The sequence below is a fragment of the Corapipo altera genome, unplaced genomic scaffold (assembly GCF_003945725.1).
Source record: "Corapipo altera isolate COAL_440 unplaced genomic scaffold, ASM394572v1 61553, whole genome shotgun sequence".
Lineage (NCBI taxonomy): Eukaryota > Metazoa > Chordata > Aves > Passeriformes > Pipridae > Corapipo > Corapipo altera.
Genome location: NW_020884918.1, coordinates 2,337,550 through 2,625,907, shown reverse-complemented (window position 1 = coordinate 2,625,907; position 288,358 = coordinate 2,337,550).

Below are 288,358 nucleotides of genomic sequence, written 5' to 3'. Positions count from 1 at the left end.
GGACCACAGATCCCATTAAGTGAATTTGTCCTAATTTCTCCTGAGCTGAGAATGGGGTCAAGTGACATTTCACACCTGCATAAGTCATATGGAAAAAAATTATTCTGTTAAATTATACCGGAATCATACCTATGGTATTAAAAAATAGGTAAGTGCAAAACAGAAGAAGCAGGTGGGAGAAGAAGAGCCTGGGAATGTGCAGAAAACTCATTCATTGTTCTGAGCAGATGCATGCATGTGGGAACTGAAATAATACCCTGTTTAGCTAATCTGGCCTTGGAAACATGCAGCGCTGTAGATTAGGCATGAAGGCAGAGCCTGATACTTTTCCAAAGGAACAGGATGGTTTTTAGCTGTTCAACATGCACAAGGCCTTGCTGGGAACACTTAAAACCTTTTCCTCCTCAAATGCTTAGCCAGTCTCCCTTCACACACATCTTCATCGGTGAGGGGAGAGAGGGGAAGGGACAGAGGGGAACAGGACACCATGAGATGTCACTACGAGGTGGTACCGATCTAGTCTCTCTGCTCAGAGCTCTCGATTTGATTTAGGGTAGCAGTTGTTAAGAGCAGAAGGAGCTGCTGGCACGTGTGGCAGCCCTCTCAGCCAGCCACACTTTCCAACTGTCCTGAATATTTAAAAAAAAAAAAAAAAGGTAAAAAAAAATTGGGGCGGGGGAAGAGAGATTGAGAGAGAGAGAAAGAGAGACCGAAAGAACAAACCTACTGAAGAACAGTGGCTGCAGCTCACTCGGAGGAATTCCATTAAATGAACTCATCCGTCATCTTGCCTTTTATTGATGAGTGGCATTGCTTGGCGGCAAGTGACATGGCAGAACAAATAGCATCGGAGACCTGGCTTCCTCTTCCACTGCACACAGAGACACACAGGCCCCAAAACAATGAGTCATTACTTATTACATCCATTATTAACTCAGCTCAGGCTCATTAGGCATGGAAATTGAGGAGGAAAAAGGGAAGAGAAAAAAAAAAGAAGACCAAACCAGGAGCTAAGTAGCATCAAGTGCCCACAGATCTAGGGGAAGGGTGTGGTAGGAGGGGGAGAGAGATGGGCAGTTAAAATCTGCTACTCAACATTTGTGACGTTTTCAAATCCTGAGGGTCATGGGTAGTTGATCATATGTTTTCCTTTTTCTGACATGATTGCATTGAGGACTGTGCTTTAAAGCAACAAGGCCAAAGGAACAGCAATATAAGAACTACATCATTAACTACTACAGACCTTCAGAATAAAGTTTATCAAGAATGATATGGTTTTATTAAAGGAATCTCAGGTGGACACAAAAAATGACAAATGATGCTACTAGAATAACCAAGTCAAATGCAAACATTTTTTTAGTGAGGGGAGTGAAATTGAATTCCTGTCTGTCTTCCTCTCTGTGGCCTTGGATTAATTTCAGTGAAGGTTGGTTTTCTAGGAGTTAGATGCCTAGCCTAAAAATGTACCCTGTCCAAATTTCCTTTACAATCAAGGTAGAACAATACCTGCTGGATGACTTGTCCAATACTAAAAATAAAAATAAAAATTAAAAAAAAAAAAGGTTTAAAACAGTTTAAATTAACTGCTGTGTTGATGTTAGTATCTCTCAAGGAAACCTAGATGCCAGTTTTGATGGTACAAACAATTTGTAGAGAGTAAAAATGAAATTAAGTGAGTTGGACTGTAACTATCTTAGCTCATGACTTACTGTAATAGCCACTGCTTTCTGGATCTTAATGAAAACAAGAATTCTTGCTACTTCCTTGGCTACTCATGTCTAGAAAATTTCCTGAACTCTGTTCATTCACATACAAAAAAAATCAACCAATCAAACAAACAAACAACAACAACAACAACAACAAACAAAATGAAAAAACCCGAACCACGAACCAAACAAAAAACCCACAAAACTCCAAACAGTTTAGGGAAAAAAATAACATCATCCAATGGAGTATGGAGAAAATACAGATAGGAGTAAAATGGGATTGAGTGGGTCTGCAAAAAAACCAAGAGGTGTGTGGACCCACTCAAATAAAATGAGACAACAGTGAAGCAATTCCAGTAAAAGTAAGGCTGTCTGAATTGGTTTAGTCACCTGTTCAGTTAAAGGGAAAATTATTCCAAGTGTCTGCACCAGGTTCAATCCGACTCAAGTTTCCAGCTTACTCAGTAAGTTTTATTAACTCTTCTTGGCTAGATTTCACCTTTTGTCTGTCAGTGCCCCTTCGCTTAAGGATGAGATAAAAGAAAAGAGATTACTGAAGTATTGAGAAAGACTGTCGATATTCCAAGGGTTAGCCAGAGCCAGGGGAGAAGTCTTGAAAATTCTCGAGGGAGTCCTGTCAACCTGTGAAGAAAATGGAGACTGATGGCAGTCCAGGTGGTCCTCACCTCCAAGCACAGACTTACAAGTGGATTTCAAAACCTCTGTTGTACTTCCTAAAACTATTTACCACAAGGTAGTAATTAATATTTGCATTGTGAATGCAACTAAAGGAAATTAAATTAGTACTTAGATCAAGTAGCTATATTTTCAGTAAAATCAGCAGAAATGGCTAATTGCACAAATTTCCGAAGCCAGGTATTTCCAAACTGGCTGAATTCTTTTGTTGCACCAAAAAGACTTGCTATATATTACCTCTTGTAACTCCTGGCTTACACCTGCTATAACAGGAGGTGGATAGCTTAAGAACTTGTACATTTATCTCCTCCAGAGGTTTGATGGGAACAGGCAGTAGTGGGGAGTAGAGTAAGATTCCTTCCAAGTTCAACTTGGCAAGAACATGTGTATTAAAGGCTGTTCTTCTGCTAATTAATTCTGAGAAGAAGCACAGAAGAAAGTTGTGGTGCCTCTGACAGCTGCCCTAAATATCTTAGTGTCAAGGTTGGTTAGTACATACCACTGATCAGATTCTTTCAGCTCAGATGCATAAGTTGCAATCATTTTTTGCAAGAGTTAACAGAACTGGGAAAATAAAAAGGAAATGGATCCTCCTCAAAATGAGAATTCAACTGATGTTTCCCCATACTTTTTCTATCACTCTATAGAAGCATTTTACAAGCTCATAGCTTATTTCATTAAACAGAATGGAAAACATCTCACCCATTTTCATCTCTTTTTCTCCCCATTTCAACATTTTCTGCTCTCTGTGAAAAATAAGCCAAATAATGGAAAGTATAAGAAATCAAATTTTCAGGGAAACGAGATAAATCTTTATTAGTCCTGTTGCATTGTGATGGATTTCATTCACACATTCAACAAATAAATGATTCTTATATCAATAAATATTTTAAATAACTATCTGTAATATATCTATGTGCTATAATAATAAATTTTACCTTTAATCTCAGACAGCACCATTTCTTAGAACTATTCTTTCAGAGGAAAGATAAGGAGGAAATGACATTAATTGCATCAGATGATACCTACATGTCACTGTGGCCAAATGTCCACATTTATTCTACCCTTTGAGGTTCAGAAAGGAAAACACACAGGGTTTTAAGTCTGTGGTAACCGCAACAGTAGATGAAACCATCTGTAGTGTTTTGCCAGTGATTCAGAATGTGTTAAAAAGCAAGAAAAAAAAAATAGATCCATTCACATGGTTTATTTTTCTCCAATTAATTCTCAGGCATCTGCTTTGAACATTAAGAAACATTCTCTTTGTAAATATATAACCATTAAAAAGAAAAATCATAGATAGTCTTGGCAAGTTATCTACCTTCCCAAAATCTATGAGACTTGCATGAGTTCATTTGGAAGCTCAGGAGCTTCAGATCTCTTCAAGTGAACGAGTTTCTGTGGATGCTCAGGCAATATCTCTAACACTACTCTCATTTGCCACCTCTGGAACCTACTGTGGGAAATCATTACTCATAACTTGCAGCACCACAGCACAATCCATGGGAGCCTTACATGGCTGCTGTGGATGATCATCCTCCCTGGTTCAGAGCACTTTGTCTCTGAGGATAGTCTTGCAATGAGCTTTAATTATTCATCAGTTTTCACTTCAGCTGAGCCCATTCCAGGGCCAGGCCTAGGGGTGGGAATTATTTCACCTTGTGTGAAGTGTCTGTAAAGTAGAAATGTAAGGGAGTCCATACTTCAGTCTCTCTTTCCATTAATAAAGAGAAATAGGAACATTTAGGGCACAATTCAATGACCTATTTTTTGACTTGCACCTTAGGATTAGATGAATTGTGCCTTAAACGTGCTTGATTCTCCATCGATTACAGAGACTCAAGTGACTGCCTCAGATGTCAACAGCTACATTTGGGCAGATGAATCTCACCCAGGAGGTTTACATTTTATTTAATGACTTTGCATTAAGACTCCAGAGACAAGGCACACAAGAAAACGCAGTCAAAGAAAGATCATCTCCCCCTGCTTGTGGTACAGTGATATTTTGTGCTAATGTTTTGCAACTGTTGTTCATCGCTTGCTTCTTTGCAGTGTTTGCAGTAGCGGGGAGGTTGGAGGTGTCGCATCAGCCTGTCTCAATTCCATCCACAGCTGCCATAGCGGGAGAAATCCTAATTTGGTACAATATGCCAGTCGCTGAGGTTAGCTCAGCAGCAGCAGCAACTAAAAGACAGATGTAAAATCAGTAGCTGATGATTTTACATCAGAGGAGTGAGTGTAAAATCAATGAGAAGTTTTAAAATGGTGAATGGCTTAAATTTAACAAGGGAAATTAAGTCAATGTTTATTTTGGCGAATGGAAAGGTTTTCCCTCTTCCAGACTGTGATTAGCAGAGTGCTAGAAACTACGGACATTTTAGCAGAAGCTTGTGCTAAGCACAGCTTGGTGTCGAAAGCACACTCTACATCTCTCTGATCTCACCAATTTGGTCTCAAATATTATAGGCAGAACAAAATATGTAAAAGAGTTGAAAATGATGTTGCATTATGGAAGGTGATGGACATAAATGGAGAATACAAAAGTGTTTTCAAAGAGAATGTTCTTTCCCTAAATTTTAGTTTTCCTTCATTTAAATATATCTTGATTTGTAAAAAAATGCCTTTTTTTCCTCAAAATTTTTGGTTTTTTCTTTCTCCTCTTCTTTTTTCTCTTTCACTCAGTCCTTCTTCCTGGGGTTGGGGAAGGAATTAGGGGTAAGGAAGAAAGAAAAAAAAGGTAGGAAAAAAAAGGAGAAAAAAAAAACCAGTAAGGAAGACTACCCATTAAATAAAAAGCCATATGCAAAATACTGCATCACATTTTCATTTTATTCTTCTTTTCTTTTTCTTTCTCAACTTTATTTGAAAAAAATACGAATGAAAATTGAAATAATCCGGCTTCTAATGGAAAGGATTTTGAACTTGAACTTCTGTTAGCTCTATTGTTGCTCAGTAAAGGTTAAGCACAAACTAAACTTTAATCATATATTCCCCAGGAAATTTCTGTGAAACATTCATGTTCACACAGAAAGAACCTTGAAATTCTTGGATATAAAATGTTTCAACATATATCTCTAAGTTAGCGAGAACTTAAGTGTTTTGGTGTATAGGCAGCCCTTCAAAGCATTTATGCTGAAACTTCTGTTATATAAAATATTCCTCCATGAACTCTGTCCCAGAGATTTATGTATGCCTGCATATCAGTCTCCTTTCTAAGATGTGTGATCAGATGTGAGCTGGTAGATTACAGCTTAGGTGTTTGCAATGCTGTGACATTTTCTTTTATCAGTTCATCTCTTTTCCCATTCCGTAGAAGTGTAATTTGCAAAGGTTTCTTCATTTCTCATGTGTTTTAACACTGTCCTTCAACGGAAAACAAGTATTATATAAATATATACATGTCTATAGTGTACAAATATATATACAACCCAGCTGGCAGTGTGGAATCTGCCTGCACTGTTGATATTAGAAGCTAGTGAGTTTTAAGAGTTATGATTCATTTTACATATCCTTGGTTAATATTTTTCAACACTTACTTTTATGGGAAAATGCTACCAGTTTTTTCACCCTGTACTATTTGATGGTAAGTTTCAACTCACAGTAATTTAGAATGAGATGACTAAACTAAGTTAAACTGTTTTTACTCTGCTAAGAGCCACACTAGACAAACACTGAAGTTTGGACAAAAATTTGCCACATGTTCTAAAAGGTCCTTGGCTTTGGATGGGATAAATCATCTTCTGGAAATATCTGCTAAAGTATTTCTCCTTTCCCATCTGTCTCTGCGTCCACTTCTGTCTTCATTCTCCCCCAGCTAAGCACATGACTAATTTCTAGGCAGCAAAGGATGGGAGATTAGTTCCCTCCATTTACACAGATCCAGTATTTTCTGATGCTTGGAAAAGGGAATGGTAGTGATTTCTCACCAGTGAGTTTCTGGTAAAGATAGGACCCGTATCAGTATCCATTTTAAATGTACAGTATAAAAATAAGTATTCTGGAATTCTTCCAGATAAGAATTACTAAGTTTCAAATCCTGGAGCTTTAGAATTCTACAGGGAATCTGCAATAGTGGATGAGCTCTACACCATAATATTGAGACTGTGCATGAGATATAATATTTTGACACAGCAGGAATATTAAGAAGAAGAATTCTTAAACAGAGGTTTTTAGCTAATTTCATATATCTAAAATATTAAAAGGAGAATATGACAAGTTATATATATCATGCTATACGAAAAAGAGGAAAATAATATGCTAGAAATATAAGATTATTATCAAACCCTTATAGCCTTTCAAAACCTACAGTATGATGAAGCATCCAAATGAACCTGCATGACATAGTGTAATGTATTTATTCAAGGTCTTCTTTTTATTAGATCTTTCATATATAGTCATGTAAAGCACATACAGTGTCTGGTGTGTATTATCAATCCATTTGTTCCCTATCTAGATTTACATTTCCTTTCCAGAAAGAAAATAAGATCAACTCCTTAAAAGACTATTTTCAGATTCAGATTTTGGATGCAAGCTTTTAATTGCTATGACAGTAATGTGTTTACTGTGTCTAAAGATATGCAACCTGCTTTATAAGTAACTCGATAGTCTGATATGTGTTTGTTTGTGATCTTTTTCTGTTAGGGGCTGATCCAGAGCTCTTTGAAGTCCATGGAAATTTTTTTCATTGACTTCAAAGGACTTTTGGCTCAGACCCTTATCCTTAAACACTGAATAGATTAACAACTGATTTATGAATAGTTTACAATGCCAAAAGGAAGAGGGAAAATCCAGCATTTACAAAATTATGTATCTGGCAAACACTATTTAACCATCTTCTATTGATATGTGTATTAATATTAAACTAGTAGCACAATGGCATATGTACACTGTTGGGCTGACAGAACAGGGTAGGAGAAAATAAGTACTCCATATATGGATATATTTAATGATATCCTTGTATTTTACACAGAGCTTCACCAAAGCCTATTCCAAGAGTGAGGCCACTGGAGTATTCAAGGATGCACAACCATTTCCTAGGCAGAAGTTCTTTCCCAGATGTTCAGTTTGACCCGGGGCAACTCAATCAAAGTCTGTAAGGTTTCCAACATTTCTAGTGGGGATTTATTTTTAAAAATGTGGCATATGGATTTTTCTGGCAATAATGAAATATAGCTGTGCACACTCCATTAAATAAAATGAGACTGTAATCCTTAAAACTCTGTGAGTAGCTGGAATTGGAAAGTTGGGAGCTGGGAAAAACAGAAAATGTTGAAGATGAAGAAACTGAAGAGCTTCAGGAAGGACATTTGAAGAGGTGACCCAGGGAGGATATGGAATGAACCATATGGAATACATGGATACAAAAGACATATAGCCATCCTGAAACGATGGATTGATATAACATTGTAAAACAAGCTCAGGAGAAAAAATCAGATCAAAAGATGGAGAGTGAGTTAATGGAACTATTTCAATAAGTAGATTGGGGTTTTTTTAATACTTACTGTGGAATTCTCTCTATATCTCAACCTCTTGCTGCTTAAAAGCATAAAAATACCGCTTTGGGTAATTAACTGACTTGATTTGCTCTACAGCAGTTTTGAGACTTTCAAAGCAGGATGAGAGACTTAAGAATCTCTATTCCCATAAATTCAGTTCCAGTTTCAAAGAACTTAAAACACCAACAGGCAAAGCAGATAGAAAAATAACTCCATACAGTATTTGTGGGCTTTTTTTATGGATATGGGGTCTGACCTTTTAGTTTGTGCAGGCTTTTACCCCAACACAAACTGGAAATGTTAGGATTGAGTAGAACTATTTTCCCTACTTTGCTCCAGAATGCCTGATCACAAAATGAGCAATATTATACAGAATCACATTTATTGTTTGAGACCTCTGAAGCTCAGCAGAGTCATTTTTTCCAGGTGCATGGCCCTCTGCCTCATTCTCTTTATTTTTCCAGAAAATGTCCCTAAGAACTCTTCTCCCCTCCCTACTTATTTTAAGCTTCAAAATAGTTTTTAACACTTTTTCTGTGTATTAGGACAGTATTTCTCCTTGCATTATGTTCCACTTAAGCTTACATTTAGGAGTTATTTCTACAGTGACCTCTGCAAGAGCATCATGACCTGTTCCCTTGTGAACAAATGACCACGAATCTGCAGTGTCTGTGTGCAGCTACACTGTTGTCTGTGTACATGGTAAAGAAACTACTCTCCCTCCAGCTCTCCGTCCACTTAACAGATACGAACATTACTGAGTCCAGTTGGCAGTTAGTAAATAACAAATAACAACAACAATAATAATGATAATAATTATAATCTACTGTCTAACCACAGCAGGAGGGAGTCTATTATGCCACCAAAATTGTTTGCTAAGTGTGAGCCTTTCTACAGTGTCTCAAGCAGTCGCTGCTGAGGTCTTGTCATACTGCAGAAACACTAAGCTGGCCAAAACTTCCTAGTGTAGAGATATCAATTTCCCTCCCTGTTGGCTGCTGAGTTCACTCTGTAGACAGACAGTGTTGTTGTCAACTCTGTGTCTGTGATGGACAACAGAACTCAGCAACAATGCACCAGAGCAGTGCATTGCTTTTCGCATGAGCAGTGGGTTTGCACTGTCAGTGACAGTGGCAGTAGAGTTGGTAGGTTTGCTAGGAAACAGATGATTCTGAAGCCATTAGGAATATGTCTTCTCCATTGCCTGTAAGACTCAAGTGCAGAGAACTATGGCTATACTTTCCTCTGTTCTTTCTTTAGCCCAGAAACATACTGTGTAAAGGATCAGAGATGTGTAATGAGTTAAGTGTTTGAGAAACTTTGTTCAGTGGAAAAGAGCAGAGCCAGTAAGGCTCATAGCTGTAAAAACCTAGACTGGAAAATTGAACTTTAGGCACAGTTTAAGCACATAACTCCATCATAATGTCTCACAAAACCCTATCCTAACTGCTGAGGCAACTCGGTATTCGTAGGCATTTGCAGGTTTTTTACCACAAGACAGAGAGTTCCTTAAAACTCCATTACTGCATACAGCCAAAGCCATTGTCTTGACATAGGCAAGCAGCCCATCAGCTGTTTTCACCTCAGTCTGCTTACGTGACAGTGATGGATTTTGTGCAAATGACAGCCTCTTCTGCTCTCAAGCTCAATGAGATAGTATGTGTAGCATTGATGAAAGCAGCCAGTTTTCACTTTTTTATTTTACACTCATGTCTCTCCTCTGTGTCAGACAGCTCCAACAACTCACGTGAATGCTTTAACTGCTGGCCTTTATATAATCCTTCTTTACCGTCTTTATGACCTCTGAATTACCTAAATTTTTCATTCCCTTTTCTTTTTGTTGTTTAGGGAAAGACGAACAAGATAGAACAAGCTGAAGTACAATGTAGATGGACATCCACCCAAGTATATGTTCTTATTCTGTTGCAACTGTCATATAACTTGTATTTCTCTCCCAAGTGTGAGAGAGTTTTTCCTTACTACTAAAAGATCATACACAAGCACTTACTATCAGGTATATTAAAAAGTAAAACTCTACATTATTTAATGATAATGATTTGTATTATCAAACATTATATATACATAAAAAGATGCAAGATGAAATATTTAAGTATAAAACCAGAGTTAATAAGGCCTAGATTGGCATAGGTAAGTTGTTTGGAAGAAATACTCAGGAGACAGCTTCACTCATAGAGTCATAGAATGGTTTGGATTGGAAGAGACCTTAAAGACCATCTCGTTCTATCCCCCTCCCATGGACAGGGACACCTTCCACTATCCCAGGTTGCTCCAACCTGTGTCCAACCTGGCCTTGACCAATTCCAGGAATGGAGCATCCACAGCTTCTCTGGGCGACCTAAGGCTGTGTCTCACCACCCTCACAGTCAAGAATTACTTCATAATATCTAATCTAATTCTATCCTCATTCAGCTTGAAGTCATTCCCCCTCGTCCTATCACTACATGCCCTTTAATGACTCCATCTCATAGCTGCTTTAGGTACTGGAAGGTGCTATAAGGTCGTCCTGGAGTTTTATCTCTTCCAGGCTGAACAACCCCAACTCCCTCAGGAGAGGTGTTTCAGCACTGTGATCAAATTAGTGGCCTCCTCTGGACTCATTCCAGCAAGTCCACACTTTTCTTGTTTTAGAAACCCCAGAGTTTGATGCAGCACTGCAGGTGGGGATCTCACAAGAACAAATGGGAAGAGTCACTTCCCTGATCTGCTGGATATCTGCTAGTCATTTTTAAGGGGTACCTCCTTGGCCTTGGCCTTACTCTAAGGACTGCAGCCCAACAAGTCACTGTGGCTAGGCTGGGCTTTGGGCTTGGCTCTGTCACCTAGCTGTGAAGGCTATTGTTCTCTTTTTCCTACCCAGTACACTGCCACAGCTCTCAGTGTTAGTTTTACAGTTCTGGCTTCTAAAATATGTTCTCAGTATTAATTTCCTGAAGAATAATTTTTCATCAAGTGATTTACAGACTGAAAATGATCCTCTGAGAGAGTGATGGGAAAGCATGAATGGAAAGACAAGTAAAGCCTGGTGTTCCCAAAGGAGTTTGTAGGGAAAGTGGAAATGTGAAAGTTAACTTACTGTGATAAATTGTACTCACAACTAGGAAACTGTGGAGAGCTCAGTGTCCTAGTCTAAGCTGCAACTTGCCCATATGTAATTTTTTTTTTTTCTGTTTTCCTATTTATCTTTAAGCTCACAGGAAGTCAGAACCTGCAGCTTATAACACAAAGTAACCAGATGTGGGCCACATGACAGGTTTCTACTTAACAGCAGTAACAGGTTAAAATAAATAACTGTCATCCTTAACCACACACACTTGCAAATCCCAAGAATACTTTGGTTTGACATATATAACTGAATCTTATGGTGAAAACTATATTGTCTGCTTAGTGCATTTTGCTGTTCCCAGGAATTCACACTTTGAGTTCAAATGTGTTTAATCATAGTTCATAAGAATTACTTTCTTTCTTTCTTTGTTTCCTTCTTTCTTTATTTCCTTCTTTCTTTCTTTCTTTTTCTTTCTCTTCCTTTTTTTCTTTCTCTAATCCATTGATCTTTGAGAAGCTGGGATCTTTTTTTGATTTAATTAAGAGGAGTCATATATTTTCTTTTTGTCATATTTCCCTTTCAGCTCAATTTTACTAAGTCATAAACTTAACTGCATTAGATCTAGTGATATGCAAATGAGTCCTTTAAGAATCCACCCCCTAAGCTCCAGAGACGTGGGGTGTAACACCCACAGAAATCAGAGCCTCTGGGGTTCATCTGTTGTTAGTCCTGTCAGAAGTAGCATCCTTGAATACACACGGATGTCTTCTCCCCCTCTCCCCTCCCTTAAAGCACTTATTTGCAGATTGTAGCATTTTGAGTCTTTGAAGTGGCACCTACAACTAAACTGCCACCCACACTTTTCTCTATTTAGGTCAGAGTGACTTCAAACTAGAAAGAAAAAAAGCTACACACGCACAGACACACATGCACGCACTCGCACAAACAAAATTGATGCAGAGAAAATCAAATAATGAGGTGCAGCCACCCAAGGCTGGTGTGAAAATCAACATATGGGGAATTATTGCGAGTGTCGGGCTCGGCTTCAAATGGGCTTGTTTTGCCTGGAACCCTGAGATGAGCTGAAAAAGGCAGAGTCGGTTGCTTCTCTAATCACTGAGCTACCTGCAGAGAAACAGGCAACCGTAAACCGAAACAAAACAATAGAGAAATAGATGCAGGGGGAGCTTCTGCTGAATGGCATAAGATGGACTCAATGGCATAGGACGGAATCACCTCTGAGAGGTCTCCTAAAACTGCTGGTTAAAAACACTTTCTGTGACGGTCATTACAAAAGCCAGAGCTTGTACCTTAGTCAGTCCTCTATGTGTGAGACACCTGTACAGACAGTTTTCCAAAGCCATTAGGGTGAGGGGCAGGTGTGACTCCATTTCACTGGACTGACCACTGTCAAGTCCAAAGGTTTTGATGGATCTTTGCTTCAAGCACTGAAATAGCAGACAAACCATGTTCAGGAGGATATTTCTTGTGGATCTGTAGTCCAGAGACTTCAAACGATGTCACTTCTTAAGGGTTTTATGATGGGGTCTTAAGAAGGGGGGCTGTGGAATCCTAAAAAAATAAAAGGAAAACATTTTTGGAAGAGTAAAAATACATTTCAAATCACTACCATAAATACATTACAGTATCATATCTACTTTCTAAGGGATATAAAGCAATGTGACGTCCTTGCCCATGGCAGAGAGTTTGGAACTACATGATGTTTAAAATCCCTTCTGAACCAAACCATTCTCTAGTTCTGTGAGTCAGTAAAGGACACTGCCCAAAAAAGGATGTGGATTCAGTTCACAGAGCTCTAATTTTTGGTTGATGACTGAGACTCAGAAGAGGAGACACCTGTGGAAGATGCTCTTCTCTCTCCTTGTACTTAGACAATCTTATTAGGTTTTTATATATTAAATTGTATCATCTTGGAAAGGAAGAAAAATATTCATTTAATTTTACTAGTTTGATCCATACATTCCTGGTTGTTAGACTAAAGGTACATAAGTTGAATAATATGCATTAAAATGCATATTATGCAGATTTGATATAATGTAACAGCTAACATTGGGCATTTTCTGTTAGAAAACTTTCTCTTTAACAAAATTAAGAAATGCGACAATATAAAGAGACGTCGCGATTCAGATTTCCTTTATTAACCCAGGGGAAAAAAAAGTGTCATATATGTCTGTATGCAAACACACAAAAAGCATGTCAGAGCTTGCCAAAATAACAAATCTCAAAAAAGTCAGAATTTCTAGGAGGAAATTTCTTTATCCTTATGGAGAAAACAAAGGATTTCAACCTAAACATGCCAAGAGGGACAAGAAAATAAGGCAAAGTGAAATAATGGCATTTAGCTTGGAGCCATTAAAATCTGTTCTTACTCTTCTGAAAATTCATGTGCATTTGGTATCCAAATAGAAGTGTAATGCTAAAATACCATTGCAAGTCCAGACAGTATTTATCTAAAAGTAAATAGGTGAATTCCAAAATGAACTGAAGGTTTGTCTACATTAACATTTCAGTTCAGATTACGAGTGCACTTTTTCAGTGAATCATCTGATGTTCCCTTTCCTGGTGTACTTAAACCTAAGATGGTTCTACTCAAACCTCTTCTAAAGGCCATCAGTGCACTTCAGATGCCCACAAGTCTGCAGGACCACACTGAGGTTGTCCCCTGAAATGAAAATGATATGGAGATCCTCGTCCAGCCACTGATGTAGGTAAATACTTATAGATTAATGGGATCATATTCCTGAGAAACATGAGGTGGTAAAATGTGACTATGCCTGTGTGTGTGTGTGTGCCTCTGTGTATGTAATACAGTTATAACCATGCCAGTAAAGAAAATATTGCCAATACTGAGATGCTACAGAGATCTTAGTACCATATTGTATTGTGGTGAATCTTTCTTTTTTTCTGCTGTAGTTTTATAACCTTCTTAAAACACATTATTGAGAGTGATTCCCATATCCCCCAGTAGTGATTAGTCAGTCATGAATGAGAAAGTTTCAAAAGAAACTGTGTTATACATACAATAAAATAATTTTTCATTTTTACAGCTGTAATAAAAGCAGGGGCGGGGGGGAAGTGAAAGGAAAACAAAAGCCAGACAAACTGAAAAAAAGTTAAATAAAATATTGAATGCTACTAAATGGAAAAATAAAAGACACAAGTAGCAATGGCAGGTCAGGATTCAGATAGAGCCTTCAAATCATACAGGAAATATGAAAAGCGTTCAGCATCAGTATTCAACCAGCAATATGCATAAAACAAAAAGATATTAGTCCCAAGGTGATGCACATCTTTCACTCAAAGGAAACACAAGCTAACTAGAAAAGTCAAGCACTTATCATGAAAATTACTTGAAGGATTATAACAACAACATCCCAGTCATTCTTAGAGAAGTAACACAAACTATAAAATCCCTAATGCCAGTTATTTAGTGAGGTGTAGGTTTCATTTTCTCTCTCATCTTCTTCTTTTCTTCCAGCTTGACAAAGATAACTTGTCTAAACAATAGAAATACCTCCTGTGCTGCACCAGTTCAATCCAAAATCTATCAAGGTAATAATGTGGTTTGAAAAACCATCACAGAAGCTCATTGAAAATATTACTGAGCATACACCCCGGAGAGGCAATATGGCTTATAGTTCACATCAGGGAGATGAAAATCAAGTTAAAATACAGGCTAAGTGACATGCCCAGGGTCTCACCAGTATTTTGTGGCAGACCGAGGGTGTGAACCCAGGCTAATGTTTTGATCAGCACTTAACTATACAGACTTTGATTTAAATAGCTCAGTTACAACAGACATAGCTGTAAATCCTAAGCTTGAAGCCAGAAAAGGGAAGCTGAGAGAGGAAGTAATTTGGATATATGTAACTTTGTGAAAGATCTTGCAATTAAACATATAATTTCTAAGACTGAAAACATCATTTCATTCACGAGACCATGCGTTCTGAACAGCAGGGAACTGTTTTTGTTGACTTCTTTTTTTTTTTTTTTTTTTGCTGATGTTCTACTCCCAGATAAGTGCTATTCAGCAAGAATTTGGGTGACATTATCAATCTGGAATGTGCAGAAGCTTAAGTTTGCCACACACTTAGCAGAAACTTACACAGCGGTAGATTACAGTAAGAAACCTTTGAAAAAATTCAGTTTGGAAGACACTTATGGTGATATCTGGAGTCACAGGTACTGAAGAGGTTTGAACCTATAATAAGCTAAACAAGGAGCAAATAAGGGCTTGCAAAAGCAGACAGCAAACGATGTATCAGTTCATTCTTTGAAAAGTCTTTGAAGTTGTTTTGTTTGTTTGTTTGTTTTCTTATTATCTTTTTTTTCCTTATTTTTTCTTTCTTTTGTTTTCTGTCATATCCTTAAGTGCTCCTCAGATTTGCCTCTGGCTCAGCTACTATACAGGGGAGAACAGCCCCTATTCCTTAAGTTTTGAAGCTTCAAATTCACAGCACTCCTGTTCAACAACTTGAAGCCACATTTAAACCTTAAATGGGTTTAAAACATAGTCTGTGCTAAGAATTTAGTCCAGGTAAGAAACAGCCAGTAACTCTAAAACTATCATTTTTGGATCAGAATATAAAAACATAAAATATTTTCTTACAGAAAAAGTAGAAGGCTTAAGTCCTGTAATCCAGTAACCTAAGTGACACAGAAGAAAAACCCTTTGTTGACTTTCCTTTCTTCTGATATGTTTCATAATTTATTTTAGCATTTTCTGTTTATCAGTGTTCATAACTACTGATTTTAAATCTGCCTTACCCAGTGTTTTTTCTTCACCTAGTTGTTTCATTCAGGTTTTGATAGGCCATTCAGAGAGCTGTTTATATCATCTGACTTCTTCCCTGGGGAAAAAAGCTTTCACTCACTTCACTGTATATAAACAGCACAGAGAGAGGTGGTGAAACTGATTTAGACAGGATGAAGGTAAAATATTACAGAACATTACTACTTTCTTTTACAATGGCAGATACACAAAAATATTTGTACTCCACTGCAGTTGCTGCCTAATTCTCGGCTTCCTTCTGTCATATACATTAACATTTCTGAAATTAACTCTCATTCCGTCATTTCTATACTTGTCTCTATCCATTCTTTCACTCTATCTCTTCTAAACCCTTCTGGGATTTACAGAGCAGACAGATCAGGCACTTCAGAAGACACAACTAAAGGGAAGTATGTTGAAGAGAAGCCTCTTGGAATTCACAGTTTCCCTGCTTTTTTGGGAGCAGGAGACTTGATTTCCACATTTTTCTAGGAGGAACTTAAAAATTTCCTCTTAGTTACAGGGGGTTTTGATGCTGGAGATGTGTACAGGTGTATTCTCAATTATCTATATTAAAACTGTTCATTTTGCTTGTCATTACTAAAAGAAATTGTGTGAGCATTACTCCAAAGTTTATTATTTGAGCATGTAGGTGAAGGCACAGAGCTCTAAATTGCAATGCTTTTACCTCCATTTAAAACTCACAATTCTAATAGGAAACAGGACTAGAGTGAACAACATTTTTATGTCATATGAGTTCCTCATCACTAAGATATGGGTCTTCTTCCCTTCTTTGTTGTTCCTTGTCCTCCTCATCTCCATTCCCCCTCCCACATCCCTGTACCACTGTCAGGGTGCCACAGGACAAAGAAAAAGGCTGTTGCATCTTGGATGGCCCAGGGGTTGAATGACAGAGATTGAATAGAGAGCCTACAGTGCTTAAGTTCCTGTGTGAATCTGAGTGCATCCTCAAAAAGATATAATACTTATCTCTGATGAAGTGTGTTTCGTTAGGAGATCTCGGAGCCTTTCTATGGAAGTCAACACCACTGTTTTGCAGCTAAGACATTAAGTGAATTATTCAGCTGTTAAGTGGCTAAATTGAAAAAAAAAAAAAAAGAAAAAAATACCCACAACAACAACAACAACAACAACAACAAAACCAAAACAAACCCCAAATTCTAAGCCAGTAGATACTCCTAAGAGTTGGATAAGCAATCTGCCCAGCTCAGCTCCACATATATTTGGAAATCAGGCAATGTCTGTTCTGAACACTTTTTCATCAGGTAAGGTTTTGTTATTTAGGCATCAATACTTTACCATTTCAAAGCTGGAGACCCCTTCTCTGTTTCTTTACTTCTTACTTTTTTCCTTTCATGAAGTACATGAGAAAGCTACCCAGGTAATCAATACCATTGATAATGTGTTGGCAAACTGGAAAAGATGCTAAAATATGCATACATTTAAAGAGATGAACATGAACCACTTCCCTAGGCCTTCAAATAAAATTTGCATATAACCTCTCCAGAATACTCTATAGGTTTCAGATAAATAACTCAAAGTATACTTTAATCCCTGATTCTTGGTCCTACCATAGTAACAAAGGAAATAAAGCCTATAAGATGAACTGTAAAGCATGTCTGAAGCCAGAACATCATTAGGTCAAAATATGGAGTGATCTTGATTCATAATTAAGTATTCCTTTCTTCTCCTGATTTCTTTTCTGCTACCTGCCTCCTCCTCTTCTCCCAGGCTCTCCACAAACTCAACCTTTTTTTTTTTTTCTGGATATATTGGAAAATAAATTAGTTGGATTTCTGCTATCAGGGAGTCTGTCATTAGAGGGATATTTGTCTTTTTCTGCTTCCCTTGTGGTTTCTATCAAAGGTTCAAGCACGTGAGTTATATCTCTCTTTATCTCCATTGTGTTTTAGCTTAGAAGGGAAAGAAAACAGGAAAGATATTTTATCTCCTTATGTACCATATAAGGATCAACTGCATTGAGGCAACATCCATATCTCTCTCCTGTTTCACATGTCCACAGATTGCTTGAGCCTACTGACCAAACTGAAACAAAAAGTGAGGATGTGATTTAGATAAGATTTCCTCTGGGTTACTAAGTTATTGAAAGTCTGGGTAAGAGTGTGGGTTTGTGCAGCCTCTATACTTCTTTGAGTTTATTTTAGGTATGTCTTACTGTAATTTCTATAAAAGTAAATATAAAAATAGAGGAACCATTTGGGATAATTGTTTCATCGATTTGAAGTGTATCTCCTCATTTCTAATACAAATATAGAATTACCTTGAACCCCCAAATTAGTTCAGTTAAACTTGAATGGCCCACCAGACCTGTTTCTTACCATCCATGTATCTTCATCCCACAAAATGCAGGAAACTGCTTCACAAAACAAACATTTTGCCTCAGATTTCAAAACCCACTTGAGGTCAGACAATCTGCGTCTTCTTGGAATGAAACGAGTACAATTTCTTATTCTCCCTCTCCAAATTCACAGTGTTATGGAGAGAACAAAACCAACGATAAACTCTCCGGAATCAGATACATCAGTTCAAATGACTCAAGTCTTGTAAACCTGATCAGAGTGCAAAAAACATTTTAGGATGGAAAATTAGTGTGGTGTGCGAGGTTTTTTTCCTTTTTAATTCCCCCCTCCCAAATGATTGGTTCTGTGTTTAGTATCAAGCCTGTGTTGTAGTGAAACAGAGCTTCAGTGCCCCGTGGAGGGCTTCATGTACTCTGATTGAGCTAAATACTTCAGCACCTTAGTAAAATAAACCTTATGGTGATTGGGCAATAAATGTGATATGGATGAAGCTAGCTGAATTTAGTAGTGATTTTTGCACTGCCAAATGTGAATTGTCTCCAACCCATTTATATGTGCAACATACTGACCATAAATTTGCATTTTACATGCTATAACATCCAAATTTTCTGCTTTATTTTTTTTCCCCAAAGTTTGCATTTAAATGACCAATGAAACAATTACTTGTTTGGACAAAAAAAAACAAAACAAAAAACAAACAAAACAAAACAAAACAAAACAAAAAACAACAACAACAAAAAAAGCCACACAGCCTACATTATAATATTTAACACTGGTGTTAATTCTGAATATTCTATTCTTGAATGATTTGCTTTCTGGCTGTAGAAAGCAAATAGGAAGAGAGGGCAAGATTCTGACTGAGAGAGGTGAAAACACAAGCAAAAATTACTTAAGTGGTGATAAAAATACAGAGACTGGGACAGATATCTGAATTATTCATTTCTGTTGATATCGTAAACACGGCATGGGGCAAACTGTAATATATGTCTTGGAGGTCACATAGATAATGAAATCAGATGTTTATTTCAATAAAAATCATAGGAAGGAGTTTTGATTAAATAATAAGGATCTGTTAACCTTGATTTGTTTGAATACTTTTAAAGTGAGTGTAAGGAAGGGTGGTAAAAAAATCTGTTTTTCACTGAAAACCAGTATTTTCTCTTGAAGAGAGTTCTGCATTGTGATAAAGTTATTTATTTCTTTTATTTTGATATGAAAATACTATCACTTTCTAAACCTGAGCTACATCAGAATGTTAGGCAGCTCCTGTGACTACAGAATCTAGTACCATTTTCCCTTTGCACTGCGTTTTCTGGCTCTCATATGCCCCTTAGATAATTAACTCTTTTGGGTAGGAGCTGTTTTTTTATTGTCTATGTAGAAGTCATCAAGGTTTGAGTGACTTTCAGTTTGATCCAATAGATGTGGTTATACCTTTTCGTTATCAGCACAGCATGGAAGTCATCTGTCCCATAGAGTGAGTTCTGGTAATGACAGGATGAGCTCAGAACAAGCTCAACAAGTGGGAAGAAGCCAAATGCTTCTGGTCTCCCAGTCCACAGTGAAAGGATGAACATGTCCTGGAGGATTCCCTCCATGTCCACTGTGGCTTGTTAAAGCAAATTCCCATTTCATTAGTCTGTGCACATCTCTGATAGCCTGTTTGTGTAAAGTTATGCAACAGGAAAATGTCTTCAAATGACAACTGTATTTAAACTGATCTGTCAGCATAGAGGGATTATGTTAGTGTGTCACTGATGCATGGGAAACTGTTCTACTGTGGTATGACTGAGACCTTTGATTCCTGCAACATAAGAGATATCAATGTTCATGAAGTACATTACTTTTCCAGTGGTATTTGATTCATTAAGCATCTTAGGTGGTGGTGTTTTGTTTGTTATTTTGTTTGTATATTTAGGAAAGGTGTTCTGGGAGAGTAAGAACTACTTGAATATTCATATAATAAGCCCACAGGAAGGAAAAATGGTAAATTAATTATCCTTTTTGTTTTCATCATCATGTTTTAGACCATACCCACACAGAAATACAGTTATGCTAACTTAAACCTAAGCTACTTTATCCCAGCATGTTACATCTGAAAATAGCCAAAGTAGTGGTGTAAAGTAAAACCAGAGTGTGTATATAGGAACGGACCCCGGAATATTCTGCAAGGCTGAATTCTTGTCCATATCTGTTGATTCATTTTTATTCATCAATCCACCATCTCTAACTTTTCTGAACTCCTTCAAGATGGAAGCCAGCCTTGTAAAACTCACTGAACAAGTTTTCCAAGGCACCAGACAGACAGAAAGAAATATGACACCAGAGAAAGGTATGAGATCTTCTTAAAAAATGCAAAATCAATTGCTTTCCTCGGATGCTGATGAGGTCCAGTAAAAAAATTTCTTGCATCTGAGTGTGGAATCAGTCGTCTGTGGAGGTAGAAAACCTAAAACTCACCAAGAATTTCTCTTGAGTCCTGGCTGCCACAGAGTTACTGTTCACAGCCCATTCTCATGGTTGTTTTTGCATCTTGGCTGTTGAATATTCCCGTGGTATGGTGGTTACTTCCGTTGGTAATCTATTCCATCGTCTAGTGGTTTGGTTTGTAAGAGAACATTTACAAATATGTGAACAAAATAGGTTCTGGTCATACATATTTAAAAGTGAAGTTGTATGAGGCTTCAGCTTAGTAGATAGCACTGTATATTTATTTATCTTTTCAAAGCGTTGTTGTAGTTCCTGGAGCTCTCCTTGACATCTTATCTATCACGGTGCTTCCACTGAATATTCTAACACTGTGCTGCTTTTAATCTTCAGATGTAAACAAAAGCTTATTTTTTCATACCACCGTCAGCACCTGACAAAAGAAGAGGCTGAATATTGATCTATCTGCTGGAAGAAACTGTTCAAAGATAATTCAAAATACCCTCTAATCTACTAAATATCCATTACGTAACCCTGTTCTTTTTTTCGTTTTCTTATTTGGATTCTCACAGACCTTATTTGCAGGGAACATATACCAGAAGCTGAGAGCTGCAACTTTACTTCATGATTGTTACTTTTTGATTTGCACTAAGCACCGTGAAGGGGAGAAGGATAAACCAGTGGTGTAGTTCCACTCTCACCTGGAATACTGTGTTCCTTTTTGGTCAACTCAACATGGCAGGAATAGAAAAGTCTTTGGAGAAGTGACAAAAATGACCATGGTTTCCAAATGAGGAAAGATTAAAAAACCTGAAACTACTTATGTTTCAGTTTCCTAGTCCTTGCTCCCACCTGTAACTCACCTGGTGCTACGAAGCATTAACCAGAGCTAGATGAGGCTTGAACAACTGATATTGTTTATCTCCAGAGGCATTTCCAGGTCTCTTCTCACTGTGTATCTACAGGTCTCCTCTGCCTTTGATGCAGAGAAGTCAGTGGCATGGGCACATGTTTAAAGGCAGCAGGGCTGTTTCCTTAATACGAAGAATGTGAGGGGAAAGTAAGAGAAAATGTTTTCTTTTAGATTACAAATTACTTGGGAAAGATATTTCTGTCGTGGTGTATGTGTACAATGCCTAGCAGAGTGTGTTCCAGTGCTTCTAAAATATAAATGTGAAATATGAAGAAAGGCAGAGCTAGCAGTGATATAAATAATAAGTGACGTGGAAAAAGCCCATTAGGAGTGCTCTTAATTTAGTTGTGTCTTAATTATACTATTAGGGTAAATGTCACCAGATGATGCATTTATATACAGTCTTACAAATTCTTTTTTCCTGGAATGCACAGAAAGAATTTATTCATAAAATATTTTTATAGTAGTATTAACCCTATATGTTGGAAACTTTATAGTTGTCAGGAAAGTTTATTATTTTCCTTTATTCAACTTCTATGACAAAGCTGGTTATAAGAACCGGATAACTGGTGGTTAAATACAAGAATTATCAGCATATTTTTTTGGCTACCTCTGTTCCAGGATTGTTGTATCCATAACAATTAAAGAACTGATTTAAAACAATATTCCATGTCACGGATTGCCAAATCTAAGGTGGTAGATAGTTCTCAAAAAGGGACAAAATTAAATGATTAATGGTAAAAATAACTAAAGAACTAGTAATAAATCATTTTTAAAATTCAAATTACTTGATATTCAGTTCTGACCCACCGTACCTAGAAAGTTAGTGTTGAAAGCTATAATTACCCTTTTTGTAAAATGGATGATTCATTTTTCCACCAGAAATATGCAGATAAGAGAAGAACATCAAAATTCATAACTGCTCAGATATTTCAGAAATACTCATTTTTTTTAAGGGAAGAAAATGTTACCATCTGGCCTCTGTGGGTAGAGATCAAACACAGAGCTGAAATGCTGCAGTTTGTTACCATTCATCACAGAGCAGAGGTAACCTCATTGAGAGCTTCACTCAGCCTTTTACAAACAACGTGCCAGGTATATTAGGTTATTAAAAAAAAAAAAAGGCAAAATAACAGAAAACAAATTTAAAAAGAATCCCACACCCACAAAAAAATAAACAAAACAATAACAAAAAAAAAAAAAAGTAAATTTCATTGGTAAAACAGATTTAAATTGTTTTTTTTTTTTTCTTGTGTCTGTGCAGAGTTATGAGCACTCATTCACTCTGAAGCTCAGGCGAAAATGTTTAATGTCACCAGATTTTTGATTCTGAAACTGATTTTTACACACCCAAATTGGAAATGAGGTGTTTTGGAAGCAGGCAAGGAGTGCTGAGTGGGTCCTGCAGAAGTCTGGCTCTGCTCGCTTGAGAGAAACACTTCTTTGTAATAGGTCTGCCTGGTGTTTCACATCTGTGTTATGTAATGTCATGGGAGTGTCCTTTGTCATCCTGCATTAATGGTGCCTGTCAGGCACAGAGCACTAAAGCCTTACAATCAGACTTGTGACCTGGCACATCTATCTTACAGATGGCACCTTTGCTTATACCTGAGCTTGCCTGTGTACATTCTAAACATTTTTTTTTTTCCCGAATCTGTAATAAAAAGCATTTTACAAGAGTTTGGCATGCAGCTGCTGTTGTTAATCCAATCCATCAGTATCTTGAACAGTACGAGAGGAGAAAAAAAGAACCCACCTGGGAATCTGTGTGTAGCCACCCACTACATCATTTGTCTTCCTTCAGCAACTCAAAAATCCAGATTTTAATTTCTGCTAGTGGGCTAAAACATGCAAACTTTCATCTTTGCCGTGTTCTGAGCAGTCACTCTTTGATAAAGAACTCAAAAAAGCCCTTAGGTTCTATTGAGGCCAATGGATAAAAATATATATTTAAATTTGTTTTCAGTACATGTAGCTGGGATCAAGACTCACCTATAACTCCTACAGGTCTCTACAGTAGACTTACCAGGTAAAGGAAAAGATCCCTGCCCAGAACTTGCTGCAAACAAACAGAAAAGAGAAAAGAATGACATCACTGAATCCCTATTTTTCTAGTGATATAGCCTAATGTGTGTGAAGAACTCTCAATAGCACATTATCAAATAATAGGAGAAAAGTACATGTATGAGTGTATGCATACATATATAATTAGGTCAGGGTATTTCACCTAAGGACGGTCCTGTGTCAGAACACCTTGTGTAGTCGTATTCACACAGAAAAAAACCCCAAAAAAAAAAGCCTTCTTGAATGTTTAAGCAATTTTTAAGACATCTCAAATGAAAGGTCATTTTTCCAGGAATTTCTCATTATCAAATTCTCAGGGAGTTATGGAGTAGAAATTTATATAGTGAACAATGTAAACTATATAAATGGAAGAAGAAAGGCAGCCAAACTCATGTAAAAACCACACAAAATGTACAAAAATGTACTTTTCTATTTAAAAGGATCAATAATCTACAATACTTTGAAGGAAAAATCTTTCTTTTTCTTAATAATTTCAAAAGGGATATTTATAAATTTCCCAAAAATGAGAAAATTTAACAATCACTTACCCATCTTAAATTTTAGTATCTCCATTTCTTCTGCCAAGCTGGTTTATATTTTTTGGGAACTGGCTATGTCTGCCTCTCAGTCTGAACTTCTTAGGACCGTAACAGTAATTAGAGCCTACTCAGCTTCTTTTTTCTTCTTCTGTTAATAGCTCAAAATCTTCCTTTAAACCAAATTAATTTATTACAATTATTCCACAGCCTCTGTGTTTCGTCCATTTTATGATTCTTAGTAGATGAATATATGGGTGTATTAGCAGATAAGTAGGTGATCATAAACATTTGGAGTACAGTCTCACCTGAAGATATTAGCTATTATGTGTAGGAATGTCTTTAGCTTTTGAATTTAAAAATAATTTCCAATTTATTTTTAAACTGTATTTAAAACAAAGTATGTATGCTGATCTCAGTACCAGGCTTATCACATAAATGAGAAGTTTGAATAAATTGTTCAGATATTTTGCAAAACTCTCTAGAAATGGGTAAGGTGGGGGGGTTTATTTGTTTGGTTTGTTTTTTTTTTTAGCTAGAATAAGTTCATATTTATCTATTAAAAATAAATAAATAATAAACCCCAAACATTTTCTTATTTCCAACTGAATCATTAACTAAAATGTGCTCTCCACCATTTTAAGATCATAATCTGTTTTAGTCAGTTAAGGATCCAAATCCTCCTGCTGTAGATCTTAAATAATCAGCTTTAAATATGTCACATCAGATTGGACTTTTGCTATACTAACTTTCAACTAGAATATATTATGTTCCTTATTCCTGTCCTGGTGTAATCTAATTTTGAAAGTCTCCTATGTATCATTACCTTGGGCAGCAGTTGGTCTTTTCAAGACTGTCCATCACTGTCTCTGAGTGTGAGGTGACTTCATCTTCCTGACAAAGGTCAGTGAAGAAATATGTGTCACAGAGTCTAATTTGGTGTGCCTGAATTATGTGAAATGCAGATGAAATTTCCCTGGTAACATGATTTAAAACAAACAACCAGTTTTACTGCCTTGGTAGCACCTACCATTGGTAAATACATGTTTATGTCCAACATGAAACTCTAGCTCTGTGTGCAGTAAAACCAACTCTCGTGGCCATCCCATTGGTACTTTGAATACATCAGAAACTCAGAAAAGGTCTTTTAAAAACAAATATTGTACTTTGTTTCATAGCTGGAGAAGTAGACTTAATGAGATACTTAATCCATTCTTAAAGGTCTTCTCCAGTTTCTTAGTCAGCAAAAAATAATGGAAAAATGGCATTTTCATCCTTTCTCTTGTGAAATGTTTTTCAGTTGTAGTGCAGTCCTTTTTTTCTATTTATTTTTCTTTTTTTTTTTTTCATTTTTGCTACTCAACTTAGTGTGTGCAGTTTATTCTGATGAAGTTTTGAAATGTCCATGTTATCCTTCATGCAAACTGTGTATCTTTGTGCTTTCCTCCATCTCTGGTTTGTTATTCTGTGAAGGATTTTTAAGCCCCACTTTTGCCATCAGAAATTCACATTAATCTAAGATGAAACACGAAGACTGCCTCATTTGTCCTCTTGTTTAATTAATTAAAGATAAAATTCAGACAATAGCTGATACCTCAACTAGAACTCAACTCAGAAATCATTTGTTTTATGGAGAACTTCAGGATTAAATCTCATATTCAAGTCTAGCTCTTAATTTTTCAGTGTTGTTTTCATGGCTTCTTGCGACAGAATAACACGCACGGCGTAATGAGTTTGCCACAGCCATAAAGTTTATTGACTTAGACTTTTATCTCAAAGCATTGATATTTATGTGGGTAGGTCGATGGATCACAGATGTTCACAGATGACCTAGCCAGTGGCATTATTCAATATAAAACAAAAATACTTTTCATCAGCCTCCAGCTTCTGAGAATTTGCATCTCTTCAACCCTTTCATTTTTTGTCAAAGTGCCTAAAATATTTATGTGCATAACAGAAACAATGCTAAGAGGTGAAATAGTGTAGCAGAATTAAGTTTAAAATCTCTGAGGTCTGGCAAAGGAATACATTGCCTAGGAAGGCTGTAGAGGTTTCACCTTTGCCAAGACTGAGTCTGTTTAGATAAATGTAAACTTGGTCATAAACTGTAGCTTGACCACTCAGTCTGATTGAAGATCCTTTTGGTAATCTTACCACTTCTAATTTCTGTAAGAAAATTAAAAGCTATGTTTTGTCAATGGAAACTATAGTTTGGTGGGGTTTTTTGGTAAATATGAACATTGGGGTCATGATGTTAACACCACCATTAGAATCACTGGATTATTCTTTTTATGAGTTCTGATTTTAGGCTTGGAGATAATAAATAGTGAAAGATATTCATACAAGTCATTTTTTGTTCCCTGAAGACTTTGGAAAATTATAATAATCAGAAATAGAAAGTTATTTGCAGAGGTGATTTATGTAGACTACCTTAAAACCTTGCTGTGAATTACCCTCAAAGTTTCCAAAAGATTCTTTTTTACCTGTAAACAAGAACAGCTGATGCTGTGATGTCTTTGGTGACTCTGAAACGTCAAATATGAACAACTCAGACCTCATTAAACAATTCCAGTATTGAATACTGGGCTGAAGTCCTTTTCACAGCTCTGTTTTTAGAGAGTAAAACACAAACAAAAAAATCAAAACCAATCAAAACAAAAGAAAATTGAAATAAAACCAAACAAAATAAAACCAACCAACCAAAAAAAAAGAAAAAAGAAAAAAAAAAGTATGTCTTAGAGAGGTTGATTGTTTTAAACAAGGTTGTATGGTAGTGAGATTCTTATTTTATCCATGCACATCATTAATGAGAAAATGGTGTCATCATTTAACTAGTTTCCTGATATTTGGCCCAAAATCCAGGAAATTTATATAAGAATAATAATAATATATACTTTACCTTATGTATACAAGTTTGTTTTTTTTTTAACTGTAGTGCACTTCTGAGTTCTCAAGACTCATCCTTTCTTTGAAATCATTATTCACCAGTGTTATCAGAGGGAAAAACAAAGGTCACTTCTTAACTTTGTTTTCTTGTTTTAATATTAATATTCATGTTTATAAAGGATAAATTCTTTCTCTAACAGGACAGCAAAAATAGATGACAAAATAGGAACAGCATCTTCATTATGTTAGTGATTTTAGTTGCACAAGCATCCAAGTCCTCACTATACATCAGGGTGTTGGTGAAAAAAAATTGTTTTCAGGTTTTGGAGAATTTAAATTCATAGGAATTTAAAAGAGTGTAGATTATCCATTTCCTGCTCTCACTCAAGAAGGAGCCCTTTCCAATTGTCCTTTTCAGAGAAACAGACATTTTAGTGCAGCAATTAGGTAGTTTACTTAACTGAGAAGCAAATATTCCTGTGATCACTCAGGCTAACAGTGAAAGCAAGCAAGAACAAACCCGTACTCTAATGACTGCAGATGGCAATACTATTCTACATCTCATCTCTTCTGCATTGCAAATTCTCTTATTAATGCCCTTATACGTCCACTTTAGAGTTAGGATTTTTTTTTTTTCTTGTTACTCCACATTTCCCACTGGTGTTCATAATTAAAAGTCTCCAGAGAAGACTAAAGTTAATCTGAGCTCTTGTTCTGCCTCTGAGTTCCATAATTATAACTTGCTACATTCATAGCTTTTTATACAAGAACCAGTGCTTTATGCACTGCTGTAGCAGTGCTGCTACTCTTTTCTGGGGGGAAGCAAGGGCAGAAGGGTATCCCATTTTCATCCTGAGAGCCAACTACATATTAAGTCAGGCTTGAAAGTAGCAACCTGGAGCACGGAAGCCACAGATGCTTTTGTAGGACAGGTTTCTTGGCTTTCCTGCATGAGGTCAATTACAGCAGCAATTGCACCACAGCTTCAGCCAAAATTCTCCTTTAGGCACTGAAACAAATCACCTGCTGGTGTCCACTACAGGCAACTACATTTCAACTGAACAAAAACAAAATAGAAAAACCCCAATCAAACAAAAAAAAAATCCGGTGTAATTCGGGTGAGGATAGTGTGCAAGCTCAAAACTGTCTGAAAAATATTACACCTGAACTCTATGACAGGTCACTGCACTATCCACGCTGATCTACTCAATAAGTCTCCTCATAATTTTTAGTGTATGCTCTGGCGTGGTCAAAATGCTTTATTCCCAATTTCCAGTAGCAACCCAAATTCTCCAAAGTGGGAGAAGAGATTGTTAGAAGGAACATCTCATAAGTAAAATGCACCAAGCCAATGGCACATGGCTCTTGGTCAAGGGAAGGACAGATCTGCAGCTCTCCCAAGGCAATAGTTGGGAGAGATCGAGTTGCAGGAGATGTGATCCTTCTACCAGCTCTCCTGCCTGAGATACAAACAGACCTTTTGCAGCATCATGAAGGGTTCAAGTGCTCTCTACACTTTAATTTGAAGATAGTAGACAATAGAAGAACTGTGATTGAAATTGTCAGCACAGATCCTGTGAAGAAAAGAAAATCTCTACATATGTCTGGACTCCACTCTGTAACTGTTGAAGGACTAAAAGCAATTAGGAGAATCAATTAACTCAATGAAAGACTAATGAAACATCTACTGAGGGATGAGATAGTCACACTGGTTTCAGTATTTACCTCATCTATTTTCACACACACATATTTCTGCTTACCTGAGTCTGCCAGGACACACTGCTTGTGCATCCTTGTCCCTTTTCGTGTGCTAACAGAGGTGTTTAGACGCATCAAGATCACTCTGGAAGGAGAAAAAACTGTAGGGTTTTATTTCCTTTTTGTAATCTGAGTAGTTTTATGTGAAAGAAAAACATCCATGTAACCAAGTTGATTGTGCCCACCTAAGGAACTTGCTGCTACTGACAGGGTAACCTCCCTTTCCCTTCCCTACTCTCACTAGTTGTAGAACTGGTTCATGGGATACAATTCAGTTCCCTAACTCAGCAGAAAATGAAGGGATCAAAATAATAACTAAAACCACCCCCAAAACACAACGACAACAACAAAACCCCAAAAAACCATACAAACCCAGGTAATTTTCTACTTGTTTCATTAACTGAATTGGCTCATAAGGATTGAGAGATGTAAAGTACGTGCCAGATAACTCAAGAGAAGGAATGGTATCATGCAGAAGGAGTTAAAAAATATTAAAAAATGTTCTTCCTGCAGTACTGTCATTGGTTCCTTTTCACTGACATTGTTCTTGCAATTAAACTTCTCTGTACTTTTATTTAATAATATAGAAAGATTTAGGGGGTAGATATAGGATGGACAGAGAAAACGGAGAGAAAAGAAACAAACTCATCAGTTCGAGGATAGACTTTAATTAGCTGCTAGAATGAGGCCAGAATTGTCCTACAGACTGTGGATTTACACTCAGTGGAGAACTTTAGGGTTTGAGTTAAGGATACCTCAGATCTACTGGAGAACAAAGCCTTAATTATAAACCTTTGTCCACCCTCTGGAAAACAGAGGGACCCCACCTGGAGCACTTCATCCAGCTCTGGAGTCTTCAGCACGGGAAAGATGTGGACCCATTGGAGCAGAGCCAAAGGAAGAGAGGAGAGAGCAGGGGGTGTTCAGCCAGGAGAAGAGAAGGTTCTGTAGAGATCTGAGAACCTTCCAGTACATTAAGGGTCTCCAAGATAGCCGAAGAGGAACTTTTTCAAGGACTTCTAGTGATAGGAGAGGGAGTAATGGCCTGTGCTTTAAACTAAAGGAGGGTTGATTTAGATTAGATATAAGAAAAAAGTTGTTTTACAGTGAGTATAGTAAAATATCAGTACAGGTTACCCAGATGACCCATCCCTGGAAACATTCAACGACAGATTGAATGGGGCCTTGTGAAGATGTTCCAGTTCACTGCAGGGGGCAAGTTGGACTAGATGTCTTTTAAGGTCTCTTCTAACCCAAATCATTCTATGATTTGATGTGTGCTCAAGTATTCATATTATGGCTTAGAGGACTACCATGGAAATTTCCTTCAAAGAGAAAGTCAAAACTGATACACAAAGTAGTATTTTTCCCTTTTTTTTTTTTTTTTTTTTTTTTTTTTTATGTGAAGATACCCTTTGTCCACCAGACAACCTAGGCCTTTATGTGATGTGCAATTGCCACAAGCAGAAACACACCACATTGCTTCTCATCTTAGCTTATAAAATCTTTGAGAACTCTATGTCATCTGGGCGGAGTTGACCATGGACAGAGTAGCTCTGTGACCTCTCCCTGTCACAATTCAGCTACACCTACATAATGCCTCTCAAACAAGCACCTTCTTCATGGCAGGCAGAAATGGATCATCAAGCAAGATTAAAAGCCTGGTCAGAGAAAAGTGACTTTCTTTCATCTCAGCCAAGGTTTCAGCAGCTCTTAAACCCCTAATTGCCGGGCCTTCACACTCTGCTTCCTTGACTGAGGCATGATGTGGGTTCTGTATTTATTTATCTCACCCTACCAGTCTTCCACAGAAAATACAGTGGTTCTTTTTCTTTTTTTTTTTTCCCATATCATTTTTCATTTTGTGGAGTAGGAACATTTGGCAGCACTGCAGGTGCATTTTGTCCAGTATCTCTCTTAGAGCAGGCAGAAGCCCAATGGGTGATTAGAGATGCACAAATCTTAAGAGATTCAAAAGTTTATTTCTGACAGGCAACCAGGAGTACTCTTGTTTATGTACTATCGAAATACACTAGTGAATACACTCTTATGGACTCATCTCTAGCACTGCAATGTCCTATTTGAAGACAATAGCCCAAACTCATTTATAAGAAAGTTTTTCTGACTTTCTTTTTCTTGCCTCAAAATCAGTAGGCTCCAGGACTGTCAAGTCAAAATGGGTTTGTTTAGGTAGATGCATATTTCTTAGGACTCAGTGTTTAAATTGAGACATCCCAGGCTTATTGTACTGTGACATGAGACAAGTTAGACTACATTTGGTTTTATACTTAGATCTAGCGATTTGAGTGGTATCACACAGTAATATATAAGCAAGGGAAGTAAGAAATAGAAAAACTACCAAGTACAGATTTTCTTTGAAAAAATCTGTCTGTGCCCAAATTGTTTACGTTTTCGGTTCTTTGCTTGATTTTTTTTGTTTGTTGGTTTGGTTTTTGTTTGTTTTTTATTCCAGCTAAAGCAGTCATTCTAAAACTAATGTCTCTTCCTTTCTTCCCATCTTGGTTCTTTTATACCTTATTTTTTGTAGGAATAGGCAAGATACTTTGACTGTCTGAAGGGTGACTGGGCTATGCAAGCTAAAAAAGGAAAAACTTATAATTTTCCTCCTTTTTTTGTGTATCAGAAAGACTTTAACTGCCATTAGCCAGTACTCTAGGAATGCAAGCACATCACAGTGGTTCAGAAATACGAACATAGCTACATGATCTGTGTGCAATCATAGTTAGGTGCTGGTACATTCAAATTGTGATGTAACAAGATTTATCTCTTTTGAAGAACTGAGGTGCCAATATCTCAGGTCTGTGTGAGAATGGAAATATTCTTAATTCCTTGTTTTAACTCATTTTCTTTTCCTAGAAATCAGTCCTGTAAATTGGGTATATTGGACTCTGGTTAGGAGTTTCATTTAACCTTTCCTGTCTTTGCACAACAGCAACTTATAAAACTGCTACTTGTACTTCTTTCAATTAAAGCAGAACTAATATAAAAATGCATTTCCTTCTGGTTGTAAGTCTCAGGTTAAATTAAAAAAATAAAGATCCAGCAGACAAAAACGAGACAAGATTTTAAAATTTGCATAAGTGATATTTTTAGAGATTAAAAAAAAAAAAGTTCATTATGAACCTTGGGCAAAGATTTGAGTGATTTCTTATTTGATCAGAACCTGTTTGTTTATCCCTAACTTTAACCATATGGGAACAGTTTTATGGAACAGGCTCATAAAATGAAAATGACAGAGCACACAGCTCAATCTGAGTCTGCCTGGGCTGTAAATATCTTGATGCTCTAAACCTTAACTCCTGGATTAGCATAGTCAGTGCCGTGCTTTTCCAGACTGTAAAGGTAGTTCAACCTTAAGATCAGAAACAGACAATGCCAAAAACACACATAGATATAGAAAATATCAGAATTGTAAAACAAAGGGCAATACAAAGGTAGGCATCAGCTTTAACGAGAAAGAAAGAAAGAGAGAAAGAAAAAAAAGAGAGAAAAATAAAAAGAAAGAAAGAAAGGAGGAAAGAAAGAAAGAAAGAAGGAAGAAAAGAAAGAAAGAAACTCCTATGAAATACAATATAGGCAAGTTAGACACAAGTGAAGTGAGGAAACTCAGTCCCAAACACACAATGTGATTTGCCATCATAACAGAACAGATCAGTAGTAAAGAAAATATTGTTTTTTGTCATGGGTTGAAATACCCCAAAAACCCATTCCCTTGTCCCATCCCTCGCCCCCCCCCCCATCTCAACCTAATGTGGGATGATTCTTTCCAGACAAAACACACCAGACTAAAAGTGGGGGAAAGGGAATATATTACAATGACTGTACAAATAAATACTACAATACATTATATACAACCTTAGCTATCTCTCTTGTGGAATGTTTACATTTTACAAGACTTCAAAACTTCCAGGGGTTTCCACCCCTTGGGGTTTTACCATTTTTTTAGCCTCTGGGGGGAAAACAAGGTTTAAACCACTACAGGTTTAAAACATATTTCTAGTTTGATTTTTCAACTTTCTTTTGCTGACCATTTCCATGACCCACATCTGTAGACCTGTCATGGTATGACTCTTTCATTGCATTAACTTTAAGCAAGAAAGAATAAAAACAAAAACCAAAAAAACCCCACCAAAACAAAAAACAAACAAACAAACAAAAAAATCCAAAACCACCAGACAAACAATAAACAAAACAAACCCCCCTAAATCTCTCTCAGTTCAGCTACGGGGATGTATGCTACCCTCCTTTCCCAGTTTCAGAGGATGCCAATTGGCTCAGTTTACTGGTGCCATATCAGCTTCAGCCAGCCATCTGACAAAAACTCCCAAAGTTTATGATCTCCAAAACAGTTACCCATCTGATCCAGATAGCTTTCAGTGGATCTGTACCACTGGGGTGAAAAGAAGAGTTAAAATTTTGCCCTAGCTGGTGATATACCTGCTCCCATCAGTGCCTAGTTACACATCAGATTGATTGTAAAGCTTTATTGTTTTATAAGTCTCTGCTTGGTCTGTTACCAAGTCACATTAACAATCTGTTAATGGTTTTCATTATTCCCAAAGCATCCACAATAGGTGTCTACGACCTGGAAACAGTCCTTAGAGGAGAGAAGAATAATGGCGATAATTGTGTTGATCTGCTCCTCAAGTGACATTTCTGATGTACTGGTGGGGAGGGTTCTGAACGTGGTTTCTACTCCCTGAGCAGTGGCTGTCCCGTAAACAAAGGGATGTTAAGAAAATATAACAGCACTCGGCGACAATACGGTGCAGAGAGATTCAATTCACTCCTGTCAGTGCTTAACTTCAAAGAGGGAAGGGAAAAAGTCAAGGAAAATGAGAGCCTATCTGGAATTGCTTCCTAAAAGTAAACCCTCATCCATCTTTAATGGAAACAGTGGAAGTAAACAGGCTGGCTTCAGTCATTTAAATGTAAATTTGGCTAGTCACTGCGGAACCTATAAGGAAAAAATCTTGTCTTAACAGCTTGATGAGACTTTGTAAGTCCAATCTATAGTTTCTTGCTAAGGAAGGTGGTGCTAAATAACGATTAGGAGAACATTAGCCAGCAACTGTGAAACACAACTCTGGTTCCTGGCTTCATCACTAATCTGCAATCTGACATTGATCAAATAACCTCACTTCTCCATTCGTCTGTTTTCCACTCATATTTTATTTAATTGAAAAAATAAGTTTTGGTACCATTGATTGCTGCTTTTGATGCATTCAGACTGCAGGAATAAGCATTTGGGGACATACCAGCTGATGCTTTCAAGCACATGTGGGTTTGTAAGGAAAATAAAATGACACTTTTGTGATTAGAAAGTTTTAGAGACTAGATTCCCTAACTAGTTATTCTTAAAGGAGAGGATGAATTTTTCCTCAGCCTCCAGGAAGCTTTGTAAGCAGATATAATTACTCTAAACTGGGTTTTATCACTGCTGGCACAAAGTATGTAAAAAAAAAAAAAAAAAAAAAACTATTTGACATTGTAGAACCAAATCCTCCTTTAAGTACCAAAAAGTAACTGTTAAACTATTAGTTTAGTAAAGGGACTAACAGGACTTGCCATGAATAAACCAATAATGTCTCAGAAAAACTAACATTACAGGAAGGTGAACTAATAGACAACACAAAATTCGGATACCTCAGAAGAACTTCAGTTTTAAAGTGTGGGATTCTTTCCCAGCCCAAAATTTCCCAGTTATGTCTGCACACATTCCATTTACTGTGCTGTGTTATATGCTCCTGCTTGCCTCTCCCTGGGGTTCACCAGTGGTGCCTACTGAGAAAAAAAGAAGTGTCACTGTAGACTTTAAAGGTCAGTCCTCTATAATATGTTTTTGATGTACTTTGAGTCATGCAGGGAATTTTTGGTAAAGATAATAGCAATTAAGACAGTTTAGCTTTCTGCGAGCCTGAAGCCATTTTTCTCAGGTTGATCAAGTCAGGTCCCAACTTACTATATGATCTAAGGATTGAAGCCAAAGGAATATTAGCAATTGTTTGTTTGCTTCAAAAATATGGCATGCACAAACTTAAATTTCAATAAATGGAATTTAGGATATTAAATGCTCATTTGCAGTTCTGATGCTTTAATTTCTCATAACCTGCCAGTTATTGTTCCCACACTGACAGAAAAAAAAGTTGTTTAGACCTCATGTCTAAGTACTGTTGGCATCTAAAAATTATTTGGCTATCTCTCATGAAAATCTCTGTTTTATAGTCTTCTTGAATCTCATGCTAAAGGACCAGGTTTTTTTCCTGTGCTAGTCATCAGACACCCCACTGCCTAATTGGAGATCATGGATCCCAAGATAAGAGTAAAGGACTGAAAAATAATTGGCTATTGCAGTGCTCAGCTTTGAAGTCCCTAAATCCGATTTTGTATTCACACTTAAGAACTGCACTGGACTGGTTTACCCGCAGCAGGAATTTTTCTTTTTAAAGACTTATTTATTCATTTTTTAATGATTTTAAACAGGTTTGAAGAGGCTTAGATTTTGTTAGTAAATACTCACATGTCAGTCATTTGGACCAGTCTGAACAGATCAGACCTAAAGCTGATGTATCCCAAGATGTAGAGTACATGTGGATTTATATATGGCCCTGATTTCTCATCTTCTTTTGCTTTTAGCAACTTACATTAAAGTACAAGAGCGTAAAATACCATTAAGTAACAAGGACACGAGTATAAAAGGCAATACAAAGCAGTGATGAACAGAGAATCAAGCAGATATTTGTTACAATCATTCTCAGTTTTACACATCATAATATGTTCAGTAGATTCATAACTGTTAATATATAGAAAGTATTTTTTGTAAAGAAAGTTTCTCAAAAAATTACCATCTTTAATTTTTGAAACCATAGTGAAAGTGTCGATTTACAGTGAGGTTCAGTATTGTTCTGGGTATCCCAGGGTACATTTCCTCATATCCTTGATTTTTTAGGGGGTTTTATGGCAACAAGGAGGAAATAAAACACCTGCTGAACAAGCAAGTGGATTTGTTCTTTTAATGATGAGGTGATAGTTCTGAATCTTCCACTTTTTCTTTTCATAAAGCATTTAAATGATGCTGTATATATTTATTCCACTGCCGTTAGGAAAAAAAAAAGCAGAAAATGAAGAAATCTTGCTACATAAAAGAAGGAAACAAAATATAATCTTTTACTTTGAATTTGTTTGCCAGTAGCTTATAAAATCTCTGGGTTATGTGAAGCTTTTAATCCATCACCCAGAGCTGAAGCTTCTCATTGAAAACACATTTTATTGAATTGCATTTAAATTATTTAGCCATTTTTATAGGCATAAGGTGATCAAATACATAATGTATTTTGATGCTCCCCAAAATGTCCCTGATGTGTGCTGGCTTTTGCTAATTAAATTCAGACCACTCGTAGAAGGGGAGGAAAAAACCCGAGTGCTTAATGTGCTTTTTTAATGTTTCATTTTTTGTTTCTCTTTCTATCTCTCTCTCTCTCTTCTTTCTTTCTTTCTTGCTTTCTTCTTTCTTCACAGGAAAAATAAAGGTCAGCTGTTAATTAGTGGTTTTCTGAAAGTATCCATTAATATTACATAAATTACTGCCTCAAAATCCAATTAGAATCCTGGGCCATATTGAAACTAAATAGATCATTTAATTTTCAGGGCACAATATGAAATGAGGTCTAGGAAAGAAATCAATACTGGTTCAGTAAGGAAATATCAAGAGAAGGGTGTGGGGGTGCTGGTGGTGTGTATACTCACATAACATAGTAATCTCAGCTTTATGAAAACTTGGATGTACGAGATAAATGAGTATTTAAACGTGCAGCAAAGCTGACTTTAAAACAACAGAAAAATATCTGTGTCTTCAGCTACCTGTGCTTTTCATTCTGTGAGGATTTGCTTTCCTTCTGATCTCCTCCCCCTTACAACCTTGTTTTTGTTTTCTTTCAACTGTGGTAGCATCCTATTTCAATCTAAGAAAAGAGATTGTTAGAAACTTTTGATTAAAGGACAACATGACCATAAAATCAAACTTTTGAAGTAGAAAGCTACAGACAGGAAGAAAAAAACTATTAGGTGGGGGGGTTGGGGTTTTTTGTTGGGTTTTTTTTCGGTTGATTGTTGTGGAGATTGTATAATTTGACCATGAACAAATAAATGAAGTAGTATATAGACCTGGTTTCTATTTAGTAAGGACTGTGATTCAGTGCTCTTTGAATAGTGCCAATATTTGAGTTTCTTAGCATTTGTAAAGAGATGGAATGGAGTTGGGTGGCTTAATGGCTCTTAAAAATTGTAGAACATTTGGAGAGCCAGTGCTTTTAGCAGTTTCTTTTAGTAAAAGTGCCCTTCTCAGTACATAATGAAAAATAATTGATCAATATGACATGGAAATGTGTTTTTGTTATTAGCTTTTCCTGTGCATAAAAGGAGTGCAAGTACCTCTACAAAGACCATTAGGCAAATGGACTGGAAGTAGCAACTGTTAGAGTGAGTGGGCAACTCCAGAGCTTGAAGAAGCCAAGTTTTTAGACAAATAAATTTGGTAGATGTTATTAGAGCCACTTATCCAACAAAAAGGACCTGGAAAACAATGGTTCAGAACATTCAACATAAGTTGCATTAGCAGATCAAGCACCTAGTGAGAGATGAGTGGGAGGATGGAAAAGGGGGTATTAAGCAACAAGAGAGAAAGAGGTTCAAGAATTCAGCAAATAGAAATTTCTGCTCTATCTGATCGAATATCTTCACCTTCCTGTGAAGGATGTCTCTTCAGGCTCATCTGAACAAATAGAAAATTAGTTTAGAATGTAGCTTTGGATGGCTGCTAGGCCCCAACACTAAATAACTCTAATCTAAAAGTGTTAATTACGGAATCTAAACACTGGTAGAAGGGGAGAAGACTTGTCAGGATAAAATAATGAAATCCATGGGTCTTAACCGTTCAGAAAGACTGATTTAACAAAATCTGCCAAAAAATGCTACTTTCCTTATGTTCCTTACCAAGTCATGATGGAAAACAAAACCAATCTGGTATAAAAAGATAATAATGGAAGGACATTGTAGAAAGAAATTTCTGTTTTGGTGAGTTGTGTATGATGCAGTGGTTGGGATACTGCTCTTGCAGAAGCTTCAGTGCGGGTGAGAAGGAGAATCTGTGAAGTTCTGTTAAGTTCAGTCTGTCTTAAAAGTTCTTGTCAGAGACATCAGCTAGATCACTTAGGAATCAAAGAAACAATGCAACAGATGAGTGTTAATAACAAATAACCTAGAAATTCTTATCCATTAAGCACAAAGCCAAAACAGAAGAAACACAGGTAGTGTTATTAATCTAATTGCTGTCTTCTGCCTCCTCAGTCTGCATAGGGATGGGAAGAGAGATAACATTTCAATGGACACAGATTGGAATATTGGGACTTCTTGTGGAGAATCAGGAAAAAATTGTCATGGTGAAGATGATAATAAGGTAAAAAAGGCAAACATTCTCAGTACCTAATTTCCTTCTGCATTTGGGACAAGCAAAAAAATGTTCTCGTGGCATGGAATAGCATCCTTTCAGCTCCAAGAAATAGTTGTAGCATATTAAACCACTGCCACTAAGTTTGATATACTTCCATGAACATATCTGACAGCTTATACCAAAGAACTTTAAAAGAACTGTCTGAGACTGTCTCTGAGATCTCTGTGTTGATTTGCACAAAATTTTGGAATACTGGACATAATTCAGAGAACTGGGTAAAAAAGTGCTGATGTTTTCAAGAGGAAACAAGAAACCTGAATAACATTATATAGTTAGAAAATATTCACTCTTACTTATTTTATGTAAAGTAGATTTCATCTAACTAATGTGACATTTTCATTTGAGAGGAGCATATGTTAAATTAATAAATACAATGGTGCTGGTACAATGCTCTTAGATGTCGGTGAGGCGTTTGATTTGAGGCTATACAATATTTGATTAAGTAATTAAAACAGTTAGAATCAATGCAATAAATTGGTTTAAAAGAATGAACAGATGCATTTTGTTGTAAATAGTTTTGTTTGCAGTCAGATGCTATGCCATTTATAAAGTTTATCGTGAGTGACAGAGCTGAAGCCTCAAGACATGAATTAGAGAAAAGTTGAGTAGCACGGAGAAGCTCAAGGGTGATCTTATTATGTCAGTCTATGTGAATGCCTACCTGATGGGAGGGTTTAAAGGAGACGTAGCTTGACTCCTGCCACTGGTACCCACTGACAGGACAGGGCACAAAGTGAAAAAAATCCTATACTTTATGTTGGTCAAGCACTGGAACAGATTCCCCAGGTTTACAGAGAGGGTGTGGAGTCTTCATCTCAGGAAATATTAAAAATCCATCTGGGTAATGTCCTGAGAAACCTTTGACAAGGCTTTGAGCAGGATGGTTGGCCTAGGTGACCTCCAGACATGCTTTCAAACCTCAGGTATTCTGTGATTCTGAAAAGTCTTAATCAATTCTGATGATAAGACAAAGGTAAGTCAGAACTACAGAACTTGTTCACCAAGGCAAAAATAAGCATAATTACTATAATATACAGTCAAGGAAGTCTGAAAAAAAAATGAGAGTCATGGTGTCTAATCAATGAAAATAAATCTTTAGTCCCATTGTAGGGACCACTAGTAAACCCTGGCTCAGATAAAGAGGAAGATTTTGAGAAGGAGGACAAAGGTTAGATGGCCTTCACATTTAACAGAGCGTGGCTATAAGACCTCAGAGAAAAATGAGAGAGCCATATCACATTAAGGGTTTTCCCTTACAGATGGGGTCTTTGTTCTGGATTATGTTGTGCCTCATTCTTTTGTTCTGCAGCCTTGCAGGATGGCATATGGCCCCACATGTTTTATACTAGACATAGTCTATTTAATCTTTTCAGTAACAATTAAGTTTCCATCTTAGATGATTCACAGATTATTGTATCAGAACTATTAAACTGGTGGGTTGTTTTTCTTCCACCTCAGTTTAGCTATTTTTTTTGTTGTTTAAAACAAACACTTGTCTCTGTGGTGCAGCACATACCAATATAGAACAGAATTACAATGTACTTCCAGCCAAAATCAGTTTATTGTCTATTTCAGTAGTTTTCTTATGGTAGCAATTATTCTCTGTAAGCCTGCAAGCAAGCAGCAGAAATCTGAAATCATCAAAGAGTTTTTATCTGCAGCAATTTCAAAAATGGCAGGTAGCTGATAGTTTAAACTTTAGTTCTCTGCAGTAGAGCAGTGTGAGAACTGGAGAATGCCATCTGCCTTCAACAGCTAGTTTTAAATGCTCAGGAATCAGGCTTGTGTTGCCATTGCTCATATGTGCTAGTTAAATCAAACTGGCATGGCACAGCAACAAATGAGTTCCCCATAATAAAACCGATGGGTGAACTCCATTGCTTTGAGGGTCACGGTTGGGCTGGAGAGGTACATTCCCAGCTCCACCAAGTGGGCCTTCTGAGCTGAACTGGCAACAACTCTCTATCAAACCAGAGGAAAACACATTGGAAGTGTGTTGAATAGTGTCCTTATTCAATGCAATATAGTGTTTCTAATATGTCCTCATAGGAATATCAGATTTCGTACATATATGTATTTGTATGCAATCCCTGCAGAGGGATTAATGATGTCAAAAACCCCACAAACAAGCGAAAAACCCAAAAGTATCTTCTAAATTTGCTGAATGGTTTTTGAGACTTGATAATCCATAACATCACGGCGATTCTGGAGGGTTAACACTAAGCATTCTGGTTTACTACTATTATATTTCCATCAGCAATTGCTGGGTCCCTTTGTTTAATCCTCCCCCCTCCCTCGGCAACTAAGTCCCACACAGCTCCTTGCTCACTGTCCCTGCCCTCAGTGGGATGGGGGAAAGAATTGAATGAGTAGGAGTGAGAAAATTAATGGTTTGAGATAAAAGCTGCTAAACTTATTGCTACTTAATTATTTATATTTGGAACTTTCTGGTTTTGAGCAAATCATATCAGTTGTGGTTAAGAAACTGTTCTGCACAAAAATGGTCGATGGTGTCCAAAATCTGTGCAGTTCAATGAGAACTATAAAAAAACCCACAAAGAATCCTAGAATGATTTAAGAAAATTAGGTGAAAGAAAGAACTAATGCCACTTTTTTGATAAAAAGGAAATATTGCAGCATGGAAGGAGCAAACTGATTTGCTGCTATGCTCTGCTGGGATATAAAGATAGGAGAGCGGAAAAATCTTGCCTATTTGGGTGAATGGCTCAACAGAAAAAAAATATTCAGAAGGACCTCAGCTGCAGAGGTCATACAAGAACAGTAAAGAAAATCTTACCTGGAGTAAAGTGTTCAATTTTGTTTGCCTGGTGAGACAAAAACGTGATATTGGAGAAAGAAAATGACTTTAGACTAAAGGAATATATATCATGGAATCACAGAATGTTTTGGGTTGGAAGGGACCTTAGGGATTATGTTTTTCCAAGTTCCCTGCCATGGGCGGGGACACGTTCCACTAGATCAGGTTGATCCAAGTCCTGTCCAACCTGGTCTTGAACAATTCCAGGGATGGGGCAGCCACAGGTCCTCTGGACAACCTATGCCAAGGCCTTACCATCCTCACACAGCAAAAATTTCTTCCCAACATCTCATCTAAGTCTCTCCTCTTTAGTTTAAAACTCTTCTTCCTTGTCTTACCTGTCCATGTAAATGGTCACATTCTCCCTTTTTATAAGTCCCCTTCAAGTGTGGAAAGGCTGCAACAAGGTCTCCTCAGATCCTTCTCTTCTCCAGGCTGAACACCCCCAGATCTCTCAGGTTGTCTTCATAGGAGAGGTGCTCCAGCCCTAAGAGCATCTTTGTGAACCTATAAACAGATTTCCTCTCCAAAATAACTGCAGTATGTGTATTTATAAATGAATGATGTATTGAAATGAGTAAAGCGTTCTTATTTGGATTTCTTGGAATGGAAACGTATGGAAATATTCAGCAAAATTCAGAGGAAACTCATTTAAATTTGATTAAAAAATATAGAATTCACTTCCACCAGACACAATTTGGTGCAAATATTTTCATAGAGATAATATCAATATCTGCCGTTATATTAAAGAACATGATATAGAAGTTATCCTGATTTTGAGCAAAATCCAAACTCTATATTATTGAAACAAACAAAAGCTGTCCCCACAGGGACAAAGTTTTAGTATTTCCAAGAAAATGAAAAATTTACTCTTTAAACCTAAATTTGTTTCAAAGGCAGAAGCAACACAAAACCTAAAGTCATGTTCACCATGAATTTTATGTATATAAATGCAGGGAGAGAGAAACTCAGAAGCAAAATATATTAAAAAAATACTACTAGAAATATTTTCACAAATATTCTACTGAACTTTCAGTTCCTCAGTTTGCAATGGGAAAAAAGAGATTGAACTTTTTCATATAGTTTCTATTATTCTGAGTTTCAGACATGTTAGAAATAAAGCTACAGACATTGCCTCCTGTCAAGCTCTCTTTCAGGAGCAGATGACAGCAGAAAGTCAGGAAGAAGCAACCAGTAAAAAAAAAAAAAAACACACCACAACTTTTTTAAACTTTCTCAAATAACAAAAAATCTTGAGTTCTCTTCAGTATTTGGAAGATGTTTTTAACCCAATTGTTGTTTTCTGCAGTTATCCCTGTAATCTGAAAAAAAGTGGGTTTATGACCCTCTCCAAAAATGTCTGAAACCTGTCTCCCTTTATGATTCACCCAAAACTCCCCTCATTACAATTCCACTTCCTTTCTTTATACAATATCTTTTATCATACGCTGGAGGGTGATGGCTTAAAAGTTGTGCCTAAGGGTTGAATTACTTAGACTCCCTTGAGCCACAGGTTCAGATTCTGGCTGGGTTGACTCAATTCTGCCTCCTTTCAAGGGAAAGAAATTGAATTCCGTGCAGGTCATTCTGTGAGAGCCTTTCAGGGAAGAGCAAAATTGCAACTAATATCCAGTCTGCTTTCTGGAAACATTAAAGCTTTCTATCAGAAGGAAGTTTTTTCCATCATCTTTCACTAGTATTTCGTCTTCTGTCACTTCAGTGCTGCCCCTTCATCAGTGCTGTGAGCTTGGCAGTCACACTCTACCAGGGGTTGCATAGATCTGGTGTGGTTATACAAGGCCAGACAACACACCACCTTTAATTCCAACCATGATTTACCTATCTGATTTGTTAAAATATTACTGACACACACTATTTCTTAAAATTTTAATGTGACTTTTCTTTCAAAGCTCCAAAAGACGAGGCAAAAGTCAATCACTGAAAATCTCACCTTTAATTATAAGGAAACCAAGAGGATTTTTCTCCTTTCACACTTGCAAAAAAAAAGATCTTGGACACCTCACACACTCACATCTCAGGGCGTCAGTAGCCGAATGGTAAATAAGGACAGCCTCAAATCTATCATTTTAAAATTCTGTGGTTTTCAGCAGTCTTTCATGGTTTGTAAATGCTTTGAGCTGGCAGCTCTGTGGAGTGATGACAAGGATTTCAATCAGCAGCAGAAGGTAGCCCAGGTTGTAAAAGGTGTTGGCAACACGTAGGAAGAATGGCATCATAGAACCAGGCAGATTAGGAAGCAAAGTTGATGCTTAAATGTGCCTGACATTTCCATATCTGGACTCTCTTTCCAACTGGTAACAATATTGCCAGTTTTCAAAAGTTCAGGCAGGAATTTTCCGTGTTAGCAGTGTCAGGCAGATATTGCATGGAAAATACCACAGTGAGCGGTCGTGCAATTTCTGAAAACAAGCCTATGTGAAAAAAAAAAAAAAAATCAAAAACAACAAGTTGTGCTCACTTGTGAAGAATACTCACATGTAAGTATTTTCTGAGAACATCCTGACCTTTCCCTGCTAGAAGGATTTGAAATTTTACAAATTATCTCATAATTTGTGTGAAAATTCACCTAATTTTGCTTGATTTATCAAAGCACTGTTTTCAGAAATTCAGGTCTTGATAGGACCATTAACTGATAATTGATGTGCAAAAAACATATTACATAGTTACAGAATTACTATTTTCAGGACTACAGTTACTTCTTCCCCTGAAACCACTAAATATTCTATCTTGGGATAACGCAGCTGAAGAAAATTTCCCTGGAGTCACAACCTCCAGTGACCAGAACCGACCTTTTTTGGTACGGTGTTGAGAAAAGAGGATAGAACCTAAGGCAAATTCACAGGGGTGAAGTTCAGGGATTGGGTTAAAAAAGGGTAAATACAAGAGATAACTAAAAAAACCCCACTATATATATATGATATATGGCATATGTCATTTGTGACAGAAAATTTTTACGTCTCTATAGGAAAGGTGGCAGTCCCCTATTCTGTTTTCATACATTCTGCAGCCTAATTGAGAGATGCACTTCCCAAGAGGGCAAATAAATTGTTTGTGGAAGAAAATGCTGCTTCTGGTACCTGAGGTCGACCCCCCACCAACACCTTCCTGTAGACCCCATGCTTTCCTCCAGTTACATCAGGTTTAATGTATACATAAGAGTAAATTCTTTCTTCCTCACAAGGAAAGATGACACCCTCACCAGGAAAATACTATTTCCTTTGCGCCTCCTGAAGCCAACTTCTGGTCTCCTCTTCTAGTTAATATCTCAGGTCTGAGTTATGAACAGTGAGTCCAAGTGTGTGGGGAGGGGGATGGCATCACATACAGCCTTCCTGTGCCTTCAGGGCCTGCTTTGTTGCCTACCAGGTTGTGTTTGTGTCCTCCTGGTTCATAGGACCCGGTCCTTTCTCCAGTGAAACACTGCCAGGGGCACAGAGGGTAAACATTGGGCTATAACAGCAGATTACTTCCTGGGAAAAGACGTATTGTTTCGTGCTCTTGGTTAGTAAATCTGCAATTGTTGATAGGTTCTGTATGTGCATGCCTACATGTGTTTGTGTCAGTTGTAACAATATTTTAGGTAGACACAATGACTTCCACCCATAGGTCAACATTTTTAAAAGTTGTTTCTGTTCTGCTGTGCGAACTGTACCCATATATGACTGATTTTGGTACTCGTTCAAATGTTTTAAACCCAACAGATGTCCTTTTTTTTTTTTTTTTTTTGTGAGCGTAGGAAATGGAGAAAATAAATAGACTGTTTAATATGATCTGATTCTATTTTAAAATGCAATTAAAATGGGGGAAAAAATCCAGAACAAACATTTAATGGGTTTAGGGATAGTGCTCAGTACCTTTTTTTCCTCTAAATCACTGATTTTTCTCCCACGTAAACAGCGGGAAAGTTGCAAATAACCAGTAAAGTTCCACAGTTCTCAATTCAGAAGTGTGGGGTTGTGGTCCAGTCATGAGGTGTGCACATCCCTGTACTCTGCCAGCTATGAAAAAACCACAAGGACCAAAAACTAAAGACCAGAGAGTGTTTCAGTTTCGAGACACGATGTCTTAGAGTCAAAATTCAGGCATATCTTCAGGGTAGGAGGAAAAAAGTCTTGTACTCTGTTTTTGCTTCTGGGTAGAAAATTTCAGCTTGTGTGGCTGCTACAGTAACATCTCTCATCAGTTTATAATTCACCCTTCCTCTTTGGAGGCTGTGTGAAGCACAGTATAACAAACAGTAAGTCACCCTCCCTGGGTCCCAGAAAATGTGCAGCTGTCTTCGAGCTAAAGTTCTAAACCAACCACTGATTTTTCAAGTAGTTGTCTTATTAATGACATCCAGTTAAAAATTAACCTATTGAGATCTTAAATTTTGAAATATGGAGCATGCAGAAAGTATACTGAAGCAATAAAGAGAGAACTCTTAGGGGAGAGAAAGAAGAGTGTGCAAGGTATTGGGTTACATCAGAAGTCTGAAATCTTCCTAGGCATGGAACTTCAAGTGAGTAGTTGACCTTTGAATAATTGTTTTCTCTTTGTGCTTGATTCTCAATTATAAACCAAAAATAACAACTATGCTACAGTAATTCTGTCTCTGGCTTCATGTGTTCTCACAGTACAGGAGTTGTGGGATGGAAGATCAGGAAACAATCTGAAGACTTTGAAGGTTTGAATTATACTGAATCTTTTTCCCAGAGACTTCCTAGAGTTGTTTACATCAACCTAGATGTCATTTTACCTCATGTTTACATAATTTCAAAAATTTTTTAATTTTTTTCTTTTTTTTTTTTTTATCTTGTGCTTCTGGTTTTGTGGACCCAAATGGTCATCACTGGAAGGGAAAGGCATTAGTGTTCCAAAGTTAGGAATTTAATAAAGTCCTATATACATTGTTTTGTTGATATTTTCCACAGTGCCATCTAGGTAGTGGAAAAAGGAATGTGACAAAATATTTTTTACCTTTACAGTTAGCTGCCATAATATCCCTCCAGCACTATAAATATAAAGACAAAGGATAATGCTTTTTCCCAATATCCTAATGAGAACTGAGAATGCCTGCATTCCCTTGGCTACTTCTTTTAGCCAGCAGCTATTGCAACATGCCTGTAAGGAGAAACTCAGACAGAGCAGAAACCCAAAGAGGGAAAGATACATAGAAAATATCTCATCCTCATCCAATTTTCAGGGAAACAATTTAAAGATAACTAGCTTGTAAGTGATTTGGGTTGTATTGCTTTTAACTGCAACCACCTGTTTCCGAAAGAGGAAGAATGGTTTCTTGGCTAAACTTGGCTAAAACAATATCTAGCTTAAGTTGCATATCTTGGCTCTCTTCCTGGAACTGCTACAGGCTTCCTGCAGGACCTCGAGGCATTTCTTACGCTTCCTGGGAATTGTTTTCTTTGTCTCTGTCCACTTACATGCCTGTCATTCATTAATGAGAAGCTCTCCAGTATAGGACAAGTAGAAAATGCAGTTTTTGATAAGACAGCAAAGTCATGGCAAACATGGTACACCCAGAAGGGCATCAGAATCCATAGAGACTGCAGTAGGGTTTTTTACCGATAAAAACCACTGAATCTAGCCTTCTAGAATCGAGATGATCCTGGATCACTGAGGTAGTTCTGTGACACTAAGCTGAGGCATAGACACACTAAAACACATTTGTACTCTTTAGAGAACATTTTATACTTATTAAAACTTCTGAAATGTGACACATCTAATAGAGAGAAACCATCAAGCCATGACTCAATTCTGGCATTCTAGAGCAGGTCACTTAATTCCTCTGAGTTTTTTTTCTCCTCTACCTTTTCTCACTGACAAAGTTCTCTGGCCTTTCATATTTTGTTTAATGTTGAAACCCTATCTAGTTTGGTAGATCTGTCAATATGAAGATGTTGTACTGAATTACAGCTGCAGAGATGTTAGGTTCCTCTATCCTTGACAAGACTTTAAAAATCCTTACGGGTTTCGTAGGGGAGGGATGATGGAAGGAATCATGATATTATACACTCATTTATTCATTCTTTCATTCACTCACAGATATTATTGACTGGCTTCAGTGTATACCCTGGAGTTCCAACACATGTTCTTAACAGATGTTTTACTATCTGATCTTTTATTATATTCATCCAAATTACACAACACTCAGCCCCCTTTATCTCCTTCTACCCCAAACTAAATAAAAAGAAAATAAACTCTTCATAATCATAGACAGTGTTGTGTTTCTCTGACTCAAAAATTACTCCCTCCAAGGGCAATTATAACCAATTCTTATCTTTGTAAAATCTACTGCATGAGCTTAGTGACTTAAGATGTGATTCCTGAAGCCTCAGACTTGGATTTTCAGGAAAACAGAGGTTGCTTTTCCTGAACAGTTCTCTCTTGAATGGCTTTCTGGACCCAAAAAGACCTAAGACAGGTTGTTTTAAAAATATGTTTAAATATTTTTGAGGAAACAGCTCAGTCTGCTTCTAATCTTACTTTGATAAGCTCCATATTTTCTTTCATGTAATTAATATATCCTCCAGGAGCAGAACCCTGTGATTCAGCATGGTGTGGGTTAAAAAAGAAGTTTTTCCCCTTCATCTTATTTTTCCTGATTCCATACCCCTCTCTACCACCAGTTTTGTGTTGAGTTTGTGGGATATTTGAGCATGTACAGCACTGGAACAAGACAGTATGACAACAGAAATATTTGTAGGCGATCCAAGTTCTCCTTGAATCTTACTGGTTTCATAGCAGCATCTACTTTTACATTGAAATACCTTAATTTATTCTCCTAACTTTGAAAATGTTTGTTTAAGTGATTTTTCAGTATTGACTTAGCAAGTTCATAGCAGAGAAGAAAGACAGACTTTGCTTCATCCATCAAAGTGTCATTCCCACTTCCTGTCCAAGGCTGTCATTGGAAAAAGCAAAGTTATTCATACAAGAAACATTTATATTTCCCCAACTAAATTTTCATACTAATGTGCATTGAATATTACTTATTATATTGCTTACAGAAATCTTGAAACAATCCCAGAATAGGTACTACCACCCACAAAGCATTCATATCAATATCAAACTTTTCCTATTAAAGTTTGGAATCATCTCTGAGATTACTTTCAGTTGCTCATAGTACTATTTATAAAAGTATTTCTCATTTTACATTATTTTTTTTAATAAATTTACAATAACATGCAAATCTTGATTTTAACCAAGAGACAAATATTGGCTCAGAGTTGTCAAATATGAAATATTATTATACATTAAAATTATAAATACAAATATATTAAAATATGTTAGAATATTTATCAACTTTGTTTAACCTGAGACTTTTTTGGCCACACATTCATGCTTTCTATACAAATTGTGCAAATTTTTTGTACTTAAAAAAAAATAAATAAAAGAACTAATTTAATTTTTTTTAAATGTCTAGGAGATTATATTTATATATATATATATATATATATATATATAAGCATTGCCAATATTCATTTTCTCAATAACTTGATTTCTTTTTATTTGACATTTGGCCTACATTTTACTTGAACATGTTCAGAGTCTTTTCTAACAAAGGACATTTATTCTCATGAAAGGCAGGAACTATAACAAATAATCTCTGTAACAGGCATTTTACTACATTTGAGATCTTACATTTTCAATGTCCATAGCTCCCAAAGTCACATAAGGTACATTATGCTTTTCAAATGAAAGGTAAAATTGCAACCTCTTTGACAAACTAAATGAAAATCAAGGTTTCTAACTGTGGTCACTAGTTTAGGGCCCTTTTATTTCTGAATGTTCATTATAGGCATTTAAGGAAGGAGATATTAAGAAAAATCTATGCAGTTTCTGCAGAATACTGAGTCAAAGTCCTGCTACCTCTTGAAATAGAGAAGTCTTGGTTAAACCAGGAAGATGGTTAAATTGATACTATATAATACTAAAAGATGATTATGTATGCATATCCAAACTTCTGTGCATGTATGACTCCTATTAAATGAAAAATATATAGAAATACAGAAGGAAAGTCTGTCCCAAGGGTATACAGGGAGTGTAATAGTTTTGTACCTAGTGCTGCTGAGGGTAATGTTGATTTTCTATTGATAACTCTAAACAAGCAGTGAATTCTCAGCTTTTATACAAATATTTTTCATTAGATAATTTGGAAAAAAAAAAAAAATCCAAACTTTTTTGCTTACCTAACACACCAGCCTGGATCCAGGATCTTCCATTAAAAGGGAAAAGTTGCTGATATTCAAAGAACTAACATCTCTTACTCTGCAAATATGGGATAACATGAGTTACACAAACATTCATGTTCATGAATACTCAGCAGACATTCTGGTTGGAGCACTAATAACATTTTGACAATTTCCAGAGATACGAGATAGTGAATTGTATTCAGACACATTTTAATGCAGGACTTGTTGAATCCTTTGAAAAAGTAAGATTTTAGGCATAATCTATTTTAAATATATATATATTTTTAAATGAATTGTGAGAGCCATGTACTATTATTTACGGAAGAATGTAATTGTGTAGGTGGTACCTGTGGTGGTGGGCATTCATATCCCATGTTATGATGAGGAATGGCTTCTTGTAATATTGCCATTAAGGGGAGGAAAAAAGGGAGACCTTTCCTTATCACTAATGAGCGTGTCTTGTTGTGTGAAAGTCAAAACATTCTGATGTCATTCACAGTTACTGGACTGTCGCTTACCATAATCATTAACTCAAAAGAGGTTTCTTGAGAAGTGCTAAGTGTTATTTACTACTGTCTCAGAGGATGAAACTCTTAAGTGTAAACAGGCAGCCAGAAAACACTGAAGAACATCTGATTATATATAAGTTTTCCACCATGGAATTCTGTTTTTTCTTATTGTAATGCTGTAGGAAAGAGCAGTTGCATTAACCATCATTTCAAATTTACTTTTATACTTCTTCCTTCCCTTTGCAGTCACTAAATTGTGATGTATGATGATCTTCTCACAACTGCTGAGGGATTATTCTGTGTCATGTTACACTATAATAGTATTTTCTAGAGGTATTAGTTCCTTCTTGGACTGAAGCGGTAAAGCACAGATGACAAAAGTTTCTGTCATTATATGCTCAAGAAGATCTGCAATAGAAGTCTGAACACTTGTACTACTGCAAAAATTCATATCTAGTACTTGTATTTTGGAGAATGCTTATTATATAAGACATCTAACATAACTCCTCTCCTCAACCTGTACTTTCAAGAACAATTCCAGTCTGCTGAAAAATTGAAAACTTTCCATGTCTTAGTATATTTTACTGGTAGAACTGAACCTCATCCCTATACTCTAAACTGGACATGTGTGATAGCAAAAATTAACCTAGTATAAAGACACATAAAGTTTCAACATGTATTGTAAGACACGTGTAAGCTGGTTTTTAACTTTGTTGGTGATGGCTGAAGAGAGGAATAAGTTTATTCAGGACAAATAAAAACTGACACTATGAGTTTTGACCCTCTTTGGGACCACAGTTTCTGTTATTATGTAGAACAGTGTTCTCAAAGGAAAATGGCAAAGAAAGACCTTTAAAATATGGAAATAAATAGATACTGATCCTATCAGCTGGATTTTTTTTTTTCCTACAAAGAAAACACTGATATAGCATGACATGATAAAAAACTCCTTTAGAGCCTTTAAGTTGAATGGATTCTGGCTGTCTCGAATCAAGGCTGGCAGGGAATATGCTCTCCAGACTGTGGCAGATGGCATCTGTTTTGTTTGCTTGTTCAGGTTTGCTGTAAGTTTCTGAGTGTTACACTGTGTTCTGCTCCGTTCTGCTAAAAGGCTGCATAGCAGAGGGAGGACGGTTGTTTTTTCCCTTTCTGGTGGCTCCTACTCTGTGGGATTGGTGAAATTCTCTCAGTGGAGAAAATATCAGACATTCTCTGACAGTAATTGAATATGATGTACTGCGATGTTGTTTGGAGGAACTTGTTGGAAAAAGCAGAGAGCAAAGCACATGGCTACCAGGGATCTTGAAGCACAAATACAGAAAAAGTGGGTTTCCAGAAACAGAAGAAAGTAGACAAACATGCTTCGTATGAAGGAGAAAGAAATCTGAACATGGGACATATGATGTTTGTTCTGTTACAACTACAAAGCAGAAACAGCGAGGTGGAGAGCAAGACTGAAGAAAAGCACCTCAAAAACACATGCACTTTCAATCTGGATTTCTCAGAAGGAATGATTATTTTTTTTTTCTTTCTTAAAAAATATGTATTTTAATAAAAAAAAAAACAACTGACACATTACTGTAGTTAAACAACATTTAAATCCTAGAGTTTATGGTTCTCTGACATTATGGAGACACAAAAAGTTCCATTCAAAGAGGAATGAGATTAATTCAGGGAGGATGGGAATCAATGTGTTATATTTTATTCTCAATGTGAATGATGTCTACTGAGAATATGTTTTTTTTCTTACTCAAATTAAAAATTAATTACAGATTGGAAGAAAGAGAGCCCTCTTCACTAGAGAGCTTTGCAACAGTTTTTGGAGCACGTATTGATTCTGTGCCAGGTGTCCTCTGGAGACTAAAAAGACTCTTTTAGGAAAGCATGCTGGACCACACAGTCTGTACTCACCATGATTTGCTTCTAACATCTCATTGCAGGTAATAGTGATTTAGATGACAACAGGAAAGAAGTTCAAAGAATGAGGGTACAACAGAGGGGAAAGCCAGGATGGTTTCCCAAGGCAGATCACATTCTGCATCATCTTTGTCATATTTGACTAAATCACACTCTAACGCTTAGTTTGAGAGCTTAGCTCTTCCACAGTGGCTGACCACAGCAGGATGCAAGCCCTGGAGGTCAAGCAGACTGGATAAAAGTTCTCCAGAGGACAGACGGAGCAGGGTGGATGACTGCTAGAATCCAGTGCTAATATCTTTTAAGTGTTTCTTAAAAAGGTGTTTTTCTTGCCTGTGCAAAGGAGCTCTTTGAGTCCACAGTGTACTGATAGAGGGATACCTGAAAAAGGATGATGAAATAATGTCTTTTTCTTCTGTCAGTATTTCAAGAGTAATCTGCTTGTGTAGGAAGTATCGTCCTAAAAATCTAGCCAAAATGTTTGAAGGGAGAACAAACTCCAAACATTGATGAGAAAGGTAACAGTGAAAAAGGGAACAGAGAGGATCTCTTTTTTCTGGTTAAATTTTCTAGGGATGGATGAAGACTCTTTCACTCATATATTCTTCATCACTAGTTTTCTTAAATTCAGTTTTAATCCAGGTAGAATCTGGGATTAGATTTGCACTACCACTACAAATGGAGGTGAAGGTGATACTCTTGGATTTGGTTCGTGGCCTTTGCCCCTTACCCTCAGGAAGCAGCTGATCTTCCTGTTATGTGGATAAGGAACAATTTGGCTATTTGTCTGCCATCTCTGTAAGACTTTATAGCCAATCAGTCCTATTGTCTTAATCTACTTTATACATCCACACTTGTTTTAAAATGTACTTACATTTTTTCTCTGATGGTAGAAACCCATGATAGGAGAATCATCCATGCCAGTCGCTTGTCCTTTTCCAACCAGAGGTCAACATCTCCTCTATTATGACAATTCCTCAGGAAGAACAGCTGAGCTGAACACCTAAAATTTCTGAAAAAATTACACTTTGAGGGGAAAAATCCTTTCATAAGAGTTTTGTTTTCTCCCTCAGTACTGAGAATTCAGCTTGATATTATCTAGAAATGGTAGACTGATACAAATGACATTTTCTAAGAAATGCAATGTATTTTTCCATCTTACTTCAATATCCTCGGTGATCTACAGTCATCTTCTAACACTGAAAGATTCCTACATAGTTTCTGGCCCTTTTCTTCTCTTTGAAGAGGGTGGATGAACTTACATTTGATTTATTGACCCAGAAGTTTGTCGAAGACTTTATATTAACAGATTGCCTCTGCTGAGAACTGTAGATGTTTCTTGAAATCATTTATATTTTCACTGTTTTTCATAATTTTACATAAATAAGACAGTGATGCTCCTTTCTTATGTCAAATGAAATTGTGATTTTAAAATCAACAGCCTCTGTATGATGTCTGTGCATAATGCTTTGAGTGACACGAAGCTGAGGGTTCGTGTTGAGCTCTCAGAGACCATGTCTGATCTAACAGGAACAAAATTTGGTTATTGCAAGGTGACTTTTAGATCTAAACAGTGACCAAGAGATGAAGATTCCATACTCTGAAAAACATGTGTTTCTATTGCCAGTGTTTATTAATAAATGTTTAAAAAGTATTATTTCTAGGTTCCTCAAAACAGTTTCCTCATTTTTAGCATAGGAAGAGTTCCTATTTTTTAATTATTTTTCTTTCTTATTCTGTTGTGCCTATTACACGTTCCTTCTTTTATTCTTCAGGTAAAAGCTTTGTTTTACTCACTCACTCCTGTCTTTTAATTACTATTGGTTTACTTGACAGAAAAGTACAACAGAAGATTTAGATGGTTTTTTTAAAGTAAATGAAGCTTTTTCTTCTTTTTCTTCTTCATCCTTAGTGACACAATGTAGCCAGCTATTAACAGACTTTGTGTGTGCATAAGCAAAAGTGGTAGGGGAAGAGAGAGAGAAACAGAGAGAGAGAGAAAGAAAGACAGGGAGACAGAGAGGGAGAATGCCAACATTTTGTGATAAAATGTAGAGAGTGAGAGAATAGTCAAAAAAAAAAAAAAAGGAATTATTTGAAAAAAGAAAGTTAATTGGTATAAAAAAACTAAATTCAATATTTGTTTGTGAAATGCCTTAATGGTTTAATAGCTACCAATTTTGCACACATTCTCTTTGCAGTGGTAGTAAGAATTTCATCCCAGATTTTACAGGGAAAAGATAAGCAAGCAAATATACTGTGGCCACTGAATGCCCTAGTACTGTGTTTTATTATGTTTACTTTATAATCCCATCATCCCCATGCCACCAGCATGCTTGAGGGGTAGTGGAGGCAGCAGTCAGCACTCCCTGTTGGCTCCCTGTCTTTCACTGCTACCCTAAGGTACTTAAGAATGACAGTATAAAGAATTTCTGTGCAGATGAGCCTGTAGATTTGGGGAATTGGCTGCTTATAGACAAGGATTCTTTTGGTAGACTTAATTCCTTTAGCAAGGGTGAAGAACCATCTGTGGGGATTCTTGTCATGTATAAGGAAGTTAGTCATGCTCTCTGTGGAGTTGAGTTTCTTGAATTTTAATGAAACTCATGTCAATCTGTCTCTTCTATACCCTTACGCTGAAATCAGTGGTCAGCTAGTCAACAATCACAACAGTAAATCACAGCAGATAAGCCATGCAGGACAGCATGAAAAAGTTACAGTCCTGTTGTTTTTCTTTCTTTTTCTTTCCTTTTCTTTCTTTCTTTTCTTTTTCTTTCTTTCTTTCTTTCTTTCTTTCTTTCTTTCTTTCTTTCTTTCTTTCTTTCTTTCTTTCTTTCTTTCTTTCTTTTCTTTCTTCCTTCCTTCCTTCCTTCCTTCCTTCCTTCCTTCCTTCCTTCCTTCCTTCCTTCCTTCCTTCCCTCCTTTTTTCTTCCTTCCTTCCTTTCTTCCTTCCTTCTTCCTTCCTTCTCTCCTTCTTTGCTTCCTCCCTTCCTTCTTTTCTTTGTTTTCCTTCTTTCCTTCCTTCTCTCCTTCCCTTCCTTCCTTTTTCTTTTCTCACTCTCTCTGTTCATGTCTTCATTTTTCTTTTCTCTCCTTTCTGCATTCCTCCCTACCTTCACCCTTCCCTTGTTCCTCTTCCTTTCCCTTCTTTTCCATGATCTTTCTCCCTCTCCTTTTTCTTCTCAGAAGAGTAGTCTAAAAGTGTATATGATGAGTTATTGCCATTTTTTTTGTCTTAGTGTGAATAGGTATTTCAGAGTGTGAGGAGAAAAAAGGTAAAAAGTCTTTGCATTTTGGAGATATTTTATCTTTCTTGATCCATCTATGCTTCTTATTGTTCGTTTAAATGACTTTCCATGCCCTTGGTTTCCTCCAGTATTTGAAATACAAAGACTGAGTTTTGCTTTTCTAATTTTTAAAATTTTTATATATATAAATATAGTATGCACGGAAATCAATAAATCCTTTTTAAAAAGCACAAATTATGAAAAAGATCACTGTAAATCACACCATACTGGAGAAATTTTTCAGGTTCTTAAATTCTAAGAGCATGTACCTGAAACAGTAAAAATCGGTAGATATTTTCTTTAATATGCTGCTTTGTTAAAATTTGTTCTTCTACTCTAATGAGACACCTTTCAGATTGCAACAGTAAATACAATGTAGTGAAGGGTTCCTTTTTGGTTTTTTTTTTTTTCTTTTTTTCTTGCTTTTCCCCCATATTCTCATTTCTTTCCAATATATATTATTTTGAAAGAATAAATGTAGCTTTTGGGCTTGCTTTGAAACCCTCTAATAATATTATGGAAACGGTCTTTGGAACTTATCAGAAAAGAGACGTGCATTTGGTTTCCCATTTTAGGTTGAATGGGGGTATAGGTTGAAATACAGGCATAAAGGAGTCCTCCAGGGCTGTAGAAACGAGTCCTTCCTGCTACTGACATCATGACACATGGAACTTTCATTTTAAGTTCTATTTGGAAGTGAATAAAAGATATTTTCACAACAACAAAAAAATCTCAAAAAATTGACATTTCTGCTCTAATTCAGAACTCACATTTTTTTGGGGTTCTTTGTGTGTATATGTGTGTGGGTGGGTGTTTGTTTATTTGGGATTTGGTTCTGTGGTTTCTTTATGTAGTCATTTCGTTTTGTGCAAACTTTGGACTTCAGTCTAAATGTTTGTGTTATTTTCTTTCAGATGCCTATACTACCATTCTTATTGATAGCATATCTACTATCTGAACTCATTTTATTATGCCAAAAATCCCAAACAGTGTCTGAGTCTGTGTAAGTGCAGACTTTATCTACTCTACCTTAATCTTGGTGAGTCCAGCTTGGTGAATCTTGGTCTAGTCTTGGCATAGTACTTTGCTACAGTAAAGATAGGAATTAACTAAGTTGTCAGTGATCATCCCTTTCAATCAGAGACAGATAAATAATAGACATCTACAACAGAAAGGCCAAAATTTTTTGTTTTAGAATTTTATGTCATCATACACAATAGGCTATAGATTATGTGCTAAATATGACAAAGACTCACGTTAGAAGAGTGAAAGATGCTACAAAATGAAAGGACAAAAAATCATGTCCGCGGCCACTATCTTGGGTCCCTCCACTAATGGATTGTTTGATAAACAGTGTTCTCAGGTTGGCAGGTAAAATCACATCTTAATAGAAATTAATCAGTTCGGACACAATAACATATCAACAAGATTATGTGTTCTTGAATCAATCTGTTTTGAATCTGTACCGTTCAGATCTAAAGGAGTGTGTGATTGTTCAAATCTATTATTTTGGAATAATTTTTAATATTCCTTTTAGATGTCAGGTATCAAGCTACTGTTCCTTTTTGGAAAGCTAATTTTGTTCCTTTGTCCTTATGTTGAACTTGTACTCTGGAATAGCTTAAAATTGGAAAGAAGCATTCAGCTTGTAGGAAACTGTTGATGTAGTGGTGATAACACCAAGGTCATGGGTTCGATCCCCATACATACCATTCACTTAAGAGTCAGACTTGATGATTCTTGTGGGCCCCTTTCAACTCTGAATATTTTATGCTTTGGTACAGACACTCCTTTTCTCATGTAATCTAGAAGCCAGGATTTCCTGCATTCTCAACTCCTGTGACTTTCTGTGATTTTCTAAAATTACCAGAAGTATTCAAAAATAATGTTCAGATACTGTCATTCTTCAATACAATTTTTTTTTAAAAATTAATGTCTGATCTGTAGAAAAATGTAAAATTCTTTCAAACTGGTGCCAAATGTAAAAATATCAGAACTTTCCATGTAATCAAGATGTTCATTTTCTTAGTTAGGGAATCCTGGGTTTTGTTTCCTCTTATTTATGTAATTTGTAACCTTTGCTTACTTTAAATGCTTTATTCAAAACACTGTGAATGTTTTGCCATCATTTTTTTTTCCTAATTTGTCTGACTTTTACAGATAGTTAAACAAAACTCAAAACATTGCAAGTATATGAAATTGTATGCTCCAACATTTTGAGAAGTGATAATCCTAAATTATAAAGTAAAGGAGAGAAACACTTACAAAATATTTTCAAGCCCAATGTTAATACCAGTTCTTTATATTGTTCTTATGGTACAAATCTGCAAAACATTCCCTTTCCTGACAGTTGTCTGTCTCTGATTTCTCTCAAAAGTCCACGAAGGGGAAAGAACATTTAGATTACCTGAGAGCTCAGGAACTGAGTACTGATCTAAGGTATTTCTTTAGAACAAATGTGAATGAAGTAAAGTAGCCAACTCCATGAAGCAAACTTTATAGAAGACAAAATAATTCTATCATCTTCACCTGGTGTCCAAGAGTGTCTAAGATGGGCCAAATGAAATGCCACACTTTCATATAGAATCATCAAGGTTGGAAGAGACAAAATGTACCTGAGATTTACCCAGTGGTACTGAACATGTAGCTTTGTGATTGTTGATAGTAGCTGTCACATGGAAAACTTTTCATCATTGAAGTCTTTTACTATTATATTTCTGCCTTTCTCTCACACAGGGTAGAGTTCAGACTATTTCAGACAGCTAGGGTGTTCATTTGAACTTTACCAATGATTGAAATTTAAACTGATGAGGTGCTTAGATACTGTTGCTAATTGTAGTCACATCAGTATGTAAAAAAGGTAGGTTAAAGTCTCAAATGTAAACTTTCTGGGAATCATTGAGGCAATGACTAAAGACACAATTTATTTGCCATGGGTATGTTCACATGCTGTAATGCATTTGCTGCTGAAACACATTACTCGGAGAGGAAATGCAGATTCTGTTGTTCTGACCTACATTAACTTTTTTCCCCTCTGAATATCAACTCTGTTAAGGATTTTTCTTCATTTCTGTCTGGTCAGTTATAAAATGCAGCTTTTTTTCCATGAGTATTCAGATTGCTTCTGACTTTATAGCCATGAACCTGTCTGCTTTATGTGGCTTTTACTGGTTGCATTCTGCCTTCACATATTTATTTCTTATGCTTAATACAGCATTTTCTGATCTGGAGTTAACCACTGCCAAAACAGATCAAGAATTTCCTTCTTTCCTCAGGGCAATTAATAGGGAAGCTTCTTCCTTATTTTATTTTGGAAATATTTGTAAAAATTAAGAAGTATGTTTTGGTAAATTGAAGTTGTCGAACTTTTACAACTGAAATATGTTTTGCTTTAGTGAGAAAGACTTAAGCATGGAGGAAGAAGTAATACATAGATAGCCCTTACTAAAGTAATCACAAAAATGGCATATATTTGTATTGTTTATTTTTCAATTCTTATCTTGAAAATCTTAAGGAAAAATACACTTATTTAACTGATTAATTAAAACTAGGGCATCCACCGTTGTATTTAAAGTACATTAAACTTCTATCCTGAACATCCCCAGGTCCATAGGAAGCCATCAAGATGATCAGAGTGTTGGAGACCCTCTCCTATGGAGACAGGCTGAGAGAGGTGGGGTATCAACAACTTCTCTGGACAACAGTATCTCACTGTTCTCACAATAAAACATTGCTTCCTAATATCTAATCTAGAACTTCCCTCTTTCAGTTTAAAGCCATTCTCACTTGTCCTATCACTGTATGCCCTTGTACAAAGTCCCTCTCTAGCCTTCCTGTGGGTTCCCTTTAGGTACCAGAGGGATGAAATAAGGTCTTGGAGCCTTCTCCAGGGCAATAACTCCAGTTCCTTCAGACTATCCTTGCAGGAGGTTCTCCATTCCTCTGATAGTTTTCACATTGGAATTCTTCAAGGCCAGGCTGAGCAAGCTGATCCAGTCAAAGGTGTCTCTGACCATGTCAGGGGGATTGGAGAAAGATTTATGGTTCTTTCCAGACCAAACTACTTTATGATTCTATGATTTGTAATAGGAGCTATTGTTAAAAGTCTTTGCTTATATTATGGTACTTTAACAGAAAGTTTAGGTCAAATTTGCACACACGAACAAAAAAGAACAGAGACTGATTATGATGAATTTCTATCTGAAGCTGTAGGAAATGGTAATCTTTGACTCATGTGCATCATAAGCCTTTTTTGCCCAGTTTTTTGTTCCTATTGTCATTATGATATCCTTTCGACAATATTTGCCCTACTGAATCCATCATTTTGTTCTGATGTATAAGGCTTAACTATCAGTGTTTTCTCTCTCTTATTTCCTTTTTTCTTTGTTTCTTTCAAATGGATTACTCATCTAGTTTGACTATGGCCTCATTCTAATGAATGAAATAGACTGGAAAGAAAAGATAACATTCAAATTACCATATGATTTAAACACAGTGATGTTGAAGGACTCTGCACTGAGCTTTTAGACTCCTATATCCAGGAACAGTACTCTGAGTTAGACACTGAAGTTCTCAGTCCAAAGTGTAAGAAGGCATAACTATAACAGGATGAAGTTTTCCATGCTGTGGATTTTAACAGGGATTCCAAACCTTAAATCAGATCCAGGTTTAAGTCTCTTTTGTGCATGAAGTGAATGGAGCTGGGAATATTTGACTCTTCTATAATAAGTAACGATGAGAACCTGTATGCCAAAAGAGGTACATCTCAGCCTTCTGGACTCCTTTATTTAAAGGAGTTTCAAATTAGTCATGAATGTTTCTTTATCTTATGATATTCTTTAGATGGAAAATTCCTATTCTTTCTTCGTTTCCCTTAATCACACAGGGAATGCTATTTGAGATTATGACAGTGATGTTGGTGACAATGATGTTGATGATGACGATAATGACGATGATAAAAATTTGCTTATGGAATATTTCTTTCTCTGGTAGCCACTGCTTTGATAGCATTCCACTGATGCTACTGAAATGAAGGAAAGGTTAGATTCAACTGGTTTGCATCAGGTAATATGTCTTGACTAACAGCTCTCAGAGGGAAGGTTGTCTGGGAAGGGACACTAAACCACGGATTTTCCAAGAGACTACATAGTGTGTGTAGTTATTTGCATGCATGTGTATTTTCTGTCCACATGAAGAAAAAGATATTTATTGCTAGGTATCTAAATACTGTTGTGATTTAACCCCAGCCAGAAAGTAGGCCTCAAACAGCCTCTCACTGCCTCTGCCTCAGGATGGAGGACTGAATCTGAGTAGTAAAAGCAAGAAAAATTGTGGGTTGAGATAAAAACAGTTTAACAGGTAAAGCAAGAGGTGTACATGCAAGCAAAGAAAAACAAGGACTTCACCCACAACTTCCCAGGACAGTTGGTTGTTCAACAATCTCCAGGAAAGCAGGGTTCCTCTGTGTGTAGTGATCACCTGCAAAGACAGATATCACTTCAAACAACCCCCCTTCCTTCTTCAGATTTATATGGTAGGTATGATGCCACGTGAGCTGTAATACTCCTGGGGTCACTTGGGGTCAGTTGTCCTGGTTGTGTCCCCTTCCCTCTTCTTGTACACCCTTATTCCCCTTGCTGGTGGGGCTGTGTGAGAAGAAGAGGTCTTGGCTCTGGGTAAGCACTGCTCAGCAATATTTAAAACATCCCTGGATTATGAACACCGTTTTCAGCACAAATCCAAAACACAGCCCCATACCAGCTACTATGAAGACAATTAACTCTATCTCAATCCAAAACAGCACAACATAAATTTTGCTGTCACATTGAACAGCCCAGTATAAGAATACACTTACACAGTTTTGATTAAAGTGCTAAAAGAGAAACACAAAATGGAGAGAAGTTTGCAAATTACAGCAAGGTGTGACATTGGACAACCTGTGACTGTCAACCTCCAGCTGCAATTTTCTAATAGCTTATGAAATGTATTTTGCAATATTAATTCATTTTGTTTTGGGGTCATTGACATTGTGCTGCCTTTGCACAGGTGTGATGGGGAGTTGATGGGCTGTACATAGTTTCATTAGGACTGAAGAACTGACTTAATACCTCTGCCAGGCAAGCAGAAAAAGAACCACTGTAAAGCTCCAAAGAGCAGTGTTTATAAGTTTTGAAATAGAAGCTGAGAAACACCAATAAAGTTTGGATTCAGCTCAAGTGCACCATCAACCTCGGGCAGCTTCCTGGTATTTTTATTTATTTATTTTTTTATGATCCATTTATCTAATACCACTGAAAGATCTATAGAGAAAATTACTGGGGTAAAACAGAGATCCAATTGCACACTGTACAATAGGAGCAAATAATTTCTGTTCTCATTATTTGAATCGATAATTTGCTAAACCACTATTAAGAAGAGCAACAACTTTACCAGGTTAAGGGAGTTTTGTACTGAGTAATGACTGCCTGGAGAAGGAAAGAACAGAGGGAGTAAATCCTAGCAGCCTTTTACTATTGAGGTAGCACATGCAAGTGAATCAATAGTGGCTGGTAAGGTGGTGCTGTAAAGATGCTTTATTGGTTTGACTAAGTAGGTTGGCAGGGAAGCTGCTGCAAGTATCAGTGCAAACAATCAAACTGGTCCAAATGCAGAGCTGAAGTCCAAGAGCCTTCACTTTCTTGGAAGTACTAAAAATAATGTTTTGGTCATAAGAACCTATGTCATCCAACCTGGCCTTGTGTCAAGGTTGTGAACTGTCCAGCTGGTTCAAACTTTTTCTTTTAGTCACAGGTGACACCTCAGCAATTTGCAAAGGATTTTACCATAGGCAGTGGTACAGGTACAGGCATACTTGTGTTCATTGCCAAAGATAAGCATATGGTAGCATTGAAGTGTTCAGTTTTGATTTACAAGAGCCTAGATCTCTTCCTCCCCACCTCTGCACATCTATCTGGGGAAGTCATCAGGACTCTCAGGGCTAAGCTCCCTTTGTAGCCAGAGAGACTTCTCCAAGGGGTGCTTCAATCTTGCTTAGATCTGCCTGACTCTCTAAAGTAGCCTGTCTCTCTCCATTTACTGCATAAGGAGCCTATGGAGACCAGGCTCCCAAGTTAAATCCTTCTCTACATTTAGAAAGGTTGAATCCAAGCCCACAAGTGCACTGCCAGTGAGTTAGTAGTTTTTCAGCAGAGAGGCCATAACTTATTAAAGCATGTTACATTGATTCGTTGGGGTCTTTTTGAACACATATAAATTAAAGTTTTGCCCAACAGAAATTTGTTGACCTACATGACTTTCAACTTTGTTTTCAACAAAATACAGTCTGCTAACATCCTTTCAGAGCCATTAACTTTGCCCAGGGTACAAGAAGTCTTAAAAAGGCCTTAATTAATACTTTCTTAAATGTATTTTATTAGTAATAACAACAAATAGTAATGCCATGCTGTATTTGGTTTGCACTACAAGTTTTTTTTGTAATGGGGGGCTACAGGGCTGATTTCTGTGAGAAGCTGCTGGAAGCTTCCCCTGTGCCTGACAGAGCCAATTCCAGGATGGACCTGCTGTTGGTCAAGGTCAGCACCTCTGGGATAACCAATATAAGAAATAAACCTGCACAACAGCAACTGCGGCAAGAGAGAGGAGTGTGAATGTGTGACACAAACAGCCCTGCAGACACCGAGGTCACTGCAGAAGGAGGGGCAGGAGGAGCTCCAGATGCTGGAGCAGGGATTCCCCTGCAGCCCAAGGTGCAGCCCATGGTGGGGCAGCTGTGCCCCTGTAGCCCATGGAGATCCATGAGGGAACAGAGATCCACCTGCACCCATGGAGGAGCCTCAGCTGGAACAGCCCAAAGGAGGCTGTGAACCTGCGGGAAACCCATGCTGGAGCTGGCTCTTGGTAGGACCTTGGTTCCATGAAGAAAGGAGCCCACACTGGAGCAGGTTTGCTGGCGGGACTTGTGACCCTGTGTGGGACCCCCACCGGAGCTGGGGAAGAGTGTGCAAAGTCCAATCCCTGGGGAAGAAGGAACAACAGAGAAAATGCGTGATGAACTGAGCATTGCTCCATTCCCCAACTCCCTGCATCACTGAGGAGGAAGAGGTAGAGAAAGCTGTGATTGAAACTGAAACTGGAAAGAAGGGAGGGATGGATCTGTCTCAAGATTTGTTTTTACTTCTCGTTATCCTACTCTGATTTGACTGGTAGTAAGTTAAACTATTTTCCCCAAGCCCCCACACTGGGACAGCCTGTTCCTGAAGGACTGACCTCATGGGGGCTCACTCTGGAGCAGTTCAATTTTGCCTGTGATGGTAATTGCTGAGAGACCTCTTCCCACCCTTATCTCCACCCAGGAGCCTTTCATTATATTTTCTCCCCTGTGTTCAGCTGAGGAGGGGAGTGACAGAGTGGCTGTGGTGGGCACTGGGCATTCAGCCAGGGTTAACCCATCACCTATGCACGTGTAAGAAAAATTATAAATAGACAGTTTTAAGTCTGTTTGTGCCCTTGGCACAGGCAAAGATAATGATGTTTACTACTATTATTAATTATTATTTTTATTAGCAGTAGTATTTGCATTTCTATTTATTTGTATTTGTGTTTGTGTTTGTACTGCAGTAATGCTTAATGAAGAGCTACAGAGGTGGATCAGGATTTCATTTAACTATGTATTATACAAATATAGAACCTTCTTAAAATAATTTATAAGCCATGTATAAAACAAAGCTAGGGAATATACACAAATATACATATAAATGTGAGGGGGTTTGTTTGTTTCTCTATGTGTGAGAGGGTGTAAATGTATTTTCTATGTGTGAGACTGCAGAAGAACAAGGTGATGATCATAGTGCACTAAACACTTAAACAGAACAAACAAGCCCAGAATCTTATATTTGTTTGAGTCTAAAACTTGCAACAAACAAGAATGTTGAGAAAATTCCCTGAAATTGACATGAACAGACCAAATAAGATTTACATAAGTCTCACCTGAACTCCAATCAAACCCAGGAAAAATACGACCTTCTTTAAACCCACACATGGGATGAAATCTCATTGTAAAAGCTTTCTCATGAAAACAGGATCAGAGACTACCCATCACCAACTCTTCTGTTTAGCAACATTGTTGATACTAAGGTATGTGCTAAATATTTTAGGTATTTCAGTCCCTGGTGTTTAATATTTCTCTCTTGACAGTCAAATTACTTTCTCTGGTGGTAAGATGCTGGACTGACAGCTAAACACATGAATTACTACTATTCACAGTTTTGATTGTGTTAAGTTAGAGATTTTGTCAGATTTTAAATCAGTTACTATTTTGAGAAGGAAAGAATGCACAAGAATGATTTCACCTATGTCTGGCTTCTACTAGCATTTCTGAAAGAGAGAGGAAAGGGGAAGCAAAAGGATCTGCCTTTTCTTTTGATAGTCTCTTATGACAGACATACATGCTCCAAATGAAAATGGTAATTGTTGAGCCTGGATACATCACTGTACAGGAAACATGTAAGTTATAAGCAAAACTTGACTTCTTCTAACATTGGGAAACAAAGACACTTCTGGACACTTCGGGCAGCCTGGAAGTACTTTTCTCTCCTTTTCAGTGGTTACTGAAAGTGTCTGGATGCCTATGCTTTGTTACACATCAAAAACCGAAGCCCTTCTGTCTCTGTGGTCACTGCACTGGTGCAGACTATTTGAGTTTGAAGACTATCTAAGAACAGAATCTCAGTTATATACATAAAATATAGCACTGACTATAGATTAGAGAGGGGCTGCCAAGTGCTGCATTCAAACACCTGGTTGTATTGATTTTACACTTTTCCTCTGATTCTACATCATGTTCCTTTAGTTTCTGGCAATCTCTATAACTTTTATACTGACATAAATTGTGATAAAAAAGGAATCAAATAATCCCCCTTCCCCCTCAAGAAATAGTTAGGAAAGCTCTATAGCACCATTAATAGTTTTGCTAATGTAGTTGAACAAGGAGGACAAAAGTACGGGCAAAGTTAAGTCTAACCTCTTTCATGTGTTGTTATTGCCTCTGTGTTGGCTTTAGAGTTGTTCTCCCAGAAACAAGCTTCAGAATATAAACATATGGAAAATCGCTTTGTTGTCTTGTGATTGTTATCGCTATATTTTTTTTAATGCATCTAACAGGAATCATCTGAATATCTCAGATTAGCTTCTTAGTTCAATTAGAAATCAGAGATACTAAGACCATACTCAGGAGAGGATGTAGGACATATCCTTTCAATAATGGTGCCCCTGCTGCTGTGAACACCTGCTGCTTTTTATGGTGAAATAACAAAAAACCCTTATGTTTTACACTGTGGTAGATGGAAGGGCAACTGCCCTTAAGGACTTTTTTTCTTTTCAAAATTCAGAGTCATAGAGTTGCTTTCATGCTGCTTCTAGAAAGAGTATGGAGGGTTTGAGGGTTTGGGGGCTTTTTGCTGCTGACTCTTGTAAATAAATGCATTCTTGAAGTTCTCTTGCTGATAAAGTAGTGAGAGTCTTCTAGTGAAGCTCATAATGCTGTCTTAGACTTGAAGTTCTAATATGAAGCCAAAGGTGTAGCAGAATATCCAGACTTCTAAAAACAAACAAACAAACAAACAAACAAAAACCCCAAACAAAACACAAAAACCCCCCAAATAAATAAACAAAACAACAATAAAAATAATAAAAAAAACCCCACCAAACTGTTAGATTCTGAATGCAGTTGCTTGAATATTTAGATCAGGAAGAGCAAAGCCAATGTTTTGTCATGTCTCTATCATCAGTGGAGTGGTTTGGAGAACTGCCCAGAGGGAAGCTGTGGTAATTCTGTCATTCATTTTGCACTTATATCTGTGTATTCACAGTACTGTGGTAATAAATGCACTTGCTGTCCACTTTTTCCTTACATTTGATTATCAACAATTACAGCAAATACTTCGTGCAAGAACTGAAAACACTACAGTCCAGTAACAAAGCTGATATTAAAGAAACCTAGAAAGAAGGAATAATTAAATATACATACGCACAAACAAAACAGAAATGACAAAGAGAGAGACTTTCACAGGACTAGAACAGAACATAGTGGTTTGTCTGTCAAAGAAATTGCTTAATTAGAAAACTAACAGTTATCACCAAGAGCTAGAAGTGCACAGCTAAGCTTTTTAGTAGTCTTTCTATATGCCATATTGTTTGGATCATAAGCTTCTCCAGGGCAAATTAGCACAGTTTATTTCAGCAAATCATCTGGCTGCTCCCACAGGGACCTCTATTTCTTTGACTTCAGCACCCAAGAACCACACAGATCATCATGCATCACCTCCAGGGGCTGAGGAGAATTTTAATAGCAATAATGTTTTGTTTCAATTCTTGAACATGCACTGATGAGTTTCACAATTGCAAACCATATGACATGAGAGGCAGTAGTGGCAGCTTTGAATTTTGAACGTCTTAAGTTCCCAAGAAGGTGTTTTTTCAGCAACTTTTAATGAGTTGGGTAAAGTAGACTTTCTAGCATAGGCATTCTTGAGATGAATTCTGGAAGATGATACAGTGAATAAGGAAAAGACAAGGCGGTTGTTGTAAAATGTTTTCCTAGGATTCTTCTACTTCTACTGCAACCAAATCAAAGCAAGAAAAAGAAGGCATTTAGGAAGAGTTACGATATATTCTTTTTTCAGTGGAATTCAGTTGTGGATGGGATAGATATATAAGAATTAAGCCATTACGATAACCAAAAAAAAAAATCTTTTAGGGAAAACCTTTATTTTCTGCAAAATATTTGGAGAGTGAAGAGTGAAAAGTGAATGGAAAAGGAATGCTGAGGATCTTCAGACAGGGAAAAATGTGCCATATAAAGTCATACAACTCAATTCAAGCCAAAGAATTAAAAGATGTTAGCTAAGTACTTTAAAAGCCATCTGTCACAGAGCAGTTGGTTTTGTCTAAAAAAATGCTAGGGAAACATCCAGAAAAGAGACATCTTGGAGGAAGTGTTTGAAAAATCCACCAAACTCCTACTAATAGTCATCTTAGTTTAGGTTTCATAATGGTCAACAAAATGTGGAAGAAAAAAAGAGTGTGAGACAAATCCAAATGTCTTGAAATTCATTATAATTCTGAGAATACATCTAGCTGGTTAGAGAAAGTGTGATTTCAAACATGGATATGAATAGATTTGATTAAAATTAAGGAAGACATGTTCATTGACACTGCTTTGTCTCTGATGCTGGCATAGATATTGCCATAGAGTCCCACATAATTGGAAAGACACCGGCCACAATGGAAAAAAATGATTTGGCACAGACAAATCTAAAGTGTTATTCACAAGATGTAAATAATATGTTACTCAAAGGGAATGGCTCTTGGATAGAAATGTGCCTGTGGGGATCACACTTTACCAAAATCAAGTGAATTAAGACTATTGGTTAGAAATGCATGAATAAACTAATATATGTATTATATGTCTATACCTATTTCTTGAATTTTAATAAGTCTGAGCTTATACAGTTTCTGGGATTTCTTTTAGCAGGACATTGCCTTGAAAGTCAAGGTTATACAAGCATTGTCAAGAAAGCCATGAGAAATATTATATTCCAGAAAAGGAATGAACTAAAAATTTCACTATCATTGGAGAAAATAAGAGGAGAATCTTTCAGTAAAATTATTATTATTATTATTATTTCAATATAATAATTATACTAGTTTTTAGCTGGGCTTTAATTAAACTACTTTGCATTCCCCAGCTTATGTTTGCATTCCTGACAGACTTAAAATAAGGCACATTTTTAATTTTGCAATTGCTGCACTTGCTTTTCACTCTCAGTTGACCTCATCATTTGTTAGAAGCCTACATGGCCTTGCTAGCTGAAATGTAATTTTTTTTTTTTTCAGAATAGAGGACTACTGCTGAAAAGATTGCTATAGTAGTGCCACTGCTATAGAAAAAAAAACATAGTGTGCACTTTTTTTGTGAGAAGTGATCAAACCCTGAGATTTAGAAGACAGGAGATAGCTATTCCTACAATATCTTTAAATATCTGGAAAATAGCAGTGTGGAAGATTACAAGGTTTGTAAGGTCTCAAGGGTTCATCTACCCATATACCCCTCCTCTAAGGTGGTATTTACTGCCCGGTTCCAGAAAGTTGTTCTTCTAACATGTTCCTAAATGCCTTCATTCATGAGATTCTGCAGCTTCCCTGGGCTGCCTTTTCTGGACTGATGAGAATACTAGATAAAAGTGAACACGTTAATTTTCATTGGGCAAACAGAGGCTATGTTTTTGCTAGCTGGGCTATTTGTATTATAACAAGAAGTTGTGCGGGATGGATTCTAATTAGATCCATAGACCTCTCGTGGATTCATTTTGAAATTTCATTACCCAACTTCACCTTCCTGACTGAGCTCCAAATGAAAAGGATGTAAAAAGTCTGACAAGTAGGGTAGCAAACCACCAGCAAGACCTTGATCAGTAAGACAATTGCATGGTAGGAGTCCACAAATCACGAGAAATTAGATAATGTGGGATATCTGAAGTAGGGCCACAGTACCACAATCTCATTCCAAAAATGACTTTGTCATAGGAACCATCACTGCCAATGTTAAAGAGTGGAATTACGTGGAAAAAGTTTTGTGAATTCAAATCTGGCTTAGTGCAATTTATTTTCTTCTCTTTGGCTTTTATTATTTATTTTATTTTATTACTTTTCTTTTTTTCACCACTGTTTTGAATTTGTGGCCTTGAGAATAGTTTCCTCAATTTAGCCACAGAATAAATAGAGATTAAGGGAAGGAAAGTGTCCTTTTCATTACAGAACAGCATGAATCATCCAGATGATTCAAGTTTGAGAGTTCAAAGAACAGATTTCTTGTCTTGTATATATAATAAGAAGCAAAGAGGGAAGGTTTGGGAAGGTTTGAGAAGGTTTGGGAAGGGAAGGTTTGGGAAAGTTTGGGAAGGGTAGGTTTGGGAAGGGCAGGGCTGGGCAGGGCAGGGTAGGGTAGGGAAGGGCAGGGCAGGGCAGGGCAGGGCAGGGCAGGGCAGGGCAGGGCAGGGCAGGTAAGGGAAGGGTAGGGTAGGGAAGGGAAGGGCAGGGCAGGGAAGGGAAGGGAAAATAAAACCCCTGAAACCTCACTAGAAGTCAACCATGAATTATCTCTATGTGAAAATGACTTTATTCTACTTTTTCACCACATTTATTCTCCAATTATTTTTCTGACATTCATTTTTCATTTGAATATTCATATTCTTTGCTGTACTTGTAAGGAAAGTCACAACAGCAGTACAAAGAAAGTCATAAAGCAGAGAACTAGAAAAAGGGAAACAATCTATTAACAGAATTTCAAAAGAAGTGAAAGGCAACTGCAAAGGAAGTTCAAAATTATGGCAGTGGGAAGACAAAGGCAAAATGACCTTGATAGAAAGTGGACAAAACACATAGAAATGCAATTGTGTATTGAAATGAAAGAGAAAATAAGCAAATCATGAGATAATATCATATAACTCTTAACCATGAGGAACAAGTGAAAACTGAAGATATATACAGATTTTTGTACATCTTTATGCATAAACATCTAGTGTTTCCCAAGCTTGCACTAAATCAAGTCAGCTTTTAGAGATTTCTTTTCAACTTGGTCTTTCTTAACATTGCCTTTGATTCCTACTTTATTTCCCACAGACAATTATTTGTATAAAGTTGTGTGTATAAATATATAAAATAGCACAATTTACTTCTTCATTGAATTCTTTGACTTTCACTGCTGTAATTTTACTGGATCTATAGTGAAGTGAAAGTTGCATGATGTAATTGAATGAGGATAATAGCTTGATCATGAAATATCACAAGACAAGTAAAGCGAACATAATATTTCTGTAAGACAAAATGAAAAAAAAAAAAAAAAAAAAGATCTGGAATGTTCTGTGACTTAAGTACAACACAGAATAGTTTTTTCCAGAAGTTAACAGGCAAAAAAAATACATACAAAGTCATCTCTTTTTAGTTGCAGAATGTATAAAATTCACCATTCTAAAGTCATATTTCAGGTAGTTGCATTAATCTTATAGCAGGTGACTTATCTTTACATGTCCTTCAAGCGGATTGTGGCAGAATTATCTTGGCAGAAGATTATGTGTCTTCCTGGGTCATCTCAAAAACATTGTCAATATTCATGTTTCATCTTTTCCAACAAGTTGTTTATTCATGAAGGAAATGACACAAGTCATTCTCAGAAAAGTCTCCATCTTTTTCTTGGGAAAGCAATGAAAATGAAGTTCAGATGCAACTTCCATCTCTCTCCTTGAGAAAACTTTCTCCAATTAGAATAACCCAATTCATTTAAAAGGTATTTGAAAGAGGAGAAAAATACTTCAGAACTGGTAATGAAGGATATGGTGGACATGAACTGTCTTCTGAATACTATCATTTTAGAAGTAAGAATTTTGTGGCATCTGTATTACCAGAATGAGGGAAAATATTCCCCAGCACCTTAGTTCTCTCTTTACAGAGTACCAAACAATGCTTACTTATCCAGGACCACACATTTGGAACAGATCAATGTACTTTCTGATTAAAAGAAGGTTTCCTGCCAAAAAAGAGTTTGTGTCTGGAGCCTGAACAAAATCCCAGACTGCATTTCCAACATCTGTAAACCACCGATTTATAGGCAGCAATGAACTGATTTGTCATGTTAACTGTCCATTAGCTTTAGAGAAAATAATAACTTGTGAAATATGAAAAAAAGCCCCAATTTCAGAGATTACAGAATCCCATTCTGAGAGCTTCAAAAGTGGTTTCACAAGACATGCCTTCCAGTAGATCTCTGGTAGATCTAATGTAATGACCCAACTGTGATGACAGAGAATAGCCGTTTATCAGAACAATATTCACCCCTTCACCCCCCTGCCAGATGTTTTCAGTCCTACATTAGCAGAAAAGAGAGAGAAAAGCCTCCTGATTGCATGTGGTGTCCTTTAATGCTTTCTTTACTTAGCAAACTCTTCTGTACCTTTTTTTAGGCAAGTCCTGTGCCCTGTTAGGCTTTCTAGACCTTGATGTTCCCTTGACTAACAAGCTTGTAACCTACATAGACAAATGTGACAAGAGAGCATACAAAGAGAGAGACCTGTGCTGATGCAGGGGCTCCATCAGTCTCTTATTAGAAACCGAAGGACAGATTCTGTTCTTCTTCATGCTTCTGTAAGACGAGAAGCTCCAGAGGTTTCACTCAAACTGCAGTGGTGTAAATCTAGATGAGAATTTGTTCCTCCATGACAGCAGCTCTAAACTTAATAGAATTGTGAAGATTGAGGGGTTAAAGTAATGAGTTCCTCAACAGTTCACCTCTCACTGCCAAGTATTCATTAAGCTTGTACTGGACGTCTTAGACAGTCACCTCTAAAGTCTCTGACTCTGGTGAAGATACAGTCAGTCTTCACTGTAATGTCCTCAAAACTTATATCTCCGAAATGTGCTTTCATTAGATTGCTCTACAAATCACTCCTTTAAGACCAATTCTAAATATGCTTTCTGAACTGTAGAGTGATTAGTGCTGAATGCAGTACTTTGGGTGAGGTCCTAACGAAATACACTGTATTTCCTTAACAATAATTGAGTTGAAAGCTTTAATATAAGGGTTTTTTTATTATTAAAATAACTCTCATATCTCTCTCCAGGTCAATATGCTGTAGTACCTTCCCATTAAGCAGATATTATGTCCTTTTATTACATTCTCCGAGACTCATTATTCTGCATTTATCTGCATTGAATTTGCTATCTATTAGCTCAAGTACTTAAATGATCTAAATCCTTCCCTACCTGACTGTATTGTTTCTCACGGATGACCTTTCCTCCCAATTTAGTATCATCTGCACACAAGAAATTTTTAGTTTAAATAATATGCTCTGTGCCGTTTAAGGTACTGAAAATGCTGTGGTTCCAACATTGATCCCTGTGGTGCTCCTGACACAAGTAACTTTGCTGCAGCTTAAAAAGCACAACTCAAAAAGTGGGATCTCACCAGCTGCACTCTAACAAGATGGCATCACCACTTTGAACAAAAGGTAAAACTTTGTTTAATATGTATTTAATTTTTGTAAATAGTGTTCTGGCTTACTTGAAAACAGATGGTTAACATTTCTAAAAGGCTTCAGGGTATGTCTGCACTATGGTTGGAAGAAAAAATGAGTGCTTGCTAAGCATAGGATGTGCACCTTGATCCAGGGCAGGTGAGCTCCAGCCTCTCCAGCCATTTCAGCTGCCTCTGTACAACACAAAGTTCAAGCTATACCAAAAACTTTGTCACAACATTACTAGACTGTAGCCATGCTGTTCCTGGAGATGAATTTGCAATTTGCTAAAGTTTGTCTCTGAAAACAATCTTCCTGACCCCTGGAAGAGTTCACGGTCAGGTTGGATGGGGCCCTGAGCAACCTGGTCCAGCGGATGGTGTCCCTGCCCATGGTAAGGAGGTTGGAACAAGATGATCCTCGGGTACCTTCCAACACAAACTGTTCTATGATTCTATGAAGGATAAATCCCACCCAGCTCACGGTTGCACATGTTCAGCCATGGTTTGATAGGCCCTAAATCTCACTGCGTTGCACAGGGTGGGTGTGCCAGGTTAGCTATGCGAGGAGTGCAATGCTAAGATGAAAGCTGAGGTGCTGGCAGTGCAGTCAGTACTCTGCACAAACTACCCATGAGGGAAACGAGGCTGAGAGGTTCAAACTGCTTTAACTCCAGCATCTGATTGAGGTACTTAAAGGTGAGCAACCTCTGGATTCCCAGGTGGTCGAAGGTGAAGGTAGGCACCTGAGGCATTGACACTCCTCACCTGTGTATGCTCCTATACTTCTCCAATAAAGTAGCCGAAGTAAAATCTTGAAATTAGGCAGACAAAATATTTCTCTTTTTCAGTTTTATTTGGGAGAGATATTGTGAATATAGGTGTGATGCAGTCAGGCATTCTTAGTGTGCCTGTGAGGACTATGGGAAAACCAAGGTTCTGTGAAAGATAGGATAATCTGTCACAAGCTAATTTAGGTATGCCAAACTCTGTGTTTTCATAGTTAGAGCTCTCCGGAAAGAAAGCCTACCTGAGTGTCTCTGTACTGTAATTTTCAGTAGATTAATAGTAAAAGCTTCTGACTTGTGCTTTGGCACAAGTAATTTCATCAAAATGGGTGAGAAGATGTAACATCCAGCTTTATGGATAGAAAACTAACACTGTTAAGACCGGATTTAAAGAGTCACTCAAGAATTTTTGGTAGAAACCAGCTCAGTTCCTTGCTCAGAAACCCACCTTACCAGCCCAGGGGTGTCCGACCTGTGTGTTGGTACTTTCCTCTTTACTGTAACCTAATCTTTCAAAGCTTACTTCCTAAGACTTTCCTTAGCTTTTCCTGTTTGGGGTGATTAACTCCAATTACTGCATTCTAAGCTTTTCTTTCTGGTGCACTCACAGCCATTTGTGTTCACCGTGGCTGGGAGTCACAGCCCTCTCTGAGGACAGGTACTGGTACACACAGCCAAGGTTTACATTTTCCCTAGAAAAGGAGGGGGAAGGAGGTGTTGATGAGAAAATCAACAAGAAATACTTCAAGAGCTGTATTTCACTTTAGTAATTGAAATGTGTCTCAGCTCCAAAACTTGGGCTGATATTTTCCACTTACTCTGGTTTTTCTCCCTGCTGAAAAATAGGTTGCTATGACTGAGTGGATTTTCTTTTTCGTAACAGCAGAAAAAGAACCAATTGTGTATGCACAATTTTAAGTTATTTAAATTCCATCACCCCAAAAAGTGATTATTTTCTTTCCCTAGGAGGCGTTCCAACAAATTTCATACAGTAAAGGCAGGCTTAGCTACTTCTTTCTTTGGCTTTTTCACTTCTCTCTGTTCCCTCAGGATGTTCTATGATGATTATTTCTTTCTGTCTTTATTTTCTCCCTCTTTCTTTCTTCCTTTTATTTTCCTTTTTTTTTTAACAACTCGTTTTCCCAAGAGAGACTGCAGCAGTATTGCTGAAGCACTAGTGCAGTAAGGAAAAATCATCAGTATTTGATGGTATCACAGTACTACCATGTTGGATAATATCTTATCTCGTTTATGTGGCATGAAGCAGCAAGAAATTCTGAATGTTTGTGTGTGATTTTATTAATTTAAAAGATGATTCCATCTCCTTTTGTGCAAATGCTATCAAACTGGTTTAGATGAAAGAAAAGACAGGAGCTAATAGGTCTCATGGGACAGATATTTAGAGTCTTTTGACATCTCAGTATTTCCAATATGCAACATTTTGAAAATGTTTAATCCTTAATTTATAAAGCTCTAGAGAACAAAGTCTTCCATTCATTCACGACATAGGTCATAGATATCAATGATGGCACATTAGAATGTTTCTAAGATGAGGAGGGCCCACCCATACAGCTGATGGATTATTTCATATTTCATGTCAGCTTACACTCTCGCTCTTCTTTTGAGATTGTATTAAAGAGGACATAGTTAATTCACAGTTTTCTGACACAGGCTCTGCCCATTAGAAAGTTAGTGACAGTAATAAACTTACTTCATTTAAAGAACGTGGAAGGTACGACAGGGCAGCAGTTTTCAGTAGGTTAATTGTTGCTGATACTTCTTGCAGGCATCCAACAGCAGCTAAGCTTCTTCTCTTTTAAAATTACTCTTAGTCACTCATACTCGTAGCTCTGCACCTCATCATCTTTCTCTCTTTTCCTTCTTTCATGTGTAAAAGTATAGAAGGACTTCAGTCTGTTTGATTAAAAAAAAAAAAAAATCTGAAAACCTCAGAATTATTTTTTCTGAGATTTTGGTTGTTTTAGTCAGACTAGGTAAAGAAGCAGATGGATAAACAAAGTAGTACTTAGTACTTTCCCTGAACACACATACCCCCACAACCACCCATTAATTTACTCTCAAATGTCTCTATTTTTTTTTTCCCTTCCATTTTCGTGGAGGTTTAATTTCAGAAGACTTCTGTTGTATCACTAGATTAGCTAAGGGAATGGATAGGGTTTTTTATACCCCCAGTGGTAACTGTTTGGTTTGACCATAAGCTATGTTCCTCCCCAGTTAACTCAGAAGAGTCACTATCTACATCTCAGTTGAAAAAAAGAAAAAAAAGAACATAAACATGCCTATTTCATGAGTTTTACTAATCTAACTTGAAAGTTCCAATACAAGAAATATCTTAACAAAAAAGCAATTCAAGCAAAAATGTAAATGGTATGGAGAAAAATATTTTTTCTAAATTAAATATATTCTGGTGTTTTTTTACCATCTCCACAGTTATTTAAAATCATTATGAAATGCATTTTTTTTTAATTATCAGTAACAACCACTATTTATAATGAGAAGTGTCTTTTTCAGGATATGACTGTTAAGCAGAACACATTTTTATACTTTGTGGGGAAAAAAACAGAACAACTTTTTGATTTGTTCACACTGAAGACTGAGGATCTGAACTTTGTTATTAACTGAGCTAGATTTTCAGACTCTTTATTCTGCAGCTACCAATGAGATTTGAATCTTATTTTGAGATCTTAGTGACTAAATCTTCGTGCCAGAAGACAAAGGGAGACAGCCTTTTGAGATTTACAGATAAAGATGAAAAGAATAAAGTCTATTAAAAAAAGTTGCCAAAATTTTCTTTCATCTTTCATCTAAACAAAAAGAAAATATTATAATATCTTTTTTTTTTTTCTAAAAATGCTTCTTGTTCTTTCACTGAGATTTTGATGAAACACTTAACTGACTTGTCAAATATCAGAAAACTCCTTTCTTTCCTGGGAAAAAAATGGGAGCAGCTTTCCTGAGTAAAAGTGTAATATAAATTGCTGGTATCAGAAGCCTAAACTAAAACTTGCTGAAGTCAGTGAATATGAAGCTATTCATATTCAGAAGCTGTCTTTCGAATAGTTACATTTCTTTGCCTTTGTGATAATACAGATGGTGTAACACTAGGAGGTAGGAGACCTGGGTTTCTTAACCTAAGGAACATTGTTCCAGTAATTCCACCTCAGAATCCCAAACTAGTCTTGAAAGTAGTGTTTCTCTTACCTACATATGAGTTGCTGTGCAGTTTTGCATGCAGGGTTTAAATGCACAAGTGAAATCTGAATTTCCAGCCACACAGCTTAGCTTAGAAGGGGAGCTCCTCTTCCTGGAGTACTCACAACTGTTCACTTAAATGGATAATTACTGGATGAAAATGAAGACAAATTTAGATGTCAGCCAGGGTCTGGACCCACCTCTTCTTTTGGCATGCCTGTTTTTGGCATACTCCTCTGCACAGGTTCACAAGGTCTTCAGATCTTTCCCATCCAGCTTCTCACCAGCCCCACAGCAGAGGAGAGGTGGATTACAGCTCCTTCAGCAAATCTCAGGCCCCACTACTGGGTTTGTGTTTTGCAGGAAGAAACTGTAACTTGAAACACCTCAGTTCACCTCTGAAACACCTCTGACTGTTTTACACACATCATATATGTAGTTATATGCCATACCACTGCACCACCACTGCAGCTGGAAAGAGTCAGCTTCACATACCAGGATGTGCTGAAGACTTAGCAACTTCCATGATAAATTTCCATAAATAAGAAATACATATCTAAGCCCTTGGTTCAGTAAAACCAGATATGATACTGAGAAACTTCCTAAAATAACCCTAATTACCTGGAAATCTTCCTCTGGGAACCTTCAGTATATAGGATGTCTCAGGTGTCTAGGCAGTTGAAGTGCTTTCTTTCTAACTTAGTTTCCTGCGAGAGGGAACTGAAATTCCACCAAAAAAGTCACTTTAAATACCTAGGTGGGTAGTTGAATGCCTACCTAAAGTATCTCAAAAAGATATTTAGGTGTCTAGACACATATGTAGCTGTGTTTCGGCACTAAACTTTGGGAAAATGCATCTTACTGATAAGGGAGACTGAAGAGAGATATAAAAAGGTTAAGTGTCTTCCTATATCTGACTTTGACATTGAGTCTCTTTAAATTTACTTTGGGGAGGGGAGATTATCTCTCTCACAAAACGAAATTAACATCCTGGAAGCTATAAACAGGTGCAACAAATATTATTTATTCATGTTCTTTTTTTACAAGCACAGAAAGACCTGATTCAAATCTGGTCTGATGACTCGTTTTAATAGACCTGGTGTGACTTTAATTGGTTGAATGTTGATTTTATCCCGTTTCTGAAGTACTTTACTGCAGAGAATGGGAATCTTAACATGATCTGTACTGAGATTAAGTAATATCTCTCTTTTAATTTTCTTCTTTTTTTGTCCTTTGATCTGTATCTCTATCTAATGAATGCAAAAGAGTGCTTTATTTCAGAACCTATTAACTAAGAGAGAAAAATTCTCTCTGATTTTTCTTACTAACAGATAATATTTATGGATCTGTTGTGCCATATGGACAGTATTTCAGAGTCACCACTGTCTTCTGTGTAGAGAGAATTTATAGTTTGTAACCTGTGCTTTCCACTCTTCAGTAAAAAAATGAAAAGCGTGCGACTGTCAACAACTTACTGGACCATTTGTGGTATTACAAGTAAGAAACATGAGGTAAGGAGAGACAAAAAAACAACCAACCAAATAAACAAACAAATCTTCCTTTCAATATAATCTTTCTCTACTGAAACCACTAAATTTAGGAGCAGGGTGACCTCTGAAAGGTAACTCTGTTGTGAATAACAGATCTTACCCTTGCACAGATATTTTGGATGAATCATGTGATGTGATGGTGGAGAAAACAAATAGTCACTTGAAAAACAGGATGAGAGGATGAATTCCATAGAGAACTGAAGTTGTTGGTTCAGCCTACTTAGGCACCCACATGTCTCTGGGGTTGGATGGGATCCACTCAAAGCTACAGAGGGAACTGGCAGAGCGAGCACCAAGCCACTTTTAATCAGCAATAAGATGAGAGAAAACTATTTAAACTGGATATTAGGAAAAATTTCTTCATGGAAAGGGTTGTCAAGTCCTGGAAAAGGCTTCCCAGGGCAGTGTCGAAATCATCATCTCTGGAGGTATTTACAACATGTGTAGATGAGACTTTTGGGGACATGGGCTAGGGGTGGCCTTGACACTGCTGGGTTAAAGGTTGGACTTGACGACCTTAGAGTTCTTTTACAATTTAAGCTATTCAATGATTCTACAGGTCAAAGAATTTACATTTTCATGGATATATACATGCATGTAAAGGGTAAAAAGGAGGTTTCAAGACAACCTGAAACATTTGCAGCTTCTGATGCTAATGATCTGACAATAGTAGGTGGAGTCTTCTCCTAGCAAGACTATAGAGACATTATAGAAGAAATTTTTAAGGAATACATGAATTCCTGAATGTATAATCAGCAGACCAGCAATAAGTTGTTAAGCTACTGTGTGGAAACCTATGTTATTACAGTGTCATTGAAGAACGTCACTTACCTTATGAAGCTTCCACAAAGATTTTATTACTTTGATGTCACTTTAACATGACACAGGGAAGATGACTATCAAAATTCATCTCCCATTTCTGTCTTATATCTATTTGTTACTTTGCTTCTGTTTGTTAAAACACTAGTTTCAAGATCATCAGTAGAAAATAAATCTAGTAGACATTAACAAGTTTGGATCAGAATTTAAGATTTCCTGACAAAGAAAATCCTGTGCCCATAAGTGTTGTGATATTACAACATTTCTGAGAACTAGAATTCTGGCACTTGAGCAGTTAAATCAGTTCAATTCATGCTGAACTACCCACCAAGGTAAAATGTAAAATAAAAAGCATTGAAACACATCTCATCAGCACTCAGTATTATTTATGGAGAGTGCCTGGGCATTCCAGCGGGTAATACTCCTGTTGTTTGTTTAAGTAAAATAACTAATTTGTCTCTTTAATAAGAACATTATAGATATCCTGTGAATTTCTGTGTCAGCAGCACTTCGAAAAGACGGTGTGTGCATAGACAGACATACTGAGAATAAACTACTGAGAGTTTTACTCTGTAGGTAGAAGGACGAACCTGAGGGTAAAATATTTCAGAACTATTCTGACAACAATGCAAGTTTATGAAATGCTTGTGTTGGGAGAAAAAAAGATTATAATAATACTCTGCACATAGGTTGCACTTTTCACCTGGGAAACCTAAAGTATTTTTCAGACATCAGCACTCCCAAGAGGAAGGTCTTGTGTTATTCTACAGATGGATGAACCAAAGTACAGGGGCATCTATCACATTTCCAGCTCCCTCTGGAGTAAAGAAGACTTTTCTACTGGGTAGTAAATGACACCCTATGATCTAAACTGCTTTTAAAAAAGAGAGGAGAATGAAAGAGAGGCAGAGAAAGACAGAAAATGTCTTTTACAGTTTCAGTAAACTATGAGTGTTGTTGTGGATTGGTTGCAATCTAGTATCACTAATTTTAATGGAAATGGTTGGAAATTTTTGCAGGTTTTAACTTATTTTTATAACTTGGTCTTGATTTTCTCTAAGTACTTAAAACAGTATGAAACTTTTTCCTCCACTGCTCTTCTTGGTGTGAGGGTAGTTTCTCTGCTAAGTGATTTTAAGCACAGCGTGTATATTAGTGTTAGCAAAACCAGGAATAGAGGTCCTAATGGCTGGACAATTTTAAACCTACTTAATACTATAAATAGAAGTTTTGGGGTTGTTTGTTTTAATATTGGTATTTATGTAACTTTTTTAGTTTCAAATTATACAAGGTTCTTACTTGGGGAAAAAAAGGATACCGTCAACCAGCCACCTGCTGTTCATCCTTTAGACTTACTCCTTCTGTCAATGGATTAGTAATATATCACTTTACGAGAAAAAGGCAACTGTAGTTTCCAAGATAAGGTACACCAGAAGATACCCTCAGTAAAAATGATATGGTTTGAACACTTATTTCATGAGGTAGTTCTGGAAGATGCATAAACAGACATTTAATCAGACTGATTAACAGGTGTGTAATCTGATGTTAGTAACTCTGCCTCATTCCCATCTGCCTTCATGATTTGTTATAAAGTTTGGATTCATGGACAAAGTTGCAGCTGAGGAAGTTTGAAGATTTGAACTTCACACTTTTTGTAATGTTTGAATTTCACCTCTCTGTGAAGTTTCTTAGCCAAGTTACATACAAGTCATCTGCCAGTGGCCCTGTCATCTTTTCACCTCCAAGAATATACAAACACACCTGCATAGTGAACTGCACTGAGAAAATACTTAGCAAATTTTCTTATGTCCTGTCAATGAGCTAGAATAGTGGAGCAGACACTGTGTAGTATGCTCAGTTAGTCCAGCAAATTAGGACAGATCAGAGTTGAGGGACACTTGCTGCACAGGTAATCAGTGATTGCAGAGATGTCTCTGGAGTAGCTCAGAGGAGTTTCCTACACTGCAGTTAGTGGTCCTACTTTCACAGAGATTAAATGTCTAAAAGATCAGTAAAAGTGCTAAGAATAACTATGAAATAATTTATTCTAATGACTCCTTGCTAAAATACATGAAGAGGATGATGCCCTAACACAAAGAATAAGGAGATTGAGGTCACATCTGCCACAAGGATGCAGGGATTTAACAAGGCAATGCACTTCCATGAAACTTTCTTCCCTGCATTTGTGGTAGTACCAACTTGGTTGAATAAAAAAGGGGAAAGTGTCCTCTGAAGTTATAAATTTTATATGGAATTATTTATGGTGATTCTCATCATATTTAGATTTGTGATAAAGCTTGAGGCTTTAACACAGTTATTTTCTGTTTTCACTCGCAAACAGAAACTCATCTGGATCATGTGCTACACGGTATCACCTGAGCTGAGGGTATCCTGGGAGACATGGGCCATGAGGAACCCCTGGACAGCCAGGGCTGCCCCTTCCAGGAACAGGACACTTCCCTAGGGAGAGGGATGGACTGAGGCCAGACTGGGACATCAGCCTGCAGGTGGGCCCAGCTTTGGTAGGGTCCATGATCAGGCTGGACAGGACTGTGGGAAGATAGAGACCAACATCCTACAGCCTAAGTGGGAATGCCAGTGCTCAAAATGGGGTCCTGAATTGTGATCAGGGGCAGTAAGGACCACAGGTCTACAGGTGCCTCAGGGTCCCATCAGTGTTGATGATCCCTCTGCGGATCAGAGTTTTTCCAGACTGGAATGAAACCTCTAAATCTTATTGAGAGATACAATGATTATCTGTCCCCACTAAACCTTTGTTTCACAGCCAAAATGTGGTGATGCCTGTAATCCTTTAAGTCTTTGCCTGGAGTTGAAAGAGGAAAAGTTATACAGAAAAAAAATGAAAATGTTTCAGAATCAGAATGTACCAATATATAACAATAGTTAAACTGCTTCATTTTCATGAGGTTTTACATTGATTCATTTATCCATTTTTGATGCTAGTGAGATGGAGCAATAGTGGCTCCCTACTTTTCTCTCTCTGAAATTAAAAGGTAGTAAATTTTAAACCAATAAATGAAAATGTTGTTTTGTTTTGTTTGCCTTTTTTTTTTTTTTTTAATGTAGCTGATCATCAACCTGAATAATTCTCTGTCAGACAGGGTCACTAAAGGCAACTGCAATATCAGGATTTTAGAAAAGGTCTGAGTAATTTTATTGCCAGTAATAACAGTTTTACCATTACAGAAGCTAAAAAAATGTTGGAAAGGTCACCAGTCTTCATGCTTCAGGGTCTGGACGGTCAGTTGTGGGGTCAGGACAAAACTAAGTGTTGCAGTGAGCACACACACACTTACATATACCTACATACACACACTCACAATAGTACTTTCATAATTAGCCACTGATGTTTTTTAATACGTGATAATGAGTTGCCAGAAAAATAGAGAGTCTTAATTTTGAGCTGGTTATTACTTACAGTCATCTCGTCAGAAGAGGATTTCCCACAGTTTCTAGTTTTCATAGGAAGATGCACTTAGACACTTCACATATAAATATTATATCATGATGTCTTACAATAGTGATTCAGATCCCTTCTTATTTCAGAGGACACCTGAGACAATAGACAATGGACTTTGTTTTGATGGGTTTGGTCCCTCTTCTCCATCCTGGGGCAACTGCTGACCTCTTGTTCCCTTGCCTGCACCAAGTACCTCCTCAGTGTACAGGATCCTGGTGTAGGGGCTTCTATTCTGACCCTGCAGACTGGTACGAGCAAAGCAAAGTTTTCTAATGCGACATAGTGCCTCACCAGTAAGGCCCACCATACCAACCCAACACCTTTTTCTTGGTAGATTGTACTGCTAACAGCACATTTCAAGCCTTAAAGATTGAATGAAATCTGAGAGGGGAGAGTCAAAGCTTAATCTGACCAAATGGAAGAGAAAAAACCTATTGAAGTGATTCTGAAGCTTCAGTGGAATCTCTAATCACTGGAGATGTTCATCCCCAGCAGTTGATCAAGTCTTTTATTTTTTATGAAGAAAAACCTAGAATAGAATATTCTGGTGTAATCAAATCTCCACAAAATGCTTTGAACCATTTAAGGCTGATTAGATGACTCAGCTCACATTTGGTGGAAGGTAGCTTAGACTTATTACTCATACCTAAATTCATTATTTTCTACATGGGCTATAGCAGTATGAATATGAAACTCTCAGACTTCAGGAAACCAGTTACGACTTAGAATTGTGAGCTTCTTGAATGCCTCAGTCTTATTTCATGTGATATTTTACTGTCTTCCTACAGAAGTAGTGTTTGAAAGGGAGACAGTCTTGTGGATCTCAGCCTCCTGGGGAGAAGTTCACTTTTCCAGTTTGTGAAATGAGTTTATACCAGTTTGTTTACTGTAACTGGATGCAAAAGGAGGGGAAAGATTTTTTTCTTCCCCCCCGCACCCCCAGTACTGACCAAAATTGAAGAATAAAAATGACTGAAAAAGGAAGGGAGATAAATTTCAATTACAGACAAGGTGTCTTTTTTTACTTATTCACTTTTTTTTTGCTTAACAAAAGATGAGGATGTTTAAAGTTAAAAACTCCAGTGAGTAGTCGTTTTTTCTCAGTCTCCAGACACTTCTGGACAGATGTGTGTCTGACAGATGCCTAGTATTGTAATTAACATAAAGGCAACTCAGTCATGTTTAATAGCCTGCAATAAACAAGAACTTGATCTAGACTACATAATCCTCCCTTCTATCTTTGTCCTATGATGGTATGTATTATTTTCATGGTTTGTCTATAATTTTATCTAGCAACCTTGTTCATAGCAACCTTTTTAAACTCATCATCCTTCACATACATATATGCATAATATGGTAGAAACTCAGCAGAAATTAAATATTTTGCAATAGGGAAAGAAAAGAGAAGATGGGGGGAAAAACAAAACCAATTACAGATAGATCCTCCTCACATCATTTCACATACTCAGAGAAGGTGTTCAGGAGAAGGCACAAGGAAAGAAATAACAATCTGTGTAGAAAGGAATGGAATAACAATAAAATCTCTGTTAAAGAACTGGGGGAGCCTCAGAACTCACAAAGGACAAAGAAATGACTAAGATACTATCCTTTCTTGGTTTATTTCATTTGAATGTAAGGGGTATTTATTACATTGATGAGTCTTCAATATGTTTCTTTGGACTGATTCACAAGCTGCATTTTGCTGTATGTAGAAAGCAAACTTACAGAAAAAAAATGACCTTCTGCTTACTGCACTTTCCTGTGATAAATCTGAGAACAAGATTAGCTGAAACATCGTAGGCATAATATCCCAGAAAGTAAAGGTGCTTTTTCTGATACAAAGTGGACGTATAGCTGGATGGACTGAGTCACAGGGACTGAAAGGGTACTATCCATCTAAGGAAACACAGTGGACAATCAACATCTGAATGAGATCCTTTGAGCCCTCTTATAGTCAACAGAAAGGAAAAGGGACAGGGAGAGCAACATGCCTCCCCTCCTAAGATCAGTGTCTTCTCTTAAATAGTTTTGATTTTGTTTTTTGGTGGTTTTTTTTGTTTGTTTTTTTTTTTTTTAAATAAAGAGATTTAATCATAGCTATCAACTATATAGATGTCTGCAGCTAGTTTAATCATATTTGGAATATAACACACTTTATTTTCTGTGCTGAATAATCTTGGTTTTTTGTGTGTCTGCATCAAATATATGCTCTCTCCCATTCTCTTCCTGTCCATCAACAATATCTTTTTACACAATTGGTTGGCTTCAACCAAACTTGAGAGAAAAATAAAGGTTTCAAAGACATTCTGTCATGTGCTACTACAATGCCGTTTATTCTGGGAAAATACACAACTTGAAAGACACTGTTGTCATACTCCCCTTAGTGAAACCTTCAGATGCTCATACTTTATTAAACATCAGAGAATTCACGTGGTGAAAGTAACGCAGAGAGAAAGAAGAAAAGCTGGAAGCAGGTATTTATTAGCTCTGGTACTCTCTGAACTAATTATTTAAACATTGTGATTATCTTTGACCACGGTTTAATCGCAGAGTATCTGAACCCTTTTAAAAGAAACTGCCAAACTCATAATTGATACAAAGGTTTCAAAGATCTGATTTCTAAAGACAATGGGATATCTTTTAAATTTGGAAGTGGTGTTTCTTGTAAACATCTCAGCCCTGATAACAAGAACTACTTTCTATTGCATATTCCTACATATATAAAAATTAATTCTCCAGGAGCATCTATCTGACATGCTTTTGTTGTGAAGTGTGGTTTTTTAATACAGATGATCTTATTAAAAGTAAATGAAATATGAAATAAAGCCCTTTGGTGTGTTTTTCCGTATAACATGGATGTGTGTCTCACATGTCATCAGGTGAACTACCTTGCTGCTTAACTTGTACCTTAGAGCTTAAAGAACACATTCTGTACGTTATATATTAAAATCGATTACACCAAAATGAGAATCCAGCTCAAAAAACCTAAAACATTTTTTAAGTTTGCTCAAGAAAAATGCTAGAGTCAAAGTTGCAAACAAATCTCTCGGAGGGATTAGGCAGACACCATTTTAATTTATCCATTCCAGAATTCTGTGCCAAGAACACTACAAAGATGAAAATAAAGAAACCGCCGACTGTGCATTTTTGTTGTTGGAGCTGCTGCGGCAGCAGTCTCAGAAAAAGGAGGGAACTGCTGTGCTACCTCGATCCCACACATACTGAAAGCCTGTAAGAAGCTAGATTCTCACATCCCTTTGCCAAATAGCTGGATAGCAGCTGAAATCCACCAAGTGCAGCTTTGTATAAAGAAAAAAAAGAGAGAGAGAAAGACAGAAAAAAATAGCAGATGTTAGGAATAGTGACTGTACTGCAGATTACTCTAGTCTGGGGGGTCTGAAGAGTGGAATGAGCTATTTTTGGAGTGCCTTGCAAGAAGTAAATAATGATGTAGCTGTTGGTAAAACACTACATGGGCTTCTATGTTTGTAAATGCTCCCTTCTTCTTTGTAGGCAGAGGTTGATTTTTTGCAAATGCAGTGCTAAAGTTCAGATGGCAAAATGCACTCGGAATCTACCTTTAGCCAGTTCTGCTGAGATTAGCAGACAAAGGTGTCCTTGTTAGATCCTGGCAACTATTAAAAGACTGAAACTCTGACCTGCCATCAGCTATGAACCAGTCCAGAATGTAGCAGTTTTTTGTGATTCTTAGGTCTTCCACAAAATATGTTCAGTCTGCTTCCAGTTTTCTCAGATGATACAAGACGATATTAATTTTACACTTGCATTATTGATGTAAAGAGCTGAGGCTATGGTCATTAGAGTGTCCAAGAGCAAGATGAAATTTATTTTGGGTGATGGCAAGTTGTTTGGAAGCTACTGAGACAGCTGGCTTGTTATCTTTCTTTGGACTAGCCTTACTATAGTTAATGAATGGTTAGCCTGTTGTTAAGGCGACACAAAATTGGTTGTGCTGCGTATTCAGTGCACCACAGTAATATTTTTCCACATGGGGAAACATACAATTACAACAAAAATTACCATGATTAGCAACTTAAAGCAGAAAGCACAATTTGCATACAAATATATTTTCTTGTGTCTGTCTAGTTTTGAAGGCTGCATTTAACAAAACACTTGAAGATACCTATATCTTAAAGTGTAGAAGTAATCCCCTTGGTGTTGCCCATCAATATTACTGTAGTTGTCGACTTGATTGGATAATCCTCTGGAGATCGGAATTTCCATCTGATCCTACTAAAGTCAGGAATCTGGTTGTCTCTAAGTCATCTCTCTCCTAAACTAATCAGCTGAACTTTTGCCAAGGAAACCATAAGGTTTATAGCTACAATTCCATGATCCTATAAATCTTTTTAGTAATTAGGTAGGAATTAAGTAACTATGGTGTGTCAATATTTGCATGTGTTATCTATAATTTCCTACCTACAATATAAGTTACTCTTCCAGAATATTAAATTTTGGTAGTCCTATTGAAATATATTTTTTACAGTATTGTTCTCTTTAAAAAATATTCAGTCACTATTCTATGTTCTGCTCCTGCACCTCACATGAAGTGTGTGTGATATGTGTATGTACACCCATTTGCATACACACATCTATTTATTTACATTTATGTTAAAAAATAAAAATGTTCTAAACGAAGGAAAACTAAAAAACAAACAAACAAACCAAAACACACAAACAAACAAAAGAAGCACATCCTTCAATATCTTAAAAATCCTGAGAGATGAAAATGACTTGAATAAAATGAAACTTGCAAAAGTGAAAGCATCTGCCATGAGTGTTCTGCAATAATTCATATATTTTATTGTTCTGTTTTGGTTTTTAGATAATTAGTTGGTGGCAAAGGAATAATCATGTTGCATGAAACATTGTGCATTTAATTTCACAATGAAAGCTGTGCACTGTATATACTGCGACTTAAAAGGACAAACAAAATCTCTTAAAGGGCTAGGCTAAAAAATTAATTGCATGCCCACAATACTCTTTTTAATTTTTTTTTTCTATCACAATGTTGGTCTAAATGTGGTTTCAAAAACACCAATTCGAGATCTTTTTTTTGGTTTATTTAAGTGTTAATTTTAAAGCTCTGTCTAACATTGCTTTGATGAGTGAAATGATCAGGGAAAGAACTATCATTTTGAAGAAAATGTCTTTCAATAGAACTCACAATCAAGTTTTAAACACTCTTAGTGCTTTCAGTGGGACTATTCCCCTAAGCATTAAAGTTAAGTTCTTGTGCAAAATTCCAGATTCAGACCCTTCACTGCTCTGAGGGAGTGAATAGCACCCTGCTGATGGAAAAGAACTCAAAAAGAAAGAAAGAAATCTCTGTTGTTCACAGGCAATAATGCAAAGACAAACAAAAAGCACATTCACAGACACAAGAGAACCACACGAGTCCTAGACGATAACAACTAAGACGAATTTTCACTTTCCTTTCTTTTTCCCATTTGTGACTTCAGCAGCATCTATAGCCTTTCTATCTTGATGTCACCAGCATTTTTAAATAACACCTATCAGCAGGCAGTTCATAGGGAGCTGCACAAAGGAAGAAGTTTCAAAGTTGTGCTAAAACCCCACCAGGTTCTGAGGCACATTTGTTTTGTTAAGAGGGAATGTATGCTCAGGCGATAAGGATCTCACACCCGGGGAGGCAGCTCCTCCGACAGACAGTTGTCATGGTGTTATTTTTCTGTGGACGGCTCGCTTGTTCAAGTTGAAATGTCATGTCTCTGTAGTTTTAAGGAAGGGCAGGGGGCACGTGTCCGACCAACATGCTCCAGCAGGGTAGAAGTCTCATTTGCCTGAAGCCTGAGACGTGTGCTGTTAACTCTTCAAATGTCACCGCAGCCTCCAAGAGGTAGGTAATTCCTGTGTGTTTGCTGTGCACACTGGAGTGGAGCCATCGCTCAGTCCTCTCTCTGTTTGCAGAATTTGGGTAGTTTCCTTAGGTATTTCTCATCCTGTCAGATGAATGCCGGGTTAGAAATTGGCTCAGCCGAGCAGTTACATGTTTATTCTGTTCTTGGACTGAAAACAATGCTAATAAGATGCTCACAAAAGTGGTTTTTATTGTGCCTGATTCCTACTGTGCTCATAATCCCGCTTTGGCATAATTTAGTTTTACACATAAATGTAAGATCTGTTGAAGGGCTTCTCCTTTCTTTTTTTTTTTTCCCCCCTTTCCATTCTTTTCACCATGTCAAGGTTCAAAAATGACAATTTTTTGCCTCCAAATCAGTACCTCTTTTTGCAGATCTTTAGGTCAGGTTGCTTGACACACCCAAGGTAAATCCAAGATTTCCTTTAATTTCTGGAAGGCCACATTGAGGTCTCCTTGTAGCCTTGTCTTCTCCTGGCTGTACAATGCTAACTCTCTCAGCCTGTCTTCACAGTGGAGGAGTTCCAACTCCCTGATCATTTTCGTGGCGTCCTCTGGACCCAGTTTAATAAGTCCATGGCTTTCTTGTGCAGGGGACCCTATAGCTGAAACACCACAGAAGTGTTTGGATACTTAACAGCACAAAGAGGTGTCTTCTTGGTGCACTGGAGCACAAATAGTTTCAAATCAACAATTAAACATCACAGCACCTTGGAAAGTCTCACCAAAACTTTGTTGTTTTGGGTACCTAACAGTTTCCATATCTTCCCTGAAACTCCAGAAACATGATAGAGCTCTGCTAAGTCCTTGGAATCAAGCTGCCTAATTCCTATACAGAACAAGGTTGCCTCTTTCTTTTACAGATTATTATTTAAGATGTATTTCCTTTTATAGCAGTTCTGTATATAAAAATACTTGGCTTACATTCCTTCTTTGACTATTATACAGCTCTTCCTGTTAAAACAAATAATTGATACATCTAACTGGTTTCAGCAGGGAAGAAAAGAGTAGGTGGTCTCATTAAGAAGCCTTGTTTCACAAAAAAAGCATTTCTCATTGTCTTTACCCAGTGATATAAATGACCTTTGCCATGGAATTAATGAATGTATAAATCTTTCATAATCCATTTTAATGTCCTGCTGGTAGTAATCTTTAGTATAAAATAAAACAAAACAAAAAGATTTTCAAACAAGAAATTTATTATTAAAAGTATTCGATCCTTCTACTCTTATGAACAAGAATTTGAAGTGATTTTTGATTTATTTTATCCTCTATATCTTATGCAGTAATAAAAGACAAGATCTTCTTTCTTTCTTTTTTCTTTCTTTTTCTTTTTTTTTTTTTTTTTTTAACTATCATAACAGCAATCTATCTCCTTGTCCCACACAGAATTATATCTCCAAATGACTTTTCACTCAGGTACATCTGCCAAGCATCCCCCTGAAATAAAAGCAGAAGCTTCCACAGTCTTCAAACAGTTGTCTTCAAAATTTGTGTGAGTTACATAGCTTGAGTATTTTATTTTCTTATATTTTTCAGTCTACTTATCAAATTTGCACTAAAAACAAAGTACTGTCCTGGCTAAAATTCCTGGAGAGTTCTGATCTCCATCTCTGTACTCACAACAAAGCTGGCAGGCTTAGGGCAGCAGTGATGCCTCATCTCTTATCTACTGCAACATTCATACCAGAAATGAGAGGTCTGATTTAAAACATGTTTTTATTTTTCCCGATCTAACTTAATTCAAGCCTGTGTCTCTAATTCCTGAGTGAGTTGATTTTTTTTTCGGTTGTGCTTGCCACAGTGCCAAAAAGAAGGCCAGATTTGTTGGGTCAGAGACAGAACGTGTCTAAGCAACGTGAAATTTAAGGTACTTGAGTATAAAGTCCTGAAATCTGATTATTGCATAAAGATCTTGTTTATCTAAATATTAACAGACTGTTGTTTGTTTGCTAGCTGTGTGCCATATTTAATTCACCAAATGCCCTCCACACATGTTAACACTAAGAAACTTGAATCTCAGTTCTTCAAATACCCAGGACTAGCCAAAAAGGAAAGTCTGAAGATGATAAGCAGCCTGCAGGCTCTTTCCTCAGTTTCCATGGTGAATAGTTGCACATTGCCTGTTACAGTCAGGACCCCTTCTCCTGAAAAAGGGTGAGGAGCACAGGAAGGAGAAGGTGCAAATGCCCCACCTTTTATAGAATAGCTTCACAGGCAGAATCCAGAGACTCAAGCTGAAACTCAGTAAGGTGATATGAAAACTGAACTTAACAGAGCACTTGTTGATTGGGCCAGAATGAGCAGAAAGAGGTGGCAAACCCTATCTCCCCTAAATTAATCAGAAGTGAACCACATCTGTTTTGTCTCAGCAATACTGTCTGTTCAAGTCCCTTTGTGACAAGCGAGGTATAAATCTCACCTCTTCTAATTCCCAGGATAAACACAAACTATTTTAAATGGGTTATGGGCAGGATAGGCAATGACTTCTCAAGCTTTGAAGCTTTGGCACTGAGGAGCAGATAATTTATACATTATAAGATCAGAGACCAACTGTTACTCTTTAGCGTATTAGTCTGTAGTTAGAATACTTACCTGGCAGTGGTTAATTTAAATTTTAGAAAGACTGTAATTTTTAAATTGTCTTTATAATTTATTTGTTTGTATGTTTATTTAGGTAAGGTACTGATTTTCTTTCTCTTGCATATAGATACCTTGTTTTCACTTCTATATTTTTATCATCTCTCTGGCCTGTTCAAGGACCCTTTACTGGAAAATGAGGCTAAATACTTAGAACCAGATATATATTGTCTTTTCTCTACCCAACCTTGCTGCATATGATACTGTTTCTACTTTTGCTACTCTCTTTTATTTATGTGACTGAAGAGCTTTTTTTGTTATTTGTTTTAATATACTTTGAAAGGCCTAACTCAGCGTGGCTGTTGACAATTCTTACATTATTTCTACACTTCGTGACCTCTAAGGTGTACCTTTATTTGCTGATCAATCCTTTTTTTCCCTCAATTTCTCGTAGGCTTTATGCTTACTCTTAATGTCCTTTTTGAGGTGGCTATACATCCAAATGCCTTTGGAAACCTTTTCTGAAAGTTTTGTTCTCACTTGCTTGATGTGCAAGTTTCAGATAACTTTTCACTGCTGACTTAAAGAGTTTGGAGGAATCTGTCACACTGCAAGCCCCTGAACTCATTGCTTCCATTGACTTCACTTGCTTGTTCATGTAATTTGTCAAAGTTTTCCCATTTGAAATTGAGTAACCCATCTGAAGACCTGCTTTCACTTATTTTTCACTTAATTCTTATTCAATCAATTTATGACTGTTGACTTCAAGGATACTTCTGTATTATTATTAATATTATTTTCAGTAAGTGCAGAGGATTAGAGAAGTGTTTGGCAAGCTAGTTGAAGTAGAAGCAGTAATTCCAGCTGGGCAACTGGAAATCATTGTTATGTCCCTTGTGCATCTGGAGATCAACACTACTTGCTATGTTTGTCAAACATTTGTGTTTGTGGAAGTCATTGAAATTATTGTGCAAATACCACACAGTGTCTTGGCATGTAGACAGTATCTATGTATTTGTGATACTGTTGGTTAATTATAAAAAGATACAGAGAATGATGCTTTTAGGATGATCTGAATCTTCCATTCACGATTCACAGTTACATTGTACATATGCATTCAATACGATGAAAATAAATGGGGTTTAATGCAAAGTTATATATGGTAAATATGTAATAATTTGTCTTGCATGTGGTGTCTTGCTGTCTGACATTGGCCTCAGTTGCACTGAGACGGAAACAATTTTGCCTACAGCACCTGAGCACTATAGATTGATTTTATAAGGCTCCCAGTATAGATGAAAGGCAAATTCACATGAAAAGATATCTCTCTTTTGCACTAAACCACTAATATAGTCATACTCAGTGCATTTACCTTCCCATAGAATTTTTCAGTGAGGTGGGATTCATCTAGCTGCTGAGACAATCATCCAAAATTCTTGTAGTCTGTGGAAGGAACCAAACATTTTAAAGGGCATCATGCATCTTGTCCTGAAGCAGATATTAATAGGAGACTGGTGAATAATGCTCAAAGTGCCTTATTTCCTCTTGTTGTCTGTGGAAAGGACCTAAAATTCTTGATTCTGATTATGTTATATGCCTTGTAGGCATCTAAAATTAGATGCCATGAGCCCTCTTCTTTACTTCTTTCTCATCATACTTATATCATTAGTTATCTACCATGCTTATGTCTACTTACATCTCTAGCTCTAAGAAACATTCCAGCTTTATTTAAGTAACTATTTGAACACAACACGTCCTGAAACTTCTGCGAGTCATTTTCCCTGTCACTTTTGTTGTTGTCATGTCGGTTGCTGCTTCAGACACCATTACCAACTTTTCCTTCTTGTCCATGATCTTAAAGAAACATGGAACACAACCTCTCACCAACATCTATTAAGAACATGTACAGACAAAGCCCCTAAAATAACAACAGAAACAACAACAAACTCCTAAACCTTTATTTTATCAGACTTTGTGTATTCCCTTTAATTCTTCCAGCTTGATTTTCTAAGACTCCTGTTTAGATTCAGCCTATTTTTAAGCTCATGTTTCAGCTGAGTATTAGCTGGTTGAAAAGCTAGGCTTATGTACGAGTTGCAGGATGGCTGCTTACTGATCTAGCCCAAACAGAGTCTTGCAAGCCAGGACCCCATAGCAGATAGACTGCCTGGCCACAGACAAAAAGAAGCATTCACTTACCTGCAACAAAAAAGATTTATTCTTTTCTAACCAAGGAATAGGTTGAAAGTTTAATGTTTCATCCCTGTTGGCATTTGAATGCAGTTTTGTTCTTCAAGAAGCCTTTTTCAGCATTGGATCTATTACTGTGTCACCTTGCTTTCCGCTAACTTTTTTTCCATTTTTATGGCAGTAAGTCATAGCACAGGTGAACTTTTACCACCTTTAGGATGCTTGAAAATTGAAAAAAATGTCTAAGAAATTGCAGTGAAGAAGCCTTCCAAGTTGCATCTTTTTTTCTCTCACCACAGATTGTTTCTATTCAAATGTCCTTCAGATGGAAAACATTTCTGGGGAGTTGAGAATAAAACTGTGTATCAAAGAAATCATACTTTAATTATGTAGCTTTTTTTAGGTGCTGTCTTCAAGGTCTCTAATGCTTTACCTGTCCAGGGAAAAGAAGCAAAGCAATTTTAATTGATTCTAAAGCAATCAAGGGATCAATCAAGCCCTGACACAACATAGAAGGTGTCATAGTGCTGGTGGTTCAACAGGCCTTTCCTAAATTAGTCTCATCAGTCAGATTATTTTAAAAAGCAGTAAATTCCCTTATCCCAACAAATTGGGATGGAAGAGGGGTAGAGCTTGACAGAAAATTCAAAAGTGAAACTGGAAGACTAAACCAAGCAAAGATGATAAAAAATAAGGCTAAAATTAATGTATCAGATAATGATTTTCATTCTGATAATTCATCCATTCATTAATATTTTTGTAAAAATTCATACATTAAAGGAATACAGAAAATTTACTTGAGCCGACCAAAATAAAATCTCGATTTTGTTTTTTCAAGTCTCTCAGCCTCCTGCATCATCCCATCTTCATAAACATTATAACTTCAGTGACACACTATGGACATTTACCACTGAATCAACAAAGAACTGAACTTTCTCTTTCTTTCTTTCTGATTCATCCACAGCCATTTTGCTCCTCTGTGTGTGTGTGTATGTGTTTTTTTCTTTGCTTATCACTTGTCTCTGAGATCTACTGCGCTGCATGGTTATCAGCATGATAAGAGGAGACAGCCTGTCTAGCTCTGCCCAGTCTTAAAAAGCCTGGTAAAGAAAAGGGGCCTGACTAAATAAACCAGATGACATCCCAGACCTGGGAAGGGAGCCAGGGTCCAGAGCAACATCTGCTATGGCCAGGCTGCCAGCCTAAAGCATCCATCCGTGACTGACCAGTCGCCTTGGATCCTGAGAACACCACCAGCACTTTATTTCCCCTACCTTTGCCATCCCCTTGTTTTTTCTCCCCACTGCTGTCTAAGTGCTTTGACAAAGGCAAGGGAAATGACCATAGTTCACAACTCAACATTAAATATGAAAATCAAGCCTTCTGTCCTCTCTGAAGAAGTGTATTTGACAAAATTAAGAGACTTTAATGCCATCCTTTATTCTAAATAAAGGAATCTGGCACATTTTCAGTATGTACGTTTTTCATAGCCACTCAATTTTTGGTTTAAGATTTGTTTTCATTCTTTGTGTATTTGTGGTTAATTCATCCTATTCAGGGACAGATGTAGCATGGATTGAAATAAGGAGGTTTTCTCAATGTGGCTTTGAAAACAGTGTGTCACTATAGGGGTACCATCTGCTATACCAAGCAGAACCTATATAGGAGATCTAAAGCCCCGTTTTCCAACTGGTAAATAAACACTTGCTATTCAGACTGTATCTAAAAATCATGATGAATTTTTTAACATGTTTTCCATCAGCTGAAATCCATAAGTCATGCTTGACTGTTTCTGTGACAGAAGCATCTTAAGATATTTTTCTGTTCTGAGTTAATTTATTCTATCGAAACTAGAAAAAATACAAGAAGCCTTCTCAAACTTCTCTCCTCTGTGATTTGTTCTCATGACAAATATGTATAAACTGGATTTTATCCGTGGGGGAGTGCACACAGACAATATGTGAGGGGAAAAAGTAAGATGACATGTGAGTAGAGGTGGAATAACTTAGTTACAAGTTTGATCCACAGAGGATTTTCTTACAAAAGAACAGATTTGTTTTGGAATCCAACTCCTCACATGTGTTTTTTATTTAAGTCTGAACCTATGCTAGGATGATACCTGGTTTTACTGTCCCCCTTCCTGGCCAGGTTTTTTTTTTTTTTTCCAGGAGGAGGATGAATCATGGATGAAGCCACAGTACTCTTCAGTGTGAACAAGCAGGGGAGCAGGACTGTGGGAGAAACCCCAAAGAGTGCTTGTGCCATCATGTTCATTGAGCCCTAGTGTGGGGTCAGGCTGTCTGCCGTATAAGAAGAGCCAGGGAGGGAGAGCTGTCACTTGCATACAATCTCAGTCAAGAGGTACCTTGTGGAAAGCCCAGGTAAGGTGTGAACCCATCCCTGTTAATACTTGAAAGTTGATCCAAGATACCCTGAAGCCAATATAAATACAGAAATTGGTTTCAGGGGCTGCTTGAAGCAGCATGAACTTGTCACACTGAAATAAATGGGATTGAATGAGTTACAGGAACTTGAAGGGTGAAAGGAGGGACTCCTGAGGGCCTGAAAAGTAATAAGAATAATCAAAAAGGAGGGGACAGGAGAGCAGGAGCTGGATGGCAGATGTTTGCTTGCTTTGAAGAACAAAAGGAGCAATCACAAAAATCAATAGCGAACCTTATTAAAGGTGAGCTGGGTGCTTTCACTTTGATATTTTGTTTGGTTGTATTAGGCTTAGATACCTCACAGGTCAGGTATTTCAGACCCAGCATCTCTAGAGATCCCCTGTTTGTATTGCAAAGCATTCCCTTCGGAAATCTGCCACTGTCAAATGCACCTTCTGGTTCTGAGTTGGGTGTGAGAAAGTGAGAAGAGAGGGGAAGAAAAGGAAAAGAAAAAGAGAGAGAGGAGAAAAAGATCTAAGATGAAAAGGAACAAGAGGCAGGGAAAGATGAAGAGAGGGAAGGATGAGAAGACAGGAGGAAGACAAGGGTCTCCTTATTCCATGGCAGCGTATGCCTTCTTATTTTTGACTTTCAGATTCATTCAGTTTTTTTCTTGGACCATGTACTCCTGAGCAACCCATACAATTTCCTTAAGGTGAAAATCTCCTCTTACAGAGCTGCAGTGAATATTATCCCTGGGTCTCAAAAACGCCAATAAGAGAACAAATAATATTTGTTCATGATAGTCTTCAGTGCAAACGATGACTGATTAGTGTTATGTGTGACATCAACAGAGACAGTAATCAAGGTTACTTTAGCATTGATTTTTTACAGAGGTGAAACCTCTTTGATGTATTACTCCATCAACACCTTCAGAGCCAAACTTTGCACATGAAATTAATCCCAATTAATTAGAACATTTGTAGATAGTGCTGGGCTCTTTTATGTTGCAAAATAAATATTAATTCAGTGGCATTTTTTTTTCACCTTGTGCAGCATATGTGGTTAGGAAGGGAAAAAGAACCCTATTGATCAGTGCACTGAAATATGTTAGAAAGTCTTGGCACCTGAGGTGGTCTGAGAGGCTGCTTGCCTGGAATCAGCTCAAGGCCTAATCAAGGAGTTCAAGAAACTGGATCCAAATTGTATTTACTTTACTGTTACATTTACCTACGAAAAAAGTATTGTTTCCAATATATGAAAGAGGGTAAAGTTACAAATTATGTATATTTTAAAAAAATATGCATAAAACAGTGCACTGTGACATTGCCCTACAGGGAAGATGTACCGTGAGGGCATTACTCAGAGGTATCTTTTCAAATCAGAAATGTATTTGATTAGGATGAGTAAATCCCTGTGACTTATGTTAGGCTGTCTTCTACTGATTTCCTCTGGAAAGGGAAGAAGCCATGTGTATCATCCCCTCTACTCTTTTGAGATTGACCCCAAATCCCTTTTACTTGCACAGTACCACTTTCTTCTGATTCCCAGAAGTCTAAGACTCTAATTCTGATTCCCAGAAGTGTGTGGTGTGGGACTGGGAGGAAAGATGAACAAGGCAGAGAGGATTCCCACTACTTGCTAATTGAGACTTTTAATACCTAATGTTGTAATCCTCCCCTGCTGGTTCATACTGCTTCTTCATACTGAATGTATAGGGAACTTTGTCTGTAGAATTATACCGGAGCCTCAACTTACTCAAGCTTTTGAAACCCCTACACTCAGGCCATATAGTCTTGAATCCACTACACTCAGTTCTACCTCTAGATACAATCTCCCATGTTCATTACTGAAGTGTGAAGAGAGCGCAAGAAAAAAAACTTCTTTTTAGGATGTGTTGCACATCAGAAACATGTGGCTATAGTCAGTCTTATTTTTCACCAAGTCAAAAAACATAAAATAAAACCAAAACTGACAGTTAAAAATATTCTGCTTTACACATCAAATAAGTTGTCAAAATCCTCCCTAGGAAAAGTAACAATAAAGAGTCTCTAACTTGATTAGGTTCTTTGGAACCTCATCAAAGGATAAATAAATGAGTGCTTGCATTATTACAGTAATGCTTGGATGGTCATTTCCTCACCGGATTTAGTCATCACATAGCATTATCACAGAAACAATAAACCCTTTTCTACAGCCCATTATTCTCTGAAAGGAAGAATTTGAGACCATTCTCTGCTCACATCCCAGCCTATGCTATCTGAATGGCACCGGTGAGGAGAGTCAGTGAAACACTGGTCCCATCCTGGGGAAGAAATGCAGAAAGGTAAAGTGATATAGAATAGCAGGCTGCAAGAGAAGGTGACTTCAACGAGTCCTTGCTTCCTTCTAAGTCAAGAGAGGAAAATTAGCTGGGGAGTAAACTCCCAGTGACTTCAGTGTGCACAGGAACCTGGTGGATGAGGTCTCTGCTGCTGCGTGGTGACAGCCGTGGCAGGGGCTCCGCAGGAGTGTGTGCTGCTGCAGGTACACGGTCAGTGCTATTGGCATTTGCCTGCAGCAGCAGTAAGTCCTGCTGGAATACCTGTCCCTGTATGCCAAGGACTGATATGATGACAAGGATCCTGGCTTCTCCAAACTCCAGTTCAATACCTTATTGGGGTCCCAGATAAAGGTGAAGGGTAGAACATCCTGGAAGCAACTCTAACAGGCACCACTCTAAACCAACCTACATTGTCAGTCTGCTTCCTTCATCCAGAGCCAACAGGTTTAGCTGGAGAGCAGAAGAAAGGACCTAGTCCTGCTTGCTCTAAATTGACTACTCATTCCTGAACACACAAGGAATCCCACACGGAGGATTTGGATTTGAGTTCCTGTCCTTTGCCACTAAGTAGCGCAGCAGGAATGGAGCTTATTGTGTAAAGTCTTGGAAACTCTTGGAGTCACGCTGGTATAGAATGAAAGTGAATCTAGAGAGGTGTAAAGGTGATGTATAGTCTGACTGTCCACCCATGTTGTATGGGTGACTGAATCCTGCTGGTAAAAGATCCTGAATCTGGTTATGTGTTCATGCAACACCCAAAACAATGATGTCCTAAGGGAGCCAATACATTACTGCAGATAGAAAGGATGATGAAAGACAATGATAGATGGTCTGAATTTCCTCAGTATCATGGCAGTAGACCTCTTGTTAATTTTGTATTGTAGACCAATTGTTAGTTTACCTCTGATTCATAGTGGTGTTAACAAGAGCAGAAACAGTCTGTGCATATATACTGCATTAGTATTTTGAGTGTATCCTTGTCTTTGGATTTGCATGTGAATATGAAATAATTCTATGCAAGTATGGGATTTAATTGTTTACTCAAACAATGTATCCTTATCTTTCTGGAAGCAGTTCAGACCATCAAAGAGTTGTTGTTGATGAACTCACTAATTAATTTCCAATACTTAACCTTGTATTTTTCTTCATTGCTGGTTCTCTGTTCCCCCTAGTTTTACATTTGGTATCAGAAAGTTCATTTAGAATCCAGTCAATCTTCCAATGTTAGCTCTGCACTTTAAATTTTTTATTCAGTAAGGACACAATGGGAATAATGTTTGTATCTGTCAAGGAGATGCATGAAAACTTCTGAGATTCATTGTCTAGAGAAAAAAACTCCAAACAACCAAAACTCAAAATCTAGGAAAGAAAAAAAAAAAAGAATAGAATAAAATTCAGTTGCCAAGGTGAATGGCTATTGTGATAAAATAATTTATAAGCAATCAAAGTGTTTTTAAAAGCAGAAAGCTGAAATCCTTAGATGAAGATTTTATTTTAAAATTAATTAAATAATTGCTTTTATTATGTTTCATTTTCTTTAATGCTTTATTGTTTGCTTGCATTATTACCTTAGAAGCTCAGAAGATAAATACCTCCAGAAAAAAAGTGGTAATTCAGTGTTATATGTTAATATTACATCATATGATCTACCTAAGCGTGAGGTCCAAGACACCTGGATCTCTTTCTGAGCTGAGGAGGGCTCGCAGGCTTCTGTCCTGTTCTGTAAGAGGGAATGGTGTGGGGAAAATGAAAACATGTTTCATGCTGGTCAGTCCCCTCCCCTCTGGTTTGTGTAGCTTCACTGTCTGAAACCAATTCACGCAAGCAACAGGTCTAAAAGCACACAATGAGGCTAATTACTCAACAGAGCATCTTATGCTTCTGGTGGATTCTTTTTCAGTGAAGATCTTTGAATGAAGATTAGATGCTTTCTGTTTTGTCTACAGAAATATATGCTCTCAGACTTGGAACAGAATCAAAGTCAAGTAGTGCCCTAACCAGTATTATTTCAGAGATTATAATATATCCACTGGCCTTACATTTTATGAATTTTTATTTTTGCAGTGTATATCAGTACACTGTAGTTCCACAAGAACTGTTGTTGGTGGTGACATTATGCCTTCTCATGAATAGTACATTTGGTACAAATAGGTTCTGTCTCTACAAAGTGTCCTGGGAACACTTCTGTGCTTTGGGTAAAGGTCTTTGGGTTTTGGGTAAGGTGCATCTTGGCTGTGCTTTGCCTCTAGATGGGAAAAGACATCAATTTGTACCAGTGTTTTCACTCCCTTCTCTTCTGTGCACTGAATTTCACAGAAGGAAAAAACCCAGGCAATTCAGCAGGGTTGAAATCATGGAAGGCCTGGCCATCTTCCCAGCCTGGGTGATTTGGGGAATCAAGACCTGGAGGCATAGCACTGACTATGCCACAGGTCATTTCAGTTTGGTCTCCATCCAATTATAACATATTTTTCTGTCCTGAATATGTACCAATATGTTTTGACTCTCTTGAAGTTCCTCTGTTATATTCTCTTCTAGGAGACAGAGAGAGCTCCAGGCCTCCAAGATCTTACTGTGTGGGGTTTGATGCAAATATATAAGGGATGCAACAAAAGCATTTCTAGTACTCTATGATGTTTAGAGAATTGGGTAAAGAAGTGAGACGACAGGTGAGTTGGAAGGAATAGAAAAGGGTTGAGAGGGTATGCAATGCAACATTATGATTCTGAGCAACAGCCCAAAGAGATCATATAGAAACTCCTACCAGCTTTGGTATTGAATGAGACAGTTTAGGTACAGCCTACAGGTTTCCACTTGAAGAAAATTAATATAGAGATATCATTAAGATATGGTTGTGGCATAAGAATCCCTGTTTGGTCCATTCCTATATATGAGAAAAACATATTGTCATTATGTTAACGACTCTCTTGGCAGTTCCTGTGGTAATTTTTCACAATTTCCTGAAACCATTCACTGGGTATGACTTCCTCTGGGACTTTACTAACTGTTGATGTTTGATGCTTTCAGGAAATTTTGTAGTAGAATATATTTCATATTCTCAACCACAATATGTAAGTTGCTTAAATTATGTGTCTCAATATTTGTATATGAGAGAATAGACATGTTGTGACTGAATTCATAACATATCAACTCATGACTTTGATAGATTGTATATGTTTACTGCCTAGCAGGGGTCATGAAATATTCCACTGTACCCCAGATATCCTACATCTTCCTGGATTAGATGGAGAGGAGAAGACATGAACTCCTGTTAAGGACTAGGAACAATTTCCTGCTAGCACAGAAAGGATGGGTGATATCATCAATGGACACTCTCTTCATCTGCTGGGTTTGAAGATAAAGCACCTTTTAACTTTCATGGTAAGTATGATGTCACATATGTTCTGGGAGAATAAAAATGTGTAGGCTGAACACCAATTTTCATTTTCTTCAGTTTTGCCTTGAATTTTTTAAAATGGGTCAGAATAGAAAATTCTTGATTTTATCTTCCAAGTTTCAGCATTCTAGAACTGGCCTTAACCAAGCTGGGAGGGCTGGAATATCACCTTTGACAGTTTCAAACTCCTCAACAGGAGAAATCCTGTTAGAACCACAAAACTTGGGGCAAGATCAGAAGCAGCTGTCCCTCAAGATCAAGATAAAAGGCTCCAATCAGATGGAAGAATTGAAGAAATATCCTTTTGTCTTCACTTTTTTTTTGAGCATTCAGATTTGATCTTTATTGGCATGAATGCAAAAGCATATTATAAACTTGGATGCTTGAAATTGCACAAAGTGAATTTCAAATAGCATATTCATTTAGAATAATCTGAATTTGCAAATCATGCTGCATTAGTAACTCCCATAGTTTACAAAAGGGAATGATATGGCAGGAGGGATGTAATTATCCAAAGCAAACAACCAAATGAACAAGCACACATTCAAAGTAAAAACAGATTACCGTGGACTCTGCAAGATCCTTGTAGAGGAAAACAAGTTTCACAAAAATAAAGAAATTCAAATGCCAACCATATGAAATAATACAGAGAAAGAAGCCAAACTCAGCAAATTAGTTCTTTGGAATTAGATAAATCTAATTCTATTCTTTGATAGTTTCCCACCACATGCTGAGTGTAGTCATCAGCTAGGACTGTTTATTGGTGCCTAATGACCCACTGCTGTCCATGAATCACAGTTTTACTAATACAGACATAACTTAGTAATTTCTTTCTCAGTTGAAGTTTTTAAATCTATGGGAGATGTTTAACTTTAAAACTGTCCAGGGATAAAAATTCAAGAGGTCTTATCCCAGTGTTTAACTGTATTTGGAACAGATTGCCTGGCAAGTTTTTGTAATTGCTGTTATAACAAAGCAACTTCTTACGTGCTGTGAATACCTAAATTAACCAGAAAAAAAGTTTGCTGTGTCAGGAAGGTCCAGAGCTTCATCTGGAGAGCAATCATAGTCTCCCACTGATACATACATATTTATATAGATAATATGTGAATTATATAGATCTCTCTCTGAATATGTATCAGTGAAATATATATATATATATATATAAGCATACTCTATTTACCTAGTTGTGCACTACACATTATCCACTTAGCTCTAGATTTATGAGTTCACTGTCACAGGACTCATTGTAGAAAAGGAAAAGAAACCCCTTTTGGTTTAGTTCCCATGTACATTGTTTAACATATTGATAAACCATTCATAAGAGGAGCTTAACAGTGAAAGAATTTTGGATGATACCTAAAAAAGTCCACATTTGGGAGTGACAGATCTGAAATGGCCTCTGAGGAGCTGCAGGAAGGTCTCACAGTGCTCTCTGAGCAAGTAACCAAATGGAAGAAAAAATCCAGTAGTAATTAGTGCTCACGGCTAGGACCAGGTATTTGGGGTCAGCTACACACAAGCATTTGGGCACCTAATTCCCACAGCCTCCCAAGATTTTTATATCACTGAATCCTCTGAGAATTCAAGCCAAAGTAAATTGCCCAAGGTCATGCAGAAAACCTGTGGCAAAGTGAAAGGTTCAACCCAGCTTTGCTGAGGCCTCCTACAGCAACTTTAAGCATAAGACCATCTTTTTTCATCCTTCATCATGCTTAAACTTGGGACCTGTTTGTAATTATTTGTAGACACCAGTAAAATTCCATGACACGCAGCATTAAAGAAAATATGTTTCTGTTTATCTTCACTCCAAATAAAGCAAAATATTTTCTAGAGCTTTACTCTTGCTGGCAGGGTTCTCCCAAAACCCTCTCAGCTGCACATTTCAGACTCAGTATTTAATACTACTGATGCAGTTGCATTTCCATAATTCAGCTGTTCAATCAAGGTCCTCCACCTTTTTAAATGTGTAAGTCATAAATATGAAAAAAAAAAAAAAGTACAGTGCGCAATCTTTGCTGACTGAATTAAAAGTCTTAAAGAAACTTTCCATGCTATGAGGACTGTGAAGGATTTGGCAGAAATGGTGCTAACAATTAAAGCAGCCAGAGACAGATTAAATTTGCTGATGACAGCTCATTTCTGAGATGGTTACAGCAAAAGTCTGATAAACGCTTATCTGAAATTCACAGTTTTGATGAGGCTTCTGCTTGTACCAGGAGAAAATGAAACACTTTAAATAGCATGTGATCCTAGGAAAAGGTCTGCTTGGTATTGCAGAGGGAAGCTAGGCATTTCTGCTGCAGTTATGATTGTGAATTATTATAACCCTTTGTTTTCACAGCAGGAAAAATAAGTCTAAACTGTGTCTTGTAAGTGAAACCAAGGGCAATTTCAATCACCATAGAAAGTTTTCAATGTTTAAGCAAAGGGTAAAAATAATAACAATAAAAAAAAAGACAAGGGAATATGTTTGAACCAACAGAAAAATAAATGATTTTTCTTTATTTTTTTCATACATTTAATGGGAGAAAGCCATTTCAGTGTATTATGAATTCCTCAGATCCAGAGGTAATGATGTACTGAGTGGAACAGCCCTGGTATTACTCTGGTGTGAAGTACATCTGCAGACATGAAGTGTTACAGAAGCAGCTGAACCCTTAAGGATGAACCCAGTTTATCTGAATTTCTACAGGTCTGTGTGGTTCCTGTACCAGAGCCCTGTACCACCAGCACCCGCAGCTCTCTGCAAGTCTTTGCACTGGAAAGTTTAGCACAAAAATTAAAACAGCCTGTCTGGTCCCTTGAGCTGAGCATTAATGCGAGGTTTAAATCAACTCTAGTTGTTCTTAAGCTGCTTTTTGGTAGGCGGGAAGCTGGTGAGGTGTACAGCAGAATCATGACAAAGAAAAAAACAGAAGTAGGTAGACAGATGTCTGGAATTGCCAGGCAGTAATCAAGGGCATGGAGACATTAAATGAAATAGAGCTAACTAAAAAAGGACTGATGGAGAAAAACCCTTTTGCACACGTGGTACAAGTAGACAGAAGGATTCGTCGTCAGGGGACGAAGGATTTAGGCACAGTTTTTAAAGTTATTAGCGCTTAAATGGCTAATGTATCCTATGGAGTGTGTTTCTAAAGGACTGTCAAAAAAATATTAAATATCTCTGACAGAAATGAGTAGGGTGGATATCAAAGAGTATTTTTATTCAAGTCAGAGCAACATCTAACTTAGAGACAATAGATAGAGAAGATCTTTGGGGGGGGGGGGGGGGGGGAACCACTCAGCTTTGTCCACAAAAGGGTTTTTTGTACTTTTCTCTAGGTAGCCTGTTTTGAGTCTGAGTAGGTTAATCTAGATTATGTTTGTTAAATTAAAAGAATTTGAGAAAAAGGATGAAGAGGCAAGAAGAAGAAGAAGAAGTGAAGAAGAAGAAGATGAAGAAGGAGAAGAGAAAATGGGGCAATAATATTTTTGAAATGAAAACATACAATTGGTTAAAATTGTAGCATACAGACAGCACTTTCTTGTACTGCATTTTATATATTAGATTACTCACACAGGGATTTAACTAGAAACATATCTTTTATTAAAATCATATAAATAAAAACATGTCCTTCAGCCCTCCAGCATGTTTACAGATGCATTTATTTATTTTACAATATCCTATTTAATTAAAGATCTGCTGTTATAGGAATAAAACTTTCTGAGATATTTATACCTCCAAGATAAAACTGGGCAGGTTTGCAGTGACACAATTGACACCCAAACCCACAGTCTGCACATATGATTTGTGCAGAAGTTGGCTATTGCACGGCTGTGTTATCAGCTAAACAGGGGCTGACAAACTCAGCATTCAGTAAATTTGAATATCTCAGTGGCTGCATCTTGGTAGCTCCTTCCCTGTGGAAACAGAAGGATTTTTATTTCGTGAGAAACCCTTAATTTTTATTCAGTGAAACTTGGGCAGCAGTGCAAGAGGAAAATTCAAATGTTGATGTGAACTTTGTCTTCTTTGTCCCTCCAGAGAAAACACAACAAGGAAAAATTGAGTGAGTCAAACTTTGTCAGAGCTCCTGACATTCAGTTTTTTTGGGCTTTGCTCTAGGACTGCCTTTGGCTCATGAGTTAACGTATCCATGGTGAAGATGGATAAGTTCCCAACATCCCAGTGGCCATTCACCACTCTGCAATTCTGATACCTCTGCATCAGTGTTTCCTGTTGCATCACCCCAGACAAAGAGTTCACACACTCTTTAATTATACAAAATATGACACATTTTCTATGAACTTATTTTGCATAACTAGTTAATTATGACTTTCCTGTGGACGAAAGATGATTTTCCCCTGTAACATTTTAGCTAGATTTCATTTTTTTGTTTTGTTATAAACAGATTTTTATAAATGCATGTAGGCTTTAGCGTTCTATTTGGAGCTAGTACATCTCAGATTACTTTGAAAACAAAATTTTTCTTTAGGACTTTTCTGGTTACAAAAGTGTATGAAGAATACAGAAATTTAGTCTTTATTAGTGTTCAACTTCTACTGTGTATATAAGCACTATTTTAAAAAAAATTGCCTTATTCATCTTATTCATTCTTCTTCTATGAATTTTAATTCATCTTTGAAGTTCTCAGTTGCCTGTCTTTCTGCAAATTAATATCGAGATTAAAATTCAAGACCAAATAAGGTAGAAAAAAATTGAATGTTCCCCATTTAACTGTAGCCATAAGCCTTATTGCACAGCCAACATTATACAAGGTTTACTTATTTTTTCTTCATAATTCTGTGTAAAGTATGGGGAAACAATGCAAATTTTTCCTATTTCTTTCCTAAAACTAGATAAATCTTCATTTCTGAAAATTTTAATAGAAAAATATAAGGAAAAGGAAATCAACTATCCTAAGAAAAAATCATGCTAAAACAGGTTTATAAGATTTTAAAGCTAAAAATCCTCAATGAATCAAAAAAACCCCAACAAATAACCAAAAAAAACCTCAAAGCAGAATTTAATCTTTTAGTGTACAGATACCCATTTAACTGTAATTATAAGGTTTCATTAAAGTAAATGTATTGCAAATCATGGTAAAGTTTGTACAGAAAATTTTCCAGAGAAATGTAAATTATTAGAATTATTAGTTTCGTTTTCCCCATATATTTTCTCCTGCGCATGAGAAAACCACAAATAACAAACAATATTTACAAGCTGAGTTTGTTTTCAGAAAAGTTTAGATAGATGTTAAATCCCCTTTTAACTTTAATTAGCTTCTTAATTCCTTTTTTTTTTTTTTTAACTGGGAAAGGGAAGCCAAATAACATAACGAAAACTAAAATTACAAACTGAAATTTTTGACAAGTTCATTTGTACTTCAATCCCTCCCCCCCAAAAAATATAAATAACAACCTTATTATATCTCAGAACTTGAAATTACCTGAATACACATGGCCAGAGTACTTATGTTTTCAGAAGGAAAATGCCATATTCATTTCAGGATGGACATCCTCCTCTCATTGTCGTTTCTTTGTGCATCAACAAGTTTTTGTAAGTAGGGTAGCCTAGCAAATTCATATATCTGTGAGCAAATGCAAGAACTTAATATTTTTTTTAAAATCAGTTGTCTTCATTGCATCACTATGTTTTCAGTCTCTTTATTTGTTGCTATTTATAAATGAACAGAGAGTAGCTCAACAGCCAAATGTACATAAATGAAATAAAAGTAATCAATGTTAATGCTGAAATAAATATTTGCATCAGGTTCTGATGGACAAGTGCTATAAAAAATTAAATTACAGCTAAAATTTTATTTTCCACTCAGGTTTAGGGGTCGTTACCACAGTAGATTCAGTAGTGTTAATAACATTACAAAATTTTAGAGTCAAATTTTACTCTCAGTGCATGAGACTGTGATTGAAATAGTCCTCTTGCCAACGATGATGAATTATTATATCAGTGGAAGTTTACTGACACCCAGGTAAACATAAAAATAAAATAAAAATAAAAATAAAAATGAAGCCTTCTGAAAAGGGTCTTTGTTCAACTCTCATCAAACTTGTTAGAAATACTCTGATTACCCACTTTGATGGAATTTCGTATACACAAAAGTAATTTCTTCTAAATCTTTAACAAAAATATAATTTTCTTTATTTTTTTTTCTTCCAGAAGGAATCAAACAGACAGGATATCAGCAATGAAAAATGAAAATATGTATGTATTTCTGTCATTCTTACGCTTTTCAAAAATTATTGATGGATACGTTGAGTTCAGTTTTGCTATAAACACTTACAAACTGCTATTCTGTTATTTAAAAAACAATAATATTTACCTTTCAGTTAAAGCAGTTAGAATGTCATATTTGACCCTCCCTCTCAGTTTCTCAAATATAATTTTTGGTTTGAACCTTTATTTTCCCTTTTTTACTTTTATTTTATTTTCCCCTTTTTTAAATGTTTTCACATTTTAATACTTTATCAATTTCTCATTTCTCTAAGATTTTAAAAGAACAAACATATATTAAAACCAAACCAAACCAAAACTAAAGCATAAAGATTTTGATATTTCATTTCTTTCTGGACACAGAAGAGATTTTGAGCAATTGAAGGTATAGAGATATTGCATTTTAAATCAGATTTGTTGCTGTATCGTTTTTCTGAAATTGAAGAAATTGCAAAAAGCCAGAAATACTAGAGAAGGAAAAAAAGACAGAAAATCACAGATAGAAGCAAGCTGAAACTTTATCCATTTTATATATGCCACATTAAAAAAGGTTTGATAGGAAGCATGAGTTATGGTTTGGTTTTGTCGTTGGGTTTTGGTGCGTTTTTCTTTTTTTTTTTTCTGTTAGGCATAAAATGAAAATGAGTATTTGTTTTAAATAGGAACACTAAACTGTTATTTAACAGCTAATCTGTGGCTCCAATGTAACAGAGAATAGGTGAGTGCATAAATTCCGAAGAGTTCTTGGGGAGAAACAGTGGAGTTCTGCACATGTTCCATCCACTTAGGGAAAGAGAGCTTTGGGTAGAGAACTCTGTTTGTGTGTTCAGTGGGAGGGGAAGGGGAAGAGTTAAAGTATTTTTTAACGCATTATATGTTACACCTGGTAATGAATAACAAAACTACACTGAACTTTTTATTACTTCACATTGTAAATTCACATCTCATTTGCCACACTTTACAAACCTCTTTCAGACCCTTCTGGTGTTCAAGGATATCACATACTGACATTCTATTATATAAATTCATTAAATTGTTATTTTTCCCAGACAATTTAGTGTATGATGTTTGATTAGTTTTTCTTCCTCCCTTTCCCCCTGGAAGGGGAGGAAGATCTCAGTTTCATATAATTTATATTCTTCTCACATATTCATACTCTGATTTCTCTGGTCTTGTCTACTCCAGAATACAGCTTTGCAGTTGTGCTTTCATCTGCATTAGAAGCACTTTCCTGGCGTAACAGCATTTCTCTGCTAATAACCTAGTTTTCAAAACCACTGAGTTCATAACTTTCTATTTCTCAATTGCATATGTTCTTTTACTATTTTTTCCTTCTGTCTTTTCTCTTTTCTTTTCTTTTTTTTTTTTTTTTTTTGACTGGCCGGTACTTTACCAGTACGGACAGTCAATACTGTATCTATAATAATAAATAAAGTCCAAAGCTCAGAAGCTTTACAGGACTTTGATCTGTTAGTGGGTTGTACCTCATTTGGCGGATTGACAGCAAATATTACCTTTCTCTTGATTTTCACAGCTGATACAATAGAAGACCAGAGCTCATATTATACCTGATTTCCCAAGCTCCCAATCTTATGGATAATTGTTGCCCAGAGGGGAAATTTCTTCCCAGGCTACATCAGCAAATAGTAGGTTTATATCACAAAACATGAGGATTTATGCTCCAATCTATTCCATAGCACTGTCAGACTCTAAAAACTTCATTTGAGGAGCAGAGTTAATGTGCAGTTAGCAGTTTTACTGTATCTCACCTATTTGTCCAGAATTTAGTGAGATCTCCTAAAAAATATAAGTAGGATTGTAGCAAGCAGGCATTCAACCTTAGTGAACCCGAGCAAAGGAGGAGTTTCAACAACAGTATACGATCATATCATGGTGTTTCTCATATCCTCAGAAGGTCTATCTGTCAGTTGCTGCTCATCTTAACAGTGTGAATCAATAGATATTAAAAATAAGAGAGTGGGGGAAAAAAACCCAGCAAACAACATGTACTTTATTTCCCTTTTTGCTGATATGAGGGCTGTGAAAAGAAGACTTATTCAGAGTACTGCTAGTACCAAATTTTTTTAAGTCTCTCAGACCGGCATGGGTGCAGAGATTTCTGATGGCTGTGTAGGATCCATGGGGGAATACACCTGCTTATTCAGGCTGAGTAAGAAGAGCAGTACAAATGTGTTTTTGAGCTGGCCAGAAACACTGCTTTGCATCTCCACCAGCCTTTGAACTTGCCAGAGCAGTGACTTCAGGGGCTGGTCTGGTGCACCAAAGAGTGGTCTGCAGTGGCTCTATCTGGTGGTAACTACCCAAGAGTCATTTCTATTTCGCTCAGAAGCCTAAAAGCAAAGTGTCTGTTCTGAATCAGCCATGTATACTACCTGTAGAATCCATGGAAAGGCACGGCCAATTCATCCCATCCCTAAAAAGCAAGTGGGATGACTGATCCTTTTAAGGACTTGCCTGTGTCTTTCTATTTGCTATGGGGTGAGCAGGTGGGAACAGATGACTCACTTTTAGTCAGTGAAATTAAATCCGTTTACATCAAATATGTTCTCTTGCACTAATTGGCTGCACATTTGTTTAGACAACGAATATTTCCAGAATCCTGTTGCAGTCAGCAATACGTTTTGTAAAGTGCTACCTAACAGAATTGGAAATACAGGAGTCTAACCTCTGACGAACACAACAGCTTTAAGCTTAATCTTCCTTGTTATCTGAGTCTGACAATAGCAAAGCCTATCTGATTTTGTTCACTTTCTTCATTTCACCCCTGCTGAGGATGGCACCCAGCCATCTGCGATGCTACTGAGTTGGAAGGCAACCAATTCAGGGCTAACAGAGCAAGATGGATCTGGTAAGAAACTACCACAGAAAGATTTTTGCCACCTTTTGACTTTTCTCACCTCGCCACCTCTGACTTCACTATGCAACACAGAAGGCAAGAAATCCTGTTAAAATAAGATGAGGGGTAACATCAGGTCTGTGTGGAAAGATTACACTGCTTGTATGACATTGACTGATTTATACTGTTCCTTGTGTGTGAAACTTGGAAGAATCCAGAAAGCGAACTGTGACCTTCTCTGTTAGGACAAAAACCAGTTGCCAGAGAAGTTCAACATCTTAAAAATCTGGTTATTATTTTTAAAAGTGAGTGTCAGAGTGAAAGTTAAGGTAAGGAGATGCTCAGTCTTACAAAATGTTCTCTCTCAAAAAAACCCACCTCCTAAAAGAGGTTGAATCCCTGTCCATTGCACAGCTTTTCTCATTATGGGTGCTTCAGTAAGATCACTTTTTACACTCTGTGATTGAACTACTTTTTCATTTAAACTCCTCTGCAAACCAGCCTGCCCATACCCTTTAGACAGTTACAGTGACATTGGTTTCCTTGGAGCACCCGTTCATTTCCCCACTTCTGATCCAAGAAAGGGAGATCATCTTCATTTAAGAAAACCGTGTCGAAATGTAAGACTTTACATCCCTCAGATTCATTTTATTGTAATAATATCTATATATCTATAATATCTATATCTATTAATAATATCCTCTCTACAAATCTGTATTAAATCAACCTGCATGCCAATTTATCTTCCCTTTTTCTCTTGGCAACTCTTTTTGCCTCACAAACTGTTGACATATCCAAACAAACCAAAGTGATGGTGATTTCTGCTTAATGCAATGCAGAAGAATCCCTTTTGAATCCAGTGCAGTGTTCAAGACATCAAGTTTATTTTCTGTAACATATGAATACTCATTTAAAAAGAAAAAAAAAATGGGAGGAAAAGAAAGTCAATAATTTTCTGTGTCCTCACACATAATTTTCTGTGTCCTCAAAACTAATGGCTACCACTGCACTTGCTGCAAAGGCATCAGTCAAGGGTTTGGGATTTTTTACTACCGTTTTCAGCATACTGTGGCCTTCAGTTTACTAAGTGCAGCACCACCCAGAGACATCACTGCAGAGCAGCCTCTGAAGTGCTCTGTGCTTGTCATTACCCTGAAGTTTCAGTTCATGCAAAGGAAAGCTGTTTGTATCTTCACTCTTAAAACAGAGTACTGACGAGGTGAGGAACAGAGTCATCACTCCATTGGCAATGTGTGACAGAGAAGACTTTCCTACTTTTACCCACCCCTGTTCTCATATGCTCTGGTAAGTTTTGGTCAAGGAAGCTATCACACACCAGCTCATCTCTTATCTCTTATTAACAATTATTAATTAAAAGCTGGCAGGGTTGTGAAAACCAGCCGTCAGAAAGTCTAATGGTCTGTCTCCAAGAGAGAGGAGTAACTTCAGCTCCTGCTCAGTATGTTAATTTCCAGGAAAGAGGTGGGATATGAGGCAAAGTAATTAATATGAAACTTTCTACTGTACAGGTTGTACACAGGCCTTGTTTCAAAAGAGTACAGTGAGAATGAGCTTCTCCTCTCTCAAGTGGTGCAGAAGTTTGTTTTTCCTTAGCAAGGATAACAGTGGTAAAATGTGTTAGTATAGTGGTCCAAGTTTGTATTCTCCTTTTAAAATATTTTTTTTTCCAGAAAAAATGTTCTAATATCCAAATCTTACTTGAAACTGTCATTCTTCCAATCTTTCTTAAGCTGTTCCTTTCCCTAAAGAAATTATGACACTTTTCCCTGCATGATGCTGTGCTGAAAGCTCTTCATCATTCTGCTTTGTGCTTTGGTTGACTGTCTACTTGGCATTAGAAGAAGATAAAAATTTAAAAAAAAAAATTAAAATGTGCTCTTTAACTAAGAATGCTCATTTTACACATAGCCTTTTGGCACCCACAACCATTATTTGCACAAAACATGAATTTTTTGAAGGCAGATACAGAGAAGAAAGACATATTCTTGATTCCTTTTCCAGTATATTGTGTCTGCTGAAGATGCTTTTTGTGATACAACTAGGGGCAGTCACTTTCAAGAAAATTTATTCCCTGGAGGCTCATTTATGCTGGATAATTATGTTTGCAGTTATTTTAAGATAAAGTTCATCATGGAATGCTATCTTCTTGTAAATCTACAGTGACACCTTCATTATCTCAAACCTTACAGAGACATTTGGAAGAAGATCTTCACAGTCCCCGGTGGGGACTTAGTGATAGACTCTCAATAAAAATGCCTAATTTCCGTCTATGATTTCTGGAATTTTTGTCCACATGGCTTACATATTTGTTAAAAAAAAAAAAAGAAAAAGAAATTTTAAAAAGTTTGTAGAGATATGAAGGAGAAAATAATGGTGACAAGGTCTTTCCTCCCAAATAGACACGGGTTGTCCTTTCTGTTGCTTTAAGTTAGAGACGTAACATCGTGAGCTGTTGTGTTTATAATTAAGTAATCAGGAAATGTGTAACTCATTTATAATATCCCAGTTGTGCTGTACTTGTTAATTGTTAAACACGAGAACAGGAACAGCGACTTTAAGGTTTTGTGTTTAACGTACAGTTTGGAGATTTAGAGCATAGTTGTTTTGTTTTTTATTTTTTTGGTATTAGTTCTGCCAGACCTTCCAAATGACCTTGAACAAGTCACTTTATTCTTTGTGCCTCCATTTACATCATGCTAAATGAAGGAGATAACTACAAAAGGAAGGAATTATGAGGATAAATTTGTGCAGATATGTAAACTCTGTACAGACTGAGGCACTGAGGAGTCTGGAGTGACTGCATAGAGAGAAATAAAAAGCATCTAATGTCGATGTCATAATTAACTGATGTTTCTGCAGTGCAGAAAGAAGAATCTGATGACTGACACATCTTTCAGAGCATGTGTAGACTTTTTATTCAGTAGCAACACATTTGTTTTTGTTTGTCTAGAGAGAGTACATGCACATTTCTGAGGAGGAGTCTACTTTTTTTTGGATAAAGTTGAGTGTCTTTGTCACTACACAGCTAAGGTCATGTAAATCATGCCATCATGAAAATATTTTCTATTGCGTAACATTTCCTTGTTCTGATCTGTGACAGGAAAAACAATAGTAGGAAAATCTATCTTGAAATAATGAATTTGTCCTAATTCCTCAGATTAAAAAAAAACACACACATGAATTCAGTGGGACCAGACTTTGCCCACACTGGGACATATTGGGCTTAATTACTGGTTCAGACAGTGCTTAGGGATAAAGGGATGGGAGGATGGTCGGTGGTATGCATGATATAGGATGAAATTACAAATAGAGTTAAAATGCTTCAGGTAAGCACTTGGAGGTAGACTGCAATTTTAGTAACCCAGTTCACCTCACCTCGCTTCACCTTACAAGTCTGAGTCCTCCCCATGGTCATCCTCACTTCTCAACAGTGTGGTGCATGATCCACAGCCTGGGTACTTATCAGGAACGATCTGATATAGACTCCACATGGAGTCTATATTTTTAGTCACACTTACGAAGAAAATCTTTACTGTGAGGGTGGTGAGGCCCTGGCACAGCTTGCCCAGAGGAGCTGTTGTTGCCCCATACCTGGAAGTGCCCAAGGCCATGTTGCATGGGGCCCTGAGCAGCCTGGTCTAGTGAAAGGTGTCCTTGTCCACATAAGGAGCGTTTGCACTAGATGATCTTGAAGGTGCCTCCCAATCCAATACATTCTATGATTCTGTGATCTATAAAATATGGCATTGTTATTCGTGAGTACTGCTTTTTCTTGTTGCAATTGTTATTTTTTAGTACCCAAGGTCACTCATATGTCTGAGGTCTGAATGTGTTTTATGAATACTTAAGAACATAACAAACCCTCCACCCCTTGCTGAAAATAGTGGTAAGATCTACTTTTTTAATATATTTCTGATCCTTCTGGTTGACATAAAAATACCACAATAAGAACCTTTCTCAGGATATCTCAGCAATTTCTTTTCTATCCTGACAAGGACCAAGGGATGCAATAAAATAGAAAACTACTGAGAAAAATACAAGGTACTTGAATATTTCACAACCCTTAAAGGTGTTCATTCAAAGTTAGATACTTTAGAGCACAAAAAAGGTCTAGGGAAAAGCAATGCTGTTTGTATACTTCCTGCCTATATATTAGTAAAAATTACCTTGGAAATGGCTGACTTTACTAAGGCTTCTATTGCTTGTTTTACATGACTGTCACTTGCATTGCGAGGTCACTAGTGCAGCTAACAGATGGTGCGGCAGGACTAGCAGCCATGAGGGATAGTTTACTAACAAAGGAGGAAATAATTTTCAAGATTTCCCTTGCATTTTGCAAGATTTTTCTTTTTTTCTTCCCCCCCCATCTCCCTCCTCTTTCCTTTTGGACAGACCTCATCTCCTTGGCTTCAGCCTCATGGCATTTTGTTTGTGGATAAGAATGTCCAACAGTAGTAACAAATCTATTTTACCTTCTCCCTCTGGACTGTATTAGTGTTATAGGTTTGGACAGCAAGTAACACCAGCTGGGTTATCTCTGCTGCCTGAACCTCACGTGGTTCAGGATGTTGTTATGGGAAGACATTTACAGATCTCTGGATTGTTTTCAGCCTTAGTTCCTGACCGAACACCACCTTACTGTGTTATTTAGCAGGCCTGGCACTGAAACAACCACAAAAGCTCTCCAAAGGAGATACTGCCAATGGCCTTAAGACTGAATGTGCTAAATGGGATACTGGGTCTTATGGCAAAGTGTCACAGTGAGCTTCCAAAAGCCCTGGTGCTGGCAGTGCAAGGACACAGTGGAGTAGGTTGTGGAACAACCATTTTGTGTTTGCCTGCTTTGACTGCAAGGAGTTGTTTGCAAGGAGCTGTGTGCCACAGGATGAGGGCTCTATTCTTTAACAGAGCTGAGATGCTATGACTTCCTCTTATAACATCCTCTTGTAACTGTAGAAACTCATCAAGGTCCAAAACTGTAGCCCACATCAAACAGGCAAGAGCATATGCATATGCCTGACTTTTGAGTTTACATAGTCAACAAAAGCCTGAGCAACACACTGCAAAACAGTGAAGATCAGTTAAATGAGAGGGGATTTACACAGATAGAGACATTCATTACTGACGTGAGGTGTCAAAGTCATTAGCTCTGCCCTTTCCTAAGTTTTTTAAAACTAGTTCCACTCTTTGTTTCTTAGAAACCTTTCGTGGAGGTGAAACCGAGGCTTTCTAGAGTATACTGATGTCAAGTATGAGATCTACTCCTCATCACTGAACATGCCACACAGCTCTATATTACATCTGCATTAGCATAGAAATAACTGCATGACTTGATTAGTTATGCAGATTAATCACTAACTCACCCTAGTAGGCTTCTGCAGGGGACTTCATAACTCACTTGTTCATAAAGCAGCAAAAAAAATTTCAGTGGACACTTCTAGATGTCCTTTGTCAGAAGGAATCCACTTTTTATGGGATACTCCCTCTGAATAACATTTGATGCATTCAATGTCAATTCTCATTGTCGTGGTATTTACTATACCAGGTTCAGATATTATTGTAGGTGCTGTCTAAACCCATCACAGGTCCTCAGATATGACAACATATTTTTCATATAGCTATAAATATAAATATATAAAATACATATTTAATATAATATGTAACTAAAAGGAGTTAATAAAAATTCTTTCTCAGAAGGAAGTGACTGTTTTGCACTGTCAAAGTAGCTAAGGCAATATTAACTGACCAGTAAAGCAGAAGCAGATTCTCAGGATTTAGAATACTGGATTTTAACCATATATTTCTGTGGGACCTTGGGTAAGTCGGTAGATTTGGCTGTGTCTCTGTCTACTAGAGAAGAATTAAATATTGCTTTTCATGAATACTGGGAAACCCAGTTTGGGAACTTCTCTCTCAACCTTTACTCAAACAAGATGATGACAGGGAAATAGTATTAATAATAAAAAAAAAATAAAAATAGAAGACACACACCTTTTTTCTCCGGATAAAAGGGTTTACTTTTTAGTTCAAAGTATCATTATGTTGAATATCCCCAGGCAAGGTTTTCATAAAATATGTGCATGTGTAGAGCTTGCAGTGATAGAAGCAGTGTCTGAACATGTTCCAAATTGCATTGTAATTAAATTTGGTTCCAAGAGCCTGGTGCTTCAGAGCACCAATACTCTCAGCATCACCCACCAAAGCCAGCAAACATCTAATCTACTCTTTTTGACTTACCTAGCTGCCATTTCACTCTCAGGTGTATTTTACCTAGGAAACAATCTGCCAGCAACTCAGCAGTTTCAGTGCAGAAGGTGTCATAAGTTGCCACTTAGAATGGAGACAAAGAATCCTCAGATCGTTACAAGTACAATAAGAGCGCTACTACACCATGGAGCCAGGATCATTCTGAAGGGGAGAAAAATAAATACTTAAAAGAAGAAAGTGCTTTGTCGTTTTTATCTTTTCTTATGCCCTAGCCAGCAGTAACACTCAGGAATGTCACGAATATCCAAAAGCCTGGACACCCCAAACACCCCGATTGATGAGCATACACGCAGAGGGAATGGCTATGGTTTTAGGAAATGCTCACAATATTTGTTTATTTTTAAATTGTCTTGATATTGTTACTATTGTTTCTGCTTTTCTAGAAAGCAAAACCAGAAAATTAAAAAAAAAAAAAACAAAAAAACCCAACTGGATCTCTAAGAAGCAAGTACGATAACCACATATCTTTGTTTTGTTTTGTTTGTATTCACTGACACACGAAAAAAAATGCAGACAAGTGTTTCCTCCCGAAAAAATCTGAGAACTCAGAGGTTTAAGAAATTTTTTGATGAAAAATCTCTAAGCAGATGAAGAGGCTGCACTTTTAGTAATATATTTAATACTTTCACATCTCCTTCCTAAAAAGATATTTTCCATTCCAATCTGTATGCAGAGGTATGCATTGGAGAATGAAACATTACTACATGGTGTATATAAAATAAATTAAATTGCATGTCCATATTTGATACATATTTGAAGGAGGTAAAATTCAGGCACTAAAGAGTACACCTATTTTGATACAGTACAAAACGCCAAAAGATATATTTAAGCACTGGCATATAATCATCTATACTATTTAATTATTATCATGTTTATGGTACAAGTTTGGGTTATGCTGAGTAGCATCTCTCCCAGGAAGGAGAGTGTTCCCAGGTGGCATGAGCATGAGCCATGGAACCCTGTTTTAGGATGGGCACAGAGGAGGAACAATGTTTAGTGGTGAGTACTCAAAATGGAACCACTGATCATGATCATGATCCTTTCTATTTTATAATTGCCATAGGAAAAAAAAAAAAAAAATCAAGTTCAGCCATGCCATGAACAGACAAGAATTGTACCACTTCTTACAGGGATGAGACAGCAGTTGTCAGGAGGCAATATATCAGTCCTGGTGTGAGGCCGAGATCCTACACATGTACAGTGCCAGATGACAGCAAGGCAGCCAGACCCCAGACTGTCATAGTTGGGATGTCACTATGAGTCCCCTTGACTCCATCCCCATGTGTGACCTGACCTGACCTCACACAGACCTTCACTTGCCATGCTTCTTCTTCCCTGTGCAATGCTGGCATCCACCCCAGGATTCCACCAGCAACTGCACTTCTCCTTGCAGTCACTTAGTTGAACAAGTGCATACAATCTTGTGGATAGTCTTCCCTGTTGCTGAAGATTGCAAATTTGTTCAATGAGTGTAAACCCAAATCTTTAGTGAAGTTTAACACTGGCTTATTTCAGAAGGAAATGCTGACTTATTTCAAGAGAAAGTTTCATTAAAATGAATATATTTGACTTTGCAGCCTTTTGCATTAGTTCAACCAATTTGTGTTCAAATGACACTTGAAATTTAACCATAATATTTTTTAAAGAGCTTATCAAAAGGAGTACAAATACCAGCATTTGATTCTGCATAGGACTCTGAAGAGACCTCTGAGCTGGGATAGGTGTTCAGGACAGGACTGAGCTGTAGAATGTGCAATTATAGAAAATTTTTCAAACTTAGTCATAGATGAACTTGAAAAAATTTGTAAAGGCAGATGATATTTCTACACCAGTAAATTGGCAAAGTTCAGTCTCTGTAGGGTGTCTCTATTTAAGCCAAAACTCTCCAAGGTCTCTGAAGGAGAACCATTACTAGGCAAGAGTTGAGTTTAAAATTAAGGTTTAAATCCTAACTGCCTACTTCTCCATGGACTTTTGGTCTCTGATCCTCAGTACAATGCTGATAATCAAACTCTGGAACAGGTCTCCTAGAGAGGTGGTCGATGCCCCATATCTGTCAGTGTGGACAATGCCCTTTAAGAACATGTTTTGACTTCTGGTTAGCCCTTAGGTGGTCAGATAGCTGGATTAGTAATTCACTGTAGGTCTCTTCCACTGAAATATTCTATTTATTCTATTCTATTCTATTCTATTCTATGCTATAGTAACATAATAACATTTTTCTACTTTCTAGTTAAGTACTAAGCACTTGTACTAGCAGTTTGCATGAGTTGTTCTCTTATCCTCTCTGATCTTGTTTCTCACTGCCAGCTCCAAAATGAGACCACAATTCCTTTCCGATTGTTTCTGCTGTTGTTACTGCTAACATTTGTTTTCGTCAAACAATATCAAGGAATGTCTGGAAAATCAATGTTTAATAAGTTACAGTAATGTTTTCAATTTCCTGTCATCTGCTTTAATGTACATGTGTACCCTGTCATTTCTCATCACTTTCTAAATCCATCTTGTTATCAGTAAGGTATAACTTAATGTACAGCTAACTCCTTCCTAGGTGACCTTAAAGCATACACTACTGGGGATGCTTCACAGAGGAGTCATTCTTTCTTTGCAGTGAAAGTGACAGAAGGAACAGCTTGAAAGCTGCAGCACAAAACTTCGGCAAGGACTTTTACACTTGGGTACATGTCCAAAAAAAAAAAAAAAAAAAAAGAGGGGAAAAGAAACTGTTTAGGCAGAAGAAATTCATTATGTCTGCAATAGTGTGATCACTGTGTACTAAAAGTCTTTTGTCTTGCAAAAGCAGAGTCCTAAGGCTGAATCAGACTAGGTCTCATAGCGCTGTCTAGGGATCTGACCTTTAATATTTATTACAAGAATCTGACCTGTAGCATTCATTACTATTACTTTGCTACACCTTTTTCTCTGCAGTGACTTAACTGATGACCAGAAAAATATGAAGAAATGAGGCTTTGATGATTTACTTCAATGCTTCCTCTCCACAAGCATTGATTTGAGGAGTCGCTCAATATAAAAAAAGCTAGAGGTGGGAAACAAAAGTAGGGGGTGCAAGACTGCACTGCTATGATGCAAAGAGAAAGAAGTAGGGAGAGTAGCAGGAGGGAAAACAAATTAAGAGGGGTTTCACTGTTTTAAGGAGATTAATCCAGTCACCTGTACATATCCAAACAGTTCAGTTAGCCCTGTTTGGATATTGCTATGCTGTGAATTCCCTTAGATCAGAGGGAGTTTGCTGTGGAGAGTAACTCTAAAAATGGAACAAGTGATATGGGGTTGTAGATGTCTTGAACAAGGGTCCTTGGCTCAAGTCTCCACTGTTTGGATGTTTCATTGGCCGGTCACTGCAAGTCATTAAATCTCACCAGCGCCAACAGAATGGCCTATAAAAAGGATGGGGACACCTAAAGGGTGGTGCTGGCACTCAGCCCATAGTCTTATTTTTCAAGTGATTCTGCTAGACACTTGTTACTCCTGGTTGTGCTTCTCTCCCATTCTTGTTCTTTTTAATAGCTTTAAATATAATTGCTGGAGCATGTAAATGTCTCCTTACCTAGATGTGTTAAAGACTTAGGTCAGCCTTTTTGCATGCATAAAACGCTCCAGATCCAGATTTAATGAAGACTTGGGAAATGGAAAAGGCAGAAAAGTAGTGAATCTGGGAACAAGGGCCAACCCACTCATCCTGATCCCGAAGACACCAAAAAGACTGTGAACTCCCACATAGATTTCTGCATTCAATTCATTACCAGTTGGTACTCAGAGATAACATTATGGAAGTTTTTGTTTCTCCACTTGGCTTTAATTGCCTTCCTTATTAGGATTTATCTTTCTGATATGGCAAAATATTATTTCAATAGATGCTGCAACGTTATGCAAAAGAAGTAAAAAATTATTTCCCATAGAACATTATTAATGAATGTTTATGAGTTTCAATGCAAGCAATTTAAAGGGCTGGGAAGATACCTTTCTTGAGAGCTCAATTCAACAAGATACACGTTTGGTTTAAAATAAACTAAGCTTCTTGTTTGGTGGGTTTTTTTCTTTCTTTTTCCCCCCCCTTCCCTTTGAAATATATGAAACTGTTCTTCAAATGCTAACTAATCTAACCAATTTTGTATTGAAGCATGAATGCATTTTAATTCACTATTCAAACTGTTGTAGCAATGAATATTTCTGCATCCCTAGCAATATGTTAAAAGTGGGCTATTCGTTGCTTTTTTATAAAAGAAAAAACTTCTGCAGTTTTTTATACAGTCTGATTAAAATCCAATTAATTACAAACACAATTAAACCTTTCTACCACAGTTTACAGAAGAGGGTTGATGGAAGTAAAGTTGTCAATCAAAGATCCGATAAGGAGCAGTAACTTGTCATCTACATAACTTTTCACCAGTAAAAATGTTAAGCTGAAATACTACATTAACAGTGTATTGCCGCATGCAAGTTTATTAGGAAATATCTCACTCCTTTGATTGTTGTTCTGCTTATCATCAGATCAATACAATTTTGTTTATATGGCACCTTTCTTGACAAAGTCATCCCAAGGCATTTCACAATAATAAATATACATATAATGAAAAAGCAGTTAAAAATACAATAAAAGGAAATTAAACATTAATATACAATCCAATCCTATTGCAAAGTCAGTGCTGCTAAACAATTTGATGGCATCCAAACTTTTTTAAAATTCTTGTTTTATTGGCATTTTGAAATTTTATAAAACCAATAAAATGCATACTCAGAACAAATAGGGAATATGCACAATATATATCAGAATTTCTCTCACTCCAGACTATCAATTGGCATAAATCAGCATTTCCTTGCTGACTTCCATGAAAATGAACAAATAATGATTACTGGAGATTAGGTCCATTACATGTTGATTTAAACTTAAATAGCATGTTACATTTCCTATCATATGGGGGTTGGTATTGATACTATTTACAGACATGTTATGTCTTTGTTTCTTTACTAATATAATTTAAAGTTCCCTGGAGGGTGTATATGAAACTTCATCTCCAAAGGGCAAAAAGCATGAGTAAAGTTTTCTTCTTATCCAGGTTTTGAATAGATGTTGTGGCAGGCAACTAAGCAGCATGCAGCCACTCACTCATTCCCTGGTACAGGATGAGGAAGAGAAATGGGAGAGTGAAAGTATGAAAACTTGTTGGTTGTGATAAAGGCAGTCTAAAAGCAAAACGCACATGTGCAAAAAAACAAAGGAATTAATTCATCACTTACCATCAGCAGGTAGGCGTTCATCCACCCCCAGGAAAGCAGGTTTTCATCACATGCAATGACCAATTTGGGAAACAAATGTCAAACCCCCGAACATCCCCTCTTCCTCTTTCTTCCAACTTTTGCTGTTGAGTGTGATGTCGTATGATCTCAGATGTCTCTTTGGTCAGTTGGGATCACCTATCCCAGGTGTGTCCCCTCCTTGTGCACCTCCAACTTACTCACTGACAGAGTAGAGTAAGAAACAGAAGCCCTTGATTCTGTGTAAGCACTGCTCAGCAACAGCTGAAACATGACTGTTGTAATCCAGGTTATTTTTCGACTTCAAGATGTCTCGGGCTGAAATTTTGTCCACGGGCTTTTCCTCTAACTCTTTTATACAAAAATTTAGCAGAAACAAATTCACCAACCCACTTCACCCTGTACACATTGTTTTTGTATTTTATGCTGCCCTCAAACACTGTTCTCTGCCATCTCTGAGTTTTGTTACTCCCCTGTATGTTTCATTTTGTCTCCACTACATCTATCTGTCCCTTTGGAGGATGGGACTATGGGAAAAGTTACATGGCTGAATCCAGTTCATCCCACAGAAGACTACAACTTAAATCATCTGCTCCGGGGCCATCAGGAATTACAGTTCAATGTAGAGAAAATACTCACCAAAACAGGTAAGGCAATGATAATCCTGAACAATCTCTACTGCATGAGAACTCTGTAGGCTGCCAGCACCTACAAGATTCGATCATCTCAATGCATGCTGAACACACTTTATACTAGTTACTGACAAGAGACTAGGGCATAGTTATGTAAGTGCATCGAGGCAGATAGTCTGTGTTTGAGAACATCTGAAAATCATAGACTAAAAACTGTTAAAAAAGCAAATAAAAAAAAACCTTGAACCCTAACCAAACCCACTTTTTATTGTCTTTTCACCACATTCACGTGCTTATCCCTGATTGAATTCAAGTTGTACCTTAGTGGTATGTACACCTCTGAATAGTTTACTTAATACTAGCAATATTAACGACTTATTTACTTTTTTTCCTAAGTGGTTGGCCCTAGCTGTTTGTGTTCCTACCTGAAACCAACAGAATTCAACAGTGAGATTCACTTTATCAGATTTTTAGTCTTTATTATCTGATTTAGTCCTTGAGATACTCTATGTAGGCAATGGAAAAGAAACAGGGCATGATTTCTTTGTCTCAGAGAGCTGGTTTAGGGTGAGGTGAAGCTTATCTTTATGAGTTCCTGTATTTTTTTTTTCTCAACTATAAAGGGAACCTATAAGGACTATAAAGGGAATCTGGTGCAACTGACTTTTATTTAGATGTTTACCTCAGTCAGTATCTTCAGCTTGTACTGTGTAAAGGTGGGAAGGAGTCACTATTCTGGCCAGAGCACAATGTTTTTTATCCATACATTCCTCTGTTCCAACCCTTAGGCTGTCCCCCTTCCTCATGTTTTTTAAATAAAAGGATGTCACTTTTCAGTAGTGGCTAATTCAGTTGTGAGGCAGAGCAAATGATTGGGAAGGGTGTAATAATTACAGTACAACGTGATGATCCTCTAGTGTATTCCCTGAAGAAGTATGATCTCAGAGAAATTCTGCTAGGTCCTCTTCAAGTAATTACTGTCAATTCATGCTTATCTGCCAGCTCTCTCCCCAGGTTTTCTTTTCCTTGCCTTCCTTAGTGAAGATACTGGTTCTGACAAAAGGAGCCATTTGTCAAAGGAGCCAGCATGACAACTTTTCCTTCCCTTTCTTTGCTGAATTTATGCAAGAGATTGTAGTCCAGCCTGAACCAATATGTACCTTATCAAATAAATAATAGAGCACATAATAATCAGTGTCAAATGGACATTGGTGGTAGCAGATACAACTATGTCATTCTCACAACCACTTCTGGACATCTCCATTTTCAGCACGGGAAATCAGAGAGGGCTTTTTAACAGATCACCAGGGCTCATCAGGTAATTGCAAAGTCTGTAGTTGTAACAATTCTAGAAGAGGATTTTGAACATAGGTTCTTTTCCTCAGGGATCAAATTGGAAGTGGGGAGTCCCTTCAAGGCATATCTCAAAAGATGAATACTAGTTACTCACAAGATAGCAATGGTTAGGTTTTCTTGAGCTTCCACAGTGGAAGCTTCCTGACTTGGCCTGGGAAGGAGTGATAATTACAACCTAAGCCTTGTTTAGTCTTCTAGGTTTTGGACGGGGGACCTTGAGCTTAAAATTTGTGTGTTATAGAAGCCTGGTTTTGGCAACAAAAAATTAAAATTCTCTGATGACTGGATGTAGATGGATTCCTAATCTAATCACTCCGTTATTTCATGTTAAGTTCTTGAATGGAATCTGGAATTGGTTCAGACCTCCTGTGAGGGCAGCAAAATGGACCGTTATTTAGAAGAGTTTTTTGTCTGTTGTTGATTGAGTAAATCTACAGGAGTAAGGAAAAATCATCTTGTGTATTCATATGCTTTTGATAAAATCACAAGGGTTGTGTAACAACAATTTATTTGAACCGAAATTCCCATCTTAATTTCTTAGACTGAAGGGTAAATATGAAACTCTTCAGTTCTCTGAAAGTCTGCGTGATCTGAGACACTAAACGTGAATCCTGTTCCTCTCTAATTTCTGATTTCAGTGTGAGGACACCCTAAAACTTAAGAGTCTGTATCAATTTGGTAATCCTGCAGTTGTGGTGATGCAGAGCACAGGACCAGATGTAGAGTTCACATCTGCTGAGCCATCTTCTCTCACACGTCTGTGCCACTAGACAGGGTTACATTTTGGCAATTGCAGGTCAGTGTTCACTAGACTGCTTCCCTTTCCAAAAGCGCAATGTTCACCTTCTGTTGTCTGGTCACTCTTCACTACAGAGGAGAAACAAAGTCAATCCCCTGAAGAAATACTTAGGAACTTTTGCCATTTTTATGTTTCAAGAATAACTCTTAGTTTCAAGGCTATCCATACAACATGTAAATGGTAAACTAAGAATGAAATGAGAGAAAGGAAGAACTCTTTACCCTGACAGTTTGAAGAGGGTGCTTTAGCTTTATCAGATGCTAGCATTTGCCTCAGGATTTGGGCTTATTATGAGCTTGATTTAGCTGTCAACGAACTGATCCAAAACAACTGTCTTCCCCATAGTAGTTCCTCCAAGCCATATAGTCTCTCTGGAGGACAGGTCCTTTCTCTTTCGTTTATTGTAGTTAGTTTTCTTCCCCTCCTCTTTTTTACCCCCGGCACTGTCAGTAGTTCACCCAATAACTTACTTGCTACAACATTTTTTAATTTCCTAGTATTTTGGTGGCTGAAGAAATTCAGCAATGCCCTCTGAGGACTTGCACAAACATGTCACTTCTTTGCAAAACATCCCCTGATTTTGTCAGCTGCATGAGCTAATGCCAGTGAAACTCCAATGCTTTGGAAGAAAATCCAGGGGCACCTTGAGGGGTTTATTTTTTATTTTTTTTGTAAATTTCAAGATGATTAATTATATGGGACTCAAGATATGTAAAAGTTATCCAAGTTTTCACCATTAATCACATAAATGAACAGAAAATAATTAGTTCGTAGTGACTTTCTGGCTTATTATAATCAGCCCAACTCAAATCGACTTAGCCCAGAGAGCCAAATATAGCAAGGAAAAAACCTCGAGGCGTTTTTTCGCTATGTGTTGCCTGTTATCACACAGTGAGGTTTCTGTTCAAATGATGTGCCTTATTAAGGCAGGCGAAACCCATTTAAACAATGTATCAGAAATGCAGACAAGCTGCAGAAAAATACATGTATAAAGGGTATATTTTTCTTGAAATTTATTGATGGCTAAGCCTGCTAAAACTTTAGAAAATGTGTTTTCTAAACCACTGACATTATGTTTTTCTAGTAATACAATCGAGTTTTTTTTATTTTTAATTTTGCAGTCACTCCTTTCTCCCCGCTTACTTCTCCTTGTAATAGACTTGAAGAATGGCAATTATTCCCTTTTATTTTACTGGCTTAAACCATGTGCTTATTAGAATAAATGTTATCATTACCCTCTTTATTTTATGATTAGTAATTTTTTATTTGATTGCCAATGCTTTTACTGTAGGCTTAAAGTCTTGAATATTACATGTGATTGAACAATAATAAAATGGAAAGGCTTGGATATTATTCTTCCTTTCTTTTTCCTAATAAATACAACTTTAATTCTTAGAGATCTATTCTAAAGTTAGGTATTTCAAGTCATGTTTAAATTGATGTTTTTTTCTATCATGTATGTGAATTTGAGACCTCACAATCTTTGGCATTTTCACTGTTTGCATGATATCAGAGAATTATAGAAACATTGAATTGTTAAGACTGGAAAATACCTCTAAGATCATAGAGTCCAACCCTTAACCCAGCACTGCCGTGCTCACCACTAATACATGTCCTCAAGTGCCACATCTACATATATTTTAAATACCTTCAGGGATGATGACTCTGCCACTTCTCTGGGCAGCCTGTGCCAGGGTTTGACAATCCTTTCAGTGAAGAAATTTTCCCTGATATCTAATCTAAACCTCCCTTGGCACAACTTGAGGCTTTTTCCTCTTGTCCTGTCATTTGATGTTTCCTCTTGTCCTGTCATTTGACATCCTGTCATTTACCTGGGAGAAGAGACTGACCCCTACCTGGTTCCATGCTCCTGTCAAGGACTTGCAGAGTGAGAAGATCACCACTGAGCCTCCTTTTCTCCAGGCTGAGCCCACTCAGCTCCTTCAGCTGCTCCTCATAAGACTTGTGTTCCAGACCCTTCCCCAGCTCCGCTCTCTTCTCTGGATACATTCCAGCACCTCAATGTATTTCCTATAGTGAGGGTCCCAAAACTGAACACAGGATTGGAGGTGGCCAGGATTGTTGGTAAACAGTGGAAAGTGGCTCAGTGAGCACTTCTACCCTCTCCCTCAGTCCCCTTGAGTAGATCCCATCTGTGGATCCCCATAGACATACACACGTCTAAGTATAGTGGGTTGAAGAATAACAAAACTCTGGAGACAATCAGTGCCATTCTAGCAATCATGAGATTTAGGAATCTTTGGAAATGGGAGCTGCATCTAGATTTTAATAAACTTTCATTAATGAAAAAGTCATGACTGAATGTAGAGCTTTCACTGACTTTGTATTCCCATGAGGAAACATGCCTAAGAGATCATCAAGACCCACTTTTGTTTGTTTGTTTGTTTGTTTGTTTGTTTTTTATCTTCTTTCTTAATTCTCTGATAAACCAGATGCCAATAATTACATAACCACATCAAAACAAGAATGATTTCTTAAAACAGGGAAGTGTAAACATTTCTGAGAGACACATTCCAATCTGAAATCTATAATTTAGTTCGTGATCACTCAGTCCATGTCATGACATCTCAGAAAGCTTTTTAACATCCTGGGTATGGGATCAGACCAAAAATTATAGGATTCATGTGAAAATTCTGTGCTCTGATACCAACCTGTGTAACTTTGACTTTGTCATTTTGCCTTTCTGTTTTTTTCCCCATATGTTCAGGCTAAACTCTTCTAGTCAATGTTGTCCTGTTATTATACTTGCACAGTCCCTAGTACAAAAGCAACCAGAAAAGAGTTGGAACCTCTAGCTACCAATAATGTAAATAATAATAGATTTCTTTTCTCTAAACAGCAATGCACATACATCAAACAGGGTCATAACATAAAGATTTGTAATAAAATAATAATAAAAAATTGAAATATTGTTGCTAATAAAACGTCTCTTCAAGTAATCTCTTTCATAGTCCATGTGTATGTGAATTGGTGAATGTCTGCATGTGTGTCTTCAACATAATAGAGTCAAAACAGACTTTGTATATTATATCAAAACCAGTGCAATCACAGTTATCATTTACTTCTAGGTATTTTAATTTCTTTTTTATTTTCTTTTTTTTTTTTAATAATTAACTTTTCCTAGGGAGACTCTTAAAATTGAGTATTTATTTATTTATTGTAAGTAACAAAAGGAATTTTGTTTTTTCCAGCTGTGGCAAAGCAATACACTTTTACAACTATACAGTATCACAGAGGAAACAAAAACAACACAAGTAAGCAATTAAAAAAAACACCTTTGGAATTTAAGGAAGAAATTCTCTGCTGATGATTTCTCTGAAGAATTTAATGGAGTTATGGTAGAGATTTGGGGCCTCAAATAACAGAAGCTTGGGAATGTTTGACCTTATTTCTCCATTTCTCTACAAGAATTTATTTTCTTCCATCTTAGGCAAGAAAATTCTTACTAACATGAATTCTCAGCCTACCAGGTTTGAAAGATTGAAAATACTGAAAATATAGGAATATAATTTGCATTAAAAAAGGGTTTTTTTTTTGCTTTTATATTTATACATGTGATGGGAAGTAAAGGAGTAGTGCCATACAACAGCATCACAAAGGGACAGTCTATATTAAGTATAAGATTATCCATTTTTTTCTGGATGAGGACACACAGGCAAGTTGCCTTGGAGGAAAAAGTTCTTATACATCAGTTTAACAGTAATTATTTTATTTATGTTTTCACCTCATTGTGACTTCAAGGTACCTCTTTATCCTGTGATAGAAAAAGATAAAATATTTCACATATAGAAGTGAGATAAGAATAAAGTGTTGTGGCACACTGTGCTTTTAAGCAGCCCTATGTCTGGAATCACAGAATATGTTGAGTTGCAAGGAACCCAAAATGATCATCGAGTCCAACTCCTGGCCCTGCACAGAACCATCCTCAGATAACACACCAGTCTGTTAACTCTTTGATTGTGCATTACACCATTGCAAAAAAGTTTTTTCCTTAGAACAGACAAACATAAGTACAGCATACAAAACTTTTTTTTGTTTTTTAAATTGTGATTGCTCTGTATATGAGGATTCATGTCTTAAGATTTCATAGAACATTAATAGTTAACACTTTCTCTCTGATAAATGTCTCTTCAGTTGTTTTTTATTCTCCTTTCTAAGAATCACAGATTTAATTTTTTTCCTCATGGAAGTCAAATAATATGAAATAGAAGACAGCAGTGGAAAACTTATTATTCATTTCAACATGGCAAGACCTAAAAGTTCTCATGAGAAATGATGCAAATTTCTCCCTGCCTTGAATATCCACTCCGGGTCACAGTAGTGCAACAATTACTTTTCTAATGTTAAATTTGATGTTTGGATACAAAGGTTTTGGGGTTTGTTGTTTATGTTTGGTTGGTTGGTTGGTTTTGTGGTTCTGTTTTTGTGGTTTGGTTTTTTTATTTCTTAAAAGAATCTGCCAGCTTTAAGCTGAAAATCTCTTCAGTTAATAGAAGCCAAAATAATTGAACCCCCTTTGCACACACTGAGGAAATCCCTGTGTATCAGTATCAAATTTACCAGAACGTTGCAGCAGCCTCAGGAGCATCACTGGAGAAGGATGTTTCAGGCACTGATTGGGAGATATTTCCCCTCCCTCAGCAAAGCAAATGGGAAAGCAAAAAAAGTACTTTTGAGAAGAAGGCCTAGATGTGATAACACTGGTATTTCTAGCAAGAAGAATGCAGGTAATATAACAGCTCCATCAGCAAAATGGAGGAGGTGGCAGGAGGCCTCATTGTCTGAGGCAAGGAGTTTGTGTTCAAGATGACAACAGTGCTGGTAAAGCTTATCTGCAGTACTTTGTTGTGCAGGGAGCAGCAGCAACGTGAAATTATATGAAAATGTATGTGAGAATTTTTAGCAAATTCTTTGGGGCATTTGCCCAAATTTAGTCACAGCTCAAAATCTTTACTCCCGCCTTATTAGTTTAAAGCTGTGATGGAAACTCAAAGTGACAGCGCTGTCAACACACTGGAACATAATGCTACAGAGCACTGTGCTTTCGGGCCAGCAAACAAAACATCAGCTTCCAAGTGAAAAGACATCAAAATAGGGGAAAAAAGCAACTGTATGCTGTGTATTATCACCATATAATGCTATAAAGTAGAACAGCACATTTACTAAGGAGTGCAGGGGCAGGAGTGTTCATGTAGAGAGATTCTGTTCATAGTAGTGCCATAATCAGGAGCCTAATTTATTTATCTCTGAATTTGCATGATGATGGGATTGACTCTTGGTAGTAGCCTGCTATTAGTCTGAATGATTAAAAAGAAGAAAGAACTTCCCTCTTTCATACACACGCACATAGAACAAAGTGAGAAAACCATGAAGGAAAGACCTAAAGTGTAGTTCTTACACACAAAAGTAAGCAAGGCAAGATGAAAAGGCTTTGAAATTATATTTAATGCCTTACCATCTCTGTAACTGAAACCACTGAATGGATACAAAGAAGCTTGGTCTCTTTTTTTTTTCAGCTCAAATTCAGACCTCTCACACTTTCCAGGGCTGCTCTCAGGTATTAGTGTGTAGATTTATTGCAGAGGAGGCAGCACCTTCAGCTGTACTTCTTTGTGTGAAAGGTCAGGAGAAAACTGCAAAATTAATGAATAGGGCCATGAAAAACATCACATTTCCTCCTTCTACCTGCTCCAGTCAAATCTCCATAGCAGCCTCCGTCTCTAGGGTTGGAAGTGTTGATGGGAAGGAGGGTGGGAACCAGAAAAGTAAGAGCACAGCATAAGCACAGCTCATCTGACTTCATGCCAGTGGTCCAATGCTGTGCGCTTCAGACCATACACTGAGGTACTTCCCACGGACAAAGGTACAAGAGCAAAGTCAGAGCAGACTGAGGCTTTTATATATAGAACACACAATTGCATAAAATAATGACAGTGAGTCAAGATATTCTTAGTGACAAAAATATATAAAGAGATGAGGGTATTTCTTCAGGATATACATGGGTTCTACAAAATCTCACCAGTGTCTTTTGACATAGGAGGGCTTATTATCTTATGATGCAAGACATTAGGTCTAGGATTCAATACTATGGAAATAGAAACAAACACTTGGAATTGTTACATCAATTTTACGAAAGTCTAAATCTACTCCCATCAGACACCCCAAACTAGTTCTACTCCCACTCCAATATGCACGGACACATAGAATCTTGATTGACAATTTGCTATCATAAAGTTTTCTTGTAACTGCCATTAATATGTGACTAGTTTTACTACTGTGAGTAACTATTGCCATTTTTAATAATTGTGCAAGAATAATCCTTAAAAAAGACCAAGATACTGAACTGTCAAGAACTTAAAAAAGAAAAACAAAACAACGTAGAGGAGGAGAGTCCAGTTAAGGATCTTTAAGACCAAATGGAAATGTTAATCTTTGTATGTTGGGAGAATTATAGACATGGAATAAGTCGTCACAAAAAGCACTAAATATGCTGAATCACTGGTGTTATAGAAGCACTAATATGCAATATCTGCAGTTCCCTGGTGAGACACCAAAAGGAAAAGGGAAGGACTTTGTTTACTTCTTGCACTATCTCCCTCAATGACAAAGCCAACAAACATCCTTTGTTGGTATAATTGCATTTACTACAAGGTGATGTCATCTTTTCCTATTCCCCTCTAACAAGAAATACATTACCCAACAGTGGAGATTAAGCTTTAGAGACTTGGTGATGAGCACATTCTGTAAAACCTAACTTTTTCTTCCTGTGAATAAAGAAAAAGAAGCAATCCATCATGAAAGTGAATAACACCGCAATCCTACTCAGGGTGCATTATGAAGGTTTTATCCTAGTCCTCCTTACTCCTAACTAGGAACTAAAGTACAGAAAATTCTACAGATGTAGCTTAGATACACAAAAGTACAGATCAAGGTTCTATTAAAAAATAAATGTTCTGTTGTACGATTTCTGAAAGAAAACATAAATTCAAATGGTATCATCTCAGTTTTCAAAAACTGAGCCAATTTTTTTGGCAGTTACAAAAACTAGACAAGCCTGGGTAGTTTAGTGATGATCAAGGCCCTGTAGAACATCAACAACTCAATTGCTATGGTGTCTGGGACTATTTGCCACAATTTCTTTTCAGAAGTCTTAGTGATGTTACATGACACAAGACTTTTTCTTGTAATATCATGTTACACTTTTTCTCTCTACATGTTTTATGTTCTTTTTTTAATTTTCCACATCTGACTGGCAAAACACAAAGGAAATGTCCTCAGTACTGAACCGCACTGTGAAACTAAAGTATGAAAAAGTTGAATTTCACTTCTGAGCTTTCTTTGTGCTTGTTTGTTCATGGCTCCAGTTGACACCATTATTTGAGAAGCAAACTTTACCACAAACAGCACCACCTCCCTTATTCCAGAGGTCAGCTTAAGCCTGACCTACAGATCCTCATGACAGATATTCAGATAGCATCAATTAGTAGAGATGAGATATCCTCAGAGTTTCACTAGTTCACACAAATTGAGGATACAGTTCTACAATTTTTCAAGCAAGGTATCTGCAAATTAATTAAATGGGAATCATGACTAAATAATGTCATGGAGCCTCCAGCATCTTAACAGGAGACTTAATGACACTTCAAGACTTGATTTTCACTGCTCTACTTATAATTTTCCAGGAGTATACAACACTGTTGTTCTTTATCTGGCATCCATATGTCTATAATAATAATTAAATCAACATCATTTATCATTACAGAAATTTTCAAAATCACACAAAATGTAGAGAACTTTAAAAGATTTTAAGACTTCTGCTGATTCCATCCTTACACTCTTTTCCTATTGTCTCCAAGGACTGATCAATATTCTAGCATGGAATTCACATCAGTAAATCACAAATGTCCAAAAATGTGATGTTTGAAATAGTAAACTAGTCTCCCTTCAAAAAAACACTGCCAGTTTCAAAAGGAATTGAAACATTTTACATTGGACTGTGATTAGGAAGTAGCCTAACCCTTTCTATTGGCTGAGGAGGAAGACTAGCCTATCAACTCAGACTCAGGACTAGATTTTCAGGATGATGTATTTTGATTAATAAACCCCATTCATTGAATTTAGAATGATTCACAAAAGCATAACGGTTTTCCTTTTTTTTTTTTTTTTCAAATTCAATACAAGACATGTTAGCACCTTTCAGTGCTTTAGAAGAAAATATATCTTTGATGCAAAAGATGCAAAGCCTTTGAACTTCTGTGCCACAGGAAGAGCTTAAAAACCCTGCTGATGTCCCACGGTCTGGCAGTAGAACAGTATTTGTTAGCTGATGTTAAGAAGTGGACTTCATCCCACATTAGAGAGGAGAAATAACTCTACACTGTGTGCTAAAGTGACCTGAGGGAAAATTCCTATTAGCAGGATATAAAACCAAGAAGTCTAGTTGCATTATGAAAACAGAGTAATGCAACTTGTTCCAGAGGCTCTGTTTGTTCACACAGCTCACAGGGCAATGAGGCCTTATTCCTCATTGTGGCATCATTGCTGTCATGAAAATAAAGAAATAAATGCAATAAAAACACCACAAAAGGTAGAATAAAGCCTGCCTTAAAACTCATCAGATTAATAAAGCAAGGAGTGATTTCAGGAGAGGAAATTAAGCTGCTAAAGCAAAATACTGTAAGCTCTGACACAGAAAATACTCCCTAAGATCCCTATGGTAGTTTTGCTTGAGTGGGGAATGTTGGGCTCAAACTGTGAGTGAATACTGACAACCTGTGCTATATAGCTGGTGAGATTTAAACACAAAGCAACCATCTATGGGGAGAAGGAGTGGAGGGAAAGGATGACACTGGTTCCCTGGACAGTAGACCTGGATCCCTAGCAGATACAAAGCAGAAGATGACAGATGAAGGACAACCACACAGAAGTAGCATGGGATCTATGTCAGTATGTGAGAGGATTGCAGACTGCATTCAATTACAATGTGTTAAAAAGGATATGTACAGTAACTGTGACTGTGTGCAAATGATGAGATCCATCTCAAACTCCTTCAGTATTTGGGATACCCATTTTGTGAGTACTGGATAGTTTCTGGTGTTTCACCAGCTACCTCAACCAGGACCCTAAGGAAGGAGCAGCTCTAAACAAGCAGCACTTCAGGAGGCTTAGAGAATACTATAAAAAAAAAAAAGACTTTTTTTCATATTGCCACCTAGGCTCCGAAGGTGATTACACGCACACTGCAGAACTCAGAGCTCACATGCCTCATCAAAGCCCTTTCATCATGATTGTTAAGTGCTGCACGTAGTTCATCTCACTTCTTAGTAAGGCTTAGTGGCTTAGGCTCAGCATTTTACTAACATCGCTCTGTGGCCTGCTGACTGCAGCAATATCGTCTGGACAGTACAACATGTGCCTGGCTCCATGGACAGGAGTGTTTCTAAATACCTAAATCACATTAATTGTGTTTTGGGTACAAATATGCTGTTCTGGATCTAGCTGTAAATAGACAGCTCAAGGTTACATGCTAAGCCAAAGCTGAGAATTGTCTTCCCCCTCTCCATGTCCAGCCCTAGGCTATACTCTGATCTGTTAGTAGGTTATGCATATTCATGTTTTCATAGCCTCAGGAACCAGGACCTTGTACAAGGCCTCAGACATAGACAAAAGTCTTCTCTTGGTGGAAAGCAACACAAAGCGGTAGAGCAGAAAGGCAGACCATATGCTAAAGAGAGGATGAAGCTGAGGGAAGAACTGAGACATCTCTCAAGGACCTCTAGTGAGCTTGAAAGCTGTTTCTTCTGCAGATCTTCTTGCCTGAAGATATGCTGTTTGCCCTTTGAAGGATGAATTCTCCCTCCAGCACAGAAAACCTGGTGGTATGGGGAAGGTATGACTTTGCTTTCTCCTTGCAGCACCTCTGTTCCATCTGTAGTCTAGTGGGGCTTTATTCCCTTCAGGCTATAAAACTGCCACATTAGGATCCTTAAAGGGCCCTACTACTTCTGCTCAAAGCATCTCCATTGAGCATATGTTGAAGTACCATGTAAAAAGGGTAAACTTCACATACATGTAGCCCCACAGTCTTAATGTAATTTGTAAATCAGTTATTCTGGTGGATTTCCCTCCCTTCTCCTCTTCTTCACAGAGATTTATTCCTATCTTTGGATTTTTTATACTAATGTAACACTATCAAGCACAACATGGTGGATTCATTATCTGAGCCCCTAGTATAAATTTCATTCATCAAAACACCAGCTATAGCTCCTATCCTCATAACTTACATTGGAAATCTTAATGGAGATATCATTCACCCCTACTATTATCATGATGGTACAACAGGAGACAAGTATGCTTTAAAAATTAAAGTCTATGTATTACTATCTGTAGTAAATCCTCTCTGTATATAAACTTTAACATGAAAATAGAAAGTTATTAATCAAACATTTCCAAAACAAGGTGAAAGGATTTCTCTGTTTCTTTCAATACATTGCTTTGACAAAAAAAAAAAACCTTCAGAACATATATTTTTGATTCTGAAAACTTTTCAAACACATGTGCACAAATATAAGCAAGCCACATACACCTTTGATAGTCAAAACCGAGTTTCTCAGTTTAATTTCTTCATCAAAAAAGAAAGGTAAAACCTAAATGTCTTCTGCGGAGTCTGACCAGGTCTTCACAAAGCTTGTCAAGTCCTCCTGCATAATACCCCTGCAGCCAGAGCTGCCTAATTTGGAGTCAGTTTGATAAATCTTTTAAAGTAGGACTGATCCTCTGCTGGATGAAGTTATGGATGTCATGATGATGTATGAGGGAAACAATATCTTCAACGAGTTTGTACCATTTTCCTCAGAGAGTTGCCAAAACCTATGGATAACAAAGCCAGCTCATAAACTAGTACCACCTTTACAGTTCTGACACTACAAAGACACTCTGGCAGATCTTGTGCAATGCAAGGGTCGGACACAACAAATAATGAAGGAGGTTGCTTTAAAACGGAATCAATCTCCTGCTTTTCATCTTAGTCCTGCAGTTTTTCTAGCAGATTCACACAATTGTCCAGTATTGCCACACTGAGCATAATTCACTCATCCTGAGGACTGTAAAGTGAAACTGGGGAAAATCAAGTGATAGTGATTCATGTAAGGAAACCAATATCTACTATACAAATGCACTTGATAGGTATCCAGTTGATTGTCTTTGTTGGTTTCACTTTCCTTTTCTGATTGAACAGCCCAGGCAGATGTTTTTTATACCCTGCTTTTCCCCATGAGACCCAACCCAATCCATTCAAAATCTTGAATATTTTGTAAACTTAAGCATCATTAACAACAGTTGCATACTGCAATTCCACACAGGCAAATCTGTGCAAAATAAAACAGCCACACTCTTCCCTGAAATAGTGAAAGAGTCTGAGTGCTAGAGAGTCAGAGGAGCAGTGATTTTGGCTTAGTAGAGACTGTAATTATCCAGGAACTGAAAAAAAGAATTGACCTTCACAATTATTTTTTTACAGAGAATTATTACTATCTATAGAAACAAAATACACACAGAGTAGATTAAGGAAGTGTATTAATTGCTTTTATTTATTTTAGGGATCAGAGGACTTGAGAACTAGGGAATTCTGCTTTCTCTATTGATTGCTGTCATCTCCTTAGGCCCCAGGGATGTTGCTCACAGGAGAACCAAGGTCTGTATTAAGTGCCTTGGACAACACATCCCATTTATATGCTCCAAATAGCAAAGAGGCAGCACCGTAATTTCCTCCTTCCAAGCATCAGGATATTATGGCTGGAGAAGGGTACTGACTGGATATGGATATCGAAACAGTTAACACAGATTCCTGAAGGAAATAGGTAGCTATGTTTCTAACACCAGAAGCGTGAAACAGCCTTTATTCTCTCAGTGACCCTGCACTGCCAGCTGCAAGCCTTTCACAGGCACAGGTTATTACATGGCACTTGAGGAATGCAATAGCTCCCCTCCATTATTCTGATGAGGTTTTTTGTATTTTCTTTTTTTTCTGAGAGCACTGTGTCTTTCCCTGGGAACAAGTCACCAGGAGGGAGCTTTTTAATCTGTCACTCAGGGACTCATATAAGCAAGTACCTGTATAACAGGGTTTGTGGGATCTGGGGAAGATTGAGTTCTTCAGTCAGGACTTGAAGGTGTGACCTCCTGATTTAGAAGACAGAGTGCTACTTCTGGAGTTTACCACTTCCACCATCCTACCCATCTGTTTTTGTCAAGCTCAAGAATTGTGCTGCCAGTGGAAAAGGCTGCAGTTCTTAATGAAATCAGAAGTGCTGGGAATTAAATCTGCGGTTTCTGAAAGATCATCAGCACTCTGTTTTAACCCTTTTTTCTTTCCTTTTTTTTTTTTTCCAGGTTCAGTTTTTTCTCTGTTAAAAACTTCTGGACAATTGCTTTTTTTCTCTTTGCAATTCATTTGTATTATTTGTGTACAAGGATGATCATTAGCATTCCAAAATTTTTCTTTTTTTTGTTAGTGTTCTTTGTTATATGTCAGTGTAAAAGTGTAAAACAGACAAGCAGATAATCATATAGCTCAAGAAATATCTCTGTAAGCCAGAAAAGACAGCTATGGAGAAGAGACACAAATACTGACTCGGTTAGAACAAATCTGAAAAAACAAATGGAAGTGAATGGATCAAATTTTCAGGTGATGAAGAGTGGCTTCAATCCACAACAAAGGACTCATCACTCAATTTACTTTTAGGTTTGCTTCCAGCTATGTGGTGACATGACCCTGACTGGACACCAGGTTCCCACCAAAGCCACTCTGTTACTTCCCTGCTCAGCTGGGCAGGGGAGAGAAAATATAACTAAAGGTTTGTGGTTCATGGTAAGGACAGAGAGTAACTCACCAGTCACTGTCATGGTCAAAATGGACTCAGCTTGGGGGAATTATTTCCAAGAAAATCAGAGTAGGTTAATAAGAAATAAACCCAAATTTTAAAACACCTTTCCCCCCAACCCTCCCTCCTTTCCTGACTCAAATTTACTCCCCATTTTCTCTACCTCCTCCCCCCAGGTGGTGCAGGGGAATGGGGAACGGGGCAGTTCATCACATTGCCTCTGCCACTCCTTCCCCCTCAGTGCTTAGATTCCTCATGCTCTTCCCCTGCTCCAGAATGGGTTCCCTCCCACAGGAGACAGCCCCCCATGAACTTCTCCAGCATGAGTCCTTCTGATGGGCTACAGCCCTTCATTAACTGCTCCACTGGGGTGGAGTCCTTCAGGCACAGGCTGCTCCAGTGAGGGTCCCTTCCACAGAGTCACAAGTCCTGCCAGCAAACCTGCTCTAGCTCCTCTCTCCATGAGTCCACAGGTCCTGTCCAGAGCCTGCTCCAGCACAGTTTTCCCTTGGGGAAGATGCCTCTTTTGGGCATTCCCCTGGTACAGTGTGAGCTCCTCCGTGGGTACAGGTGGATGTCTGCTCCCCTACTGGCCTCCATGGGCTGCAGGGGCACAGCTGCCCCACGATGGGCTGCACCTCGAGCTGCAGGGGAATCTCTGTTCCAGCACCTGGAGCTCCTCCTGCCCCTCCTTCTGCACTGACCTGGGTATCTGCAGGGCTGTTTGTGTCACACGTTTGCACTCCTGTCTCCTGCTGCATTTGCTGTTGTGCAGGTTTTTCCCCCCCCACTTCTTATATCTGTTATCTCAGAGGTGTTGCCACTGTCACTGTGGGGCTCAGCCTCGGCCAGGGGCGGGTCCCTCCTGGAGCCGGCTGGAATTGGCTCTGCTTGACATGGGGGAAGCTTCCAGCAGCTTCTCACAGAAACCAGCCCTGTTACTGAAACTTCGCCATGCAGAACCAATGCAAACTGAAATAAGAACATGAAATCTGGAGGCTCCTGACATTAGAGCTGAGAACATGGAGAGTCAGAGCCTCAACAGACATCAGCTGCCACAGCAGTACACTCATCTACAGAACCTGAGGCATTCAGTACTGTTCTTCATTGAGGCAGTTAAAAATCCTTTCTAAAGATATTTGGCCTTTTGATCATTATCTTATTCCTTTTTATTCTTTCTTTGTTTGGGATTTTTTTCCCTTTTTTCCCTTTTGTATTTTTGGTTTTCTTTTGTTTCATTTTGTTTTTTTTTTTTTTTTCAATCAAGAAAATGCAGATAGTGCTATAGCTGTACCAAACACTGAGGAGTCAGAGCTGTTGTCCTGTGGACAGAGCACAGGACAGGAGGTTAAATTTATCTTCCTGTCTTTCTTAATTCTTCTCTGTGTGGCTTCAGGCAACCATCTTCCCTGTCATTCAATTTCTCTGAAATAATAAGTAATCATGAGCATCTTTGTGATATTTATTGTTATTAAGATTTATTGTGAATCAGCTGTTTTGATGTTATTATTGTGTTCATTATTGCTAATACTTATTACTATTATTATTGTTATTATTCTTGTGCACTGGTGAGAACAGCTTAAAGCATATACCACTGTGCTGGGATCTACAAGTTGCAATGCTAAAACTAGCCTGAAAGATAACCTTGCCACTAACAAGGTAAAAATGAGAGAACCAAGCAACTCAATAGCCTGCCTCACTGATAACAAGGCTTTCAAATACCCTGAGCCAGATTCGGTTCTCAGCGAGATGAGTGTAAATCTGAGGGGTCCTGCTGAGGTCCACGGGACTGTAGGGAAATTACTGCAAATCAGAATTTGGCCCAGTGGTACTTAAAGTAAACGTGCTCGCTCTGAAGGGCCTGATATGCGTTGGTGCTCAGTGTGCTACACAGGGAGGGAAGAACAACAGAGACACACACATACTAATTAAAACTGCAGATGTGACTTGGTGGATAGATTAAATAACACCTCTGGAAAGAGGGAGAGCTGCCAGATATAAAAGCAGAAAGTGCCACAATTAAATTCCTCGAAGGGCTGCTGCTGATCTAATTTCTCCTAATTTGTAGAAACAGAACCAGTAGCCCTCCCTTTCTGGGTGATGTCTGTCGATTAAATGCTGACCCATACCTAATCCCAAGTGCAGTGTGACTTTTTCTCCATGCAGTTTCTCCAACAGCTTAGGTGGATATTTAGAAAAATCTTTTAAGTACTCCTATTTTCTCCTATTTGGGTGAAAATAGAGATAAAGCACATGTGGGGATGAGGCTACCAAATAGATCATTTTCAACCCTTTTGAGTAGAAGAGTGAGTTTGGAAAGCCTGAGTTAAACACAGGACAGCAGTCAGCAGTGTAAATGGAAAACACATGGATCACGTCAATGTATACTAAAGTCAAATCTTCGCAATGCTTTTAATCTCACAGGCAAAATAAGTCCTATTTCCACTAGACCTGGGTAGTTGTCTTTCAAGGGAATAACAGTGCCAACAAACATGTATGAAAATTTTCTTTTGTATTATGGGAGTTGCTGAGAACTCTAAAAATTTACATCATCACTAAAGAAGAAAAGAAACAGCACACAAAAACTCTACAAACCGAAAACTGAAAATAAAATAAAGCTGAGCCTCTCAACCTGGCTTATCACTGCTGAAGACAATGTCTCCTGTGGCTGCTATTCCTACAACAGCTGCTGTGTGGCATTGCTCCCCTTCAAATGGAAAGGAAACAATATTCAGCACAGTGAGTCAACAGCGCTTGCTGTAGCGCTTTTCTTCCAGACAGCCCTATTCCCTGTCCTCGTAACAAACTGTTTTAATTGTTATGTTGACTATTATGGCTAAAATTGCAGTGCTCTGCTGTTCAAAATTTTTTTGTCTATATCTCTGTAAAGCTACAGGGAGGGGGGGAAAGTGCCTTTTAAAAATTATTATTTCAGGAAAAAAGTGTCTTGAAAAATAATCTACTGGCTATGAAATCTATTATGAAATATATTTCAATTAAAAGGCTACATAATTTATATGCATAAGCTTTTCTTCTGTCAAGTTTATATTTTTGTTGTCTTGTCATAATGCCCTGAAGTAAGCACTTTTGAATTTTAAACTTTCGCATTTATCTTAGCAATCATGCTGTGAAGATAAATATCCCTTGAGGAAGATACACAATTGGATCTTGTATACTAGTAAGTTAGGCTTTGTACCAGTTATTACTGCACTAGGAAGCACAGGGGTTCAATAACAACCATTAGCATTTAGAGATAGTCTGTTTATGTTCAGTGTATTGTAAGTGCACCAGTTAATTAAAGCCATGCAATAGTTGTGATCCCGAAGCTCAGTTCTGGAAACATTTGGGTGGCATAAAAGGGTCATAAATGAGTTGAAAAATGTCATTAAAATTTCTCATGGTGCTAAACTTACTGTAGGGGTCTTTTTCTGAGGTCTCTTCTAGCACAGGGTATAGGGAAGCAGCATGGTTGAGAACTCCTACAGTAAAACAATACTTCAGAACCACAGCAGCAGCTGCTGAAATAGGGAGCACACTTCAGCTTTTCACCATTTTAAATGGTCCCTGCACACCTTTGCATGCTCAGTGTGAACCAAAAGATTGAACTGGAAAAATCACCGTTTTTTTGTGAACAAGATACTTTTTAGCTGGCTCAGTTCTCTGATCTGTTTTACTGAGTGACCATGTAAAAATGCTTGGGGCCAGCACAACCGAGGGAACAGATTGGGAAGAAAATGTCTTGGGATAGCAGAAAGGTGAAGTCAGTCACATGAGGGAGTATTCAGCTGTCACACACTCGAGTTTCAGGATGGTAATTATATTAGATGTTTAACTTGAGTGTGGTCACCTTTGAGCCAATCTAAGACTACATTACTATGGAAGCAGACAACTGTCCTTCGTGACACAGCACCAGCACTCAGGTGGCCTTGTGGTCAGACAAACCTTGCTGAAAAATCCAGAAGAGAAATTATCAGAAAATGTGATAGTAATGGTATAGGGAGGAGGTATTAAAGTGGAGTTGGGAATAGAGTAAAATATGCGTTTATGCTTTCCTGTTACCTACATAGACTTAGAATAGCTGAAACTGATGGTGAAACTCCACCTCTAGACTTGCTCTGGACTGGCCTTTGAAGGAATTTCTTTCACTTTGCTGACCACTGAAAAAGTAGAAATTCCCATGATCACCAAAGTAAACATTAAATTAGTTTTTGAATACAAATTAGAAGCAATAAGGGCCTCTGAGCCAATGCATAGAGTCCTAGAAATAAAATTTGCTTTCCAGCACATGTTTCCTGTCATTCTCTGGAAGGGGGTCTCTGCTACAAATGGCCCTGCAGCTTCTTTGACTTACGCGTGGACAATCTGTCCCCCTAATTTGGGCAGAAAACCTATGACAAATGAGAAGGTGACCACTCAACCAACAAGCAGAACAGCCAGAGGCTGGTCCCAGTCTCTCCTCGCTGGCTGTTCTCCCTCCCACGTTGCCTGCCAGCCTGCAAGAAGTCACTGCGGTGGTTATTTATCTCTACAGTGAGGACTTGCTCTCAGGCATAGTCTTATCGATTTCAGCGTTGGCTCTACTGCTTGTTTTGTAACCTGAACAACTTATAGCCTTCTCTGCCAAGTAGCATGAAAACTGAGAAGGTATCAGGACCCCATAACATTTCAGGGAATATTACAACCTTTGTCCCGTGCTGTTATTGCCTTTAGACTTCATAAGAGGTGAGGATCCAGACCCATGATTCTTATGTTTACCAATATAAGTTCAAGAGCCTTTCTTTTTTTTTTTTTTTTTTTTTTTGATCTAGGTTCCTGACTTCCTACAGAAACAAAATGTTTGTGATCATGATGATTCTGTCTGATTCTAATTCCCATCTCTCTGCCAAACTTTTGGAGCTCTTAACCAGTTTCAACTAAATGTGGGAGATGAAAATTTATATTTCATTTCTGATGCATTTTTGAGAAAATTGTAATTTTTTTAGGGGATCAATTCCCAAAGCAGCCCATCCATAGACGGATGTACTACCAGGAAGAATGACAGACCACTGCCATCAGGTGTTATATCGCAGAAGTCACCAAGCAAATAGCTCTGGACCCACTTCTAAGTACAGTGACTTTGCACTGTCTTGTACAGACAGAAGTGGCATAGGGACTGGTAGGAATATTCTGGGACAGCACTTGAACTTGTAGGGTGATGGGATAGTTCCTAAAAAACAGGCTTCTGTAGTTCTGTTTCTAATGGATGTTAGATTTATTTCCTTTCTTATCCCTGTTGACTGTTGCTCTGATTGTGACAATCTTGTTTTTATATAACGAATCTGGAGATAGTGCCCCAGTCAGCTGTTGGATGCACTGGGAACAACTGTCTGTCCTCAGCATTTGATACATTCTTTTCCTTTCTCTATGCAAGCCTGAGAAAAAAGAAAAAGAACTTAAGACTTGCCAGAACTGTGGCTCATCTCCCTCGGGTGCTGGTGGGTAGGAGCATTATGTACTAGGACTGTGCTTTGCTACTGACCAAATGCTCAATTCATATTATTCAGAGGAAATTTCCTGAAACCATACAGCAACTAAAAAATACCCTGCCAGTGCAGTAAATGCATGCACACACATATGCAGGTACATAAGGTTTGAGATTCTCTTTCTGAAAGTAAGTGCTGCCCTGATCAATTTAGATTGAGAGTTCAGGCAATCTTACTTGCTGGTGTGATCTTGACATCTATTTTTAATTAAAAGCACTAATAAGAATTCTAAAAGAAATTTCTTTAAGTACAGAGCCTTTCTGTGACAGTAGTTTTTTTTCTATGTCTCTCACTGTGACATCCCCAAAACAGAATAGGCTGACGTTATGATAATTTCTTTAGTTTTACAGTATTGTCTTTAATAATATTAGGGCTGAATTTCAGGCCAGTGTGTGTTCTAGGGCATTTCACCACCGGATAATCCTTCTGGGTATGATGCACGGAGCAAATTCTCTCTCCTCTCAGGATAGAAGGGTACTCATTTTAATACCACCTCACTCTTCCCTATCAGGAGATTTGTCTTTCCCTGAATACATTCATGCACTGGAACAGAAAAGAAGAACTGAAGAAAATATATAAAAATTAAAAAATAAATATATAGAATATAAAAAATTAGACCCATATGTAGTGTAAATCAAATTAATTCTACTCAATTCAAAATAGCTATGCTGATATTCATTAGATGAGGGTTCAGTTTAAAATTTCTAACAGTATAAGCAGCCACATTTCAGCTTTACCTGCAGCTTTCACAGAACACCAGTATTTTAAGCATGCAACAAAACAGCAAACCACAGTGTAGCCATTGCTTCCTTGTAGCTGGTTGCTTATTTTAGACAGGAAGAAATCTGTTCTTTTCAAAATATACTGGAAAAGATTACTAGCCACCAAATATATAGCAGCTGGAGATGTCAGTTTGAGTGCAACACACATATATACAAACATTTTTAACAGGTTCTAGTGCACAACCAAAAACCAAAAAATTAATAATGCACTTGTTCTATCCATTCTCTCTTCTTCCATATGTTTTTATAATTTATGGATATTAAAAAAAGTAAAATCTAATGAATGCATAAAAAAGAATAAAATTATTTTGCAACTGTAACCTAATCGGCTCCAAATCTCTGCAGGTTGTAGGGCACACCACTGAGATGAAGTCATGTTGAAGAAACAGCTTAAAATGACTCACACTCCTCTGTTTCTGGGTAGATTAGGTGTTTGGAGGAAGAGGGAGAAAGGGGAACTCTTTGGGACTTTTTGTCATTCTTTTCCCAAAACAGAAAAGAACAGCTTCAAATGCTGCAAGCATCCTGTTTGAAAAGGTGACTTCAGAGTGCAGGACTACCTGGATTTATTTTCCCAGACATGGGAAGTGGCACTAGGTGGGCTGCATGATCTCCAGACAGCTGTGCTCTTTCTTTGTGAAACGCTTTGAGATTTACGATTTCAAGCCACTGGTGCGAAGGAAAAAGTCTTAGCAAAATTAAGAGAGAGAAATAAGTTTTCTATAGGATTTTTAAAGCAATCTGAACAATTCTATTTGCAGGGATATTATTCTCCCTTCAGACTTATCATATGATGCGAAAATTCTACAGAAAAGGTAGCATCCTTTATTAAATGAAGTGACTATTTAGAGTAATTTCTATAGAATCCAATTTAATTTCTATAAACCCCTATAGGTTTCAATTCTTTTCTATTCTGTAGGATTTCTCCATAGGGACAGTTATTAGTGGCTGCAGGATTTGATTCACAGCAAAGTTGTTTTGTAGAAAGGAAAAATGGCTTCAATAGGAAAGATTTTAATGTAAAACAGTGTCTGCTTTTGCAGGCAACAGCCCTAGGCTGATGCAAATCCTTCAGCCAAACTGGGGCTGGATATACTCAGAGTGATGGAAAAAAGCTATATAGGGGTTCTGACACATTGTCCGAGTGACATGTTGAGGGTCAGTCCTGAGAAATCCACTTCTTTTTTTTCTTCCCCATTTTTAGGGTATTTTTGAGGCAGACTCGCACAGCCATCAGCTGAATGGGAAGTCTGACTGCTCGTAGTGAGTAACTCAGGTATAAAAGCAAGTTCTTTCAAGGGGGAAATGGCTCCTTAATCTGCCATTTGGTAGGAGCTGGCAGTTTCTCAGCACCAAGTTGCATCCAATCGATCTACCTGTGATCGTGCAGCCCTTATTGCCCTCCCCATTACCTGACTACTTGAGAACTGTTTGAGGCTGCATTTTATGAGGCAACAATACACACGGGCTCTGCCAAAGCCGATTCAGGACAACGTGAAGAGGAGAGGCAACTCAGCCAGCAGCGTTAGTTCCTCTACACCCAGCACAAATGACTAACTGGATAGAAAAATCAGATTCACAGCCTCTCTTAAAGACTGAATCATGCTTTTGCGTTTAAAGTACTTTGCAAACACATGTTCCCAGTTGCCTTTCCAGCACACTGTGGCCCTTTGAATCAACAGCAACGAGAGGCAGCGCAGACCCAGGGTTTCATTTTGCCAGCAGCCTGCAGCACGAAGAGCGTGCAAGTCTTACACACCTTAAGTTTTAACGGTTGCCATGGAGATGAAAGGAGGCATTACAAAATGCACAAGCTGTTGAACATGTTGCAGGAGCTGAGAGGAAGAGCTAAGAATAAACTTTAGGCTAATTCTCCGTAACGGCGCGCTCTGAGCAGCTGCTGCTCGGCCAGCATCGCATCCCAGCACCACATCCCAGTTAAGCAGCTCGTTAATATGAGGCAGATTGGAGCTGGAGGGTGTCGCCCCACTGAGCAATCTCAGGTCCTGGTACCCAGAGCAACGGCTGCAAATGGAACGTTCTAAAGAAAGAAAGGGCTAATTTTGTTATGATGATTATTATTGCTATTTAATTCCTCTCTTCCGTGGGGCTGACGGATAGGATCGCACCAGCTGCCTGCATATGAATAACCCTTCTTTGTTTTAATACTGACTGTAAAAGTCCCTTCATGCCAGAGGCTGTAGTGATGAGCTGGAACAATAGGAAAGGTGTCCCTGCAACTGGGAGACAAGTAGAAGTTTTGAAGGGGAACGAAGACGAACCTCACCCTTCACCATTTCTATAGCTGCGTATGAGCACTCCTAGAATCATAGAATAGAAATACAGAATAGAGTCACAGAATATCCTCAGCTGGAAGTGACCCACAAGAATCACTGAGTCCAGCTCCTGGCCCTGCATACCAAAGAGGAAACATGACAGGAGTCCTGGCCCCCTAACACAGGGGCCAAGAAGGCTTCTGGGTTTTTTTCAGAGTATCCCTGCCTCCCAAAGCATCCTGACACACAGACATAGGATCTGAATGAGGCTGAGCAACCAGGTAAATGCTCTATGTACTCCCTGTAGAAAGCTGGCCTGAGAGACAGTTTTTCATTTTCCATATCCCTCAAATGTTTGTCTCCACACTTGCTGATCTGAGGTAGAATTTTTTAGCAAAGTCTGTTTTTCTGCCTCATAAAAACCCACTAGATGGCAACATCCCTCGTCCCCTCACCCAGTGCTGCCAGAGCTGGATCTCTCTTGGTGCAGGGGGCTGAGTGTGGGGGGGGTGGCAGATGAGACACAGAGATCTTGGATGTTATTGTGTGCTGAGATTTCCTAAGTGCAAAGAAAAACAGATCAGCAGAAAACACATTGCCAAACTCGTTTTAGCTTTTAATAGAAATTTGACCATCAACAACAAAGTGCGTGCTTGGATGTATCTGTTGAGAGAGAGAGAGTTACTCTGAGCAGCAGTGCAGATTTCAGGCCTTGTAACTCAAATAACCCCCTTCATTAAGGACATAAAGAAATACAGACCCCAATAAGACTTGATCAACAAACTTCTTGTCCTTTTTTCTCACAGACTTTCCTTACTGCTTTGTGTTTCACTCAAATATTGCCTTAAACTAATTTTTATTACAAGCTTTTTGTGTATGTATCTGTATACATACCTGTAAAGTAGTCAACAAAATTTGAGTATAACTTACAAAACTGAAAGCAAACTCTCCTGTTTTCTTCATGCATAGAATATATGAGAGGCTTACCCTATCAGTCTCAAACCTACATTCATGCATGCATACATTTCTAGGCACTAGAAATGCACCTAAAGACATGCAGGGAAAATAAACATGCTTCAGGAGCAGCAGACAGAAGCAAGCCTAGGATGGAACTTAAAGAAAGGGAAAAAAGTGGATATGCACTTCCACAGAATGTTATAGCGATCCAGCATTGAAGGGGATAGTGGGATAATATCACCATCTGATGTGACAGCTTATCATGAAGTAGAAAAGGTCAAGTTTTGAGTCTCTTGTGTAGGTCAATATATGGCACATTTCTCAGAGATATAACCACAGCCCTGCCAGAGTCAGGTAATGATGTCCTGGATGATGAGGCACCTGTGATTGGATACTGAGAATGAAAGACTGAATCCCATGACACCCCTAGAGTGGGTCCTGCTTGACAAAGAGGTAACCTTTAATCTTCAGGTTTTATCCACTCTCTTAGTTCTAGAGGCAGGCAGATGCTTTGGTCATGAGAAAATTTGCCTATCAGTATCTGTTAAATCTGGTTTGCTTGTTTCTTTTCCCTTTCTCTTTCAAATACGTGGTACAGACTGGTTTTGATATTACAGTTATAGAACCTTCCCCCAATTTGTTTTCTGCAGTATGAGCAAATGAGGTTCAAACCAAACTCATCTTATTAAAAGGGGTTAAAGGAAGGGTACTTTCGTTAGAGGTCCCACAACCATCTCTACAGATATTCAGGCTAGGAATGAAAAAGTTGTGAAAAACAAAGAGATTTAACATGTTGGCTTTTGCCTTCAAGTAAGGTCCTACTAGAAAGCATGACCCTTCACACACCCCCCAAAAAAAAACAAAGAAGGGGGAGAATGAGAGGAGGTTCCTTAACATGGATAACTAGAGTGTGACTGGCACAGAAAAATTTGTAGCTAGATTGTCTGGAGCACTGTAGTGTAAGGAAGACCATCTACAGAACAGATAAAACCCAGAGGAAATATCTACAGGGCAACAAATACTGGAACTGTGCTTCTGTAATGGTTAAAGTTAATGCAATAAGAAGGCCCTCAGCTTCAGTAACTCATCCGTAACCCTCTGGTGTAGCTCACTGCAGGTCTTACAAGAAGCAAGAGACTGGTGATGTCTTATCTCGCGCTGACCACTCCCATCTTTAATCAGCAGATGAAATCTGTGCCATGGCAAATCATAGACTTGCAGAAGCACAGGACACTTTGGCAATGCATTCAGATAATTTTCCTCAAGCTATTTAAGAGTGGTCACTTAGGACATATGTACACTGAATGGTGAGGGAAATTAACACTGCCACATATTGGTTATCCACACCTACGCCTGAAACGAACATGTTTCCAATTAAAAGTGAAAGAGACAATTGTTGAAGTCACTTTGGCAGTGAGAACTCTCCAGCTGCCTCTAGATTCCTGAATAAGTGAAATGTTTGACACAGAAGCATATGTTTTTGGCAACGTTGTTTAATCCATGTTTTAAAGGGAAAATTGAAATTCTACAAGGTGTGAAAAAAAAAAAAAAGATCACTGGAACATTTTCTGTTTGGAGTGACAGAGACCATGTCACCCTTCTATTCCTGTTCTCTGTAGACTTTCATTTTGCAAGAACTGCCTTACAAATGAACAGAGAGGGAACATGCTGGGTAGGCACGTAGCAGGAGAAAGCAGAGGTAGCGGCAGCCTCACATAAGACTCCCACTCTGCAAGATACTGAAAAAGGCCTTGGAAGTAGAAATGCAATCTGAATTATAAAATCAGTGAAATCTCTTACAAGATTACTGCACATGTCTAAAAATCTGGTCTTTCTGTCTGTTGTTAAAGCTGAAGAGATGGGGTGTAGAGGAGGAAACATACGCTGGTGACAAGTTATGGTTTACAGGCATCTGACAGCTCTGCCAAGGATCTTATGCCTCCCAACCCAGCACTCATCCTAGATTGTCTCTCACTTTAGCATGGTAGAAACTTAGATAGGACCAACTGAGTCATTTAACAGTGCCTACTGCTACCAACAAGTGGCCTCTAACTGGAAAAGGACATAGAACACTGTGGCTACTGTACAGGTGTCTATAGTGCATTATCACAGGATTTTGTTCTAGAAACCAGCATTCAACTAACTCAATTTATAAAGTCTACCTTTAATGTGCTGAAATAGAAGCATTTTTACATATCTCAAATATAACACTATTGAATAATTTCAATTTCGTGCCACAAAAAAAAAAAAAAATCCAATGAATTATTTTTTCAATTAGCACCAATCACAGAAAGACAAAAGGGAAAAGAAAAAGTGAACAAAACTATAAAAACTTAACACATACCAAGTGTTTCTACCAAGCCCTTCTTAAAAAGAAGCATTTATTTCCCTCCTTTGTGTTCTGTTTCTTAACCAGTATTTGCCCCATTATAATGTGTTTTCCTTCATATTTCATGATGGCTTAGTTTCCTTAACAGCTTTTTGTAAGAGAATTTCTCAAAAGCTTCTTGAAAGTCCTAATAGATTATGTCAACCAGTTCTCCTTTATCCAATATTTATTTGACACTTTCAAAGAATTCTAGTAAATTAAAGAAGCTTGATTTTCCTTTACACAACACACATTTCTTTGTCTGTTACATATCATGCTTATCTAGGATTTTTTTATAATCCTACTTTTAATTATCATTGCAGTTCATTTACTGAAGTAAGACTCACTGGTGTGTAATTCCCAGGATCATCCCTAATGTCTTTTTAAAAGACAGATAAAACATCTCCAGCGGATGATGTTAATGAGAGATTGTACATTTCTGTTAGCAGCTCAACCAATTCGTCCTTAAGTTCCCTCAGCATCTGGTCCAGGTGGCTTGTTACCCAGTTTGGAATCTAGCCAGGACAGAGGGGTTAACACCTCTACCCATGAGAAAAGTGCTTTGAAATCTTTAATGGCCAGATGCATCATGAACATCAACCTCTATGTATCTGTTGATGTTCAGCTTTTCCAGGAGCACGGTGCCCCATGCTGGGAAAATATCATGGCTTTCATCTGTGGACTCAAAGGGCAGAATTTTCTTGCAGTTTTATAGACTACAAAACTGATAGAACCATTTTAGCCATTTGTATACAAATATGCAGCAATTAGAGTGAATGAATGAAGCTCGTTCCATAATTCCACTGAGCACTATAGTATCATGTAATCAGTTTATTCTACCTGCAACATAAAATTCTACTTAGTTACACAAGAGTACATTTTATCAATTATTGATTTATGAACATCTAAGGCTTTCTTCAGTCACCATTTATGCTCTTGGTTTTATCATCTCTGCTGTGCTGAGAGTAGTGTCATCCAGTGGCATAGTCTATACTACTTAAAATTCCACATACTTCAGTAGATTACCCCATTAACCATTATGTTTTCCAGGCTGTATAGATTAAAGTAATTAAACTTGTCCTCAAAGACCTAGCTCTTTGATTATGGGATCATTCTACCGCCTGCAGCACATTTGAGGTGATTTGCAGTAATATTGTCTTTGGGAATTTAGTGACCACATTACACTGACAGCAGTGTGAGCCGGTGGCCTTTGCAAAAGTCCAAATTTCATCTGTACCCCTTGGAAAATACCTCACAGAGACAAGTTGGGGCAAGGCAGCATCATTTTGGATAGCTGGATGGCTTTGTGAAACTGGAACTGGCCTGTCTAGTCCCCTGAATCAGGGTTTTCTGTTTTAGGACGTAATGAACTTGCAACTGTACTCTGGATGGAAGTGGCTGAAAGAGGTTTAGAGAAGACTGTACGTTGGCCCATGTGAAATGAGCTGGATAGTGTCAGCAGAAAGAACAGGTGCCCATATCATACTTAAACCAAAATATCTCAACAATTCTCAGGATAATAACTTCAGCATCAAGGCCAAGGATAAAATGAGAATGGTGACTAAACTGCTTTTTCCCTCCCGTACCAGTGTCCCTTCAGGTCAAATGAAGGCATGTTGTTCTGAAAATCTGAGGAAAACTGCATATTTTCTGGCTGTACTTTATCTTTTCTGCGGATAAAAGGGAGATTTAAGAATGTCAATCCTGCATCTTTCACTGGCATGAAATTTGCTAAAAAATGTGTAAAGAAGGCAAAAAAAAAAAAATGATGCTTGCAGACAGGTTGCTGATGCATTGTGGAGAAATTTTCAAAACCATTCCCTTTAGAAATAATTCATCTTATGTGTCATATTTTTCTCTTCTTCTCTATACTTTTTCCTTCTTACAAAAGACTGGAAAACAGGATCCTCGATACTTAAGAGTTAATCTGCTTTGGCTACCTACTCCTCACCTGCAGTCAATATTCCCCCTCTGTGACAACCATAGCTATGAATTTATTTATACAACAGCAGTGCCCAGGGGCCCCAGTAGGGATCAGCATTTCATTTATAATATGCAGCAAAATATAGCAGAGTCCCATGTGACTTTTTTTCTTAATAAACAAAGGATGAAAGGATATAAGTGGTTCTTCCCATTTTACAGATGGGTAACTGAAACCCAAAGAGATTAAAAGACAGATGCAGAAAAGGATTTAGACGATATACTGACTGCCACTTATCCTACCTCCCATATACTCATTACTCTGACTCTTGACCATCTGCTTTTGGAATGATCTCTATATTTCATGGATTCCTAGATTTTTGGCTATATTTCCCTAGAGACATGTATTTCTGCCATAATATAACCTGAATCTGGAGCTGCCCAACATTGATTTCAATCCAAAATTCCCAAGGGGATTCAAAACATAGGTTTTCTTTGCTTGTCTCATCAATGTTCCTGCTGGATTGAGCTTCCCATAAAACAGTGACAGCAGATCTCATGTATACAAGAACCTAACAGAAACCAGGAACCTGGATGGGTAATACATGATGATTTTTGTTTTCTCTCTTTTTTTTTTTTTTTTTTTCAGGATTTTGTATTAAACATAGAATGTGGATTTAGCCTTATGTCCATTTTCACTATTTTAGATGCAAAGTGTAAAGGACTGATGTTAATTATACTATTGTCTAGATAAGACATGAGGAATAAAAATGGAGGTGTTTACTAACATGTCTAAATATAGCAGTTGAATGCAATTCTCTGAGTCCAAAGGATTATTTTTATTTTATTTAAATCTTTTATTTGGGCCTATTTATATTTTGTTTAGTACTACTTTACAGTGTTGTGGTGTAAGCTTCCCTGAAACACAATAAAAGTGCCTTGAATAAAACAGATAATACTCAAGTAAGACCATTAGAAATTAATTTTACCAGGTTCAGTCAGAAGTTCCTGGAAAGAACAGTGTGCGGAGTTAAGTCTCACTGCTTCATCTCCTTTGGCTTTTCTAGCTTTTTTTCACATGTATCTGGGCTTATAAAACTTGCCAGCTTTAGAAAGTTCCTGGATTTTGCTTTGATCCTATCTGCAGCTCTGACCATCTTGTCTTGCTGCACAGCATTCAAAGGGATGATGAGTAAAACAATAGTTCTCAACAATTCTGCAGTGTATACCAGTGGAGAATTTTCCAGTCTAGTCATAGGTGTACCTTTAATTTCTGAGTTCCTCTTCTCAGCAGTTATCTGTCTGTCATCTTCTTGAGTGTAGAGAACAGTTTAAGTTATTACCAATGACAATAAATCAACCTGTGTTCAGGAATGGTCCCAGGTATCAGAGCTCATATACTAAGAAAGTGTCTCTGTTATGGTCAATTCAGGGGAAAATTACTCTTTCTCAGAATTCTTTGGGCTATTCAGGACTATTTGAATCCTAGGGACACTCCCAGATAGCATCTTAGTTGTTATCATCTATTCTTGGAGGTTAAAATAATTTAACTTTATGGAGACAAGCCATTTTGTTCTACTTGTCTTCAGTACCAGAAAACAGTTCCAATACAAATGATAATATATATGGTGTTGACTAATGAGTCAGATTAGGAGTGAGACTTTTATTTTCCTCTATTTCTAGAAGTTCTTGGGTTTTTGCATAGCTGTGCATTACAATGAAGAACAAGATTTATATTGTTTTCTTGTAAGAATACCAGTCTCTGAGCTACAGTAAATTTACATGCTTTCACTGAAATCCATAGGACCATGATTAAATTTGAACTACCGATTAAATCTTTTGTTCAGTTATCACCTAGGTTCTTAGTGCTTTGCAAGATCAAGCTGCATGGATCTAATCCAATTATCTTTGCCAAAGGAAGGTTGACTTCGACTATGTGTTGCAGGATGAGTAAGTGTGTATCATGATTTCAGAGTTAGTTTAATGAAACCCACCTTGTACTGCAATTATGCTGAGAACTTTCAAACAGATATTTGATAAATGTTGCGCTCTTGAGAGGTGTCAGAGTGATGCCCCTGAACATTAAAGAGTTTCATCTCATCCCACGGCAAAGAGCAAGTAGGTGCCACACACACTTTGTCTGAGTTACACCAAGTTGGCAACTTCTGGGACTCAGAGATTTGTTGTGACATAATTATGTATTCCTGGAGAGAAAATCTCCCCAAACTGGGTCAGGAAAAAAGGCTCAGAGAATGGCCCATCAGCAGCCTCAACTGAGTTCCAAATGTATGCAATACACAAGTTGATTTTCTGCTTTCACTACTTTATTTCTTTGTCTTACCCCTTTCCTCCCTTACTTTTCCTCTTCCTTGTGAGAGAGGGAACTTTAGTCTTTTGTTTAATAAGTCTGGTTTAGACAGATAAATAATTAATTTAACAAACCTTCTGTGATCTGGTGACCAAAAAAAGGCAGCTAAAACAACATCTTAAATATACCATCAAGAGTATGAGTTCTTGGGGAGCTAATAGGAATGTATACTGTGATTCTTTTTCTCCATGTCAGAAAGTAGTCAGCATCAGAAAGAGAAGCTGAATTTTGTAGGTTTGCCTTGTGACCTTTTTTTTTTTTTGTCATTTCTCCCTCCCCCATTTCACACACTTGCCTTGCTTTCTCTGAAAGGAAGCAAATTGCCAACAAGAGCAACTCTGGCCCTTTGCAGTTAAGTTCCTTAAGGATGTGTTTTGCTTTTCTGTTCCAAAGAACATTTATTACTATCTTTAACACAGAGTTTCAGTGTGTTAAAGCACAATATTCTCTCTAGAGTTTTTGTTGTTGTTGTTGTTGTTGTTGTTTTTTCTGTAGCTAAAGGGGTAATAAAGGATATAGTTAAAGCCTTACTTAATAGTTCAAATTGTCATGCTTCCACTTTTTTTTTTTTTCTTCATTCCCAAATGACTAAACAGATTAGCTCAGTGGTGCTAGACTAGGAGGAGCAGTGACATTAAACATTGTTCAGAGGAAAAATCAGAGAGTTCCGCTAGAGCAGGAACCAGGCTGTAAGTTTCTTCCCTGGCTGACAAACCCTCAGTCATTAACCAAAGTCCTAGTGCCCACACACAACCATGTATACTGCTGTACACACTCCCGGGAGTGGTGTGAGATTGAAGTGCCTCTGCCAAAGGCTGGATCCTCTACCCCCTGGCCTGGTGATGTCCATCCCAGAGACTGCACATTAATCTGAAAGCTAATGAATGTATGGAACAAAACCAACAAAAATAAAATAATAATAAAAAAAAAAAAAACAGACCCCAAACTTCCCAAAACAACAAACAAATAAACAAACCAAAGCACAACAACAACAAAGAAAAAAAAAGAAAATGGTAGGTTTTAAAATGTATTTTAAAACTTGCCTATTCCATTTATTATTCACAAAAAACTGCTATCGCCTTCTACCAGAACAAGACCATGAAACATTTGAGCCGAGGACAGCTTCAGCCCTGAAGTCCCACAGGTGTTAAGAGGGAGTTGGAATGCATAGCACAGCACACGTGACACAGAGTTGTATGGGACAGCTGTTGTCCTACCCAGAGTTATGACTCCAGATTCTTGCTGAACTGTAAGAAAAATGTTAGGGGCCTGCAGGACTGGGGATGATCCAAGCAGAGGTGTGCTGAACTGGGCTGATACACACCCAATTTTACATTTTGAATAAATAAAACAAAACTTGCATTTCCAAAATAGGTCTTAATTATGGTCTTCTGAAGAATATTTTGCTCACACTAATGCAAAACACACATACATATGGAATTCAATAGTGCGTATGTCTAACACTGGAAAGCTTTTGTGCACTTCAATCCTATGCTTTCAATTTGATGCCAGGCAGCTGAACACATCTTCAGTGATCCTTGGATTCCTTTTTAACTCTATGAGCTGGAATCCATCACTTTCCACCATTTTCAAGTGTGAGAATTCGAAAGGTTTATTCTGATCATTAATCAGCCCCTCCAATTAAGCACAATTACACCCTATAATGATAGTTATAATTATTGATTGATTAATCTTTCAACTATTAATTAAGAATCTTAATTAAAGGAGTTTTTTCATGTTATTTAAACTGAAACATGACTAATTATTTTATAATTTACCCAGTATGTGCAAAAACTGCATTAGTTCTGTTGTGTTTTCTCTGTTTCACTGCTGCATTGGAAAAGCTGGATTTAGATTTTCAAAAATTACTATATATAATAGTAATATAGTTCAAAAATATATTGCACAACCAACCTGTGGACATCTTTGTCCATCCAAGTTTTCAGAAAGGGCTGAATCTGAAATGGCTCTTCCAATAGCAGACACAAAGTGATCTCATGGGATTTAATAGTTAATTTGAAAATCATGGACTGTGCCTGCCAACTGTCATGGATACTTGAATTATTCGTCCTTAGCCTACAAGGTGTCTCACAATATGTAAGCCGAGAAAGTTATTTATCCTCTGGCATGAGTGTAAACACAACTGAAGTTGTACTATGTGAGGCAGGATGAAAAGTTTTAGTCTCTAAAAAACTTCCAGTCTCTAGTGTATTTATTTTGACTATCAGAAAACTGAAGTAGGGCTGCAGAGAATGAATTTATAAAGACGACAGAGAAAGTTTTAAGATGATGAGACACTTAGGTTTACCCATAGGCACAACTCTTCTTATTTGGAAGAAAATACGTGTCAACTACATGGCAAACTTACATAGAGAATAATTTCTAGGTTTGCTTATTGTTGTTTAACTCAGACTTCCACTCATATTACAGGAGACCAAACTCTTTATCTCAGTGCTTCAAAAAATCATCATTTGAGGGAGACTTTTAGTTCAGAAAATAACTTTCTTTTTTCCTAACAGAGCCAGACTATTTCTTTTACATGAAGCCATGGTAATGCTTAATTCTATTAAAAGTGACGGATACAAGGACAAGTTTTAAAAAACCTATCATCCAAATTTTAGCTGTCTATAATTAAATTAACTACTCCCTATATAGTTACTGGATAGAAACAAAAAATTCTGGGCTGTGATTCATTTTGTGCTTAAATAGATCCTTAAAATGTCAGGCAAATTGTTCTCTCTTACAGCTTATTTTTCTCTGTTGACTATAAAGGGAGGAAAGATTCCTTGTTCAGATATATAACTCTAAAAGCAAGTAAGATCAATCTCTCCCTGTGTGTCAAACTCTTGCACATGCTATTTAATATTTTAACTTCAGTCTGTGGCAAAAACTTTCTATGCTAGAATACACATTCTGAGAATATCCATTTTAACAGTTGTTATGTTGAGCATATAATGGGATTATTTGTGTGAACATAAATAATGGTGGAAGACTCATGTTGTTTAGTCCAAAAACAGAACTAAACTCAGTAGAACACAGCGTAAAGACATATGCACTTTTTATAAGGAAATTAATCAGCAGAGGATATTGATTTACAAACTAATAGATTCTGTTAGAATAGATTCTTCTAACTATAAAACCTTCAGTCTAGAGAATGTTATTTTACTCTAAAGGCATCAAAATGAATTGTTCTCTGGTTATATTTTTCTTAAAAGCTTTACACAGTAAAAGAAAGTTGTGTCATTTCAAGCTAATCCCTTTCCATTTCAAAAAAAAAAAAAAAAGGAAAAGAAGCTCATAAGAATCAGTCAACTGCATGTATGGCAGATGCAGTAGATGTACCTCAGTCTATTAGTAAATGGATTTTGTTGATAGTATACACAAGTAAGCTGGAAATTCTCTAAAGCTCATGACATATTTTGACCAACATATGAAATACACTGCAAATAAGGCTAAAAACTTACGTAACTGCTTCATAAATTCACTTGTCTCTGACCCTGATTTGCCTGTACCAAAACTGGTAGAGATCAACAGTGTCAGAAACATTTGCACCAAGAGAATACTGATTTCTGAGAACTGGCCTGTTTTTCAGGCTGTTAGAAATATTGCTTCTGTTTGGGAGGGATTGTGGGTTTGTTTTTGCTTTGTTTTTGACCTAGCCTTACACCTGCATATGACTATAGCAGCACCTTGTCAAGATAAGTTGTCTGACTTAAATCATCCTTTGCTCTGTATCAGCTGTTTGGAATGGAACTTAAAGGCCTGGGATTTTCACTGAAGTCATGTTGATGTCTGTACAAGAGAGATATTCAGGAATGAATACAATTCATATTGTATAACGTGCTGGAATTGACTTTGGGCAGCTTTTCACTGCAAGCTCTTCTGAACCCTCATCAGAAGTCCATTGTAGCCAACTGAAAGAGTCCTCTTTTCTCTGAATTTTAGCTGGGCTTGTACATGTCCAAAACGTCTGGTGTGAGAATTATATTCTGAACTGCAGTAAGTTCGGTCTGCAATAAAGTACAGACCAAATCTTGATATATTTTTGGTATTATTTGACCAACTTCCCTTGACTTTCATTGAGTTTAGATGAAGTAAAACTCAGGAGTAGTGTACACAGTCTACTTCACAGTTTGAATGTCACTGACCTCTTTCCATCAATAACTATATGGATACCCATGCTTACCAGATCAGAAACAATTTTTGAACATAATTTTGCATAAGCTATAAATCATCTGCTTCCAAAGAATCTGTATAAAAATGACAAAATTTAGAAAATATTTTATATTTTTTTTTCTGGTTTACCTTCTCTAACTTTAAGCATATAAAAATATTCTGTCCATGCTAATCTGTCAGCTGATAAATATTAATAGATAGCTTTAAACACTCAACAAATATATTACTAAAATAGGTTCTGATTTTTAAATCATTACTGGTTCACCCATAGCCTTGTTAGTCCAAGGCTTAAACTATCTATTAACTTTGTAACACTTGGGACAATAAATATTGGCAATCACTACTTTGGGTGCTTTTTCTGTCTCATTCAAATTGTACCACAAGGTGAGTTCTCAGCGATGAACTAAATTTCCCCAGAAGTTCACAGAGCTTTCGTTATCAGCATCTCTCCCCAGCACACAGGGCCTCGTGTTGCTCACACAGACAGCACCAAAATGCACTGCAGAGCTTTTAATGCATTCTGAATAGCTCTTGTCATTCAGGATCCTTCATTTCATGTTTCAGATTTTCCCAGGGGGCTTTGATGTTAATCCATTTCACACTTCTAACACATCTGCTCTTCTTCTGGCTTTCTTATCTCTTCTGAGCATTCAAATAAAAAAAAAAAAAAAAAGAAAGAAAAAAAAGAAAAAGAAAAAAGTTTTAGCTGTCATTGTGCAGTTTCTGAAGCAAGACTTTAATGATGAAGCACATTCCAACTAACTTCATTGATACTTGGTTTAGCCACACAAGGAGTTATATATGCACATTATATCCAAGGCTAACTGCTTCTCCATTATTTTGAATTTCTCTTTACTCTTTATGCAAATTAGGAAACTGTTGCTCATCACAGTCCCTAGGAGTAAGACAGTGTGGTCCAGTGATTAATTTTTGCCCATCAGTAGTTTGGTTTTATAAGAAGAAGCCACTCCTCTCCAGAAACATTAATTAAGCTATGACCAAAAAAATTTTCATGTGTAGGTACCAATACAAAGTAAAATACAGAGCAAACACTGGGTAGTAGTCACTTCTAGTTATAACGAGAGTGGCCAAAATTCAGTGTTCTGATCCTTGTTGTAAGTTCTCAGACAAATTACATTTTCTTCCATCAGAAGGCTAAGATTTGAAGTAGAAATAAGTAATACTAATAAGTAACTCAGAGAATTCAGAATCCATTATTGTTTTCTACCACACTAGAAGTGTGATTTAGCTCATGTACTCATAGCAGCCCTATGTAGTCAAAGCTAGATGCTCAGTCTCACTCCACAATCAATGGTGAAATACTGGAAGCTCTGGGTGTGATTCATCCCATCCCAAGATTTCAGTCTAGATAGGTGGGATGAATCATCATCTCTAGGTGTCACTTTCCAATGACAGGCAAAGTTTCTGGATGCCAGCTTAAACTAAAATGTTAACATTCAGGTAGCTAAGAGCCAAGTGAAAATAGTCCGAACTTCTGATTTTATCTTGGAGTATAAAAGAACTATTATAAATGTCCTTAGAGTTACTTTTTTATCCTTTTTTTTTCCCTCATGCCTCAGTAAAGCATTAAGGCTATTAATGATCATCCCCATTCTAAATATGAAAATGCACTATTTCACAGTTAAACTTTATAGGAAATGTTCTATTGTACAGTCACACCTTATTTGAGGCATGTTTTGTGGGACTGACCAAAACTGGTTGCTTAACAAAAGCAGTAACTTAATAATGCTGGAAAAGAATTGTATTCAAAGCATCTCTACAGACAGGAGGTTACCTAATAACATTCTATTGTAGGCCTGTCACTGTCTATGAAAGACATGCATTATCATATAAATGAAAAGACTGCTCTTTTCCATCATCCATATCCTCACTCCCCTGCCCGCCCCAATACAAAAAAAAAAAAAAAAAAAAGGGAAAAGACAAATTTGTCCAGACCAGATTCTAACAACATGAAGTTCTTTGCAAATTCTTACCAACTCTTGGCAGTACTCAAGTTTTTTTAAGTCATCTTATTACTAAGTGGACAATTAATATTAAAAAGGATCCCAGTAACAGCCTGTTGACCACGGCTCTCCCATGGAATGACTGTTTCTGGCTTACTCCTTTGTTTCCTGTTGTCCCAGTGTTCCTGCTTAGCACAGACAGTGCTAGTCCCAGAATTGTTGGACATAAACTTATGAAAAAAAAAAACAGGATACTGTCATTTGGCCATTGCAGATGGTGGTTTGCAAAGATGCTTGAGGCATTAATGATGATTTAAGCATTAAAGATGATTAGGCATTAAAAAGTTTCTAATAAACAATGCAATCTCTAGTGAAAAGGAAAGTCAAAGGATGTGTACAGATAGGGAGGTAATGGATCTGACTAGAAAATATGATTAATATAATTCACATAATCAATCCCATTTTGTTCAAATGAAATCAACTACTGAACAGTAGTTAAAACGAAACTTTTCTATGATGGAACAATTTTCTGTCAGAAAAGCTGATTTTCTAAATGAAACACTATAACAACAGTGGTTTCATTGCTATTTTCACAGAAAATGTGGCTGAGAATAGTATCATTAGAAATGAAACACATGGATGAAAAGAAGCACCTTACTTTATCAGAATTAAATGCTTTAATAAGGTCACACTGATTTCTGTTTGTCAGACTGTGATAATGTCTGTATAGTTAGTCAATCCTGATTTAGGAAAAAGAGACCTTTCAAAACAAGTGAATTTTCTGGAAAAGAGAAATTTCAAGATGTTTGGATTGCTCTGTTGAAACAGTGTTACAGATCTAGGCCTACAACACACAATGTTTAGGAAATTTTAGGCACTTGTCCCAAAATATTTGAAAGAAAATATCTGAAGGTACTGAATAGGTAAAAAAGCTATAGTTTTTTATGGTTTTTTTTCCCGTCAGATAGAGCTTCTTGGGTTTCGCTTTTTTTTTTAATTTATTTAATCCAAAAGTGGCTCAAAAATAGGTTAAAAGGTATTTTATATATATAGTGTGTATATATATATATATATATATATATAAAATACTAAGAATTGAAAAAACAACAAAAAAGAAGGAAATAGAAAAACAATAGCTGGCAAAATAAAGTACTCTCAACCAGTTCAGGTTTTTAATTTCTCATGTGAGGTCAAAATCCTCCATATTTGTTTGATCAGACACTGAAGAATTTTGGGAAATATGATTTCATTGCTTTGTCCTATCCCTCATATTGCCAACTGTGATTTTGCAATCCATGTAATTTTTTAATCTCCATTCATAAGTGAACTCCTAGTTAGAATAGAGTTCTCATCATATATTTCAGTGGTAAACTCAGACAATGGGGACACTGAGAGATGGAGTCCACCAAAGAAAGGGAAGGACGAGAGCAGGTAGTCAGTCAGTTATACCTCCCATCGGGTAAGCTGGCAACAAATGAGTGTCTCTAACTTGAGTTTGATGATGCTAACTGATTTTCATATGAATCTTTCTGTAGCAAAATCAAATCGTCTGTGATGATTTTTCTAATAAGACATGAGGATTTTTTGACATTTTTCCCTGATGTCTTTAAGGTGCTAATTGATTGCTACTGCTGTTAGATAACAGAGTTGCTAGCTGAGTGTCAGAAATGTCTTGTTTGAAGCTATGCCGTAGATGTTGAGTGTGGAGGGACTTTTAGTGTTAAGTATCTGGCATGCTCATAGTTTTTCTTTAAGGCACCTGAAAGAACACTGGAATCTATCATGAACAAAAATTACTAGAAAGACCAAGACTGTTTTTGGTGTGGTTTAATTTTGCACTATCCGCTACCAAGGTTCTTCCACTCTCTCCACTTCTCACCTTCCCTTCAGAAATAGTCACATTGACTCACACTCCTCAGCTCTGTATTTGGTGATCATGGTCCTTGAGTCTACAGACTCATTGTTGCCGCTTTTGAGTAATCTTTGTCCGCCAGATATTGTCTTGCTTGAGCTGAGTAATTTATTTTCTAGGAAACAGATGGGTTTTCTACTCCTAATGGAAGGTTTTATTCATTCCTGTTCCCCAACATACCTCCTGTTTCAAATATGTATGACTAGAGAATAAGTGTGACCTTACTTAAAGGCTTATCGGAGACCTGCAATTTTTTTTGTTACTTCCCAGTGAATTGAATGACTATTAAAATAAAAAAAAACAAAAGCCCTTCTCTGACTCATACTGACATTTTGTTCTTGAATGGAAAAAAATATAAGAATGGCAAGGATGTCTTTGCAATTATTAGAATTGTGAACACATTTTAAAGTTTCCAAAACAGCTTGTTCATTTGAAGAGTAACAATGCCTAAAGTACTTCAGAAGTTCTATCTGTCTCTTTTGACAATATTTGAAACTGAAGAAGCATACCATTTCTTAACAATAATCAAGTTTCTAAAGTAGATCTTATCTCAGTTACTCAAATTGCCAAGTTACCAGTTACTCATATGATCAAGACTGGATGAGGAATTAATTTTTGGAGGATGCCAAGTGACTTTCTAACCTGGCAACAAATGTTCTGTTGTAGGAGGCAAATCATGCCAACTTTACAGTCTAAACTGAATTTTAGTCTCTCCAAACAAGACAGACAGACAGAACAGAAGCTCTTCTAAGTAATTTTGATTGTAGACCCCCACGTGCTAACTACATACTACGCACTTACCTGAGATCACAGAACCACAGAATCACAGAATATTATGAGCTGATGGGTATTTGACTTCATTCTGGATGATGGAAATAATGAAAACACATTCACACCTGCAACACCCTGAAAAGCCTTCCCAAAGCAAAAGGATCCTTCCAGACAACGAGGATGTTATTTAGGTCAAGAACCGTGTCAACAAGGGAGGCAAGTGGTTGAAATGAATTTAAAGGCAAACCATGCTGGAATTTAAGACAGCCACAAGAGCAGCAAAGCTGGCACAGAGCAGGCAAGTGCCACTGGATGCTGGGAAGGCAGAAAGTTTCAGAAACATTGTGAAGTCAAAGGTTGTAGAGAGGAGAAGGATAGAGCACATATTTTAAGATGACATTTTATCCTTTGAAAACGTGTTTGTTTTGGTCTCTTACTAAAAAAATTAGGACAAGGATTATTGTCCTATTCGCTTCACCCTGTTTCATGGAACGTTGTTCTATAAAAATAAGTTACTGTTATTATCATGATAAATAAAGGACAGATCTGAACAGCACTATAAATTTTGGTAGTTTCAGATCTATTGCATGAATTTAAATGGATGTTTTGTCACGGTTATCTATTCCCTTGACCACTCTTTTCAAAGAATTAAAGGTACAGAATTTTAATATGCAAATCAACTGCATTTTGCAGCATCGTTTCTTTAGTATTTGGAAATGAAGCAGTGTTAATAATAATGATCATGCCAAAATACAAATACTCACTATAAATAATTGCTACTAGACACATGCAAAACATAGAACTTAGATCTTTTCCTAATCAAGCTCTTTTATCCTTGTTCAGTGAGCTGTTGGATTAGGGTGAGGATGAAGACTGAAAATTCTGACTTTTCAAATGGTACAAAATCACTAAGGTCTGGAAATAAATCAGGAATCAGAGAGATACATCTGCAAAAGGCTTAGAAATTATGAAGAACTAAAAAACACAGTCTGGAAAAAAAAAATTTCCACCTTTCCCAACACTACTACAGTCCTGGTATGTTCCACAAATTACTACCTTCCAACGACAAGACTTTCCTAAGGGCACTCTTTAGCAACACTGACATGCAGTTCCAAAATTAGTTACAAATAAATAAAACAAAACACAAAATAAAATCCAGACAAGTGGCTGTAACTGTTCATAGTATTTCAGAGAATAAATAAGATTATTCACACTAAATTGTAAATCTGTGAGGGTTTTTTTGGGGGGAGTTGATTTGTCTAGATTTGACCCTCATCCAAGATATTGTTGTGGAGGAGAAACAGGAAAGTTTACTGGGAATCTTTTGTAACAACATGGTTATGTTTTATTTATTTTAGAGGAAAGAAAGAGCACAGAAGAAAGAGTTGGTTTTAGCAAGGAAGCGCAGAGTCATCCAACTGAACTTCAGAGGTGAAATTTGGGGGTTGTTTCACTGCAACTTTCATTTACCAAAGATTTTTTAGCCATAAATCTGCATTCTTATCAAAATAAAAAAGAAAATCAACCACAAAGTCAAGTAGACAAGACTCCTTACTAGGTTACTCATCTTAATTCAAATTATTGTTCTGTCTTTGTGAAATATCAAAACTACTTGCATTTTGTTAATCTTCATGTGTATCTTTTTCAGTCATATATTTAGAACTATGTACTTCTTTTCAACATTCACTAGAACAATACCTTGCACTTGAACCCTGCACAACAGAAGTCAGCTTCAATACTTTCATGTACTACTCCAGTGAAGGATGGAAGGGGCTGCAGGAGAAAAATGTGTTTTGAAATAATAATGTATTTTGTGGATTGAAACATCCTTTCTCACCCAGACCGTGCTAAAACACATTTTTTAGAATCCTTTCTCCTTTTCATCCTCAGGATTCAGTGCCAATTCTAGGCAAAATAAAGAACCTGATCTGAATTAGCCCTGTTTAAAGATGGAAATTGAACCAGATGACCTCCAAAGGTCCTTTCCAACCAAAATTATTGTTCCTAAGGCTACTGTTCGGTATGATTTCTTGCTGGTTGTCAGAAAGGGAAAAAAGGAGATGTCTAGGCTTCAACAGTGGTGTCTGGTAACATGCAGTCAGTTGCTGATCCAAATATACTCAGTACTCAAATATATAAAGTCATAATGGCATAGGGATATGGAGCAGAATAGATGAAGTTATATTAATTGAGATTATGGGAATATAAGTAATTTAATAACCTTTGGAAATTAGACAAGCAGAGTTGGCAAGAGCTTTAAATACAAACAAATGTGAGTGGCACATATTCTATTTAGCATATAGCTGGCCTGTACAACAAAAACCTTAACTGAATGGGCCTATGCAGTACCTAGAATTGGGTGTAGGGTTGGTAGACTTGCTTAAAGTATACTTGAATAATCTAGAAATAACATAATCACCTCTACTTTAGAAGTCTTGGGAATACTTTTGGAAGTGAGTAGATTATTTTCCTTTTCAGTTTGAAGACCTGTACTTTCATTATTGTAACTTATTTTGTTTAGGAAATCAATAGAGATTATGCTGACATTATAATTACTGATCAAAAATTAGGACAGAAACAAGGCAATGAAAATAACCTAAAACTTTCTCAATAAATAAGACATGAAAGAACCCTTCTGAACCAGTTTTAAAATGTCTGCCCTGTATTTTTTTTTTTTTAACAGAGACTCTATTCTTCACATAATATAATGAATAACACACGCTAAGCATTGAACAAATAGGTCTGTAATTATACTATGGGGTCTTAGTGACACTGATAAAACATTCACCATCACCCTCTCATTGGAATTAGGCTAATTATGTACATAGTTGGGTGTCCATTAATCCTATTATTATTATTATTATTTAACAGTATTATTCATAATTTAAGTTTTCCTTCCTTTAATTTCAGCTCTGTAACAAACGAGAATGTTCCATGCTTAATTAACAGCCAAAAGCTTGAAAGTACAGTATAATGGGACATTATGGGGGCTCTATAGTGAGTTAATGACATAGCAACCAGCTAATGAGAATGAGGAATTTTTACAATGGCATTCTAAAATGAACAGCACAAAAGCACAAGTTGTGTCAAATAACATCATTGGCAGTATCCTTACTTAGTCTTCAGAAGTGAAGACCTTTAGAACCATATCCTGCACTCCTCAAAGAAATAAGGTTCATCCATACCCCAGCAGTTTTTTTTAGTATGAAGAAAGTTAGCTTAGCAGAGATACTGCATTACCGGTGCCCATCTCTAGGACTCTCTCCAGTAGCCATTCTCTTAGGCCAAAATCTGTCTCAAACAATGGAATAAAAGAAGGAACAGAAGAGGAAAAAATTTTAGACTGAAAGAGTCCCGAAACAAACAGGCTGTTATAAAATTGCCTTTCATCCTGGGTTGTAGTGGTCTGGCTTGCAGGATGGAAGTGTTCTCCGTACACCATGGAAAAGATGATTTCTAAAGAGGGAGACTTTATTGAACTCAGTATAATACTGATGTTTAATGAACCTGGATTTTGTTCTTATTATTCAGGTACAAGTTCACTGAATAATATTCAAAAGATGTGTGTACCCATATATATAACTGCATAATAATATTATTTTGCTGCAACAAGGTGTTGGTTTTATGGAGGACAAAGAAGAATAGTTTTCCAGCAACTGATCATTCTTTGACTACACAACAAGCAAGCGGCCAATGTTTTTCACAAAGTTTTGCAGTATTAGTGCTACTGAAATTCAACCTAAATTAAGCTTATTGAAGTAACTATATTTTTACATCAAGTGATTACAGTAGCTTACACAGAATACTTTCTATTCTACCTAATTTAGAAGAGGATGAACTATTAATTACAATTTTCCTCTGGGAATGCTTCTTGTGCTTGTTTAAGAATAGCTAGAGTTGCAATCAGCCTCAGATATTTCTCTATAACAGAAAACATTACCTACTTTCCAGAAATGCTTCTCCTTTGATTCAAAATTAATCCCTTACAAACCCATGTTTTGCATCAGAGAACTAACTCTGAGATGGCTAAGTTTACATGAATTCTTCGTCCATGTTTACATGATTTGAAAACTATTTTAAAACTGCCGATTCAGACTGTTTCTGTCGCTAGAAACACAAGTAGGTGTGAGCATAGATCTCAGGTGATAATCCTTCATGTGTGTAATGCAAAACTCTGTAGGAAGGAGTGGGTATGAAGCAGTAACCATGCTGTGTTGCATCATTTCTAAATCTATTATTGGAGGTCTCTGGTCTCAAAACCAGCTCCTGAATCAAAAAGTCAGACTACGAAAGTCAGCTTTAATCTAATACATTTCAAAATGGCTCTCTGGTCAGTGAAGTAAAATGTAAAAATTGACTTCAAGGAGGAGAAGTAAAATACCAAATATACGTCACCCATCTACTCTAAAAACATATGGAAAAAAAAAGTCGGAAAAGTAATTAATATGGAATTGTTCAAACACGACAGTGGAAAGAATTATTGTCTCATTTTTCTGTGAGCAAATATGGGATTTAACATACAAGCAAGGTTGAATGAGAGAAATCAAAAGGTACATCAAACAACTTATTGGTATCTCTGTTGAAGAACACTTACCTCTTCTTTGTGGTGAGGATGAAGATGCTACAGCAGAAAAAAAGTTTTCCCAGTTTGTGGTTTTTTTCTGCCTTCCTAACGTTTGTTTCAGTGATTACATTTTTTCCTTAAAGTTTCTAGACTGGTTTTGAGCTGAGTTGAATACAGGAAAGGCTAGTTTTGATTTACTATAAAGGCCTGACAAGACATGTAATTGTTTTCATTTGAGAATTTAACCCTAAAACCAAAATAAAAAAATACAATAATTTCTTATTCAAATGTTATTGGTCCTGCACATATTCTGCATCAAGAGAAAAAGAATTACCATTTCTCTCATTCCCTTTTTGCAAATCAGAAATGAAAACTAAATAACTGGGCATACCATGCCAAACACTCATAAATCAAATCTGCCCCCAAATAAGCACTATTCATAATAAAGATATGCAAATAACATTGACAGAAGCCATGCAAATCATTTCACAAGTAAATCAGGGTAAGTGGGCAGTAATAAATTCCAGTTTGACTGGAATGGCAGAAATTTAGACAAATTAGTGAAAGGTGGGAATGTTTTACAACCAGATGGAAAGATGGTAATCATTTGATCAAGTGAAACTGGACACTGTAAATTATTCCATCTTTCTCTCCAGGATGAGACATGCATGTGATATTAACTTCTTCCAGACTTATTTATATAAATCTTTTGGGGGGGGGGGGGATAAAAAATGTGCAGAAATATCAACAACATCATGTAATTATTCTGAATACAAACTTAACCCAATAACTATTAGAGTTACAGAAAAATATTCTGTTCATTATTGTAGAGGTTTCCTCCATAGTGTTTGTAGGAGGGGCTTTTAGACAAAGTATTAACCTGCATCTTTCTTTTCTGGCTGCATTATACAAGAGAAAGGGAAGGAACAAAGACAACCCTGAGGAAGACAGACACACCTGTGATGCACAAAAGAGAGGATCCTTTGCTGTCTCTTTGGACGACACTTATGCTATGTTAGTTCTTGTATCTGATGTCTAGGAGCTAGGAAAACAGGTATCTTAGAGACTGGAAAGACAAGCAAGTCAGCTGGTTTGATGAGGCAGAACCATGAGTTTAATATCAGTAAGTCCCATGTGCCCCAAGTATCTAGGCTGAACTCTGGATTTTCAAACAGACCTAAGTCACCTAAGTCACTCTAGTTGGTATGAATATAATATTTTTATGTTATAATGTCAAAATAGAAAGAATACAACCAAAGCTTATGTTCTCTATTATGCAACTGAGTCCATAGTGACACACCTACAATGGAATCAAAGACTTTTTTCTATCTATTTGGTTGGAGTTTATAACATAATTTTTGAAGATGCTTATCAAAATGATAATGGACAGGTTTTTTTAAAAATGAAAGCATGAATTAACTCTCCCATTAAAATCTCTGAAGAAAAATATTTAGAGCATACTTCCTAAACAAGAAGTCAGTCCTTATTTCAAAAGATATATGGTTTAAGGCAGTAAAACTTCTCCAGAGTTTCATTTCTCCTATATCATCTGTATCCTCAAATCCTTCCCTACTGGAAAGGTAATTTTTCCCTAGCTTCTCTTTTAGTTTTGTTTTGTTTTTGTTCTCTACCTTATTTTTTTTTCTTCCAAGGTACAAACTTTAGTCTAATTTCTTAGGTGACTGAGATGCTAATCAAGCAATTCAAGACAGAGAGGCTAGTGAAAATAATCAAATGTGAAACTGTCCAGAGGAAACACTCTACTTTGAAGTAAAAGAGAGGAAATTGTCATTTTGAAACCACTAGAGACAGCCTTCTTGTTACAAAGAAGACCCTGGGGAGTCACTACCTGATTTGCTCTTAGTCAGGCTGGCATCTCAGTGACAGGGCAATTGTAATTAGGATGAATAAAATGAGAGAAGTGCCAGCTCCCCAATTTGAAATTCAGTGAGCAACATTAAAGACACAGCATTATGTTTAATTTTTTGAAGAATCAGGCACTGTGCTAACAGGTAGCAGAACTTCCCCCTACGGGGATGACTTATATAAAATCTGAACCTCTCTCCATGCAGAGAACAAATATGATACAGACAAAAGAGCCCAGACGGTTACAGAATTTTATACAATCTTTAGGAAAAGTTAAGATAGAAAATCAGACTTTGGGATTTTTTTTTCCTTCTGTGATGAGTTATGCAAAAGAAAAACAATGGAGATTCACTAAGGTAACTGACATCCCACTCTGATCTTTCATCTTTTCCTCTGACTAATGAAAATTACAGGGTACAGATGCATCAAAGACCATTCTTATCATTGCCATTAGAATCAGTAATTCCAAAAGAGAATATTTTCAGCATCATTTTCTTGGTATTTATAATTGATTTCCAGGTAAAAATAACAGTTGTTCCAAAAAAATGTGCACAGTTACATATGAAAAAACTAAAAGTTCATATTTAAGAACTGAACTCCATTCAAAATCTCTTTTCAAAGTGAGATATCTTAAGTGATTGCAATAGAAAAATATGCACAATGGGAAAGTTTGATGTCAATCTTCATCTCCAAATATAAATTAAAAATCTCAGACAGAAATTGCATCTTCTTTAAAACAAACAAACACAAAATAACAAACACCAATCAAGCAAACAAATCTCACCCATTGCAAAGAATAACTGAGGACTGTTAGCAAATAATCAGTTGGTGGCTCTACATATAAAGAAATATGGTTCCCCAGAGACTGAGTTCTGGCTTCAGCTCTTCTTCAGTAGCCAAGTACCTTGTGAAAGAGAGCAACCAGGGAGCAATAAGTATACTGCATATAATTTTACTCTTTGTTTCTGTGAGTTGAAACAAAACCCTGAATATGAATATAACTCAAAACTGGGAAAGTTTCCTTTTGTACAAATTTGAAAGCTACACTTTGGGACATATATATATATGTGTGTGTGTGTGTGTGTGTTACTTTCCTTTCTAAGAGTTTCATTTTAAATTGTAGAAAAAGGTTCCAGAAACTTGAAAAAAAATTTATTTAAACATTTTTTGATGTAGTTGACTGACCCTTGGAAATCTATATATACTCATAAAAGCATTTGTGTCTTCAGAATTTTTTTCAAAATGAGTACAAGCTTTGATGTAGGACTTGTGTGACTATGTGCGGATACATCAACATCATGGGGGCCACAAGTCCAACACAATCAAGTCCTCCTCTGACGCAACAGCTCACGATGATAAATACTAGTGTGTCACTGAGCTTAAACTTGGTCATGTCTAATTTGTAGTAGTACCTAAATCTAATCCTAGAGAAGTTCCTGTCTACACTACAGTTTGAAGCTGGTTTGTAAGCAGGTAGGTCAGGAGACAACCTTATTGTAATTGGTCCCTCTGGCAGTTCTTCGTCTGTAATGTAGGTGGACTGTCAGGGTTACTTTTAGATTTCTTTTTTTGGGGCTGTCAGCCCACTCAGTGCCACAACCATTAAATTCTGTTGATAATATCATTTTTCAAAGAGAAGCTACCTTCCTTTTTGACTTGCTCCAGCTGCCTCCATCACCTCGTTCTGTCATGAAAGTCATAAAGTCAATAGCTATGTATTGCTATTACTTGTAGTTCTAGGTTTGCCAAATTAAATTTTGTACCCAGCAGCATGAGTCCTAGTTATCTATCTATCTATCTGTCTGTCTATCTATCTATCTATCTATCTATCTATCTATCTATCTATCTATCTAATCTATCTATCTATCTATCTATCTGTCTATCTATCTATCTTCTATCTATCTAATTAAATATTTTTTTCTTGAACCTGGAAATTAAGGATTCCAAACTTTGACATTAAGTCTCGCAACTATTGTCACCAGACTCCAGCCTCATCAGCATTATGTCCTAGGATTTCAAACAAACAAACAAACAAGCAAACAAAATAACAAACAAACAAAAACAAAACAAAAAAACCCAAACCAAAACAAAAAGAAGAATAAAAACGTGTATCCCTTTACAGTACCTCCCTGTGGGGACTCACAGGAAATCAAGCAGAGAAGATCTGTACCTTTTGAGGAAAAAGAAAATGATGCTTTAAATTTAAACAAAGGAAAAGATAACTGGGAACTAAATCAGGTGATTTCTATTAACAGGGAAAATGAATAAAAGCTTTCTGGCTATCATATTTCAGTCCCCAGTGAGCAATTCTGTTTGTAAGATAACCTTTTGAGACTTCTTAGTTTGAAAACCAGGACTTGAGACATTAGACACACACACGAAAAAATTACCTTTAGTCCAGTGTCCCACCATTACGTCATTCTTCAGAAAGCAATCAAGCTGGATAAAATCCCCTGGCAATATCCTAAGCTCTCTGTTTTTAAATCCCCCCAGTCTTGTCACCCCATTTCGCTCTGCTGAATCCTAGCAACGGTTTTGTTTCCAGTTTTCATCAACAACATGGTTAACTTTTCTACTGGAACAAGGTCTCATGGCTCTCCTTTAATAGCCCAGCAACAGCACAAGTGTAAAAATCTGTTAAGGTTTGATGGGAAATAATAATAATAGCAAATAAATAAATAAATAAAGCATTGCAAATTGCTGCTAACCAAAGAAGCTAGGATGAATAAGAGGACTTGTATGAATACATCCATGGAAACTGGCTAGAGAACATTTAGACCTGTTTTAATGAGCAAAAGGACAAGCTAATGATGGCTGGAAAATAATGGGAACATTGAATTCAACACAATACATTGTGTTCCCATGAAACCCATTTTCAACAAAATACTTTAAAAAAATCGGTAAATAAAAGTAAAATCCTGTTAATGGCAGTAAACAATGAGAAAACTCCAGTAAAAACTTGAGAAACTTTAAAGGTATTACCTCAGTGTGAGGAATTCTGGGTATCCTAAGGAATGACCAGCTAAGTCATTCAATATCAATAACTCGTCCTACGGAGCGATATTAAAATCTCCCAGGGAGGATTAGGGATCCCCTAGGACTACTATCTCCTGGGGAGGAGATATTAAAAACGTTTAAAGGGGAAGTGAGTGATTGATTAACAGTGGACAAGATGGGCAGATGAGTGTTAAAATCTCTTGACAGTTGGAGATAACATATATATGCAGTCCTGGGTCAATAATGAATTATGAAACACATAAGACCATTACTTCCATTGTATTTTGAATGGGTAGGCAGGAACCAGAATTTCACTCCACATGAACCACAAGCTGCCAAAAATGAACTTCAGCCTATAAAAGTACATATACATCTGCATATTTCTGCATCTGTCCAAGGCTCTGGAGACATATTTGGACTGCATCCAGAGCTTCCCATGGAAGGAAAAACTAGCTAATCCATGTTACTCTCTCCACTACATTTGAAACGATAATTAAAGCTCAAGGTTGTTTCCAAAAATCATTTTACGTTCATGTTATGCCAGCCTATTTTAGGTGTAAGTTTCAGTCCACATTTAGGAAATGATGATGGAGAAACCTCAGTTTCAACTCCCCCACTGCAAAACGGAGACTATTTGCAATGCATGTTGAGCCTGTCTTGGCCACCAGGACTTACCCCACTGGGGACTGTGGCAGAGTCACATGAGTTCAGGGCATACCTTCCATGACAGAAGTCTCCTCTGCTGGAAGAAGAGATGGGATTTTTAATGAGCCTGACCTTGGGGACACAACAGATTAGTTAGAGATGGATAAGGGAATGTGGGTCTGGGACCACATCAAGTCTAAGCATGATTCTTGGCCCAGAATGGCAAAGTCCATGTAGACAACCGTAAATGATGCCCACCACCTTATTTAGAGACTCCAGTTTGTAAAAGTAATCCTTTCTGTTAGGGATTACACCTGTGTAGTAAGCCACAAGGATGAAAAGCTTTGCACTATTCGAATACAAATCTGCTTATTGTGTGCACAGACCAGACACAGAACTAAGTTACTAATGTGCTTAAAATTCAGGCTTCTGGTTCCAATCAGATAAATCAGTTCTTTTTCAAAGTATAAGAGAAAAGGCTCATTCTCACCCCTGGCATAAGAACATGAAGGGGTGTAACGAATCTACCTCCCAGTAGAGCTGAAAAAATCTGTGAAATATCTGATAAATATTTGTTCAAATGCTTTGGGCTCTGACCCAAAAAAGCATGTGTACAGATGAAAATCAGATGAGTACTCCCAGCAAAATGAAAAGAATATCTGTAGAAATATTCACAGGTCGAAGTCAAGCATACACTGAAACATTTTTCTGGGTGACTGTGGTTTATGGTCGGTATGAGCACAGACTCTAAGCACAGAACTATTGGCACAATTTATTTCGGGCTAGAGGAATCATTGCTATTATTGTTCTTACTGATACTTTGCAGCCCTTATAGTGGATACACTTTGGCTTTTATAATGCTTTTCCTTGATCCTAGCATGGCTTGTTCCCTTACCATGTATCACAAAGCAGTTTATACTGGCATAACTACATCTACAATAGCACTTATGTTGGTATTTCAGTAACAGTATATCAAAAACTGATGAGAGATAAATAACAACAACAACCAAATCCTTATTCTCCTGAATGGAACATCCACATGCAACATGGAGAGTCTTTCATGCCCTTCTGCTTCTCAGAAAGAATAAGACAGCCAATAAAAATATGGCAGGACTGAACATATAACAATTAGCAGGACTGAACATATAACAATTCTTCCATACACGAAGACATTAAATAGACCAAAGCTCAGACAAAAAGAAGTCTGAAAAGATTGAGACAGGTCTCTAAAATGGAAAGAATAATAACAAATGAGTATTTATTTTTTTCTAATGACACAAAAACTTTAGGAAGTCAAATAGAATTATCAGATGGGAAGTTCTGAAAGCAAACAAAGGAAAGGACTTTTACATAAAACAGAATTAATTGTGTAACTTGTTGCCACAGTAACTTGTGGATGCTAACTGCATCGAGCAGCTTCAAGAGATGATTAGACAAATTAATGAAAGGCAAGTCCTTTCTAAAGGAAAGACAAAGATGTAAACACTCTAGCTGTTAAGGCTCTGTGCTGACTGAAGCTCCACAGGCACAGTGCAAATAGGTCATGCTAACTATAGTCCTCTGATTATTTTTGCTTAGCACACTCAAAGTTGGATGGAGAGAGAGGTTCTGGCACTAGATGACATCGGAGCATGGATAACTAAAAGAATCCTAAAGGGAACTCTGAATCTCTTCCTTTATGATCATCTACACCTTCGTGAAGGGTTGTAAAAACACAAAGTTTTGCTTTATTGTCAAAAATCAGTGCGGTGAATATCTAGTTAACAAATTGTCAAGACAGCACCTCTATTTAAGTTTAGATTTAGATGCCATTTTCATTCCAAGCATCTCATTTTTCTGTAGGTGCCAAATGGGAGCTAACTTAGAAATCTTAACCCACTACAGTCTTTAACCTGGCAGAATTTGCCAGTATAAATGGTAAGTTCTACCAGGTTAAAGACTGTACTGGGCTAAGATATGGACTTATATTTTTAAAAGCATCTAGGTGACACTTCACATCCAAAATACTCATGCTCACATTCCTGACCTTTTACACCTGTTGGTTAATGTCATAGAGGAAAACATTATCCAAAAAACCTGTGTGAAACTGACTTCCACAGTCAAACAGCCCTCTCTTGCAAACATCTGAGAGCCTTCCAGTCTCCTTAGTTGTGATTAATGGGTCTATTCATGTGTGTAAAGTTATTAACAGAAATATTCATAGAACCAGATAGTAAACCAATGAGGAATGAATTAACAGGTTAAAACAGGTGTACAGAGCTGATCAGGTTATGCTCCACCTTAACTTCTTTGTAGCAACCTAAATTATTTCTTTACAGCCTACAAAAAAAAAAAAAAAAACTCCAAAAAACCACCCAAGAAAACCTTACAGCTGAGAATCCTATCTGGCAGATTTCTGTGGTTTTGTTTTCTTTCACATGGATTCACCTTGGCGAAGTGGCAAACTCCCACTCAGCTTCTCACTCCCCACTAACCATGAGAAGGACAGGGGCAGAAAGCACTAAAAACAGAAATAGGAAAGCTTGGGGGATGACATAAAGACAGGGAGATCACTTACCAATAACTGTCACAGTAAAAGCAGACAGGAAAATGAATATAATTTATTACCAATTAAAATAGATTTGGGTAGTGAGGAAAAAAAAATAAAAAAAGACAAACCTTAAATCAGTATCTTTTCTTTTGCTTTCCCAGAGAGTCTTCAGACTTCCCTACTCACCCCAGGTTGCCAGGGGGCACAGTCAGTACCCAACAGTGATATCTACCTGCTCTGGTGTGGGGTCTTCCATGTGGATATCTGCTCCAGGGTTACCCTTTCCACAGGCTGTAGTTTGGATACATATCCCGGAGTCACAGTCTCCACAGGATGCTGGGGGGTCTCTGCTACTCCTTCCTGCCTCCTTCTCCTGTGTTTGCATGAATTTTTCTTACTCTTGCTATGTTCACTGAAATTGCGAGGAAATTCCCTGAAAATCCAATGCTGAACATCACAAAAGGGAAGGGTGTTAGGAAACATTCACTCAGGAGCGTTGGTCGTAACAGGCTTTGTTCATGCTGCTGGGAGAGGTACTCTGGGGGCGACAAATCTTCTGCCGTAAAACAAATCACAGCTAAAGCATACCAGCACACACACACACACACACACATACACAAAAAGACTTTTTTCTTCAGGGTAAGTGTTTAAGATGGAGGAAAACCATCAATACACAATGACCAAGGATTTGACAGTGTGACCTAACAGATTGTTTGAGATCAGATATCACGCCTAGGCTCTAGCTGAGGTACCAAACATTCTCCAGAAGAAGCTGTCTCCCTGAGGATACATCTGTCCACCTCTTCTTGCAAAAGAACCAGCAATATCAGACAGCGGGTGCCGCTAGAGGGACCACTGGTTTGATCTCTCTGAAGAAATTCAGAGTTTCTGTGCTGCCAAATGTCACCTGAAGTCTTAAATACGTGGGATTGTGCTGACTGTCTTGATGCACGTGTCGCTGGTAAAGATGTCTCCTGTTTCATGGCTGTGTGATGGGAAGGATAAACCATACCAGACATTTTTAAGGAGTATATGAAAATAATTTTTCCTCTATTTCTCAACAAGGGCAGAAGAGGACACTTTGCACTTCAGTAGAAAAACTAAATGTTAAATATGAAGAAAAGTTTTAGCCAGCCCTAGAGGAACAGTTCAGGCAATGGGACAAAATGCCAGAAGAACTTGTGTGAACGAGGAAATGATATTCAAGGTAGGATGTGATACCCAATTATTAGGGATGGAAAAATTCTATGAAATCAATCCTACCACAATGCACAGGGACTGAGTAGATGACCAGAGGCCTCTGTTCCAGCCTTAATAGATGTGTACAGGAGAACACTACATTAGCAGTTAGAGGAGACATCAAGGGTGCAAGCACAGAGCCATGATATTAAAGGGCAGAAACACCACTCTATTTACAATAAAATAAACATAGTTTACACATGTGTTATCCATTTAGGTGAGAAGATCGGAAATGGAAGCGGGCACTGTCAGGCTACATTTAGAGGAGATGTGTTTGATGGAACATTTCAACATGCTTTGATTGAGACCCCTGCTACTTTCCTTTTGAAAATTGTAGAGTAAAATGTGCTGGTGAATTGTAAAGGTTTCATCCCCCTTGATGTATTTTTATTGAACACGACTTGCAGGCTTCAAATTTTAATATTCTGTCCCTGGACTGCTGTCACTCACCATATCACACTTCTCAATTCACAGAAGTTAGGGTTCAGGGGAAAATGGCCTAGATATAATCATTAGGACACTTTGTTTATCATAGGGATATATTGTCAAAATGTAAATTTATATTTTATAATTCCCATGGGAAATAAAAAGATAGCATTTAAAAGCAAAAACATAAAAAAAAATAAAAGATGGTTTTTTTTCCTCAATAACTGCTATCAGAAAACCAAAACATTTTCTGATTATATTCCATTTATTTCCCCAGTGCTTGCTTCTCCTTCATAGGAACTTTTTCATCGAGGTTTCAGAATAATGTCATGCCTTTCCTTCCCCTCTAAGCCTTTCGATGTGTAAACTTACAGATGGCAGCATCCTTCTCAGAAGTCATTTTCATTGCTACAAACTTCTGTGCCTCTGGAGGAGGCCAGCTTATGGTTCTGTTATACCACTAATGAGTCTCCCATCTCTTCAGCAGTAAACAGTCTTTTTACTAGTCAATATTTGTGCTGCATTGTGCACACAACACCCTATGAATCTTGCCCCTGCTAGTGAGCACATTTTATGGATTTAAATAGTTTTTTTGTTGTCTTCCAGAGACTCAGGATTACTGGTCTTTTTTTTGTATATCCACAATGTTTTGTGTACTTAGATCATAAATTTTCCATGAAAAATGGATACTTGTGGCAGTGGGCAATCTAAGCATCTGTATTATCCAGTCTCTCTGGAGCAAAAACTAAATGTATTGACTTTTGACTGGTTAGCCACGCTAGGTCCTTGTGATTCTACCTAGAATAAAACACAGAGCTAAGTCATTTAGAAAGCATGAGTTTTTCCAGGAAAAACTCAAATTCAATATCACTTAGTACACCCACTGGATGTCAATGCAAAAAATGAATGAAATGGGTTAAAGGAAGCTCTAATTGGTCATATTAGTATTCTGTGAATATGGGAGCATAGTACTGACATAATATTAACTACAAAAGACTTTTAATTTATATTTGCTGCTAAATAGGATAACCAGGCAAAACTAGATAGAACCCTCTCCTGGCAATGTCCTAAGGAAATAAACAAACCGTTTTCTCCAAACATATATAACCTGGAATTTAAGTTACAGTTAATAGACAGAAGGGTTCATGAGCTAAAAAAAAAAATATTATAAGTAGAAGTTATGTGTTTCTGTCTGTGACCATTCCTGAGGCGGAGTTTTCAGAGAAGTGCCTAAACAGGTCTATTGAGCTGCACTGAGGTACCTGGTCACACAGGACCTATTCTAGGTTCATTATGATGTACCTCAAATGAGAATTGGATTTTGATCATTTGAGTCAAAACCTCCAAAAGAAACCATGAGTGCAGAATATCTCGGACCTGGAAGGAGCACATTTGACACTTTAACACAGAACACATCTGGAATCCTGGAGAAACTGAGTTTCCCCAGTTTCCCTTTTCTGCTTGCTGCATTCTCCATCCTAGGTACCTTGATAGGCAGCAAATACTGTAAGGACTCTCAACTTAGTAAGAAATCCTATAGGGCTGGAGGCCATTTAACCAACCTCCACTTGCATCTGCCATCCTGTCTACATTATGTGGAAGAAAACTTTAAAATAGGAATTAAAACTCAACAAACTCACATTCAATTAATAATATCCATATTATTAATACTTGCTGTTGTGGGACTTATCAGTAGATAATTGACCTTGTCAGTTTTATGTGCCCTCTGTTAGATTCTTCCACTCCTCTCGTGCTTAATTATAACTTAATAAACCAAAAGGAAGTTTATTGTCCCTTTTCCTGTCTTAACCATAGAATGTCAAAGAAAAGGAACGGAGGGGGGGGAAGGGTGGGAGGAGGAGGGAATAAATCTCCTAAAACATGTAATCTGCTCAATTAATAAAATGAATCTAACGGAGTTGCTCCCTGGGGCCTGACAAATGCACCTGTCGCCATCCCCAGACAACTAATATAAAGTACATGTCCAGACATTTTCCCCCTCCACCACTCTCTGTATATGTATTTTAAGAAAAGAAATCTCTAATTCAAGCTAATGGGTAGTAGGCTGACCTGTTTTTTTCCATGTAAAACACTGATTTTCTGAAATGCTCATTCTGCTCAGCTGGCAACGGTTAGCACAGCAAACACAGGGCTTTTAAAAATGTGTCAAATGGAAGTAGGAATATATATATATACATATATACACTTAAAGAACAGACATTCTATCCCCCATCTGCAGCTTTTTTAAGTACTATTTCATACATCAGCCTTGAGCTGTCATTCCCACAGATTTAAGACTCACATGATCAGAACATTGATAAGGAAGCGATGCAGGTACTCCTGTGTGTGCAAACTGTGGCTGTGCCCTGGTGATTAGAGAGGAGATGAAAACATTCAGTCCTCCTGCTGTCATTGACGTATTCATCCCTAGACGCAGTGGCTAGCTTCCATCTCCCTGAAGATCCCTTTAAACAGCCGACACAGGGATTGAGTGGTATATACAGGATGAAGAAACCTTTCTGCCCTTTGGATTTCACCTTGTTTGACTTTCAGCACAACCATTTAACCCTTTGGTTGTGTTTGCCAGACAGTAAAAGAAGTAGAGTAGTCCCACGAAGAAAGAACTGATTTACCTGTGTCTTTGTACGACTGTCTCCCTGAGCATGAATCAGAGCTATATGTAGAAGATTTTGCAGAAGAGGTGTTAGTATCTAGCTACCTATTTAATAAATTAGGTATCCACAGAGATGAAAAATGTTTGCTGTAAGTCTTAAGTTTTGCCTTCTTGGGCCCTACAAAATAGCTTATTGTCTGAAATTGTTACCATGATTTGGGACTTTCCTCACACAATTGTCCAGGAATGTTTCATTGTTGGTGTGATATTTGACTCATTGTGTCAGTGCTCACTACTGGCTGTATATTCAATGAAGCCAATTATTCTTTTTTTTCTTATTTTTCCTTACAGAAGGTGAGGAGGTGAAGAAAAAAGACAACCTCATCCAGGTTTGTTATTTTTTCTTCTCTCTAGGGGTTCTTCCCATGCTGTCCTTTGAATCAGCTGAGTACTTTTGCCTTTTGGACTGAGTGAATAAGGAAGCTCCTCCTCTGTCTCTGTACTGGGTGAGCTTCACAGCTGAAGCCTACAAAATGTTGTACTTGGTCTTTGTTTCTATGTCACATGACAGCTTCAGAGGAAATATTCTGGGTAGGGATTTATAGTAAAATAGTTTTCTTTCTTAAGTGGACTTCTTCAGAAATGTATCAGATTGCTCAGACAGCAGAGTGTGCAATTTAATGGCAAATTTTGGAAGTGGTCTCAGTTAACTTTGAAGTCAGTTAGCTTCTGCCAATGGAGGTTTTGAATATATTTTATATGATTGGGTGGGTTAATCAGTAGGAAAAAGTTTGGAGAAGTATTTTTCAAAACATTAGAGTTGTCTGAAAACAGTATGTTTCATCTTATACAAGAAAATTAGAAATCATAAAATATTATAGAACACCTTAATTACTTCAATGTTTGATACAGAAATAATGATTTCTGTGGAATTCTTTCAGAAAGATGCAAACAAAACTGAAGGCATGAGGCCATCATTCTAGTCAACCATCTTCCACCAATTTTAAAACAACAACTCTCATGCTTAAACTACACACAGTCTCACAGACTTTACTGAATCAAATTCTGCAAAGTACATATATGGTTTTTTTGTTTGTTTTACATTTTCTATTAAAATTAAGCAACTATATAACATGCACAATCCCTATTTAATGCAAATAAACCTGGAAGTCCTTGTACTTTTATTGTTAACCTAGAAGAACAGCTTAGACATAGTGAACAAACACCAACGTTTTTTTCTATCTGAAACCAATGAAATAAGACTCAGCTCCAGACATAGTGAGCTCAACTTCAAGTAAAGGAAAATCCAAAGTAAGGTTCTTGCTACTCTTCTGCTGCAAAGATGTCATTACTTATTTCTACTCCCACTGTTTCCAGGCAGGATCATATCAGTTTCTGTGTTTCCATATTCTAAATTCAGACTTGTGTCCTTTACTTGCTTTTTGGCAATAAGCCAGTCCAAGAACCCAGAGTGAGAAGTCTGGATAAACAAAGAACACAAATGATTTCATCTTATTAAGCTTTAAAGTGGCATGAGGGTGTGTTCCCACAGCCCCTTGAGTCATAACCACCAGTGGGGGTTGTGATGGATGAATCCAACTTACTGTGGACTTTCAGGGATGGATGGCACCATGGTAGCCAAAAGTTGTCTGGAACAGTGACCCAGACATCTTGCTGTTATGCAAATGTAAGTCTATCATCTTAATCCATAAATAACAGACAGCTCAGGAGCCACTGAGCTCTCCTGCACTGCAGTGGGCTCTCCCCTTGAACAAGGGATGTCTCTCAAGGTTACTCCCAGAGGCTGACAGATTTCTTGCTGCAGCAGATCCTTGGTAAGTGATTAATAGAATGATAAACTTTGAAATTTCGTCTGAGGATTGACTATGCACATATAAACTCTCAAAAGTAAACTTCTGACCAAATCTGGAACTAGGACTAGATGCAGGTGCACCCAGTTTCTCCTCTGAGAAGTTTGTTTCTGAACCTCATGGCTCTATGGGAGGGTTTCCCTGGCAGTTCTGTGTGACCCTGTTCTCTATGCAGTAAATAATCAAGTGTACCTTGCCATCAAATTTATTAAGACAATGTAACATTTATCACTGAATTTTGTTTACTCACTATTTCAATAAAATATGTTTCATCTTCTGTGTTAAAAGTAAACTACATCACTCCCTTAGCAACAGCTGGTTATGCAATCTCACAAGCACATCCTGTCCGTATCTGGCTTAAATACCTTTAGCATGTCCTGAGTTGATCAGCAGGCCAAGGAAGAATGGAGTGATATTCAAAGCAAGAGTCCTTTGGTTGCATTCCCTCCATTCTGAACAGCACCACGTAGTATCTTGTTCCTGAGATGAGACTCTGTTGAAGATCCTGTCATAAACCTGATCTATCTGACCTGAACACCAAAGGAACCTGTATGGTTTTGGAGGTGGAGCTTGATGCTGTAGCTCCAAAACAATGACTGTTTCAGGCTCTACCACAGACCATATGAAAGCCCATATGTACAACAACTTTGGATGAAATAGACCCAAGTCTAGATTTAAGTTATAGAATTTATATACAGTTTACTGACAAATAGGCAGGAAGCCATGGGAACTATCAATGTGAAAGTTAACATTTATTCAGGGTTCAATGCAAACATTTTACATACCTTTGCCTTCACCTTCCTCTCTAGTGGCAGTAATTGTTAAAAAGCAAATTTATGTCTTAGAGCATGAAGCAATTTGAGATATTATGAAAGCTAGAGTACTGCAGTAGAGTAAACTCTTCTATGCTTTGTGAAGACAAGGTATTCCCCTTTCTTTGATCCTAGATTTCCTTCCTGCCCAATTCTGGCCAAGTCATTTGGATCTGTTTGTGCAAGATGATACTACCAAACCTCACAGTGGCAGAGGGGATAATATTTAGGTTCTTTGGTATAAGACTGGCAAAGGCACCCTTGACAGCTGAATGGTAAATTGAAGAAATATCATTAATAAGCCCCAACAATTAAAAACTGTCCTATAAACCAGTACCTTTGTGTCCTCTATATCAAATTCACCATGCATAATCCTTGCTTCTGCTGAGCTCTGCTGATAAAGGAAGGATTCGTTAAAAATTATTTAGTGCTATTCGTTATGGAGGCCATACAGGGCTCCTGCATGACACCAGAGGTTTCAAGAACCAGTCTGAAGAAACGGTAAAAAAATATAAAAAAATCCCTCAGTTTAAAAGCAGAGGGGGGAAAAAGAACACTTTTCTACACTTCAGTAGGAACTTTAAGAAACCAGTTTGGTTTTCAATAGTGTCCTTGTGAATAGAAGCCAGATGGTCTTTAAACCAGCATTTCCCCCACCATTTTAGGCATGAAAGCCACTACTCTGATGGAGCTGCGAGGGGGAGAGATAGGAATGGCAGGATACAGACAGCACACAAAGGAGAAATAAGAAATCCTTTAAACAGGGATTGAAATAGTCTGTTTGACAGCTAGAAAAGGGGGGAGTGTCAGGAAGGTAAAAGGGCAGGCTCCATAGCGGTAAGCAGAAATAATGGAGTGTAGAGTAACAGGATGTGAAGGGGTTATAATGATCATGGTAGCCAAGTGTGTAATTTGCAGTGAATAATTGATCCAGTGCCTTTTTCTTTTTTTATTTTTTTTACTGTTTCTCATCAAGAAGATCACAATTTTCTTGCATCTGTTCCATCCTGATGATTCAGTGAGTGATTTCTGCAATTGAAGCATGGTCTGTATACCGAACACAAGCAAAATTCATTGTGAATATACAATATCAGAAATCCTAGTTTAGTTTTGATGGAACACATAAATCACATGGTATTTTGTACTTTCTCTAATTAGTGAGTGCAACTCTAACAATTGCTGTGACATTTCTCCCAATTACGTATTCAGAAAATGTTTTTCATGAATATTCTTTTAAAATGGACTCTGTCTCCAAATGTTTATGATAGTAAACTCATTGGCAAGAATATTACTGCAGTGTTTGACAATCTAGGGACTTAAAATTCTATGGTTCTTTTTTGTTAAAGGGGAAGAGATGACATGAGAGACCAACCCAAATTCCAGTATATATAATTACTCACAAAAATATCTTATATGATCTTCATTAAATGAAATAGGTCCCCAAGCCTGTACTTCCCTCTCACACTGGTGTATGTGTGACTGAAAGTAAATATGCAAGAAATGGTTTGAAAATGCCTTCAAACCATATCCCAACTGCCTATCATGGAAGCTGGAGGGAGAACTACATGCTCAATAAGTAAGAAAATGTTTGCTTGGAATGCCAGGAGAAATCCTCAGTTCACTATGCTGGAGAAATAATTTAAAAAAAAGAGCAAAATTATGAGTGTGATCTCATTTCATGACAAACTCATAAAATTCCAGAGGGTAGAGTTCAGTCTAGTGAGACTCATGGAAAGTACAAGAATATAATTAACAACCAAACAACATCATTCAGAGACAATAACAACAGACAGCATAGGAGATGATGGTGGCCGGATTCCGGAGCAAGAAAAACTTGCCCTTGGTGGAGAAGGATTGTGTTAAAGAATTCTTAAGCAAACTAGACAAACATAAATCCATAGGTCCTGACACAGTGTACACACAAGTGCTGAGGCACTTGGATTATACTGTTGTGAGGCCTGTTGACAATGACTCTTTGGAGTTGTGCCCCATGACAGAACAAGAGACAATGGGTACAAACTGGAACACAGGAGATTCCTCCTGGAAATTAAGAAACACCCACCTCTTCAGCGCGGAAGTGATCGAGCAGTGCCCCTCTGCTGTGGTTTAACCCCAGACAGCAGCCAAGCCCCAGCAGCCACTCACTCACTCCCTCCCTCACCAGTGGGACTGGTGAGAGAATCAGAGGGGTAAAAGCTGGAAAACTTGTGAGTTGAGATAAAGACAGTTTAATAGGGAAAGCAAAAGCCACACCCATAAGTAAAGGAAACAAGGATTAATTCACTGCTTCTCATGGGCATGCAGGTGTTTAGCCACCCCCAGGATAGCAGGGCCCCATCATGTGCAGTGGTTACTTGAGAAGACAAATGCCATCACCCAAACGTTCCCCTTTCCTCCTTTTTCCCCCCAGTTATATATACTGAGCATGATGCCATACAGTCTGGAAGATTACTTTGGTCAGCTGGGGTCACCCATCCCTGCTGTGTCTCCTCCCAGTCTCCCATGGACCCTCAGCCTCCTCACCAGTGTGACAGTATAAGAAGCAGAAAAGGCCTTAGCTCTGTAAACCCTGCTCAACAATAACAGAAACATCTCTAGTTATCATCCCTGTGTTCAGCACAAAGCCCAAACACAACCCCTTACCAACCACTGTGAAGAAAACTAACTCTACCCCAACCAAAACGAGTAGACCTTCCTTCATCAAGACCTTGCACAAGATCACCTCCAACTTTCCAACCTTCCAGGCTCTCTGGCTGCGGCTTTCCCACAGTGCTTCAAGTGTCCTTCTCTGACAACCTTCTGAGAACACAAGTCAAGGTTCTTTTTGCACCAAAAGGTCAGCAGGGTTCCTCCACCTACATTTCACTCTGAGGTGCATTTCTGGGCCTCTGTGCTGAGGGCAACCAGTGTCTCATCATGGCACCTGTCCATCCTGAGATTAAACCACTCCTGTAAGACCATGAGAAGATGGCAAGTACCTTACAAAGCAGGTTTTTCTCCTTTTGGGATACGTGCTTCCCTGGCTGAGCTGCAGCTGAGGGCAGCCCCAGAGGTGGCTGTGGTGGCACTGCATTGTGGCTGTGACTGCCCCAACCTCACGGCTCTTCAGTAGCCACACAGGCTCTGTCCACTGACATTTGATCCAGGGCTCCTGCAAGTTCACATGTGTGGCATGCAAGTTCCAGCAGGGCTCTAGTCTTCCACATGGAGGGAGAGTCAACACTGAGGAGAGTCTTGGTTGGTGTGGGTGCTGTGGTCCTTCATGTCAGCTATCCCAAGACTATGAGCACAAGGAGAGTTCCAGAACCCTTGGTACTGCAGAAGAATCCCAGATAGTTCCTGAGCCTTCCCAGAACTCCTCTTGTGTCTACCCAGTGCCAGTTCCACTGATGATTGTCTGGGAGAGAGTGCAGGGCACTGGTGGGACTGAGTGTGAGGACTTGGGGTGAGGACTGCAGGCCTGGAGGGATTTGAGGTAGGTGTGGAGGGCAGACCTTGAGGCTGGCTGGCCCACAGTGCTGAAGCTGCCACTGCCACTGCTCTCCAGACCTTGTGAACACTGAGGGAAGACTTGCTGGAATATAGTTCCCTAGATCAATCTAAGTATTTTGACTTTCTTCAAAGTGGTTTTGATGTTTGTCCTTTCTAAATCCTCAGAAACCAACTCTCAAAACCATAACCTTTTGAAAATGCTATAAAATTACTTTTTCCAGCTTTCTCAGGACCTCCAGTTGTGTTCCATCTGCTTCCATGGATATGTGTATGTCAAATTTGCCTAAGTGATTCCCAGCTTGATCTTTCTGTATATTGTATGGTATTGCAATCCTTTAAACTCTGTTGCTAGGTATGGGATCCGGAAAGTTGGAGTGCAGACTGTACCCCTAAAGACGGAGTAGAGGAAGACCTTCTTCCATGTCCTTTGCTTTGCCCGTGAACTCATTCAGCAGTGGATACAAACCTTCTTTAGACTTCTTCTTGCTGTTGATGTGCTAGTAGAGGTCTATCTGGTTTCTTTTCATATCCATTGCCAATTTCAACTCCGGGTAAACTCTTAATTGTCTAATTTAATTGCTGTGTGCTCAGGAAAAAATTCTCTATTCCTTCTGGTGGCCCACAGTGATTTTCACTTTCTAACCTGCAAATTTTTTCCTGTTTGAACCAAGTCATCCTCTTGCCAAAGCTGCTTAACATCCTTGACATTGAAACAGATTTTTCTTTTACTCTTATTTTGTCCTTGAGGAGCTATCCCACAGTCTTCTGCCCTACAAGGCAGCATCCCATGAGATCTCACAACCAGTTCCCTGAACAAGACAAAGTCTGCTCTCCTGAAGGCAGGAGTCGTTCGTTATTCTCCTAGCTGTTTCCCTCAGGATCTTTATCTCCACTATTTCATCTCAGTAAAGTTATGCACAGATATGGAAATGAGATTTTTGGAAAGGTAGAGAGCTGGACATATGACCTTGTGTGGAGGAAGAAAATTCTGGAAATTAAGCACATGCTTAACAGTGGTAAAAAACTTACAACCTTTGCCGACAGAGTTTGATGAGTATTATCTTCCCCAAACAAATAAGACCATAACACTACCTTATTGCTGTGACTGTTTTTAAGTTAAACTAACAAATATAAAGATGAAACAAATGTGCATCATACCGAGCTTAGAATTCAGATATCCACAAATGAAGATGTATGTAAGATTACCACATTAAAACCAATGTTATTTCTTCAAAATAATGTAACCATCTCAAAAATAACGTGTGGAAAGAAACAGATCTAACCTTGGCAAAGGGCCTGCAGACGAAGAAAGGCAGATATGTCCACCATAAGGCAGATTATGTCAAGTCTCACCTGCAGAGAAATGAGTCATCTAATTACCTCCTGTCTCACTCTCTTTCTCTCCTAGAGAGATGTGTATTTCACTTATTTTCAACACAGCATCAGAGCCTTCCTTTTGATCCATGACCATCCATCCAAGATGTACCTGGACACCAGCAGCCTCACCTGGGATCAGGTGATTCCTAAGGCTGCAAAGCAGGAGAGAGAACAGAAACTGCAGTACCATCCAGGACTACAATGCATCCTTCATGGTCAGTCTCATTTGTTAAGAGGAAATTTACCAGAGAAAGAACTTTCCTAAAACTGTGGGATTTATAGAACTTTCTTTTCTAGGGGTTCTCTACTGTCTACAAAGATGTAAGGTCATATTCAGTGGCATTTCTATATGGGTTTTGTGTGTTTTAGTTTTAATCCAGACATTTCTTTTATGTTAAATCCTAGTAATTAAATTTTAGGTCTAGATTTCCTCATCAAGTCTACTTTAAAATGTCAAGTATATTAAAATTTTTTTATAAAATCATAGAGTTTAAGGTTGGAAAAAACTCTGAAGATCAAGTCCAACTGCTAATCGGGTACCCCCAACATCTTCACCACTAAATCATGTCTTCAAGTACCATGTCCACATATTTTTTGAACACTTCCAGGGAGAGTGACTCTACCACTACCCTGGAGATGGAGGGGTATGGAAGGGGAAATCATATAAATATAGGAATTACAGTTACAAATTCCCTTTTACCTAAGGAAACCTTTTTATAAATATATATTTATATAAAAAAAAAAATACCACTGAAAAAAACCCAACAGAAAACCAGAACGTTGAGTGACAAAAGGTGTCAAAAGCACCATAGAAAAGGAAGGTACCTGGAGCTGTGATATTTCAGAATATATTTCAGAATTTACAAAGAAAAAACTATCATATGTATTTGCAACAATTTGAATTTGATTCTTTATGGAAGATGTAGCCAATTTCTATATAATCCCAGTAAAGTAGATAAGTAGGCGTATTAGACTGGAACAATATGGTCAAATGTCGCAAACACTAACATCATTCTGAGGCAGTGTTAAAATGCAGAGAACTGGTATAAATAGTATCTACAGCTATTTATACAGCTTGCAGTCATTGATAAACCAGTACTGATCCTCCTGAGATACAGGGCAAGGCAAGCCAAGGAACTGAAGACTTTAGCACATCATATTGTATCTTCTATGAGGAACACAGTACACCCTAAGCTGCACGAAGAATTCCCAGAGAATATAAACACAACTTTTCAAAGACAGAAAGAGACATTTCTAAGAGAAGCCAAAGTCTGAAACAGATTTGCACGTGCCTATAAAATTATTGAAGCAGAGAGCTCCATAATACTGCTGGACCACTATGGAATAAACTAGTGACCTGACATGAACTGATGACCCCAGACCAAATGGATAAACACTATCCCTGTGAAACTTGCAGCGGCATTTTAAATAAAGGGGCTGGGAAGTAAATTAATATCTTGTAATTATCCCAACTCAATTAAGACCACAAAATACATTCATTGTTTGCTAATGTTTGCTATATGGTGCCTGTTTCTTGGGGGTTTCTGTTGGGTTTGGTTGATTTTTTTGTTTTTATTTTGGTTGGTTGGTTGATTTGGGTTTATTTTTTTATGGAGACCTTTTGGTGGTTTTTTTGTCTTTTTTTTTTTCCTTGAGATATTTGTATGCCAAGGAGCAATGCATACTCCATAAAACCATCTGACAAATTTTACCTACCACAATTTTAGAATTCTGGTTAAGAAGTGTTTCAAGATTTACTTACACGTGCACCAGAACAGCACTTCCTGAAGCTGGGGACTAGTGACACTTCTAATATTGATTATATACCTACGAAACTGATTGCTCTAGTCCTCAAGTAGGCATTCCAGTTTGACCCTGAAAAGTGAAGGATATTAAACTAATACAAAGACTCTGGGATATGAAGGCAGTCTACTGATTATTTACAGATTTTACCAGCTGTCTTTTTAGAATTTGTGTACAGCTTATAGAGGGATGCTATTTGCTTGAAAGTTCAGATGAAGTCATTAAGCTCGTCTTTTAGCTGTTATATAAACTGTTTCATAATTTGTATATATGTTTTTAAAACACTTGTTACTGTAAAGACTCATTATACCTTAATAAACAGGTAATTACAAAGATTTATTACTCAGCATATTGTAAAAGACAGTGTTTCTTCCCTTTACTCTGAGCTTGTCTAATTTCCAAAATAATCCCCCAGACTTCTAAACTAGAACCAATCAGTGAAAATTACTGGATTTGAACAGTTACAGATTATATTCTGCTTTTGCAAGCACAACTCTTTGCCTTTAGTTATGTGTTTGTTTTTTTCTTGTAGCAAGCCAGAAGCCCATGCCACCCACAGGAATACTAAACCTTTTGAAGAAGTGCTGTGTGATTTAACCGTATGTTCAATTTTCTTACTATAGTAAATTTGTTTTTCAAAATGCGGATGAATAAACAAATTAGTGAATTTTCCTCTCCTTCTCAAAAAATGTTAGAAATGGGAGAAGATGTGGAGTCCTAAAATGCTCTACTATGGTAAATAGCATGCAGTATGAACTCTTTCATTTTCCATATTAAAAAAAAAAAAAATCATGATTTTTTGCTCCCAGATCTCTGGTTGCTAGATTTGTACAGAACACTGTTTCTCTAATGAGTGAGAATATTCTTCCACTTTCTAGTTTAAATTTATTTTCAGCACTTTATACCCATTTTCTCTTGGGGAAACATTGCCCGTAAGCTATAATAGGACCTTTCCTTCTCTCATGTTACCATTAAAACTTCCCTGATGTTATTTTGGATAGTAATCAAATCCTCTCTCATACTCATTTCATTTTGAAAGGCTCGACAAACCAAACTTTCTAGACTGTTAAGAAAATTTCTCCATTCCCTTTACCTTCTAAGCAGCCTTTTTCTGCATTTGTTCCATTTTCTATTTTATATCTCGTATTTCATAATTCAATTATATTAAAACTTTATGTGGAATTGGTAAATATACATATGAATTTCTTTTTCCTGTACTTAAAGGGAAGAACAGTACTGAAGCTTAGAAAATAGTCCACTGGCAGTGTTCTTGATCTTTCTGATCTCTGCTTATGGCAAGCTTGTAACAAGCTGTAATTTCGGGGACAGGTTTTGGTTTTGTTGTTTTCGTTGTTTTTATTTGTTTGTTTGTTATGCAATAATTTTAATTTGCTTTATAATGTAGTAATATTGTATGTTACTTATGAGACACGCAGGGATGACCTCTACAGGCTGAACTTGAAGTACCTATTTACCTATAAATTCAGAATGAAAATTTGATAACAGAGCAATAGCATTCCTGTCCCCTACTCCCAAACCACTTCTAGCATCAGTGAATTCTACCCTCACACTTTTGGGTGTATCAGTGTTCTTCCAAATAAACTTAAGACCTGTTACCAGAGCCAATAAATACGGCATGGACAGCACTTTGTCTTCTCAACCTCCCATACACCTGAATAGCACAGGACTTTTAGTGAGACAGCACCAAACAGGAGCTTCCTCCAGGTGGAAGAGAGAGTGTTATATCAAGTGAGGAACATTACTGTCAAGAAATTACAACCTCAGCATTGACATAAATGTTGACAGCACCATTTCCACTGATAGTGGTATCAAAACAGATTATGATCCACACAGAACTGCCCAAAGAGTGATGATTTAGATGAAATGCTCCCAAATAAGAAAAAAATTCTGAAAGGAAAACTGCAGATGACAAGGATTTTATCAGGCCACTGCTGTGATGGAGGACATTTTCTCTTCTGTTCTCAAAAGCGTGTGGAGATAAACTAACCATAATGAAATCTCTTTCTCCACCCATTCCTTTCTTGATGGAAGCAAAAGACATGATAGTAGGGTATGATAAATCCTGTGTGGTGACAGGGTGTGTAACTGCAAAAAATGTCATTTCCCAAATGCATTTCTATACACATTTGGAGAACTCAGGGCCGAATCTGCTCATAGTGTGACCTGAAAGAAGCCAGTAAAGAGTTCTGAGGAGTTCCCATGGCCCATAAATTCCAAAGCCTCTAATTTCCGAATTCAACATTCGGAGTTTTTCAGTCTCATAAAGAGTAAATGGCTGTGTTGAACAGTCAGGATTTACAACACTATAGAATTTGCAAAGTGGGTCTTTTCTGTGTTTGGTGTCCCCCTTTCTTTCCTATTTCATACATATTCGCAACTCTCACTGTTTCACTTTCTCTCCTCCCTAGATTAAAAGCAAAATAATAAAAAAAAAAAAAGGAACATATTTATATCTATCTTAAGTAAAACGGGATGACTTTAACCTGTAATCCCTGAGGGCAAAAGAAGTAACTATTTAAGAGCATATAGAATGCTGCAGATAGAGTGAGAAGAATGTTGAGCTCTAACAGCAAGGAGGATGTGGCAGTCATAGTGATAATGCTGTATCAGTGATAGTTTGATGATGTAAATTTATGAACTTTCGCAGGGCAAAGCAATATCTCTTAATAAACTTTATAAAATAATTGCAGGAACACATCAATTTTTTGACGGTAGAAACTTGGTTTTTTTCTGAGATTTGGGATATAAGTGGTAATTTGGAAATCTAAACACTCAGTGGGAAATTTTCCTGTGATCCTAGAAGTAGTGGAGCAGTTCTGTACCCAAATTTCCATCTAAGTTATAATAGACTAAAATTATTATTAAGGCACTAATAATAATTATGTCACATTGGAGGTTTTTACCATCAAAATTCAGATGTCCCTGGAACAGTATTGAAAAATTGTCTGACACTTTTATCATTAAGGTCTTTCTGTATCCCTTACACTGTATGTACAACTAAATTAAATCTATTCTATTTTGCAGTATTTTATGAAATGTAACTTCATTTAATTCAGTATCTTACATTTCTACTTACACAGGTTATAACAGGTTTATGATCTCAGCTTCTAATCTACCTAGGCTGTATTCAGTGTTCAGAGGGCCTTAAGTAATTCCATACTTATTCCCTGTTCATAGCGGGGACTAAATCTGCTCTTTTTTACAACAGTTTTTGGCTACTCCAAGTAATATTGCTAAAAAAAACATGAGAGACTAATCAACTTTCCTGCCCATGTTCTTAATCACCCATATAATCCATTCTCTATTGACCAGAGATGAGGTATTTGAGAAACTAGCCTGTATCCCAAGATTTGGCCTTCAATTTTTCTTAGAGAAACAGCATTTTTTTCACTGAAGGTCTTAAAAAAATAGAGAGTTACTTAACATATCTACTCACCTCTATTTCTACTTTGAGATAGAAAAGAAAGGAAATGTCAATATAATACACGTTAGTTCCTTGTGAGTGTGTACTATATATTTTAAAACCATTACCTTTTCAACAAACTGCTTTTGGGAAGCTAGGGTGTGTTGTAGAGGTTTAAGAGCAGCACAGAGGTTATGAGAGCTTACTGTAATATAAGTGTTGCAGTCCAGTAATTATTTTTAAAATCCAGGTTTAGAGGAAAAGGGCAAATAAATTCAAAAAAGAAGAAATGAAGAAGAAAGAGGGAAGGGAAAGAAGAGGAAAGGAAAAAAAATTGTAAGATAAAGAGGAAAAAAGGATAAAAATATATGAAGGAGGGATAAGAATAAGAAGGAAGTAGAAGGTGTGCTACTCTTTAACTCTGTAATGTCCTATTTATTACTAAATAAAACAAACCTGTTTCTATTAGAGGTCAGAAAAAAAGGAAAGTAAAAATATTAACTGAAAATTGATTTAAGTGTACAACTGCTTATGCTGCAAATAACTTCAAGATATTTGTCTTTATCTGTTGACATTATGTCCCTGCACAGTGGTCAGCTTTTGAAAGACTTGAAACACCTTTCTTTTTCCACCCAGCTGTAGCAACCTTGATCTGAGGAATATTACCTCACACAGCAGAGAAAGGAAAATGACTCTCTCCCTTTCTTATGATTATTTGTGTGCACAGCAGAGAATTGTTTGTTGGAATTTACTGTGGATACAAAAAGAAGGACAAACGACCTGTAACAGAGGGTTGTTCTTTCAGACCTCCAAAGGCACTTGTCATTGAGCTGCAAATACACCAAAGCCTCTGTAGGGTAACTCCTGTTGTTCTTCACTACTGTGGTCTGTAGGCAGCACCGTTGTAATGCAAAGATAGATAATGCAAAAATAAAGAAGTTTTCATTTGGACTCATTTATAAACTGACTTTGATGGAGTTGTGTCAGTTTACACTGATGGAAGACCTGTTCCAAGAAGAGTTGACCTTACCTTCTCCACAAACATTACATTGACTTTGCTGAGAATCTTTTTCCAGCTGTCTGCATTTCTCTTAAAGATTGCAATACTGGGTGGTGGGGAGTGTGGGTTATTTTTCCTTGTTTGTTTATATTTGTAAGACCCAGCTCTTAGAGTAAGGTGATTTCATTAGGTTAAAAAAAAAATAATCTGTTTTATTTGTTGAATGAAACATTGTAGTACAGAGAGCTGTTCTATGATCATAATAATCAAGCCATTATTAGTTAAGTCCCACAAAGCACATGGGGAAAAAAAAAAGTCCATGTCCTTAAATATATATTCAATGAAAGCAAGAAAAATGGAGGAAATATTAGAGATTTTTTAAGACAAAACCATTTTTTGGGATATAGATATATTTTATAGGAGATTTATCAAGTGATTACCAAAATTTAATCATAGGTATGTCAGTTACTCCACAGCATTACAATGTCATCCATTTCATCAGATTTACATAGATAACGTGGAATACACAGAGAGTAAATTTGTGTCAAAGGTTTTTTAATCTGAGAAGGTGAACTGCACCGTAGCCATAACCTCCTCTTTGGCAGTGGTTGGCATTACAGGTGTGTTTTCACACGCTGGATACATGAGTCCTGTGCATGACTGTCAATCACCAGGCCTGATTTTCACCTATATTACAGTAAATAAAACTCCTGAGGGGTGAATCTTCCTGGCTTCGAGTCATATCTTCCTCTCAAATCTCCATTTGTTTGAATTCTAAATAAAAAAAAGGGAAGAAAGACATACCTAATACATATGTGGGGGGCAACTGCAGCACAGCTTCTCTTTCATGTTCTAGCAGAAAGACAATACCATCCTTACCCAACTTGGTAAGCTTTCAACTCCAAAACCCCTGCACCGTTTGATCATGAGAACTGAACAACTGTTTTGTTTGGATTTCAGTAGGCAGCTTGCTAGAATGATTCAAAAAAGGGGAAATTCCAGGGAAAATGCAAATAAAAAAGAAAATCCAATTTTCAACTACCTGATTAAAAAAAAAATACACTGAAGTAACTTTTACCAATTTGACAGAATTTAAAGTGAATCAGATGAGAGTTGTATCAGAGTTGGAGATAGCTATAAACTAAGATCATCCATTTGCTGATTTCCATTTACCAGGAATCTTATTGTTTATGATCTTTTTTTTTCTGAATATTTTCACATTCAGGTATTTTCCAGTACTCATCCCTGCGGCCTGTAACTCTTACAAAATGGAGTTCTCTCCACTTCACAGCCAGCATGCAGTTGTTTTCCTATTTCTGTGACCTGATATTAGGTCTCTCGCTCTGGCTTACTATTTGGAACTAAACTTAGTTGTATCTCAATTTAACTGTGCATAAAGTAGTTGTAAATGTGTTTATTTCTCATGGGGCTTGGAGAAGTTATTTCTTATATTTTCTCTCTCATTCACTTTTATTGTTCTTTCACTCCTACTTTATGCTTCCCTATCTATCTTATAGCCAGCCACTGGAGTGAAATCCATCCTCAATTGAAGTCAACAGTAAACATCCTCTATTTTCTTATTTTATATATGTAATTATAATGTCTTTGGAAAAGACACTGTGCTTTCAGCGAGGCATTGATCTGCACCACCCCCTTCACCTAAAAGTGAGAGGGCACTTAGCCAGTCAGTTTGGCAGCTTCTGTGTCTAGAAACACTTGTGGAGGAGGGCTTGTCCTCTCGAAAGAAAGATGTCCGAGTAATGCGGAACAAATTTCCCTCAGGAGGTACTTATTTTTCTCCATTGTCTATGGAAAGAATCTAGGCAACTAGCTCAGATGAGGTGCCTATTTTTCAGAGTGATAAACTTAGTTGAAAAGAATAGGAAGAATTCATCTCACTTAGGTTAAGACATCTAAGTTAGACATTTCAGTATGAACTAGTCGTTCTAAACTCCTTTTGTAAGTAAAGGGAAGATATAAGCACTTTTGCTTATTCCTCAGGGCTGTTCATTTCGTCCTGAAATGGCTTGTTAAAATAGGTCAGATGACTTCAGACTTCCAAAACTGAGAGAGATGAATCTGACCTATATGCTCAAAAGTACTCAGCACAAAAAGGCTTTGATTTTAGTCATATTCTGTACCACCACTATAATGAAAATGATAAATAATCACCCTAATATTTGGTGAAAGTTTTTGGAGAAGTAGAAGAAATAATAACCTGGAATTATTCTCATTACCTGACTCATACGACAGCCTTTGATTTTCCTCTGCTCCTTTATTTTTCTTCCACCTTTAGAGATTGCTTGTTTAGAGATTCTTAGTTCCCTTTTCATCTACCATATCTTCGTTCAACAAAACAAACCTTGAAGTGGTTATGGATATGGTGGGCATGGAAAATATAGTTGCATACCTGTCCTTTAGTGTGTGTTTCCCAATACCTAAACAGACAGGCTATGGTAATCTTGCACAAATATCCGGGTAGGCACGGAGATGGGTGCCCAGGTAGAAAACTGATTTGCATTATTTGTATTGGTAGAACAAACTATTCAAGTCATGCTGGTGTCTGCTATTGTGTGTTTCAGTAGGGAAGGGTAAACTGTTGAACTTAGAGAAAGCTTTTTTCTTGTGTCCCAAAGAGAGGAAATTTCAAGCTCTTTTTCAGATCGCCTTGGCAATTGTCAAAGCATTTTGATCTCAAAGACTTGTCTTACCAGGATGTATCTCTCTCTCCAGATTTTATTGTGTTACACGTACAGAGTTGAAGACATTACCTGTTCTAGTTCAGACAAATTATGTGGCAAGTTACGAAAATTAGGACCAAACTGTTCACCTTAACCTTGGATTCACTAATTTGGATTCAGGAGTGACAACCTGTCCACCATAACATATTTTTCCTTCAGAAGACTGTTTTATTTCCCACCCAGTGGTGTTCATGCAATATAGTTTAATTAATTAATTAATTAATTAATTAATTAATTAATACTATTATTTTCAGACATTAAGTTTTATAAGAACATTTGTCTGGCATCCACCAATGATCTCAAACCTGGACTGAAGCTGGCAAATGTTTCCTGCTTCTGTACTCTAGTTATTTACCATCTTCATCTAGAGAGTTGTTTTTGCCAAGTTCTGGAATAGCCAAGAGATGTGTTCAGTTCTGCAAAGTGTATTCTTGATTGATATTAGTCTTGACAACTATTACTGAAAGTATCTTTGGTTTACCATGCAACAGAGGTTTGTCACAGTTTTTGAAAAAAAACATGAGACTAGATCTAACCCTGATGGGCACTTTGTATAAAAAGACATAGAAGAAAACTTTTGGGTTGAGAATGAAAGAATTTATTGCCATCCAACATTATCCACATAGACAACACTGTACATATACTACAGCTCCTTAAAGGAGCTGCAGGCATGTATGTACAATGTTGTTTTATCTTAAAGATGTTATTTTATCTTAAAGGTGCTGTTTTATCTTAAAGATACTGGTTTATGTTGGAGGTAAAACAACATTCTTAGTGAACAGCAGTGTAAAATTCCATAAAGAAATCCAGCATGTAAATTCAACCATTGCAGATCCAGAACAAATTGTAGATGAACACAAGAAATTGGATGGAGTGGACTATCAACTCCTTTTACCTGCCTTTTTAAACCAGTTCCAGAGCGTGTAAAGGCAGTGCACACTGTATACTTGAGAACTATAAGTTTCAGATCACAGATAACTTACCACCTATTCTCAAGATACATTTTGCTTTTTGTGTTATTTCTGTGTGTTGGAGTACCCAGACGTTACTTTGGTATTACTACTTCTACTTCTGAAAGATTGAAACTGTCATTCCCAATGAGATGGAGTTATGACTGTTCATTCTGTGCAACCCCTTTCATAAAGTCATTGTTATGGCACTGTAATGTTCACTTATTTTAGTGGTTATTCAGACTGATTCTGAAGGGGAGGTTATGAACTTACCCTGGGTTGTCTGTCAAAAGTCTGTATAATATTGTCAAAGTCTGATACAGTAAAAGAGGTGGTGTGAAATTTTAATTTCTTAGTTTGTCTGCTTCTGATTTTTTGGTTGTAGGGATTTGTGTTGTTCATTTTATGCCTTTAAGGAAGGGCTAAAAAGAAACAATATGCTCGTTAGGAGAAAAAAAAAAAGATTAAGAATCTACTGTCTTTATTCTTCAGCTATACTACCTATATTTTCTGCTGAATAATTTTTGCTGCAACAGTGTAATGAATGTATCCTTCTCAGCTCTGTCTTTTGGGAAAAAAAAATAAATCTTTTCTGTCTCCAAATGAAGAATATCAGGGATTGGACTTACTGTTTCCCTACATTATTGGCCTTGGCATTAAGATGTATGGAATTTCTTCCTTTTTTTTCTTCTGACTGAATGCGTGCCCTCTATATCAGTGAATTGATTCAGCTGTGGAGTGTGTGTGTAGTCTAGTTAGCAAATCCATTTTATCTTTAATATTCTATATGTTTTAGCATCTATGTGTCATCCTTGAGAAAGGCAGCAGCTAGAACTAAGATTTTTCATTACTTATGTTAGTGTAGCAATCTGCAGCCAAAGATCCATAAAATGTGGATCAAAGTAAATTCTACTGGCTCTATTGGAGCAACACCCTTCTTATACTAGTATAATAGAAGTGAAAATGGGGATGCCCCTTTAAAACAAAAAAATAAAAAAACAAACCCCAAACCAACCAACCAACCAAACAAACAAACAAACAAAAAAAGGCAAAACCCACACAAACATACAATTTTTCTTTCTTTATGCTTATTTTATATTTCATTCTATTTTAAGTCACGAGGTAACCTGCTCTAATACCCCTATAAAAAAAAAACCTCTGTTGAAAGTAAAGCTCACTTGAGCAAGAGCTAGCACAGTCAGTCACCCTGAGGTCACTTGTTGAAATCCAGCACAGATCAATAGCAATGAAGCCTTTTTGGCAGGTAAAAAAACCCCTTTGGTGGACTTCAGTCTGCGCCAGAACAGGTGGGTTCCTCCAGAGAAGTGTTGAGTAGTCTGAATTTGCCCTTTACTGAAGTAAATTGCTGAAGCAGAGAACGAGAAAGGAACATAATATTTTGTGAATAAACCAAATCATTTGCACTCTGAATGGTGAGTGCAGCACTTTTTGCCATCACTGACCTTTATTTAAATAGTGCCTCACACTCAGTTAGGAATTGTTTGTACACCCTCGGTTATATCAAGAAGCTGGTTGTGTCCATTTTCTTATGGACATCCTGCTTATAAGTGCTTTTTTTTTCCTTCATATTAGAGGTTAATAAAATAACACTGTGCCAGAAGGGAGAGGATCATCTAAAGTTGAAGTTGAGTAAATTTTACTTTTTTCATAACTTTCCATTTATTTCCCTCCAGTTGCTCAAATTTTCCTCTCTTTAATCTGATCTTCAAGGCTACATTGAAAGATAAAGTAAGAACATAAAAGTCAAGAACACATTAGCCAGAATAAACAGATTTCAGCTTGAGATTTTGTGAACTTTAAACAAACAAACAAACAAACAAACAAACAAAAGTATTCTTCTGGAGAAAAAAAAAGAACAACAAACAAACAAACAATATCAAAAAAACACAATGAAAAGCAAATCCAAAATTTATAATAGGTAAAAAGAATCATAAGGAACTATGAAAATACCCTTAAGTGTGTGAGAAAAAAGCAAACAAACAACAAAATAACTCTTTAAATGTGAACCTCTCTGAATATGAAATATTTGCATATAATTCTTTGACTAGTCTTGAAATGTGCTCCTTCTCTTTCATCCTGCACATAAAGGTTTTTGTTCCAGAGTAACTCTCCCCATATGAAGAAATTGCACTAATAAATCAGAACAAGATTATATATCAACATGGTCTTACCTATGTCTTTAAGAGCACTATGGACATGGACTGCCACATATCTATGGGTCATAATTTGCAGTGGGGGGCGGGGGAAAGGACCATAACAGTTTTAAGATAGATTTAAAAAAAAAAAAAAGACAAAAACCAACAAAAGAGACAAATAAACAGGAACAATGTTAGAAAGATGAGCATTCCATATACCTTACCTGTGACAATTCTCAGGAATATCAATATTTTTCTACATTTACTTTGGGCAGATACAGGTCTCTGGTGCCATGGCTACACCAGCCATAATAAATTAAATAGTTATGGGGAATATTTCTGGATACCAAAAGTCAACTGGTTATAAAACTAAATTGCAACAGTGGTCCCCAACATTCTTTTGAACCATCAGACTATAGACATCCCAATTTTCAGATATATTTTGGGTTTAGCACAAGCCAGGGACTGGTTTACACACATCCACCTTCATTTGAAGGTGAAAAGCATTTAATAATATGGACATAGCCTTTTCTGTGCCGGTTGGCCTCAGTACCAGAAAAGAGTGCTGGGCACATTTAAGCTGACAATTTCTGGGTTTATTTTCAGCTCCATCTGCTTGTAGATCCATAAACAGTTATTTTTCCACAAATCAAAGAATCATGGAGCACTTTAGACTATAGAGATTGCTGGGAATCATCTTGCCTCTCCCTCTGAGAAGGGCCAGGTTAAGCTATTCAGGACTCTGTTTGGACAAACTTTGCATATTACTGAAGGACAGAGATCGCACAAGACATTTGGGAATGTTTCCAGTGTTTGACCACCCTCATGACCAACACATTTCACCCATATCTAATCAGAATTTCCACTCCATTATGGCTGTGAGATCATGTAAGTTCACACTGTGAACTTCCCAACAGTGAAACTCATGCAAGGTGCCAATCCCATTTATGTACTGCAGAAGTCTTAGGCAGATAATCCTTAGGGACATAACCCATCCTGTTGCAAGAGAACTCCAGGCAGTGCTGTATGAGCAGCTTCTGCCTTGGTTCCTGGAGAGAATCAACTCAGAACATGTTAGTAGTGTTCCCAGCTTTCTACAGCAAAAATCCAAACACTGACACAGAGGACACTCATATCACTGGCTTGCCAAATCCTTCTTGCCTCCTTTTGAGGCCTGGGGTAATGTTTTCTTGCTTTCAGGCGTCTCTGCTGACTGCCAGAACCTTTCAAAGATGATCATGAGCAGCACAACTGTGGTGTCTGCCAGTTCTCTCAGAATTTGTGGGTGTATCCCCTCAGAACCCATGGACTTGTGGATGTCAAGTTTCACTAGATGGTCTCTAACCCAATCTTTCTCAGTGGGAGGATTTCCTTACCCTGTCTCTGGTCTTCTGGGTGGTGGATTCATGATGGCTTGCCTGGATGTCAAATATTAAAGTAAATAAGGCATTCAGTACCTCAGCCTCTGTTCTAAAGGTCCCCGTTCCACTCAGCAGCAACCTCACATTTTTCCTGGAATTCCTCTTGCAATTAGAGTATATTTGATATATTTGAAAAAGGCAAATGTACCTCACATTTCCCTTGGTATTCACAGGAGAGCACTGGACATTTCCAAGGGATTACTCAGGCAGGCAGCAGCAAGCTGATGACCAACCTTGGTACTGAATTGTTCTTCAAATACTTGTTCTACCTTAACTGTGAGCCTAATTTTCTTTGTTGACAACTGTAGATATAAAGATTCTGGTGACTCCTGGTGTTAGCAAAGCTGTGGGATTGCAGTAATTTTAGTATCTTTGGAAATCTTTTGCCCTGAGCAACTATTTTGCTTATGCTTTGAGTCAGTCTTACACTTCTTTTCTTAACAAATATGTTTGCTTTTCTTAAATCTCTTTGAAAGTAAGTTATTTACTGATGTTTCTGAATGTATGTGTACTGAAAACCACTGAATAATGTAATGAGATAAAAGAAAGCAAATAGGGCATTTGTAAGTCTTTGCCAATACAGCAAAAGGAAAATAGAGTGTAGAAAGCATAATCTGCTAAACATTACAGGGAAAAAAGCAGGCAATTAAAGTGAAGAGTTATACATTCTGTAATGTGTGTGCATCCATATGGAGACAAAGTATGTGTGTAAGTATGTGCACATACAGCAATAAACATATATACAAATGCAAACACATATACGAGCACACACACGATGAATTTCTAATTAAGATGAGAACAACATTCAAACCTACACTCAAAAGTTATCAGAGGCCTTGCAGAGATTCCCCCTGGAGTTTCTGAGAGCTGGGTTTAGTAGCCAGTAATTTCCAATTTCTTAGATAATGTGTAGGACCATGGTGCTGATTAGCCCTTAAATCACACTCTCCCTGGAAAAGCAAAGTCTTTAATTTCTTTAATGGTTAAAAAAAGTCTCTGCTTTTCTCTTTTTCACCTTCAGAAGCTCTTGGTTAATTGCGATCTGGACTCGGCCTTTATTTTTGGGTGCTGAGGATAAGCAAGGGTAGTCCTGTTGAAGGAAAAAGCAAGGGGGTCTCGTATTTGGAGGATTGGTTTCTCTAGTGGAGAAATGATACAACATTTTAATTCCTACATTTTTAAAGTGATGCCTGGGGTTTTTAATCTTGAGTCTCCCTTTGACATTAATGGGAGTCATGTTGCTGAAATGAGCACGTGATGCTTTGATAATTGAAAGGGACCATGTGTGATAGAATCATAAGCACCAGAGAGGTAAAATACCTGTTTCACTAGGAGATCTTGCCAGTTTTCCTTCTAACTCAGGAAATTAAGAGATTTACAGCTTGTTTATTAATGTATTGTTCAGCCCAGCTATAAATGAGTCAGAATAGCTGCTTTCACTGAAAGATTGCTGCACAGGATAAACAGATTTTATCAAGTGGAAATGTCCTCTTCCTTAATCTCATTCCATCACTCGCTTTACTTTTTGTGACCCATGAGTAATTGCTCTCACACCACATATTTTACACCATTTTGAATATTTTCAGAAAGTTACCCTGCTTTTCCCTAGGCCCTGTTTAGATGATTTGGTTATTTTAACCTGCTGACTACATAAATCAAGACTTAAAGTCCCTACGGGCATTTTGCCTATTTCTTTTTCCCTGAATGCTCCAGACTCTTGGGGTCTTTTATAGAGACAACAAGAAAAACTTTTAACTCTGCTACTGAGAAATCCATTAAAAGTAACAGGTGGAGTAAGAGAGTGCAAAGGGGTCTCAGAGAGGATACAAAGACCATATTGGGGTACAGAGGTACTTATTTCCTGGTTTTAAGGAGTCCATAAAATCTGTGGAAGCACACACATCCTTCTAAAAGACTCACTTTTTTTTTTTTTATTTCCAACAAGCAGTTCAGAAAGTGGCATCAAATATTTTTGGAGATAATAAGGTCCTTGACCCCTTCAGAGTCCATTACTGTGTACAGTGTAAGAAAGAAGGAACTGAGAATCAAGATCCTGTGGTTTAAATATTGCCCATATTTTCTCTTGGTTTATCAATTTACTCAATTCTCAACCCTGTCTAATGTAAGGGCATGACAATTTCTCATCAGTAACACAAAACATCGTTATATGTATTTACTCTCCCTATTCATCCTGTGAAAAAGTCTTGTACATATTTAAGTGGGAAGAAGGAAGACAAATGAAGATAATATACTCTTTTACGATTTGTACAAGGCAAAACAAAAGGAATTTACTGCAGTAACGTTTCTACAGTTCACAGCATAGAAAACACAACAGGAACTTCAGAAAAGAAAATAGAAAAAAACAATCAAAATTTGAGCATGAATTTTTAAAACATAGCAAAAATATCTAAGGAAATTAATTGGGTAAAATAGTCATTAAAGCACAGTTGAGGTTGCCACCACAGATAATTTAAACATCAAAGGCAAAATTTTCAGTGCTTTAATGTTCATTTTCTCATGCACCCTGTGAAGAGTACTTTCTGGTTGCTGCTTTGTCATATTTGTATCAAAAGGCCATGGAAGGATCTAAAGCATCATGGCAGTGGAAGCTGAAATGGAGATATTTCACACGAAAAAAAAAGTGTGAGAACTGTGCTTCTTCCAGTTAATTATTAAACAGGCCAACAGTCCTGTGAGCCTTGTGGGAACATACATTCTTACTTTACAGTTAAGGGCATTCAGGTGTTAAGAGGATGGGCTATTGTGCGGAGAAAAGCAGGAATGGGTATAATTAACTTGTCTAATTCTAATCTCAGAATACTGATTCAGAATAATGGTATTTCTCTCAAGTACCAGCAGTCTGCTAGGAGGCCACATTACAATCCTGAATATTCTTTGCACTTCACCGTGGAAATATGCTTTTAGCACTTTCTCAACTTGTAGTAGCTCCAAAAGCTGTGTGGGTATACGCACCTCTGCTAATTTCTGCATGTTAACCACAGGTGTCTTCTTTAACAGCAAAATGTAGTCTCTGATATTGGAATCATCCAGTTCTCAGAAAGAGCACTGAGCAAGATGTACTTGTCAAAAGAAAAGTGGGAGGTCTGGCTTCCTATCCTTTTTTGTTAAAAAGAATTCAAAACTTCAGCTCCTGTTTTCCTTGCAAGTTTCTGACTGGCAAACTATAGGTTATGGTGACTGGAGAGATAGGAGGGTGATAGAACATCTTTTAGCCTGAGGATGAGTTCCTCTTCACATAAGAAAACAAGTCATGAATCCAACATGAGGGGAATGTGTTTTCCACTGCCAAATGTTTGGTCATACAGTTAGGAGAGGAAAGGAGAGGTTCTATGTACTAAGAATTGCTCCTCAAGTGTTTCCCTCTTGATGTGTAAATATAAATAAGCAGAAAAAATGTACTGCTAAAGTGTAGGACACTTCCTGTGTCTGTCTAACATGTATTTCCTTCAACCTTAGAAGAATATAGGGCAGAAACACTCCTCCCATCATAATGCTTTAACCATTAGTCTACACACATAAGCTCTGTCTTTGCTGCTCTTCCATGCCCTAGTTCTTATTTCCTCTCTGAATGAGACAGAGAACTTCACAGGAAGCATTGTCAATTGTGTTAGACAGGAACTACAGTAGTTTTTTTAATTGCAAATCTTCACTACAAAAGTTTAATCCTACTTTCTTGTACTGCTTGAATTAGAGAAATATACTCAGTTTAGTGCTAGTCCCTGAATGGGCAGAAGTGCTTAAATTCTCATAATGATAAGTGTTTCCTAGTATCTATTTCTAATAATGTAATCAGCAAGCAAGTACTTGGGCATCCCACAGGTTACTCACATCACTTCCTTCCATTGCATTAATTATAAGCACCCAGTTTACTATTCCCTGTGATTTGGGTGTTTGAAATCGTCTCTTTGCAGTCAGACAAACGTATAAAACGTTTACTATGGTTGAGATATTCATAGTGAAAATGCTGGAACAACTTATGGAAGTTTTAGCCTAAATAACTGGGTACAGTAATACTGGAAGACAGGGGCAGAGTTGTGTTTAGACCGCAAGCAGCTGTGATTCCCATTTCTCCCCGACATAAATACAAGTGGGAACAGAAACAGTTCTGGTACCACAATGACAGAACATGTAATCCATAGACTACATAATACTTTTCTTTTATAGCTGTGTCAATGCAATTTTCTTTTGGTGATGTTTTGAAGCTTGCACGTTAAATATGAGGCTCTGAACACTTCTAGTACTGAAGCTTTAGCTCAGTAAAAATAATAGCATGAAAACATCAAGCCCATTCTCTTGAGTTTTCATGGTCTATTTCTTTGCTTGCAGCAAAGTTGGATAAAAGTATTTACCTCTTAAATGTTTACCTAATACAGTATGAAGTGTTGACCTTAAATGGTCTTTACAGCTCATAGACCATAAAAATAAAATTATGAATGAGCAATTTTCATTTCTACAAAACCAGTGACTGTAGAAAACTATGGTTTTTTCTGCTCTTATCCTAAGAATACAAGTAATATTATCTTTTACAATTACTATCACTTGCAGACTTCAGTTGTCACTTTTTGACTAAACTCTAAAACCACAGGCATCAACACTGGTAGGAAGGAGGAAAGACAGAAGTTAGTTGACAATGTCTTATTGTATTTACTGTTGGAGTCAGTGAGTAAGACCTAGATTCTTCTGATAATGAACACAGAACTTTCCTCAGTTAGTCAGACCAGGCCATCAAGGCAGTGACCAAAGGAGACAATAGAGACCCCTGAAACTAACAATTCAAATCAAGTTGTTAAGTGCAAAGAAGAAGACTCTTTCAGTTGTGCAGTAACTCATTTCTCAGCCTAATCTCAGCTCTGTGTTTAATATTGGTGATGCCAAATAATGTCTGTGGGTTCAAAATTAGTACCTTGTTGTTTCTGTGAACGCAGTTTTTTCTCCCCTTCGTTGCCCTCACAACTTATCACCAGAGCCAATCTGCCATAAACAGCATTTCAAATCTAATTGCCTTTTTTCCTTTCCTCCCACGTTAAACTCTACATTAGAATACTCTCCACCCCACAATTCACAGAACCATACTGGGTCAGGGACTGAAGCACCCTAGCAACCCACACCAGGGAAGGAACAGTCTAAGGGACTGTAACCATGGACCACTCCTCTATTCTTCCAGGAAATGCGTGTTTTCTAATATATATGACTTCACAACTTTCCTCTTTCTCTTCTTTTTAGAAAAATTCAGGTGTTTCTAATGAACAACAAACCCATACATATGTTTTAAATATATATATCATTTTACACACACACACACATATATGTTGCAAATTTATACTACATTCACACAATGTGAACGTTGCTTTGCTTAGGGTTTGTGGTGAGAATACATTACCAAAGGAAAAAAAGCAGTTCACTTGAAAAGCATTTTTTCTTTCTTTCACGGCTGGTCCTTTGATCTCCTCCTCTCATGTTTCTGGGGTTTGTTTTGTTTTGTTTTGTTTTTTCTTTCCCTTTCAACCTGAAGCATAAGTGATGAATACTGATGTGGCAGAGTTTGGTCCTATTCAAAAATCCAGAACACTGACACACTTGGACTGCCTGTCCAAGTTGTTTATAATTTGTAGATCAGGAAATATAAGATATTAAATTATTTTTTGAGGAAAGAGTTATACTTTCCAACAACTGGGTTCAGGTTAGATAATTTCTGCAATGCTCCCACTTTTAACACAAGTCATCATGAGACTTGTTGCAAGTAGTTTCTTCCAATATTATTGAAATCTAGTCATGTTTTTTTCACAAAACTATTAACAAATATAGCTTAATTTAAAAGGGTTTGAGACCTTTCTCGGATTTATAACTTACTTGGACTGATACTAATTCAGTTTAGTTTCTCCTGAGATAGTTAACTTTGTCTATCTTTCTGCCTGTATGGACATATACAATGAAATAGCTGAGGAATCTTTTTATTTTTAAAGATGACCTTCTCAAAATGAGAATATTGAACAATCTTGAAGAACAACCTTGTTTATAAATATGTACTAAATTTTGGGGATCTGTTCAAAACATATTCAGATTAAATTTCCATGTCCTTGCTGAAGCAGATCTAAGGTTTGCCTGAGGTATTTACAGGGTGCTGAAGCTACAGAGTCTAAACTGACAGGATATGGCTGCAGCATATTGCTCTGTTGTATGTTTTTTAAACTGGGAGATTGCTTGCCTGTAAAAAAAGCTGCTGATTACAAAGGAAACAACACGAGAAATGCCTCAGGACATTAAAAATCAGGTAAAAAAAAGATATCACACTGAGTTCCTCACTTCCAGATTGTAATAAAATTGGGTAAACTATTCACCGTGACTAATTTATTCAAAAGTTGCCCCTTCATGGGCTCATGAATTTATATTCAAACAGATTTGGATTTCTACAGATTTGTTGCTCAATGTCACAATTACAGAAATAGTTGTACTTTTAATCCTATTTTTTTGGACTTTCTCTTTACACTTTTAAGTCCTACATTGTGCATATGGCTTTGAGAGGAGATGAATTACAAGGAGCTATTGCCATGGGGTAGTGATGATGGGTGTTCATAGGATTATTCCTTCATAGCTGTCCTTTACATACAAATACTCTACAGTAAATGCAAAATGTAGGCAACATTATCAGACTGTATACTAAATTACATTATAACAGTCTGTTCAGGAAGGCACATTTTGAGGTCAGAATCACCAAGTTCTCACTTTCAATTTAGATTTTGGCTATAAGAAATTGCTCATCTTCCATTATTTTACTGATTTATCTGAATGAATCAAGGCCACTACAACTCTTTTCCTTAAGAACTGACACTTGTAGAATGACTTAAGCAGTATATAACAAAGATAAATAGTATATAACTTTAAAGTAGGATAAACACTTAATTTGGAAATCTCTAAAACATTTCATGCTGTTAACACATGTGGACCTTATTAACTTTATGACTCAAAGACAGGGCATGTTGATGGAAGACCCTCAGCAACTAAGGTAGCTGGACCCAAAGCAATTCCAGTTTGGAGGACGGGTGGCCTGACTTATGAAGGTTCAACAACAGATAATATAGGCTGTTTCTCAAAAAGATTCAATACCTCAGGTTGCACATGGTAGTAAAGTGGATGTATGAGCACCAGGCCAGAAGTTACTTGAATCTGATATACTCTAAGCACAGTAAAAACTTCCCTCATGTGCACTTGGAAAAAAACTCCCAAATCCTACTTCCTTACATCTGGAAGTGTCACAAAGCATCTCCAATTCTTTCTATTACACTGGCTTGACTTTGCATTCCCCCCCTGCTAGTTATTTTCAGCTTCTCAAGAACCTGATATTCTAGAAGAATACCTGGAACGACTTAGGGAAGAGCTGACAAAGGACACTCCTGTAAAAGACCTCTGTATGTTATGGAGAGTATATCAAGATGTGTGTATCAAAAATTCCTTTTCCACTTTCCTGAATGATTTCCTGTCAGTCTAGATATTAAATTAATTCACTACATAAATATGACCAAACAAAACAACAAAATAAGCAGGTCATAGCACAGTATTTATAAGTTATTGGAAGAAACTTTAAATCCATCACCCTCATAGTTACTGGATGAGTAGTTTATGTAAATACTCTGCAGCCCATGGAGAGCTCATACATTATTACCAACTATTATTATGCAAATATTCTCTTTCTTAGTAATTTAATATCTACACTAATTGTCCACTTAGACAGTTTATTATTGGTTTTGCTTCTTGGATGACAAACATGGGGGAAAATCAAGTATTATGTGAGATCACAATCAGATTTCTATTAACATTGACTACATAATTGCTGGGATATCCCTTACAATCAAAACCTCTAGCTAAATGAAAGGCAAAGAATATGATTAAAAAAGGGTCACAAGGGTATGTAGATGAGTCAATCACGACTGACATCAAGTTTTCTTTGTCTTACATCATTTCCAAACCAGGAGTCCTTGCCTCAAGGGCACAGTTACTTCATAGCTAGGACAAGCTACATGCAAATGACTGAGAATTAATTGCAGATATCCATAGAATGTGGATACGTTTTCACACCATTATTTCCTTTATCTCTTTCTTAGACGAGTCTTGTACACTTTGTGAAAAGATGAAAGCATTTATCTGTACTATACATAAAAGTGGGTAGTGTGCACCTGAATGAATACTTACAAGGAATCTTTCTGTTTCTGTCTCCCACAGCTGGTTCATTTTCAGCCCATTCTGACAGTAAAAGAGGGACATGAGCACATGATGAGTGGTTGGCAGGTCTGTAAAATATTCTACTCACTGCAAATAAAAAAAGAATCATCTTTTTGGCAGCATCCACACAGGAAGCACTATAGACTACTTGTGCTAGATCACTGATGGTAAAGGGAAGAGGAGAAGGGAAAAGAAAGGAGAAATAAAGAGAGTAGGATTTAATTATTCTTCCTCTCATAGGTATTCATTATAAAGTCTGAGGACTACACTACTACTGAGTGTAACTGAAAAAAAAAAAACTAATTGTTACTATTGGTGCTGTCTGTTCTGAGTGGGTAAGTGAGGAACTGGCTTTCAAGGGTTATTATACTTCAGCTGCTGCCTTTCGCTGGTCCTAAACAAATGTTTCGAAAAAGGAAGGAAGCAGTTCTTTGTATTAAGACCTGATGAACTTCTCCTTTATCCAGAGAGGTGTATTGTCTATTCTTTTGTTTTTTTAAGATAGATGTTAAGAACAGACATAGAGAATTTTATGTTTACAAAGTGTTGATATTTTTTAAGTTCTTCATTAAAGTATATTTTATACTCTTGCTGAAGGAATTGCCAGATGGAAAGTATTACTTATTAATAAGTTATTTAAAATGTCTTGTGTACTATTTTATGCCAATTTTCTGTAGATGTTTTTTAATACAAAGGTACTTTTCCCACAGAAACATAACTCACGATTTTGCTTCTCAGTCCTCAGCCTTCTAGTGTAGTTATATGATAACAACACCCATAAAACACACAGGATAAGTAATGTAAATAAACAAGGTCTTAAAAAAAAAAAAGATAAAAAAGGAAAACTAAACAAAAGGAAGACAATGAGATTCAAATGTCAATTTGGGGTGTAGTGCTTCAACCCATGACTAAAGCATCTTTCAGGATGAAATTCTCTCTCATGTGTTAATCCATTATGACACCAAACTGGATGAGAACATCTGTGTTCTGTGGTAAACGAACATCATCACACCAAGGTTCTGTGCATTATGATTAGTGGTAAATTTACCTCTTGAAAAATGTTCACACTTAGGCCAGATCTCTCATTGTGCCACCTCCTTGGTTTGAACCTTTATTTGCACTGCTGCAAATCAGGAAGAATCAGTGCATTTCTTTTTTTTTTTTTTTTTCAAGGAGAGGATTGTTTATGAACCCAATTTAAACACAATATGTGCAAAGGGTAGCTTCATTCTTGTAATGAAATAATCAATGGGTTACTCTCACTCATTCACAAGCTGTGTCATGTGTCACTCAAATTGTTATGTTCTTCAAAATATTACCTGCTTTCATCGTTTTGTCAGAGTCTACCATGAGATCTCAAGAAAAAGACAAAACTGACCTATACCATCAAAACTGTTGAATAGTGAGACCATATGGCTATTTAGATTGTCTAAAATGACTGCCAGGAGAATTATAGTATCTAAGAAAGAAGGCTCTGGTAGTGAAACCCTTCCCTGTGTGCTTAATTGTACTTTCTATCAATGAAAATTAACCACTCTTTTTGAGTTTGAAGTCTTTAATTAAGTAATTTTTCCATTTTATTTATTTATTTATTTATTTATTTTTGGCTGGGAGAGACTTTCAGGGGATACCTGAGGTTTCTGGCGTAGTTTATAAATACACTGGTGCAAACACAACCATCTGCAGACGTGATGTTTGCGTAAGGCAGGCTGGTGTGAATAAACTTCACACAAAGAACCAGTAAAATACAACAATTTAAGAATATCTTTGTGCATGTCTCATTCCAGCTCACAGGAAATCCCAAACTAATTCACAGTCTATTGGGTTTTCTGCTAAAAAAATATGTGGTGGGAACTAGTGCAGAAGACAGAACTTTAGCCAAAATAAAAAGCCAGATTAACACTGTAATAGTCAAGCTCAGGATGGGATATCTGAAAAAAAACCAATCAGAAATCAAAAGGAACAGACACTTAAACCAACTTCTGATTTCTATAGCTCACAACTGTACATGCAAGTTGGAGAGGAAGATGGGGCGTAGGAATCACAAAGGAAACGAAACAAAGGGACTGAAAAGTTGACTACATGGAAATGCTGTTCTTCAACTTGAAATGCATCCAGTGCTGGTAATTCATCTTACTGGTAATTGTGCAGTTTGGAAAATTGTTTCAATTAAAGTAGCAGCTTCTCATGCTAAGAGCTGGGAGCTTGAGAATGGAGCAAAAACTGGGTCTAGAAGAAATCAAAGGGGAGTCATAAGAGCTGTAAGCATAAGCTTACATTTTTGTGCTGGAATGAGAGTTCGAGGACTGGTATATATCTCCCAGCTGGAGATACAACCAGATACATTGCAATTGAGGGTTGAAGAAATCCTTTGAATTTGTCACTGAAGAAGACAGAGAAAATGCACAGTGGGTCACTAGTTAGATCATCCTTGAGTGAGAATGCAGAGACCTCTTAGATCCTTAGTACAATGTGTTTAAGAGAAGTATATTCACCTCCTCACAGTACTCTAGGAGTTAATACTTCTGAGACATATATGTATCCATTTGAAAGAAAAGAGTCCCTTTGCACAACATAGTTTTCGCATTTGTTTTCATTTGTAATAGCAAGTTTGAACTTATAATTTTTTAATTAGGTAAATTGACTTTTTAATTTATTTTTTTCAGAATTCAATATTGTTTGAATATATTTTATCTGAAATAATAAACTCATACTGTGAAAATAATCATGATAGAAAAAATAAAAACAAAAAATCACATTTGAGAGATTCCTGTTATCTGGCAACAAGTTCCATCCAGTGGATGTAAACTTAATTGCAATATATTTCCTTAATTATCTGGACTAATTGGGACTCAGTGACATGGTATCATTTGAATGTTACCTTCCCTTAACAAAGTGCTTGTAGTCTGCTTTATTTGAAGAACATTTAAATGATTAGCTTTATGTATAAGTAATGATTTTTTCTGAATATTTAACCAAGACTCGCAGAAAAGGATTGGTAGAAAATCACAGAAATTAGCAACAGGAATGACCTGTTGGGTCGCCAGGCTTTTTTTCTTTCATTTCCAGTCACAGAAGAGCATAGATAGTTTTCCTGCACTATGCTTTGCAGTGCTTTGTCCATTCTTTAGAATTTGAGCATTTCATGTTGACAGAATGGATGTAACACAGGCAGCATACTGGAACCAAGTTTCCTTCTCACTTCCACTGCAGTAAATTAAAAAACTCTTCACTGCTGAAATCAATGCAATTGTTCCTTGTTTCTATTAATGTGATAATTAGAATTCACAATACTTCATCTGACTATTCATACACATACACACATTAAGGTTTCACTCACTCACACACACGCACTTGTCATGAACACATTTCATCCAGCTTGCACCAAGAACAACATGAGAGCAATAGTTGTAACTAGAAAGTTGAAAGTATTTAAGGAAGGAACAAAAGGTGATGAAGCTGACGTGGTGAGAGCAGCTACTTCTGCTGAGGTTCAGGATGTTCTGCAATTGCAAGGACCCTTAGAGGGGAGGAAATGACAGGGAGGGACACAAAATGGGGCACTGAAAGTACTCAGTTCTCACACATTGGACAGATTAATATAATTCCAAATATTTTCTTCATTCTGTTATCTATTTCTGTTTTAGAAGTGTATTTTCTTTGCTTTTCTGTTTCTCCCCACCTTCTTTCTCTTTTTCCTTGGGTTTTTTTTTTTGTTTGTTTGTTTGTTTGTTTTTTGTTTTTTGTTTTTAACTAGGAAGGATGTTAAAAAGGTACTTGACCCTAAAACATAATTGCATTGCTTCTACTGCATCCACACTAGCTGCCAACCATGAATAAAACACTGACACATGGAGGCAACTTTAAAACCAGGTATATATCACCCAAACTCAAACTGTCATGCACCTTTTATTGTAGTTTATTTTTTCCCCTGTTATTGCTCATTACCAAAACATGTGTTCATATAAGCAGAATCTTTCTTTTCCTTCATAAGCCTGTAGCTTTGCCTGATTCATGAGTTATACCAGAGACTGACTTTAGTAACAACATCGTGCTTTTTTGTTATGGGAGTTGCAAGAGGCCTGAACCAATCAAGACTAACCCTTTAGCAGATCAGGAAGAATGGACCTTGTATAAACGCATTACAAATTAAAAAGGCAAGTGAGAGATGGGACATAGGAAGGGAGACAAAGGTATCTTTTCACGGGGAGAATTCAAAGGATGGTAGATACAGAGATCCATATACTAAAAGGCATAGGATGGGTCAAATATCTAAAGAAGCTTACAGTGTTCGGGCCTATGATAACCCTGATATCCAAGTTATCTAAAAAGGAGCTGGTAAATGTGACACAATACCTTGGAGTTGCCCATGGTCTTCTGGAATTACAGCTGAACATTAACAGCTATTGGTGGGTGTCTAAAATGTCAGTGAGTACCTATATATGTATACACGTATTGCTCCTTTTTTAGAATTTTAAGTAGACTTCTGTCTATTTCTGAAGCTTATTAAACCCTGTCTTATGCCCCAAGTAATGCAAAATAGGAGTACTAACTGCCTTGTAATTTCAAGTTCTTAACATTTAGTTTCCATCTGATCCCATGAATCTTTTATTCAAAACTGCACCATGAACATGATTCAAAATACATGTGGGAGTCTGCATCCCTCTTCTCTTTCTTTGGAGATCACAGAAGCACAGAATGGGCCAGGTTGGAAGGGACCACAGTGAGTCATCAGGTCCAATCTCTCTGCTCAAACAGGGTCATCCCAGAGCACATGGCACAGGATTGTGTCCAGATGGTTCTGGAATACGTCCAATGAGGGAGACTCCACACTCTCTCTGGGTAATCTGTTCAGTGTTCAGCCACTACACTGTAAAGAAATTTTGTCGTACATTTAGGTGGAACTCGCTGTGCATTAGTTTCTGCCCGTTGCCTCTTGTCCTATCGCTGGGCACCACCGAGCACAGCCTGGTTTCATGCTCTGCCACCTCCCTTAAGATACTGATATACATTGATGAAGTCTCCTCTCAGCTGTCTCTTCTAGAGACTGAAGAGGCCCAGCTCCCTCAGCCTTTCCTCATAAGAGAGATGCTCCAGTCCTCTGACAACTTTTTGCCTTCTGCTAGACCTACTCCAGGAGTTCTATGTCTCTTGTACTGAGGAGTCCAGAACTGGACGCAGCATCCAGATGAGGCCTCACCAGGGCTGAGTAGGGAGGCAGGATTCTTACTCCTGATCACCTTCTTGCCCTTCATGTAGGTAGAGATGGCCTCAGGGGTGGGGTGCTCCACCCCCTTTCCAGGGATTGAGGTGGGGCTGCGTAGCTGGTAGTTCCTGAGTCCTCCTTCTTGCCACTTTTGAAGACTAACATGACATCTGCTTTCTTCCAGTTCTCAGGCACCTCTCCTGATATCCATGACCTCTCATAGAAGATCATGAGAAGCTTTGCAATTATGTCCTTCAGCTCACTCAGCACTTGTGTATATAGCCCTTCAGGACCCAAGGACTTGAGAATGTCAGGCTTGTTTAGGTGTTCTCTAACCCAGGCTCCTCTACCAAGGGGAAATCTCCCTTCCAACATGTCTTTATCCTGGTGTCCTGGATCAGAGACCCCTGAGAGCTGTTCTCATCGGTGAAGACTAACGTAAAGAAGACATTTAATAACTCTGCCTTCTCTGTGTCCTCTGTTACCAGCCTCCCCTCTCCATTTACTAGTGGGCCCACATTATCCTTTGTTTTGTTATTTATGTATTTGCAAAAGCCCTTTTTGTTATTCTTGACATCTATGGCGAGATTTCATTTTCAATGTACTGTGAGATGTTTAATTCTCTGCTGGAATTACAGCAGTATGTACACACAGCAGTATCACATCCTTTGGTGATAACGAGCCAGGAAACACTTCTGCCAACCAGGTGACTGGAAATCACCATATGTACCATACTTACACAAAGCTTCAGAGTTCAAGAAGTGTTTGGACAACACCCTGAGGCACAAGATGTGATTCTTGGGGCAGTCCTGTGCAGGGCCAGGAGTAGGACGTTGATGATCCTTGTGGGTCCCTTCCAACTCAGGGTGTTTTCTGATTCTATAAAAACCACAGTGAAACCCTTGCAGAGTGTAACAAGCTGGAAAAGTGATATCCACAAGTGTCAAAATCACTCTCACGATAAGGAACTTGGGTGTTACAGCATGTTAATTTTCAGCAATATCAAATGGGAAAAAGAAGAACTGTTAGACAATGTTTCACATAGCTTTTATATCATTCCTCCCCCCCCCCCAAAAAAAAAAACAGACAAACAAGTGAACCAACAAAAAATACCAAAAAATATTATCAAAATACTTTTCTTATGAGTATGTGGAAGTTATTAAGACTCTGGATTCAGCCTTAACATTTTCTTCCCTCTGCAAACTCCAAGCAGATGAAGGATGAATCTCCCGAATGATGTATTTTAATTTGAGAGTAGATAAAAGACTGATACAGATCACTCATCCGTGGTGTGGTTGGGACCAGCTTCCCTAAGGAACCTTTATTTTTACCTTTTTTACTTTTTACTTTAATTCTGCATGACATTTTCAAAAGGCAACTCTTCAGTTTGATAGATGACTTTGTGGGCCAAGTGTCTTACTTCAGATCTGAACTTAAACAATTGCATTGCCTAGAGGAAAAAAAGAAAAATAAAATATGTAAGCAGTTAGTGTAATTTTTTGCTCTGAACTGTCACTGCAAATACACCTCACTTTACATGCAACCAGAAGACAGTCAGTGATCCTCGCGTCAGTGTCAGGTCTGTTTCATAAATCAGGGAGCAGCAGGTGGTCCAAAAGTCAAATTCTGAGTGCTCTACTGGGGTCCTAATGGGTTACCTTTGAATTGGAGCAAGCCCTCATGGGTCTCAGGCTATTTGAACCCCATAACTGGGTCTTCCATATAAGTAGCTATCAAGCCAATGAGTCTTCTGGGTTCTTACTTAATATGCTTAGAGGTTTCGCTATTAGAATAAATGCCAGCTCTTTTTGTTACTAGATTCCCCAGGCTTTCAGAGTACAGTTTTAAACACTCTAAATGCCACCAGTACTCATTATCCCACCTCCCACTTCCTAGTGGAATTCTTAAGTGACAAGAAGCTGGAAAAATACAGATGGTATAATTATATATTTTGCAGTTGATTAATCACCACAAAACATTAATCACTTTTGGTATAACAATACATAATCAAATTCTTTATAGTAGAAATTAAGTTTCTTTCTGATAGGGAATGGATTCCTTTAGGATATTGACATGGCTTTTCAGCATCTGTTTTGCACCAATTCCACATCTGCATTTGATTTAATAAACTTTAGGTCTCCGCAAAAAAATAGCTTTAAGGTTTGTTTCATGTTTCTAAGTACATATGTTAATAATGGTAGAACTGCAAATAGAGATATATCTGCTGTGACAAACTACTCTTTGTATGCTATGCTTACTCATTTTCTGCCTCCATTGAATCTTTCTTTTTTTAAGTCAGTTTGTTGAATGGAACAGAAAGTTTCTTTTGAAATAATTCAAATTCATAATATATTGACAGAAGAAAAAGGGTATAGATAGCACACCAAAGAATGAACTCCAGATAGCTTATTATAACTGTCAACATCCAAGGCATGAGGAACTGTTGTTGGTTCTGTGGTCAAGATATGACACTGAAGCTGGTCACATCAGATATATTTAATATATCTGATATATTTACCACCCCACTGTACTGTCTTTGACTCCCCAGTATTGATAGACTGTCACAGGCAGCTCTCCTACCAGGGAATAATCTTTGGTGTTTCTTCAAATGTATGATTTTACAGCACTGACCCATAGATGCTATGTTGTCCTGTGATATGCTAAAACTGTTTTCAGCTCTGTCTGCAGATGTGGGTGATGGAGGTCACAGTTTTCACTTTCAAAAGTGTGCTTTACCAACCATGTTATAGAACAGCCAGGGGCCAGTACATGTTCCATCACTGTTGCTAGATCTGGGTCACTGTGTAGTAAAACAACATAAAATCTGTAAACCAGAGGCAGAATAATCAAGCAGAATCTGGATTTAATTGTCCACTACTAAGGACTGTACTCCTCTAGATAAAAATATAAACATAACTAAAAAGAGGCTCTAAAATCCTGGAAGATATCTCTGTAAGATGAACTCACCCTTTCATATCGGTGTTTTAGTCCAATATGATACATATGCTTTTGGATAGATTAAATTATTTAGCTGTAGAACACAGGCTGGAGAAACCTTTCCATTCAGGCAAGGGGTAATGAAGCTTACTTGGGATGTGGAAACTCAAACTCAGCTCAAACCCAGTCCAATGGAGGGTTCTGAGGATGCATCATTTCTCCAGCAAGTATTCTGACTCCCAAGATAAACTGGAAATGAGATTTCATCCTCTCTCAAACAGTCTGCTTTGAGAAGACTGGTTTCAAGTGGAGAGAGATGTTCTCTGTTCAGCTTGAATTTATAAGTCTTTTTTCCCTCCCACATTACACATTTAAGCATCTTTCTGTCTCATCTGTTAATCCCACGGAGATACATAAGTGATCTATACAGTCACTGGCACTTAGTTCCTCTGAATCACATTTGTAAGACACATACTTCCTCTTGTAATTGTATGGGAGATATCTGTACCACTGTGTCAGACTCAAGGTTAGAAAAATGTACCAAGACGAATGCCCTGGTTTGAATACGAAACCACTGACTTGCACTGAAGTTTTCACAACTGAGATACAAATCATCTCTGCAAAAAAATGCCAGCAAGATTGGGTTTTTTAGAATTTAGAGATAATTTATATTGAATAGTACCTGAATCCATGAATTATACTACTTATTTAAATAAGAGCATTGTGCAAGCAGATTGCTAGGGAAAAGAGTGCAAAGAAAAATCAATAAAAAACTGTATCCTACATTCAGTGTATTCAGCTCTTGATTTTAATGCCTAAACATTGGATTCAGAGTATGCATGCATTGTAAAAATATTCATATTTATCATGTTTATCTGAGGGACAGCAAGAGAGGAAAATAGCATATTTGTGTGTGTAATACCATTTACTGCTACATGAACATTATTTGTAAATTAACCATGCAACCTACAAGGAGTTATTAAAAAACAAACAAATAAAACAAAACAAAAAAATCATCCCACTTTAAACTAAACTAGACCAGCTAGGTTTTGAAACAAAATACCGAGGCATGTTTTCTGAACGCATAATTTGTCTGCTGGTGCTCAAAATTGGGATGTTACTGGCTTCTATGAAACACTTTTAGAGCTATGAAGAGTGGTGTTGTAGAAATAAAGTGACTGATGTTCTGCCAATACAAACCTCAAAAGGAGGTTGAAAAACACAGCAAGAGTCACTTCTGAAGCTGGAGATAGGGAAGCATTATGTTTTATTTTGCCCTCTAATATAAGCCCCAAAGCATTGTTTCACTAAAACAGGTCTGCTACCTGAACAGAGTCCAACTCAGTCTCTTAGCACAAATGCAGGGATGAAAAACACCTTCAGCATGTCACTGTAAAATTTCTGTGTTTATTGCTGGAATGAGCAGAGCACGGGTTCTTCACATTCACAGGTTTTGTCTTCTATTTTGATGCATACTGAGGAGATGTAGAGCCAGCTGTGCACTGCCTATTCATACTGGGCAATTGCTACTTGCCCAACATCCCTACTGATAATAAGAGGATTGCTTCAAATGGAAATGTTAGGTGTTTTGGGAAGCCACATCTGAATCCTTAAGGACACGCAAAGGCATTGCCATGATCAATGGTAGATAGGAAAATTCCTTACTTGCTTGGTAAAAGCTTTTGTTTTGACTGTCCATGCAAAACTCCCTTGTCACTCCTGCATGCTTTTGAGGCTTTGCATGTAAGAATTTTATTCCCTAATCATGTTTGTCAATGAGTAAGGAGAATTTCAGGATCGTGATTTAATCCTGGACATGTCCTATTGTCCCAAGGAAGCCTCTGTTGAGCAGAAGCTGAAGATCTGGTTTGGGCTTGTATAGACAAAGAATCATGATAATTCTGATACAGTGTTTTTTTGAGGAATAACTAGAAAATATCACAATACCTTAAAAAATATATATTCTGGAACATGTGTGTATTTTCTCAAAGTCTTTTAAATCAATCAATGTAGTTTAGTGCAAGTCCTTTAGCGTGTAATGTTGATCCTTGTTAAGGCGAATTTTCCTTTCTAGTGCACTTCACGCAAAGTAAATTTGACATTAACACTGTTGGATAATCTTTTCACCCTCAGTTTGAATACTTAAAGCAAGATTTAAAATATCTTAGTGGGAAGAATCCTGGACCATCAGCAGGTGGAAAAGCAGTGAAGCAATAGCTATTTCTCATCTCTGTTCTTACAGTCCAGCATTTTTAGGGAAAAAGATAGAATGTAAAGCTTTGACATACTTGATGTAAATGTTAGAAACATACTTTTCTGATCTCTGTGGTCAATACATACTGGAGTGGTTTTATATATTATCCAGCAAATATTTGTGCCTACTATGAGCAGTAGCCTTAGTAGTCTTGGACTTAGTAGTCTTAGACTTCAAAATTTTTGCCATGAATTTCTAAAGAGAACGGTGTATGTAATAAATGAATGTATGTCTGAGGAAACAGCAAAATGCTACATGACCAGAGCTACTGCTTACTCTAAGGAATGACAAGAATAATATTATAGGACAACATAAGAGTATATATTTCAACTGCAGTTGGATTTGTAGAGTGGACACAACCAAACTATTAGAACTTCAGTGCAGGTAACAATGAATCCTTTGTGTTCATTGAATTCTGCTGAACTACATATGAAACTACACATCACTACAGATAAAACTGCTTTACATACCAAACTGATATAGATTAAGGTTAGGTCATGCAAGGTAGCTTGTTCTGAGGTCAGAACTATGATAAAAATGCAAGTTGTGTCTATTCCTTGAAAGTTACAAAAAACAACAAAAATTGAATAACAAGATGAAGCGAACATTCATTCTGTCAAGAATGGAATAGCTGATAGTTCTATCAACAGCTTCATGAAGCAGGTAAGCTGTTCATAAAAATCTTGATATTGCAACAAATAGAGTTTGTAGAACTTCTAAAATCAGGGGAGAATATTTCAAAGCTGAAAAACTCCTGACTTCTTTCTTTACTGTGTCAGATTTATAAATAATAAAATATTATTTATTCCTTTATTCCAAAGGAAAATTAATTACACTTGAGAACGTCATATACTGGTCAACATTCTGCCAGACAATCAAAGAGGATCTTGGAAAGGCAGATGTAGATCTGCCAACAGTGTATTCTAACACAAGAAAGGTACTTTGCTAGAAACATATCATAATGGAAGATTGCACCTTAAAATGGCTGATTCCATATTTACTTGATGCTTTTGTTACCTAGAGCAGTGTAAGGCATAGATCTTATTTTATGGAGAAGCATGATAACTTAATCAAGAAGAGTATAATTGCACTTACATATTTCAGTCTTATTTGAATGAGCTACCTATCCGAAAGCTTCAGAAACCTTTCAACAGCTAGTAGAAGGTATTTTTTATCACTACAATGTGAAGAATTTTAGTCCATATTAAATGAGCTTTTTCGATATAAGACACATGACCATATACCTCAGACACAATGATCTAGCATAATATGTATTCAACTCATCTTTAGACCCATAGAAGCTGATCAGTAAATCTATTCAATTATCATGTGGTATTACCCTCTGAAGTTGCCCCTCTCTTTCTCCATCGACTATAGAAGGGTCATGGATGAATAATGAGCAACTAATTTTTAAAAGACTGTTGGTAGGTGAAAAGATTCGTGCCATGGGAAAACATTCACAAGGAATTTTGGATGCATGGGACAGGCTGAGGATGCTGAACACTCATTAAATGCCTTTTAAACGGTCACTGGGTAATCAAAATCATAAGAAAACCTTTTGCTACGATACGACTGTTTAAAATCTGTACAGACTTTACAGCTGGAAAAGAGGTTTTTGTATATCAACATTTAATAAGTGATATGTCTGTTTTTCTGAACACATACCTGCAGATCTGAGAAATAATTGCCTAATCTAGACACATCAGAATCCCTTCTAAACAAATATGAGTAGGGTAAAAAGTAATATATTTAAAAGTGAATACTTTAATTTAATCAATCAAATGGGTCTAGGGGAGAACAGACTTGAGATTCTGTATCAGGTTTGCATGACCAGATTTTGGTAGTAGAGGGGGCTACACGAGTGGCTGCTGAGGGGCAAGAAGTAGAGCCTGAGAAGAAGGGAGGGGATGGGGGAAGGTGTTTTTAAGATTTATTTTACTTCTCATTATCCTGCTCTGATTTTATTGGTAATAAATTCAGTTAATATTCCTAAGTTCAGTCTGTTTTGCCTGTGATGGTATTTGGCGAGTGATCTCTCTCTGTCCTTAACTCATGAATCTTCCATTTTATTTTTTCTCCCTTGTCCAGCTGCAGAGGGGAGTGATAGAGAGGTTTTGGTGGGCACTTGGCAGCCAGCCAGGGTCAACCCACTGCAGATGCTCATCTATTTGTGTCTCCTGGAATATCTGTATAATGTTGTGGGGCTGGACAGATTTACAGAGCAAGTCAAAACATGCATCTGATTTGGAGAAAATACACTATGGTAATAGAAGAATGTCAGTAAGAAGCCTACAGTGTATTCATACCCTCAGGAGTCCACTCCAGTGTTATCTCTGATACAATAATAGACTAATATGGAATCCTATGCTAACACTCTAACTCACATCTCTCTCAGTTGTTTCACAAACTAAACTTCCCTAGACATTCATAAGAGTTGTACCCGAGCAAGGACCAAGCAAAGGCAGACTCAGCAATTCAGGAATAAGTAATTTTAGGAAAGTACATTGATTAGCTATCTCTATTCTTGTTTAAACATATTCCTGCTACATTGTTGACTGAGAGGATTTGCATATGAAAGCAGAATGTGCTCCAGTGTTAAGGAAAGGGTGAGATGCTCACTGTGTATTTATGGAAAATAAACTGTTAAAGAGTGACAACCAGCTCCAAAACTTCAGGGGTAGAAAGAGAAGAGAGAGAAGTAGAAAGAAAGAGAGATAGAAATCTAGCAGCTTTTGACAGGTATGCATAAATCTTCCTGAAGGGTAGAGTCACCCGAGGAAAGAGAATGTGAGAGACCATTAAACCATAAGAGTTTTGCAAGATTCTTAAGGAAAATGTGGAAGTTTGCAAGGCATAGACTGGCACCACCAAATGCAGATTGAATATCATCAGGAAAGGTCTTTGTCTCTGAGGTATTTAGCTCAAAGGACCCATGTTAAGAATGTTGCTTCATAAGGTAAAAGACAAAGTCATGCTTTCTGTGGTTGCAGAGCAGATGCTGCTCGTGACAGACTGCTGTTGCAAACCTTAGCAAATCCAGCATTATTAAGGAGTAACATTTAAATGTCCTGCCCTATAAGAAACTACACTGGACAATTCTTACTGTCAGGATCCCGCCTCAGGTTTCTAGGCCAATCTTTTCACAGGTGCAGGACCCCTGGACTGAGTGATGAATGAGGCTGGCTATAGTTCATCTGTGTTTGAAGAAGATAAACAGCTTGGTGCCAGTTAACTCCCTTTCCACAAAGGGAACAACAGAGTAATGTGTTGAAAGGAGAAAAGGGGTTTATTTATCCTTCATTCTTCTATCCATCAGTGAAATTCTCAACTTTGAGCCCAGAATTTGCCCCTATGTGGCTCTTGGTAGAAGGTGAGGAACCGTTTTCTCCAGGTTTAAGGGTCTTGGTTTTTTGTTTGCTATCATGACACAGGGTGAAGAAGAAGGAGGACTGGAACTGGGTGAAGTGCCTGTTAATTGCCCAATTTGATGGCTTTCTCACTTTTCTGTGTGCTTGTGGGGGCAGCCACAAAGGCAGTATTGAATTCCCTTACCCAGTATGCAAAGCTTGTCTGAGGAGACATATACCTTGTTTGTTCCTACTGTCTTACTATTTCACCTTTCTTTACAATGTTCACCCTTGCGAAAGTCCAAACCAAAAGAATCTACTCTTGGGCTCCACCATGGTTTGCATTTCACGACCAATGATCAGACACTGTGATCTTCACTACCTGAAAAAAAAAAAAAAAAAAAAAGACAAAGTCAGTGCAGAATGAACAATTAAGAAGCTACTTACCTGTAGGATTTGGCTTATGTATGTGTCATTTTTTCTCTCCTGAGAAATGAGATCTCTGGGTAAACCAAAGATCAGATAAATCCCATTTTCTCTTGTGTTGTTGTGATATCAGACAAGATCACAGCAGAAAATCAATAAGGAATTTCAGAAGATGCAGTGCTTAGTACTTTATTTCTTCTTTAGTTTTCAATGTCTTTAGATATTCCTTACTATGACCAACAGAAAAGTGATGATTTCATCTCGTATACACTTTGTCACTTGTCCTGCTCTGATCTGTTGATGGCAATATGAACCAGTTATGTTAACTTGATAAAACAAAAAATGAAACTATGTTGTCCTTGCATAGGAGAGAAGTTTGCATGTACTGTTGCAGAACTGAATCACCAAACATCTCTACAATTCTAGTTTTCCCTTGTCTCTACCAGCATGGCTGCTGACAGTACAGGCAATAGTCGCTTTCTTTCAAAAAAGCCCCTAGAGCAGCAAATAAATAAAAAAGAAAAGCAGGAAAAAAACACAAAGGAAAACTTATCCCCAAAGCACAAAACTCAGGTCAATGCTTTCCTAGAGTGTTAAATGACAAAATGCCCACTTGTACGTCTCTCTTTAAAATAAAAACGGTTCATCTCTAAGAAAGAGGTAGTCCAAAAAGAGATATAAAGAATGATCCACCCCAGGTAATTTTACACGTCTTTATGTTTACTTCTCAGACAGTTTTAAGGTTGTCTTTATACTCTATTAAAAAAAAACAAAAAAAAACAAATAAACAAACAAACAAACAAAACAAACAAAAAAACAAACCAACAAAACCCCCACACACTTCAAGAAAATAAGTCTCTTTAGCTAACATGTTTTAAATTTCTAGCTAAGAACAAGGTGTATTGCACCCTTAAAGTAACTGTTTCTACTCAAGAAAGCCAAAGGATCACTAGCTCAAGGGTAAGGCCTACACTTAATTAGATTAGGACTACTCTTAGTATTGGCAATAATGATAGTACTGGCGTTAAATGAACTGTTATGGCTATCACCAGATGCCATAGCTTCAGGGCAAGTGGAGTTTTTATGCAATGTTTAGGGACAGATACCTAAGAACGAGCTCTTCAGATGCCTAAATCTGAGTAGTTTACTGAAAATCATGAGTACTATAAAAGATTCACCTATCCATTGTAATGGAAATGTCCAGCCATTAGCTAAAGATTTCCTTCTTCTACCTTAGACTGCAAACTATGTGGTTTTTTTTCTGAAATTCAGAGCTACAGAAGGTCATATCATTTTGATTTTTTTTCCCCTGTAAAGCAGCAACATTGAAAGGAACCATAAGAGTACGTACTCTGCCTTAAGTGTTCAGCAGTTGTAGCACATCCTTTGAAAAATCTTTCTTTAAATACCCAAAGTGTTTAATTTATGAGACCAGAACTCTCACACCTCAGGGGGGAATCATCCACTGTGCGATCAGGTATTCTTCAGTGCATTTCTATCCTGGTAAGAAACAGCAGAAAAAAGAAAGAAAGAACGATAGTGAAAGAGGGGTATAAGAATCAATGAACTAAAAATGAGGAAGTGCTAGGTACCAATTTCTGATATATGAAATACTTAATTAATTCTCACTTTTGTCATTGTAAAATATGCTGATTATCTACTTCTTATTTGCTCTAATAGGAAAGATACCTGTGGTGGAGAGCACACAGTCACAGGTGGTCACTTACAAGTCCAGATAGGTTGCCCACAAGCTGTAATACAACCATATGGGAAAGACAGGGCAAAAATGCCAGTGGTAACCCAAGGAAAAAATCTTATTGTTACTCTAGAGACTAGCTTTTAGACTCTGTTGTCCCCTGGAATCTTCTGTGTAAGGCTGATCCAAAAAGCACCATCTGAAAACGCTGAGCAGAATGGTCTGTATAGAGATAGACAGGCCATGCCATGTTTGTCTAGATTTCAGGTGACTAAATAAAGCTGTCTAAAGTCTGCCTGAGACTGGTAGATACGATGTAGAAGCTATAGGAGGTCTATTTCTGTCTGGATTTGTGGCTGGAGGCACTTCAATACACATCCTGGTTTCCAAATCCTCTGTAGTCTGGCCATAGGCTGGAATCCTGTGTAAATAGGTCCTCCTTATTTTGCATATATTTGCAGATAAAACCAAAAATTTCAGTGCTTTTGGTGTTTATAATATTAAGGCAAATACTAAGTAGGGATTCTGAGAAACAAAAAAGCACGTGGTACATTCAGTGCTGAAGTCATTTGAACATTCCTACGAAAGATACCTTTCAAGGAGTTGAAAAGAGATCTTCCAAACTTCATTCTGTGGTTTCAAAAGCCACACACTTCCTTTAAATATAGTATTATGAAACAGATAAATAAAAAGCAAACCATTTCTGATTGCATGAGCTGAAAGTTTTAAAAGTCTTTCTTTTCTTCTGTCTGAGTCACTGGAAAGAGTTCTGGCTGTTTTTCCTTTGTGGGAAGTAAATCTGAGCTCACTGGCCATTGTTTCAAAGCAAGAAGTTTTAAATCAAAAGGGAAAAGAAGAGAGAAAGAAAATCAAGTTCAGCAAACTTTTATTGTACAGAAGAAGAGCCACTAAGCATACAGTCATGTATTCTCAGAGTAAATGACATGCACTTTTTGCTCTGGTGAGCGATCCATATTTTAAATGTCCCCATATACCATTATCATGCATAAAAACCTGACGCTATTATTCATGTCTTTTTCCCAATATCCATATTTTGACATTACCACTGAAAAGATCCAGTGTGCTCAGTGGCTTCTTAAAAATAAATAATTGAAAGCTACTGTAAATTATATTAAGCCTCGACATGGCTGACCCTCTCTTGCCTCAGTCCATTGCTATCTCTTTAAATGTATTCCCTCCTAAATTATATTGTAATTTGGAGGTGCTGAAGTCTTAAGTTTTTTGACTCAAATGTAACTTCCTCCCCAATGCATAATTCATTTTCACTTTGTTCTTGGTACTGCGTGTGCAATCACATTTTTGGCAGCCAAATGCAGGCTGAAATCAACAACTCTGTAAAGGGTGAGAATGAAATCAGAATGGACGGCTTGGCGGAAGAAATATTAAGCATGTCACAATGTTTTGTACTCTATCTTGTGAAATGGAGACAAAAACCTCAAACAACTCTTGAGTTTAAAAGGAATGACATTTAAAGTCTGAAAATTTTCCACTGCTGATGTCATGCTGTTGTTGCATTTAATTACTTTTCACATCACATAAACTGATGGTTTCTGAATGTTTTTATGCGATGAGATTTTTTGATGGAGAACATACTCTTCCATTTTCCGTTTTTTAAAGTGGAATAAGTCAATCAATCTCTGTGGACTCAGATGAAGACCACCAGGCTTATTTAATAAAAATGAGTGTCACTACCTTTAGAGTATTGACCTTATTTTCTAAAATAAGACCCTTGCAAAAGTCTTGAAACTCCCATGAAATTAATATGTTATTGGGACAAAATTTCAAATGTTTTAAGGCAAAGTAGTTTTGCTACCTTATGTTGACTGACAGTCATACTGTTGTTTTTATCTTTCCAACATGAATAAGTAGTACTGGACACAGACTCATTCAAAAAATAACATCCTCCAGTATTATGGTTTTCTTAACATGTAATCATATCTGCAAACCATCAAAGTAGACAGATTTGTGGCTACCACGTGATGGATCAATGAGAGAAACATGTCATATTGATAATCATTCATGAAGTTTTCACATGATCAAGCATAAATATGACAAGTTTTTTATCACAGAGTACCTTCAAGATAGGAAGGTGAAGAGAAAGTTGTGAAAATTCAAAACAACCTAGGAAAGTCAGGAATATAGAAGGACAAATTTAATGATGACAAATGACATGTAATGACCCAGGAAGACTTACAGGAACCCTGTGAAAGAGAGAGGTCGTGGATAGGGGTAAGTAGTTACAAGGAAAAGATTAAAGATGGAAAAGAAAATAGGGTTCAAAAGGCAGTTGAGATACAGAAACCCCTCAGCCCATCAAAGTCTACATAGGGAATTGTCATCTACCTGTATAAAGTCAATATGATATAAATATGCACCCTTGTACTACTAGAAGTATCTAAATCTTACTGGATAGGGCTGAAAATCCACGATGACTACCATAACCTGTGTGTCAGTAACGACAGCCCAGCTGGCTAAAAGGATTGCTCCTTTTCTCACATCTTTCCTTGCCCCCACCCCCAAGACTTCAGTTCACTGCTATATGTTCAACCTTTTGTCCATACTTCTGAAGCACAACTGAGCTCCTCGAGCACCGATTCCCTCCTTAAATGACCAGTGTCTTCCTGACACCTCTCTCTGTCCCTGATCGGTCTTATTTCATCACATCATCAGCCAAGAGGATAAACAGTCAGCAGAACTCAAGATCACGATTTCAGTGATGTGACACATTCCTTTGCTTTTTGTCTATCCTTTCCTCAATTCCAGTTTACGATCTATGCTTTTCCCTCCTGATTTCTCACTATCCATCTGTCCCAGCATTGCACCTTGTGCTCATTGTTATAGCAGGGAGTCAAGCGTTGTTTGTATGATAACACCTCCCATCCCAGTCTGCCTCTGTGGTTTTTTCGTGTTGTTCTGCAGGACTAGAACAGCTGTCCTGAGGTAATATGCCAAGCCCCTTAACCTTGCGTTATTCAAATCTCTCCCTAGGGAACCAGAGAAGTCTGTGAGTATCCTCTACTTATGGGAATCTTTTGGCAGTTTATGTGGTGCTATCTCAACCCTATTCCTCTCGCTAGAGAGAAGAAGCCTACTGCATTAAACAGGTCATATTTTCATGGAGTCTGTTTTTCTGAAAAGACTGAGATGCTCGCCCTGACTCATTAAGACGAAGAATGTGAAGACAAAGAAAATAGTTCAAATGGGACATTTAACTAATCTCCTTTTAAAGCTCTGACACAAAAAAACCTCAAAGTGAATTACAAGGAAGAGAAGGAAAACGTCTGAAATAGAATCTACATCAGTAGATTTTGACAGCTGCAATATTATAGGCTGAATTAATGTTCCATAAACATACACTGGGCATTTCCATTATAGTAATGTCAGCTCTCATTGTCAGTTAACAGGTGCCTATATAGTAAACCACATCTGACTTCTGAGCCGTACTTTGAGTTGTGTTTTCTGATATCAAATGATCCCACTATATGATGGGATACAGTTAGTCTTTAATTTTTCTACTGAAATGTTATACTAAAAAAATATTCCCTCTTCTTCCCCCCCCCCCCCCAATAAAATGGAACATCCAACAACAAAGAAGAAACACAAGGAACAATTTTGTAATTTTGTTATACTCATCATACCATAGCATATCTTAAGGTGAGGTGAATTGATGTGCAATTATCAACTATATCATTCATATCGATAAATACATAAATGGAGAAATCTATCAGCTATTTTCAGAGCTATCTGTAAGGCAAACCTTAGATGAAAACCATCAGTTAAAACGCTGGGGGTTTTTTTCAGATATGGAATTGCTGCTGGCTAAGAATGATGGTTATGGAACTAATTAGAAAAGCACCTCCAACACCTAAAAGGAAGAGATGTAAAAATGAGGGATTTTCTGAATTACAGTGGTGTGGAATCACAGACTGCCTTTGCCTGGAAGAAAGTGGGATACCCTTTGTCTGAAAATAACATGGTTTTTTTCCCCCATCAAATAAAAATAGATAAAATTGAGGTTTTGTTTTATGCTACCTTTTGTTTGGTTGATTTTGTTTTTGTTTTTTTTTGCTTTTCCTTTTCCTCTCACTTTTTAATTTATCTTTTAAATTAGGGACACAGAGTTTTTCTGGACACGTGGTACAGGAGAACTTTAACATTAGCCTTGCCCTCGGGGAAGTGTTTGAAAATCTCTATGTGCATTCAGCAAGCAACAGCATAACAGATGGGTGAGATGGTCACAGTAGCAAAGACTTTTCCTTGCATTACCACATCACAGGAAGCTTCTGAGAGAAACCCTCAACTTCACACACCCTTAACTTCAAGCAAAAGAGGAATAGAATTTTTCACATACTTTCATTGCTTAAGAAGCTACTCAGAATGAAATGTCACAGTTCTCCTTAGCACAAAAGTAAACGTGGGATATAATTGTTTGTCATCTTTTATTTAAGTTGTGGTTCTATTCAAATTTCAGGCGTGCTTAATTTGACCACAACCGTCTAAACAAGCAATCTTCAGTACTTTTACTGCATCAACAACCAACTTAATACCATCAGTTTACATTTTTACATGTATTTTCTTTAGCTTACTGAAAATGCTATTTCCTCTGCTCACTACCATAGGCTAGTTACATGTAGTGGAGTTTAGTTTCAGATACACTGAATATAATGAGAAATCTAGCATCAGTTACAAGGATAGTGGCAGAAGAAGTCTGTGAGAGAGGTTGTCTTGTCTTAATTCCTGTCTCAGTTTTCCATTTTGTGGTAAACCTGAAATAAATAAAAATAAATAATAATAACAACAACAATAAAAATAATAATATTAATGACTAAAAGAAAGAATAACAAAAAAAATCAGTTGTGGAATAGACCTATCAGAAACTGATATTTTTATTACATCCATCCTCTAATGAAAATGGTGTGACCTTGTATGAGTTATTTATATAAATAACTTCTCAGCCTGATCTACCCTTGTTTCTTTCTCCTTTTAGTCTTATGTCTTTATGAGTCTTACCTGCCTCAAAAATCCCTCTGCTTCCAAAAGTAATCATCCTGTTGGTGCTTTTATAGACACTAATTAATTGCTCACGTGGTCATCAGAGCTCAGCAGAATACATCACTCATTTTATTCCTTTCTACTTAATTGACACTACAGTGGTGTGTGTAGGTGCTAATACTAGTTCTACTGATTCTGTAGATCTCGGCAGTGGAACAGCCAAACCCTAACTGAACTTCCGTCAAATAATTCTATCTCAGTTTATGTCTTATTTGCCTGAACAGAAGGATTTTCACAGCTCCACAGAACTGTAGAAATAAGAAACATCAAGCATGTTCTCGAGGTCTGTACAAAGTATGGTATGGTATTCACTAAGTGACCTCAGAAAAGTAAACGTGGCCTAGATTTGAGCCTAAAAGTGTTCAGTTCAAAGCTTTGTTCATTAATCAACAGCATCCATGACAGATCTCTAGAGCTCGTGTTTCTCGCAGTCTCTCAGAAGGCTCCAGTGGAACGTTATGGGGTAGCATTCTTTGTCCAAATGCCATAAAGTTTTTTGGGTCTGTATGCTAAGACACAAACACTATGAGAATGGCCTGCTTTGTAGTGAAGGTTTGAGTATTCTCTATTTCCCTGAAGGCTACTATACTTCATAAATGATCCTTTTCACCATATTTTCAGTATCATCTTTTGCTCATAACTGTGAAAATGATGTATATCTAAGGGTAACACCAACCTCCTACGTGTTAAAAAGTCTTAGTTTATGCTCATTAGTTCAGCCCTCCCAAAATATATGCATTATTTGTGCTATCTCTTCTTCTTAAATTCAAGACATCCTCTGTGCCAGAAATTTTAAAGCATATTGTACTCCTCCTGATCCTCCTCAGTCTAGTATCAAACTACATCAAACACTGAATTTACTGAGATGAAAAGTTAGTGCAATATTGGTCCCAAAATGTAGGTGGTATTGTTATCTTTTCATAGCTACATATACACCTCTCTTGAGGAGATTTCTTTTAGCTTCAGTCTTGAAGACAATACTTTTGAGTCAATATTATGCTGTGATAATTCTTTGGAACTTTATTTCTTTATATTAGCACCACTGGACAATATCCGTCTTTGAGTGAAACACCATCATTTACCAGTAGCTTATATTCAGACTAGTCCCTGTAGCACAATTCAGAAACACATTTTCTATTTACATTTGTCTCTCCCAGCTCTCATTTCACTTCCCAGAGCTTTTCTCCCCATGCTGTAATAGGCCTGAATTTTGATGAGGCCAAAACACAAAGCAGCCATCATGAATGACTTATTTAGATGCACAACTTTTAGCATACTGCTGATTCTGTTACTACATCAGTCAAGTTTCCTGACTACTCTTCCTGAGATGTAACAGCTCCAGAAGGATTTGGAGAAACACTACAATAGCCTGAGAATTGCATTTGTTCTTGCTTTTGCTGTTGCCCAGCCCTGATTAGAAGAAATGTTCCTGTTAGCTAATTACTTGCACAGCGGTGACAGATGGCCGAAGGGTGAATATGATGGAAAAAACAGAGAGGAAAAGGGTTAATGTTGCAGATCACCTCGTTCCTCTTTTATTTAGGTTCCTCTAAAGCTGTTGATTTAATGTAGTGATCTCAATTGCGGCTGGAGCAGTGACTGGAGAATCAGGCCCACGAGGTTTAGCGACCTCCGGGTGAAGGCACTGCAGGTGTGTGGCTAACAAGGTACTAATTGGGTACCAGAGTGAGGATGAAAGCAGTTACAAGCAGTTGGTCAAGAGGCAACATTGTACCCCAAAGAGCTGCAAGTGCTGGGCTTCGTGACTGGGAGGAGAGGCAAGCTCTGCTCCCGGTTACTTTTCTGCAGAATTCTGGCTGCCAATGTTTTCATCGGGAGGAGCAGCCCCTGGCTGGCAGTGCTTTCCTGTGCTTTTCATGCAAACTGCTGAATCTGAGAAAAAGTTAGACATTTAATTAACGGGTGTGGATGTGGCTCAGTGACTTGCGTTTTCGTAGGAGCACAGATACAAAGAGAAAATCCTTCAGCGAGAGTATACAGATTTATGCACTTCCTTTCTCGTGAAATCTTGAGCAAGTTGTGATACCTTCATTTCTCTATTTTGTTCCCCGCTTCCCCAATATTTTTTTCATTGTCAGCTCCATGAAACCCGCTTCCTCTTACTCCTTCCTGTCCGTATATAAGAGCCCACCTGCTAACACTACTTCACCATGCTTAGGAGTCCTCTATATTTGAAATCAGCAGAGAAAAGAGAAAATAAAGATTACAGGAAGGAACCTGAAGGTGTATTTCCAAAATGTGCACACCCAATAGTGAAAGCAGTACTGTTATCAGTAAGGCAGCAGCAAGAACTGTGACCACATTTTTAGTATTCCACCTGCTAGAGAATCTTATTTTTATTTTCCCCCTGGCAGTTCACTTGATTTTAAAACAGTATTATTTGCAAAGAAAGAAAGATGATGCTAGCTTTGAGACTGTGTTGGTCAGTACTTTCATGATAAGCCTGGCTTATACAGCATTTTCATTTAAACCGTGATGCAAGACTTACATGCTTCGTTCGTAATGCAAATTTCTCTTCCTTTCCAAGAGGCTGATCGTCATGTTTAATTTTGCTTTGATGCAATTTTGACAGCCTCGTCATCTACAAATCTTTACCTTTTGAATAACTGGGAAAAAATAAATGGCTGATATATTGGTGGCAGTGCTTTTAAAATGTTCCACTGTGGAGTTTTGTTCTTGTTTTTGTTTTGTTTTTTTTTAATCAGGCATCAGTGGCACTTTAAATTGCTGCTGAGATGAATGGGAGCTAATAGGAGACGTTCCTGAAGTTTGTTTTCTAATCAGATCAGACTGGATCTTACTAATAAAAGTGACTACTATGAGTAGAACTGTTTGTGACTAAATAATCAGTTTTGTTATTGAGAAGTGATTAAATTGCCTAAGGAAAAATTTATAAATAACACCTGGTTTACTAAGATTTAAATTAAGGACCTTTATCCTCCCAATCAATCTGTTCAGAATTGCTTTTTTGTCTCATTATTTTATTTATTTATCTTTATTCTTATTTATTTATTTAATATCAGTCATGTTGTTTATTCTATAACATGCAGCTCTGTTGAACTCTGCCTATATTGCAGGGAACACTGACATCAGTCTTCTCCATTTAAATGATGGGGAAACTGTAGTACAGGAAGGGGAGATGTAACTAAGAGTAATTGTAAAGTATGAGTTTACATAAAAGTGAAGTTTAAACTATGCTGAAGAAAAGAAAATGAGTAGTGTAAGGATATTGCTTTGTGCAATGGGCTTCAACTGGCACATTTTTAAATAAAGGAAAAATTTATCTTCTTCTTTAAAACATAATATTTGCATTTTGACATGAAAATAAAAGAAGTGGTGATTTTTGTACAGTTCTGGTAGCTTAACAAAGTATCTCAGTTACCTTTATTGGTAGATTTGCTGGAAGGGAGGACTTGGGATAATATGCTTAGCACAATTGACTTTAGAGAAAACCTGAACTCTTCCCCTTCTTCAGTTCAGAAAAGACAATATTCCAAAGAAATAGACCATAAAGTATATTCTTCTTGATTTAGACCCTGAGTTGGCACTTCAGCTGAGTGATTAAAGCCTTTTGACTCCATCACATGCTTAAGTGCTTCGCTGACTTGAGATCTTAATGAGGCCACCTGCAAACGGTTCCTTGTTGGTCTCTGGTGGAAGTTCTGCCCGGAGCTTTAGAGCAGGAGAATAGGTGGCTCCAAATTCCCATTCTGCTTTTCAGCTAATTTTTCCAACTTGAGCACATCCTTCCCCAGTTCAGGCTTGATTGCTTGATTACAACACTGAGCACACTGATGGCACTCCACAAAGAATGCTTCATAATTAGCAGTACTGATAAGCAAGAGAGACAACATTAAAGTAATAGTTAATGGGTACAGTGCAACAATGTTAATGGGTTAAATTCTTTTCTTGCCTTCACAGCCCAGCTGACAAAAGTTGATTCCTTTTTATTACTCTCACTTCAGCTGGTAATTGCTTGTGTTAAATCCAAGGCAACTTCTACCACAAAAAAAAAAAAAACAAACCCAACAACCTCCTGTCTCAAGTAAATATGAAATACTTTCCCCTTAAGTAATAAACTTTACAAACTCAGGTCCCCACCTCTTAGAGCAACAAGTATCAGTTTTAAAAACCTTCATCATTATTCCTCTCACTGTCACCTGAGGGGGCAAGTAAGCATTGTGGTGCATTATGAAGGAGGTGGAATTCAAGTCCCACAGGAATGACTCGAGTATTTCACTGAGAAGCTTAGGTAGCCCTATTTCTCATTAACCATGATTCTGTATATAAGAGGAGGCCTCTTGACCCCAAGTCTTCACATATAGAGGAATAGTCTCTCAAATTAGGTCATAATGCATTCAAGATTTGATTAAGTAAAAGCTGTAAATTTCATTTGACCCAGTCAGGGACTGCAAATGCAGTACTCCAAGACTGCAGGGATGTGACCTTGGAAGTGAAATTGTATACATTTTAGTTTTTAAAATGGTCTGAGTTCTCAAAATCAGATGTAAGCTACTTGAGGGTGTTGGTTTGGGATTCTACAAGCAAGTGCATCATCCCCTGTCAGTGGTCACTGCACTCCACACCAGAGCTCAATCCCTCTCGAGTCAAAGGGATCTCTCTAGCTACAGCACGTAGCTACAGCCTAATCTTGACGCAAGACAAAAGGAGGTAGCTCTTTTCCTGACATGGTGGTCAGAGGCATTCTTAGGACCCCAATATAATTCATCATTCCAGAAGTAGTTACAGATAGTGTCTAATTCTTCAAGCTCGGAGTATTTTTTCTTTTTATTAGTATTTTTTCTTTTTATTTTTTTTTTCTTTTTGTTATTTTTTTTCCCTTGGCTTTTTATTTCGTGTACTTAACTAGACAGTTTTATTTTTAGTTTGTTGTACTTATAACCCCCTGCTCCCCAGAAGCCCAGGAATACAATTCTCTAAGTAAGATTACAAACAAAAACTGTGTCAACAACCCCCCCCCCCCTTTAATCAAACAAACAATAATTTCATCATTTAATATAAATAACTTAATAATGAATTAATCCAGGGTTTTGTTTGCTGGCTTAAAAAAAGCTGAGCTCAAAAAGTTTTCATTCTTAAAATTCCTCAACATGCAATATACATGTATTAAGTATTGTGCCCTTAGATAGCTTATCTGTATAGACAAAAAGGTTCATAAGTGCATATAAATAACAGCTGAACTTTGCAGACAGGGGAAAGGGAGAAGAAGAGATGTGTTTTCCTTTGGCAGTGTTTAGTTCCAGAATGAAATATTTCAGTATTTGGAAATTACATGCAATCACTGGTATTACAGTCCTTTATCTCCCTGTAACATTCAGGACTATAGTTTTTTTATTAACCTGAGGCACTAAGATGGAATAAACGGGGAGGGAGAGAGAGTAGATTTGCCTCTCACGTTTCCAGAAATTGCCTCTTATTCTTCTCCAAATGGAAGCCCAGCAAGTGTGGCACTTCATAGGCAGCTGTTCTGAAGAGGATCAGGATATTATTGCATCCTCTCAGGCTAGTGGGCACCAAGCAAGCATTTGCAGAGCTCAGTAGGAAAACTGGAGTAGTGGGAAATCACATTTGAATATCCTTTCATTTCTCTCCTGAATATGTGGATAATGGGTACTGGGTAGTTCAGGGCATATGTCCATCAAGGTCAGGCAATGTGTACACCCATAAATACTACCACAGTAGTCCTCAGATTTATTTTGGGTGAGTTATTCTTTGTGACTATGAATCTCAAGATGTCAGGGACAAGTAATAGACTGTGAACCTTTAGTAGATCTGACTGTTTCTAGTGGATATGAGCCCCAATCCCTAAATACACTCAGTTCTGAGTTTTTATTTCAGATCCTTCTGTACACCCATCAGTCCCACCATTGCAGTGGGACTAAAATGGGATAATGACTCTGTTCCATGGCATTAATGGGCAGAACATGTTTGCAATGTGTTTAGCTGCCATCAATATTAATGCACTCATTTGAGGGGCAATAAATTGTTAGAGTGTGGCCTTATAATGCATAAAAATTGCATCAGCTTCAGAGCTGTAATGGAAAATTCCTCCATGAGTTGAAGTAATTGGGGAAGGGGCTTTTCCTAGAGTCATTTTATTTGGCATTTTGAATATTCAGACTTTGACAAGATCAGTCTTACTGTCTTCCTTTAGAATCTCAGTAGGACAAAAACTTAGGCTTGTTATGATGTAATAAAAACTTAAAAAATAGTAAGTGAATAAACTGTCTTTGCTGTTACAGAAAAAGATTATGAGAAGTAGTTGCCTTCTGTAATAACCAATTTAGAAATTAATAAACTATATTTATCTCCAACTTTATTGGTCTGAGAAAATGACCTAATAATATTCTAAAAGAGAGCAAACAGTGTATTAAGACAGTTATATATCTATTTAAACACCTATGTCTGCCTCTCACCTACAGTCAAAAGATGTCAGAGCATCTTAGTGAGTGGTCACTTGGTCTGTTTCTATGTCAGTAAATTAAGTCATATGTTACTATACTCTGAGTGTAAGTGTTTACAATATTGTTAGAAGTATTACTGACCTGGGTTTGGTCTGGACCATCTCATACACTCCCAAATAATCTGTGTTCATCACTGATCATTAGCATACATTAAAGGCCTAACCAAGCAGCTGGAAGGTGTCCGTCCTTTTATGGGGCTAAGAGTGATAGCTTGGAAGTGAGTAATTTCGTGTTACTGTTTTGTCTCTGTGACTGAACAGTCACAAGGATTTACTTACTTTATAGCTAAAAAACATAGCCACCAAAAACTTCTGCGACTGTCATTTAAAACATGTAGTAAAAACTCCGCCGTATTATTTTCTTAAGCCAGAAAGCGTATGTATGCTGCAGCAGGTTGACAACCTTATTTAAGAGCAAAAGAGATGTGTAGAGGTTAACAAATCAAGTAATGTTGAAATGTATGCACAAGATGGGCTGAAGGGTGATTCACTTTCATGTATGGCTGCATATGTTACTCATGACTGGTAACACCTCGTCTATTCCAGGCTCTTGGACAGGGAACCAGTAGTGGCAAATGTCATTTTGGTAAGACAAGGACATGATGTGTGCCACAGAGGGCTCACCAAAACAACGTGGTGCAGGTGGATTCAATCTCTAAATTAAAGCATAGCCAGTGTGAGGTACAGACATCTATAACATCTATATAAAAAAATAGATGTTATAAGGCATGGAGCTGGGTAAACCCACCCAAAACTACACAAAAATCAAGTAATACAATGGGTTGTCTTACAGGTCAATTTAACAATGATTGGCAGATACGGTCATAACCCAGACTGCAAAATGCAAATAATAAATAGCCTACATACACACACACACACACACACACACACACACAGAGAAATAAAAATATAAGGGATGAGGACTGATCCAGAAAACCAGCCTGACAGAGAGCGGATGCGACACTGCAGCCTGCTGAATATAGAGATGTAGTGAGCTGGATGACAACAGCATGCTGAAAAACACTGTAGCCCATGGCTCCTCATTATCTTCATATCTGTAAGTCTACATCCTCACTTGGGGGGATGCCTTAGGGTACATAACCTGAGGTAAGAAATATCCGGCTAAGACTGAACAGGAAATTCTGTGAAATGCCAGCATGGAGAGACACTTAGCAAATCTAGGAGATGAGCTGCTTTGCAGTCCTCTCTTCCCCTTGGGTCTCATCTAAAGGCCATAATAATGAAAATAGAGTTTTGCTTTGCTTTGTTTTTTTATTTTTTTTTTGTTTTTTTTTTTTTTTTAATTTGGGACAGGCAACAAATAATCCTTAAAAAGCTGTAGGTATGATGAAGAAGATGATGAGGGTGATGATGGACCAGAGGGCCCTGCGATGTGAAGAGGGGATGATGAAAATGTGAAATATCTCTTAGCTGTGAAACAGAAAACTTGAAAAAAGTTACAGAACAGTGTGGAGGTTTTCTAAAGGATCCACAAGAGCTAGATGCCCATACCCTCCATCACTGCTCTGGGGGCTGCTATCACTGTCAGTGGATTACCACTCCATGAACCCATTACACTCATTGATGATTTTAGGTCACTTTTATTAGTTATCTCTCAATGATACCAAAATTTGTATTGTGTTAACCCCTGGGCACCATGATTCTGACTCAGAATCCTGATGCATTTAGCATTTTTAGACAAACAGTAGAACCTTTCTTAGGCAGTGGGTGGAGTATGGGTTTCCTGTCTCCCTCCTCACCCTTTTTAACTCCCAGGTACAGGCAGCACTGATCAGCAGATATCTCAACACAACTGTCATTCTCACGGACCTGCTGCCTCAATGTTCTCAGCACATCAGGACACCCCATCATCTCACAGTGGCTCCCTATCTTCTCAGTGAGGAAAGGGTGCTTTCTGTGTTCTGGGACTTAATCACACTGAGGAAGATGGGAAAGCAAAGCAGTCAGCATCAGGAGGGCTTTTCAAATCCCAGAAGACCATAGATCCTTTTTCTTTTTCTTTCTTGAACTTCTTTCTCATTTACATTTAGAATAATGACATATAGTAATTAGGTTCCCTACTCTGCCAAAACTTTAAATAGGATCCTTTAAAAATAGCCTTTAAAAACTTCAGGTCTTTTTTTTTTTTTTTTCCTCCAGGCAATGAACAATAGAACCAGTCTGCTTTTTTAACACTTTTTTAACAATAGTCATTCAGGAATGCAGGCTGAATGCTGGAAGGTTTTGACTAGAACAGAAAGTTTTGGAGCCTATTGTGGCACTTTCTGTCTCTTTTACTTTATCCCCCTCCACCTCTCCCTTTTGCCTCTTCCTTTCACTCACCATTGACAATGTATGCATTCATAATTGAAGAAATTCTTTTCTTAATGACTTACAGTTGTACGAGTTGTCACTCTTGTCGGTGGTGCGGCTGCTGTTTCTGCAAACTAAACACATTTGACTGCTAATTTCCCATAGAAAGACATTGGAAGGTTCCTGAAATTAATGGTGTAAGACAAGTTTACAAACTGGTAGGCTCTGATGTGAGAATTAGTGTGTCTCCTCTGCAGAGGCTAAGTGCAGGAGGTTGGCATAGCAGTGAGCAGCCTGAATACTCGTAAAGTTCCTCAGCAAGGAAGAAAAAGAAATAAAAATTAACAGTTGTTCATATTTCAGACACTTGGAAACTGCAAGAAAGAGAAAAAAAAATATGAGAATACATGTAAGAAAGAAGAAAGGGAAAGCAAGCTTCTTGACACTAAGAGGAAATTGCAGGACTTTTAATGCAGAAAAATCTTTTACTCTGAGAAATCAACAGCTTTGTTAAGGACCAGCTTTTTGACATCTTGCTCCTGTATAGTATGTGTTATGAGTAATGTTTGTGGGAAATTGCAGAAATTTTTAAACCAATAAGTCACAGCACACAACTTACTTATAAAGGAAAAATACCAGAAGAAGAAATACATAAAACTGTGGAAGTTGAATCTTTTCTTCCATTCATGTAAATGAGGATTAAATCAGGTAAAAATAGTGGAATATTCTGCCAGAGTAAAACAAGGTTATGTAAGAACAATTAGCCCTACTTCTTTAAGGCAAAAAAAACATAGTCTTGGTCAACCATTTGCTCAGAAAGACACATTTCATATAAGCAGGCAGCTGTTACAGTTGCCATCTAAAAAGGTTCTGAAATAGTGACTGTCCTTAACACAGTGTGTCACATATGTCAATGAAAGTCCTCCACCATATCCAAATTCTCCTAATTTTCCCTAAAAATCTCTGTTAATACTTCCTCAAGATACGAAAAACCATCTTCTTTGCTTTAGTGTTTTTCTTTACTATCAAGATCTTTGATTAAATGATTCAAAACACAGTCTATTCCAATTTATTTTATACTCCAGAATTAACACATATTATCTGAGAGGATTATTTTGTATTTTTGTTTTGAAATGATGCCATTTTTAGTCACAGATAACATCTTCTGATGTAGACTTTGTTATCTCATTAATAGTAGGGCTAAATGGATTTTGAAAATTATGCATTTGTTTCACTGAGATAAAGCCGTGTTAAAATAAAAATAATTTATGTTTAACTTGTTGATTCTTTTTTATATGAATCACGTTAAACATACTCGTGCCACATAACGGAAATAACAGTGTATTCTTACTGTTGTGAATGATTTTCTGACTATGAAAATATCAGAAGATAATTATGAAAATTAATATGTGTAACCCAAGTTTTTATATGGTAGTAGTAAATGTAATTAGAATTTCACTGTCATGTCCCCTTTCTAAATGACCTGCCCTTGACCAGTATTTTCCACAAGTTATGGGCAACACTCACACTCTAAACACCGATGACCAAAATTTTATATCCTACAATTCTATTTTGAATCCATGTAAACCCCCAAAATAAAAACAAAATAAAACAAAACCTACAAATATTTGTTTAGCTGCCCCCCCAAGTGTGTCCACTTCAAAAATAGAATATACGAAGCTGTTTTTCAGAGCAACTTTTAAGTAAATGATCTTGGGACTGAATAATTCTGCATCCTGTTAAAAATTCAAAGTAAGTATAAACAGGAATAGAGTGTTAACGGCTATGTTGTAATGACGTCTGGAAGCAAGGGATGAACTCAGGCTGTTTGGGAAAGTACCACGAGAGCTCTTACAACAATGAATGATCAGTATGGTTCTATGAGGACTTAAAGGGACTTTCAAAAGTAACTTCTACTGTTTTTCAGAAGAAGTGTTTTTTTTTTGTAGATATAAGTACTGTCACTCATCCTCTACGTGAACATCAGTGATCACAAAGGGTAATATATTAAAATACTTGAGGTGAGTGTGCGTTTTCTGCTGTCTCTCTAGTGAACTGAGTTGTGGGTGAAAGGCAGAAAAAAAAGAAAGACAAGGGAGTTCAACTGAGAAATACATGTCCTGTACACCAAGAACTAATTTAATAAGAAGCCTCTCCCTGCTAGTGGGCGATTAAACTAAATTGCCAGTCTAAACTTTTCTATGCTGCATTTCAAATGTCAACACATTACATTGCTATTCCTCTTAATTTCTCACAAAGAAAATGCAAAATGAATTCATTATGCTGGAGTAAGTGGAAAAAATGATGAGTTTCTCCAGAAGAGTAGGCAATGGGGAGAGATTGGGCAAGGCGATTATATTGAGATATTTGAATAGCTGGCCATTAGCAAGAGGATCCCCATTACTTTGCTGATAATTATATCCTCTTCGCTATGACTTCCCAGTGGAATAATACAATGTTCCCAGTGCAGGAGATAATGAAAAATACCATTCAGGTGGTACATATATGCCAAGAATAGTGTGTTGTATTTCTTCCCTTCCCCCATCGTGTAGATTGCAATAGTACACACCTACATGATATGTTAATGCGTGTTTGGTTGTTCAGGGCTGTGTGCAGGGCAAATAAATGTATCTTGAAAATGGAACCGGCAGTGGAGTATCATTCTCCCAGTGTAATTATCTCCCGTGTTTAGTGGGCCCGGTGTATTGCTGAGTACATTTTTGTTAGCTATTATGTAAATGACTTTCAAAGCCCACCACACTGTAATAATGAGGACTTTGGAAGGGATCTTACGGAGAGGAAGTTTTTTTCCTATTTTAAAGAGAACTGTATGTTTCTCCTAATTAATCCATCGTTTTACAGACACGTTTCTGTTCTGCAATCAAGGAAAATGAAACAAACAAACAAAAAAAGAAAGAAGGAGGGAAAATACAGCACAAGAACACCCACTCATTTACAGTAACTATTTTTTTCCAAGTGATACATAAAATCTCTCGTGTTATTGCTGCCTTATCACTTCTTGGCATTTTTATTGCTGTTCTATTTTCAGTTTGAGGGAATCTTGCTGCATACTGTATATCTGTCTCAGATTCATTAATTTTCACAGAAAACTCAATTTGCATCAAAATACTTTTCTGTTTGGATGTTGCTTTACATATCTTGGGGCCCCATGGTTTGCATGAGAACTTTGCCTTCAAATTATTTACAGGAGGGGAGAAAAGTAATACCATTGAAATTGCCCAAGTTTGAATACTGCAAAAGGCAGTAGAATTTTGTACTTGGTTTCCCCTATGAAAGTCTTTTATTGGACAACACGTGTCATTGATCTGGTTTGATTTGGTTTTGATATGTTCTAGTATTTAATGAGAACCATACACGAATGCAGTTTAAATTCAATAATGACCTGTAGTAACCAATCTTGCACTACACGTTTCCATAAAAAAGTTTTAAATATTTAAAAGTCATATGTATATAATTTTTTTTTATTATATTGTTATACACATTGAAATATTCACTTGGATGCTATTAAGAAATCCTGTGAAGGAAGCTGCTAAAAATTTTTGGGGCTGGGTTCATTTCTTATTTATTGTACAGTCACTCTGGCATAAATTTAAATAGCTTTAGTGAAGGGACAGTAAATAAGTGTTTCGCTTTGGTTTGGAGGTTTGGGGAGAGGCAGAAGGCTGAGATAGCAGAGAGAAATTGGATCACTTTCTGTGGTGTTAACACAGTGAATCATAGAATCATAGAATGACCTGTCATGGAAGGGACCCTAAAGATTATTTGGTTTCAACTCCCCTGGTGTGAAGTTCAGTCCCTTTTGAATAGGACTTTCCACTGTAAAAAAACCCGTATCAGTAGAAGGAAAAATAATCGCTAATATGTCTAATTTTCTTTTTCCACAAAGGATGTGAAAATGTGGCGGAAGTTTCTGGATGTCTTTTTGCGTGTGGGCATCTATGTTGATAAAATTTCCATGTGTGAACTTCTGCAGGTTCAGTTGGCACTCTCAAGTGTCTTGGGTATCCAAAATATATGAAAATATTTTTGGAATAGAAGCTGCGACAAGGACGTGGATAAATGCAGCCACCAAATGCTAGAAGAGTATAGTGTTAGATGCAAATAAATAGTTGTGTGAGTTACCTACAATGAGCTGGTCCTGCTTGCTATGGTTTGATACATATACTTTCCCTCCTCTAGTTCTCTCTCTTGCCCCCTTTCAAACTTAGATTTTTCTTCTATACTTTATTGTTGTTGTTGTTGTTTGGGGCTTTTGCTGTTTTTTTTTATTTTATTATTATTTGGTTGGTTGGTTGATTGGTTGGTTGGTTGGTTTTTTTAATACTCTTTTTACTCAGGTGGATTTGTATTTCTTATGTGCAAAAAAAAAGTAAAAATAATAAAAAAAACAAAGCCAAAACACTTTAAGAACATAGAGAACTATTCACTCATCCTTTGCTAAGAGTCATTTCTTAACAAATATTATTTGTATAAACAGCATGTGCGGACACTGTGTGTGAATAGAGAACTTTAAATCCTAAGTTAAAAGGATTGCTTCCACTTTACCTCCACTTTTTTTTCCTCTAGCAACTTGATATATGAGACAAAAAGCTATTAGAAAGTTTTTAAGTTTGTGTATTTTGTTAAGATTGTGATTCTTAATCTACCCTTCTACAGCAAGGAAAAACATGTTCAAATAAAAATTCTTGAGTAATAGGCCAAAGCAGTATGTTTACTTGTGTTTCCCATATTTATATATCACATGAAATTGTTATACAAAAAATCTTTCAGCTATTTGATAACCTTGGTGACAACTAAACAGATGTAAAAGCTTATGACTTTTTTTTTGAAAGAATGGTCTTTTTCTATCAGTAACACATATTGCAATTAATGTGCATGAATGTCTTCCAGATAGTACCAGGTTTTGGTGAAAACAGACTGAAAGAAAATGTACTCCTATTCTTTATTTAAAAATTAAATGGATAGATTAAGCAGATAGAAAGACAGAATGTTATTTCATGATGGGCTTTATTTTTTATTTTAATAATATTTGCTTAAATTAATACTTAATATTTCATTTCATTAGTGTTATACCTAATCTTATTTCAATTAGTTTGGAGGGGTTTTTTGTATTTTATGTGGTGCAGCTTGAAAACCTTGGACAGAATCATGGAAATGGAATAAATCTGTTGATGTCAATCTAATTGTACAATCTACTCAGTGGTCTTGAAAATCAATCAATACAAAACATGTTTTACATATTTCAATATGAATTTTCTCCTGTCACTCAGCAGTGGTTACTCACCATAAAAATTTATATTTTCAACCAAAAAAAAATTATGGACTTTGAAGACTGGAATCTTATTCTGCAATTTGTGTTCAAGAAAAATCATTTTAGCTTGCCTTACAAATGACCTAGAGAGGCCTCCTACTGAAAAGTGATGGTTTTCATTCTCCATCTTCAGTCAAATTTTAGCATCCTTCCTGAGGGAGCCAGCTGTCACTTGGTTAAGGATTTGGAAATCTAAGCACTAGCTTACTTTTATTTCATCAAGACAATTCAGATAACGTGGGCGCGTTCAAATAGCTGTTAGAGAGAGTGTTAGCTTCCACTTGGTCATTAGGTTGGGATTCATCTGACTAAATGTAGACATCAATGAGGTAGCCACATATTTTTTATCTTGTCGCCCCAGCCAATGAGGGAAACAAGGTCATGATTCATCTTGTCCCTAAGAAAATGCTCAGAATATATTAGATGAATTACTATTCCTCTTTCTAGACAATAATGGAGCCTACCTGAGCAGCTCAGAGGTAGATGTCCAGTGTAGATAAATAAAAATAAAGATGATGAATCACAACATAAATATTTGGTTCTTTTTCTATCGATTCTGAGTAATTTTTATTTGTTTTCTCAAGACTATTTCAAACTAGTTGATTAAATGCTCTTTAAGCTTGTCCTAGTCTGACTTTTGAGTTAAAGACAACACTGGCAACTCTGAAGGGTCATTCATCTGACCCTGTGTGAGGCATCTGAGCTTCTCTGTTGATTATATTTAGCTTTGTATCTTAGAGTATGATTCTGCTCATAGAATTTTTTTTTTACCTAAAAGATATGTCTAAATTCAACAACTGTCACCATCCTTGTTGTGTCACAGAATGTAGCCACCACTGCAATGTACAAACCGTGTTTAATATCTTTTGTAAATAGGGACCTTCAAAGATTTTTTTCAGGGAACTATTTAGATATTTCCCTAAAAAATTTATGTCAGTACTTTATCCTCATATAATACAAGTCCAGACCTTGTGGTTTAGATAATATGTGAGAAACTTTGAAGGTCATGACCCTGATTTTCACTTTCTTGGAAACCTATTCTTGGCATTCCGGATTGTGCCTTCTAATCAGTTAGATCAGTGCACACTAAACATGTGATATATTAAGTGATGACACCACTGTATCATCTGTACATTGGTAACTTTTTACCTCAGTTAAAGGGTCAGCTGATTATGTCAGGACCACGAACTTCCCCAATAGCAGAAAGAGAGCATTTCCTATGCAACATAGTGTATCACCTACATTTTGCCTTCAGAGTAGAGTGACAAAGATCCTCCAGAACCCTCCACTTATGAAGCCATTCAAGGAAGTTGTGTGTATCTTTTATACAGTTAGAGTTAAAGGGAGGCCTTTCAGAACAGACCAAGTATCTGCGCGATTTGTTTCTCATCATTTAGCAACAACAAATGAATGGTGCTACGGGAAAAAAAAGGTTTACACAACTGAGCAAAGAAGGAACCAGGGGTAGATCTGTCCAACTGTCTATCCCAGAAGAAAAAAGAGAGAAAACAAAACAAAACAAAACAGGAGAACCTCTCCCCTCATTTGTGGAGTGATCACGATCAACAGCTAAAAGTCTATGAAAGTAATTTTGAGAAATGCATCCAGGAAATTCACTTATCTCCATATTTTTTTTCCAGAGACAAGTGAAAGGGGAAAGTCTATGAAACAATAGTCAATAGGGATCCCATCAAACTTGTAGATGAGGAGAGGGTCTATTACTGCTTCTATTGCTGTAGATCTTACTGCCATATCAGTCACAATTTTTGCATTACTACTCTCTCTTTCCATTTTCTGTCTGCCTTTTCCCATTTTATATACACATTCTTTGCTCAACTCTCTCCAGCCAGAATGTCTGTGACACTCCTGGAACACATTTTTATGACTGATATGTACAGTAAATATGCTCACTTCAAAAAACATGCTGTAAAAGGTCTACCCCAGCTGTCTCCATGTTCTCCCTGATGTCCCATCATCGTGAAAAATAGATACCTTAAAAGCAGGACAGCAACAAATTTCTCAGTGATGGTCTTGTGCTTCATTTTAGCATTTACAGCAGCCTTGGGATCTAACTAGAGAACCCAAGTGGTGGAAGGTCAGGGTATGTGCTTGCACTAAGCTGGGCAGACAAGATCATAAGTACTCTGCTGAATTTGGTCTATGCACTTTGTTAGAATGCATTAATTAATATAGACATAAAATAGTCTAAGACAACGTCTCTAAATCTGTTCATTCATGCTTTAAAACAGTAAGAGGTTTTTAGGGCTATTTTAAGGGCTCTAAGTGTGTGATTTAATAGCAGATTATTTTATTTCTGAGTTATCCATTCTGCTAAACCAACATGACTGACTATTTTCCAATGCATAAAGAGAAAAGAACTGCACCATTTGTCCCAAGTTCGAGTGGGCCTTTTATGTCACAGATTCACAGGGTCATTTAGGTTGGAAAAGACCTCTGAGATCATTGAGTCCACCCCTTGTCAAGTAGACCATGGTACTAAGTGCCACCTTCCAGTCCTTTTGTGAACTCTTCCAGGTCTGGTGACTCCACCACGTCTCTGGGCTGTCCATTCCAATGTTTAACAACCCTTTCTATGAAGAAATTCCTCCTGATGTCCAGTCTGAACCTTCCTTGGTACTCCTTGAGGATATGTCACTTGCCTGGGGGAAGAGACAGGCCCCCAGCTTGCTACTGCAATTTGTATGTATTGTTACAGAAACATAGAATCTGTAAGACTGGAAGATACAAGTCTTCTAGTCCAATCTCCTCGCACAAGCAGGGTCCCTTAAAGCTCGTTACTCAGAATTGTGTCCAGACAGCTTTTTAATATCTCCTGGGAAGGAGACTCAGTAACCTCTCTGGGCAGCCTATTCCAGTGCTCAGTCACTCTCACAGGAAAGTTCTTTCTCATATTCAGCTGGAAATTCTTGTGTTCCAGTTTCTGTCCAATGCCTCATGTCCTATTGCCCAGCACAACTGAGAAGAGTCTCACTCCATCCTCTCAACACCCTTCCTTCAGATACTTATAGACATTGATAAAATAAATAAAAATGAAAAATAAAAAATTCAGAAAAACCCCAACAAACATGAAGAAAACTCCAGTTTCAGGTAAAATAAGTCTTACCCACATCCAGTGATGAGAGGAGACTTGTTACTAAATCTCATTCCTAACACATACTGCTTCTTGTCATGAGTAGATATTCTTGGGTTTGTTCAGGTGTTTTTTTGTTTGGTTGGTTGGTTTTTTTGGGTTTTGTTTGTTTATTTTTGTTGTTGTTGTTGTTTTGGGTTTTGTTTTGTTTTGTTTTGTTTTGTTTGGGTTTTTTTGTGTTTTGTTTTGTTTTGTTTTGTTTTGTTTTGTTTTTGTTTTCTCTTATCATCATTTATTGAAAGAAAAATCTGTGAGTTCATTAAAAATGTTGGTGTATGATATGTAGTTAGAGAATGAAGAAAATAAGCTAAATTGTTCAGCAATTTAATTACAGATTTTCTTTCTGAAAGCTTAGATATCCTTGGGTATAGGATATCAAGATAAGGGCTGACATTTTAAATATGACACAGTGTTCTTCTTACACACTAGAAAACAGTTTATATGAGCCAGTGTTATTAAGATGGTAGCCAGTGTTATTAAGATGCATAATACTGACTAGGATATATCCAGAGGATAAAGTCAAAGTCTTGATTTCATTACTGATTTTTCTCTTCTTTTAGAATTTTCACCAAATAAATTTATTTTCCACAAGCCAATGTGCTCCTGTGAGTAAATGGAGCCCACCTCAAGTCAAGACTGAGATAATCATTGTCAACCAGCTGGTCTGGTTCTCTGTTTCTTCATGAGCTTTTCAAATACACCTCTGCAAAATACATAAGAAAAACACTCCAAATCTGTTTGCTCTTTGAAGATGTTAGTAAAGACAGTTGGATGGAAAATGATGTGGCTTTTACACGTCTTTGCAGTTTCTTCACTTTTGTAATTCATTTTTTATGTCAGTGACAAACTTGATTTCACCTCACCAAGGAGCACTCTTAGATCTAAAGGTCCTGTCTCAGAATGAGGTGTTGTAAATTTTCAAACTTTTATATGAATTATTTCTGGACAGAATGTGATTGAAATCAATGAGGTTCAATCAAGGTTAAAACCATTCACCCCCAGGGAGTTCCTCACAAGAGTATGGTATGGTACAACTAACTACCATTGAATAAAAAAAAAATATGAGAGATCAGATAGGAAAGCAATTAATGGACAATAATGGGTACAGAGTGGTGAAGGTTTTATGTTCTGTATAAGACCAATTAATGTAAAATACATTCTTTTTTCTTTTAAATAAAACCTAACAAAACAAGACAATAAAACTAGACAATAAAACCAAGAAAATTATCTTAATTACTTGTATGCGTATGTGTTCCTGGTTTTGGGCATGCTAAGTGATTTCTTCAGGCAGCTCTTGGGATTTCTGATAAAGAGTACTGTAAGAAATCAAAACATCATTAGAGAGACATCTAGTTTACGCTGGTAGGTAATCCTTTCCATCAGGGACTGGATTTCACAGCAAGGAATTTCTTTATCGAAGACAATTCTGGACCATTCTTTGCCAGACTGTTCTGATGCCAAAACTCTTTCTGAGGCTAGAAACCAATTCTGTCTCCAGAAAAGAAACCTCCAAAAGCTAGTTAGAAACCAACCGGTGTCCATATGGAAATCTGTTTAGAAGTTATCCATACATAATTATAGTTCAAAAAGATTTGCTCCTGTGGAATTAAATATATGTATATTAATTAAAAGAAAAAGCTAATTAAAAAGATTTACTTACCATTTTCCCCAAAAAACCTTAACCAACTGGTATTTTTAGGGATTTCATATTCTGTAGAGAACCCCATTTTTTGTTAAAAGAAAGAGTTTTACTGTATTTAATTACTGCATATCCTGTTTTAACCCTGTTTTCCCTGGTGCAGTTTTCTAACCGTGTCTGTATCTCTCCTTGAAGATGTAGATAATTGGTCTATCTTCGCTTGCTTGTGTACCTTTCATTTACATTTTGTAGACAGTTACAATCTCTCCATTACAATGCTTGCTTTTTAAAATGTCTTCATAGCTTTGGATTTTTGATTTGTTTTTTTTTATGCTAAGATTTTTCCTTTTTCTTCCTTTTCTTCCCCCTCCCCCCCCTTCTCCCTGTGTTTCCTTTAGTGCTTTCACAGTAAAAACTTGAAATCTGTATGGGGAACTAAATAATTATGTTATGGATTTCCTTCCTGGGAGAGGGGAGAAATAAGATTTTTCTTATTTTGAACATTTCAGCAGCTCTAAAAACTACTTTTGAGAGGTTGGTGGGGGCAGGGCAGTGAAGGATGGTAATTTTTTGTTACTTATTCCCCCTGTAGAGACCCGAATGCCAATCGACTCCTCTCACAGCACCACCTACAGTGGTGGTCTAGCTGCAGGCTAGTGCGGGGAGAGATTAAGCTTTTTCATCTGTAGTGTTACAGTTCCTGGGAGGCTCCTGCACTGCTGTTTCGGTAAAGAGATTTATAGAAGCACTTGATGAATTTTAGTCGTTTTGTTATCAGTCTGTAACCATAGAAATGTGTATGTGGAGACCACTGCCATCTTAGGCACTGCTGCAATTTCTACAAATCATCTTACTCGTCTGCCTTGTATCTTGTTTTATATCAAACTTTTCATTAGGAAGGGATAAAACAGCTTATAAACAGAAACAGTACCCTGGTGCATCTTTATTCTGGTCAGACAGTGCAGAACATCACAAGAGTGAGGTAGAGGAATGAGATAAGGACTTCATAGGAGGAGACCACCTGGTAGTGTAAAGTTGACATACCTGAGAGTGCACAGTCCTTTGTATCCTCCTTCAGAGATATAAACACTTCAGGAAGAAAGAAGAAGTATGATCTAATAGTGGATATTTTATGTGTCCTCAAGACACTATTAATGTCTATTCTGGCCAAAAATGTCTCTCAACTATTTCAAGGTTGCTAAGAATTAATATTCTAGGATGAACATCTTCACAGGACTGTAAATGAACCACAAATCTACTACCTACTATCAGTGTAAGAATTCATACGTAGATATCACTGTAGGCTCTTGTCCTGTGACTCTTGTCATGTGATATCAAAACGGCAAACAGTGGTTTCTATTTGATTAAACAAGGCAACAGAACTGGGTGTTCAGTAGCTGCCTCTCAAGATAGCAGTGCTCATCTTCAGTGTCACACAACCACTGAAACCCAGGACTGACCAGGTTGGAAGAGACCACAGTGGGTCATCTGGTCCAACCTCCCTGTTCAAGCAGGGTCATCCCAGAGCACATGACACAGGATGGAGTGCAGAAGGTTCCTGAATATCTCCAGCAAAGAGACTCCACAGCCTCTCTGGGCAACCTGTTCAATGCTCGATCACTACACAGGAAAGAAGTTTTTCCTCATGTTCAAGTGGAACTTTCTGTGCATAACTTCCCGCCTGTTGCCTCTTTAGCCACTACTGGGCACCCTCAAGCACAGCCTGCCCCATCCTCTGACACTTCCTTTCAGAAACTGACAGACATTGATGGGTCCCCTCTCAGCTGCCTCTTCCCATGGCTGAACAGGCCCAGCTCCGTCAGCCTTTCCTCATAACAGAGATACTCCAATCCCTTAATCATGTTTGTCTCCCTTCACTGGACCCACTCCAGTTCTATGTCACTCTTGTACTGAGGATGTCTTGTGTGTTAAATTAATTTTCCTGGAAATTACTTTTAAATTTTAGTGTGGTTGAAATAATAATTTTCCTTCTTTGTGTCTTTCCTTCCCTCCTCTTTAAGTGGTTTGATTTTGGTTTGGTTCAAGTTTCGTTTGGGTTTTTTTTTGTGATTTTTTTGATTGGTTGGTTGGTTTGTTTTTGGTATTTTTAACCCCTGGATTTCTAGATCTCTGGGTTTTAGATAGTTAAGTGTTTCTGAATTTCTTGTGTTTATATACTGTAGAAAGATAACAAGGTGCAGATGATCACATCTCAACTACATCTTGAAACTTCAAACTTGGGTTGGTGGTGTTGATACAGTTGCATTTCATGGCATAGAGTCTTCATATGTCAAATAAAAATCTTTCTACTACTTTTTTCCTATCTCTTTGTTATCCATTTACGTTTTCATTTGTGCTCTGATAAACTTCCTCACTGCTACTCTGAATAGTGAAAAACAGAGCTGTTGATAATGGACATTGCTTCTTATGTAATTGTAACTCCACTGACTTGACAGTGCTGCTCTTGATTTTCCTGAGCAGAAAAGGAGAATGGGACATTATTCAAGCCACAGTCACTTTACATTTAAGCCAAGTGATACCGTCACTGGCAGATTTGTACGAATAATCTCTTTCCACAGCAGTGTCACAATTCTTCTCTCACAACATAGTAGTAAGTAGATATCTGTTAAAATAGGCACACCGTCAATCAGTTGCACCTGTTAAAGACCCCCCAATTCAGAGACTGAACCCTATGTTTCAAAAATCTCTGCAATATAATGTAGCATAATTCACAACTGAAGAAACTCTTCATACAGGATTACATCCATTTGCAATCTGACATTATTCAGACAGGATTGCTATATTATGCAGAACATAATTACAAAATACTATCCCTGTAACACTGTGCTTTTGTATGTATGCAGATTATTAAAAATGGTTAATCTTAAAATCAATGCACATACAGTGCAGTCAACAGGGAAGAGAGTCTCAGTTTTTGTGCGTTGGTATAACAACATTACTGTTAGTGGAGTTGAGGTCCTGGCCTTATTTCTGCTCCATTATTGTGCTGTTGTATACAAAGGATGAAATCTGTTTCTCCATTACATCCTGCAACACTTGAGTAATTCTTCAGAAATCAAAGACGAATCTTGGTTTCACATTCTTTTTTTTCTGACTCAGCGTTTGAATACCATTAGGGTGACAATATCTTTTTTTAATACTGCAGAAAGTCTCCAACCACAAATGCAGTATCTGAAATGAGTCAGAACCAAAATAATTCAAAAGTCTCAGCAAGTCAGAACTGCCCCCCCAGATTCATACTGCATTCTTATAAAACAGGACCAAAGAAAGGTTTCCCTTTACTCCTGACTGAAACATAAATAAACATCTAAAATGCAGGTCTTTGTAGTTTCATAATCATAGAATCATAGAATCACTAAGTTTGGAAACGAATGCTAAGATAATTGAATCCAACTGTTAACTTGTCCAACCAAGTTGTTCACTACTAAACCATGCTCCCAAGTGCTACATCCACATACCTTTTGAGCAATTCCAGGGATAATGATTCCACCACTGCCCTGGGTAGCCTCTTCCAATGCCTGATCACCCTTTTAGCGAAGTATTTTTTTCCTAATATCTAATCTAAACCTCCACTGGTACCACTCGGGCCTCTTTCTTCGTGTTCTGTCACTTTTTATCTGGGAGAAGAGACCAACAACCATCTGGTTGCGACCTGTTTTCAGGCAGTTGTAGAGACAAATAAGGTCCCCTCATGAGCCTCCCATTCTCCAGGCTAAATACTCCCAGCTCCCTCTGTCACTCTTCATCAGATCTGTGCTCCAGACCCTTCATCAGCTCTGCTCCCCTCCCTGGACATCCTCCAGCACCTCAATGTCCTTCTTGTCATGAGGCACTCAAAACGGAACCCAGTATCTGAGGTGTGGTCTCACCAGTGCCCAGTACAGGGGGATGGTCACTGCCATGGTCCTGCTGCCACACTATTCCTGATCCAGACCAGGATGCCATTGGCCTTGTTGGCCACCTGGGCACACTCTGGTTCACGTTCAGTTGCTGTGGACCAAAGTAATGATACAAACCTACTAAAAAAATCAAACAGGCCACACATCCTTTTAACATGCACAGTTTTCTTGTGTCTGAGCTGACTATCTGGTGTAATGACACTGTTCTCACTGGAACCAGGAAAGGCAAGAATTGTCTTGCATTAACCATGGAGCCAGATCCCCTGCTCTAAAACAAATCACCTCCATGGACTGAGCTGAACAGTGACTTAACCAGCCTGCAGAAACATAACTGTAATCACTGATACAGCAGGATCCTAATGCTGGAATCTACACAGATGGAATAAATCCATATTATGAATAAGAAGAAATATTGTCCCAGCTGATACAAGGGAAGAAAGGAGTGAATCTGTAGTTCTTATGATTATTCGCTACATTTTTGAAGGACAGTTTCATCTCGTGGCAGGATTGGGCACATGAGTGGTAATGAATTTTTAAAAATGAATTTTACTTAGTTAGGGGAAGTGTTTTCTGTCCAACTCTGGAATATAAGTTTAATATTGTAGGTGATTATAACTACCTCATATCTCTCATGGGCTGAGATTAATATGAAAACCTTATATTCACTTAATTCTTGCATTTGTACAAGTGTAACCTTGTCTATCAAGTGTTAGAATGTCCTTTTTAAATTTAAAATTATTATAGTAAATTCACTAGAAGAATTTTAAAGAAATTTTTTTAAAAATTCTAAGATTGCAGACATCGCTTTCACATGCAGTATCATAAATCCAACCTGTGTTTGGTTAAACTAAATGAATTGTGCTTTTTATAAATGCTGAAAGAAGAATCCTACCCTTATATGTAGCCTCTAACCACAAGTGGCTTATTTCAATAAAGGCAAATGATAACCCTGTTCTGTACCACACACAAATCCAGAAAGTGCTGTACAAACTCAACAAATAGATGTGAAGATTGCACAGGGCTTATGCCTTTGCCCAGCACTGAAAGCAACCACAACCTCAAATAAAACTGCAGCTTGCAACCCATTTGAAATGTTATTCAGTTAAACTCTATTTATTGCCATCAAAAATAGCACACACAGGGACAGCCAAAACAGTCCCGTTTCACAAAGCACAACCGGGATCAGCTGACTGGAACTCACACTTATGTTCATCAAAGGACCTTATTCTCATTTTGTGCTCCTTGTTCCTATTTAGAGTTAATGGTAAATGTCTTTTCCTTATCAACTGTCAAATTGTCAGAACACACTTGGTATATTCGAGGCTGGAGGATTCAGGGGGTGTCGGAGGAAGGGGGAGGACCATCTGCTTTGTTGACAGAAGTTTACTCCCAATATTTTATACTGAGTAATTATTCAAGGTCCCTTGTATTTTGTGTCTCCCAGAGAGGAGGTATTAAAAATGCCCACTATTAAATGCTTTTCACACAGAAAGCAGGATTTTATGACCCTGTAACTGCAGGATCAGTGGTTTTACACTCTTTAGCCTCTGCAATAATGTGAGCCTGGTTCCCCCATGCAGGCCATGCTGTGGTTAGTGTTGATTCAGTAAACAACATTTTGTTTCATCTCCACGGATATTAGGTCTATAGAGGACAGATTGCATTTGCTGATAGTGCCTCATGGTCTTAAAGCACACTTGACTAATTCTAGCTATTGTTTGTTGTTTGTTGTATTTTAAACAAAGAGAGAAATTTTTTAAAGAGAAACAAAGCAGAAGAAAGAAGAACAAGGAAGAAAAGTGAATGGAAATAAAGATAAGAGAACTTTTCAATTGTGTTAAAAAACTAAATGGGGGGAAAAAACCTTCTCCAAACCCTGCTTGAGTGATTGCATAAGGACTATATTTAAATTAAAAATAAAAAAACCCAAAACACTCAAATATCCTGTTGACCAATAATGCTTTTAATTTCTATTGTCTTTATTGCAAAGTGTAAGTTCGATTTCCCATTGGCTACTCTTTGTATTTAGAGACTAAGTTTATTACTTATGCAACATCTGAGCACATTGTTTTCCCTTCTTTGGACTAAAACATGATTCCTGATATCACATCCTTTGGCTGACTAACCACGTTAAGAAGTTTATGTAAGAGATACAGGTGAGAAGTAAAATTGCCTTAAATTACACAGAGGGCTGTGAGAACAAAGGGCTGGCCTCAGTCAGAAGGTACTGACTTCAGGGATCCCTTTCAGGCCTCTGTTCCTGTTTTCTTTGATTATTCCATGCAGGAGAGACCTCCACGGGAAAAAAATTATGGCAAATTCTGATCCTAACCTTGTTGCTTACCTCAGTGTACTGACAGCACTCAGGGAGGTGGGATATCAGTCCCTTCCCACTGCAGACAAGGAAGGCAAATAGTGGCAGAGGAGAAAAAGTCATGAGTCTACTCCTGATCACCAAAGGGGCACTCCCAAAGTATGCCAGCTGCATTCCCAGTAGTTCATTAGGCAATATCAGCTCTTGAAGAACACACTGAGGTTATGTCTTTGTGGTATCATCAGCATTTCCAATTAACCTCTTTCCCTACAATTCATATTGAAAGATCAACCTAAGGTAGGGTATCAGCTCATTTCTGAATAAACAGCTTGGCAGGCTATGACAAAGATGGATTTTCCATCCTCTTGCCATCTATTTGCTTACAATAAAATGACTTAGGAAGGAATGCCAGCAGTTAGTATCAAGACTCAGACTTCTGTCTTCTACGAATGGAATACTTAAATCTTAATGTGGAGTTACTAATTTGACCCCTTTTTCATTCTTGAGATGTGTGATATGCCCATTCATCCTCTCCTAGACCTGTTTGGCCCAGATTGAGAGTCACATGCAATTATTCAGAAACCTCAGCACCCCACTATTGCTTGAATTTTACTAGAGTCTTCTCAGAAATCATCCACTTATATCACACTCCTGTCCCTTCCTAACCAGATTTAGGATTTTGTTGTTGTTGGGGTTTTTTTTGTTTGATTTTTTATTTTTAACTCTTACAGCAAACTCTAGTTAGCTTCTAAGCATCAAATATTCACTTTTTTGGTGGCTATCTCTTAATTCTAAAATTATATCTTTACCATTCTCTTTGGTTTTTGGTCTGTTTTGTAGCAGCTACTGTGTCAAATCCTAATACTTGTGAAAAAAAGCAGAAAGATATGATTCCTGAGGTGGCACCATCTGATTGTTTCGAAGTACACCTATCTGGATAGAAGATCATAGAATGTTAAGGGTGGGAAGGTACTTTAGAGATCATCTGGTCCCAACCCCCATGCCATGGGTAGACTAGGTTGCTCAGCCTCTCCTTTGAACACTGACAGCATCCACAATCTCTCTGGGGAGTCTGTTCCAGTGTCTCACCACCTTCACAGTAAAGAATTTCTTCCTAATATCTAACCTTTCCCCTCTTTCCATTTGTACCTATTAGTCCTAGTCCTATCACTACAGTTCCTGATAATGAGTTCCTCTCCAGTTCCCTGTAGTCTCCCTTTAGGTACTGGAAGGTGCTATGAGGTCTCCTCGGAGCCTTCTCTTCTCCAGGCTGAACAACCCCAACTTTCTCAGCCTGTATGCATAAGGGAGGTGCTCCAGTCCTGTTACCAACTTCATATCCTCCTCTGGACTTAACCCAACAGTACCATGTCCTTGTTATGTCCAGGAGATCAGAACTGCACACAATACTCCAGGTGGAATCTCACAGGAGCAGAATAGAGGGGCAGAATCACCCCCTTCATCCTGCTGGCCACACTCCTTTAGATGAAGCCCAGGATCCCGTTGGTTTTCTGGGCTGTGAGCGCACGCTGATGGCTCATGTCGAGCTTTTCATCAATTGTCACTACCACATCCTTCTCCACTGGGCTTCTCTCAATCACTTCTCCACCCAACCTGTCTGGGATTGCCATGACACAGGTGCAGGACCTTGCCTTTGCTTTGTTGAACTCCATGAGGTTTACATGGTCCCACCTCTCAAGCCTGTCAGGGTTCCTCTGGCCCATCCCTTCCCTCCAGAGTGTGGCTGCACCACACGGCCCACTGTCATCAGGGACCTTGCTGAGGGTGCCTCAATCCCACTGTCCAGCAAAGATGCTGAACAGCATTAGCCCCAGTGTCAGCCCCTGAGGGGCTCCGCTCATCACTGGTCTCCATGTGGAAAATAAGCCATCGACCACAACTCTTTGCATGGTTTACTTATATTATCCAAGTTAATTATTATCCAGTGTTCCAGTTCAGAGAAAGATTTGTACTTCTTCTGACAACAGATGGCTGTCCATTCAGACACGTCGAGTGATACACACATTGGTAAAAACCACCAGAATTCACACACCCTGCTTGCACACATTATCTGCATTGTCATAAGAGAAAAAAAAAAGAAAACTAACAAACTAAAAGGATGGAATAGAAACATTAGAAATATTGAACACCATGACTGAGAAGACTTACATATCCAAGTTTCACAAGCTCAGTTTTAACCCTGAACCACCTTTGCTGAAAGTAATGTCCCTCAGTACACCTGTCTTTCTATTTACATAAATATATACATAAAACCAGCTGCACTCACAAGCTTCCCATGACGGTAGTCTGCTATATTTTTTTCCTCACATTCTCACACACTCCCCTCCCCTCTCCACCCCTACCAAGTAACTCCTGCTGGGAAGATGCGCCAGCCAACTCCCTTGATGTGTCCTGCCCCAGAGATGGCAGCCAGATGGCCTGACATCTGCAGCAAGAAGAGCTGGCAGGTCGCCCTGAAATCTCCCACTCAAGGGAGCTGTTGTTATGTACTGAAGTCCTTATCCCTAGAAAGACTTCTTTGAATAAAATATATAATACATGATAAAATGCAATAAATCCTAAAGAAAAGGAAAGCAAATCGTATTTTGAGACAACTTTCCACAACCTCAGAAGCAACTTTTCCCCATGGGCAATATTTGCTATGGAAACCCACCAAGTCTGTCATCATTCAGTACTTAAACACAATATGTGCCATAGCGCACACTATGAATTGAAATTTTTATTAACATCCATTAGAGGAGGCCATGGTATATACAAATGGTTGAACAGAATTGGAGCAATGCAAAGAGGAACAATTACAACTTGTGCATGTTGTGTCACGTCTCATGATCACAAGTTAAGTACATTACACTACTTTCAGAGTATGTGTTTTGGGAACTTTATGAGAATTCAAATACCTTTCAAACAGAGGCTGGTTTGCACTCCATTACTATAAGGTTGTATAGAGAAACAGATTGACAGAATCCTGAGAGAGGAAAAAATAGAGTGAAATAATGTTAGTAATATAAAACACCTCTTAAAATAACATTTTTTTCTTAAATCTATAAGGAATACTGGAGATTCAAACACCATCTTGTGCAAGATTTAAAGTGAAGCAACCCTAAGGGAAAGCTGGAATCACCCTGGTCCTCTTAGAACAATGTCTGTTGCTATATCCATTGAGTCTCAGGATGTTAATTCTTACATATAATTTGAGCTCTGTGATATTTTTCTTGCAGAACATTTAAAGAAAAACAAAGAAAAACATAAAAATAAAATAAATAAATAAATAAATAAAGGGTACCTGACAAATTGCCTTTTTAAAAGTAATCTAACTTTGAAGAAGAGGTAGAGGATTTGAAAAGCAAAATAACAGGAAAAGGAGAGACATGGAGAAAGTATAGATGAAATAGCAATGAACATATTTTAGTATCAGTATGAATTTACTCTCTATCTCACTCCTTTGGAACAGCTCTACATGTATGTATACCAAGCTCAGATCTGAGCCCTGAAGGACCTCTTTACTTTAAATGCAAATCAAAATGCTATCTGTACACTCATTCTCAACCTAGAGTTCCCCAAAGGTGAAAAGCAAGTTCAAGGTTAATTTTGTTGCAAGAGAGCAAGACACCTTTTGCTAGATTTAGAGATAAAAAGCAAGCAATATCTGGTGGGGAAAAAAAAAAGAAAAAAAGCACCACCAACATAAATCACTCAAACCAATCCACAGGTCAAATACGTTACGTGCATATCTGTCACCTTTTTGTTGTCCAAAGCAATATCCACAAACTGGTTAGTGTCTTCCCATATAGACAGCTAGGCAATATACTCTAGCTATTTTACACAGCTACTGGTAACATCTCTTGCCCAGAAGGCAGTGACAGACAGAGAGAGAGCAAAGAAATAACTTTCACAGTTTTTGTGTTTTCCCAGCTATCAATCAAATTCCCTCTGACATTGCTTCATTTATGGATTATTGCAAAAACACTGAAACAATGTGCAATGATAATGTTGTAAAGCTACAGAAATGAAATTGGTAGGAGTAACCCATTTCTCACTGTGTTCCCAAGCACCTCTCCACTCTGAATCCCCAGCATTGTTTAAGCTTCAGTTCTATATAAGAAAGCTAATCAAATGACACTCAGGAAAATTGACTTGGGTTTTCAATCTAGTTTCAGATCTCTATTGTACTTATTTCAAATAGCATTTGTTATTCTCTGCATATCCTTAGGAACATGCCCTGTCAAGAAATGCCATACAACTTCAAACCATGTTTTTTCCCACCTCTATAACTTTTTATGTATTCCCTTTTTACATTTTATTACAGCATAACATCTAAAAATGAAATAAAGATTATAGGCAACGCTTCAGGACTTGTAGTTCTATGGCTTGCCCTGAATATCAAGTATTGTTGATAGGAACTTGCTGCTATACAACTATAAATTGCCCAAATCTCCCCACTGACCATCACTGTAATTATTTCTGTTTGGAAATGAAAGATTTGATCGGCAGAGTGATTTTTTTCTTTTCTTTATATTTCTCACGCCCTTTCTTGTCTATCTTTCCCCCATTCACCTGGACTGTGCATTTTCTCTTGATGGGGGATTTGAAGATTAAATCTGTATTTATTTACCATACTTATCTCTAAAAGTAAAAGAAAACAACGGATTGCAGAGGAAAAAAAGAAAAACAAAAGAGAGGAAAATATGAGGGCGGGAGGAAAGAAAGCATGGGGAGAGAAAATGCACAGAACAGCCATAACAGCTGCTCATTTAACAGGGATTTCTTTTTTTTTTTTTTTTTTTTTTTCCTGGAAGTGCAACAAATGAAATAAAACAGAGATAGTCACTCCCTTTGCATCCAATACCTAAGGGTTTTGGTAGGATAGCTACTGAAATTTAAAACACACTTCCAACAACATTTCATTGCATAAATGTGTCAAAATCTCAGCAATAGGTCAGATTTAGTGGCAACAAAATCCATGTTGTAGGAGTAACTTACGATTTAAATCCAAAGAAATCAGAAAAGACCAGTCAACACAGTAAAGAATAATCAGTGTCAAAGCAGGAAGTAGAGGTGCAGGCTGAAGGTACCTACAAGGGGAAGATTCAGGGGGTTTTGTGTAGGAACCAGGTTCGACTCCAAGGTCAAAAACAGAGTCACACTAAATGGGAGCAATTTCTTTGTGTCAAAGAAAAATGTAGGGGAGAAAAACTACAGTTTGTTTTTGTTTTATTTTGCTTTAAACTTTGGACTAGGACTCAACTGTCTTAGTCCAAAGACACAGCCTCCATTTCCAAGACTGCTATTGCTTATTTTGGGGGACAGAGGAGTGCTGTTCTTTGCCAGGGCCTGGTTTTTCTCCTGAGTAGAGAGGAATAATAGTGTTCCTTTTGTCCTCGTTTCATTACACAACATCTACCCTAAGCAATTTGGGGTATAGTGCAGTAAGTAGATCTGCCTCACTAGAAGATTATACAAGTGAAAAGAATGTTGTGGTGCTACCCATGGATGAAATTTGGAGCCTTAAAAAATGTAGAAATACTAAGAAAGCATTATTCTACTGTGCAAGCTAGGATTGCTAAAAAGCCTTTACTAAATCATCATAGTGATGGGTCTAACCTGCTTGTGAATATAGAATTTGTTGCTTCTCTGGAAGATCTTCTTAGGGGTTTCTGTTTCTCTGCATTGTTTGAAAGTGCCTCAAAGCTGAGAATAATCTCAACAAGTACATCAAGAGGTTACAGAATCATTAGTTTTTATTTATATGCCACTTGTTTAAAATAATCTGCTTAAAAATTCAAGAAGAGGAAGTTTTTAGATAGAAATATGCCAAATACCTGTCAACTACTGGCAAACCGGGGCCTTCACTTGTCCATGAAAAACATGAATTCTCTACCAATTTGAGGTGTATATAGACACAGACACACACAGATATTTAATTTCACTGGAACAGAGCTCCACTTCTTTGCCCCATTAATTGTTAAATAGCAGGGAATTCAAAGATCAGTCAAACAATTAGCAGAATATGAGAACAATTACATAATAAGTTTCTTTAGGTTACAATATATGACTAAATATAAATATTTATACCTTGATATATTAATAATTTATTGAGAAAACATGTATTCCTTACACAAGCAGATAATTCATGCGTATAATATACACATATATATTTTAGATAAATGGACTTCAAATGAGCATTTATTTAAGACCCAGCAGTTTTTCATGTATTTTCCTTCTTTCTTTTTTAAACATAGAAGGAATGTTTGCTTTCTTCCATTTTTCTAATACACTCATCTCCAAATTTTCAAGAAAAATCGCTGAGACTGCTTCAAAGTTCTTCATGGATACTGATGTTATGGTCAACCAACATAAAAATAGAATGCATATAAATATACATATATGTATTTTAGTGCCCTGTGACTTTCACCATTTTAGGGTGAGTACCTGACCAAAATTCAAGAACATAATTTTTGTTAGTTGCCCGATGGCAGCTGCACCCAATAACTAATTATTTAAAAATCATGAAAAAAAGCATGGGTTTTGTGGAAAAACCTCTCTCTGTGGTAGGATAATCATCGTCCTCTTTTGGCCCTTTTTTTAGTATTATCATATTTTATGACCTTTCATGGTATGATTGCACTTTGTGTAATTTTCTTTTTCATTTTTCCCTCATAATTCCATGCTATTATCTTTATAGACTTCATGGAGTCCATCTTCACGGTCAACACCTGTCAAGGTAGGACCTTTGCACTGAAGAAAGAGACATCCAGGTTCTGCAATCCTTCTTCACACTCCCACTCAATCCATTCTACTGGCACTAACAATGGTGTAACCTCTCAGTGAACCCAGTCAACCTGTTCATCTGACGGAAGAGTAATCAGTTTCTCTCAGGGACTGGTTTGAATCAGCTCAAAAGGTATCAAATGAAGCACAAGTGAAGTTGGAAAGAATGAGGGAAGATTTATCATATCTTCATCAACAGATAGAGACTAAACTGGCTTTGAAATTTCTTCTCAGTTCCATTTGCTTCCTTTCTGTATTTAAAATCAGTAAAGGCATACTGCTGTAGCAAATCTTATCCCTTACTACAGTTTCTGTTCTTCCGTCATACTAAGATAGCTTTTTTCTTTTTCTATAACTTATTTAAAGAAATAAGCTTCTCTAATACTTTCATTTTCATAATGCATTGTTGTCCATCTCTCTGAATTTATTGAAATATTCATTTCTGAAGCTTTATTTATGAATTCTTTTATTTTCTATTCCTCCTTCTTAACTATCATGAGCTTTATCTTTTTGTGGTGCCATTTGTCTTCTAGATCGTTAATCGGTTGCTCATTTTGGAAGAGATGATTCAATTAAGAGCCTCTGCACAGAAATGAATTATTCTCAGCACGTCTGTGGGATGGTGGAAGTTTCATTCCCCCAGCAAAGGTTGTTTGTTACAAGTGTATATGAATGTCTGTTATGGAAACCAGTTGAAAATGTTTTTAATTTGGCTGTGTATGGCCCAGATAACCAGCCAAGGTTTCTTTCATATTCAGTTGAGACTGAATAACTCAGATGTCTAACTTTTAGACATCTATAGTTAGATAAAGTAAATTGTGTTACTAATGAATTGAAACCTTTAAAAACTGTGGTGAAATCAGCTCCGAATTTGAAATCTCAATTTTTATCTCCTAAAGGCTATGGACTTCAATCCATAGTTAAATTTAAGAAACTGTATAAATATTCTTTTTAATCCTACTACAAGAAAAATTTGGAATGAATATAAAGAAGTTACACATGAAACAAATCACCTTGTTTCCTTAGTAACATCTTGGAAATGTGTTCCCTCAGAGAAGCTATACTATGAAGCTGTGTTCCCTTGAACCCTCTATAACATGATGCTGAAATGACATCTGTCTGATGAATTTTGTTCTTACTTTAATTTAAAACTGAAGTTACTTCTCCCTTTTTCTACACTATCAGCTTTTTTTTCCCCTTTGTCTCTTTCTTGTTCTCTGAAGGCAGACAAGTAAACCTTAAATCTCCTCTCATCCTCTTTCTCTCCTGATGTTACTACAAAGTTATGTCCAGTTATTAGAATATGTTATTCACTCTGTCCTTCAGCATTATTCTTAGGTGGCCCATACACTTTTGCTTGTGTTCTGTTTTCAGGATAGCTGGAAAAGGCACAGCCATTGAGTGTTAAGTGGTCACTACACAGGGTCATGCTCTTAGTACTGCTGTTGTCCATCATGTACATGGACTGTTTTAAGGACAGACTCGCCTTACTTGGGACACTATCAGGTCTCAGTAAGTTAAAGTCAAATTACAGTAGTTTATCTCTGCTGAGAACCCGCATGCCAGTCTTTTCATTGAGAAATCAGGCTGTGATTTAGGAACATTCTGGGTAACAATATAATAAAGTTTTTTTGTTGTTGTTAGCTCTGGAAGAAACATTGAATTGTGCATATTAAAACAGTTGTTACTGCACTGGACTTCACATGGAACTCAAAGCTGTCATTTAGAAATTAGGATTTCTGAGTCCTGGTCACAATTCTCAAATCTGGGTACTTCCGTCAAAACAGGAATTTCTGTTTCTGAGTTTACCTATTTGCAGCCTAGGCATAATGTTTTGTCTCTTGGCTCTTTCAAGGCTTAATTAATGAATGCATGTTTTACAGCTACTTGAGAACCTCAGATAAAAGGGTCTATAGAAGTGCAAAGCATTATTATGTTGCAGGAAGCCTGATTTTCTTTTCCATCAGAAAAATAAGACTTTGTGCAGATTTAATTGAGTTTTTTTAAATTTATAAAGAGGATTAAGAAAACTGAGCCTATCTAAGTCTCCCTACTGGTAAATAAAAAGGAAAAGAAATAAAGACTAGAAGCAAAGCGAGGATTTATAATAAAATAAATAAATATATCCAAAGAGTAATACACAAGTAAATGTTTAGAAAACAGAGGGCCAGATTTTCTGAGCTGTGAAGTGGTAGATTAATAGAAATAAAAAGTTTGTTTATGACAAGATTAAGGACAGGAAATGTTGGAAGCATCACATTTTAATCAGTTATCCTAACTCAGCTTCATGATTCTGACAGATATAGGAGAGTTTAAGAAGATCAGTAAAGACAGATCCTCTCTCTCTATGGTGTTAGTCATTTAATACTTCACATAGACATTGAGGAGTCATTTTGCATTACCCAAAGGAAAAGAGTAGGTCTTTTATTTTGAGTCAGTTAGACAACACTATAGTGGTAGTAAGTATCAGAGGATTAAAACCAAATCCCTTACAGATGGAAATCACCAAAGCTCCATCTAGACTAGCTCCATTGTGCAGCTATGCCAATTGATGACAGCTGAAAACCGGTCTCCAAATATCACTGTAACTTTGTTCTTGGTGTTAGGATGGCCAAAAGAATAAGCTTGCTTATGGTTTTTCAAACACTTGGTGCATTCAGCCAATTTGCTAATTCTCCTTGCATTTTCTCATCATGTTTTGTATTTTTCTATTACCAGTTGAAACTCACGACAACACATGCTAAAAGAAAGAAGCCAAAATGAAGTAGTGTGTTATGAAGCCTAAAGTAATTTTTTTCAGATTAAATTTTATTTTATTTTTATTTTATCTATTAAATTTTATTTTGATTTTAAATTTCTAAATCTTGTGGGTTTTAGAATTGGTTGGGAAAAGAAAAAACTATTTTCATGGTACTTTTTTTGAAAGTCTAAGCTACTTTATTCTCATTTGTTCAGGCAGATACATTTTTAGCCTTGTTTCCTGAGAATAGGGAGTATACATTATGTTTTGATGCATGACTGTACATTTACATATATCTCTTTCTGTGTTTTGCACCCAAATCAAGAAAAATGTGAAGAATAATGTGATATTAATTTCTTCCCACAACCATGAAAATTTATAGCTATTTAAAGAAGAGAGAAATCTTTTATGTATAGAAACTTTGATACAATTTTGCATCCTGACCAAACCCATCTTGCATTACCTATCAAAAAATCCACACAGGAGTTCCTTGGCTTTGCTTCACTCGTTCATTTTTACTGTTTTTCTAAACCTGAGAAATTTTGTTCAAAACATGAAAAGCAAAACATGACTGTCTAATAGAAACAACTGATGTTCAGATAAAGGCAATTAACTTGATTTATCATAGAGTTTGTTAGGTTTCCTGTCTGTATTCCTAAGATTTTCCATAATAGTTCTGCGAGTCACAATATTTAGTCACAGATTTTTGTTTCCCTCAAACTTCTATCAAGTGACAGATATTACTTATCTTATAGACTAACCAGTTATAAGTCAGTGCTGTCATTTTGATATCCATGTGGTGCTTATCTTTGAACACTTTCAGCTGTGATCGAGAAGCAGTAGAGATATTTCTCCACATGGATCATGTATCATCACTCTCACTCCAGAATCAGGAAGAAAATTAGAACAAAATAAATTTGACTTGAGTGGTAGAAGGCACAGAAGAGAGTGACTCTGATGACCAAGAGTGTAGAAACATATTGTATTGGAACAGGAAGTGAAGCTGTTTATTTGTTTAGTGCTGAGGGAGCAGTTCTCAGCAGTCCATGACAGTCAGCTAAAAAGAACAAGTCTTCTGTCAATAGGCTTCAAAATTCTGAGTAAACGGTCAATCTTCCAGTGCAAAACTGTAGAGGATTGGCAATCTGAAAATACTGGAAAACAGCTCTCCAGCAGATCGACAGGTGACTGGCACAAATATATCAGAGGTTAAACATCGAGGACATCTCCTTATTCCAAATGACATTATATGCTCCAGAAAGGGCCAGACCAGGCAAAAAGTCATCTTTGGGAATAGGAGGATTGAAGACTTTAACTCATTCTAAAAAAAGATGCTTCCAGGGTCATGACATTTATAACTACATATGACACTACGGAATTAAATTTAACAAGTAAGATACTCCATTATGGCCTTTCTTTCTTTAAGGACTGATTTTGAGTGCTGTGTAGCCTTCATTTGAGTTCACTGAAAGATACTAAGGGGATACTTCTGTAGCTTTACGTCTGTGGATTAGTGGATTAACTTTCAAAATGTTTCATAAACATAGTCATTTTTTGACTAGGTAAACAGAGATGAAATGTCCCACAGCTTCAATGTACCCATTATGAAATTATACGTTAGGAAATCTTTTCCTTTCTCTTTTTATTCTCATAGAAAGAATGGAAACATATGAAGAACAATGCTGTAATGACACAAAAATATGATGGCTTAATGAGTCTTTTCATCTCTGCTCCCTTTTCTTGTGTACATTTTACTTAATGCACATAAAAGAGGTAAATAGCAAGATAGAGCCATGAACAGTTGTATCTCTAGTAAGATGAAACTGGTTTGTGAGCTCGCAGTCACTCTTTGTTTATATTCTATTAACAATTTTCTTTATATCACAATCACAGATTGTGTAAGGTAAATTCTCACATGCACATAAATTAGAAAATTATCATGTTTGGGAAACGATTTTAAGCTTTGTCCACCCTTTGCATGCATTGGGAGGCTCATGATGGTGAATTTAATTGGCTCAGTGCATTTAGTTATTAAATGTATCTGCCCTGGAACTGAAGGTAAGAGTGTGGCAGACAATAGCAGAGAGGAACCAAATAGCTGGAGTGGAGAAAGAACAGCTCTGATTGCTTTTATATGGATCCTATATTAGAGAACCCAGTGGAGCTGAATTGTTCCCTGTGGAGTTTAAAAGTTTGATTTTCTTTTTTTCCTCCATACAGGAAATCATGGTGATTGCAAATCCTAAAGCGCTAAAGTTATTTAGAATAGAAGCTGTAAATATATACAGTAGAAAATAGGCATTTTCCTTGGTTTATAGCTCTAAAGGATTAAAGCAGGATTAAAAAGAGAAGAAGAAAATAGATTTCAAGGCTGTTACATTTTCTACCAGTAAGTGACACGACTTTTTTTTTTCTGAAGAAAGAGTGGGAAAAATCAAACAAAGGAAGAAATAGCCACAGACAACAGATAGTAAGATAGTGAAATAATAAAATAATAAAAATAATATTTACAGTAGGAACATACACACATACATATTTAAATACATGTATATGTACTTTTATACAGTTAAAGCTTACATTTGCATAGGATCTTTTTTTTTCTAAAGAAGCTCACAACCTTTAATTAAATAATGTAGAACCAACTAATATTTGCAATATTACTTTTCCAGTTTAATTTAAATAGTGTTCTAAAGTAAACAGAGTTGAAAACAGATTTCTAAAGGTACTCTCAGAGGGTGTAAGAGAAGCAGTAAAGTGTGGTGGTAAATTCTTAGGAGCTGGAAATGGTCTATATTGTTTCCTCTCTAATCTCCAGAATACAAAAAAACCTGAAAATATAAAAGAATAATAACCACACAGTTTTACAAAGCAGCATTTAAATGATATGCAATATTTGTGTGCAGAATATAAAATTTTAGCCATCCTAAGGCTGCTTTACCTTCCTTCAGGGACTTGTCTAGTTTGATAATGAAGGAGGCACAAAGGTACCTGAAGTCAATTTAACTCCTCTGCCTTTTGCTTTCTGTAGTTAGGGAGTACAGACCCAAAACTCACTAGAGGTAACAGGAATCTTTTCACTAACAGGAAGAGAGTAATGGGAACCAGGGCCTTTCAACTCGATTGAAATTGATGGGACTTGAGAACATGCAACATCTTGTGGCTGGTGCTGAGCACTGAGCCAGATGAGACTGAAGTTCCTCTCTGTTTCATGGCTGAGAAATCCACTTGGATTCACAGCAGCCATTAATAGAGTGAGGGTTCACTCCACAAGTTTGTCACAGAGCAATTCCTGAGAAATTGTGCTGTGGTTGTGTTTTAGAGTGGGGATTTTTTTGAGAGGAATGAATTATACACACAGAATCTACTGACAATATGCAGTGAAGTGTGCCTGCTATCGAGCACTCCACGGTGTGCTTTATGTGGCTGTGACCATTTACATCAGGATTATTTAGTATGCCCAAATGGAGTGGTAGAGCTGAGGTATGACTCACCATTTGAACAAGGTCGTCAGTGGAGAGCAGAATGAGCAGAAAGGTTATCCTGATTCTGCACTTTCTGTATGGTTTCATCATTTTCCTCTCTGCAAAGGCTTGTAGACTGCACTCCCCAAGGAGGGTGAGAAGAAAACTGAGAGTGCATTTCATAAGAGTAGCAGCAGTACCCATGGTACATGAAGAACAGTTTTAAACATTTTTTAAAATTTATTTTGTCATTGTCTCTTTTGAAGAAATTTTGGGGAATATATAAATGAAAAGTAGAATTTAATGGTATTTTTGTCATGCATAAGTAGGACAAGCAAATGCTGCAGCATTCCTTCTTGACTCAAAAGTTTAGGGACCTGCTAACTCTCTAAGTTATTCTATGCCACCTCCCCAAAACATATATGCAAAAGCAGACCTGCATTCCCAGGTTTCCTGGCTTGAGCAAAGCCTCCAACAAAGGACTTTCACATCAGGCTCTCTGTACTCACTAGATGACTTGGCACAGGGGGAAGTGCTTCTGTTCCAAGTGGGTTAGCAGTGGGCACAGACCATCATTCAGTGATATAGAATCATAGAATATGAAATATTTGCTGGCAAGTCTGTTGTAAACATACGGAACACGAGAAGCAAAAAGTTCTGACCAACTCCAGTGTAGTCAACAACTGACCAAACAGGGCCCAGAAGAAACGGAGAAGGTAAGATATGCATGTTCATCAGATCTAGATAGAGACTGTATTGACCACTTAACAAGACTTCCACCTGTAAATAAGTAAAATTCCCTAAGCTAGTGAAGATGAGGGCAGGAGAATACTTATATTTGACAGTTCCTCAGGTGTGAAGTGAGTAAATTCCATATATTCATATTTAGCCCAAAAAAAATTCTCCCCTTTCTTCATTCCTCATGCTCGCCTTAAGCATGGGGGTCTTTTTACACTGGGAAATGTGACATTTCCATTATAAGGGGCCATTATATATCCAATGTGCTGACTTTACTTGCTTTCTGAAACCCCGTTTTGTGCATAGCAGGGAGGATATTCCACAGTGGCCAGTTCCATGGGCTATAAGGCTGCTTTTCGCTGCCGCAGCACTGTAAAAGAGCCATGGTGTAGCTGAGAATTGTGCCTTACAACTGCCTGTGCCACTGGGATGCATCCCTTTGGAGGGATTAAAATGCCTAAAATGAGGGATGTAATGTAAGAAGGAGAGCACGTAGAAAGACAAGAAATATAAAAGGGAGAAAGGGGAGGAAGTGATTTTGAAGAGGACTAATAAAGTATATGTCACCCTGCTGATTGCTTTTTCGTTTCTTTCCTTCTTTTTTTTTTTTTAACTTAAGACATTTCCCACTCTCAAGCGTCTGACTTTCCAGCAAATGAATTGCACTGAAAATCTCTGTTAGTGTCCTATTAAAAAGGTGAAGTTTTAAAGACATTTTGTCCCATTATAAATTTGAAGTGATGAAATACAAAAGTAAATATTTTTGCCGGTCTAGTCTGCCCTTTACAGTCCTGCTTTCCTCTAGAGAGACAAAATCTGCCGGCTCTGGATTAGATCCATTTGCAATTGCCAACAGATTCTCTCTGATGAATCTTCAAGCGGTTGAGTCAGGTTGGACAGGCAAAATGTCCATCTGTACCATCCCTGATGGATGTAACAAAGCTTGGAATGCATTTATAGTACCAGAGCAGCAATCAAGGGAGCAGATAACAAGTAGAAATGCTGATCTTTATTTTATTTTATATATATTTTTAGTCTTATTCTATTTTAATTTCTCTTTTAATGTAGACTGAATATTTTCTGCATTTTTCTTCGTGAAAACAGTGAAGTCCTTTCCCAAAGCCCAACAGACAGGATGCTTAGGGGAAAATTTTTCAAAGTGAAAGCAAGTGTGGGATTTAATCGATCAGCTTCTGTTGATGTTTCTGAGAGTCATGCAGCTAAAACGCTGTATGCTGCTTTGAAAAGATACCCCTAAAATGTCACAAATCTGGTAGGCAGACAGCTGCAGGAGATAACAATGGTACATCTCTGTCTGTCTGTCTAATTTGAGGAAGATTACCTTAATCATATCTAATGACAACGTACTTCTGGGCACAATATTTTTATCAAAATTATGCTGACAGACTAACATTTCTTATAGCAGTGCTACATTTTTAAAATTTCAATGTATATATTATGTAGGAATATTTTTTTTTAAATTTCTCTTTTATTTTCCGCATGAAGGAATATGTATATATGTGTGTGTATATACATATATATATATATATATATGAGAGGAGTGTAAACTATGTCAAATCAGAATTCTTCAATTCAAAGGTTCAAAGCACTTTCCTTTGAAGAATTTACAAAGTAAAAAGAAAGGTTTATTCATGGAATGACATTATGGTCTGAAATAATTTAGGCTGAATTTGACCTTTGCTGTATGTTCCCACTCAGCATGACCTCTAAAAGCCATCTATGAGACCTCTATTTTTTCTCTGTGGGAGATGGAGAGGACACAGAGTTCCTGCAGAGAACAGCAGGAGAGAGGTAGCATATGAAGTCAAAGGATAGGAAGTGATTCCATCTTGACTCAACATAATCATCCATTAGTTCCTTTCTAGGATGATAAACAAGTCTGGAGCAAAATTATGATACAGTTATACAGTGAACAGTTTGAATCAAAATGAGAGTATTCTGAAAATAATATCGTCTTAGTTTGGACCAGTCTCCAGACAGAAGTTCTTTTAGTTGTAGGGTTTTGCCTTAGTTTGTGATTGGTCGTCCTCTTGCTACCTATAAATGACTCCTTAGAATAAGCTCCGATCGCTTTAAAATGTGCAGCAGAGAAATCCATTAGGGACCACCTTATTGGCAACTGACTGAAGAATATTACAGTAGCTTTAATGAGGCTACTTCATCATAGATGATGAAGTGGTTACCCAGAAGTGTTCACCAAGATGGACTTAGAAGGAAGAAAAAGTTAAATGCCAGATCGACTGGTTCCATGTTACCTCAGCCTTCCCTCTCTCTCTTTGGACAAATGCAATCTGTGTCCCACTTAAAGCACTGTTTATTATAACTGATTCACATGTTGGATCTGAACCACCACTTCTTATTCAGGCAATGATCCTACTGAGTTCAAAGACTTCCAGTGATTCAACATAAGGTGTTTAGGGGTGTCTTTTCAAAGTACCGTATCTGTTTAGTCACATAGTTCCTGCTAACATCAAGGGAAGTTGGCTGGTTAAATCCCCATGCAAACCTCCTTTGAAAAAATTACCCCTAAAGCATCCCGTCTGCTGAGGTTTGAAAGGGGACTTCAATCAATATATTTGTTAAATGAAATGCAAAGAAGATCCATTATTTGTACTCTGGATACTCTTGCTTAATAAAGGCTGTAACACAGTGATGGTTAAAACGTAAGGGTTCTTATACTGTTTGAATTAGTCTTCAAATGTTTGTCTAAAAAATTCACACCTTTCACTTCACAAAACTGGACATAAAATTTCATTGGAAGAACCTCTGTCAGATGACTGCTTATTAAAACCATTTGTCCAGTCAGAATGCATACATATATGTTAGTGCATGCAAGTATATATATATATATATATATATATATATATATATATAAAGCTTTTATTACATCTAAGGATTTTGAACCCTGGAATAAAAATTTCTCAGGTTTTTAGTGAGAGCGACCTCATCTAATTTAAATTGTAGTCTCAGATTTCTCAGTATTTAATGGAGAAAAGCACTTTCAGAATCTCCCCTGTTTTTTTATAAGATACAATTCAGACTATTACAATGAATCCCTAGTCTAATATAGAGGCAAATTTTTATAGACTCTAACTTCGTAATTTGAGGCCAGAAGTAGTTCCACGGGTAAGTGTTGGTAATTTCAGCTGTGGTTCTAAAGTAGACACTAAGATTTACTCAGATGTATCATACACTAAACCCTGTCAATTCTATTGATCAGATTCCTCTGATTATAAAAGCAGACTGTTCTAGGTTACATATAGACATCTTCAATTTGAACTTCTGAAACCAGATAATATTTATTTTACTATGAAAGTTATTCTCTCAAAGTACTGCTCACTTTCCCTTAAGTACAATGAGAGTCTGGGATAATTTGAATACTTAGGTTCCTACTGTTGTATAAATCTGTGCTTTAGCATGTTTGGAAATATAAAATGGAAGCATTATATATTGCTGCTAATAAGACAAGGACATTCTGTTCTGTCTCATCACTTAGCATAGAGAATAGAGAATTTCAAAAATTTGCCATCTGAGGGAAAGACATATAAGCAACATAAATATGAATTTCCTGTCCTCTGAGTTTGTTTCCCACTATCAGGACTTGTTCTGACTTCAAATTAAGGAAGAAAAATGATGGAAATATATCAGTGATAGACTGAGTAACATCATTAAACTCAGAAGTGACAAAACAGAATCACAGAGTGGTTTGGGTTGGAAAAGACTATAAAGATCATCTCATTCCGACTTCCTTGTCATGAGCAGGGACACCCTTCACTGAACTGTGCTCCTCAAAGCCCCATCCAACATGGTCTTAAACACCTCCATGGATGGCATATCTGCAGCTTTTCTGGGTAACCTGTGCCAGCCCCTTACCTCCATCACAGCAGATATTTTCTGACCTGTGGGTTTTTTCCCCTAGTATCCCTAGAAGGGTCAGCATGCAGAAGTGGCTTCTTGAAATGATGTAGTACCTTGTTCACAACACTATAACTGTCAGGATTTATTAAGAGGCACACATCGTGCTTCCTGGGGTGCAGGACAAAGAGTGGGACTCTATGATTGTTGTGGGTCCCTTCCAAGTCAGGATATTCTACAATTCTGTGCTTCTATAAATAAAAATTGTGAAACTCCCTTATTCCCACAGAGGGCTTCTAAGCACTCCATCAGAAACTGAAGTGGGAGCTGAAGTTGGAGATGACCAGGACACTGCAACAAAGACCACAACAGTGTGGTTGTGTGTTTATTTTATCGGCAGAGTTGATCATTCCTACTCCATGTTCTGCTTCTCTGACTCTCCCACCCATCCTCCCCCCTACTCCCTCACCTAGATTCACATCTCTCCTTTTTTTTTTTCTCCTCCCCCAGTCTCCCTCACGTCAGAGACCTGTGCAATATCATTTTCCGCATAATGAAATCTAGAGTGACATTAATGTAAGTGTAATTTTATAGTGGGGAATGGGCCTAGCTGATTGTTTCTACCTGCTGTGTTTTGATGATAGACATTGGGATGTCACCATCTGTGTAATGAAATTTCACCTCCATAATGGTTCAGATTATCAAACATTCTTCCAAGCTGTCTCGCAGAAATTTATTTATTTATTTCCTCAATAAGGATGGCAAAGTTGCTCATCTCTGGGAAGCAGAAGGGTGGGAAGGGGAAGGGGCAGGTGGGGACTGAGGGGTCTGAAAAACAACCATGACCAGAAAAAATAATAATAATAAAAAATATCATCATGCCAGGGAAGAAAATGAGATTGTGCCACCTTTGTGTTCTGTACTGTGTCCACATTCTGTTATTCCCCTGTTTTTCCTAACAAGAAATAATAAGATGCCAAAGCCATATTCCAAGTAGAATATTGGCATGTTAAAGCAGCAAGTGCAGATTCTGGAAATTTTACAGCTATAGCCTGTCTTTGCTTCATTCATACTCAGCTTGCCCTGATATCAGTATGAGCTGCATAACATGAGAGAGTAAAATTTGCCTTAAAATGGACACTTTCTTCCTTCTAAATCTCTGATGTTGTGGTCAGGAAACTGACTCACATTAAGAGGAATCAGACAGACAGACATTTCAGATAAAGGTAAAAAGCATTTCTACACCTCTTACTGTTTGGGGATCAGGAGCTAGTCCAGAAGATCACTTAATCCTCTTGGTACTTCTATCCTGTCACTTTTATATCTCTCTTTCAGAGGCTCTGGATTGTGGAGCCTCCCTTTTCCTCCCTTTTGTAATGAGAAAAATGAGTGTTCTGGACATCAGAACCAGCAGTACTCTGTTTCACTATGGGAAACCTCTATGGAGCAATTACGTACCTCTTTCACTTGCCCCTCACCTCTTCCCCTTTCACCCCACTTCTAATGTCCTGTCACCTCTACAGAGAGAAAGCCCTTGGTTTGCAGGAATGACTAATAAAAAGCCAGACCATCAGGGTCACAGCTAGAATAGGTGATGGTTCTCTGTTTGGAGTTGCAGCTATAGTCTGTATTTACCTAAAAGTTCCAGATGTCTCACAATCCCAGAAGATCAGATGCTTTTAGAGGTACTTTGTACCTTCAGTTTGAATGTCATACTCCAGCATGCCAAAAAGCATATGCACTGTAGCTGCCTAGCACATACTTTTGAGAAACTCCAGAAATACTATAAGTGTGAATTGTTGCATTTTGACCCGACAAGTCTAAAATGCTTGAGAAACACTGGGTAGATAAGCTTTGCAGACACTTCACAGAATGTGATACACTTAGTACATGTTCTAATGGACACAATATTTTTACCTGGAAAACCATGGATGTTCCTCATCTAAGAGATTATTCCAAAATATACTAACCAAATTGACTGTTCTTTTTCTGATAACTCATGTGAAATTAGCTGACGTGTGTCCCTCTGGAAGTAAAGAAACCCAGATCTCTGTATCTGGCCCCAGGAGTGTGAGAGTTCACCAGTTTTCATACATGATGTTAGACTACAAGGAACTGGAGAGTTAAAAAACAAACGAAAAAATATTGACCTCATCCCCCTTGTTACATTTTCTCTCACTTCCTTCAGTAAAAGACTTTGATTTTTACAGAGAAGTGAGAGCTCCTCATGGTTTCTACCTTACTTCAGGGGTTAAATAGGCCTAAATCATTTTGTTTTCTTAAATAAATAAATTAAAAATAATAATAATAAAACCACTCTGTTCATTTTAGCTGCAAAGCATTTATTTTTCATTGAATAGTTAATATTTTATCCCAACTTTATACAGAGTTAAAGTACTGGAAAAAATGCTTGCAGGGTTTTTTTTTTTCTCCCAGCAAATCTTGGCTTAGGAAGAATAATTACTCAATTCCAAAAAAAAAAAAAAGTTTACTAAATTGAATAATTCTTCCCCAGATAGTTTTTCCTTCTCATGATTATTTTTTAACTAGTCTAGATAATGACATTATTAGCTAATTAGTGATAAATGTCAGTAATTTTATTTTACTGAGACTATTTGAAGCCGTGTATATTTATGCAAAATGCAGATTGACTGAAACCTAAGGAAGTATGAAATCACTTATGTTCCAGAGGTCCTGCACTAAGCCAATGCAGCACATAGACCCAGCTTCCACAGGCTGTAGTGGGACCATAATGGGGGGCTCCCAAAAGAGAGTGAATTTTCACCTCTTAAGGACTCTATTTTTATAGTTCTTGGCATATGGAGGACAACACAATTTCCTCTAGTCACAGATCATTTTGAGCAAGGACTTTGAGAACTGAGTCAGGCACTGCCAGTCCTAGGTCTTCACATGGAAAAAGAAGTGAGGTCACGGTTCCTCTGCTCATTTACCACTGGAGCCAGACAAGTATGGTAGATGGACCTGCTTAAAGTAATGGCAAATACCACAACTAGTTCCTTCCATGGGAGGTGCACTCTGTGTGTGCATGTACCCTAAAAAACCCACACAACATCAACCCAAACAACAACTGCAAGCACCTAGTCTCTTGGTCCTCAAGGAATTTTGATTTATCTTCTTCAGCTTTACAAGGGAATGTAGTGATGAGGCAAGAGGGAATGGTTTTGAATGGAAAGATGGCAGGTTTAGATTGAATATTGGGAAGAAATTCTTTACAATGAGGGTGGAGAGGCCCTGGTACAGGTTGCCCAGAGAAGCTGTGGCTGCCCCATCCCTGGAAGTGTTCAAAGCCAGGTTGAATGGGGCTTGGAGCAACCTGGTCAAGTGGAAGGTGTCCCTGCCCATGGCAGGGGGTTGGAATGAGATGGTCTTTAAGTTCCCTTCCAACCCAAACCATTCTGTGATTCTATGAACTCACTTTCGGCCCCCAAAATACTCTCATGTTTTCCAGCCCAAACTAAGCCCTCAGTGTGGAAATGGTCTGATTTCTTTGTTTTGCTTTTTTGAGAAGGAAGTCATTATTGAATCTCTTCGTTCTTCTCATGGATGTGAACCAGGAGACAGCACTTTTGTAGTTCCAAATGCCTTTATCTTAAGTGCCTAGGAAAGCAAAATATTGTTTTTTCCTTTAGTAGGTATTTCAGATTTGTGTCCTATCTGCTTATGAAATTAAAACACTAAAGGAAAACCACTGTGTCCTCCATCACCAGTGTACAGCAGACAGAAACACTGAATGCAGTAGGGATTTTTAGGTCAAAGGCCTCTGAGGGTCAGGGATGTATAGCCTACTCTTGGTCAATTGCTCCATCCATGCAGACACTCAGTCACCATTCAGTTCTTCTGGATGAACCTCAGTAACTCCTTCCTGGTTGCATGCTCAGAGCAAAGAATTACAGAATCATTTAAGTGGGAAATGACCTCTGAGATCATTGAGCCCAACCTTTGACTGATCACCGCCTTGCCAGCTAAAACATTCATCATCACGGCCGGGCTTCACGAACGAAGATTTGGGGAGGGTTCTACCCACATTTGCTACAAGCACGCTGGTGGCTAAATAGGTCAATACAAGACAGGTGCATCCAGTTGCAGAAGGTGCAGCAGAAAGACTCCTTAGGTGGTATATTCTGCAAGGCACAATTCTTTCTGCGTTGTCTTTTCTCCTTGAGAGTGATCCTGCGTGTGTTCTCAAAGGCATCAGCAGCATTATAGATGGTGTGTCTCCAGACCTCCCAATTGGAGGCCAGAGTAGACCAGTTATGATGATCAGTATGGTCAAGGCTGAGATGTTGTTTCAGGGAGTCCTTGTATCTTCTCTTCGGGGCTCGTCTCTTGTGGTAGCCAGTGGCAAGTTCACCATAGAGCAGGATTTTAGGGAGGCGGTGGTTGGTCCTTCATCCTTGAGAGGTGCCCTGCCCATCGCAGCTGCATTCTCAGCAACATGGTCTCAATACTTGTGACTGCTGCTAGAACACTACACTAAGTGCTATGTCCAGTCATTTCTTGAATGCTTCCAGGGATGATGACTTCATCACTGCCCTGAGAAGTCCATTCCAGTGCTTGACAACCCTTTCTATGAAGAAATTCCTCCTGATGTCCAGCTTGAACCTTCCCTGGTACAGCTTGAGGTCATTTCCTTTTGTCCTGTTACTGATTGCCTGGGAGAAAAGACCGATCCCCACCTGGCTCCATCCTTCTAGCAGGGAGTTGTGGAGAGGTATAAAGTTACCCCTGTGCCTCCTCTTGTTGAGGCTGAGCCCCACCACCTCCATCAGCCACTCCTTATAGGACTTTTGCTCCAAACTCTTTCCAGTTGTCCTTCTCTGGACATGTTCCAACATCTCAATGTATTTCTTATAGTGTGAGTCCCAGAACTGGACACAGAACTTGAGGTACATCACCAGTGCTGCATACAGAGGGAGATTCACTCCTCCAGCAAGTACCATCAGGAGAAAACCGTAATTCAGAATACAAAAGTAACCATTTATAACAGTTTTCTACTCTCTGTCTTCTCAAGTTCTTGTTTGTGTTATTCCTACAGTATTAGCAAGAAATCTGGGCATATGCCAGCTTGAGAGACTGAGAAGAGACCTATCATGGATGGCTCGAGAGAGACATATGCAACTCGAGAGCAACTGTCTCCCACCTTCAGCCCAAAGGGAGAAAACAGAGAATATATTAACCATCAGTAACCTTTAGCTAAAGGGCTCTGCATTTCTAATCACAATAGCCTGTAACAAGTTGGGGAGTGTGTCTGTCTGTGTATAATGCCTACATTTTTTTGATGCATAACTAGACTTTTTAAAAATAAAATATTTATAGGAAATAAACGAAGGGATATTTCCTTGGCAGCAATTTTTAAAGCTGTCAATAACTGTTGTAAATGTTTAGTGCTTCCTTCAAGAAATAAATTGAACCATATTAACCACGTATATCATGGTTTGAGTCATCACCGTCTGAACCACAGATTTGCCAGAAGCTAAGAGACTAAACCAGGGGAACAACCATTGCATATTTGCCTAGTTGCTATTTTTTTCCTTAAGTATTTGTCTTTGACCACTGTCATCAGCAGAATATTAGGCAAGGGAGACCTTTGATCTGACCCTGCAAGGCAGGTCCTATCATCCTGAATTATTATTACCGACACTGATTTACAGTGCTCTTGTTTTATAATTTTATTATAAGTGTTGTCCCCAGGCACTATGTAAACACACAACCACAGTTCCACTGAATTTATCCTCTCCATGGAAGTGTCAAGTAAAGCAACAGCACAAGTTAACATTTTCAACCCTTTGGTCATTTAATTGCTGTAGATAAAACAGAGGTCTGGATACTACAATGCAAACTATATTTTTATTTGTTACCTGAGGTTCACGAGGAGAAGTGAAGGAGTAACAGGAACAGCAGAGAGTGACATTGCTGAGGGTTTTGTATAAGGTTCAGATTCATTGTGTCTAACTTTAGGTGCTTACCTGAGTCACAAAATTTGGAACACTATTAACTTGACCTTCCCCTATAAGCAGGTCAGAAATTAACACATTTCTCAGGCAAGGTGGGATGCACTTCTTTTTTTCTGACAGATTATAGGGCAATTTAAGATGATTGCATTCCTAATTTGGATGCCTCAGTTATTACTCAGTGGGATGAATGGGGGAGTCCTTAGCAGAGCAAAGGTTACCATATGAATTTGCAGAATGGAAATGGTGAACCCAGAGATATGATACTGGAGCAAACCTAAAATATTATAAGAATAAATCACACTTTTTTTCTCTCTTTTTGAAGGAACAAAGCTAATCTAGTCTTTCAAACAAAACCAAAATAAACAAATTTTATTAAAAACTGAGACTATTTTCATTTATACAGTGAGTTGTTAGTTGCTTTTTTACACCACTATTATAAAATTGTATTTTTTTTTACTGTTTTAAAAGTGATTTTTAAGGTATAGCAGTGACAATAATGAAATAAAATATAGAACACTTGTTGGGTTTTGCTTTCATGACAAATAGGCGCTGACAAATCCATGCCACATTACCATCCTTGATTGCTCTGATGGAACTCATTTTCATCTCCTGTTCCTCTAATTACATGAAAATTGCATACTTTTTATGCATGACACATTTTCTGTAGCTTTAGAAAAAGGTTCTGAAGGGGAAAAAAAAACATTTATCAGTTTCTATCCCCCACTCATAAAGGCTATATGTCATCTAACCAGCGATCAATCCAGCTTTAACTGCCAGTTTTCTGTCCTATTGTTATAATCAGAAAGGGAAGTATATAAAAAAATATGTTTTTAGGTGTATTTTCCCCCTTATCTCTTAAGAATGGAGATTTAAGGTTGTCTTGTCACCAGTCTGTTATTTTCTTTCCAGCCTGACCTTCCCTAATTTTGGATTTCAAAACATGGGTGAATGATTCAACATCAGACTAAGCAGAAAAGGCTAACTTTGAACAATAATATCTCTTAAGCTTTTCCCCCATTCCTCATGTTTTGTTGAAGATTTATTTTAATAGCCAGATGAGAGAAGTGAAATTCACCATCACTGCTGTGGAGACATTAAAAAGTAAATGGACAGTACTAATAAATTACAGATACAAGGATAAATTAGATGTCACATACCTGTTTTTTAGTTATTTGTATGCTTTCATGATGGAAAATGGAGGAATGGAAGGGAAATAAAAGTTGATGTTATCAGTCTTTATTTAAACTGGAATGGATGTGTACCAGGTGGGTGCATTTTCTTCTTTCTAGGGTAACAAGTTATCTAGATACTTTTGTCCTGACAATAGCATTGATGTTGAAATGTTCTCAGTGTGTAAAGACCTCCATCAGGATGAAGAACACAAGTTCCAGTCACTTGATAGCCCCTCTGGATGTTTGTCAAAAATTGTCATAGACCTTCAGCAGTGATCAGCCCCTGAGGTTTGCTTCAGGATGTTTTGGGCTTTATTTCTGAGTTACTCAATATTCATGTTAATTTTTGTAAGTCAGAAATTTGTAGCAGCAGGGCAGATTTATACAACTGAATTGAACAAAGTGTTCAAGACCTTTTCTGAATGAGAGGGTAACTTGGACCTTGGATATCCGGAATACTCTACCTTCAGTCATAGGTTAAAGATGAGAATCATACTGGAATAAATACTGGATACCGGAAATTAAGCACTGAAACTTCTATTTTCTTCCCCCACTGCTGAATCAGTTCTTAGGTTGACTGTAGAAACAAAGTCTTTACAGACAGAGCAAAGTAAAGCTGTGTGACCTGCAGCGCTGCCAGTGCTGACAGACAGTGACTACCCTGCCCTTCTACCTACTGTTGTATACAGAAAAGGCTTTTGTGGTGGGGAATGCCTCTCTCAGGAAACCCACTGTCCTTATTCAGGCTTCACATTCAAGAAAGTGCCTTTTAAACATCAGAATTGAAACTCGGTTCTGCAGATTTTTTATGAGTTAAAATGAAAAGGTGATTTGATGATAAGAGCACAGAGAAGTAAGAGCTTCCTGAAGCATTCATAGCAAAATGGTAAGTCAGAAAATGAAGCTGGCAAGACACATCCTGAAGAAAGAGTGCCATGCCATGAGCTCATTCTGGTGTGATCTACATGTAGTTTATTTCCACCATAAAGCATTCACAAATAAATAAAGTACCAATGTGTCTCTCTTAAATATCCAACCGCATTACTGCAAGACTTCTTTCCCCTTTCCCTCAGATTTGTTTATTACACCCACCGGTTACATCATCTATTAAATTAACCCCCAATCTAGTTCTTAAAAACCTATGTAACCTTGAGTAAAGTTATCACAGATGATAAAGGCATCACAGACAACTAATCCAACTTCACTTCAGTCCCTGCAATGCTTTTATCTTTGTAATTTGTTCTGGTGCTGGGGATGAATAAAAAAGGAGCTTTACTAATCACCTGAGAAAAGTTATGCACATTGTGTGTGTGCAAAACTGAGGACTAAATTTTACATACTCTTCAGAAGAGGGACTGTCTCCAGCCAGGGATGAAATTTTCAGTGAACTTGATAGAATTATGGTACTCATTTTACCCAAGTCAAGATTTAATTCTGTGTTTTGTGGCTTGCATAATGTTTAGTTCATCGGGGCCCCTGCATTCTGGTAAAATATTGTCAATTAATAATAATGAATTTGTTTATTTTCTTTTTCTGAAGCTATGAAATGGAACATTTAAATAATTAACATCCACTCTGTTTTTTAGAAAAGTCTGTATTTTCTATGTGTTTTTAATAATGACAGTTGGAGAATTAACTATAAATTAATACATTGCATAATGAAAGTGGTAGTGAAGTTCATTAAGCTTTCCAAACCAAAAAAACCATGCATTTTGTCTTTATTTTTTTGTTATTTAATATCTAGGAATTGATACACAGAATTTCTAGGTTTATAATGACAACTGTTTATATAGTGGTGCGAGTCTTTTTTTGAGGAATATTTCAGCAGAGAAGACCATACTGAAGTTGGATTTGCAGTCTTTTTTGCACTAGAGACATATGGTTGATCAGTAAGCATTGATAAACACATTCGGTGATGCCAGAGTTTCATGAGTGAGATATAAATGTATACGTGTTGAAAATTCATGACCCAAAAATGCCTAATACAAGAGCTTTTCCTTACTAATCTCTGGAAACAGTAAGTTAATATGTATCTCAATATCAACAACAGTAGGTAGTTCTAAGAATGAAGATCACGACAGTGAAATGCTATATTTTCAAAGAAATATAAGCAGTGTTTTCTATTTTTCTAGCAGTAATGATTTGTTTGATCTCTGGTGAGATCCATTGTGTTCCTGTGCTTCAGGATCTCTACCTATAAAGATGGGTTCAAAATTCTTGGTGAGAAGGCACACAAATTTTCTCCTTGCAATGAGTAACAAATCCAATTATTTCTGAAGTGGCATCTAGAGCAATTTTGTTCTTAAAATTTTGCAGAAAGTTAAATAATATATAATTACAGGTATTAAATGTGAGAGCAAGGTTTTTAACGCTTTGCACATACCAGATCCACCTGATGTTATAATGTCAATGCTGTATTGTGAACTACTCTAATCCTGAACCCTTCACTGAAGGGTTTTTTGTAGTTCATGTGGAAGGAAGGGTGAATAATTCCTCCCATGTCGGAGAAAATGTACAGCCTGATGAGTTGAATCAGGTACATATCATTTGGCTGAGTTGAAAGAAAATATACAATTGTGCAATTAAAGAGATTTAGCGAGAAATTCATGGGGGGTATAATTAGGAATGATGGGATGAAATCAAGGAAACAAAAATGTGTTAAAATATTACAGCATGCACCTTACTGTGAGATCTATTAGATTATGGAAATATTTATTGCTGGAATGGATAAACCTCTGGGTCTACCGAGCAATGAATAATGAGGTCTGTGCTGAGCCTGAACACTGGGCATGAGCAATGTGACCTGAGAGCTCTTTTCTGATTCTCCGTAAGTAGACTCTCTCTGGTAAGCAATGGTGTCCCGCAAGGGCCAGATATGTACAACAGAACTAAAAATGAAAGTTTAACTATGTTTTTTCTTTTAAATTAATTCAGAGGCACAGCCAATGGACAAGAAAAGTAAAATAAACTACTGAAACATAGCTTGGTATAGAAATATACATCAGAGTAGGCATTTAGTGAGTATCCAAATACCGGATGACTAGAAGTCATACAACTTGATCAGAAGATCCAACATCCTCTGCACATCCCCTTAATATAAGAAAGTAGAGATTGTTCCATCACCTCTGTTTAATTCTGCAGCATTGCTTTTTCATTCAATTTTCTGTAATAATTGATTAATTGCTTCATTATCAAAGATTCAATATATGACATTTATCCAAAATGACTAAAAGTTCCAGCAAAAAAAATGAAATTATTTTCCTTCTATGAGGAAATTAAATAGAAAGGTAGCCCGTAAGGTATCATTGAAGTTGATGATAGTTTTAATTTCCAACATCATCATCATCATATTCGAGATAATAAAAACATTAATAGTATATCTCAACTTTATTATAGGATCAGATTAATTCTGAGACAGGGTCAGTATATATTATGATCAGTGAGGAGTGATGTATAGGACAGTATATCCCACAGTGTGGGCTGTCTTTTAATAGTACAGCCCTGCACAAGTGGAACTGTTCTGCACAATTGTTTGTGTACACTTTGCATAGAAAATCAGTGAACAGCTTCTACAGAAAAATAATCTAAGTAGCCTTTTTAACAGCAGAAGGCTGCACATTTCATGGTTTGTGTAAGTCATGGCTTTCACTGAGGGCAACAGCAGACAAAGGCATGCCAGGATGACCCTTTTAGAGATATTAAAGACTAAGGGAAACCTTTCTAAGTCTGGGGCCAGAAGTCAAATACCCACATTAAAAATTAAACATCCAGCTTGAGAGACTGAAAAACTATTTCTCCCTCCCTGGCTGAGATACATGAGCTTTTCTGACATGCTGTTTTACTTACAGCGAGTAAGGTGGAAGGCAGACCTAAGTGTAGGTAAGAGATCTGTATTATTCATGTTGATAATGCAGTTTCTTACGGTCAGTATGTATTATTATTATTATTATTATTATCATCATCATCATCATCATCATTACATTATTATTATTACCTTCCTCTGTGTGTTTTTCTGAAATTTTCATGTAACACCAAAAACAGAGTACTCTTGTAGCTGAAATATTTTATCTAGTTCCAGTTATCCAGCTATTCCCAACATCCCCACAGATAATGCCACAAGTATGTAATTGTTGACAATTTACGAAAAATCTTTATTATTGTTAGGGTTACATTTATTAGAAATATCTTCTAGGGAAACAGAGATGCCATGACTTAGAAATGCAGCTCTGGGTATTATTTTGTTTGAAAAGTCAGTGAAAAAAGTGGAACAGTCTAACAGCCAATGCCTACATTGACAGTACTCAAGATACCAAGACTCTAAGTTATTTTCCAAAAGTTTTTACTGGTTTTGCCTTGCCTAAAATACTCTGTTTTTACTCCAGTACATACAAGGTCATCAAATTAAAATGACTTATTATTCATCTTTGTTTATTTTAAGAACCCACCATGTTTTTTTTTCAGGGTAGATTTAAACTGAAGTGGCTGTACATTAAAAAGGTAACAGTATGAAAAGAAAGGATTGCTCAATTTGCAGGTATATGAAAGAATGAGAATTGATGTCTGAGCCATAACTGAACTCACAAGGCCTGAAGTGAAGTCACTTGTCCTGAAGGCCCATATGGCTGAAAGACTATTTAAGGTATTATTTATTTTTTGTTATATGTTTTATGCTTACAGCATTGGCAGTAAATAAACACACTGAAGAAGAAAACACTACTTAACGAGGAGTAGATGAGATTGAATGTGACTGTTCCAGACCTGTACAAGAGGCACTGGCCCATTAAATGAATGTGTAGAGCTACTTCTTAATGTGTTAGCCAAGTAATCAATTTCTGAAAATACCAAATAATTTAAAAATAGCCCTGTCTGACCTGAACCAGAGCTGGCATAAGACCAGGCATTTCCCAGGTACCTACTTCTTCCCTTAATCAATCAGTTCTGACATTTTTCCTTTTTTCTTTCATTCTTTTTTTTTTCCTCTCTCTGTTTTATAAACCTTCTTTTGTTAAATTATGTGGCCAGCCAACCTCAAGAGACAAAATTCTTAAGCTTCTTTTAATATTCCATTAGCTTTGTAGTCCACTAACACGTTGGAGTTGTTGCAAGGGGAGAATCAATACAGCAGATACAGCACCACTCTGGAAACTAGGACCCTGGGGCTCTGCTCATGGTGTTGGAATCGCTTTGCTCTACAACCTTGAGCCAGCCACTTAAACTCTTGATGCCTCAGTTTATTCAGCTGTAAGCAAATGTAACAACATTTGCATACTGTACAAATGTCTTGAGAAATGCAATTTGTAAACCTTAGGCAACGCACATCCATTCATGCCTACTCAGACTTGTAATTGTCTTACAGGAGTCAAGTGAAAATCTGAGGTCACTTCAGAAAATATTACTTTTAATATTTGATATCTGCTTTAAGATCTTTGAATAAAACACGTTTTTCAGATCCAGGTGTTGAATCTGGTGAAGATAGACTGGGATACTGTTCTTCTGTTACAAAATTATTTAGGAAGAGAAAATTATAAACAGTGGTGGAAAAGATATGTATGTATGTCTTTGTTTACATGATAGAATTCATAGTCACTTGAAGTACCTAAGACTAGTTTTTAAGCAACTACAGAGTACAAGTAGTTATGTATGCACATCATAAATATCCCTTGTTATCCTAAGTGACATTTCAACTTAAAATCAGAAGGGATCTAAAGATTCATTTCTATCTTGAGAGAGTAAGCTACTCTCTAACATTAGTGATCAGAATGTAGGAAAGAGACCATTTGGAAAACCTTTGCATCAAGTAAAAACCACTAATTTTGAGGGATTTGTGGACCTTAGCCAGTGTAATAATTACTACGTTACTATGTTCTAATCAATGCCTCTACTGAAAATGCAGATGAGTCCCACTGGGTTTGCCCTGAACCATTTGCAGGAGTGTGTGCTGGAAGGGATTTCCCTTCATGGCTTTTTTAAAGGTCTGTGTATCTTACTATAGGATCTTCATAATTTTGTCTGGGACAGACTAGATGGAGTTAGAGCATCTACTAATGATTGCATCCACTTCCATAATCTTTAAATATTTTCTCATTGTTCAAATACATTGTAGAATCATAGAACGTTTTGGGTTGGAAGGGATCTTGAAGATCATCTAGTTCCATCCATCGCCACGGGCAGGGATGCCAGTCACTAGGATCAGATTGCTCCAAGCCCCGTCCAACATGTCCTTGAACACCTGCAGGGCAACCTGTACCAGTGCCTCACCACCCTCACAGGAAAAAATTTCTTCCCAATATCTAGTCTAAATCTTTCTTCTTCAGTTTAAAACCATTTTCCCCTGTCCTATCACTTTCTGCCTGTGTAAAAAATCACTTTCCCATATTTTCAATTCCTTTACATATAATTCATATATAATCCTGGTTCAACAGGCTTCTGAGAAAACTAACAAGACAACCAACATTTTTTTTGATTTCGATTCACCTCTTAAAGAGAAAGAGTACTTCACTTCCATTTAAAAGTGCTAAAATGTTAAAAGACTGTGAGATTTTACTCTGAGAAAAAATGGAAGGATTTTGCTTGGAGAAAGAAGAAACTGAGACCTAAGAGAACTTTTCTTGAAGGGTGTGTATATGGAATCATGTTATTTCAAGTAATTAAGCTCAGATTCTCAAGTCCCAAACATCCTACCTTTTGTTTTCTGCTGTGTGACGACACCATTGCTTGTATCTGGTGGAGGAACATTAGCACATGGAAAGGGACAGTTAGGAAATGGACTTTCTGTACAGTTTCTGTAGCCTCAACTGTCTGAAACAACATGAAGAAGGAACACTGAACCCACATCTGGGCACAGAAGAAAAAGAGCTTGTAGATGTATAGCAGAAGAAGGCAAATGTGGGCTAGAGAATCAGTGGACTGAGGAATTGTGGCTGTAACACTTATTCAGTAGCTTATGGTTGCCAGTTGCTTCTCTCTTAGGCCACATTAGCTATCTTTGACATGAGTGAAATTTATTGACACAAGGAAAACCTTTTCTTTTCTTTACTTTTTCTAGCAATTTATTTCAGTTTCCAACTACGGCTGTCCAATACTTCCATTTTGAAGGGGGCTGAGAGTTTGTGCACTGCCATATCCATTATTTTTCACTTTGTTGGTTGCTAAGCAGTCCCTTGTTGCTAAGTACGGTATGAGCACTTAATTTACTACATTCTTTTTTCTCATACCAGATTTTAGAAATTGCAGATCCTGTTTAATCAATGTGTAAATGCATGCTTTTGATGTATTTTTCCTAAGAGCAATATTTTGATCATTCTTAATGATACTTAATGAAGTCACCGCATGATTTCTGATTGTACCTAATTGAAGCTTGTGACTTGCATTTCAATGCTATCATCTTACAGTTTTATGTCTATCAGATGAAACTTTACAAGGACCCAAATAAATTAGGAAATACACTGACTTGATGCATTTCTTGGAATTAAGTTGCTTGGAAAAATATATATAAATTTTCAAATTAGTTGTAGGGCAAAAGGTGTCATATTACAAATCTGAGGTAGAAGAGGTACAGGAAATTGAGATGGTTTATTATTATGTATTTTCAATTTACATAAAATGAACTTAAACTGTCAGACTGGTTCCTTAAGAATAGATTCCCCCATAAAGCTATCAGGACACTTAATTACTTATAGTTTTAATGAAAGTATAATTTTTTATAATGTTAACAATAGATTGGCACTGCACAAGCATAAACATAAGACAGATACTGCCCTAAATCCCTTGTAAAGTAAAATGAAGATTTTGCAAGTGTTTACTTTTAAGAAGCAGTCACATAAAGCCAGTAAAATCACCAGATCTACTTATCTGATAAAATTTTGGGGATCTTCATCACCTGCTGAATTGGGTGCCCAGTTTAACAGTGATAAGGAGGACAAAAGAATATTGTTGGAATAATGGAGGAAATAAAAGTCATATAGACACCTCCCAACTTAGAAAAATGCAAGAACAATGTCCTGGAAATATCTTCCCACAGGAGAAGATGCTACAGTGCTCTTTACCATCTTTCAATTACAGAGTTGATTGTCACTCTTAAGGAAATTCAAATGGTACATGGCATTACTTTCAACTCTTCTGATCTGTACCTCCATCTGGGAGAGCCCTTGTGAGATCTTTTCATAATTTACTGTCTACAAATAAACCACAACACTTGGTTTCAAGTGGGAAGAAAGAGTTTGATGCCTAACATCTCTCTATTACCTCAGTGATCAAAAGGTCAGTGGTAGAAATTTTCTCCTTAACTGCCATATCATCACTACATCTACATCTAATTGTTCACATTCCTCTTGTTTGTTTGGTTTGGTTTGGTTATTCTTCTCTCCTAGAGTCAAGAGAGTTACTTAATTAAAAATGTGTTTTACCTGAATTAAAATAAAAAAGAAAAAAAAAAGAATAAATGCTTGAGGAGGGAGGTTGACTCAGATGGCCCAGTGTGGTAACTTCAGGCCTGACTAACTGTGTGAAATGCTCAATGTAAAAGAAAGGGAGAAAAAAAAAGAAAATTGAAAAAAAAAAGAAAAAAATAAATAATACTAAATTGTAAGTGTTAACACGTCAGGATCATTTTTGCAAGTTTTTAAGGGTGAGTCTTTAGCAACGGAGTTTACAGGCTCCTTGAGACAGTCTGAAGAATAAATAAAATGTCCTAAGTAAAGAAAAGTATTTTAAGGCTTTTTAATAAAGGTGCTGTCTGTTGTCTAAGAGAAAGTGGTAAAAAGAGAGCAGTTGAATATATGGGTGCTCTTAAATCCTGTAAGTGACTTCTGACTCACAGTACAAGTCAATGGACTTTGCAAGTTACTTATGATCTAGCCATGTGGCAAACCTCAGAATTGAATAACACCTCATTTTAAGTGCTCTGTTGGCAGAATGAGTCAGAGCTCTTAGTTGGGTTGTGACAGGGCTGCTGCAAAGCATGGAAAGAGCTGGCTTAAGAATAGGGTATTCAAAAGCCATCAGGACTCGAGGGGCTGCTGCCTGCTAACTTTGCAGTCACAGCATGCTTGTGGGTCAGCTTACTGAATCAGAAACTGGAGAACCTTGTTACAAGAAATGTCTAGATCTTTCTGCTTGTTCAATTGCTAAGAATTTTAGTTTGGGTGGGTTTGGTTTTTTTGGGTTTTTTTTTTTTTTTTTTTCATTAGGACACTGAACAGCACTAATGGAAGAGATAGGAGACATCTACGTCAGGCTTTATGCTAACCTAAAGATACAAAGTGGAATAGGTGTTCTTGCCCATCCAGACCCACCTCTCTTTCCATTGGCACAATGGCATGTAACCATTGCTATAAACTCAGAC